At 35.4% G+C, this 247,397-nt stretch overlaps 8 protein-coding genes across 24 annotated transcripts in view; 4 read left to right on the forward strand and 4 right to left on the reverse strand.

Annotated features, from left to right (window-relative positions):
* Positions 1-7,417, forward strand: part of LOC123531466 (ATP synthase subunit beta, mitochondrial) — an 18,386-nt gene extending 10,969 nt beyond the window's left edge. Inside the window, exons 7-10 of the mRNA XM_045312458.2 lie at positions 1,799-1,921; positions 5,707-5,919; positions 6,567-6,768; positions 7,067-7,417. Of these exons, the coding sequence (XP_045168393.2) occupies positions 1,799-1,921; positions 5,707-5,919; positions 6,567-6,768; positions 7,067-7,167 (639 nt within the window). The 3' untranslated portion in view covers positions 7,168-7,417. The remainder of the gene's footprint in view (positions 1-1,798; positions 1,922-5,706; positions 5,920-6,566; positions 6,769-7,066) is intronic.
* Positions 7,418-15,373: 7,956 nt separating this feature from the next.
* On the reverse strand, positions 15,374-25,595 carry LOC123532208 (plasma kallikrein-like). Its single transcript, XM_045313586.2, has 7 exons — positions 25,538-25,595; positions 24,632-24,688; positions 23,715-23,895; positions 20,127-20,407; positions 19,549-19,688; positions 19,089-19,146; positions 15,374-15,545 (listed from the first exon to the last, which is right to left on the reverse strand). Exons 1-7 carry the CDS (start codon positions 25,557-25,559, stop codon positions 15,421-15,423), a joined length of 864 nt encoding a protein of 287 aa, XP_045169521.2. The 5' UTR covers positions 25,560-25,595; the 3' UTR covers positions 15,374-15,420.
* Positions 25,596-28,297: 2,702 nt separating this feature from the next.
* Positions 28,298-37,874, forward strand: LOC123532629 (deoxyribonuclease-1-like). The gene is made up of 10 exons (XM_045314104.2): positions 28,298-28,420; positions 28,667-28,843; positions 30,337-30,425; positions 32,243-32,326; positions 32,767-32,891; positions 33,299-33,569; positions 33,723-33,819; positions 35,415-35,467; positions 35,725-35,838; positions 37,370-37,874. Exons 2-10 carry the CDS (start codon positions 28,703-28,705, stop codon positions 37,647-37,649), a joined length of 1,254 nt encoding a protein of 417 aa, XP_045170039.2. The 5' UTR covers positions 28,298-28,420; positions 28,667-28,702; the 3' UTR covers positions 37,650-37,874.
* An 8,764-nt stretch (positions 37,875-46,638) lies between these two features.
* Positions 46,639-139,754, forward strand: LOC123531444 (protein cordon-bleu-like). 17 transcript variants are annotated; one of them, XM_053517452.1, is made up of 15 exons: positions 46,639-46,762; positions 46,996-47,089; positions 95,420-95,638; positions 98,803-99,028; positions 114,748-114,970; positions 117,413-117,591; positions 118,857-119,628; positions 121,564-121,650; positions 122,405-122,659; positions 124,420-124,479; positions 126,516-126,647; positions 129,526-129,632; positions 130,831-132,330; positions 133,089-133,102; positions 136,115-139,754. In XM_053517452.1, exons 3-15 carry the CDS (start codon positions 95,427-95,429, stop codon positions 136,167-136,169), a joined length of 3,822 nt encoding a protein of 1,273 aa, XP_053373427.1. In that variant the 5' UTR covers positions 46,639-46,762; positions 46,996-47,089; positions 95,420-95,426; the 3' UTR covers positions 136,170-139,754. The 17 variants fall into 17 exon arrangements, with proteins under 17 accessions (XP_053373427.1, XP_053373424.1, XP_053373423.1 ...); XM_053517449.1 differs by lacking the exons at positions 46,639-46,762; positions 46,996-47,089 and adding an exon at positions 49,030-49,061; XM_053517448.1 differs by lacking the exons at positions 46,639-46,762; positions 46,996-47,089 and adding an exon at positions 53,993-54,640.
* An 8,735-nt stretch (positions 139,755-148,489) lies between these two features.
* Positions 148,490-154,676, reverse strand: LOC123530990 (uncharacterized). The gene is made up of 5 exons (XM_045311764.2): positions 154,359-154,676; positions 152,854-152,972; positions 151,062-151,233; positions 149,026-150,599; positions 148,490-148,616 (listed from the first exon to the last, which is right to left on the reverse strand). Exons 1-5 carry the CDS (start codon positions 154,674-154,676, stop codon positions 148,490-148,492), a joined length of 2,310 nt encoding a protein of 769 aa, XP_045167699.2.
* Positions 154,677-159,159: 4,483 nt separating this feature from the next.
* LOC123530991 (uncharacterized) lies at positions 159,160-173,999 on the reverse strand. Its single transcript, XM_053517460.1, has 5 exons — positions 173,855-173,999; positions 166,824-167,014; positions 163,916-164,061; positions 161,177-162,342; positions 159,160-160,028 (listed from the first exon to the last, which is right to left on the reverse strand). The coding sequence occupies exons 1-5, from the start codon at positions 173,942-173,944 to the stop codon at positions 160,017-160,019; spliced, it is 1,605 nt and encodes a 534-aa protein (XP_053373435.1). The 5' UTR covers positions 173,945-173,999; the 3' UTR covers positions 159,160-160,016.
* A 2,856-nt stretch (positions 174,000-176,855) lies between these two features.
* Positions 176,856-192,795, forward strand: LOC123531400 (secernin-3-like). The gene is made up of 5 exons (XM_045312318.2): positions 176,856-177,015; positions 177,494-177,681; positions 183,540-183,736; positions 184,756-184,968; positions 191,466-192,795. Exons 1-5 carry the CDS (start codon positions 176,857-176,859, stop codon positions 191,978-191,980), a joined length of 1,272 nt encoding a protein of 423 aa, XP_045168253.2. The 5' UTR covers position 176,856; the 3' UTR covers positions 191,981-192,795.
* A 5,316-nt stretch (positions 192,796-198,111) lies between these two features.
* Positions 198,112-246,257, reverse strand: LOC123532800 (kinesin-like protein KIF28P). Its single transcript, XM_053517461.1, has 24 exons — positions 245,917-246,257; positions 240,935-241,128; positions 234,350-234,565; positions 233,139-233,256; positions 232,360-232,471; positions 231,566-231,673; positions 230,962-231,095; positions 230,622-230,692; positions 230,152-230,212; positions 229,510-229,671; positions 224,729-224,844; positions 223,477-223,591; positions 221,668-221,731; positions 219,666-219,797; positions 219,151-219,314; positions 218,765-218,779; positions 211,248-211,396; positions 209,768-209,908; positions 208,866-209,087; positions 207,580-207,648; positions 202,707-202,913; positions 201,826-201,975; positions 201,463-201,519; positions 198,112-200,958 (listed from the first exon to the last, which is right to left on the reverse strand). Exons 1-24 carry the CDS (start codon positions 245,963-245,965, stop codon positions 200,839-200,841), a joined length of 2,946 nt encoding a protein of 981 aa, XP_053373436.1. The 5' UTR covers positions 245,966-246,257; the 3' UTR covers positions 198,112-200,838.
* Positions 246,258-247,397: the final 1,140 nt, after the last annotated feature.

The following is a 247,397-nucleotide window of genomic DNA, read 5'->3' on the forward strand; positions in this document are numbered from 1 at the left end:
CAGTAGGTCAAATAAAAAAACCTTGTGACCTCTCTAGAGGCCATTCTTTTCATGGGATCTGTATGAAAGTTGGTCTGAATGTTCATCTTGATGATATCTAGGTCAAGTTTGAAACTGGGTCAACTGCGGTCAAAAACTAGGTCAGTAGGTCTAAAATTATTAAAATCTTTTGACCTCTCTAGAGGCCATATTTTTCAATGGATCTTCATGAAAATTGATCTGAATGTTCACCTTGATGATATCTAGGTCATTTTCGAAACTGGGTCATGTGCGGTCAAAAACTAGGCCAGTAGGTATAAAGATAGAAAAAAACATTGTGACCTCTCTAGAGGCCATGTTTTTCATGAGATCTTCATGAAAATAGTGAGAATGTTCACCTTGATGATATCTAGATAAAGGTCAAAACAGGGTCACGTACCTTCGAAAACTAGGTCAATAGGTCAAATAATAGAAAAACCTTGTGACCTCTCTAGAGACCATATTTTTCAATGGATCTTCATGAAAATTGGTCAGAATTTTTATCTTGATAATATCTAGGTCAAGTTCAAAACTGGGTCACATGAGCTGAAAAACTAGGTCACTCTGTCAAATAATAGAAAAAACGACGTCATACTCAAAACTGGGTCATGTGGGAAGAGGTGAGCGATTCAGGACCATCATGGTCCTCTTGTTGTGTTTTGACTTTGAGTGCATTAGCAATGGAAGCTTGATTTATTTTTGCTGATATGGAATTAACCTAGCTTTTTTTAATTGTATTCATATTCAGATTAGGCTTTTCTTGGTTAAGGCAATCTTTGCAAGGGTGAAAAAAAACTTTAATTTGCAGTTTAATCACATTAGATTCACAAGGATAAGAAATTAGGTTTACATTGATAAGTATATTTAGTTCCATTTTAAACATGCATGCTGTGGAAGAAATGACTTCTCCCTAAAATATTAACATAGCTTAAGCCCTGAGTAAACAATGTAAAACAATTAAGTATTGTCTTAAAATTACATGATACATAGGCTTTGAAGGAGTGCGGTGCTAGTAATCAGACTCGGGTCTACAGGGTATTAAAATATCAAAGATTTTGCTATGTACTTCAATGCTGAATCCTAAGAAATGTAATGTTTTTTTATTACCATAGCCAGTGCAAGGACATTCAAAAGGTCTGGCCAATTATTTTTGTTTAATATATTGATAATCTTAAATTTTTAAGTTCATATGGAGATAATAAGCTCTGTTTCTGACTGGTGTCAGGCTATCTGTTGTTTTTATTGTTATTAAAAAGGTGATATTACTAGTAATATTAGTATTCATACTATGTGAAAACTACCACCCTTGCAGATATGTTACAATCAAGTTAGCGTTCTACAGAGAAGTGTTAGTACCCAGAAGGTGTATAAACCAGAGGGTTAAAAAGAAAATGCAGGTGTTGTACAACTAGCATACAAAAAAAAAAAAAAAAAAAAAAATCCCTACCTACCTACTCACACTAAAAATTCTGGGTCGCGTTACTGCAAACAAACAATTTTTTAAGGATGGCCTTATGATATTTTTTTTGTGTATAAAGTTTCTGCCCAAAACAGTTGAACAAAATTGCGAGTAAAGTTGCTATTTTGCTAGTTCAAATTTTTTGTACTTACAAAAATGTGTGATTGCAAAAAACAGTTAAATTCTAACCCTGAGTTTTGACTACACTGGCAAGCCATTCGAGAAGTTTGTATTGTTAACGTAACAAGTGCACCAACTTCCTTGTCTGTTTTGCATTTTACTAAATTTCTATGCAAGTTTAATAGTAATTTTGCTCTTCAGGTATCTGCTTTGTTGGGACGTATCCCATCAGCTGTAGGTTACCAACCAACACTAGCCACTGACATGGGTACTATGCAGGAAAGAATTACCACAACAAAGAAAGGTTCCATTACATCAGTACAGGTAACTAATATGTTTTTCAGTTTTTTCTGTTAAAAATTCTGCTGTAAGACCTGATTGTCTGATTGATGATGCCAGGTACACGGTGTCTGAGATAGCGTCTTTTCTTGGCATGTCGACTTAATAAACAACATTAAACCTACAGCACACATATATGACCCAATTTAGGTCATTCTCTCAACAAACCTTGTGGCAAGACCTATATATAGATGACCTTGTAGTGTTTTTAGCTCCACTATTCGGAGAATAGGGGTGTTATTTTTCTCGCCCCGGCGTCTGCGCGAGTTTTCTTGGTTAAAGTTTTTCGGCAACCTTCATTTTTCTTTGTTACTATTGCTTATATCTTACTGTAACTTCACATTAACATTGTTCGCATGCAAACAAAGTATGTGCAGGGGCTAGGCCCATTATACCCAAGGTCAAGGTCACCAAGGTGTTATACTTTGTTAATTTTTAAGGTTAAAGTTTTTCGGCAACCTTTGTTTTTCTCTCGTATCTTTGTTACTATTGCTTATATCTTACTGTAACTTCACATAAACATTGTCCAGCATACAAACAAAGTATGTGCAGGGGCTGGGCCCATTATACCAAAGGTCAAGGTCACCAAGTTGTTATACTTGGAATTATTTTCATGTTAAATTTTTTCGAAAGCTTCGTTTACAGACATATCTTTGGTACTTTAAAAGATAATGACTTGAAATTAAAATTATTTCTTTATAATCATCATCTGCATGTGTGGTTACAATCCCCATAACTCTAATTGTATTTTTGACAGAATTGTGTCCCTTTCATACTTAAATTTTTTTTGCAATCTTCGCTTTCTGGATGTAACTTTAGTACAATATAAGATAATGACTTGAAACTTAAAATGTATCTTTATCATCATCATCTGCTATAATAATAAATGAAAAAAAAAATAAATAAATAGAAATATAATTTGAGTTTAGCAAAGTCTTTATACTTTATGTGCATGTAGTTTCTTGGACTGTTTTTTTCTGATATAATTTAATTCCATCAAAATAAAGAATGTCAGTACCCCTTCCATAATTGACCTTTAACCCCTCTGAGTAGTAGGGTCTTGTTATATCTTGGTATATCTTCCTTTTAAGGTAGAGGTCTCTTATTGAGACGTAAATTCATTTTACTGTCAAATTGCCGAACAGTGGAGCGCGCTGTCTTACGGACAGCTCTTTGTAAGACAGCTCTTGTTTTCCAGGCCTTTTCAGCATGGCACAGCCCTATGCCCCTTTTCTTGCACGCCACGGTGCCTTCGTCATCAAGTGCCGCATGCGCCACGTGCCCTTTATATTGCAGACGACGGTACTTTTGCATACTCGTATATTAGGTCCTAAATTTAATTAAAGAGATATAAAAATAGATCTATTGTGTGTACCTTAGGCTGTTAAATTCATTTCTTGTACAGATATATCATTCAGTCACAACCATTTATACAGTACAGTAGATCTGGACAATTTTGAAATTGTTAGTAGATCTGTTTTGCTTTTTGCATTTTGGTTTTTAGTAAACATTATTCAAATGTATCAAACAAATGTAATGACAGAATCCAGTTAAGAATAGTTGTTATGCCACGCTTCAAAGAAGGAGGGGAATATTGTTTTGCTGATGTCGGTCGGTCCGTTAACGTTAACTCAAGAACGCTTGGGCCTAGGATCATGGAAGTTGATAGGGAGGTTGGTCATGACCAGCAGATGACCCCTATTGATTCTGAGATCTGTAGGTCAAGGTCACAGTGACCCGAAACAGTTAAACAGTTTCCGAATGATAACTTGAGAACACTTGGGCCTAGGATCACGAAACTGAAGTTGATCATGACCAGCAGATGACCCCTATTGATTTTGAAATCAGTAGGTCAAAGGTCAAGGTCACACTGACCCAGAACAGTAGAACTTTTTTTTGCCAAATAACTAGAGAATACTTTGGTGTAAGATCACATTTGATACGGAGGTCACTTATGACTGGTAAATGACCCATAATTATGCCCCCCCTTCAAAGGAGGGGTATATTGTTTTGCAGATGTCTGTGGGTATGTAGACCAATTGGTTTCTGGATGATAACTCGAGAACGCTTGAGCCTAGGATCATGAAAGTTGATAGGGAGGTTGGTCATGACCAGCAGATGACCCCTATTGATTTTGAGGTGAGTCGGTCAGTGGTCAAGGTCACAGTGACCTGGAACAGTTAAACGGTTTCCGGATGAGAACTCAAGAAAGCTTGGGCCTAGGATCATGGAAGTTGATAAGGAGGTTGATCATGACCAGCAGATGACCCCCATTGACTTTGAGGTCAGTAGGTCAAAGGTCAAGGTCACAGCGACCCGGAACAGTTAAACGATTTCCGGATGATAACTAAAGAATGCTAGGGAATAGGATCATGAAAGTTGATAGGGAGGTTGTTCATGACCAGCAGATGACCCCAATTGATTTTGAGATCAGTAGGTCAAAGTGAGCCGGAACAGTTAAACCGTTTCCGGACAATAACTTAAGAACGCTTGGGCTTGGGATCAAGAAACTTAATAGGGAGGTTGATCATGACCAGCAGATGACCCCTATTGATTTTGAGGTCAGTAGGTTAAAGGTCAAGGTCACATTGACCCAGAATAGTAGAACTTTTGTGTACAGTACCCAAATAATTTCTGTTCCTTGTGCAATTACTGAATGCATCAAGGGGGGCATTTTCTACGAGCTCTTGTTTAATAGAAATTTTCGATCTGATTTTTGTTCTGCTCCATATGTCACCTTTATGCTCATATGACCTTCGTTTTCAAACTTAAGTTGAAACCTTAATGAACAACATATTTGGTCATACACCTGGGGGCATGATTTTGCATTTTGAAAATGCAGCTCCTTGTTTTTCAGACAGGGAACTTGGTCCCTTTCAGGGGCCATTAGAGCTAGAAATAGAAAAAACCTTTAAACAACTTTTAATGCACCGCTTGATAAATCTCCATTGAACTGTATGTAGAATCATTGTAAGTTCCTTGCTAAATTTTTTTAGATTAGGGCACTTGACAAGTTTTATGTTTTTCATGGTTCGCACAGGTCTTGAAAAGTACTTGAATTTGAAACTGCCAAAAACTCCTTGAAAAGTACTTGAATTTTGAAGAAAAAAACGAGTAAATTTTGATAAATTGTCCTTGAATTGATGTTCTGCGAATAGAAAATCAGAAAAAATAATGGGTCAGACCAAAATATCGAAAAAAAGATGAACAAATGACAGACCTATCTTCGACAGGGCTTACCGACAAGTAAATGATAGTACGGTACGGTATCGGGACGGGTTTTAGTACTCTAAACGCAATTATCACAGTGTGAAATTTTGTCGGTGCTGAATTGAGGGTCATTTCCGGGTTATTGTTGCGGTGTTTATTTTGTAGAAAATCTACAGAATTCGTCACGAGTAAAAGAAATAAATCCAACAAATGCGATTTTGTAGTCCTTGAAAATGGGGAAAACATCCTTGAAAAGTACTTGAATTTTATTTTGAAAGTTCTGTATGAACCATGTTTTTGTATGCTTAACACAGAAACTTCCATCCATGATTCAGTGTGTCATGTGTTTAGTCAAGGTCTGATGAGGGACTTCAGGCCACTATGGCACTCCTTGTGTTGTATAATGTCTTGGCAGATCTGCTTGAAAAAATTTCTGCATTTTTTGCCCTGTATGCATATATTGAGTTTAAGGTTTGCAAGGCATGTAATGAGGTTTCTCATACTCTTGTTATCTAAACTTGTACAGTGTATGGAAAAATAATCAGTATATTATCTTTCAGGCGATCTATGTACCAGCTGATGATTTGACTGATCCTGCCCCAGCTACAACATTCGCTCACTTGGACGCCACAACTGTATTGTCTCGTGGTGTTGCTGAATTGGGTTTCTACCCTGCTGTAGATCCCCTTGACTCCACCTCTCGTATCTTGGACAGAAATGTTGTTGGAGAAGAGCATTACGGCGTAGCTCGTGACGTTCAGAAAGTTTTACAGGTAATTCAAAACATTGGTATTCTTGTAGTAAAAACATATTGTCTATTTTTCCAAGAAGTGCATTGGATTATGGAGCTGAAAGAGTAAAAGACCTTGAATACTCGACTATGGGGGAGATGTTAAGTGGGGGCGGGGTTGTTCTCTTTGAACAGCTCTGTTTGTTTTTTGGCATCAGAAAGCTAGGGGTTTTTTTACATGGTTATTCGCCAAATTGGAGGGCAGTGTCACGGCGGTCAAAGTCAGGTCACTCTTGCTAAGGCTAGATCTTAAATCTTTCAGCTCAATATTTCCATTTAGGATGAAGAGAATCAAATGATATAGATAAATAGCTGATAAATGAGACAAAGATTGGGATTGCCATCAGGGTCATAATGTTTGCTAAAATAACATATTTAAGATCTAACTTCATTTCTTTAAAAATGATTTGCGTTTTGAAAAACGTGGTAAATGTGGAATTCCGGTGTTTCTGTGACATAAGTTGTTCATTTTGGTACAAACTGTTTAGTTCATTAGCTCCATGTTAAAAGCTGGTATAGTGATACTTACATTATCAGTATTTCAGTTCTTTTTAAACATTATATTATATATTGCAATGCTATTATTACATAACATTTTGAAAAAATATTATCTTCTTTTATGGATTTCAGGACTACAAGTCACTTCAGGATATCATTGCTATCCTAGGTATGGATGAATTGTCTGAAGAAGATAAATTGACTGTGGCCCGAGCCCGTAAGATGCAGAGATTCCTCTCCCAGCCCTTCCAGGTGGCTGAGGTCTTCACAGGTTCAGAAGGCAAATATGTACCACTCAAAGAAACAATCATAGGGTTCCAAAAAATCTTAGCGGGTAAGAAATTTTAAAGAAATCTGTTGTTTTAACGTTTGAAATACTTGGAATGATTTAAGGCAAGCCTAAGTTTTAAAAAGTCTGCTTTCTTCGGCTATAAAATAGAAAATGAAAATAAAAGATCTGCTTTTAGGTACTAAAAATGTTTCAACAAAAGAAGTATATACCTGATCTTGACCAATCATTCTCTTCATACCTATTTGCAATATTTCCATTCGCAAAACTTCTTTGGCTGTTTATATACTAAATTCTAACACTCAGTTGAATGAGTTCTAACAGGATATTTTCATTGTTTTAGGTGAACTGGATCATATCCCAGAAGTAGCATTCTACATGGTAGGAAATATTGAAGAAGTTTTACAGAAGGAGAGGCTGGCCGATGAGAAAAAGTGGTCTTAGACCATTTATATGACATATGTGCTATTACTTTAACTAATTTGGGTTTAAAACTTGTGTTGATGAAAGATAAATTATTGAAAGTGATATTTAAACTCACAGGAGTTGTTTTGTATAATTAGTTCTAGCCACAAAGCATGGATATAGCAGGAACCGGACACCGAGAAAATACTGACAACTATGAACAACAATATTAGTGTAGTGTGCATGATTATCTTGTGCTGGTGGTGATGAATTAAAAAATAAAAACTGATCTGTGGTTTATTGTTCTTGATACAGCAGTTGTGTGTACAGATTTGAAGCACTATATGAATTATGTCTTCCCCTATATTGGTTTTTCCCTGTCTGTCCATCCGTCACACTTCATTTCCGATCAATAACTGAAGAACCATTTGACCTAGAACCTTCAATTTTAATAGGGTGGCAGGGCTTATGGAGTAGACGACTTCAGTTGTGTTTGGGGTCACTCCAAAGGCCAAGGTCACAGAGGCCTGAACATGGAAAACCATTTCAGATTGATTACTCCACTTCATTCAAAATGTTGAAACTTCATAGGATGATTGATCATGCAGAGTAGATGTCCCCTATTGATTTTAGGGTCACTGTTAAAGGTCAAGGTCACAGGGGCCTGAACATGAAAAATGATTTCTGATCAATAACTTCAGAAACACTTCACCCAGAAAGTTTAAACTTCATAGGATGATTGAACATGCAGAGTAGATGGATTTTAGGGTAGCTATTAAAGGTCAAGGTCACAGGGGCCTGCACATGAAAAACAGTTTCCAGACAGTTACTTGAGAACCACTTGACCCAGAATGTTGAAACTTCATAGAATGATTGGACATGAAGAGTAGACGACCCCTATTGATTTTTGGGATCTCTGTTAGAGGTCAAGGTCACAGTGGACAGGCCTGGAAATACATTTCCTGTCAGTAACTTGAGAAACACTTGACCAAGAATGTTGAAACTTCATAGAATGAATGGACATGCAGAGTAGGTGACCCTTACTGATTTTGGCATCTGTCTTAAAGGTCGTGGTCAGTGGACAGAACATGGAAATCCATTTCCTGTCAGTTGAGAACAACCTGACCCAGAATGTTGAAACTTCATATGATGATTAGACATGCAGAGTAGATGACCTGTACTGATTTTTGGGTCACTATTGAAGGTCAAGGTGACGGCAGACAGAACATGGAAATCCATTCCTGGTCAATAACTCGAGAGCCATTTGACCTAGAACCTTCAAACTTCATAGGTTGATAGGACTACAAATTAGATTATTATGTTACACCTCCAGTGTCCATCCATCCAATAGCAATTTTGTGTCCACTCTAACCCCTTGAAGGAGTTCGAAGAAATTTGACACAAAGTTCACCACATCGAGACATGTAGAGCGCAGGTTTAGAAGGGCTTGCTTCAAGGTCAAGGTCACACTTGGTGGGGGGGGGAGGTTAAAGGTCATACAAGTTTGTTTCGTGTCCGTTCTTGAACTGCTTGAGGGATTTCAAAGAAACTTGTCACGAATGTCCACCACATTGAGACGATGTGCAGAGCGTATGTTACAGATGGCTTGTTTCAAGGTCAAGGTCATAATTTTTATGACTGTTTCCTGTGTATATTGCTCTGCATTGTGGTGTTCTTGTTTTTATTTGGCAGATCTTTTTGTTCACTTACAATAAAAAAAAAAATTGAATTACTTCCCTTTTATGTTGCTATAGATAGATTTTAGCTCACCTTAGTCAAAGGTTCATGGTGAGCTTTTGTGACTGGTCAATGTGCGTTGCGTTTCGTCAACATTTTCTTGAAAACCAGTGGGCAGAATTACACCAAACTTCACAGGAATGATCTTGAGTGGCCCCCTTTCAGAATTGTTTCAAGAATTTAATTCTATGCAGAACTCTGGTTGCAATGGCAGCCGAAAGGCAAACTTTAAAAATCTTCTTGTCCGAAACCGCAAGGTGTAGAACATTGATATTTGGCTTGTAACATCATCTAATGGTCCTCTATGAAGTTAGTTTTAAAATTATGCCCCTGGGGTGAAAAGAGGCCCCACCCCAGGAGTCCCAAGTTTTACATGGACGTACAGGAAAAATCTTTAAAAAGCTTCTTGTCTAAACCACAAGACCTAGGTCTTTGATATTTGGTATTTAGCATTACCTAGTGGTCCTCTACCAAAATTGTTCAAAGTATTACCCTGGGGTGAAAAGAAGCCCTGCCATGGGGGGTTTCAAGTTTTACATAGACTTAAATAGGATAAAAATATTAAATATCTTATCTTGCCTGAAGCTGCAAGGCATAGGCTTTTGATATTTGGTATGTTGCCTTGCCTAGTGTTCCTTTGCCAAAATTCTTTCAAATTGTGCCCCTGGGGTGAAGAGGTCCTGCCCTAGGGTGCCCAAGTTTATATATCTTCTTGTCTGAAAGTTCAAGGCCTAGGCCTTTGATATTTGGTATGTAGCATTGCCTAGTGGATCTCTAATATGATTGTTCAAATTATGCCGCTATGTTGAAAAGAGGCCCCACCCTGAGGGTCACTTGATATATGAGTTATATAGGAATAAATACTTCAAAAATTATCAGATCATATTTCCTAGACTGTTTAATTATAATAACCTGATGACCCAAGTGTTTAGGGGTCACCTTACTGTGACCTTGACCTACTGACCTTCTTTTGTGATCGCACTTCGTCCGGCGTCAGTTGTCCGTCCTTAAATTTTTACTTTAAATGACATCTCCTCATAAACCGCTACGCCTATTCCATCCAAACTTCACAGGATGTTCCTTGGGTGAAGCTCAACAAAAATTATTCAAAGAATTGAATTCCATGCAGAACTCTGGTTGCCATGGCAACCTAAAATCTCAAAAACCAGAAGCCCTAGAGCTTAGATATTTGGTGTGAAGCATTGCCTAGTGGACCTCTACCAAGTTTGTTCAAATTATTATCCCACCCGAGGGGTCATATGATTTTACATAGGAAAATCTTTAAAAAATCTTCTTCTCAAAAACCAGAAGCCCTAGAGCTTAGATATTTGACATGTAGCATTGCCTAGTGGACCTCTACTAAAGTTGCTCAAATCATGACCCCGGGGCCAAAATTGACTTGAATTCACTTGATTTTACATAGATTTCTATAGGAAAATCTTCAAAAAAAATTAAAAAATAAACCAGAAGGCTTAGATATTTGACATGTAGCATTGCCTAGTGGGCCTCTACAAAATTTGTTCAAATCATGACCCCCGGGGTTAAAATTGACCCCACCTCAGGGGTCACTTGATTTTACAAAGGAAAATCTTCAACAAATTTCAAAAAATAAACCAGAAGGCCTAGAGCTTAGATATTTAACAAGTAGCATTGCCTAGTTCACCTCTACAAAAAAATTTCATATCATGACCCCGCCTCAGGGGTCACTTGATTTTACATAGGAAAATCTTCAAAAAAAAATCTAAAAATAAACCAGAATGCCTAGATCTTAGATATTTGACATGTAGCATTGCCTAGAAGACTTCTACAAAATTTGTTCAAATCATGATCCCCTGGGTCAAATTGACCCCGCCCCATGGGGTTACTTGATTGTACATAGAAAAATCTTCAAAATTTTATAAATAAACCAGAAGGCCTAGAGCTTAGATATTTGACATGTAGCATTGCCTAGTGGACCTCTACAAAATTTGTTCAAATCTTGACCTCCCCCCCCCCCCCCCCCAGGATCAAATTGACCCAGCCCCAGGAGTTACTTGATTGTACATAGGGAAATCTTCATAAATTTGCTAAAAATAAACCAGAAGGCCTGTATCTTAGATATTTGATATGTAACATTGCCAAGTAGACTTCTACAAACTTTGTTCAAATCATGACCCCCGGGGTAAAATTGACCCCGCCCCAGCGGTAACTTAATTGTACATCGGAAAATCTTCAAAAAAAATCTAAAAATAAACCAGAAGGCCTAGAGCTTAGATATTTGACGTGTAGCATTGCCTAGAGGACCTCTACAAAATTTGTTCAAATCATGACCCCCGGCGTCAGATTGGCCCCGCCCCAGGGGTTACTTGATTGTACATAGGAAAATCTTCAAAAAAATGTCTAGAAATAAACTAGAAGGCCTAGAGCTTAGATATTTGGTGTGTAGCATTGCCTAGTGTATCTCTATTAAGTTTGTTCAAATCATGACCCCGGGGTCAAGCTTAAATGCAAATCTTCATAGCAACCATTTAACCAGGTGAGTGATATAGGGCCATCATGGCCCTTTTGTTTAGATCACCTGAGCAATTCTCGGGTGAGTTATTGTGATCACTCAATGTCCGGCATCCATCATCTGTCAACATTCAGCTTGTGTATGCGATAGAGGCTGTATTTTTCAACTGATCTTCATGAAATTTTGTCAGAATAATTGCCTTGATGAAATCTAGGCTAAGTTCGAAAATGGGTCCTCTGGTGTAAAAATCTAGGTCAAATCAAAGAAAACCCCTGTGTATGCGATAGAGGCTGTATTTTTCAATTGATCTTCATGAAGTTTGGTCAGAATGATTACATTGATAAAGTCTAAGCCAAGTACGAAAATGGGTCATCTGGGGTCAAAAAGTAGGTCACTAGGTCAAATCAAAGAAAAACCTTGCATATGCGATAGAGGCTGTATTTTTCAACTGATCTTCATGAAATTCCGTTAGAATGATTGCCTTGATGATGTCTAGGCCAGATTTGAAAATGGGTTATCTGGGGTCAAATAAAAGAAAAACCTTGTGTATGCAAACGTGGCTGCATTTTACACCGGATCTTCATGAAATTTGATCAGAATGTTTGTCTGGATGAAATCTAGGTCGAGTTTGAATCTGGGCCATCTAGGGTTAAAATATTAGGTCACCTGGTCAAATTAAAGAAAAACCTTGTGTACGCAATAGGGGCTGCATTTTACACTGGCATGTACATAAAATTTCATCTTAATGATTGCCTTGATGAAATCTAGGCCAAGTTAGAATATGGGTCATATTGTTTCAGTCTTTAAGGCTTCAACAGTCAAGTTCTTTAAAATTTGCTCCCATCCTCTTGCTGATTTTTTGGTCACTCAATCAAAGGTCATAGTCACAGGGGGCTGAACTTGGAAAACCATTTCTGATCAATAACTTGAGAACCACTTGACCCAGAATGTTGAAACTTCATAGATTGATTAAACATGTAGAGTAGATGACCCCTAAATCACTTGATCAAGTCAAGGTCACCGGGACCAGAACATGGAAAACGGTTTCCGATCAATAACTTGAGAACTTTTTGACCCAGGACCTTCAAACTTCATAGGATGACAGGACTACAAGAGAATATGATCCTTATCGTTTTTAGGGTCACTTGAGCTAAGGTCAAGGTCACAGGGGCATGAACATAGAAAACTCTTTCCAGTCAATAACTTGAGAATCACTTGACCTAGAATGTTGAAACTTAATAGGATGATTGGACATGCGGAGTAGATGACGCCTACTGAATTTGGGGTCACTAGATCAAAGGTCAAGGACCTGAACATGGAAAACCCAGAATGTTGAAACATAGTAGGATAATTGGACATGCCAAGTAGATGATCCCTATTGCAGCCAGCCATTAGTGTCTCTTTGACTTTTGCTCCTGTCCCCTATTGACTTCAAACATTTTATCCGAAACTACTGGGCAGAATTGCACCAAACTTGTTATTTCTGCAGTAACATAACTGAAATATTGTTGAAAAACGCAGTTAAAGGCAAATCAGACTAGGTCTGTAGAGTTCTGACATAGACCTCTCTTGATGGTCTATGCGCTGCAAAAGAAAAACAGAAGAAAACTTTCAAATAACTTCATTTCATGAACGGCTTGATAGATCTAAATCAAACTTTGTATGTAACATCCTTGGATGGACCTTCCTTTTATATTTTAAGATGTTTTTTACTGCACATTATGTAGTTCTGCACATTCAGAATCGATTTTTTTCTACAATGTAGAATTTGATTAAACTCTTGACTTTTCAAAACTTAAGAATATACTTAAAAAATTCAGCAAATAAAAAAGATAGGGTATTGTGGTCGATTTATTGCTAGACTGATTTTGACCTCACGAGATTTATCATAATGGGAGTCTATGGGAAAATCATAATGTAGATTTTATTGAAACTTCTCACAGTTATAAATAAACATGATATGGCCTATAATGTGGTGAAATAAAATGTATAGGTCCATCGTGGACCATGTGCTTACTTTTGAGATTTTTGACCATGATTAAAGTGAACCGCACATTTCACGCTAATTTTAAGATAAATTGAATTATTTAATGTGTCGGATGTTTTAATACCATATTTTAACTAGAAAGATAGTAATAGTGCCGTTGTAATATATTTACTCACAAGTTGCTATTAATTCATAAAATGAAACTTGTTTTTGATAATCAAAGCACTCCAAATCTGATAAGGCAGTTGAGGTCTTGGTGCATAGTACCATTCAAATGAATAGACAGTTGTGGGAGACATGCGCTTTTCTCTTAATGCATTTGATTCAAACTTTAAATAGTTGTTCAATATCATCACTTACATCATGTTACACAAGGGCCATAACTATCACACCAATATTTCATGAATTATCCCCCTTTTTACTTAGAATTTCAGGCTAAAGTTTTGATGCACTTTCATTCCATCTCGGTTATTACTAAATGTCTTTGATTTAAATTTAAAATACGACACAAGGTTCATAATTCTGGCACCGATTTTTATACCCCCTTTCGAAGAAGGAGGGCTATATTCTTTGCAGATTTCGGTCGGTATGTATTAAGACCAATCCATTTCCGGATGATAACTCAAGAAGCATGGGCCCAGGATCATGAAAGATGATAAAAAGATTGTTCATAACCTGCAGCTGACCCCTATTGATTTGAGATTAGTAGGTCAAAGGTCAAGGTCACAGTGACCCAGAACAGTTAAACGGTTTCCGGATGATAACTCAAGAATGCTTGGGCCTAGGATCATGGAAGTTATTAGGGAGGTTGATCATGACCAGCAGATGACCCCTTTTGATTTTGAGATCAGTAAATCAAAGGTCAAAGTCACAGTGTCACGGAACAGTTGAACGCTTTGCGGATGATAATCATAACACAAGAATGATTAAGCCTAGGATCATGAAAATCGACAGGAAGGTTGGTCATGACCAGCGGATGCCCCTATTGTTTTAAGGTCAGTAGATCAAAGGTCAATGTCACAGTGACCCTGAACAGTTAAACGATTTCTGAATGATAACTCAAGAATCCTTGGACCTAAAATCATGAAAATTGATAGGGAGGTTGGTCATGAACAGCAGATGACCTCTATTGATTTTAAGCTCAGTAGATCAAAGGTCAAGGTCACAATGACCCTGTTTCTGAATGATAACTCAAGAACCCTTGGGCCTAGGATCATGAAACTTGATATGGATGTTGGTCATGACCAGCAGATGACTCCTATTAAGTTGGAGTTCAGTAGGTCAAAGGTCAATGTCACAGTGACCCGGAACAGTTAAACGGTTTCCGGACGAAAACTTGAGAACGCTTGGGCCTAGGATAACGAAACTTGATAGGGAGGTTGATCATGATCAGCAGATGACCCCTATTGATGTTGAGGTCAAAGGTCAAGGTCACAATGACCCAGAACAGTTAAACGGTTTCCGGATGATAACTCAAGAACGCTTGGACCTAGGATCATGAAACTTAAAAGGGAGATTGTTCATAACCAGCAGATGACATCTGTTTATTTTACGGTGTATGTCAAAGGTCAAGGTCCCATTTACCCAGAACAGTAGATCTTTTGTATACAGTAACCAAATAAGTTCTGTTCCTTGTGCAATTACTGAGATGGTTATTCCCGACTATGCTTGATGGCCACCAGAGACCAGAATGGAACTCTTAATCCAAATACTAAGTCTGTAGGAAAGACTGTGCTCAAATTTGTTCAATGGGGTTTATTTGACTGCACTTACAGCTAAAGATAGAAAAAAAAAACACTTGAACAACTTCATTGTAGGGACTAACAAGGACACTACAAATAGCCAAAATTTAATGACATATGACATCATCTGAAAAAAGTTTTTTGTGTGCATCTAAGTTTAATATTTGCATGTACCACAGTCTCGCATTTGAGTTAGAGGAGTAGTGTTGGTAAGTTAAATAACAACAGCGTACCTTTCATGGATGTTAGGTCAAACGTTTTACACTGACTTAAGCAAAGAAACCGTAATAATACAATTATATTTTATTGAAATATTTTGCACTCATGTAAATACATTAGTATTCATACGGGTAACCGGCTGAGGCCATGCTGGTCTTGATCCAATTGGTATATTTGGACACGTCCTCGAAAATCCCGGGCTCGTCAGCAACCGTGCAGTCACCACCAGAAGATGCTATACCTACAAACAAGAACAGTGTATATTTCTGATAGCAGATCCATGTTTTAAGTCGGTCTGAGTTTTAAGAAAAACGTAGAACTTGTTTAGTTTAATTTTGTGAGAGTAGTGAAACCTTTTAAAGTGTCTTGGACAGTCCATGTCAATTTTACATTTTAATGCCAGTCACAGAATCACAAAAGTTAGCGTACTAGTGTATCATATATCATACTTTTATTCGCTAACACCTCCAAGGTTTGTATTTATTATTTGTCGGCATATTTAGAAAGTAAATTAAACTGGTCTCTTTAATCTATAAACAGATAAAATAAAATAGATTTTATAATGGTTTTTATGACTACAAAAAGCTAGGACCCATCTTCAAAAGTTTGATCAAAGCTTAAGCTATGGGGTGACCCCTTGTGCATTTTATATGAGGGAAGAATAACACAAAATGTTGACATCTTTCTTCAAATCAATTTTATGCCTATATATGTGCAGTGTCCAGGGCTAAATTCCCTTAATCTTCTTGTAATAATTACATATGTGCAGCGACCAGGGCTATATTCCATTGACTTTATTTGCAATGAATGTAGCGGGACTGGTGCTATATTGCCTTACCCTTATTGCCATGTATCTGCAGTGATTCGACTTAAGGCCCTTAAGAAATGAATATTGTACGAATTGAAATACAGTAAAACTTTGGGTATAGGGGCTTACCACATTCTGTAATTTTTGTTCAATAACTGATGACGGACCATATATTTTATTCTCTTTAGTGACCTAGATCTATATCCTTATACATTCTGTTATCAGTTTTGTTTTCTCTGTTCAGAGATTTTCAAGGCCTTTCCAGAAATGTGTAGTTTTATATATTTAAATATGCAAAACTTGAAAGCTTTCATTAGATCAACACAAATTTTGTCAGACTTTACTGTCATAGGGCCGATACATCGTACCTGGTGGTATAAATGCTTAAAATATCACTGGTTTCTTTCAATATTTTCTTTAAATTCTAAATTATAAACTCCATTAAGATACAGTAGAACCTTTAACTTCAATATTTTTCCATACTGACGTTCAAAAAATTTCATATCGGGTGTGTCGTCGCGTTTAGAAATTCTTTAACGAAGATATTTTCAGTTTTACTCGAGCTAAATAGCAAATTTATATTATTTATATTATTTATATTATAACTATATTTAAGTGTAATCATGTGAAGATCTATGTAATAAAAAAATTTATTAGATTTTGCATCGAAATATATGCACTTTCTTCCGCGGGGTAATATTGCGCTCCTATAGTCGTGCAATATTTCCGCTGCAGAAGTCGTGCATATTTCACTATACAAATGTAATAACTTATAAATATCGAATGCCTAACCTTACTGTTGTTCCCTTACATAATAAATGTATAAACGCCCATATAGGCCTAGTCGTTCCTTAAATAGATCTAATACATGCACGACCACAGGCATTCGTTCCTTAACATATGCACGACCAGACAGTCGTTATCTAATGTATGCACGGCATACAGTCATTCCCTAACATATGCACGACCATGTAGTATGAACGATCGTACAATCGTTCCATAACATGCACGATTACATAGTTGATACCTAGTGTATGCACGGCTATGCAATCGTTCCCTTATGTATGTACGGGTCCCTAATTTATGTGCGAGCTCACAGCCGTTCCCTAAATATATGCACGTTCTCTAAATATATCATCTTTACGCATTTCTCCTAACAGTCTTTCCAGGCAATCACAGATGACAAGTATTGCTATAGCTAAATGAAACAAGAGCCATGTTAGACATGGCCAATCCCCCCGCCGGGCATATTATAATTGAAGGCTAAAGTTCCTGGCAAGTTAGTGTCTGAAAGTATTAATTTTAGAGAAAGCTTTGAAGAACCGTTTAGTTGATGTCCACATCAGGGGTTTTAAAGATGTGGAAGAAAGAATAAGTCAGTGGTGAGGTGGTTACTGCTAAATTTTATTAATTTTCATGAACAGTTTTTCTATATGGCTACTGTAAAAAGAAGGAATGGAAAGCTAACAGGGAACAAGAGTGCCAGAATGTCACAATATATGCCCGTCACTGCAAATTTCTTTACTCTAGCAGCTGTAATTTTAATTTTGTGGTTGTTTAGTAATCATTGTAAGTCTTTTGTTTTTCTAAGTCCACAAAAAAAACTCCTTACCAGGTAGAGATATCTTAAAATACACCTAAAATTGGAAAGTAACATCCATGTTGTACCACAGGAAAGTGGTCTTGTTTTTTCCCTCTGGTCAATTATAAAAATGTTACAATATAAGTTATTTATAGTAACAACTAAGGGAAGTAAATCTTTAAAAAAAAAAATTGTAAGTCCACACAGAAATCTTTACCAGGTAGAGATTGGTCAAAATACACCTCAAAATTGGATGTAGCATGCATGTTGTACTACAGAAAAGTGGTCTTGATTTTTCCCTACGACTAGTAATGAAAAAGTTACAATAAAAGCTATTTAAAGTAACAACAAAAGGGAGTAATTCTAAAGAAGGGAACTGCGCATGACACTTCGTCTCATGATGGTGTATAATTGTGCCAAGTTACATCAAAATCCCTCCATGCATGAAGAAGAAATGCTTCGGACAATGTCATTCTTGTATCTGACCTTTGGCCTCTAAGTGTGACCTTGACCTTAGACCTAGGGACCTGGATCTTATGCATGACACTCTGTCTCGTGGTGGTGAACATTTGTGCCAAGTTATATCAAAATCTATCCATGCATGAAGAAGAAATGCTCCGGACAAGGTTTTCATTCTTGTATCCTTTGACCTCTAAGTGTGACCTTGACCTTAGACCTAGGGACCTGGTCCTTATGCATGACACTCCACCTCGTGATGGTGAACATTTGTGCCAAGATATATCAAAATCCCTCCATGCATGAAAAAGATATGCTCCGGACAAATTTTTTAAGAAAATATGATAAAGGGGAATAACTCAAAAAATAGGCAAGGTAGAGTTATTGTTCTTGCACTTCCTCCCAATGTGTTCTATCAGTGTATGAAGTTTGAAGAAAATCCCTCCAGTACTTTTGGAGTTATGCTCCGGACAAATTCTTTTAAGAAAATAAGATAAAGGGGAATAACTCAAAAAATAGTCAAGGTAGAGTTATTGTTCTTGCACACTGCACTTCCTCCCAATGTGTTCTATCAGTGTATGAAGTTTGAAGAAAATCCCTCCAGAAGTTTTTGAGTTATGCTCCGGACAATTTTTTTAAGAAAATATGATAAAGGGGAATAACTCAAAAAATAGGCAAGGTAGAGTTATTGTTCTTGCACACTGCACTTCCTCCCAATGTGTTCTATCAGTGTATGAAGTTTGAAGAAAATCCCTCCAATACTTTTGGAGTTATGCTCCGGACAAAGATCGTTGCGAACGGACGGACGGACGCACGCACGCACGCACGGACGGAGAGCATTTCTAATATCCCCTTCGCCTTTGGCGGAGGGATAAATAATCACGACTCGTTCCAAATATGGTGACTTGTATGACTAGTATTAAAGTCTAACGCCATACCTTGAGCATACCAGGCACCTGATGCATCTTTACACATCAGAGGGCTGCCAATGTCATCCTGAAAAAAACAATTTCTATTTGAAACAAATATTCAGTGTACTTTTAACTCCTTTGATTATGCAGCATTTGCACACGGGCAATTTAACCCACGTGACCGTAATCCACGTGGCCTTGAATCTAAAAATAAAACAAGTGTTAACCACGCTGTCAATATTACATTTAGTTCATTCAAAACCACATTATTTATGCCATTTAAATTTATTTAAAATAGACAAAATGAAAAACCGGTACGTTAATGAAATAAAAAAAAATAACGACTTAATCAGTTACAAAATTGCACCTGACAGTCACTTTCTTGTGCCCCGATTTTTACTTGTTATTGTAACGTAGAACAAATCGAATGTAAAGAGCCACTATCATGTCTATATAAAAGCAAGTACACAATGTATGTATGACTTACACCGCAAAAGTCTTTTCCGCCGTTTTCATACCCTGCACACAGTTCTGTACCTGGCAAATAATCTTGCCAATGTCCTTGGCAGGTGGCGTCTGACATAATTGGCAAACCTACTTGTTTCAGTACCTCATCGTTAGCGTTACCTAAACAAAATAGAAAATATCTGTATGTTTCAGTGGTTTAGGAGCTAGGCGTCTAGTTCCTCATCCTTTTGTCGTGTGTTCGAATCCCAACTGATCTTGATCCATGACATATCGTTCTAAGGCGACTACTCTATTGCAATCCGGTAAGCAACTTACGGCTGTTTATAATTCTAAGAATATTCTCTACATTTAACGTAAAACAAAATAAAATTATGTAAATTAAGTTGAGGTCCTCCAAGCTGGCAAATACATTATCAATTTTATGATCCAAGGTTTAATAAACTTATTGTAACAAACGAATTACCTTGTTCAAAACTTTCGTGCCGGTTAACATTTACAAATGAGTTTTTCTTCTCTTCTCTGTTTCTGAGCTCTTTAGATGGCATCGTTTACCAGTTAAAAACGTTTCTATACTTTTTATCAATTTAATTAACGAACCTGTGTCTCCCCATCCGGCCAGATAGCACATCTGTCCCACCTTATAGGTGTGACCTGGATTTGGCAGGCATATTGGTTGTGTGTGGTCATTATAAACTATCTCCTCATTGGTGTAAATAAGAGCAAGATCATTCTCTAGGGTATTGACATCAAAATTCTCGTGCACTGTGACAGATTTTATAGTATAATTCCTCTCATGTGGTCCGGCTGTGTTGATGTTATGAGCTCCAAAATACATGGTCCACTGGGCTGTGTTTACGTCAGCAAGATGGTAGTTGTCGCTGTAATTCAATTTTAGAATGCAAATGTCTGTAAATTCCAGTTTGGTTGTCGTAAAACAGTGAATCAAAAACTTACGAAAATGTTTTGTTAGTCTCTTGATTTTTGTGAGGCAGTGTAACATACTGTCGCTGGCCGAGCGTGCAGAGTGGGTGGAAAAGGTGGAAAAGGTGTTTAGTTTTTTCCCCAAAAAGCAGATAAAATTTTTCTACAACTTTTTGTCATTAGAAATCAACCATTCTTATTCAGTAATAAACTGATCTAAACATTGTGTGTAAATTTTAGGACTGGAGACAAATACATGTGTATATATTGTCTGACTGTCCACAGCTGGCCAGTCCCACAAATCGCAACGTGCGGGCAGTCCTTTCGAGCAATTTTTGTCAAGAATTGACTTTCATCAAGCAGTATACTGTAAAACGTTTGAGCATTTTGTCAGAATAATGCTTTCGTAAGATAGCATATTGTATACATCTGAAGCAATTTTCGTCAGACATTAATGAAACATTCTTAGAATTAGAACTAAATAAACTTTTTATGCTTTCATCTATGTGAAACTCGCCTTATATGTGAACCAGCATTGTGTGTGAGACTGGTACATATTGAACGTAAAAGTGTCGTTTTGTTGGAAACTGGTATAATGCGTATTGAACTTGCATAGACTGCGAAACTTGTTTCGTGTGAGGAATTGACATTGTGTAGGGAGCTTGCATGGTGACGTTTGTCTTTCATACCAAGAAAAAAAGTAAACAAGACAAGACAAGCAAAGAACTTAGGGTAAAATGGGGTAACTGGGACAATGGGGAAACTGGGACACTTGACACTTTTCAGTAAATTGGGGTAAATATTGGTTACGTTCCCTAAATAAGATCATATGTTGAAAAAGAACATTCAGTGTTAAAGCCTATTATGACAAAACTTTTCTGCCGATGGATTGGAAAATATTTTAAGAATCGATTTTCTTAGACATATGTTGAGAGTATTACTAATTAAATAAAAAAAAGAAAACATAAAATTACACGCTGTAAATAATTATGCCTATTTTTCAGATGGTGCATTAAAATATTCTCGTTATGTTCCTGTCTAGTGAAACGCACAGTAGAAATAGTCGTCTGACTTTCTAGATATATTTGCTTACATGTGGTCGGTACATCAATAAGATCTTAAAGATATTTAATTTCGGTACCGTAACGGCTTGATCATAAATGTGACGTCAATTTTGACGCAAGAAGCTGGTTCTTGTATACATGTAATATCGCATTTAACTTGTTTGAAATATTGAAGCGTATTATGTACCATTGCAAATCAAGGACATGGCATTATTTTTTTTTTAAATTCTATAAAAAAAAGTATAATAATTTTATTTTATTGACTTTCATTTTGAATAATAAAGTGGCAGTCATGAACCGTTGCGTTGACGTCAGACAACGACGTTATAAAACAGGTGCTTGTTTGTGAAATATGGCATGTCCAAAATATTTATATTGGTATGTATTGATACCTTCAGTTATGGGAAGAGTTGCAAAACTGTAGGTATCACATTACTGTTTCATACAATGAGATTTGTTTTTGAGAAATTACAACATACTTTATTTTTGAACGTTCCTTTTCAAAAGTGTCCCACTTACCCCAATGTATTGGGGCAAGTGGGACACTGTCATTAAGAACAAAGTGCTCCATGATTTTATTTTTGAACAAACTGGATGCTGGAAGAAAAAGGGGATATGCTCCAATGGACAGTATATAAATTGTTGTACATAACTGGACATAACCACTATAAATCGTCAACTTTTAATCTTTTTCCACAAATGAAATGAAAATAGGAAAGAAAGTCTAGTAATGACGAAACTCTGATATTTTGTAAGTATACCACTAGTTCACAGGCGTGGTCATAATATAACATTAGCTTAACTCTGGTGCAACTACTGAATTTTCTACCCGATACCAAGTTTACATGATCTAAGTCACTGTTTAGTCACATAAGCTTATTTAAAGGGAGGTCGTTCCGTGAACCCCTCCCACTCAACCGCGTAAAATCTGGTGAGTTTAGAATTTTTAATAGTCTAATAGGCTAATACTGATATTTCTTTCATGTTTAAAGAAACTGTCGGCAAATCTTATATTAATAAGTAGTATTTATACTAGGTGAAGCGCAGGAACCAACTGACGGTCAAGCCAACATAGTAGTTCTTTTAGTTAATTACTCCTTTAAAAGATGACGTTGTGTCAAATATTCAGGCTAAAGCAAACACCAAACACATTTTGGGTACAGCTGCCAATAGTTTCCGAGAGCGTATGCCCATGTGTCCCTCTAGATCTCCTTAACTCTACCTTCATTCCCCTCACATTTCATCCCCTCCTCTCCGAGTCTTCCCGTATGCAAAAAGCTAGTTAATGTCCTTATTTCTTTGTGAAAAAAGGCACACATTTTAATTGTCCCGTTATCATTTGATAAAATCTATGTTTTAAGACTGTTTAAAACTTTTGATCAGTTTCAAGTGTAAAAATCACATATATAAGTACATAATGGATTATGTCAAGTTTATGTTTAATTCATACATAGTTATTTACACTTATAACATTTTTTTATTTTAAACGATTTATATAATAAGCATATATTGAAACAAATAATGACATAATTTAGGCAAAAATTGGACATACTGATTTCTTTATGCATCCTTGTTTTACAAAAAAGTCATAAATTGTAATTAATACTGAGCTATATTTTCAGTTTAGAATTCTTTTTTGAACTGTAGACATGAATGGTTTCATTTGTCATAAATGCGACTGTAATATACATAAATTCTAATAAAACTAAAATGTCCCAAGTTACCCCAACTGGGTGGGGTAACTTGGGACACTTGACCAATGTTTAATTAATTTATAGTTAATCACAGGTTATCAGGTATTTGTAAAAGTTTATATTCGTCATATATTATATAGGTTGCGCATACTGAAATATCAATAAATCAAATTTATATTTTGTCTTTCTAAAATATTACTCAACAGTGTTTCTTTAAGTGTCCCAGTTACCCCATTTTACCCTATATAGGTTTAAAAAAAACTCCTAAGATGAGTCTCACCATGAGAAAACCAACATAGTGCGATTGCGACCAGTCCGCGCAGTCTGGTCAGGAGCTATGCTGTTCGCTAACGGTTTCTCCAATTGCAATAGGCTTTGAAAGCGAACAGTATGGATCCTGACCAGGCTGCGCGGATGCGCAGGCTGGTCTGGATCCATGCTGATGGCAAACGCACTATGTTGGTTTTCTCATGGTGAGGCTCATAAATTATATTGTTTCAGCGTACCCTTCAAAGTGCTGGGCTGACGTTAGTAAGGTATGTTTGCCGAGAATAAAGGCGCTTCCGGAGATGAATCCGAGGTCATCTACCAACATTACCATCCAGGGCCAGGAACCAGCTATAGCATCTTTACCCCCGGTAATTCTGCTGGTGATAGGGTTAACAATAGGCACACCACACGGAGTATCTGATTATGAAAAATACAAGCATTCACCATCGGTTGGCTTTTTAAAGCTAGTTATTGTAACTTACTACAAGTGTACGCACTCATGAAATAAGTTTTCACAAAATTTTCATCAAAAAAGTCCTAAGTCAAACTTATGATTTTGTTTTCATGCAGGTGGAAGCTTTGAAGTTACTTAACTTCCGTAATAACATCAGTAAAATCAACTTACGTCTCTAAAGTCGTATTTTTCCTCGTACTCGCCTCTTGCTCCATAGCGTACGTGTTTACATTTTTTGCACGTAAAAGTTCGTTGCTTATAAAAAAGAAGTGAAGGCACCGCAAGTTTCGTACCAACAATATAGGATTGATTACACCGTGAATACAGAATCCCTTACTGATTATGGGGAAACGAAACCAAGGGAAAAATATTTTCCAAACATACTAAACATCTAATTAAAATATATATAGAAAATACTTTAATCTTTTAATGTTTGCGTAGATAAAAGCGTGAATGTATATATTATACGTTGCAAATATAAAATAACTATTTCAAACTGCGTTTAACTCTCAATGAATATAAAAGATCATTTTGCATATTTACAAATGCATATTTATGGGGCAGCGGCAATACATGTACATTAAGCGAAATATCATTTTATGAGCCGTATTTTCAACGCTTCGAGATACCGCTTTTTTTTCAAATGTGTATTATCAAATGATAACGTAACACAAAATGTCATGCAATTTTCATACTTACTCTGCCCTAGGGCGATGCCTACAAAGCCAGCCAATACAACAAAGGTATACATCGTGTCTGTGAAATATAATAAGACTTCATCATTACATATGGTCGGCGGGATGTGTAACTCTATATATACTTCGTATAGTCGAGCTAAGAAGATGATGCGTTCGAGAAATATACAGATATTTCAGTGTTTGCAAAGGGCTCGTTGGATTTATGATGCCCCAACCTTCTCTAGTCTTCGGAATTTTCAAAAGATCATTATAACGTGTACAATGATTTTATCAAATCAATGGTCTGTTTAAACAAGAAATATCTTTAAAAAAGATGGTCGGCGTGATGTTACTGAAGCACAAGTTATATATGGGCAGAAACCTGTATTTATTTTAAATCTTTTGGCAATGTTGAAAGGGGCCTCTGTAACGTTTTGTATAAATGACGATAATAGTTCTGAAGAAGACTGTGTTTTTCAAAATATCTGTTGGATCTAAAATTTGTGGCATGTTACCATGTCTACAAAAATAAATGCTATCTCGGACTTCGTTTGCGCTTCTACACCCTTGGTTCGAACCACATTTATCTCTTGCTGTCAAACTAATTCTTTCATACGAAAACTTCATACAGCGGTTTTAGAAAAGTCGGTTGTTTATCGAAGTACTTGGATCTGACAGGAATAATGTGTGGAGAGATTCTTTAACATTTACTCACTAAAATCTGAAGTGCCACGATATGACCTAAACTTTGTTAGTATGATCAAAAATAACAAACACCTCAAAAATAAGAGTGGTGGATTCCCAACAATGGATACGTTTTATTCCTAAACAAACACCTATCAAAATCTTTAACCAACGTAAAATCTGGAACTAGTACACAAATTTAATTCATGTGAGATATCGAATACCTCAAAAAAGTCAGCCCTACCTGAAGAAATCCTGGACACCATCTGATCAATCCGTGACGTGGCTTCCTTAAAGATAAGTTCTGAGGCCCGTACAAGGTGGTGCATTTATTACTGCCTATCTCTACAAGTCGGTATTACGACAGAATTGTGTTTAAAACAACGGCAAAGACCGAAGTCATCGAATCCCATGGAGATTTTACCTTGCTTTCCTTGCGAGCAACTGCAAATATGAAAGTTGTTTCCTTTTTTGCGAAACTGCTCGATGGTACATGTCATCCAGTATGTGTTCTTCGTATATCTTTCAGTCTCATTTATGTTGAACTTTATGATAAAACAAAACCGGACAGCTGAATATATCTTTTACAGAAGGCTAAATAATAGGCAAGCTTCAGCTAAGATTGCATGACGTGTAAATGATTAAACAGATGAGATATCGTGTTGCTGTATAGAATTACTTTTTAAAAGTCCGTAAAAGATCGTGCGGAAAAGCACAACGCGAAAAGACGTTCCGTAAAAACTTCGACATAGAACCCACACTAAAAGAACCACGAGCCATAAATGAAAGACATATTTATTGGTTTTGTTTGTTGTTTTTTTCAACCCGTGTGGTTTGGTATGTACGAACGAGTATACTGAAATTATATAACGACACTCTTATGATCTCGTTGCCAACATAATAACTTAAGAAGGCCGAGTCAATTACAAACGTGCAATAACTTCATCGCGTAATGCCCACGTCACCAGTTTGTTTGGGTAGAAATACTAACGTACAGAAGTAGGACTGACGTTCCCTTGCGGCGGGAACTGACGTATACGTGCGGCGGGAACTAGCGTACACGTGCGGGGAGTCTATTAACGGCGCCATGCTTCTTGTTTTTTAATTATATAATAGTCTTCGTCAAAGTATCAGTTCACCATGTGTATTTAAGCGTTCCAATTTTCTAAATGTTTTAAATCGTTGGTTGAGAGTATCTTACCAGCCACCACACATCACATAGCAAGAAGTAGGTACAAGTGTGGTCATATAGAACTCGCTGTAAAAAGTCCTGCCATGGTCTCAAATTGATAGCCTTGGATGTTCTTATCTTACAAAGTCATCAATGTCTTTCAAGTTTCTTCACTCCTTGTCCTACTGAACTCACGTAATAATCGGTTCATATAAGATATAGTTTAGTGTGACCTGTAATAGATCCAAGACATCTCACATTAGCCCGAGACTGCAAGCCAAAGCCCTGTGCGACGATCTCGGATCTACCACGGGGTTCTTGTGAAAATTACATGTCTGTTGACAATTTTATCATATGATTGCTTTTATAAGATATACATCAAATGCATGTCAATAAAATAATCTCAAATTCCTGGGGAAAAAATAAGTTCAACTAAATCCTCACATGTTACTGTTTTGCAAAACGTACATAATCAAAACCCATAGTCATTGTGTTAAAAATAACCAATAAACATACGTCCACTATATGCCCATCTGTTTATACTGTTTCATATTCTTGTTTTAAAAAACTATTTCAAAGAAGTTTTTCAAAATTATTCCCTATATCCGGTACATATCTATCTTTAAAAATATATGAAACAAAAATTTATTAACAAAATCTACATTTTACATGACATTTTTTTTTATAAATTTTAAGAGTTTATTAAGATTTGATCTATTTTTAACTGCATTATGATGGCATTTTCCCATTTTTTTTAAGTGCATGGCCCTTAATAATGAATTAATGTAGACCAGAAGATATTTGTTTATGAAATAATAAGTGACTTGCATAACGGGGAAAAATAACGTGATAATAAGGTCTCAACAAAATAAAGCTGTTATCAATTATGCCGCTCATATTTTTCAGAAACACACACACAAAAAGTTTTCTTTGCGTGCGCTCGCATGGCCAAAACGTGTTGGTGTGCTAATTTCTACGGAGGTTACAGTGTTAGGTCAACTGAAAATTACGAGTGAAACTTTGGGATTTTTAAAATAATCGGCAAAAAAGTCCAGCTTTTTAAACAGAGGCAGTGCTGATTTAGGGACGACACCAAATGAAACGTTCGGCACAAGCTCCTTTACGACAAAATACAGTCACTGAAACCAAGCGCATGTGATGAGGCTTTGGTACAGAATCCAGGAACACTGGTTAGTGTTACATAACTGAAATAATGTTGAAAAACGACGTTAAAAGCAGGTCGTCTTCTGACTGATTTATTCCTTCTAATTTTCAACTCCCTGCTTTAAATGCGTGTTAATCTCCATTTCAGACATTAGCTGTGCTTTGTTTAAAAAAAGACTTTATCCTTGAATAGTGCAAAATTAGAAAATTGCAGGATTTTACAGCTATTTTTTTTCAATTCTTCAAATATTCAAGTCACGTACCTGTCATCATTATGGTTTACGGTTATGCATTGTTGCATATTATATATTTTATGATAACATTTTCAGTCATTTTCTTACATTATCTGAGTATACATGTACTATATTATTACAGATTTTTCACTTGTAAAATATATTCCTTCGCACTTCGCTTGCTCCCGTCTTTTTTTTAAACATACATTGTATTTAAATTTATTTGTCGCACAACTTCTCATTAAAAAAATCCAATGAACAGCTTTCAATTTGGTTTGGCCTAAGTAATATGTCGCTGATTTATCTACACGCTCTGTAATTTTCAAGTTTCGTCTTCAGATGTTGTATACTGAAATGCGAATCTGAATGTTCAATGTCTCTTTGCGCCACACTACACACGCACCCGCGTGGATCAAAGCTAAGGTAATGTTTTATGTTAATGAATTCTGCCGGGAGTAATTTTGACCCGCGTAACCTTTGTATAATCGATTACGAATAGATAAACACTTTTAAAGTTATATATAAAAGTTACATTAAATATTTTTGGATGGTGTAGCGAGTACGTATATATATACATGAACTTAGATATATTTGCTCATCATTAAAGTATTTCAGTCATCTTTTATGTAAGAAATGTACATACATTGTAACTATAAAATTTTCTAACATAAATTTCAACAGGTTATTTGTGTGTAATGACTTTAATAATGTTAATACAGTACTTAAGTGAAATGTACGTTATATTAAATTTTGTTTTCTTTGAAACTTTTTAAAATTCTCTTTATTTCTTATTACTAATTTTCAGACTTGAATTTACTGAGTACACGTGCAAAATATTACGATGTTGCTATTACAACTTCTTGCCTTGCTGTTGGTGTCTGACACGGTGTCCGCCAGAAATTTGCGTGTTGGTGCATTCAATATTCAAGTATTCGGAGTTAAAAAAGCGAAAAACACCGAGGTCATGGATATTTTGATAAAGGTAGGAATTTTTAACATATTTTTCTGTCTATACATTCTCTTACAGACTCCATTGATCTGATTTTTAGAGAAAGAAGTAAATTTATCATATTTTTTCTCCATTCTTCATCAAACGCTGTCAACTTAAAAACAATTTAAAAGTTTAAACTTCATTTGGTTTGTTTGTCCCTAGGCCCTGCCTCTTCAGTATATATACATATATGGTCGGTTAAAGGTTTTTAGGCGGGAGGTTAGCTAACAAATATCACGAACCTTAAAATGATAATAAATTATAGGCATGCAATTAAAGGTATTAGCTATAACGAGTAATACTTTTCCAGAATTCTAACAAATTTACATTATGATAACTGATATTTGACTTTTCTGTCATGTTACAACTTTTCGCTTGTTTTCATAAATGCTGAACGATTAGTTATGCTTTTTCGAGACCATTAAATTCAATGAATCAAGTATTGCACATGCGGGCTGCTTGCGTTCCGGTATAGTTACAGTCAATATACATACAAATATGTACATAACGTAAGGTTTACTCAAATAATTTATCATGCCATTACTGTAACAACTGCCTGATAAAGCCTGCCTGAGTCTGGAAAAAAGCAGCCGACCTGAGAACACTTCTGTGATAAAGTACAAGGACATCAGATTGTAACAACCCCGCCTACTTAATTGCCGGATGTACGAATATCGGTTACCGTAAATATATAATAATAATATAAAGTGTTTGTTTATTATAGTGTCACCCCTACTGAAAGGGCAGGCCAGTTTGGTTTTTGAGACACCTACATACTTTGAACAGCATTACTTCCCGATTATTCCTTTTTGAAAAGCTGCAAAAATATACTAATTTACAAACTAGAAATGACAACAAAAACAAAAGAGTTTTGTTATGGTGCCCTGTCGGAAAAGAGTATTTAATGTTTGTTTGATATTTAACCATTTTACGGTAAAAACAAATTCACAATTACGGACCATCTCTTGCGCAATAATGTAAACTTAAAAAATATGAATAATACGTGCAGTAATTATGAGGTTTATAAACAGATATAAATAGATATAAAACACATATAAATCAAACAACATTTATTTAGTACTATACCGAAAAACTTTTATTTGTATTCGTGTAACCACTCAACAGATTTTTACTTTTTCAGTTTGGAGTGCGATGTTATTTCTACTAAATCAACACATACGCGAATGAACTTCGGTCGTATTTTTCTGCATATGAATTGAACAAACCATGCTGCGTCTCCTTGTCACATGATGCTGACACAATAAAATTCAAAGTAGAGTACACCACCATCGTCACTCTTCTTTTGCAACTTCTGTTCTATTTTACTAAATTTAGTGTTGAGCAAAATTTGATTTTAAACTAGGTTTATTTGAAAAATAAATGCATGCGCATTTTTCAACATTTAGTTTTTTTAACAATTAAAGCCGAAGGGGAAAAATCTGCGTCGATTAAATGCCATTATACTGTTGAATTGTCTTTTCCAGATTATACGAAGATACGACCTACTCCTAATACAAGAGATACGAGATTCCACCAATACGGCCATACACTATCTGCTAGGTCGAGTGAATCGGTATGCGGGTAATTCATTTTTGTTTAATTTGAAGGGGATCTCTCAAGATTTCAAAACAGTTACTAATAGTTTCAGACAGAGCTTTCAGAAGCATCAACATAAAAGGATTGAAAACGGAAAGCGTAGCTGTTAAATATACAGTTAGGTCATATTAGTTTTGCGTCAAGCAGGAAACAAAAGAGTTGAGGAAAAAAATCCTTACCTACTGGAAGCTTTTACACCAATGAAAAAAATACCCGAGCTTTTGCAATATCTTTGAAACATTTAAGTACTTATTACATACTTAAAATATTAGTTGCGCTGTGGATATTTCGTCTTTTCTATTCTATTATTCTCTTACTGTAGTATTCGTCCAAAGAAAATTGTAGTATTATGTAGGATATGTATGTCAACATAATTATATAGTGGCCGCTGTCTCTGAAAGTGGTTCATAGAGTGTTTACAACTTTGAATTGCTTATTTGTGAATCTGTTTACCATGGCATGCACCTTTTGAAGTTCCAAGATGTCAGTCTGGTATGTAAATGTATCAGTGAGGACAGTGTGTCATGGTCGCCTTCTCCTGGGATAGGTTTGTATTTGAGTACCAACGACGGGTGGCTGGTGAAGAAATTACTATTGAGATACTGATCCCCTGCTCCAGAGTTCGCACTGCTGGTGTTCTTGTCGCAGCCTGCTATGTTCATACACCAGCACATGTTTATGTTCGTTTGATGTTGTATTTGATGGTCTGTAAAAGAGAAAAGAAATAGTATGATGGATTTCATTGTGCTGAACGAAGAGGAGTTCCAGCTCCTTGCTTGTTTGGATAGGTCGTTCAAAGCTGCAGTAAGGGCATCCCAAGAGAAATCGACATTTTATATACTTCATCCCGGTATTCTTCTGATGAAAAATATGGTCATTCAACCGTGTTTCTGCATCAAGGATGATATCTGAATCTCTTCATGTGTTTGATGTTTGATGTTTTCGAAAAATGATAGGTATTTCATATAGTACACTGTGTGAATTTCTCGAGAAGTCGCTGGAGTTTGCTAGAGGATGATGTAACGGCGGGACAAAAATTGTGTGCGGTTCGGTCTGTTACAAACGTTGCATGTTTGCTGTTTGTTGGGAGGTTGTAATCTGTTGTTGAAATAGCCATGCAAGATATATTGCACCACATGACGGTTATCGCATGCTAACTCCCTCTGATCAAGCTCATATACAAGCTCATATATGTTTAATTCATTCTGATTTTAAGATAACAATTTTATGTCCTGAAACGAGACATAGAAGCAGCAAAAAGGAATAAATCAGGAAGGTTGTATTTAATGAATAGTAACTTTGTTAACATCTTTTATATAGTTCTTTATGAGAATATAAGTATTTAAATATCTGATATTCTGAAAAAAAAATGTCAAAATGTCGTAAAAAAATGGTAAACTTAATACGAAGTTAAGAACAACTGTATTTAGCGTGATCAGCCTGTAGCCATATACAGCTAAATAGCAAAATTAGTACATGTGAACTTGCGGAGCTTTACGGAAAAGTTGATATTTATGTCCAGTTTTTTCTAAACCCGACCTAAAATGTGTCATCATTGGCGTTTTGAGCGTTTTCAAAAATGTTTTTTCTCAAACCTACCAGCCTGAAGACGCTAAACATAGATCTAATTAGGGTTGGCCTTATATCTAGGGATATCATATTTACATTTCAATGTATGATCTTTAACACTGCTTCATTTCAAATGAGGAATGCATTTGACAAAATATGTAAACGGAGTTGGCTCTTTTTGCAATACAAAATGCAATACATTTTTTCAATTGTTGAATCTTCCAGGGGGCAGACGGAGCCATTCGAAATGGTTCTCAGTGAACGTCTTGGTCGTTCGAACAGCAAGGAGCAGTATGCATACTTCTACAGGTATGTTTCAGTAAATAGCAAGCAGCAGAAAGCAGTGATCTAAAAATGAAACCGAAAAAAATTGTATAAAAATATTTAAAAAATTGAGAGTGTTTGAAACATGAAATAGAATAGGGTTGGTGAAACCCCATTTTTTCAATCAACCATAACTATCACCGGCTTAAAATTGAGGGGAAAGATATATAAGAAGAAACCGAGCAAAACGACTGTCTTTAAAAACGTCTTGCTCGTGCTTCTGTTTTATACAATATAGGGTGCGTAAAATATGTCCACGTGACCAATCACGCTGAATGATAAAGCGGTTGTTCTCTTCCCCAGCCAGATATAAATGGACTCATTCTTGCAGGTACCACGTTATCTTTTGAATTAAATAATCCTATTATTTTGGTTCCTTTGTACATTTATTAGACATTACACGTATAAACCGGTATGATTTTCAGACCAGCCGCTGGTCTGCAGGTGCAGCACAGTTATACGTATCACGACACCAAAGAACATGGGGGCACGACTGTGGATTTATTTGAAAGACAACCATATATAGTATCGTTTTCATCAAGTGGAACAGGTACGTGTATGGTGTCTTAACTATAGCATGTGTGCTAGTATTATATCTATTATTGATTTGTTTTCACCTTCTGTGTATATTCGTCCTCAGATTGAACGCAAGTGCCTACAATTTTGAATTAAACACTATTGCAGTTTGTTTTTATGTATGAGACTTAATCTTATGTACTTCTGGAATAGTTGTAACAGAATTATTCGTCTTCCGTTGTAGCAATTATTGCGCTCAGGCATTCTTAGAAGATATTACGAAGCGATACGTGGTTTAATGTAGTTCTTATTTGCCTATCAGGACGTTTTATCCAGTTGGAAGATTAATCCATATTAATGCCTAATTAAATCAGTACATGTACAATCAAAGTGTCCATTCTGCATACGCCAGACCAATGTTATGTATTTGAATATTTACAGAACTTGTTTCATTCCGTTTGATTGGCATACATGTTGATCCTGACAAGGCTGTGGAAGAAATAAATTATCTAGACAAGTTTGTCGTCAGTGATGTACAGAACAGACCGGGACCACGTGAACTGATGATACTAGGTGATCTAAATGCTGACTGTAACTATGTGTCTAAAAGGAAATGGAAAAAAATACCTATGAAAAAAGATCCGCGTTTCAACTGGCTTATAGGAGACGAAATCGATACAACAGTAAAGGGATCCCATTGTGCTTATGACAGGTAATTTTAAGTTTTCATGTTTTATCACTGCCATTCACTTTTAATATAACTTTGCATGATTTTCTTCTCTCATTTTTGTCATGATCCAATAAAATCCAGGGTCTTCCTTCTTGCTCGTTGCTAAAATGTGATTTGTATTTTGCTTTCGTGCAGGTTTATTATTACTGGTCCTGGATGGCAGGGCGGAATAGTTCCAGACAGTGCGAAAGTGTACAGATTTGATCAAGATCTGAATATCGACAATAAACTGGTAAACAAGTTTTTCACGACTTTTAAACACGGCCGTCAATCGCCCTTGTTTGTCATATCGTTCGCTTACCATTCCTTGTTTTTTCCTAAACATGGCCTCAATTTTTGGAAATCTTCAAAGCAAAGTTAACAATAATATGTAAAAAAACCCTGTTATCATTTAACTGAAGACTACTCAGATGAAAAATATCACATGAAGCATGAAAATCTTAGTTTAATGGTTTCCTGGAGAAAGGAAAAACCGACTACTCTAAAAAATCGTTTCAAGGGATCCCTCCGAGACAAATGAATTCTTCTTGAAAGCAAAATAAGTTTTGTACCGGAGAGCTCGCTTTAAGTGAAACCGGAAGATAAACCCGTTTCTTGTGTGTGTTTTTTTCTCACAAAATGTCAAAAATGCATCTACCTGTTGTAATGTGAGAAATATTTGTGTAACTCAAATCAAGATTTTCACACTAATATGACATTTTTTGTATGACATTTGTTTTATAAAAGCAATCTTTCGCAATTTCTGAAAGTTTGGTACCATTTTCATATGTAAATCCTAAGCTTGAATAACAGAAAGAACGGGACTTTTCAGAGTACTACAACCACTACATAGCTGGTTGTGGATAATTATCATCAGATTTATGACTAGTATATAGTTCAACCATTTACCTCCGAATTGAACAGTGACCGATGTGTTGATTTAGCAGAACCATGTTAAATTTATTAAAACATTCGTTGTCAAGTCTAGGTCACGTAGAATATTTCATAGGCAAATAACCATTTTTTTCATGTTTAAATAGATTAAATTATGGTTCTGCTTTATATTATTTCCATTATTATATATCTTTTATGTGAAAAGAAAGCGTATGTATGACACCAACGAAAATCAAGGTCATGCTCAAGCAATGTCTTTTCAAACGGATTCTTTATAAGGAAGTGGGATTGCAAGCTTTTCCCAAATCCCCTTAAACAAAACAGCTTCCTTGTTTCAACAGAATTACCCTTGTTTTGTGACAAATAATAATAAGTTCGTACCCTTTGTTTCACCCTAGAAATGACATTGTATCTGTCAATGGTTTTAAACTGATAAATAATTGCTGTTATTTCTATATTGTAATGAGTACTAATGACTATTTTCACTATTCAAGTATAACTATGATGGGTACAGAATGGGCTTACGATAGTAGAAAACCATTTTTAAATGTTGGATTTGTTTTTGACTGTTTCAGAAAATGAAATGCCAACCTGTACTCGTCATTTTTTCCAGTCAATTTTTAGTACTGACAAGGTGAAGGCGGAATGCTTTAAGGAGTAAATTATTCTGGCCGCCTAATAGTGTAAAACCGTTCTGGTATATAATCATTTCTTTTTAATATGATAGCATCCTTTCTCGTCAAGCAAGCAAAACCACTTTCGAGGAGATCTTAACACGTCAACATCTACTTTATTACCACGACTTGGCTCACTTCTGGACACTGTTACACTGTCTACCGTTGACATATTTTACGTTCTGAAGATGACGACCTATATCGATTTGCCATTATATATATAATATACTTCTAAGTTAATATAAGACACTTACTGTATTTCATGATTTATGTATTTCAGGCAGCGAAAGTCAGCGATCACTATCCTATAGAATTTTTGCTATCAGAAAAGCAGTATGTATTTTTTCTCATCGGGTTATATAAATATTACAGCAAAACAAAGGACAGAACTGCTGAAGCACAGGTCTGCTCCTAAAACAACAGTGTACATGTAAGTCTCCCAAATTGTTTGATATGGGGATTTTACTAACTGTATATACCACATTATTGTACTCTTGCTGTTTTTAAATTTATCTTTCGGCTAGCTTCGGAACAGTCCACAAGAGTACGCTTTGCAGCATAGACCATTTGTCTTACTTTTATCGTTTTAGGTATATCATAATTTCCATATCAAACCGTGTGTATATCAAGTTGCTCGGAGACTACAAAGCAAAGGGAAGCCTGCCTGTGAATGAATTGTATGATCTTGGAGTCGGAAACAAAAAGTAAGTTGTTTTTTGCTTTAGAGTCAAAACAAATCTATAGGTGAACCTCTTTGAATCTTATAACGTAATCAGGTATAATATATGTTTCGGAGTTGGTGGGGGGGGGGGGGGGGTAACGTACGTCGCACTGACACAAATTACAGCGACTTAATTGAATGAAAGCTGTAAAAGAATCCTTTGGAAACATAGAATGCAACCAAGAATAATAATAGCAGACTCCGTTTGAGTCTGTTCACGATGGAATGTGCAACACCTCTGACGCCCCCTTAGCACCGGCTTATGCGGAACTCTATTAAGGACCAGAAAAAATAACAACACCAAGTATGGGGAGACTTTTTACAGCCACCACACGAAATAAGCAACACCAATAACGTCTTTAAAGAGGAAATATGCCCATTTTTCAAGTAAAAATCCAGCTGAAATAGTGTGTAAAAAGGTTGGAGAGAATTATAGCTCTTAACCCAATATATCAAACTCTTCCTGTTACCAGTACGAAATAATAACTTTCCAAATATGACTTTTTTTATTTTGACTGGGGCAATCTTTTTTAAGAAAAGTCAAACTGCATGCTGGAGTTGCTTCCCTTCAACTATACTGTGTAGAAGATTTTGAATAATGTATTACTATTTCTTGGCCAATGTATATTTTAAAACATTTAAATAATGAAATTGAATTAAGATACGGAAATAACTCAAATATCTTACATTCTCTATCTGTCTTGATGTTAATTATTAACTTGTATATGTTTACCATGATTTATCGTGATTGCTTAGCATACATGTCTGTAATGAATGAATAATACAGTTCATGTATCAATAACATTTCTTTCTTTTCGAAAAAGAAGTTTAACTTTACATCGAAATTCATTCGTTTAAAACATTCGTTCCGATTTGTTTGGTTTTAATAGTGAATTTAGTGATTTTTTGGGGATTTTATTACATTTTTTACCTCCCATGAACACACTTAATCTTTAATTATCTAGCTTGGCTAAGTTCTATTCTTCAAAGGATGTCCTTTGCTTTATCAACAATCACAACAGTATTATTTATGTGCAGTTTGGTGCCTATATGAAATTTACCCAAAATAGGAGTCAGTGTTATCATATACATGTATATGGATCATGTGGTCGAGGTATCCTAAATTTCCTAAGGTTTCGCGTAAGACGGTGCTTAGGTTCACGTTCAAACCGAGTCTGTTATTAATTTTCTTTGTTGCATAGAACGCTTCCAAATGTTCAGAGATTTTAAATACAATTATTTTTATTTACATTAATTTAACATTAAACCTATCAGTGCAGCAGCGAATGTGTCAAGTTACTATCATTCCATGTCATTGTTATACTCGTAGTATGTAGCATGTCTTTTTAAAGGACGTTTTACAGATTGCGTTTTGTGACTGTTTCATACTTATATTTGAAAGTGTCTGATATGTATTATATCTTTTGTTATGTATCTATTTGTTGTAACTACATGCACGTGTCACTATGATAAAATACTTCCTTCCTTACTTACACAGGATGTTTGTATTACAGCGTCCACGTGATATCGGTGTATGACAAGCATCAAAAACTGGTTGGAGAATTAAAGAAGGAAACTGACGGTGAGAAGAAACTATCAGAGGAATTATTCAAATTGATTACAGCAGACGATAGCAACTTGAAAATGTACATTGAACCACTCAAGAAAAGATATGCCGATAAACAAAGAAGTAAAGTGGTTATAGCACTGCCCGCAACTCACAAACAAGAAGCTACTATAATTTGGAATATTTTGCAGATTGTCGTTTGTAAATATTTCAAGTGCGAACAGTAGCAATCTAAAACCGTAACAGATAAGGATGTGAAATGGTTTTGGCACAAGACTATTGTAACTGCCACTTTAACATATATAATTTAGAACAGTGCTGCGCCGATACCAAAATAATGCTGTTGTTATTAAAGACGTGCCATTCCAGATCAATAGCGCAGTCGATGGCTACTTGCTATGACTGCAATTGTAGCGGTAACCACATTTTGAAATTACACATTGCATCTACCTTTTCCTTCTTCTTTTTTTATTTATAAAATATATCAATCTTTTAACTATTTTAAAATATTAGGAAATAGAATGAATACAACATTAAGCAGATAAGAATGTTAACGGTATTTATAAACACAAAACAGCTACTTCTAATATGCATGAGGTTTACAGAGACAACAGTTAGCTATACAACATTACAAAGGGTCTCAGTTTTAGTTTGTTTGACTGAAAAGATTCTTCTCTAGACAAACATGCTCTGACTTTTCCGTTGTTTTGTATTTAACACTGGCAATGGTCTTCATGATTATGTTTATGAAGGGCATCTAAAAAAAGGCACTGGCGTCCGCTACAACCCTTAGAAGTCTGTCAGTTTCGTACAAAATAAAGAACTATTTAGTGTACTTGTTGTATGAACTTTAAGAGTTGAAAATTCCCATTATTGCAAAGATTTCTATTAACTCTGATAATAAAAAGCAGATCTATCAGGAAGAAGATTTGGTATTTATGTGCAACCATTTGCTAAAGTTTCTTTAATCCTACGGACAGAAATTCTTTTGCTTGCCCCGCTGAATTGAAGAACATGAGAAACGAATACGTATCGATCCCGTGTATTTGAAAGGTCCGACATAAAAGTCTAGTAACCACTGGGTAATCTCTAACCTGCACTGCTTCCAAATTTATGCAGCACAGTTTTGTTTGAAACTTTATGACACATTATGATAATAATGACATGCTTAGCCAGTACCAGCATGGCTTTCAAGCTAAACATAGCTGTGACACTCGACTTATCAACTTCACACAAGAGGTCTTTGACAACAGTGATAGTGGTAAACAGTGTTATGAACTTTAGTAAGGCATTTGACAATGTTGATCACAATAAGCTAGAACAAAAACTTGAATAGCTGGGAGTCCACCCTATGGCATCCTGGTGTCATTCCTTAAAAACGCATTCAACGAGCTGCATTTCAAATAGACTATCTGTCCGATGTGGGGATCACATGGAATTCAACCCTGGCAAGTGCGAAGTGTTACGAATAACTAAGAAAAATTACTCATATATTTCCCCTAGATCTAAGATGGCACTGAATTAAAAAAACAACGATGCCGCTAGATACCTTGGGTGACAATCTCTAAAGATCTGAACTGGTCAGCCATTATCAACAATATAACATCCAAAGCAAATAACTCTCTCCGTTTCATCAGGAGAAAAAGAAAATTAAAACAAAAGCGTGTCACACTTATGTCCGTCCCAAATTTAAGAATATTGTCTAACTGTTTTGCACCCATGGCAAAAGACCTTAACTGGCAAAACTGAAACGATTAATAGAGCAGCAGCACGTTATATCTGTAGGACTACAATGGCAGTGTTACCCACCTGATAAATACCCTTAACTGGCAAACTCTAGAACAACACCGACACCAAACCTCTCTGATTGTATTTTACAAAGGCAAATATAACGAAATCCGTGTAGATCACCATCACTTCACCCCTACCAGGAACCTAAAGGTAAAGTTTCTTGTTTAACGTGGGTAGTCGACGAAAATCCCTACCTGGAATGGATGGAACAACTTATTCCCAACCGAGCCCATGGCTGGCGTGATATTTATCTTTCCAGCATCCAGTCTAGGCCGATACTGCTAGAAACAGTACAAATTTAAGTAAATCACCCAGCGGGATATCACCCAGTTCGCTTTTCCCCAAAAATTGCTTAAAAATGGAGTAAATTCCGATTTTTCTTTCATAAATAACTATTGTTTTGGCAAAATGCATGAAATTATGTGAAATTTAATCATTACTGAAGAAGGTAAAGAAGAAATTAAGACACTTTAAACATGTAGGTACGCTGTCCTATTCTGTCGTGGGAGCACCAGCCGGGAACACGAGGGCACGACTAATTAGGGCGCCAACATGACAGGGGAAAAACTAGTGCATTTTTTATCCCCCGACGAAGTCGGAGGGATATAGTTTTGGTGTTGTCCGTCCGTCCGGAGGCATATCTAGGAAATGGTTGGGAATTTAAATAAAACTTCATATACATGTTCACCACTATGAGGTTATGCGGCCCGTAAAGTTTCAGTCAGATTGTCCAAGTAACACCAGAGTTATGGCCCTTAGAAGTTTTTAGTGTTAACTATATAGCGTACTATAAATATGGCAATTTCTGCTTCATAACTTGTGACATATTTGACCTGGAACTATTAAACTTAAACTGAATTTAGATCACCATAATGTGGTTGTACACACACAATTTTGTCCGGATTTCTTTAGTGACTTCAGAGTTATTGCCCGTTAATTGTTTCAAAATCCACATATTTGTACATAACAAACTTACCATTTGGTAGAATTTCATTAAACTTCTATCATTCTTTTCCATGAACACTTATTATAAACATGTGAAGTTGTGTACCCACACCTGGTTACCCCCTCGCCGTGGTCACACCGCCCCCCCCCCCCCCCCCACCCCCACCCCAATTTTTTTTCTTTCCTTATTTTAGATTTTTTTAAACCTTCCATGAATATTTATCAACATGCAAAGTTGTATCTTTCCCCCACCTCGCTCCTCCACCCAGTCATGCCCACCACCCTGATCATGCACCCCCCCTCCCAACATTTTTTTTTTCATTTTTAATTTTCCATCAATATTTATAATAAACATGTGAAGTTTTTGTACCCTCACCCGTTCAAACCCCACCCCCAACCCTCCATTCCTTTTTTTAAAAAAATATTCAAACCTTCAACATGTGAAGTTGTAACCGCACCCACCCCGCCGCCAGCCATGTTCAAGATATCTTAATTGATTGTGCTCTCTTAAGGACATCTGTTATGTTAAGTTCAAATGTACATGTTAAACAGCAACACTTGGTGCCAAACTACTCGAAGACAATATTTCGTTCTACTTACACTCCAAGCTCACATTTCAAATAACTCCATTTAATTCTAAAAGCTAAGCTTATTACAGTAAACATATTCCATTCAAAATAATTTCTTTAGTCAGGATCACCGTAACATACATTTATTATGTACACTTTTAACAGTCGTTTTCTTTTAAATTGACTAATGAAATTATTTGCTTATAATTATATATATATATATATATCTTTATTTCCTCCAAATTGAAGAGCACAGTTACTGCTTGTTACACTTTTGTCGTGTCCTTGTGTTGTCGTGTCCTTGTGCTCTTGTGCTGTCGTGTCCTTGTGCTGTCGTGTCCTTGTGCTCTTGTGTTGTCGTGTCCTTGTGCTCTTGTGCTGTCGTGTCCTTGTGCTGTCGTGTCCTTGTGCTCTTGTGTTGTCGTGTCCTTGTGCTCTTATGCTGTCGTGTCCTTGTGCTGTCGTGTCCTCATGTGATCTTGTTGTCGTTCAGGCGGGGGCGTCAACACGACAGCACGATGTAGCAGACACGATAGTTTTGGCCTATAATTTTAAGTTAAATGTCATATGACGAGTAAGATTAGTGAAAAAGAAATTTGAATTGCCTCCCTTGCACCGCCAAAATTGAAAATGAAGATAATGACCGTGTTAATAAGTAGATAGAACTTTGTATGATAATTTCCTAGCCCAAAAAGAACACAATAAATAAAAATTATCACTCGTAATAATAGGCTCATTTATAGTAAGACTCCTCGAGTGGACTGTTATGGTGAGGATAGTGCAAGTTACATCTTCGATTGCAGACCCGGGTTTGCTATTGCCGATCACGCAACTGTAGGAGACACTACTTATATATCAGTAGTCCAAACATGAGACGTAAGTATTAGTTTTAGGGCATTTTGGTGGACTTTTATGGAAGGTAACTAGAGCTACGGATGTTGACGTTATATTGTTGTTGTGGTGATGGTGGTGTATAATTTCGTATAGACACAAGTATATGTCATGTGGCTAACCACCAGCTTTTGATAAAAGACAAATACCAGTTGCTCCTCCAAGAATTATTTCACAACGGACAGGCACATGGGTAGAACCATCAACTGTCTGTATGTCAGACTGATGTCCTTCTCACATGAAGATATTTTATACCATAAACGAGGCTTCTAACCTACAGATGTGAGGCAGTCAACGAATATAACCTACCGGCCACGGAGACCACTTATATATCTTTATTTATTGTCTAAAGTCCCCTTACGGGTACTATCACATTAAAACATTGCTACTAGTATTCAACGGCCAGAAGGGGGCAGTACTCTTGTGTCTAAAGATTTCTGAAAAAGTATTTGAATTATACGTTAAATTTGTAATTTTATTTCTTCTAATGCTCTTGGTGTAACAGTGTCCGGTCCTGAGCCGTGCCTGGTTCAAAATTTGACCGTAACTTCTGTGCACACCCTACTGACACTGACTGTTACTCTTAAACATTTTTGGAAAATTTATTAAAACTTGCTGTTTCAGGGTTCAGAGATTTCTACGTCATGTACGTATTTAGGTTTCTGGAAATAAAAAGACAAGACTGAGAAAGAGTTAGATGAGACACAGGTGCACAGTCTGAAATTGTTTATTTAAAACGATTGACCTGAATGTTTGTATTTAATGTAATGTTAGAATATCTTGAACATTTGATGAGACTATACAACATTTGTTGTGCTTAAGTTTCTTGATCGTCTGGATCTTTAATACCTAAAATGAATTTAACATACTGAGTTGTGATAAACTACTCTGATTTTCATGTTGATGAGTTTTTTATGTTTAAAAGTGCTATTCTTGTTTGGTAATTTTCATTGTTTTAAGCTCAACGTATATTATATACAATTTTTTTTCGGACGCTGTGTGACTTGGATAATCCATGGCACCGAAATATTGTTTTAATGCAAGACTAACGATATAGCTGCAGAATATAGTAATAATACATAACGTTACCATGTCCTCTCACCACACTTCAGTTCACGAAGGATGTTTTTGTGAAAAATTAAATGCTTCAGTGTATCTTAAACAATGTTAAAGCTCTAAGTTCTCTCCAGCCATGCAGAACAGCATCCACGGGTGTCATGTTGACGTTTTTGGGGTGACAAGCATATTTTCCGGTCAAATACCACAGGCACAAGTACCGGACCTGAAATCGAGGTGATATTATGTAGGGCAGTTGAACCTGCCTGTGTGGTCACCTCTATTAAGCAACCACCTGCCTTAATAAGCAGCCAGTCATTTTACTTCCCAAACTGACTTTCTGTTCTAATTTCAACCTCTCTTAAGCAGTCACCTGCCTTTAGCAGCCAGATTATGCTGCTCCCTTGGCTGGCTGCTAAACACAGGTTTGACTGCACCTGTTTACCACAGGTGAAAGTAACGTACCTAAGTTACAGTACGGTTCTATGATCCATATACGTTTATATATATTACAATAATTATGTTTTCTGAAAAAGAAATGACATAAAGTCAGTTTTTTTCCACCTGTGTCCCAAAATACTCCAAAAATGAAAAATAATGATATCAAATTTCAATCTTGTTGTTGTTTTTTTTAATTTCTTTTTTGTAAATTTCAAAATTAATGTCATTTTCACAGTAGTTTGTGACATTTTTTTCAAAAAAACATGAACAATATTTCTAAAAAGACTCTTGAAATGACCAAATCTATATTAATTTATTTTTTTGTACAGCAAATCAGACACCTGTACTTCTCAGGAACGGTTGAGCCATGTTTACCCGTATTGTCTTTGAATAGGTCGGACCAGTTATGTCCCCTTAATGAAAAGCCGCCATTTGCATTCATGCCATGCCTTCGGGGCGCATGCACTTTTTAACTTTCAGTGCTGATATTACGTTGAAAACGGTAACACTAAAAGAAAATGTCAGAACTTCTTTTAAATATCTGTTTGATTCACAGACCGTCTTCTAAATTTAAGTGCCGAATTCACATGGGAAAGCAACTGACCTGTTGCACGTGCAAGTTGTTCGCGATTTTTTTTACGTCGAAGATTTTTTTTTCAGTGCTGAATAACGGTATCATCAATTAGTATTAAGGTTCATGTAAAGTCTTTTGAAACAACCACTCTGGTGAATTTTTGTTTTAGTTTTTTTACGCCACATAGGCCTTGGTCTATCATAAAGAATACACCAAACTGTTCATAACAAGTAGAAGAAACTTTCAAGTCTTCAAGACCAGTTATTCCATTTTGAACAACACATTTTGTCTTATATCACATGTGCTTTGACTGTTCATGCTCTATTTTGTAGAAGATATCAAGCTTCTTTTTCAAAAGTATTTATTGTGTGTCTTAACACATTTGTCCAGGTACTCCGGGAGTTGAAAGTGTTACAAACCATGTACATTTCAGAAAAATGCAGAAATTGCAAAATGAAAGTGAAAGTAGAGCTGTCAAGTTGACAAAAAACTGCAGTATTTTAACAAATATAAAAGTAAACTATTTTTCATTTCCCGGAGTACCTAGGTAAGTATGTAAGATAGTCACATCAAAAACAAACTTAGAGAAAAAATATGTTTGAAAAAGAAGTTTGATATTAAGTACAAAATAGAATGTGGACAGCTGAAGTACATGTTTTGTAAGACAAAATACATATTACCAAACAAGGTGACTTCTATAGAAAGTATTTTCTACTTCTTCTGAACAACTCCATATATGTGTGTTGTTATGAATATTATGACTCTGTCCGGTATAATTTCCAAAATGAAAATTTACCTAAGGGGTGGTCTCAAACGCTTTACATGAACCTTAAAATGGTATTTTAAAGGTAGACTATTTTTCTAAAATGAGATTAAATGTGTAGGGGCAAGCACAGGTAGATCTACCCTGCTGATGGACATACTCTAGGAAAGTGGTATATTTACAGATTATCTATATTTTTCAGTCAGCAAATTTACAGATCAAGTGTATGAAAACTGCTAAAAGTATATTAAGACTGAAAATTGCAGCTTGAAATTAATTGATTTGCTTTTGGTATATATAAATATAGGTCAGTTGTAACTTTCAGTCGTTTCTGTTGACATATTTCTGAAAATGCCAAAAAATGGCTGAAACACAAAAATGACCTTGATTTATGTATACTGTACATAAACCAGTTAATTTTAAGCTGCGGTTTTGAGAATTAATGTAATGTCGTCAGTTTTCATACACACAAACTGTAAATTTATAGATTGAAAAATCTGTTGATTTATAGATAGTCTGTAATTATACCGCTTTCCTAGACCTGTTAGTTGTACGTGAGTCACGATATTGTGGTAATTTTTGCACAGGTCAGTATTTCTCCTCCACGTACAACATGGGAATGACCTTTTCTATGGTGAACCTTCCTCGACAATTTTATGCGGGGATTTTTAAATCGCATTATAAGAATAAAAAAACAAAAATAATGAAATTTTAAGATGCCTGGAAAGAAGCCAAATGAAAGATAGTGTTAACACTTCATTAACATGTTTAACTGTTGTGTTTAAACCATCATAAAATTATTCAGTTTTATTTTGTTTTACAATTTCATCGTTTAAGTATATTGCCTGGTCATGTTTTTACCTAAATCTATTTTCACCAGAGAAAAGGTCTTTACTGGTTTTGATGTAAGGAGAGGGATTCTGCCCTATCAAGAAAATATCTCGGAATCACTTCTGACATCAAATTATTTGGACTGTATAACTATCAGCAGCCACCCATTTTTATAAACAGGAAAGATGTTCTTTTTATGCCAAATAAGAAAATATATAGTTTAGTGTAAAAAGATTACCTAACATTTTTGATGATCCAGAAAATACAAAAAAATACTCTTTAAGAAAGTGCTATTTCTATTTTTAGTGAAATTCTGACCCTATATGTATTCTAAGCAAATACAGACTCAGAAAGCTCAAAAAAGTGTTCTGTATCTTGGTCAGTTATGTATACACAAATTTGAGATGTACCTGTCAGTTTTCAAAGATGTCTGTTTCAATGATCAACAATGTCTGGTGTCGTAAAGAATTGGTCAGAAACTTTTGAAAAAAAAATACAGTATGAATATTTTAAGATAGTTTTGACAGTTAATAGATCATAAGTATTTAAACAGTGACTGTAATTTGTACTTGTGAGTGTACAAAGACAATCTAGTGTTTTTTCAACAAAGATCATCATTAAAGGGAGGTAATAACACAATTCATCATGTCAAATTTTATCACAGGAGGTTGAAATTTTATCATAACCACTTTTGGGATAACTATAAAAATCCCTTACCCCTATAAACCCACTGTATTTTTCATTGATAGAAAACTTGTGGTCTTCAATTTTTGGAGATGCAGTGTCCTCATAATTGTGCAGTACATTCCACAAGTTTTGATTGCATGAGCGTTACTGAAGGATTCAGAAACAAAATGATCAATGTTAGTTAAATTAATTTTTGGATTTATATGAAAATCAATGTTCTTTTCTGCCAAATCACTGGGAGGATGCAACTACGTACTAACTGTGTGAAGAGAAGAAATTACCTCCCTTATGTGAATGAGTCATAATGGAGGGAGGGGAAGTGGAATCAACACAGATAGTTCACAATACTAAAAATATTAGTACTGGCATTTCTGTCAAGAAGTCATGAAAAAGTCTGGTTTGTGTCAAAATGTAGATGATTTTGATCAAGCTTTATAACTAGAGTTATTTAAGTTCAACACTTATACAGTTATAAGTTTTAAGACCCTGTTTTAAAGAGAAAATAATACTACAGAAAATTAGTGATCCCACTCCACTTATAACACAGTATCTTTAGGAATCCATTATCAAAGTGTAGAAAGTAATTTAAAAACTTGAGTATTTGCTTTATCCTTGTGAAAAATTGTCATTTTATTGCAAATTTTAGTGCATTTTCAGAGCCTTAGGTGAAACTGTTACAAAAGGGTCAAGTGAAGTAATTGAAGGCTTTGATTGATCAGTGAGAAGGCGGGTATTCAACCCGGACTGTCAACTATATTACAGATAACCTGACCTACAAACCTCACCCTTGGGGTATGTGTTATTTTAACTTTGATCTTCATTGATATTGTGGTGGCTTTCAAACCATCTGATAAATGTCTTACATAGTAAATACAATGGTCATTTTATGGAAAATTTAGATGAATGATAACCTATAATATTCAAATTGCAAACAATATGATGTGTCAGCAATTCTGTTTTTGTTCATTTATATTCTAATTTGTGAAATAATGTAGAAAATGAGTTTTGATAAAATTCTTTTGAAGGATGTATAGTGTTGATAGGGTCAGTGTTTGATAGTGCTGGAGTATTTCGGATCTTTGTGTAAACCAAGTAACCACAGAGGAAATTTAATAAAAGGTTTGTGTCAAACTTCATTCTATTTGTGCTAGATATCAAAAACTTTTTAGCATTCTATAAGGAAAATATAAAAAGTAATTTTTACGTATTTGTAGGTGCCGGATTCAAACCAGTAAATGTGTGAGCATTACCTTCAGAAATAATGGGCTGAAATGGCCAGGTAGTAGCTGGATATATTCAGAAATACAATGTAATACATTTCTCCCCTTTAATCTTCATTTTTAATACTTTTGACCTGTCTGTGTATGTGCAACTCCTGATTTCTGTGACTCCAAAGTAACTTGGGATAATCTTAATGAAAAAATAGTGCACACACCTGATGTGGGATTTGAACCACTGGGCACAACAAAAGCTAAAAGGCTAGTTGCTAAATTACTAACTGAAGATGTATTGAAGTTCAAATGTTTCAGAGCAAATGCAGTAGTAAGAGACCCAACTACAATACCAGGGGTCACAATATTCATCCCCACACACTTCTTCAGTGTTTTTGATATTTTTATACCAGAGGGTCTTGAAACCTTGCTTACAAAAGAAGCAGAGGAAGCTTCTTGCATTGAAGCATCATATATAGCTTGTACAGCTGTCCAAACGTTGGTTTGGTAGAGGTGCCTGTATATACAAGACTGTGTACTTTTGACTGGCAGGTGAGCAAATGTGATTGTACTATGTCTGTCATTGGACAGGTGTCTTGTGTTTTCAATAATTCAACTGTTAACACTCTTAGAGATCACAATTTTTGCTTATTCTCAATGGAACTCTGCAAATGAATTTGCCAAATTTTAAATAAAATCACGGGCAGTTTTGAATCTTCGTCATACAGGATAAAAAACATGGTCACTAAGCTAAATTTATAGAAGAGCCTTGTAAACTCTGAACGACACTTTTTATACCTGATCTGCATGAACATTGTCCGAAAATTTATTTATTTTTATGTAAAGCAAGGTCAAGGTTTCAACTGGGTCATCTGGGGCCAAGAACTAGGTCTGAAGGTACAATCATTGAAAGAAAATCTAAGTCTGAATTGGGTTATTTGTGCCAAATTGAGTCTGGAGGTCAAATCTTGGGGAAAAATTTACTATCAAGAGTTCACATTTTAAAGCTGGTCTACATAAAAAATAAGACTGGTTGTCCTTTGGAAATAACTTGGCACCTTTTATGCATGATATGTTTAAACTTAGTTGCAGATTAATCAATTACCGCACCTAAATAGCTTGGCACCTTTTATACATGGTATATTTAAACTTAGTTACCAATATGCAAATTAATCAATTACCGCACCTAAACAGTCATGCGGGTGAGGCGTATGTTCTGCATTTTGAATTGATAGAAAACATTTTGTCGGAAATCATTAGTCCTCTACCTCTAATTTATGTGGAGAAGTTAGCAGTTACTTGTGGAAAACAGGTTAGTAATGGTTCCATGCATAAAGAATCCAGGGACACTGCTCAGGTTAGCTCAGATACAGTTGAAATATGGTGCTAAACCCAATACATATTTATGTACTTTTTCTTTGTAAGATCTTGAGTAAGTGTTCCCTAGACGTTAAATATGCTTACCGGTAATACAGCTCAATTTAGCAATCATTTGCTAATCAATTATATAAATTAATTGATACCGACCTATACAATAAAATAATTTCCTTTAGTATGGCTCCACCTGTCCCTGTGATGTCAATGTTCTTACATAGTTTGGTGACTAATTAATTGCCAGTTGTCTCCGGTCTGTATTACTATATGTTATCACTGTTGGTGTGACCTTACTGGCAAATAGATTATCAAACAAGAGGGAAAGTGTCACTGAAAGTAAATAGGCAAGATAATCATGCCTGTATAAGGCTGTATAAGGCATGAAGTTATGTAAAGTTGAACCAAATGTATTTCCTTGTAATCATTTGGGTAGATAAAACTTGAAACAGTTTTTCCTTAAAGTCAGTTATTTATTGTGAAACAGAAAAAATGGGAGTAAAATTAAGGTAAGAATTTATGTTTTGGATTGATAGAACTTTGTCCCTGTCTGAAAACCAGGGACAATATCAAGTGTGGAATTTAATGTCTGCTATAAAATATTCTTAAGAAAATGTGACTAAAAGGTGAAAATTGGAGAATCCTATCAAAGTTTGAGGAAGAAGGAATATTTCTATGTGATTTGTTAAGTTGAGCCCCGCAGTAGAAAATAGGAGTTGCTTACGCTTCTTTAAGAATTTTTGAGATCTCAGGCATTTTTAGCTCGACTATACGAAGTATAAGGAGAGCTATCCTACTCGACCTGGCGTCGGCGTCTTTCCGCGTCCCCACCTTGGTTAAAGTTTTTTTACACTTTCTCTTTTTTCAACTTATCTCTGTAATTACTTGACGGATTTCATTCAAACTTGAAATAGTTATTCCTCATCATCACCCACATCATCTGACATAAGGGCCATAACTCTGGCACCAATATTTCATGATTTATCTCCCCTTTTCACTTAGTTTTTAAGGTTAAAGTTTTGATGCACTTTCACTCTATCTCTGTCATTACTGAATGGATTTGATTCAAACTTAAAATACTTGTTTAACATCATCACCCACATCATATGACACAAGATGCATAACTCTGGCACAATTTTTTTATGAATTATTCCCCCTTTTTACTTAGAATTTCAGGTTAAAGGTTTGATGCACTTTCACTCTATCTCAGTTATTACTGAATGGATTTGATTCAAACTTAAAATCGTTGTTCAACATCATCACCCATGCCATATAACACAAGGTGCATAACTCTGGCACCAATTTTTCATGAATTATGTCCCCTTTTACTTAGAATTAAAAGTTAATTTTTCATAAATTATTCCCCATTTTTACTTAGAATTTCAGGTTAAAGTTTTGATGCACTTTCACTCTATCACTGTTATTACTGAATGGATTTGATTCAAACTTAAAATAGTTGTTCAACATCATCACCCACACCATTTGGCACAAGGTGCATAACTCTGGCACCAATTTTTCATGAATTATTCCCCCTTTTTACTAAGAATTTCTGGTTAAAGTTTTGATGCACTTTCACTTTATCTCTGTTATTACTGAATGGATTTGATTCAAACTTAAAATTGTTGTTCAACATCATCACCCACACCATTTAACACAAGGTGCATAACTCTGGCACCAATTTTTCATGAATTATGCCCCCTTTTACTTAGAATTAAAAGTTAATTTTGATGCATTTTCACTATATCTCAGTTATTATGAAATGCATTTGATTCAAACTTGAAGTAGTTGTTCCACATCATCACCCACATCGTACGATACAAGATGCATAACTCTTGCACCAATATTTAATTAATTATGCCCCCTTTTTGCTTAGGCTGTACTTGATACACTTTATCTGTACTTCTCTTATTACTTAATATTTTTGACACAGACTCAGGCTATTGTGCAATATCTTCACCCACCATTGGAGTTAATAAACACTCCAGTGACAGCTCCAGTTTCCTCAGATGTGCCCAGTTTCACTATCCAGCATCAAAATAGTTGAGCACGCTGTCTCCTGTGACAGCTCTTGTATTATAAGACAAAGGTGAAAAAGCTCAAGAATTTATATCCAAGAGTTCTTGCAGTTTCTGATATTTTACAGCTTCATAGTTCCAAATGTTTTAAGTAAATCTAGCTCAGATAAGTTCTTGTTAGTGTCTTGTCAGATTAATAGTACATTTTGTACTGTGAAGTTACTTAATTTCATGGGTACCAAATTTCGTGGTTTCATCCAAAAATGCAGTTTCATTGGGGCTTATATTTGTGGTTTTTAATTTTTAAGGAAAAAACAGGAATTTTATGTGTACATAGGGATTTAGTTTCATGGAATGGCCCAACCTAGAAATCCATGAATTTTAGACACCTACAGTATCTTATTGTCTTGGATAGTAAGTAAATGTGTGATTATTCGCCAGTTTTTTTCTTGTTAAATTTTACCTTTTGGGGTTTGGGAAGGATGATAGTTTTTATTATGAAAATTAACGAGTGCTGAAAGATTGCTTCTCTGATATATTTTGTGTTCTCAGACCAGCTTATTACATTTGATCATACTTTTATATCTCCTTAAAAAAAAGACATTTTCGATATTTATAAACAGTTTATTGAGAAAGGAGGAAAATACTTGGCACTGTCTGGTGTTGACAGGGTATTTATCAAAGGATCTGAAGTGAGAAGGGAAAAAAACTCAAAAACCATTAAGATTTTATCAATTAGATGAAAAAAGTGTATGTCAGGTCTGGAGTTTAGCTTGATAAATTGTGTCCTAAGAATAAGCTGTATGGAATGGTTTTAATGTCTGTTTGGTTTTTTAGAGTGGGTTTTCGAGAAGGTTTAATGTCAGATTTCTTAAATGTCATTTAAAGATTTTTATCTTGGCTGGGGAAGAAAATGTGACTTGCAATATAAAGAATTTGCTGAAAGCTGAATTATAGATGTACTATATCATAATATATTCTGTCTGAGTCGGCCGTTAATGTATGATTAATAAGATATTGATGTCTGTTTGATCTTTTTATGGTAAGTAAATGATATATTTCTTATCACAAAAGTCATCGAAAGTCGCCAGAATAGTGCACAACAGTAATTATTGTTGTCTTGAACTGTCTCGTTTCTGTTTTCTTTATAGACAAAGATTTTGATGATCATATCTTGTTATCACACTTAAAAGGCAGAGGGTAATAGTTCTTTCCATCCCATGTCCGCGCCTGTAGTTAGTGGTTCTTCTTCTGTTGGAACTAAGTGGTTTTAAAAGTATCTCTCTGCTATAGGCAAACGGACTCCCTCCTTGCATCATGTTTCTGTCTGTATCAATAACTTTAAAAACTATATATATTTTTCAAGTGATTTTGTTGAATGTTCATACAAAGATAAAGAATATATTGAGATGAAGTGCAAAGTAACTTTTGATTACTTTAAAAAAAAATCCTTTTATTAAGTTTACTTGTCCTGGGCATAACACTGAAAGTGCTTAAACTCTGTACAAAGATAAGAGGGCATAAAGTTGAAGTGCAGTAGATCTACTCTACCTTACTTTTGTAGCTTACCTGAAACTTTCATCTGAAGGAGAAGTTCAGGATAAGCTGTTATTGAAAGGCGGATGGTCCTGTATCAGTAATCTGTTGTCCAGCATCCACAAGTTCTCTAAAACATCTTCTCTGATTGTCACTGAAATTGTTGTCAGATACCTGCTTTCGCAGTCAATAATATTTTGTGATTCTGTTTCTATTTCTGGGTACTTCTGTACCAGGGATTTCTTCAGCATCTGCCTTTAAGTTTGCTTGTTTCTTGTTTTGTGATGATAGTTAACACCATTGAAACACAAGTTAATTTGTTTTCAGTATTGTAATAATATGAAGGGGAAAAAAACTTAATTCACAGTAAGACCTTTTCAGATTGATTAAAAAGTAAAATGTTGATGGCCAAAGGTCAAGGGCAACAATGTTGAGCCCCTTATTTGTTGACACACTATCTCAGTGACCCAAACATTTCAGCCGATTTAAAATAAAAGCTCCATACAAGTAAAATATTAGGCACTAACAAAACCCAATGTGATCTCTGACTCCTTAGTGTGACCTTGACCTTTGAGACAAAGACCAGTGTTCTGTGGCTATACGCTGTTTCAATGAGATTATTATTTCTACCAAATAATGAATAGTGCTCAATGCATGTCAAAGTCATGGCCTATACAAGATCTCATATTACCTTCCAAAGATAGGTGCCTGACAAAATGAAAATAAGATTGCTCCATTTACTGTATATGAAAAGATTTGACTTGACCTTGACCTCAAGGTGAGACTGACCTTTGAGATAGGAACCTGGAGTTTGTGCGTAACACTGTTCTGTTGAGGTTAACATTCATGCCAGATATATAAACAAGATTGATCTATATCCAGACAAAATCAACAAACTCGTGCACAAACTGATGCACGTACACCAAAAAGCAATTTTGATTGGTATAAGTTTATGATGTTGTGTTTTAAATTGCTTGACTTTATTAGGGTCACTCAATTAACCCCTGAGATAAATATTTTGGGAAATATTACCTGATATGGGTTGCTTTCATTACAAAAGGGTATAGGTTTTCATCCTGTAAATTGTTATTTGCAAGGTTCGTTGAAGTTTGTAGATTTTATCTCAGTTGAACTTCAAAAGAATAAAGCCTAGTTTACATTTTAGTGATTTTAAATTATTTTGCTCAATACATCATTTGTGATTAACTATGTCTGATAAAAGTTGAAAGATTGCCGTTAATTACGTGAAATATCTTTTTTCCCAAAGAAACTAGCAGTATATCTCTTTTTACAGAAGTAACATTTGAAGCAATATTGAGGTTTTCATGTGTAAATACAAAATATATTGATAAAGGATTGCTGTGCTTGATTGTAGCAGGAATCACATGTTCAGATATTAGTGTATCTTTCATAGGTGACTTAATTATTCACTGGTTTTACTTTTGTAGAAAACAATTCTCTTTATGGACTTGACAATATATTAAAGGAATGTTAATCTTTGTGTAAACATTCTTACTTCTTCTGTGAGAGTGATCATGGACAACTGGGAGTTTATTTAAAGATCAAAAGGGATTAGTTTTATGCAATTGACTTTATTTATTGCCACCTACCTAAAAAGATCATCTATTGCTTTGTTTATTTAGATCTATACATGTGTAATGCCTTATACTATTACTTTCGGTGACAAATATTAACTAAGAAGAGGAGCGGCTTTGAAGAAGACATAGTGACAAGCTAGCGTCAGATTTGCTTGTACTGTTTTTTTCGTAACATTTTGTTTTGGAATGCTTTTGTTTCGAATGAAAGAGTCGGGGTTTTTTCGCGTATGTATTTAGCAACTCCATGTGTCTGTAAATTTCTCTAATTTCTGCAGAGTGAAATGTTGGTCATTGTCAGCACTGATGAAATTGATAACTTACAGGAATATCATTGATTTCTACTGGTTACCGGTATTTTCAGTTGAAAATTGATATTTTATGCACTGGATATAGCATTATTTCAATACTACTAATTTAGCAGTTTTCAAAACGTGAGTGATTGAGAAAATGGTTGATAACGGTGTAAGGAGTGTAAAGGTATGCTGGGATTGATTTGACAAAAAAATACACAGGTACACTAGAGTAATTACAGGAAAATTATAGGGCCGTGCACACTGTCACTGATCAGGGTAGGATTACCATGGTTATACCTTCCATGTTGCTCGAAGCTATATTTAACCGTTACCAGACCTATTGAAATAGTTTTAAACAAGGATGAAAAAGTAAATTACGGACATAGACAGTTTGTTAAACCAGCATTTTTCGGGGTTTAAAATCCATTCATATTGGGAAAGATAATGTCAACAGAGGTGTTTAAAACTTTTGTGTGTTTTGAATGAATGATCTAAGAAAAGAGACAAGATGTAGCTTAGGGTAATAATAGTCACCCGCCGTAAAAATTTGTATTATTTAAATTTTCCTGCTGCCAAGCTGCAGTAGATGTAGGAATTATATATCTTGTCCACAAAACAATAGGAGAAACATGGGAAATAAAAACAGGTAAGTGTTTGTTCATTTGTTATAGAATTATTAATAGATCTAAGAATGTTGTATTTGTACAGATAATCTGTAATGAAGTTATAGATATTCTGTAAAGTCACAGCTTATATTTCTAGTATGGTTAAAGGTCATTTTGAGTTTCAGCCAATTCTGTTGACTTTATTTTGTTTTTTCAGTAAAATCTAAGTCAACAGAAATGTTTGAAACTCACAAATGACCTTATTTATGCATACCTCAAGTAAAACTGCAATTTTGATGCTGACTGTAATTTCAGCAGTTTATCTGAAAATTTAGAGTGAAAATCTTTAACTTTACAGATTATCTATAAAATTACGGAGAATCTGTAGATGTACCACTTTCTAAATAATAATAGACTGAAACAAGTGTTTTTACAATTCACAGTTATATTGTTTTGCATATGCATTATCTTTGGACAAATGTGATATAGTGCCAATGCTAGAAGGAAGGTTGTTGCTCTTGGAAGGTTTATAAAGTATGCCAAAGAACAAATCTTCATAGGCAACACATAAGATGGCAAGCAGTTGAGGTGTCAGCTGCTCAACCGTGACATGTGTTCGAGCCTTATTGGGGTCACAACCACACCTTCATGTGTGACACCAGCACTGGCTAATTTCCTGGAAGCAGATTTGAGAGTGGTTCAAATAAACTTTAAGCTTTCATCGCAACCAGGGCTTCGAAAATTTGCCGGTTTGTCGGTTTTGGACCGATTTTTGACTTTTCAGACCGATTCGTGAAGTGAAAAAACGAAAAAAATCGGTCCCGTAAAAATGGAGAAAAGTATAAATTTCGGTCTGATATCTCAATACACGATCACCTGCCAAGTAGGAAATTGTTGGTCGCACCTTCAGATAATCAATAAACGTGTCAATCGGTCTGATTGTCACTTTGATAATCGGTCCGTAATTAGCGCGTGACGCAATCAGTGCTCGCGCGGCACATCCTTTAATGTTTGCAGACAGCCGACTGTGGTGTATTAAACATTTTTGACTGGTTTCCTAACGTTTCTGACTGGATCCAAATCATTTCGACGGGGATCCACTTCTTTTATTTAGTATCCGACGAATGGTTTATTTCAAAAGGCTATGTTTGATCACGGTAACAAACAAACGGTCGCTGCATTTAATCAAAGAGCTATAATTGTACATTATAGGTCTTTGATTTAATGAGACATCACACGGAAAACCGATAAAAATAATTTTTATAATTACTTGATTTGAAAAAATTACATGATTCATTTGTTGGGGCTCCAGTTGAAACAAATGCAGAAAATCGTCTTTGCAACCCGACTGTACAAAAAAGAAAAAAAAATGGACGGGCAACCACGAATGATAAAGAAAACCGGAGTGGCACTGTTTATTAAATCGGTCTTTTAAAAAACATTTCAAAATGAAATTTTGTTTACATCAGAAGAGAACATATAACTTTATAAAATGTAGTTGCTTATTGAAGTACAACGTAAGTGAAATGAAATATCCGTGGCCAACCCGCATGACGTTTTGGTACTATACATGCGGGAAATTCGATCTCAGCGTTCAAATAACGTACACATTCGGTCCGCGGCAGAGTATTCTTTAAATACTGAAGCTGTTTAGCAGAGAATATGTGTCGTGTAACTCACTTTGACGCATTGTATTTTATAGAATTCCGTCAAAAAATGAAGAAACATCACAAAGTATCTATCGAAGTCACGTGCGTTGGCTTTTAGACTAGTTACCCACACGGTGTCAATGCCTCGTATTATCTCGGAAAAACAACGAAATTTAAACGAAGTAACGATCACACATAACACTGAATAACTGTCTTCATTGTATGGTAACGCGCGGTGACTGGTAACTCAGTTTTAATGCATGACATGCTTATTTCTTTACCCTATCACGTTTTACAAAATATGTAATATTGGGAATGCGGTGGGTGGGGTAGCGCCGATGTCAGGATTTTCGTTTCGGCCCGATTGAGTTATCAAAATTTCCGGAGCCCTGATCACAACTTATATAAAATATACTAGTATACGATGGTAATGGCAGGAAAAAATGAGTCTTTAATAAGTTATTGGAGATGATATTGTGTAAGTATGATATGAAATACAGATAATTTTTAGCTTGCCTATTTTAAACGTGGAGATCGAGCTATTCTAGTTACTCTTGCATCAGTGTCTGCATGAGGTTTCTGGGTAAAGTTTTGATGCTATTTTGCTACATTTCTTAAACTTTGAAAGAGTTGATAATTGTCACAGTACTCCCACATCAATGGCACAAGACCCATAACTCTTACACAAAATATTTCAGGAAGTAAGCCCCACTTCTTTCTTAGAATTTTAGGTTAAGGTTTTGATGCACTTTCACTCCATCTCTGTATTACTAAATGGATTTTGATTCAAAATTAAAGTGTTGTTCAACATCACCAATTACATCATATGAAACAAGGTCCATAACTCTGGCACCATTCTCAAGAATTATACACCCTGAGACAAGAATAAAGTGGAAATTAAAAGATCCTATTTTGTACAGCATATAAAATGCTGCTCTATATGTTATATATGAATACATTGTGATAACATGAGGTGAGAGAGAATATAGCATCCTAGTGTATTCATAATGCAATACAATATGACAACTTTTTAAATATTCTTTGGCAGACATTTTAATTCATCTTACTGATTAGGTTACCAAAAGATGTAGTGTAACTGGTACTGGTAGAGCCATGATATAAATAGTGTCACATTTTAAGAGGAAGGATGTAATACCGTTGAATAGTACACTGCAAAATCATTTAATTTGGCGGGTATGAAACTTTGTGGTTTGCCCAAATAGAATACAAATTCATGGATTTCTTCTGATCAAGATAAAAGACTATCTTGCAAGCTCAGACAGAATTTTCCAGTGCTTTTTCTGGTGCTAGAAAATCTCAGCTTACACCACAGGGTGTAAGATGACTAGCATGCTGCAATTTATGAATGAGTGGGAAAATTCATAGGCTACTATAATCAGTTTGTGCTCGAAAGAAAAACATCTGTTTTTCTTCATTTCTGCATTAATTAAAGAGTACGGCATGCAAGAAAAAGAATCTATCACTAGTTGAAGGTTCGGATAGAAATACCTTGCTTTTGGGTAGCTGTTTTGCAGTAACTTGGCAGAGCCTCGTAATGGCCTAGTTACCCTCGAGCCAGACATTTCCATAGTGAAAGATTCTTATGTGCTTGTTCATTGGGATTTAACTTTGTCGTGGATTGAAGCAACTAGGAAATCCATGAAAATTAGTCTCCTATGAATATTACTTTATTTTCTGTGTTAAGGTTGCGTGCTTCTAGATAAAGATTTTAAACATTTAAAAACAGGTCATAAATCTACATTAAGTTTAAGTTGATGTTTTATGGGTATAATTTTAACCATCTATTTTGCATCAAATTTCTATTGCATGACTAACAATTTAAGAGTGTCATATTCTATATCTTTTACAGATTACCTAAGTGTTTGTTGTACATAGATACCGCCTAGAAATGCACTAAATCACACTTTAATTTTACTTTTTATTTACAATTATTGAATAATTAAAACTAGTATCCCCCCCCCCCACACACACACACACACTCTTTCTCTCTGTCAGTCACACAAAGTTGGATTATGTGATATCTTGGAAAGTTCAATATAATTATTTATTCATGAAACTTTGACCTGAACAGATATATACACATGTTTTTATTTTGTTGCTGCGGCAAGAAATACGACAGTCCAACAAATATGGCAAAAACTGGCAGTGTTATCCTGCTGCAAAATATTTTTGTCTGTATCAAAGTCTGAACTTTATTTCTCAGTTGGTCATTTTTCCCATGATGTGCATTCAAACTTATCTCTTCTTTCAAGTTATGCTGTGAAGGGAGGAAACTCTGTAGATCTATTAAGTTGTGTTGGATTGAGTTATGTTTATTTGGCTTAAGTATAATATATGATCCAGTACTTGACCAGCTTACATAAAACAATCTAAAAATGTATGTACCTCTTTAAATGTTGAAGCTATCTGACAACTATCAACCTTTCTGTCATCATATGCTACCCTTCTGATGATGCCTCTGTCCTCAATTCTGTTTACAAAAACAGGGTTTTTTTTTTGGCTGTTTTTATAGCCGTAATCGGGCTATATTCCCAATGCCAAAAAGTATGTATTTTTCCCAAAATGAATGCAAAAGTTCCCAATCTACATTCTGAAAAAAATGTCATCAAAGTTGCACAAACATTGATCAAATTATGGACAATTTTGTAATGGCAGTATCTTAAAGAGGTTGTACAATGTGAAACAAGTGTATGAGAAAGTACTTAAACACATCCTTACTGTATCCTATGGGACTAAATATTTCCCAATTTGGAACATTTATGGGTCAAAATTCCCAATATTGGGGGTATAGGCTATGTTCCCAAAACAGGAAGAAAAAACCCTGAAAAGCCTATCATCAGCTGTTGCTTTGTTAACAAGTTTGTCATGCAACTGTTGCCTCTCCCATCAGCTGTTACCCTGTTGACAAAACCTCTGTCATCAGCTGTTACCCGGTTGACAAAACCTCTGTCATAAGCTGTTACCCTGTTGACAAAACCTCTGCCATCAGCTGTTACCCTGTTGACAAAACCTCTACCATCAGCTGTTACCCTGTTGACAAAACCTCTGTCATCAGCTGTTACCCTGTTGACAAAACCTCTGTCATCAGCTGTTACCCGGTTGACAAAACCTCTGTCATAAGCTGTTACCCTGTTGACAAAACCTCTGTCATAAGCTGTTACCCTGTTGACAAAACCTCTGTCATCAGCTGTTACCCTGTTGACAAAACCTCTGCCATCAGCTGTTGACAAAACCTCTGCCATCAGCTGTTGTCCTGTTGACAAAACCTCTGCCATCAGCTGTTGCCCTGTTGACAAAACCTCTGCCATCAGCTATTGCCCTGTTGACAGAACCTCTGCCATCAGCTGTTACCCTGTTGACAAAACCTCTGCCATCAGCTGTTGCCCTGTTGACAGAACCTCTGCCATCAGGTGTTACCCTGTCGACAAAACCTCTGCCATCAGCTGTTGCCCTGTTGACAAAACCTCTGCCATCAGCTGTTGCCCTGTTGACAGAACCTCTGCCATCAGCTGTTGCCCTGTTGACAGAACCTCTGCCATCAGCTGTTATCCTGTTGACAGAACCTCTGCCATCAGCTGTTGTCCTGTTGACAAAACCTCTGCCATCAGCTGTTGTCCTGTTGACAAAACCTCTGCCATCAGCTGTTTCCCTGTTGACAAAACCTCTGCCATCAGCTGTTACCCTGTTGACAAAACCTCTGCCATCTGCTGTTACCCTGTTGACAAAACCTCTGCCATCAGCTGTTGCCCTGTTGACAAAACCTCTGCCATCAGCTGTTACCCTGTTGACAAAACCTCTGCCATCAGCTGTTGACAAAACCTCTGCCATCAGCTATTGCCCTGTTGACAGAACCTCTGCCATCAGCTGTTACCCTGTTGACAAAACCTCTGCCATCAGCTGTTGCCCTGTTGACAGAACCTCTGCCATCAGGTGTTACCCTGTCGACAAAACCTCTGCCATCAGCTGTTGCCCTGTTGACAAAACCTCTGCCATCAGCTGTTGCCCTGTTGACAGAACCTCTGCCATCAGCTGTTGCCATGTTGACAGAACCTCTGCCATCAGCTGTTATCCTGTTGACAGAACCTCTGCCATCAGCTGTTGTCCTGTTGACAAAACCTCTGCCATCAGCAGTTGCCCTGTTAACAAACCTCTGCAATCAGCTGTTACCCTATTGACAAGGCCTTTGTCATCAACTATTACCCTGTTTAATATACCTCTGTGGGCAACTGTTGTCCTATCGTCAAAACTGTTACCCTGTTGATAAGGTCTTTGTCAGCAACTTTTGACTGTTAACAAAACCTCTGTTTCCAACTTCTGCCATGTTGACAAAACCTCTGTCATCGACTATTGTCCTATTGACGAAACCTCATCAGCTTTTACCTTCTTGACAATATCTATGTCATCAACTGTAACCCTGTTTACAAAAACCTGTCACTAACTGTTACCCTGTTCACAAGACCTTTGTCATCAACTGTTACCCTTGTTGACTAGACCTTTGTGGGCCACTGTTGCCCTATTGACAAAACCTCAGTCAGCAACTGTTGCCCTGCTGGTGAATTCTAGACTGAAAGGCATAATGTCTGAATTTACTCAGCAATATTTATAGTTTTATATCAAGCATTTGGAATTGACTTGTTAAAAGGAACATTTCTAATGCATATTTACATTAATCACTGTTCATAGTTTGTACTTACAGAAATCACCTGTCCATAGTTTGTACTTACAGAAGTCACCTGTCCATAGTTTGTACTTACAGAAATCACCTGTATTGGCTGTCCATAGTTTGTACTTACAGAAATCAAAGAAATTACCTGTCCATAGTTTGTACTAACAGAAATCACTTGTATTGGCTGTCCATAGTTTATACTATATGACCAGTCTATATTTAACATCTGTTTTTCTGGGCTAAGCCCAAAACTTGGAAAAAAACTGTAAACAGATATTCTATGATAATGTAATAAAACACTTATTGAATGGCTTGCTGGTCAATAGTCAAAACTATCTCCCAGTAAGTGTGCAATATCTTCAGTTTAAGCATTGGTGGGAGCAATGCATGAACATTTACAAGTTCATATAGAAATCTTAAATAGAATGTTATTCATCTCTTTATTGCAATTCAAAGTAGACTTTATCTGTTTTTATCTTTCTTAAATACTACATTTTATGACTGAATGTGATACAAATATAAAAACTTTTTGATATTTGAAACCTACTTTAGGTGTCAACATCTACTTTGATACTGAGGTTTTCATTTAATGAATAAATTAACCTGCAGTTGAAAATTATCTGAAATAATATTATGTAGGCCGTGTAATACGGACGTTTTTGTGTGGTTTGCATTAAAAAATATGTAGTTATTTATAAATTGTATTGGAATATGGAACCTGAAGAAAGGTAGGAGAATTTTCTACCCAATTACTAATTTGTTTATTTTATGGGATTTTTATGTTGTTTATTTACAATGCTTAAATGTAATCCTGGAGGTTTCTTAGTAGTCTAGTGTTTCAGTCAATCATCCATTCGTTCAGTTAATGTTCCAATGTTATCATTAACTAAAACACTGAACAATTAACTATAAAACATTCATGGAGAGGCTGTTAATCTTTCATTGTTTTGGCCAATTTTTCAATGTTACAGTTAATGTTAATCTCTCAGTGTTGTAGTTAATGATCATTCACGGAGATCTGTTAATCTTCCAATGTTGTAGTTAATGATCATTCATGGAGGTCTGTTAATCTTCCAATGTTGTAGTTAATGATCATTCATGGAGGAGGTTTGTTAATCTCTCAGTGTTTTAGTTAATGATCATTCATGGAGATCTGTTTACTTCCATTGTTTTAGTTAATGATCATTCATGGAGGAGGTCTGTTAATCTTCCAATGTTGTAGTTAATGATCATTCATGGAGTTTCAGTGTTGTAGTTAATGATATTATATGGAGTTCCAGTGTTGTAGTTAATGATCATTCATGGAGACCTATTAATCTTCCAATGTTGTAGTTAATAATCATTCATGGAGGAGGTTTGTTAATCTTCCAATGTTGTAGTTAATGGTCATTCATGGAGGAGGTCTGTTAACCTTTTGGTGTTTTAGTTAATGATCATTCATGGATATCTGTTTACTTCCATTGTTTTAGTTAATGATCATTCATGGAGGAGGTCTGTTAATCTTCCAGTGTTGTAGTTATGATCATTCATGGAGGAGGTGTGTTAATATCTCAAGTGTTTTAGTTGATGATCATTCATGGAGATCTGTTTACTTCCATTGTTTTAGTTAATGATCATTCAGGGAGGAGGTCTGTTAATCTTCCAATGTTGTAGTTAATGATCATTCATGGAGTTTCAGTGTTGTAGTTAATGATCATTCATGGAGTTCCAGTGTTATAGTTAATGATCATTCATGGAGATCTATTAATCTTCCAATGTTGTAGTTAATGATCATTCATGGAGGAGGTCTGTTAATCTCTGTGTTTAAGTTAATGATCATTCATGGAGGAGGTCTGTTAATCTTCCAATGTTGTAGTTAATGATCATTCATGGAGGAGGTCTGTTAATCTTCCAGTGTTGTAGTTAATGATCATTCATGGAGATCTATTAATCTTCCAATGTTGTAGTTAATGATCATTCATGGAGGAGGTCTGTTAATGTCTGTGTTTTAGTTAATGATCATTCATGGAGGAGGTCTGTTAATCTCTGAGTTTTAGTTAATGATCATTCATGGAGGAGGTCTGTTAATCTTCCAGTGTTGTAGTTAATGATCATTCATGGAGGTCTGTTAATATTCCAGTGTTAGGCTTAAATTTCCCAGCATTTTAAATAATGTTCCAGTTAATCTTCTAGTGTTTTAGTTAATCTTAACAGCATTTTAGTTAATTTTCCAGTGTTTTAGTCAATGATCATGGAAGTCTGTTAATCTTTCTGTTAATCTTCTAGTGTTTCAGCTAATTTTTTAGTGTTTCAGTTTTACTTTAGTATATCTGGTTAATTATTATGATGAAGTTTCAAACATTTGAGGCTATTACAAGTTATTGCCTGTAGACATTGAGCAGTACATAGATACAGTTTAAGATATAGAAAATTACATTTATTGACAGTTTCTGTAAACTTCAAAAAATTTAAGTTTGAATTACACATAAACAGACCTTGTCTCAGTCGAATGAGTATGTTGAGATCTTGAATGTTTTACTTTAACTTGACAGCTGTGTCCTGGAAAAGTCCTTGAATTTTTAAACTCCATGACTGTTCTACAAATACAGAAAATTTAGTGCCGTCCTTAGTGGAGTTTTGTTTCTTTTGATTTTTAGCTGACTTTTAGCCCGACTATTTAAAGAGGATAGTTAGAGCTATTCTACTCACCCTTGCGTCAGTGTCTATATCGGCATCACACCTTGGTTAAAGTTTTGTATGCAAGTACATAAAGCTATCATATATATCATATATCATATCAAAGCATATAGCTTTGAAAGTAATTTTTATGCCCCCGGTATCTACTGATGCAGGAGGCATATAGTGATTGTCCTGTCCGTTCGTTCCGTTCGTCCGTCTGTTACCGAGGTTAACCAAATGGGACTGTTTCGTCTAGCATCAATACCCCTTACTAGAATGACTTGATACTAATGCAGGTGTAACCTGTGACCATTCCTCATCTTCAGACATCACCTGACCTCAGTTTGACCTTGACCTGGACCTCATTTTGGACTTAGGTTGCTTTATATGGGCCATCTCTTGGTTAACCAAATGGGACCGTTTCGTCTAGCATCAATACCGCTTACAAAAATGAATTGATACTAATACAGATGTAACCTGTGACCATTTCTCATCTTCAAACATCACCTGACCTCAGTTTGACCTTGATCTCGTTTTGGACTTAGGTTGCTTTGTATCGACAAGGATGCCACCCGGGGGCATCAAGCGTTTATTGAACACAGCTCCTTGTTTTCTTTTTCTATTACCATCAGCACTGGGTCAAGTCCCATAACTCTGACAATGTATTTTAGCCAAATTGTCCCCCGTTTGGACTTAGAAAATCCTGGTTATAGTTTTGCATGCAAGTCTAAAACTAATGCAGATACTGGATTGAAAATCAATAGATATTTTAACATTCAGTACGTTTTATGTGAACACCCCTTTGATAAAGAAGTGGTTCTGCCCAAATTAAATGATGGACCAATCTATTTTAGGAATTTAGCAGAGTAAGGGTTAGGGTAATATTCCTGCTTCTGGGTCAACATAGCTGAGCATTGGTTGTCTTATAAACAGCTCTTGTTTATTTCAAACTTAAAATGGATTTAATATTCGCTGTAAATTTATCATTTATTTGTTAAATAAGTCCTTTTTTATATTTATTTTACAAAATACTGATAGCTCATAGTTTCAATGATGACATTGTAAAAGTCTGTTGAGCAGGTGGATGAAGGTAAACCTGTTGTTCAAGCCAGTTTCACTGTCACAAGTAAGATGGTATAAGTATGAAATTTTAGTCAACAGATATTTTAAATTGTCATTTCAAGTTTGTATTAAGTTACTGCTATATTTTCCTTCAATATGAAAGGGCGTCACATGGTCTACAAAATCGCACCATGAAATTAGTCATCATTTTATAGTGATTGCTTAGATAGATTTACTTATATGATCATTTTCACACCTACTTTAAACGGCAAGTTTTACCTGTGTGACCAGTAATTTAGAGAGCAGTCTATCAACTGCAAACTGTTTGATTGATTCCGAGTTCAATTTTAAAGTTGACCAATGACATGACTTCATCTTAAGACCGGACTTGAATCCTTTGTTCAGAGTTTGTTGTCCTTTGTTGCATATATACAGGAAGTAAAATTATCAAATATAAGGTGCACTATTTAAATCAGTGTTGCATATTTGTTTAGTGATAATTACAGTCCTTTAAATGCCTTACCTTTAAAGTTGCACTTCTTGTATCATTTTAAATGATTAGCCTAAGGGGGTTTAAGTGTAAAATGTTCTGATTGTTTTAAATTAAAGGCTGATTGATTAATTGAACGTGAATTAAATACCATTAAAGTTGAAAGATTGCAATTAGCAGAACAGAACATGCTCTGACTTACCACCATTGTGCTAATCATTTTAGTTCTCAGATCCAATTCAAAATTGGTTGTCACAAATAGTTTTTGGTATGGACATCTTGACTACCAGGTAAGAGGTTGCAGGTTCAGTCCATAAGCTCCCGCACCAATGTGGGTTCGAAACTTTGCTTTGGTTATAGAATCCTTCAACTGAGAAATGTTGGCGGTTTTACCCAAATGCCCTATCAGGCCAAGAGGGTTGAGGCCATCTTCCACTGACAAAAGCTGGGAAAGTCACCATATTACCTAAATGAAATTCAGGTGACTCTAAAGGCAGCAAAGAGGGCGCCTCTGTGGCAGAGTGGTTGCTGACTTCAAATCATATACCTGACACTGATGTGGGTTCTGAATCTGGCTTGGAGTGTAGGATGCTTTCATTGGAGGAAGCCATCAGGCTGGATATGGCTGCATGGCTTACAGAAGGAATCTACATATGTGCCTGCCTGTGAGATGGGTGCCTTAGGTCTTCCTCCACCATCAAAAGCTGGAAAGTCTCGGTATGACCTACATTGTACCGATGTGATGTTAAGCCAAATGAATCAAACAAAACAAGCTCAATGAATCAAACATAAAAAAGCTCAATGAATTAAAAAACAGCTCAATGAATCAAACAAAAAAAAAGCTCAATGAATCAAAAAAAAAAAAGCCCAATGAATCAAACAAAAAAAATTAAACCCAACCAAAAATTCCTAAGCTAGCTGAATGTATGACAAAAAGTGTTAGTTATTTGCATTGGTACAACATGGACTGTGCAGAAAGGATAGTCTTGATATAATACCTTTTACTAAAGCATCTTAGTGAAAAAAAATCCTACTGGGAAACTTTATGCAGCTTTATAAAATTGATATACGTGTTACCATGCGTACAGAGCACTAGTAAGGGATTTTAAACCTGTTCAGTAAAACTCTTCTTAATTAAAACTGTATCATCCTCTGATGAAGTGTCAGCTAAGATCTGCAAGGGCAACATTTCCTATGTCCACTTTTCAGTAGGAGACTGATTGTCGTTGAAGGAGCCACAGAAACATGGATCAGGTTCAAGAGTGCTGGACTGAAGCTGAAATACACAGTCAGTTATAAACTAAGTACAAATTTTAAAGAAGAATAAATAAATATGGAATGATTTATATCTGTCTGTTTGGTAATTCATTGCTTGTCTTTAACAATAAAATTGCCCTAAAACAATTTGTTACAACTGACAAAGAGATGGCTTATAAAAACACTTAATGACAAATGTTTCAACAAGATCTTTCACAAGTGATTGACTGTATCTTTGTGGGCATCTGGGGTTGATCAAGTATTTACATGAAGCCTTTTATCATATTGAACAGTATTACATGGCCTTGTGATACATTTGTAACATTTATTAGGCCTCCTGTCCTACATTAAAATAAAAATGTGGAAGTTTCCTGGACAAGTGACCATAAATTAGTTTTTAGCTTGCTGGAGGTTAGCTACTGTGATCACTCACCATATGTCTTTCATCTGCCATATACATTTTCATTAAAGAACATCTCCTGTGAAACCATTTGAAGGAAATTGATGATATTTTGCATAGATGCTTTTTGGAAGGACCTCATCCAAAAGGTGTTCAAATGGTTGCACATAGAGGCCACCAGAGCTAAGTGTAGAAAAGCACGCTGCAAAACCACTAGTGATATTTTGGAATAATTTCACAGAAATAATCTTTGGAAGATCTTCTTCGATGGTCACAGTTTAGATTTAGGATTTCTGTTTTACAGTGAGGTAACAATGGGTGGTTACAGTTCAAGCATGTTCTTTAATCCCCCGCCACAAGTTGTGGTGGGTTATAGGAACGGTCTCCGTCCACCCTTCCGTCCTTCCATCTTCTGTCCTTCTGTAACATTTTGTGTCTGCTCTGTATCTCCTAAACCCCTCGAAGGATTTTCATGAAACTTGGGTCAAATGATCTTCTCATCAAGACAATGTGCAGAACTCATGAGTCAGCCATGTCGGTTCAAGGTCAAGGGTTTGAGCCTTCCATTTCGTGTCCGCTCTGTATCTCCTAAACCTCTTGAAGGATAATCATGAAACATGGGTCAAATGATCACCTCATCAAGACGATTTGCAGAACTCATGAGTCAGCAATGTTGGCTCAAGGTCAAGGTCACAACTCAAGGTCAAAGGTTTTAGCCTACCATTTTGTATCCGCTCTGTATTTCTTAAACCTCTTGAAGGATAATTATGAAACTTGGATTAAATGATCACCTCATCAAGACGATGTGCAGAACTCATGAGTCAGCCATGTCAACTCAAGGTCAAGGTCAAAGGTTTGAGCCTTCCATTTTGTGATTGCTCTGTATCTCCTAAACCCCTTGAAGGATTTTCATCAAACTTAGGTCAAATGATTACCTCATCAAGACAATTTGCAGAACTCATGAGTCAGCCATGTTGGCTCAAGGTCAAGGTCACAATGCTGGGTCAAAGGTTTGAGCCTTCCATTTTGTGTCTGCTCTGTATCTCCTAATCCCCTTGAAGGATTCATATGAAACCTGGGTCAAATGATCACCTATCCAAGACGATGTGCAGAACTCATGAGTCAGCCATGCCGGCTCAAGGTCAAAGGTTTTAGCCTTCCATTTCATGTCTGCTCTATATCTCCTAAACCCCTTGAAGGAATTGTATAAAACTTGGGTCAAATTGTCACCTCATCAAGACGATTTGCAGAATTGATGAGTCAGCCATGTTGGCTCAAGGTCAAGGTCACAACGCTGGGTCAAAGGTTTGAGCCTCCTGTATCTCCTAAACTCCTTGAAGGATTTACATTAAACTTGGGTCAAATGATCACCTCATCAAGAACTCATGAGTCAGCCGTGTCAACTCAAGGTCAAGGTCACAACTCAAGGTCAAAAGTTTGAGCTCTGTATCTCCTAAAACCCTTTTAGGATTTTCATGAAACTTAGGTCAAATGATCACCTCATCTAGACGATGTGCAGAATTCATGAGTCAGCCATGTCAGTTCAAGGTCAAGGTCACAGCTCAAGGTCAAAGGTTTACCCTTTCACTATCCATACCAGTGGCGGGGGATTTAGCCGTCTTTCAGACTGCCTTGTAATTATCAAAGTTACAGGCATTTTCTGTTACAGTCAGCATTTTTGTGCCCCCCATGAGTAGTGTGGGCATATAGATTTGCTCTTGTCTGTGCGTCCATCCGTCCATCCAAAATTCGTGACATGCCTAGCTCTAAAAGTTTTTGATATAAATTAATGAAACCTTGCCTGTGTCTTTATCATATTATGAACTTGTGCAACTCCTATTTTTTTCGTCTGGCTCTGCCCCTTATTTTCAGAGTTATGGCCCCTGAAATAGTCAAAAATGCACATTTTCACCTTGTGACACACCTAGCTCAAAAAGTATTTGATATAGATTCATGAAACCATGCAGGAATCTTAATCATGATATGAACTTGCGCACCTCCTATTTTTCATTTGGGTCCTACCCCTATTTTTAGAGTTATGGCCCCTGAATTAGTTAAAAATGCACATTTTCACCTTGTGATGCGCCTAGCTCAAAAAGTATTTGATATAAATTGATGAAACCTTGCGCAAGTCTTTATCGTGATATGAACTTGCGCACCTCCTATTTTTTGTCTGCCGCGGAGAGGGGCGGACCCCTATTTTCAGAGTTATGGCCCCTGAAATTGTCAAAAATGCACATTTTCACCTTGTGATACGCCTAGCTCAAAAAGTATTTGATATAGATTCATGAAACCATGCATGAATCTTAATCATGATATGAACTTGCGCACCTCCTATTTTTCATTTTGGTCTGTCCCCAATTTTTAGAGTTATGGCCCCTGAAATAGGCAAAAATGCCTATTTTTACCTTGTGACACGCCAAGCTCAAAAATTATTTGATATAGATTCATGAAACCATGCATGAATCTTAATCATGATATGAACTTGCGCACCTCCTATTTTTCATTTGGGTCCGCCCCCTATTTTTAGAGGTATGGCCCCTGAAATAGTCAAAAATGCACATTTTCACCTTGTGACGCGCCTAGCTCAAAAAGTATTTCATATAAATTTATAAAACCTTGCATGAGTCTTTATTATGATATGAACTTGCGCACCTCCTATTTTTTGTCTGCCTCAGCCCCCAATTTTCAGAGTTATGGCCCCTGAATTAGTCAAAAATGCACATTTTCACCTTGTGACACACCTAGCTCAAAAAGTATTTAATATAGATGGTTGAAAACTTGCATGAGTCTTTGTCGTGATATAAACTTGCACACCTCATTTTTTTTTTGGCTGGCTCCACCCCCTATTTTTAAAGTTGTGGCCCCTATAATAGTAAAAAATGCACATTTTCACCTAATTTATTTGATGTAAATTCATGAAACCTTGCTTGAGTCTTTATCATGATGTGACCTTGCACACTTGGCATTCTTCTTGAGAATCTTAGCGCTTATTACAGAGTTATGGCCTTTGAAATAGCCAAAATAGTGGATTTTTTGTTTGTGATGCTCATAGCTCAAAAGTATATGGCCTAGTATAATGAATCCAATGACCGGTCACAATAGCTCACCTTAAGCACTTCGTGCTCTGGTGAGCTATTGTGACCGGTCATTGTCCGGCGTGCGGTGTGCGTCTTGCGTCAACATTTGCCTTGTTTACACTCTAGAAGCCACATTTGTGACCCAATCTTGATGAAACTTGGTCAGAATGTTACCCTCAATAAGATCTTGGACAAGTTCGATATTGGGTCATCTGGGGTCAAAAACTAGGTCACCAGGTCAAATCAAAGGAAAAGCTTGTTAACACTCTAGAGGTCACAATTTTGGCCCAATCTTAATGAAACTTGGTCAGAATGTACCATTGAATAAAATCTTGGACAAGTTCGATATTGGGTCATCTGGGATCAAAAACTAGGTCACCAGGTCAAATCAAAGGAAAAGCTTGTTAACACTCTAGAGGTCACAATTTTGGCCCAATCTTAATGAAACTTGGTCAGAATGTACCCTTGCATAAAATCTTGGACGAGTTCGATATTGGGTCATCTGGGGTCAAAAACAAGGTCACCAGGTCAAATCAAAGGAAAAGCTTGTTAACACTGTAGAGGCCACATTTATGACTGTATCTTCATGAATCTTGGTCAGAATGTTAATCTTGATAGTCTCAAGGTCCAGTTTGAATCTGTGTGATGTAGAGTCAAAAACTAGGTCACCAGGTCAAATCAAAGGAAAAGCTAGTTAACACTGTAAAGGCCACATTTATGACCATATCTTAATGAAACTTGGTCAGAATGTTGATCTTGATGATCTATAGGTCAAGTTTAAATCTGGGTCAGGTGGGGTCAAAAACTAGGTCACTAGGTCAGATCAAAGGAAAAGCTTGTTAACACTCTAGAGGTCACATTTATGACTGTATCTTCATGAAACTTAGTCAGAATGTTAATCTTGATGATCTTGAGGTCAAGTTCGAATCTAGACATATGGCTACAAGATACTGGTCAAGTTCGAACATAGGTTAAATTGGACTTGGTCAATGGCTTGTTTTAACAAAGGAGTTGATACATTAATTTTGTAGTTGAAACTATTCTGCTATCTTGTTGTAGACCTGGTTTATTGTTTTATCAGGGTAGGGAATGTGATTATTTCTAATCTACGTAGTTTAGAATGAGATCACCTCGGCGATATATGACCATTTTGTGTCGATTCGCCGTAAAACCCAACTCATTCACTCACTGTATTTTCTGATGAAGATAAAGTTGTTTTGAATTAATATTAGGATAGAATATTCTCTGATACATGAAACGATATGTAAATCACTTTATTTAATGTCATTACTCAAAATTTTCCGTTCTGTTTATTCATTCATATTGGTGTCATGCATCCTTCAAAAAGTATAAATTTTGACCTAGTTTCATCAAACACCATAGGATGGTTTTTCAGCATGAGAAGTTGTGCACTTGGGTTTTTATTTAGGATTTAGGTGCCCCCACCCACACATCCCAACCACAATTTCTTACTCATTTAGTTTCTTTTATTTCTTATTCATTTATCCTGTGTTTCTTGAAGATGTTTTGTAGTATCCATTATACCCCTCCCAACTTGCATACCCAACCCAAAAATATACAAAAGCTTACTTTGTCTTGCATTTAGATAACATATAAATGGCCATACAGTGAAAGTATGTGGGGGTACCATTGTCCTATGGACACATCTAGTTTCATGAAAAGTTACATAAAAAAGAAATTAATTATCTTGTAATGTTACATGTATGAAGTTGTAAAGTACTGTTTTTGATGGTTGAATTTTCTCCTTTTGCCAAAAAAAAAAATGTGTATTGACTTAGTGAAGATTGGTTATTTTCATATATTTATGCATTTTATAGGTATGATACCTTTGACAAAACTGAAATATCAAGAGACACACCTGATCTTCAAAGGAATATGATATTACTGGGTTTTACAGGTAAATGATGACAATTTAGATTAGTAGTTTATAACCAGGTAAAGTGATGTATGATGTGTGTACAGGAGACATCCCAATTTGTTTATCAGGTATTAAACACTTATAGCCAAAACTCAACACAACATTCATATTAGGAGATAACTCTTGAGGCTGTTCATATTTTGTGTAATTATTCCCCTTTTCTTCACAGAGATGTAGAAAAATGTTTTTAATAAACTTCAAAAAAAGATTATGTAGTCCGTGAACAGACTGTAAAGACTGCTATATTTTAACATTTCTTCCTTAAAAGGGCACCTTCAATCCTCTATATGTAACTTTTTTGGTTGTATTATTTTGGTCAGTAGTATTGAAGTAATCTGTAAGGTATAGATTTTCAATGTAGTACGCTTTGCTACATAATTTACACATTACACAATGTGTTACAGAATGCCATTTCACATTTACACGGAACCGGAATGGAAAACGAACTAGAAAAAGTAATGAATGAATGCATTATGATCATTGGACCATATTTCATTATATATACAGAAATAGACCAAATAGTTAACTGAACCAAACCAGAAACATGCATGAATTGAAATCCTAGTTGGGCTATCAAATTCGGTCGGAAAAGGCAATGTTTTTCTACAGGATTGTCAATTTTTGCTTTGCTAATGAAATAAAATCTAGTCAAAAAATTCTTCATGTGGTATTCTCCAACTTTGTCTCTCTGTTTATCACATGAACCCATTCTATTCTCTGTAGTCGGCTTCGGTGCCTTTGTATTAACATCAAAGCAGTGACATACATTATCACCAGTTTTGAGATCATTTCATATGAGTTTCCTTTTTATTGTCAAGCCCGCTTGCAGATGCAAAGACATAGTTGTCCAAATGGATGTTTGGTGTATGTGCGACTGTGCATCCAGATTTATTTGTCTGGACCATATCTTTTAACATGCATGCTACAATCTTGTTTATATTTGGCATGAATATTAACATCAGTGAGACGGAGTGTCGTGCGCAGACCTCAGGTTTCTATCTCAAGGGTCAAGGTCATAGTTAGGGGTCAAAGGGCAGGCTTGGCATGTTCAGATCTTGTCCGGCCCATAACTTTGACATGCATTGAGGAATCTTGTTTATATTTGGCATGAATGTTAACCTCCTTGAGACGGAGTGTCATGTTCCTATATCAAAGGTTAAGGTCATAGTTGGGGGTCAAAGGTCATGTTAGATCTTGTCTGGCCAATAACTTTGACCTGCATTGAGGAATCTTGTTTATATTTGGCATGAATGTTAAACTCAATGAGATTGAGTGTCTTGTGCAAACCCCAGGTTCCTATCTCAAAGGTCAAGGTCACAGTTAGTGGTCAAAGGGCAGGCTTGACATGTTGCCCGTGGGCATCTATTTATGCTATATTGCCCAAAAATTTGGATCCAAAATTGGCGCATATATGAAAGCCCTAGCTGATTCCGAGGCATCAGTTTGGTTTTGGTTCAAGTTTGTTTTGTTTGTGAAAAACTGGCCTGAACAAATAGCATTTTATTCATTTGAAAAAATTCAATTGAAATTGAAAGGCATTGCTCCTTTGATATATTAAGGTAACCTGTTATTGTTAGGCACTAACAGCCTTCACAGAAACATTAATCTCAACAATTGTTTGTATATCTGCTGCTGCTGTATTAATTTATATGTTCAGGTTTTGCTGTCTGGGCTGTTGCATTGATATACTGAGAATGATATTATATAAATTGATTTTACGTTTGTACATGCAATATAACTATGGAAACGTTTAATGTAGAAAATTGAGTTTATTGTAAAATGCTACAGTGTTAAATGAAAGTAGAAATAAGCTAGTGTTTCTATCAGTTAAGCAGTGTTGTACAGAAGATCTGCTAGGGTAAATAATGTAAGTAAGTGTTTTAAATCGCTTATAATGTAATAGTTATCAATGACTGGCATCAGTCAGTTATGGTCATTTTGGAATCAAAGATGGTCTCTGTGGATTAAGCAGTATTGATCAGTGATGATCAATGTGGATTAAAATATGTTTATCAGTCATGCTGACTGTGCAATAAATAATAATCACTGTGGAATCAGTCACAGTTGCTGTGGATGGAAATGTGTCAATCAATGATGGCCACTGGAATCTGTCGTGGTCACGTTAGAATCAGTTATGGTCACTGTGAAATCTGTGAGGGTCACTGTAGATGGAAAAGTGTCAATCATCGATGGTCACTGCGGAATCGGTCATGGTTACTATGGATGGAAAAATGTCAGTCTGTAATGGTCTCTGCGGAATTAAATCAACAGCAGCCAGCCACTGTCACCAGGAAACAGTCATAGTCACTGTTTATGGAAAAGTGTCAGTCTGCAATGGTCAATGTGGAATGTACAATGTTTGTTACATGGAAATGTTACACTAACGATGGAAAAGTAATGTAAGTAAGTCACTGCAAAGGTCACTGTGGATGGAAATGTATTTAATTGTCATGGTCAATAAGGGTAAAAAATATTGGTTTAAAAATGGCTGCTGTTGGTGTAAAAGTGGTCACTGTGGAATCAGTGATGGTTACTTTAGATGGAAATACGCTTATCTGTGATGGTCAGCATGGATGAAAATATATTGATCAATGGTGGTCACTGTGGATGGAAATGTATTTAATTGTCATGGTCAATAAGGGTAGAAAATATTGGTTTAAAAATGGCTGCTGTTGGTGTAAAAGTGGTCACTGTGGAATCAGTGATGGTTACTTTAGATGGAAATACGCTTATCTGTGATGGTCAGCATGGATGAAAATATATTGATCAATGGTGGTCACTGTGGATGGAAATGTATTTAATTGTCATGGTCAATAAGGGTAGAAAATATTGGTTTAAAAATGGCTGCTGTTGGTGTAAAAGTGGTCACTGTGGAATCAGTGATGGTTACTTTAGATGGAAATACGCTTATCTGTGATGGTCAGCATGGATGAAAATATATTGATCAGTCATGGTGGTCACTGTGGATGGAAATATACTATTTAGTTATAAGTGTATTTATTAGTGATGTTTAGTGGGGATGTTTGAAATATATGCAAGGTATAACACCAGTATGGCAGTTCTTGCAAGAGACAAACCATTGGACATGTTGTGTGCAAGACACAAATCTGACAGACCATTGAACATGTGACCAAGATGTTGTGCTTCCAGATTAAGTTATCAAGAGAAATAATATTTTTTACAATCTTACATTCATAATGAAATTCAGCTGAACAAATAATTGTAAAGGCAGAATTTCAGAAAAGTATAGTACAATAGTTCTCTTATTTGTATTTGTAAAGTATGTTTATCAAATTTATACTTATGCTAAAATAATACTATTTTGAGCAAATGGGATAGGAAAATCAAAGTTCCTGTGAAAATCTAACATGACTATTAAGCAATCAGCAGACACAACTGTATATATCCAGATGTTAAAAGTTTCAAACAAACCCATTACTTGACTAAAATCTGATTAACCACCTTTAAAGTGCCACAAATATTTTTTTTTAAAAATCAGAATTGACAATCATTGCTTGCAGTACAAATATTGAAATTTATGATTTAAGAAACACTTATTCATTGCAATTCAAAACGGCACCAAGGGCGTGTCGTGCACTTACCTCATTTCTTATTGATCATGCTTATTCGAGTGCATAATGCAGGATTTCCAATATTTTTGGTATGTGTTTGTTTTAAATATAGATGTGACAGTTGTATATAGATATCGAAAATGTCTTAAAGTATTTCTACTTTATAAACATGTAATTGCCCTCTGGCCTATACTAGTAAACACACACCTGAAAACTTCTTTAAAGTAAATAATACCTTATATGGATATACCTGCAAATAATCAATGATAAGTGAAGTGTTAAAAGTGTTAAAGATCTAGTGTATTTATTTAACTTCAAATTATTGTTGGATTAGAATTTTAAACATGAATGTAAGCATATTATATATTTTATTTTTATGTAATATTATTTTAAATGAAATTTAACTATTTGTTAGCATGCTATAATGACTGCATTATTGGCATCAAGTTTCATACACAACCTTACATTAGTGAGATAAGATCTACATTTTTCTGTCTGTGTATGAATGTACATTTTTGTGCATGTTTGGGTAGAATAGAAGTTGATATGAACACCCAAATTTGGTGTGAAATCAATCAACAAGGACATTCAAATAAATTATGCCCCCCTTCGAAGAAGGAGGGGTATATTGTTTTGCAGATGTCTGTCAGTCGGTCGGCCGGTCGGTATGTAGACCAATCCATTTCCGGATGATAACTCAAGAATGCTTGGGCCTAGGATCATGTTTGTCTGTACACTTATCTGTTCTGTCAGTCCATCTGTCTGTACATTCATCTGACCTGTCTGTACATTTATCTGTTCTGTCTGTACACATCTGTTCTGTCTGTACATTTATCTGACCTGTCTGTACATTTATCTGTTCTTTGTGTACACTTATCTGTTCTGTCAGTACATTTATCTGTTTTGTCTGTACATCTGTCTATACACTTATCTGTTCTGTCTGTACATTTATCTGTTCTGTCTGTATATCTGTCTGTACATTTATCTGTTCTGTCTGTACACTAATCTGTTCTGTCTGTACATTTATCTGTTCTGTATGTACATCTGTCTGTACATTTATCTGTTCTGTATGTACATCTGTCTGTACATTTATCTGTTCTGTCTGTACATTTATCTGTTCTGTCTGTATATCTGTCTGTACATTTATCTGTTCTGTCTGTACATCTGTCTGTACATTTATCTGTTCTGTCTGTACACTAATCTGTTCTGGCTGTACATTTATCTGTTCTGTATGTACATCTGTCTGTACATTTATCTGTTCTGTCTGTACATTTATCTGTTCTGTCTGTATATCTGTCTGTACATTTATCTGTTCTGTCTGTACACTTATCTGTTCTGTCAGTACATCTGTCTGTACATTTATCTGTTCTGTGTGTACACTTATCTGTTCTGTCTGTACTTTTGTCTGTTCTGTCTGTACTCTTATATGTTCTGTCAGTACATCTGTCTGTACATTTATCTGACCTGTCTGTACATTTGTCTGTTCTGTCAGTACATCTGTCTGTACATTTATCTGACCTGTCTGTACACTTATCTGTTCTGTCAGTACATTTATCTGACCTGTCTGTACATTTATCTGTTCTGTCTGTACACTTACCTGTTCTGTCAGTACATCTGTCTGTACATTTATCTGCCCTCTCTGTACATGTGTCTGTCTTGTCTGTATGTTTCTCAGTTCTGTCTGCACATTTCTCTTTTCTGTCTGTACATTTGTTTAATAGAAATTTTCATCTGTATGATACAGTTGCATTCAAAACCCTAAGTTGATTTATTAATTTGCCTGATTAGCTCAGTAGGATTGCAGTGTCATGAGGTCCATCCCCGAGTGAGGCATTTGTTCTGTTGTAAAGATTGATAAAAGATATGATTTTTCATTTTTTCTCCACCTCTGATTCATGTTAAAAAGTTGGCAATTACTTGCAGAGAACAGGTTAGTACTGGGGCAGAATCCAGGAACACCGGTTAGGTTAACTGCTCGCTGTTACATATTTATAAACTGAAATACTGTTGAAAAACTGCACTAAACCCAAAACAAACAAACAAACAAATTAATTAGTTTATCAGATACATTGAGGCCAATTAACTTCTTTCTGTTGTATATGAATAGTACATGCAAAATGTCCAAAATTCCTTGTTAGCTTCAGTAGGTTACAATAGTTTGTTTGGGAAGCATAGTGAAATGGACTACTGAAAGCAGTTGAAACATAAATTGTGAGAAACCAAAGACAAACAGTTCAGTGAAGATGGCACCAGGAACAGTTGCAATTGTTTCATCTAATGGGCATGTTTTTTCTTTGACAAGTTGGAGCACTGCAATGGTCCAGTGGTGACACCCTGAACAGTTAAACCTGGGGCCGTGAGTTTGATGTCTAGCTCCTTAAGCTATATTAATTTCAAGTTTTTGGATGTGATTTTAAATTAAGAACCTGTGTAAGTACCTGCCTTTCACCTTATATGATACCCAGGCAAAGCTTCTGAAGTTAGAGAATCCTCTTGCACTGTCCTCTACCCGCTTCAAGAGTTGCCGATATGGGCAACCACTGGAGACAATGCACAAATTGACAAGTTGATTTTCTGATAGCGTTTATGGAGGAACAAAAAGCGAGATGTAGTACTTCCTATTGACGGTTTCACACTGATAGTGTTACTTTGTTTTCAAGTGGATTTGTTTAATAGAGGGAAATATTTGTCTAATCTCTACTGAAAACATCACAATGTCCCTAAGTCCTCCACTCATAAACCCTACTTATAAAATAAGATTGATTGTTGTAATACTCTTCATCAAAAAGAAGTAATATTGGTTTATTGACATATTGTTTGATCAAGTGGTCCAAGTTTTTATTGTTTAAAAGGTTAAGTTGTTTCGCTGGCAAAAAAGTGATCGATGCTTAACTTATTGAATTGCCAACAAAAGAAATAGTTTCTGGTGTTTTACATCTAACTGTGTGGCAGCTGATTTTTAATTACTTTTTACACTGTACAAAAAATAATTGTAGGTCATATGAAATGTATTTTATTGGAAACAGATCTTAGAAAAACCTGCAGTAATGCAAAAATGAAGGATTGGATTTGATTCAGTTTATTGATACCTGTGGAATAATTGCAGTGAATGTAGGATAGGAACTATACAGACTTTCCGTGTTTTTATGATTTTTTCTCAAGAGGCAAGGACAAGTTTGTGTAGATGGTTTAGTAAAACGTTCAGGATATAGAAGGGAATTTCTTAAATTGAAAGAACTCAAAGCAGGATAGAAATGACCTTGATGTGCTGTTTTATACAGAAGACTGTTAGGAACTTTATTGGAAGAAAGGGTGGGTGGGCATTGAACTCCTGACATCAGGTTTTATAGTCCAGTGTCTAACTGTTTGGTAACATGCAGACCTAATATAATAGATTATCTAAATTATAGGTAGTTTCAATGAATAAAAATGGGTTTTTAATTATGTCTCCCCCAGGAGACATATCGTTTTTGCCCTGTCCGTCCGTCCTTCCATCCGTCCGTCCGTACGTCACACTTCATTTCCGAGCAATAACTGGAGAACCATTTGACCTAGAACCTTCAAACTTCATAGGGTTGTAGGGCTGCTGGAGTAGACGACCCCTATTGTTTTTGGGGTCACTCCGTCAAAGGTCAAGGTCACAGGGGCCCGAACATTGAAAACCATTTCCGATCAATAACTAGAGAACCACTTGACCCAGAACATTGAAACTTCATAGGATGATTGTACATGCAAAGTAGATGATCCCTATCGATTTTGGGGTCACTCCATTAAAGGTCAAGGTCACAGGGGTCCGAACATTGAAAACCATTTCCGGTAAGTAACTTGAGAACCACTTGACCCAGAATGTTGAAACTTCATAGGATGATTGGTCATGAAGAGTAGATGACCCCTATTGATTTTGGGGTCACTCCGTCAAAGGTCAAGGTCACAGGGGCCTGAACATGGAAAACCATTTTCGATCAATAACTTGAGAACCACTTGACCCAGAATGTTGAAACTTCATAGGATGATTGTACATGCAAAGTAGATGACCCCTATCGATTTTGGGGTCACTCCATTAAAGGTCAAGGTCACAGGGGCCTGAACATTGAAAACCATTTCCAGTCAGTAACTTGAGAACCACTTGACCCAGAATGATGAAACTTCATAGGATGATTGGTCATGCAGAGTAGATGACCCCTAACGATTTTAGGATCACTCTGTTAAAGGTCAAGGCCACAGGGGCCTGAACATGGAAAACCATTTTCAATCAATAACTTGAGAACCTCTCGACCCAGAATGTTGAAACTTCATAGGATGATTGTTCATGCAGAGTAAATGACCCCTATTGTTTTTGGGGTCACTCCATTAAAGGTCAAGGTTACAGGGGCCTGAACATTGATAACCATTTCCGGTCAGTAACTTGAGAACCACTTGACCCAGAATGATGAAACTTCATAGGATGATTGGTCATGCAGAGTAGATGACCCCTATTGATTTTGGGGTCAGTCTATTAAAGGTCAAGGTCACAGTGGCCTGTTCATGTAAAATCATTTTTTGGAAATAACTTGAGAACCACTTGACCTACAATGTTGAAACTTAATAGGATGATTGGACATGCAGAGTAGATGACCCCTATTTATTTTGAGGTCACTTGATCAAAGGTCAAGGTCACAGAAGCCTGAACAGTGACTTGAGAACCACTAGGCCAAGTGTTGAAATTTAGCGGGATGATTGGACATGCCAAGTAGATGATCCCTATTGCAGCCAACCATCAGTGTCTCTTTGAATTTCGCTCCTGACCCCTATTGACTTCTTGCCTATAGGACTTTGCATTGGGGGAGACATGCGCTTTTTTACAAAAGCATTTTCTAGTTTAATTTATTTTTTTTACTACAAAAATGAACAGATATTATATCATTCATTCATTCATTTTATTGGCAAATCGGTAAAATACATTACCTTTGGCCATTTACAAAATTATTTGACAAATATGGCCAAGACAATTAACATAAACGTGAATACAACATAAGTTACAATACATATAAATTCAATTCCTAAGGATAATGTCACAACTAAAAAAAGAAAAATCAATTCAAGAAGCAGTTACATGGTCAAGAGATCAACTGATTGTTGTACAGAAAAGCGATGCCTTAATTAGTAAAGGTCACAGTGAAGGTCACAATTATTACCCTTTCATCTTGACATAGTAATTTGTTTTTCACACCCAAACATCTGCATTGTAAAAGAAAGAAAATAGGACTAAATTAATAAATTGTCATAACATTGGCCAAAGGGCTGTAACTATTGGAATGTTACATGTACTTCATTGCCTGTCTTTAATTAACATGTGTGACATTCCACTATTGTATTGTCATCAGTATTTCTCCTTATTTTCTTGTTTCATCATTTTAACAGGTGATCAATACATTTATTATTTTTGTGGTTTTGCAAAAATGAGAGAGGAACATTTTGGTTAATACAGGAAGAAATGTGTATATTTACAATTACTAATTGTAATTGAACTGAAGTATGTGTAATTGGATCATCCTAAAAGGAAGTGATTAAGGGATTTTTAAACACCTTACTTATGCAGTGTTAAATGGGAGTTGAATATTTCATCGAAAAACATACATGTTAAAAAACATATGGAACTGTTATGATCGAAAGAGAAAAGTTCGCACCCAAAAATTAAGTGAATTTTTTTTTATAAAATAATCTTTAAAAAGAAACTGTGAGACTTCTTTACTCGACAGTATCTTTTTACTGTAATACAGCAAGATTGTAAGACTTTGTGCAAATCGGAGATAGATCTTATTTAAATTCAGCTTTTATGAATATAAAATATTTTAACTTGAATTATAATTGAAAGTTCATGGCCGAGATTTTTGTAGTGATAATGGGCTATTAAAGATATGATATTGGTAGATAGTACATGTTGATTGAACGTGATAGCTTACACTACAATCGGTGTATTTATGCTTTTCAAATATAAATACACCCAAAAATGCCGATTTTATTGTGTTTCTAAGCTCTACAACTTCTTGATCAAAGAGATAATGGATAGAAAATGCGTGATTGTATTTTCTGACAAAAAAACGACAATTTTTACAACAGTGATATTTTATCTTTATTGTGTACACATATAGACAGTTTCGATGCATTTTGGACTTCTAGTTTGTATTTATTGAAAAAGAACGTAACAGGTGTTGAAATTTGTGAAATTTTCTACGAGGATTTTTCAGTGTTTTTACTTGTAACGCTCTGATGCACGATGTTGAAATGGACGAAAAACAGGTGAGTGACATGTGAAGCGTTGTAACTTGTAACGCTGGTGAATTTTTAATTTTAACCTAAACGTATACAACAGTCACCGTTTAATGTCCATGTTTATCATGTTTTTATGACACAAGATTTTACAGGAATTTGTATGAAGAGGTTTTTATGAAGCAATCATTCAAAGGACATTAATTGACTTAGTTGCTTTTTGAAGGGTTTTTTATATGCTCATTCAGTTTGTATGAGAAATTTTCGGACCTCTTCAAACTCTTCAAACTTTCGCAAATTTGTAAATAGCTGGGAGATCATTCAATATGGGTGGAAAAAAGAAAAGGTTGGTAGAAATGTTCAATTTTTTTTTTTCAATTCGATAACCTTAATTTTGTATATGGATGATTAGTAATCATTTTGAATTGAAAAGCTGTTTTAAATAACAGGTGTTGTAGTTTTCAGGTTTTATTCATATTCACTGTAGTGCTAAGGTTGTCTTCTGGAAGGTAGTGTAGGCTTAAATCATTGCAGCTTTACAGAAAATCATTTCAACTTAACTGAAGGTGTTGCTTTTAATGTGACTTTGTCAAATGTTTCTCAGGAATATTTGCAATGAGGTTCCAGGGACCCTTAACATTATCATTTTCTGAGGTTCCTTACGAAAATTTGTGAGTACTCAAGATTATCTATTGTATTTGGGAGGGACAGGGTCTGAGGACCCTTAAGGTCATAATGTTTTCTTAAGGTTGGTGCAAAATTTCTTGCCCATGATATTAAATGATATTACAGTATCTGTTCCGTCTGTTATTCACCAACTACTTTACCTAATTAAGGAGGTAGGTTACCTTGTTACAAGGGTAAATTCAAATTAGTTTAACCGCAGCATTTGTTTGTATTTCGTGTAATATGAAGTTTTACCTGCTACAATCTCAATTTCGTTTGTCTCTGTCCCTTCAAATTCAATTTTTATCCAGGTTTAAAGAACATGACCCTCTAAAGGTATTTCATATTGAAAGAAGAAGGAAAATACGGATATTTAACACTTTTCGGAGTATTATAGTTTCATTGATATCCGTAGAAGTCTGCATAATTGATAATTTTACTAGTATGCACGTTAGCTTTCTAATATAAGCTTTAAATGTATATGTCGCGGGGCTCGTGTTTCCATGGTAACGCATTTTCTCTCATTTTTAAACAACTATGTATAAAAATATGTGTTTTCGACGGCTTAAGTGGCATTCTGTTAATGACCAACATGGAATATTTGGGAAATATTATAAGCAAAATACCAAGCTCTTTACATGGTACCCTATTTTTCTTAAAGTTTACAGTAACCATGGCAACAGAGATGTTAAAATAGCTTATATCTTGCTTTTTGTCGTAATTTCTTATAAAAAATATTGAATAAGATTATCTTTCTAGTTAATGTAGCTTTAAAACATATTATTTCTGTCGTAAGTTATATTTTCTTGTTATTTGCATTGATTCAAACAAATTTCACAGCTTAGAATACATACGGCAGTACCCCTCGTCTGGCATTTTTCATGGAAAAATCGTTCAGCATGCTGCTATTATTCTCATGGATATTGTTGAAATGAAAATAAAAAGCCGAAGCTGTGTTTCTTAAATAGACCAGTGTGTTTCCATGGTAACGCATTTTCTCTCATTTTTAAACAACTATGTATAAAAATATGTGTTTTCGACGGCTTAAGTGGCATTCTGTTAATGACCAACATGGAATATTTGGGAAATATTATAAGCAAAATACCAAGCTCTTTACATGGTACCCTATTTTTCTTAAAGTTTACAGTAACCATGGCAACAGAGATGTTAAAATAGCTTATATCTTGCTTTTTGTCGTAATTTCTTATAAAAAATATTGAATAAGATTATCTTTCTAGTTAATGTAGCTTTAAAACATATTATTTCTGTCGTAAGTTATATTTTGTTGTTATTTGCATTGATTCGAACAAATTTCACAGCTTAGAATACATACGGCAGTACCCCTCGTCTGGCATTTTTCATGGAAAAATCGTTCAGCATGCTGCTATTATTCTCATGGATATTGTTGAAATGAAAATAAAAAGCCGAAGCTGTGTTTCTTAAATAGACCAGTGTCAACGCTTTTGAATTTTACATTTAGATACATAGGTCACGGGCTTCGTTTCCATGGTAACATCAATTAAATTCAAGGAACCACATTTTTCTACTGAAATTTGAACAATTTTAGATCTTAGTTTTAGTATATACGTAACAAATTATCAACGGAACCTGAAAAACAGGTATTACAAATCAAACTGCTAGATTTTTTATTTGAAAAGGCCGTTACAAGTAACCTTTCATCCAAATATATTCCAAATAACATTGGTTACCATTATCCATTTTCTTACAATCCGCATAACGTTTCAATATAACTACATAAAAGAAGCAAAATATTGATGATTATTCAGAGCAAAAGATTCATAACAAATATTTCAGCAAATATTTGTTATTTGAAGATAGTTAAAATAAAGAAAATGCACAGAATTACGTACTTTCAAGATAAAAGCTATTAATTTTGCGCGGTAACTGACACGTAACGTCATGACATCAATGACGTCATTTTAAGGCAACATTGTTTTGAAGCGTTTCTGCGGCAATTGATTCATTATTTATACATTATTAAACCATAAAGTATCAGATCGGAGGCAGGTTCATGATTGGTTTTCAGGAGAATGAATATACAAACACATTTAATTTGTCGTAAACGTCGTCGTAAATCGTCACGTTAGCTTCCGGTTGGACATGCGCACATACAAATATGAAGGTAACCTACCTCCTTAAGTAATTTATTTAATTAACGTAGAAATCTGCACTCCCAGCTGTGAAAGGATTGTATTTAGTTGCCTGTTTGACAAAATGTACAATACAAATTATTTGAGCCACGCCATGAGAAAACCAACACAGTGTGTTTGCGACCAGCATGGATCCAGACCAGCTTGCACATCCGCGCAGTCTGGATCCATACTGTTCGCTAATGGTATCTCTAATTGCAATAGGCTTTGAAAGCGAACAGCATGGATCTTGCCCAGACTGCGCGGATGCGCAGGCTGGTCTGGATCCATGCTGGTCGTAAACGCACTATGTTGGTTTTCTCATTGCGCGGCTCATTTTTACTTTCAGTTGTTGAAGAATTTTCATTATTTCCGCAGTTATATTGGAATAAAAAAAAACTGTTAGGAGAGGACTATAACTTACATACAGAAAATCCCTGCAGAATTTTCTTTTTGCAAGTTAAGATATGTTAAAACTTGTGTTTACAGATTTTCCCAAAGTTATTATCTCTGATGCTTGTGGACTAATTGGTGAAAGCAGAACCAAGACTCCAATTAAATATCTAAAATCTAGTAGTTACTTTTCATTAGATCTTGCTGTATAAGAACTGGACCTATAGTCAGTGAAAAAACTGAACATGGTTAAAGTTCAACAACTGTTGCATAATATTTCAACAAAATAATGCTGCTTTTAATATACATGTTTGTTAAAAAATCTTAGTTCCCAAAGGAGAATATCTAATTTTCACACAATGCCATGGATATGCTATATAAAAGAATAAATTTGGATGCAGCTTTATTTCATTCAGAGTTACTGCCCTTTGCTGTTGTCACCAAACTTCATTTGTTGTGTACTGTTTTTGTTTTCTTTGCTTGTATTAGTCTGGCTACCGACTAGATAATCGTTTTTATTATAGAAAAAAAAAAAAATTCTTTAAAAATTTCTGACTTCATCAGTCTTGGCTCTGATTATCTACCGTCTGTTTTGAGAAGACAAGGGACATAATTATATAAAATTTGAATAGCCTCAGGAGTTATCTCCTTTGAACAAAACATATGGTCTGAACACAGACTATGCTTGTATTTGTGAAACACTGTGTACAGCACATCGTAGATTTGAAATATTTTATTGAAAAAAAAAAAACGCAGCTTCATTTTTGTCAGATTGTTGGATTAACACTTGAAGAAACTAAGAGGCATTGAAAGAAAGCAGTCAAGTATATACATGTAGAACACTGATTCAGTTTTCCTCTATAGATGTCCAGAGTTCAGCTCATGGTCAGTGACTATGTACAATGCGGAGACAAGTAACACAATATTGTCCAGGCTCTCACACCATATGAAATCAGTTTTAAAGTAGTGACACCTTGAAAAGGCACCCTATAGTTATGTATTTATAATTATATCCCATGTTAAACATGCTTGGTAACATTTCAATAATATCAGTGTATGGAAAGAAATTATACTTTGTACACTAGACTGCTGTAAAGGATTTCTTTATTTCCTTAGACATTTGATTGAAATTACAAATGTAGTTTATATGACATTTATTTAGAAAGTTTGTAACTTTTGAGTTCTTTTCCGGGGAATAACCAGTTCTGGTGTCATATGAAGTGTAGCATTGACCACTGGGGTTCGAACCCATCTGAGCAGCCACCGACTGAAAAACTAGAACATTTTTCCAATTTGAAGCTAGAAGTTATTCCACTGACCTTATTGTTTGACCAGTAACAGTTGTTAATGTTTTTGAATGGGAGAAATTGATCAATGATAAAGACATTAAAAGGTTGATGATTGTGATTATTAATTAATAAGCCACCTTTTGTGTAAAAGAAGAAAAATATATCGACAGTTGTCGATAGTTTGGCACAGTGACATCAGATAGGGTATGTTTTTGTCTACAGTTGTCATTGCCCTTCTTGGGTCAGTAGTCAAGGTCACTGATTGTACTCAATCCTAATTTGTTTTAAGGGGATATCATTATTATTATTGTATAACAAAATTTTGGGATAATGCGGTTGTCACAAACTTAAAAATTTAATAGAATTTCCATTCATTTTATCGAAACAAATTTGTTTCCCCTCAAAACAGCAACTTTGACTGAAACCAGGAAAATATTTAAATAATTTCACCTGTTTCTAGTAAATTATATTTCTTTTATCAGCAGTGGTTGAAAAGGCATATTTCAATTAAATTGATACTGATCAGCACTCCATGTGAAATTTTTCTCCTGTCATAAATATACACATTTGAGCAAAAATTTTGAACAAAGCAATCATTTTACTGTTGAATTCAGCTTTTTGTCATAATAATTTATTTCTACCGAATAACCTGTACAAAGAAAATGGGTTTGGTTTGATGGTTTGATTCATTGGAAAAATTGGTCTGTGTGATTAATGATATGGAAAAAATATGTTTCAAAATATGAAGAAAAAATACTAAAATAAGACTGAAGTCTGCCATTATTTGAAAGTAAAAAACAGAAATTGAAGATGATAATGAGAGCAAATCATAAACCATAATTGATGATTGGGACTGACGTTCCTTTGTCTTGTATACATTGTTTTATGTGTTGTTTGATCAGTAACAGTATGTTGGTACATGTCTCTGTGTTAATTAGGGCATAATTAATAGGGAATAGACTATTCTTTGATCAAAAAAAAGATTTGAAGTTGTTAACTTTCTGATGTATTATTGAAGCATTCCATGTGTCATATCCATTTGTCTGTATATTAAATGTATCCAACACACTACCCTTGAGCTCCCACCTTGTTAAGCTTACGCAAAAAAAAAGACTAAGGAGGTGGGATTCAGACCCAAACCTTACAGGTTGAGAGGCCAAAAACCTTAACCCACTAGACATCCAGTCGGCATAAACAGATTAAAAGTCAACATGTCCGTCTAAACTGAAAAAGAAAAATAGAAAAGATCTACAACTGACCTGAATTACATCTGTATAATTTATATGGCCTTGTAATTTGCTTTGTGCTCTTTGGCATGCAAATCAAATGAAATAAAAACAGTGTTTGACTGGTTTGTAACATTTATTTTTAGCTGACCTGATGAATTAATTTACCTTGAGGAGGTTTTCACAATAATTTGCATATTTCTGTGTTTGTAGTGCTATATTTAGCATGTAGGATTACAATGTATTTACCATTGTCCAAAATTTTTATCATTTCATTTTGAATAGGTAAATTGTTCAGGTGATATAACAACTTACTTATCAGATAGCCGTTGATTTTTTGTTTTTATTTCTAGTGTACCTCGTAAGAAAATTCAAAATCGGTATTTTGAGTGGGATGTTTTGATGTATAAATTATCAATTGGATTTTATCGTAGGATTCATACTGTGCCGATGATTAAATAGCTTGACACTCCCTCTGGGATTTTGAATATTTTTGAATATACATGTAAGGTAAGACTTTGATATGTTTACTTACAGACTGATGTGAGACTTTGTTGATAACAACAGTACAAATAGTTCCATGTTGTAGTATGTCAGTGTCAAGAAAATTAATTGAGCACTACTCAAATGTAGAAATTTCTGACAACTCCCTGTACCATTAAAAAATCTTAAAGTGAGGTTTTGTTTCTCTTTTTAAGTCTTCAAAAGTTTTTTAACTGTTAATTAGTGTTTAAAGCTGTGTAAACGTTAGAATATTGATAAAAATATGTAATTTATTACCATATGCGTACGATATGACCTTTTAAGATTTGCACTAGGTCAAAAAGCATATCAACACAAATATCTGTCTTATTGTACAATTTGATAATAATTTTCTGAAATTATGATGGTATAAAAATTACAACTTGTTAAGATTATTTGAAAGGTTCTAAATGTATGTCACAATGTTCGGAGTCATTCAGTTATCATAATTATATAGCATGTAGAGACAATGAAGTAATACGCTAGATAAAATCGGAACAGAATATGACAACGATCAAGTAGACACGAATGTTTATGGGTCTTGGGGAAATCTTGGAATGTTGTAACGTTCGTTGTGGAATATTTTCAGCATTTTACCATTTCAAACTGAAGTGCTGTTCTTTTAAATACAGAGTTTTGAACAAAAGAATGAACAAACAACATTTTGAAAGAAAAACTACATTGGAATTAATTTATATGTTTTTTGTTGACTTGAGTGAAGCCTTTGACAAAAACTAAGGTTTGCATAATGTACTATGATTGACAGTGTGAAATAATTCATTCATGGGAATATGAATGTTGTTGACAATATTTGATCACTTGGAGTTCATAATGTTGTGAGTAAACACATATGCTTAATTTTTTTCTCTATTTAGGCAAGATGTGATCATAATGATACAAAAACCTTTTTTTTTTCTTTTTTTTTTTTTTTTAAATGCTATTTATATATTTTTTTCTTTTTAAGTATTTCATTTGTAAAATTCTTTAAATTTTCCATAATTACTTGTTCATTGTAGTAAACAATAAACATAAGTGTAAACAATGAATATCTGTTGACTGTTGCAAGACAGTGGTTGTAACAATGTAAATTTTTTGTCACAGTATTTGTTACTTAGTTGACAGTAATATGATATACAAGACGGAATACATGAACAATTTTGTAATTTTTCAATTTGAAAAACCTATTCAGTGTTCAGTTTGGAATATTTGTAAACCTGTACTTTTGTCTTTGATATTTCTTTAAATATTTACATTCCTTAAGCATGGATTTAACTAGTTTGTTCAATTGAAACCTAGGGTAGTTGAAACCCATGTTACACACTCCGACTGTGTTTGTTCAGGGTATTTGCTTTAATAAGGTACAACTTTACTGTAAGTAAGACATCGGGTTTTGGAGTAGACTTTGGATAAGGCTGATTTATTTTGCTTAATTGCAAATCTTTTGGTGACTCAGTTGGGCTTGAATCTGAAAACTGACATATAGTTAATGAATGCAGTATTTTTGGTGTTTTTGGGATGGTCATCGGTATGAAATTGTTTGATTCATGATTTCTATTATGCTTCCCCCCCCCCCCCCCCCCCCCCCCCCCCCCTGGATTACTCTTGTAAAAAACCATATCATTCATGACTGTTACCCATCATTCTTAGGCGGTGTAACTGTGTTAAATTTCAAAATATCTTGATTAGTTTTATATCTGTTGTCAAAAAATCTAAAATAAACTGTCAGTTGTAATTTCCAGCCACTTAAATTGCATGGACACCAAAAAGTTTTAAATTTATTTGTTAATGGATTATCATAAAATATTGAGGACATCTTAGGTAGTAGCCTGAAAGCAACATTTTCAGTTAACATTTTTGTAAAATTGTAAAACTGTCATGGAGCGAAAATATATTTTTGGCCATTAATCTTAAAAAGATTATACTCCCACTCCTACCTAGAGACCTTCAGAACGATGGTAAGTTATGTCTGAATCAGCAGGTCCTCTCTTCATTCCCCACCCCCACCAACACAAAAATAGAAAGAACTGTTAAAGATTCGGTGGGATTTACGATAGACTTAGAATATTCTTTATAAGTATGCTGCTTTTGCTTAGAATTTTCATTGACAGTCATTTATAGACCCATAATTAAAACATTTTTGATCCTGCTGACTTAAAACAAAGAAGTACAGTTTAATTTTAAATACAATTGTCGTGATCTTGTCATCACTGCAGTCTGACTGCTGAAACTCATGCTCATTTATTAGCTCCAATAAAATGTCATGTTGGCTAATTATCTCAGTATATCATCAGGAATCAGAGATATGATTGTCCACTTACTAGATTTACACAATAAATGCATTATAATATGGACAGAAAGATGTAAACAGCTAGTGTATACAGGGAGTCTAATCAGTTTTGAAGGGAAATTATTGCATGATCCAAGTAAAAATATTTCTGCAGGAAGCCTGCCACATCTAGGGAACAAGATTGTTAGCCATTAGGTTGTAAGTTCAGTCCCCTAACAAGATACTACTTGATTTAAGGCAGCATCATGATCTGTTTGGTGATCTGGTTGAGGGCATTGTAATCTAACGGTCATCTTTCTCTCACCTCAAGTTAGTTGTTTTTGATGCCCATCAAAATTTTTGGCATTGGGCACTTGAGTTGCTTTTTCCATCCATTTGTCTAACTGTCTTTGCAAACTTGTATCATGCATATCTAAAAAAAAGTATTTTACCTGGAGTTATCGAAGCTCATAGGGTTGTTATTCAGCATGTGAAGTTATGCACCAGGGCCCGTATTCATAAAGCTCCTAAGGAGAAAACTTAGGAAAATCCTTAACTTTGTAAAATTTCCTAAACAACATAGCACAAAAGAAAAGTGTAAACTGTATAAGATATATTGATAATCTTCATAACTATGCCAGACTCTATGAGACAATATTGTTAGACATTCCAAATATCCCGACGATTGTCCACAAAATGCTTTGGAACTTTATCCTTAGTTAGTCCCTTAGGGAAATTTTCCCTTAGGAGCTTTGTGAATACGGGCCCTGGTGTTTTCATTGGCGTTTTACACAGCCAGACCAGAGTTATGGTCCTTGACTTTGTCAAAAATAGGCAACCAGTCAGACAAGAGTGGGGGCACCAGTGTCCTGCCTGACACACTATCATCTAGTTTGAAGAGGGTTAATGAACATTCAGAAACTCAGATTTAGTGACTTTTTGTTTGTAATGGAATTTTGTATTACAGTGTGAAAGCAGCATATGAAATGAGAAGTGAATATGGAGCTAGTAGACTATACATGAGAAGAATTTTTATAGTGTTTTGTTACTAGATTCTGTGAGGGAGACAGTTAAAGTATCATTTGCAAGGATGTGGATAAAAATGTAATTGTTGACATCTGAACATGTCTGCTTGTCAGGATATCTCAATCTGAGCTATATTTATGAGCAAGTGTGCCAGCTGTCATGTTTAATGACACATTAAGTAATACCCCACCTACTAACTACATCTGTAACTGTCTAGTAAAATATACTTTTATAACTATATTTTTGGGCGACTTCTGTTCATGTTTTTCATATTTTTAATGTGCAACCCGGTCTACCATTTTTAGAGCTAGAACTTGGGGGAGCTAGGGAATATTAATTTTGCTCCATTGATTAGCGACTGACCAGTATTCTTGTTTAACAATACATTATGATCATGCTTAACATTAACATTTTTGTTTCATTCATATTTAAGCATTATAATATAAAAAAAAAATATGAGCCTAGTATTTATATTTTATATGTGAGGCATTACCTCATCACAAAACTATTGTAAATGCATAAAGTTAATGATCAACCAGTTGTAATTACTTTGCACTTAGTTAACAAAAAGTAAGGAAATTAAAGAGTTTATTTGCAGATATTGCATGCAAAAAGTAGAGAGTTTTATTTGATTAGAAGTCTTGTTTCCATTACCTGGGGTGTGTGGAGGTCATCCACACATTAACATTTCAAATAAAGTTTATACATTTCATTTCACTTTGGCTGCCTTTATTTGCTGATAGTTTGCAAGTTTTATCTACGTTGAGTTGATTGTTGCCAAGTTGTTCTTGAGGATGTTGGAATGAAGATGATGACTTTATGACCATATAGATAGGAACATGACTGGTAAAGACAAGGCTATCTTCACTGAAAGATTCAGGTGATTCATTGAGTTGAAAGACGGTCAATTGTATTTGACGTGTTGTTGATTTGTTTGAAACTCTGCCGTAATGAAGGTTGAGCACTTGAGTGATGTGAGGTGTTGACTGGAACTTAAGGAAAACAGCTATACAAACACACAAACTTGAATAACAACCAGTTGTAAAAGCATATGTCAGAAGCTGAAACCATTTTATTTTGTAAGTGAACTTTTGCAGACTATCTCTTTTCAATGAGCATGATTATCACAACCGAGTCGACTGCGTGTGTCCAATGCAAGAGGTGGTCACCATGGTCTCTTAACCTGATAGAAGTCAGTAAGGTAGAAGACCTTTGTCTTCAACTTGGGAAATTTGAGGGAAGAAGTTAATACTGGTAACATTGGTGAAGTTTGAATGCTGCTAGAAACCTTAATGTGCCCAACTTAAGGGTTGTTTTTTTTTTACAAAGGGGAACAAACTGTTATGTAGGGATAAAACAACATGGTTTTTGGTCAAAGGGGAATAAAACTCAAAATGTAAAGTCAGTTTTGGGGTAAACAGCAAAAGATATGAAGGACCTTTTCTGTGGAAGGGGATGAGAAAGATGCCTGTAAACAACAGGAGCTATAGAAAAAAAGACCCTCAAACTCATAGCATACTAATGTAATAATATCAAAAATGTTAGTACAGGTGCTTGTAACAAGCAAAATAGATATGGGTGTTTCAAACTGATTCTTCTACATCTAGATACTAAATAATTCATACAGTTTGTCAAATGCAGACCAGGTCAAATAAAGATTCAGACTTATTAATGCTGATAAATTGTAATATTAAAAGTTCTATTTGTTTTACATGGACATAAAATTTTCACATGCGGACATGACCTCGGTATCTGATCTATACAATGTAGGTCAATCTTTTGATTTTGCAGATTAACACAGATTTGTTCAGTTGATATCAAATATTTAAATTGCCTGGTCTCCACTTTAGCATAATGTTTGTACATTTGAAATTAAACTTTAAATTAGATGCAGAAGGTTTAGATGTAGATAAACCTGTTTGCTGGCAAACTTTGGTTACCCATTTGAAATTAAAAAGTTGTCAGCCAACCCAGTTTTTTATTCAGTTACACTAGCTATCAGTCACGAGGTTGGTAGATGAAGCAATTGTTTTCCCCGGATGATTTGAACGATTAGACAGTTTGTTGGAAGTTTTGTCTTTCACCTCTTATTAAGGGGCCTCCATGGCTGAGTGGTTATGGTCGTCGACTTTGAATCAGTTGCCCCTCACTGTTTTGGGTTTGAGCTTCACTCAGAGTGTTGATTTCTTAATATGAGGAAGTCATCCAACTGGCTTATGGAAGGTTGGTGGTTCTACCTAGGTGTCGTCTGTGACGAAATAGTGCACGAGGAACACCTGCAGTCTTCCTCCTCCATCAAAAGATGGAAAGTCACATGTATTCCCTATAATTGTGTCAGTGTGATGTTAAACCCAACAACTTCACTTCTTATTCAGGGGGAGAAGTTAATGAATTTAGGTGAGATGAGAAGAGATCAGTACCAAGAAACACTGTGGTTGGGTAAATTGACTGTCATATTGTTGAGTAACTATGTTAAGCACAAACTAGTCAATCAATCAATCAAATCAATTCGGATTTGGTTTAGCGCCATTTTCCCAGTTATGTAATGGCTGGCAATTAACCTAACCATTGTGTTCCTGGTTTCTGTACCAGTATCAAGTAACTGCCAACTTCTCCACATGAATAAGCAGAGGACAAAATGACTTATGACACAATGTCTTTTATCAAATAATCACAGAGAACAAGAGCCTCGGCAGCAGATTGAACTCACGACCCCAACGTCAGTAGATCTGTGCTTTTCCTATGGAGTGAAGCAAAAGTAACTAAAATTCCTTGTTTTGTTCTTCATCATGTTAAAACATGGATTGAGGCTGGATTTTGTCTTACTTTTAAATAAGAGTGTTATGTTGTAGTTACTGAATATCATTAATGCTTTTGATGGTGTCTGTTCCACTCCCTACTGACTGTTGTATGACAAGCTGACTTTTCAAACTTACTGCTTACAATGGGAGCTGAGTGAAAGAAGCAGAGGTTTAATAGGGTAGAATCAATCAGCTTACATCTATAAAAAGTCAATAAAGAGCCATTTAATCATCTCTAACAATTTTTATTGACAAGAATGTTCTGTGGTTCAGTGTGTATATATGTGTGTATATATATCCGATTCTGTATACTAAGGTAGTAGGGAAGTTCAAGCCAGGTTTTTCTTTGTGGGGTTTTAAGGAATATAAAGGTTAAATTCTTTTGATAACTGGTCAGGTAGGTTGATATATATGTTGATATGATGCAGTCACCTTTTATATGGAAAAAGTTGTTTTTAAGTTAAAGGTTTCTTTTAATGCGTATTATGGGTGTCATACATACAGTGATCAAACTGCCCTTGCATTTGCTAATTGTCTATGTTGTATATATCTCATTTACAACATTTAGATAAAATCATGAATGCAGTGAAACCATGCACATATTTTAAGCATGATGTTGTGTTGCTTGCCAGTCCAGTATGTACCTGTAAGGTCAAGGTCACTGGCAAGGGCACTAACTCTAACCAACTCCACTTAGGGGGCATTCGTAACAAACAAGAGACAAATGAATATATGGCTTTTGATGACATTTGACTTGATCATAAGTTCATCAAGTACAGGATAGGACTGTCCCTTCAGGAGGCATTTGACTCCCCCCACAACTTCCTACCCTGGGAGAACAAATGCTTTCCTTCATCACTTCATGTTGGAGACATTGAGTCGAAATCATTTGTTCTCCACCTATAAATGTCACAATTTCATCTACAGGTATTTCAATTATTTTAATGTTAAAAACCAGTTTTCCTCCCAGTTTGTAATGTTGCTGACTTTTTTTGCTGTGATATATTGGGTTATAAACCGCTGCAGGAAACTTTAAGTTTATCTCTTTTGATAAATGGACAGGTACAAGTAATGTGACAGTTTTATATGAAGTTTTCATACTATGTTATTAATTCTTGTAAAGACCAGATTTTAACATGTTGATTATCTCCCTTTGACCAAATTGTTCATTTTAACTATACTGTTCTGTGCCAGGATCAACTGTAGGTTTCAGTGACTGTTTTATGCAGTGTTGTACTTCTTGCATATTTCAGTAGAATTACTATGCATCGGAAATCTGTAATTATGTTAAGAAATGGTGATACATGTTAGAAAGGTATTAATCACAAAGACTAATGCTTTATTTTCAATTGGAGCTAAAACTTTTTTGAGTGCATTATTATCAAAGATATATAGTGTACAATACTTTGTAACAATACCTTTTTAAAATCTTTTTCAGTAAATCAATGAGTGGCTCATACTCAATGAAAGGCACCGCTCCAGTCGGTGTTGGGGTGAAGAAGGGGTCACTTACAACCAATGGGAATGGCCCGCCACCGTTAAGTTACCCGGCGGACCCGCCCGACGATGAGAACATGAATGAGATTATTGATGAGAATGTAAATCTCACCGTGGTGCTACCCGACGGCTCGCAGAAACAACAAACCATCGAACCTAAGTAAGTATACATAGGGTCTTTTCAGATTTTAAAAGAATTGCCAAACAGTGTATTTAACAAATAATGCTAATATAAATGTTGCACACACTGTGTGAAATCATCACTTTTTATAGTGGATTCATTTTTGTTGATTTCACTATTGAGTCACTGTCCACAAAATTAAATCCTAACAAGATTTTGGATGTTATATTCTTATGCACCATGTGTTGAATACCATGGAGGCATATAATGTTTTAACTGTCTGTCTGTACATCTGTCACACTTTCTAGTTACTCCACTCCTACAGTTCATCCAACTATCCATCCTGTCTACTCCATATCTTTTCAATGCAGAGACTAGAATCAATTGTTAACCTCATCAAAACGATATGTGGAGCACACAACCCAAATCACTTGGTCCAAGGTTAATGTCACACTTGGATGTCAAAGATCAGATAGCTTATATTTGTGTCGACTCCTCATATCCTCTTTTTCCACTAGAAGGATTATCATAAAACTAGCATCAGTTGTTAATCTCATCAAGGTGACATGTAGACTGTGCACAACTCCGGTCACTAAACCCAACATCAAAATCTCACCTGAGGGTTTAAGGTCATGTTCGCAACATTTTACTTTCCCATTACCAAAGTGGTGTCTGGGGGTATTAATTGTCTTTTTTGAGTTATATCCCTCTTGGACATGCCCCAGTCTTAATTTTTTAGATGAAAGGTATTTTACAAACCTGTTACAGTTTTGTGTGCAAGATCATATCTTTGTAACCATTGTATTGGATTGAAACATGTTAGATAACTCTTTGTTATACAAATTATGGCCCTTTCTCAACTTAAAAAAAAACAACAGGTTTATCTATCAAGCTATATATCAATAACAATATATATCTTGGACTGAATTGGAACCAGATGTCCTAATCCAGCTTATATTCATATAAACCAAGTTAAAGAACTCTTGGTTGAAAATGAATCAAGTTCTGATCTCTTATTTGAGTAAGAAAATTTGAATGAAGCTTTGCACACAATTTAATAAGTTGTTATCATTGAAGTAATAGAATTTTGATTTGTTGTAAGTTGTAGTGAATTAACTCAATTACACAAGTCTTTACAAATCATGGCCCATGTTTTACTTGGAAGTTGTCAAATAGTCAAGACAGTGTGCTTTCTTACCGGGTATATACTGTTCTGAATGAAATTTATCTAGTGTCTTACACTGACATACAAATAAAACTGCCTTGTATATATAAAGCCTTTCATTAAAATGTTGATCTACATACTTTATGCATTTCCTTACAATCTGCCTACATACTGTCCTCTTCACCTTTCCACAGAATAAACATTTGAAAAACAGGATTTAAACCATAGTCTGTTTCAGAATTATTTTATGAAAATTAAGCAAAAACTTTGTTACTTTTCATCAAATTCAGGATACGTATCCATTTTTTTGAGTTTTAACCTTTACCTTGCTATATTTCTAAAATGGACTGGCCCATCATTCAATTTGGGCAGTACCACTTGTTTATCAAAGGGGTGTTCACTGAAAATTTACTGACTGAATAGCACAGACATGCAGGCTGATCTTGGTCAAACTACTTTGAAGTAATTTTTAAGTAAAAATATGCTGCACGGTCATGCATATTGAGATGTCCCGGTGTTCATTCCATGAAATTAAATACTCCATGTTATAAGTATATATAAACATGACAGCATAAATTTAGACCTCTTTATTCCCTATTCATGGTTTATGTTTCATTTGTTAAATACAATATTGACAGATAGATTACATTTTCTGAGTCAAGCATATCAACACATTCTATAGTTAAATCTGAATAGAAGTGAAAGATTATCACATACCACACCCTGGTAGAAATACAGGTGTTACTTCACTATGTAACAGTGCATTCCATACATTGTTATACTAGCGGTTATATCCCCATAGTATTAAGTTCTGAGTCCAAATAAAGGCATTAAATCTTTAGCCTGCTAAAGTTATAAAATGGACTGCTCCATCATTCAATTTAGGCAGTGCCATTTATTATTTGAAGGGGTGTTCACTGAAATAGCAAACAGTCACTGCATACCATGATCAGCCTGCACAGATGTACTTGGTCTGCTCTGGTCGCAAAGGCAGAATCACTTGCCGCCAGGGTAAAGGTTAAACCTACATGGTTTATTAGAAATGATATTGAAGGGACTGGACTGAAGTTTCTTACAAACTTTTAAGTATGACGTTTTGTAGTACAGTACAAGACTGATGGGAAGTGTACATTAGACATGAAATTCATATGAAAGTTACCTGTAGTCTACAGAATATCCCTTTGTCAGGAAAAAAGCAAGGGCTACTATGGTCAATAACTATATGACCGTCTCTGGTGGATCTTCTGTCATTAAATATTACAGACTGTGGGTTGTAAAAATTGTCAGGGTCAAAGTTTGTAAGAACTTTATTTATCTGCTATCCTGTACCCTTTCCGGGACTTGTACATTACCAGTTATATTGATCCATTGTTTGCCAAAAAGTGTGATAAAATGTGCAAGTTTTACTGTGCAGTAAAAACACCAGTGCCCAGATACAATTTCATTGTTTATTGTGATTTAATAGAGTCAAGCATTATAAAATTTACTGTTATTTGAAACAGACTATAATTTTACCTGTCAATTTTAGAAGCCATGTGACATGGTATTCAAACATGTTGAAAAACCATAGACTGTAAAAATGTCTACTGTATACAATGTGTAAATTACTTATCAATGGGAGGGGATTTAATGTATTGATATAGGAAAGTGTAGTAAAATGTACAGGCATAAATTACTTTGCAATTATTCTTGTCAGGTTTGATATAGTGTGTTTACACTTTTCAACATAGATTTATTCAAGTTCAAAGGTACATTCAGTGTAAATTTTAATTTGGTGAGTGATATGGAGTAATAATGTTTTCGCGAAAAAAGAAACAGATGTCCGGCAAGCACGGCGAGAAGAACGAGCTGACACTAAATACCGCTGTCACACAAGATCAACCAGATATATCATTTTCACGAAAAGACAATGACCCATCGGGAGAAACAGTTAGATGGCAAGTGGAAGACTTGCGTTCATCTCGCCAGGTAATTTAATATACAAGCTCAGTACCATATTCTAATTTATTCACCTTGTAAATTGGTTTTGCATTTACAGTATACCAATGATGGATCTTCTAATCAACTTATCGGCTTCGAACAAGTTAAATCCGGCAGCTCACTCCCTGGTTGTTCTTACTGGGGACAAGTGGAAACAGATTGATTTTAAGGCCAATAAAACTATTGGTTTGTTAGCAGGCGAAGACAGACAGGTGTCGGTGCAGATAATTAAGAAAAAGGTGGAGGAAAAAGTTCGCCCCAAGTCAACAGCACAGCCATTTGAGGTATAGTAGTGAAAAGATGATACATGGTATATTTTGATAAATTTGGTCACCACCTCTGGCACCAGACCAGAAATAAAGTTCCATTGTACATGTTATACCTCCCCATATATATAGCTTTATTTTAAGAGCTGTTGTATTAATCTAGGTAATTGACAGTATATACATATATCTATGCTGTAAGTTACAAGGTATCAGTGTTTATCTTGGTGAAAGTTCACATATCTACACCCACCAACATTAGTATTTTAACAAGTGATCTGGTCACTGGTCAACCTCTTATTTCAGTTACAAGCAGTCTCCAGTACATGTTCGAACTTGGAATCCTTCTGGTATTGTTATTAGACCCTCTTGTTCATTGGACAGGACAGCCCTCTGATCATGTTACTCTGCAGCTTCTTGTTACTGAACAACAGCCTCGTGTTCCTGGATAATGCTCTATCATTGTGACTTATCAGAATTCTGATACTTCTGTTACTCAGCAGCCTCCTTTTTGCTTAACTGTCCTCTGATATCTTACTCTGCAGCCTCCTATTACCAGGTGACCTCTTGGTTCTTTACTCAGCTGCCTTCAGTTACTAGATAACCCCCTGTTACTGTTACTCAGCAGCATCCCATTACTTACGTTACTCATCAGCCTCTTTTTACTTGGCAACCCCCTGATGTGTTACGCAGCAGCCTCCTGTTACTGGACAACTCTGCAATTGTTACTCAGAAGCCTTTTAATACTATACAACACTCTGTTCTGTTACTCTGCAGCCTCCTTTTGCCAAACAACACTGTAATTGTTACTCAGCAATGTCCTGTTACTCAGCAGCCTGCTGTTACCAGGTGACAATGTTTCTGTTATCAGCCTCTTGCTTCTTGTGCTACTAGGTATTACCTTGTTCCAGTTACCCCGGTGCTTCCTATCACTTGGTAACCTCTCCTCCTTTTACTCAACAGCCTTGTGTTACAGGGTAGGTTTCTGCTGTTGTCACTAAGCATACTCCTGTTTCTTATGTTTTGTAAGACACTGTTTTCCTATTAATCAAAAGCCACCTATTTCTAGACATACTATTACTGGAAAGCCTTCTTTTCCTAATAAACTTCTGCTTGCTATGACTGAGCAGTCTCATGATCATTATTATATTATCATTACATTTATTTAGATGTGATGTTTTTTCTGTACAGCCACATATTTCTTTTACCAGCAGTATGCTGTTTTTGTAACTCATCAGCATACAGCAGCTTATTGTAATTGTCTCCAGCAGTGCATTGTTCTTGTTACTCATCAGCATTTATGTTCTTGTCTCCATCTCCAGCAGTACATTGTTCTTGTCTGAAAGATTACATTGTTCTTGTTAACTCAGCAGCATTATGTTCTTGTCTCCATCTCCAGCATTACATTGTTCTTGTCTGAAACATTACATTGTTCTTGTTACTCATCAGCATTATGTTCTTGTCTCCATCTCCAGCAGTACATTGTTCTTGTCTGAAACATTACATTGTTCTTGTTACTCATCAGCATTATGTTCTTGTCTCCATCTCCAGCAGTACATTGTTCTTGTCTGAAACATTACATTGTTCTTGTTACTCATCAGCATTATGTTCTTGTCTCCATCTCAAGAATTATATTGTTCTTGTCTGAAACATTACATTATTCTTGTTACTCATCAGCATTATGTTCTTGTCTCCATCTCCATCAGTACATTGTTCTTGTCTGAAACATTATATTGTTCTTGTTACTCATCAGCATTATGTTCTTGTCTCCATCTCCAGCATTACATTGTTCTTGTCTGAAACATTACGTTGTTCTTGTTACTCATCAGCATTATGTTCTTGTCTCCATCTCCAGCATTACATTGTTCTTGTCTGAAACATTACATTGTTCTTGTTACTCATCAGCATTATGTTCTTGTCTCCATCTCCAGCATTACATTGTTCTTGTCTGAAACATTACATTGTTCTTGTTACTCATCAGCATTATGTTCTTGTCTCCATCTCAAGAATTATATTGTTCTTGTCTGAAACATTACATTATTCTTGTTACTCATCAGCATTATGTTCTTGTCTCCATCTCCATCAGTACATTGTTCTTGTCTGAAACATTATATTGTTCTTGTTACTCATCAGCATTATGTTCTTGTCTCCATCTCCAGCATTACATTGTTCTTGTCTGAAACATTACATTGTTCTTGTTACTCATCAGCATTATGTTCTTGTCTCCATCTCCAGCATTACATTGTTCTTGTCTGAAACATTACATTGTTCCTGTTACTCATCAGCATTATGTTCTTGTCTCCATCTCCAGAATTACATTGTTCTTGTTACTCATCAGCATTATGTTCTTGTCTCCATCTCCAGCAGTATATTGTTCTTGTCTGAAACATTACATTGTTCTTGTTACTCATCAGCATTATGTTCTTGTCTCCATCTCCAGCATTACATTGTTCTTGTCTGAAACATTACATTGTTCTTGTTACTCATCAGCATTATGTTCTTGTCTACATCTCCAGCATTACATTGTTCTTATCTGAAACATTACATTGTTCTTGTTACTCATCAGCATTATGTTCTTGTCTCCAGCAGCATATAGTTCCTATTATTTCACATTTTCATATTTCTGTTACTCTGTAGCCTATTGTTCCTGTGATATATTGTTACCAGTTGTTTCTGTTATTTAACTGTTTTTTATTCAAACTAGGCATCATGACATTTTTAATCCCTCGCCGTGGCGGAGGGATTATAGGAATGGTCTGCGTCCGTCCTTCCGTACTTCCATACTTCCGTCCGTAACAAATTCGTGACCGGTCCATATCTCCTAAACCCCTTGAAGGATTTTCATGAAACTTGGGTCAAATGATCACCTCATGAAGACGATGTGCAGAACCAATGAGTCAGCCTTGCCGGCTCAAGGTCAAGGTCACAACTCAAGGTCAAAGGTTTGAGCCTGCCATTTTGTGTCCGCTCTATATCTCCTAAACCCCTTGAAGGAATTGTATAAAACTTGGGTCAAATGATCACCTCATCAAGATGATGTGCAGAACCCATGAGTCAGCCATGCCGGCTCAAGGTCAAGGTCAAAACTCAAGGTCAAAGGTTTGAGCCTTCCATTTATTGTCCGCTCTATATCTCTTAAACCCCTTGAAGGAATTTTATAAAACTTGGGTCAAATGATCACCTCATCAAGACGATGTGCAGAACCCATGAGTCAGTCATGCCGGCTCAAGGTCAAGGTCAAAACTTAGGGTCAAAGGTTTGAACCTTCCATTTTGTGTCCGCTCTATATCTCCTAAACCCCTTGAAGGATTTTCATCAAACTTGGGTCAAACGATCACCTCATCAAGGCGATGTGCAGAACTTATGAGTCAGCCATGTCAGCTCAAAGTCAAGGTCACAACTGAAGGTCAAAGGTTTGAGCCTTCCATTTCGTGTCCACTCTATATCTCCTAAACCCCTTGAAGGAATTTTATAAAACCTGGGTCAAATGATTACCTCATCAAGACAATATGCAGAAATTATGAGTCAACCATGCCAGCTCAAGGTCAAGGTCACAACTAAGGGTCGAAGGTTTGAGCCTTCCATTTGGTGTCCACTCTGTATCTCCTTAACCCCTTGAAGGATTTTCATCAAACTTTGGTCAAATGATCACCTCATCAAGAACTCATGAGACAGCCATGTCAACTCAAGGTCAAAGTCACAACTGAAGGTCAAAGGTTTCAGCTCTGTATCTCCTAAACCCCTTGAAGGATTTTCATGAAACTTTGGTCAAATGATCACCTCATCAAGACGTTGTGCAGAATTCATGAGTCAGCCGTGTCAGTTCAAGGTCAAGGTCACAGCTAAAATCAAAGGTTTTACCCTTTCACTATCCATAGCAGTGGCGGGGATTTAGCTGTCTTTCAGACTGCCTTGTTGTTAGTTGGTATAACTGGATACTGCTAACTAGGCATCATACCATTTCTGTTAGTTGGTATAACTGGATACTGTTAACTAGGCATTATACCATTTCTGTTAGTTGGTATAACCGGATACTGTTAACTAGGCATCATACCATTTCTGTTAGTTGGTATAACCGGATACTGTTAACTAGGCATCATACCATTTCTGTTATGTGGCACAACCTGTTACTTTCAACTTGGTATCATACCATTTCCGTTACTAGGCATGACCTGTTACTGTAAACTAGGCATCATACCATTTCCATTATTTGGCATGAACTGTTACTTTAAACTAGGCATCATACCATTTCCATTATTTGGCATGACCTGTTACTTTAAACTAGGCATCATACCATTTCCATTATTTGGCATGACCTGTTACTTTAAACTAGGCATCATACCATTTCCATTATTTGGCATGACCTGTTACTTTAAACTAGGCATCATACCATTTCCATTATTTGGCATGACCTGTATCTTTAAACTAGGCTTCATACCATTTCTGTTATTGCAGGGCATGCCCTGTTTTTGTTTCTTGGCAACATGGTAACTTACTCTTTACCTTTTTCATATTATTTAGAATTATTGTCCAGACATGGCTGACTTTATCAACTTCACAACAGTGTGCAAAATGTATATTTCTGTTATAAAAAAACATGTGAAAGTGTGTTAATTTATTGTTAAAAGGATATGTAAATTAGTATGCAAACACTTAAAAACTTGTTTATAGTTGGCTTAACATGAGCTATATGTTTGTGAAACACAGGAGTATATTGTATTTGATGTATTTTTGTCTAGTAGCTTTATTTGTATATAACTCTTGGTAGATCTTTCTAGAGCATTGTAGTAATCTAAAAGTATAGGTTTATAAAATCCAACGTATAACAACCTGTTTCATAAGAGTAAGAAACTGTTTTATTTGGACCAAGTCTGGTATCTCATGTACCTTCTCGTGTATTTTACTTTCAAATTGATATTCTTGGAGGATTCATTTTCATGGATTTCGCAAAATAGTATCTCAGTGGACAAAAAAACTCCTACCATCTTATTTTTAAAGTTCATGAAATCCATGAATTTACGGCCACATGAAATAGCACCTTTTGGCAAAAAGCAGGAAATGGAACGCTAATGAAATTAAATGCTTTTGCAGTATTAGACTTTCTGAGAACAATGTTGGTGTGCATTGGCATTAACCTTAAGGCTTCATTTTAATTTAGATACCTAAAAATATCTTCATTCTTGCGAAAGCTGACCATATTATTACAATCATTGACCATAAATTGATTTATCTGACCATCTTAGATCCTATCACTGGTGATAGGGGGATAACATCCAGGTATGATGTATGTTGTTGTTACTTGATACCCCGGGGACAATACCTCGGTCATCACCCTGTCATCTTACATCATTCACTTCGGCTTTTTACACTAAAAAATACAAGCTGTCACCATTGTTGGTGTGTATTGTATTACACAAGGTGTTGTTGGATTGTCTCAGTGTGAATTCCTGGAAATTTTTACAACAGTTTCCTCAAGGTTCCATACAGATTCTGGGCGATTTTAACCTTTACAATGAAGGAAATTCAGGTTGGTAATGTAAAATAAATGTTGAATGTTTGGTTAATAGTTATTTCAGTGACATTTATACATTGAAGGTCAGTTGATCAGTGCCTAATAGTGAAATTTGCACAATTGCTTACTTGATTCCTACAAATAAAGTGTGAAATTTCAGTCTTAGAAGAGAGAAAAAACAAGATAACTCTTGTAGTATTTTACTTTCGCATTTCTTACTTCTTGTAGCAGTTGAATGCATTATACATATTCATGTAATGTTTGATTTAAACTTCAATACCTTTTATGAAAGTACATTGAAAAGATAGTTTGCAAACATATCAGTATTAATCATCACTTTTTGGTGAAAGATTTTATTTAATTGCTGAAGTGTAAAACTTCTGTATGTCCTTCATTATTGGTCTGTAGGATAGGTATAATTGAAAAGATATATTTTTACATTCCAATAGTTAAAAAAATAATGAATGAATAAGAAGTGACAGTCCATCTTTTATAGTTTAAACCCAACATACCATTGAAGAGTTTGATTTTGGTTGTAGTAAAATATGTAATTATTATTTACATTTCAAATAATTTTTATGTTTTCACAATAACTCTTATAACAGTCTTCATAGGGTGGGAGTGCATAAATGCAGCATGTGTCGCCTTAGATTTTGCTTAGGTTGGGGCCTGAAAGTAATAGGTATTTATAGGAAGGGAAAGCAAATATACAAAAAACAAAAACAGCATTATGCACTTTCCAAAATTGCTAGGTTATATTCATAGTGGGCCTCTATGGCTAAGTTTCTCATACTCTGTGAGTTAAAATGCTGCTTGGGTCATTATGTGAGGAAGCCTTCCAGCCGGCTTGCCAGAGGTCACTGGTGCAGTTAACCACCATTCAAGCTGGAAAATTGCCATAATTATCAACAAAAATATGTTGGTAATATATGAAACATCTTCACAGAAAATGCAACATTCAAATTCATTTGGGGGTTCATTAAGACATATGTTATACTTTAATCTTGACTTACTGAAACATTAAACTGTCATACACACGTTTAATGGATGTAAAGTTTGTGGTCTACATAGTTTCAAATAGCTATTAAAAAGCATTATCTTACAAACTGTACAAAAGACAAAATATTTGTGTCATCAGTAGATATATTTGTTTAGCAAGGACTAAAGCAATTTTTGCAGGACTTAAACCTCCAATAAAGGTAATTATCACTGCATTATGCTATACTATACCTGGTGTGTTAATTTATTTGACATAGTTTGATTCTGGTATTTTATCTCAGCTAGGTTTTTTATCTTTGTAAGTTTGGTTGTATGTAAAAAAAAAGTTAAAAAGACATTTTTCTGTACTCATTTGACATGCAATGTAAAAGCTTGACTATATAAAGTACAAAATATTATGGAGAGCTATCCTAGCAAACATGTCCACAGCATGTCTTAAGTTTTGATTAGCTCTGTTATTGCTTAATGGAATTTGCTTTAAACTTGAACTAATTGCCACAAATCACCACCCATATCATATGACACAAGGTGACTCTTGCACTAATATATCATGAATTATGCCAACCTTTTTACTTAGAATTTCAGGTTAAAGTTTCGCTGCCCTTTGTTACTACTTCATCAATTATAGTTGTCACATATCATCACAATCATAGTGTTAGAAGGTCCATAACTTTGGCTTAAATATATCATGAATTGCAGATATGTCTCCATTTGACTTTGAACTTCAAATTAGATTTTTCATGCATTTCCACTCTCAAAGCTGTTACTAAATGGATTTAATTCAAACTTAAAATAGTTGTTCCACAGCATTATTTGCATCATATGACACAGTGTGCATTACTCTGGCAGACATTGTCCAAGTGTAAGGTCCTTTTTTTACAGAGAAATTGAGGCACTTGTATGTTATTACTAAATGGGTTTGACTCAAACTGTTGTCCCGTATCATCATCCACATTAGGGGTATTATTATTCACTCCAGTGATAGCTGTAGTTTGCTCAGATATGTCCTATTTTACTATCAAGCATCGGAATAATCAAGTGCACTTTCCCTGAATAGCTCTTGTTACTTAAAAGATACTTGTTTGCGTTTTCTTGAAAACAATTTTTATGAGTAACACATTGGTCTGGTGGCCACACACTTGACTGTCAATCCAGAGGACTGTGGTTCAAATTTCTGTTTGGGCACTGGAAATTTCTGAGATTTTCTCAAGTGTCTTTGGTCTAACTGAAAGCCCAGTAATGGTTCTTCCCAGGAAAGAAGGGTAAGCATGTATCTGTGCTTTTCACTGAACTTGTAAAATAACCAAGGGATCTGTTAACAAAGTGTTAACTCGCATGGATCCCTGGTATCTGAATATGTCTCTCTATCTACACATATAGTTACCCTAACCACTTAACAGTCATTATTGTTAATGAATGTTTTAAAATGAGATAGAAATTGCACACAAAAAAAACACCCATACATTTGCAAGCTGTTTATTTGGAAATGTTCACCTAAATTAAAGTGGTGGTGCACAGTTTTGATGTATTAAAATACTTTGTTAATCACGGATTAAACGGATTAGCATACACTTACATTGCACTTGTTACCAAATACAAATGTACCATAGAATAAGCTGTGATATATTACAAACATCTTAAATATCATAATCTGAAGAAATATCTCTGCCTTTCATTTTAAGGATACTTAAAACCATAAAAGTAAGAAATTTTAGTTTAGTTTGCATGGTTGTAATACATATTTAAGGTTGGATAAAAGTCTTATTTTCTTCAGAAGAATTTGTTCATTTAAAATTATATGGATGATATTAAGTTAATATTTCAACATAGGTAAGTGTAATTTAGTATTTTTGCCAGTCTTGTATCAGTTCTTTACATGGAAAAAGTTTGGTGTCGTACTTTGCATGGGGAATTATCGCCATGTTTGGGTAGGAGTGAACTATCTTTTGAACTTATTTATCATGAAAAGGGTGCCATATAAATTTGATATTCTAAAAACAGAATCTGATGTCTTCAAGAAGTTATAAAAGATTCAAAGGCAAAATAGATATGGTAGGTTTACTTTTAACGTAGGCATGAAAAAATTCTTTTTCCTGTTACGATATAATTCCATTACCCAAAGTTGCTAGTTTGTTTTTTTTGCTGAGAATGAAATCTATGAACACTATTTGTAAGCCGGTCTTCATGATTATATAACTGAAAAACTGGAAAAATTGTATAAAAACTAGCAATACCAGCAAGACCAAAAGTGCCAGGAATGGACTGTGTTATGTGAACATGACAGTAAATCATATGATTTGGATAAAATGGCCAATAATGTAATAAAGACTGGCCAGTTAGAGACTATTTGTAATCTTCTCACCCCATAATTTTGTATTGATAAGTCCTTCGGTTATGGTTTCCAGTGTTTATTTTTCACAGTTTGCTATGAAATTCCTTCTATTTAAATCCCACTTCAGCGTGCTACTAAACGGGGGCTGTTAAAAATGTTCTCAAAAATATGTGTTATAGAAGTACAAAAGGGTAATTTTATGTTTTGATATCAAGTCATTGAGAACTTCCTCATGCTGCTCTTGTAAATATATCTGGAAAGCCATGGAATTACTTTTTAACATCAACATTTTTTTACACAAACACAAAATTTTAAGTTTTATTTATTAATTTTTTTACGATTTAATGTATTTCACATATTAACAATTTTTTTAACATCAGTGATTTAAGGTATGTCAGTTTTACTTTCCTTGAAAAGAATTTTTTTAATTGAAGTCAAGGATGTTCTTTAAAATTTTGACCGGCCCACAAAAGATATAGACAAAATTGCTTACATTCATAGAATATAGATAAAATTGCAATAATTACACTCTGTGATCATTAAAAATACAGATCATTTTCAAATTTATATCTATGAATGAATGGGATTGAAACTTAGTAACTCATGGCCGAGGTCATACCAGTAGTTCTAGTGGTACAAAAATCAGTATGTGGAATATTTTGTCAATTTAAAATTGATCTCAACTCAAAATGGAGTGTTTTAAGGTAATTATTCTTCAATAGTTATGTGAGAATTTTTTTGTTATTTTGGTATTTCAAATAAAAAATATAAGGAAAAGTTTCATACTTTGTATTACTCTAGCTCAGTGTCAGGGAAAAAGGAAGGTTGCTACTACTTCTTTCAGTGGAAGATTATAATGAATTCAGTTACAATTTCCTGCTGTTGAAAACTCTGATTTACTTGGAAATTTTGAGAAATGGTTTATTATGAGGACATTTTTAATGAGATGTAGTTGCAGTGGATTAAGATTTCTTTCTGGTGCAACAATAGCACACTCCCGTGTTCTATAAATAGAACATACTGTAGTTATACCATAATGCAATGTGTGCATTGCGGACATGGGAGCGTTTTCTACATATAACGAATCAACTATCTCAGTACTTCGAAGAGAATTAAAAAAGTAACATGCCACCTGTATAAAATTGTCGCACGTGTTAACAGAATAAATTAAAGAGATGAAAAAATAACTAATTAAAGAAATATATTGGAAATGTAAGGAATATATCAAATATACAGACATATAATTTCAACATGGCGATTCATAATGGGCCGCCTAAGCAAAAAAAAAGAGCACTGTTTAAAAGCATGTTGCATGCACATTACCCCATATTCTGCAATAATACTATTAAAATTTTGCATCAGAAGAACAGTCTACAGTCTTAATAAAAAAATACAATACTTTCTAATGCGACATACCGAAGGGCACTTGTGGTTAAAACTTTTTGATTCATGACGTTTAAAGAATGTATCAGTACAATTAAAATCATAACTACAATAACTACATGTATTTCGTTTTTAAACAACTGATTCACACAACACAAGACACAAACTTGATGATGATCACGGATGTCAGCTGTGGTCAGTGTCCGTCAAACATTTCCTTATTAAAATACATATATGCATGGTTTGGTAGAAAATAATGGGGTTGCATTAGATTAGCAACATGTTTTATTATATAATATCTAAATATTACTACGAAAATAACAATGTGTATGACAGTTTACTTTAAAATATACATGTTGTTCATCATATTTCGAAATTTCAATAAATTTAAATTATGTGATCATAAGATTTCCTTTAACATTCACAAGGGATCTTTTAAATTTATAAACACTTACGGAAGATTTTTTTTTTACAAAAATATACTTTTAATGTATGACGGTAACCAAGAAGAACAACTTTGATTTTTTCAGTTCTGTAAATACATTTTTGTTTTAAATATTAACGCTTTCCATTTGGCATTGATACATTTTTTCTGGAGTTGTTTTATTTTTTTCTAAATATTCTTTTTTAAAACTGAAAGTGTCACAAAATGAACAGAATAACATAATAACATCATCCATTCTTTAACATCGTCCTTTCATACACTGAAGAAAAAGCGGTATGTTATTTCTAACATGGATAGTTTCTCGGCTAGTTTACTGAAATTAAGAGTGGAAAAAATCATTTGTTTGCGATGTGTAGGCTAGAAACCTGATGAAAAATAACGAATAAAATGCAAAATCTACGGTTTACTTATGCTATTGTACAATGAATCACTGATTGTTTGTCCGCAAATTCTGTCCTGTGCTATTTTTAGATAGCAGACCTTATCGGTGACGTCACAGATCCTTACATACGGGAGTGTGCTATTACAGAGTGGATCCTCTCCCTGTTTCAGTATTTCGAAGCTGAATGGTTACAGTTTTTCACCAGAAAGACTAATGTGATAGAAAACATAATTGTTCTGAGACATTTAATTTTGTCCCATGAGAAAATATGTGGTGTGTTTGCCATTATCTTGATCGTCATTTTGATTGGAATTACAAAACAGGTAGAACAATGTTCTGTTACTTCAAATTTAATCAAATTAATTCAATACCGTATTTTGGTGTGTATAGGTCGCGGTAATGTATAGTCCGCATCTAATTTTTGCTCTGGAAATGGTCGGAAAATTTAAGTTGTAACGTATTAGTCGCAGTTAAGTTTCGGATTTTTTCCCCAGCAATATTTAATATTTACCGGCAAAAAAGTTTTGGCGGCGGCCATATTGATGCCGCGGACTGAATTATTATCAGAACCTGATTGGTGGAAATCGGACAGTGTTATTTTCGATCCCAACCGTTTCGTACCAACAGTAGTATCGGTAACAGACTACATCAAAGAAAAGCGGCTTTTTGACACTAATTGGCAGCAGACGGTTTGCGTTTACATTCTGTAATTATGCAAGTTTAAATGTGAATTGTTTGCACAGCAATTATAACACCTTTCCGCGTCATGTAATTAACCGCGTTCTTTTGATTCTGAGATTAACAAAATATCTCTTTTTGGATTTTTTTTTCTTTTATTTAAAAATCAAAAGTAAACAATTATCTTTTAAGTTTTTTAATACACTAAGAATTAGTATAAACAATGTTTGGAATGGATGACGGATCTGTCCGGATTTTATCCAACCCGGAGTACATGTCAATGGCGTCCAGTAAAACGAAAGTAGAAACAAACGTAATTGAAATTGCAAAAACATCTTTGAATTAAAGTAATTCGTAATTTTAATAGTCTGTATGGGTTATTTACGATATATTTTATTGAAAGTAACCGCTATTGGTTGAAAGGCCGCCGATATTGATATTTTTTATCCATTTTATTCGTTCGTAACAGATGCACGTAATTTTGCGAGAGCTACGGTCAGAAAATTGGCCCAAAAAAAACTCTGCTGGCAATGTTCTGTCGTATAGGTCGCAGGAACTTTTTCAGGCAGCAAAATGGGTAGAAAAAGTGCGACCTATACACACCAAAATACGGTATTGGTTATTATACATGGGGAATATCCAGTAATGGTATAGATGTACAAACTGAAAGGCTTTGGTTGTTGTTGTATTTATATAAATAGTTGATTACAACTGTTCGTTGCTCAAGGGATTATGGGTATTTTGTGTTTAATTATTAATTATTATTGGCTTTTATCACTTTCAAACAACAGTAAGTTCATCCTGAACGGCTAAGTAGCTGATGTCATAGTGTTGATGTGCTGATAAACAGTCAGCCAGTAGTTTTGTACAATATTATGATTTATAAAATGGAATAAACAAAAACAGTACATGGAGTTATCAAATGGAGTGGAATATATAATAATATATAATCTGTGAAGTTGATTAATTTGGTGTGTTATTGGCAGCAGTTCTGATTGAATATTGCATTCTTTTAACAATATTGGAGTGTTTAGTGAAAGCTGTAAAGATATGGGAATGGATTTAGGATTGATTTAGTTTTATGTCAGCGTGTTTGGTCAGATATTATATAAAACAATACACATTGTATAACTAAACATTTGCTGTTATCTAAATAATGTTGTATGTCTTTATTTGCCTGGAAGGTAGCTTTCTCTTGATACCTGTTTAAGATAGTTTCTCTTTATCATTGAACAGGGAAGAAATCAATTAAGTGTCAATTTATTGACTAAACTACAACTCCCAAACAGGAGTATTGTAAATATTATCTTGAAATATGTGGTCTTTAATTGGCAGACACAATTGAGGTCAAATCTCAACTTTCCTATGTAGGTGCCTCTTAGAGCATTAATTCATAGATGAGTGGGACACCCAGGTAGAACCTAGAAACTTTTTTCACATGAAAGAATTCTACATCTGAAACGGTTTTGATCCACAGTGTTGTTGCTATTGCTCATGGTTAATTGGTTACAGTAGTGCAAGATATACTTCTGATTATATATTTACTGGTTCGGACATGGCTAGTACATTATTCTGATGGATAACGATGTCTTAAGCCACAGTTGTCTTTTGCTTGCTCCACTCAGGGATCAAACTCGGTACTTTTAAATTGGTGTTCCTGTGCTCTTACCCAATTGATGATTATCTGTCAAGTCTATGATTTGAAATAGCAACATATGTTTTCATTATTTCATAAATATTTGAAGTTCTTTGATAAGTGTAAGGTATACAATCATTTGACAAGATTACAATAATAGATTTATTGATTATGAAATTGTCTCGTTCTGTTGGAACTGTTTCAATTGACGTGTCCGCTCTATTTATGTTATAGCACTTAGAAAATGTGTCACGGATTTTGAAATAATGAATTCTTCACCACACTTTAGTGTAAATATTTAATTACTTCAATTAAGAGAGAAACATGTATTTGAAATTTCTACTTACTTATGGATAAATATTTATAATTCGGTATTGAGATGTGCTACCTTAACATATAATATCGTGAGAGAATATTTTCTCAGCCCTTTGGACAATATTGTTGAATATAATTTAACAACAAGGTGACAAAAATATGTCAAAACAATACTGTCTGTTTAATTCATAACATATAAAAAAAAATTAAAAAACTGAACAATCTGCATTTTGCACCAGTGAAACTGACAAACCAAACAGCTTTTAGTATGAGAGAGTGAAAATAAAAATATAAGAGAATATGTTGAAAATACATGGAAATTATTACTATCTCAGTTATTGGATATATTATCTCGTGATCATAAAAAATGAAATGAAAGTGGACACCAGTTATTGTTATTGTTATCAAATTTAACATCAGAAATTCTTGTGAATAAAACAGCCTTCAAAAAAGATGGATTGTTGTTCGGGTTGGGTAAGCATAAATATCATGTCATATTTTATCCTTCTTTCTTCTTTACGCTCCAAGAAAAAAGTTTTTATTTCATGTCAAGTAAAAAAAAAATGACCCAAGGTTTTCTTTCTTCAACAAGATTTCACATAATTTGTGTGTCTTAAGTTTCGATTCAGATTATACATTGTTTAAATATATTGAACAGGCATGAACAGAAGGTTTTTCTTGTTGACAGAAGTGTTTCATATAATTAGCTCTTAGCATACTAGCGGCAATTTTATCTGCCTTTACAACCAGTGCAGATCAAGATCGGCCTGCACATCCATGCAGTCTATCAATGCAGTCTGAGCATGGTCTGCACTGTTTGCTGTTCAGTCAGTAAATCTTCAGTGAATACCCCTATGAACTATATATGGTAGTGTCCAAATTGAAAGAGTAGTTCATTATTGAAATTCAGCAGGGTAAGAGTTAGACTTCCCATTGAAGATGAATGCCTTGGTCATTCAGTAGACCAATCTCTTGATTGTGTTGTTTGGTCAGTTAATGTTTTTACAAGTCTGAAAAGTCTTTTCACTTTTTCCAGTTCCTGGAGTTTTACCTCAATCTTGCAAATCGTGGTTTCAGTGTCAGGTATCTTCCTACTTGACCACAAGTCTGTCCTTTCCTGGACAGTCTTTTTTATCTTTACTTCTCTATACAGAACATAGAAATAGTTTTGTATATAAATAGGTTTCAAATTGTGACTGACTTTAGGCTTGAATTTAAGAGATATTTTGTTTCCTGCTTGAGTGTGTAGTCAAATACATGTTATTGTTTGCAGATATTTTAAGTGGTTATCCTGCTTTCTGCAATAAAACACTTATAAATCACGCAATCTCTTCCTGTTTGTACAACAATTTGAAGAAAGTACATTTTAATAAAATGTTGACAATTTGCAGCTGATGCAATTGGATGGATGATTCCCCTCAGGCCCTCATCCCTCATCCCCCCACTCCAACCACAAAAGCCCCAATTTATTAAGCTTTTTTTTTTTCAGTTTCCGATTGTGGCCAGAAATCAGTCACAAGTACTTAAAAATAAAATCTGAAGTAAATTTACCAGAAGAAAGTAAAACCCAAGGCCTGTTTTACGAGAATTTGACTATACAGTATAACTTGCTTTAGCAGTCACCTCTATTAAGCAGCCAGTGTCTCATTTCCCAAAACAGTCCTTCAGTCTGTAAATTACCTGCATTAAGCAGCCACCTGTTATAAGCAGTCGCTTTTTCCCACGCCCTTGGCTGGCTGCTTATGACAGGTTTGACTGTACTGTATTTAACAAGATATAATTATGGACCATTTTGCCATTCCCACTGTGCACAGATATGTCTACGGCGTGATATTCTAGTGAGGCAGCACTATAAAGTTCGGCATTGTGCTCACTGCTATAAGAACACACACACACACACACACACACTGTGCACAAGATTGAAACAATCTGACAAGACATTATTTTATTGGGAATATGTCTTTTTGAGAAAACAGCGAGTTTTACTTGTAATAGACTTTTAAAGCTATTTTGTATCATTTTAAACAATTATTTAATCAAAATTTTTCTGAATTTCAGATGACATATCGATTCACAGTCAATCTACCTCATAATCAGAAGAAAGTGTTGAGAATCAGTCCAAAGTTGACCCTCGGAGAAGTACGCCAGCTTATATGTAAAGAGAAGAATTTCGACCCTTCACGCTACGTATTTCTCTTGCCAGGAAACCCAAACAATTCCCTAGAGGACTCTGTCACTGTTGGAGATTTAAAAACTAGCGAAATTAACTTTGTTTCTATTGGTGAGTACTATATGTAAGCAATAACATGACTGAAAATAATGTTTTACTTGAAGTATTAGATATTCAGAGGTACATCAGCACAGTTGACCTTTACTGTGAGAATTTCATTTTACTTTCAGTACTAGATGATTTCTTTCAACAGTTTTTAGCTCGACTATTCGAAGAATAGTCTAGCTATTCTACTCACCCTAGCGTCGGCGTCGGCGTCACACCTTGGTTAAGTTTTTGCATGCAAGTACATACAGCTATCATTTAAAGGCATATAGCTTTGAAACTTATTTATTCTTTTTCTAGGTCAATTACCAACCTCACTGGGTCAAGTTCCATAACTCTAACATGTATTTTGAGCAAATTATGCCCCCTTCTGGACTTAGAAAATTCTGGTTAAAGTTTTACATGCAAGTTACTATCTCCAAAACTAATGTAGATATTGAATTGAAACTTCACATGTGTCTTCGGGGTTATAAAACTAGTTGATAGCACCAAGTCCCATAACTCTGACCTTCATTTTGGCCAAATTATGCCCCCTTTTGTACTTAGAAAATTTTGGTTAAAGTTTTGCGTGCAAGTACATACAGCTATTACTAAAAGGCATATAGATTTGAAACTTATTTTTTCTTTTTCTAGATCAATTACCTACCTCACTGGGTCAAGTCCCATAACTCTGACATGTATTTTGGCCAAATTATGCCCCCTTTTGGACTTAGAAAATTCTGGTTAAAGTTTTGCGTGCAAGTACATACAGCTATTACTAAAAGGCATATTGATTTGAAACTTATTTTTTCTTTTTCTAGATCAATTACCTACCTCACTGGGCCAAGTCCCATAACTCTGACATGTATTTTGAGAAAATTATGCCCCCTTTTGGACTTAGAAAATCCTGGTTAAAGTTTTACATGCAAGTTACTATCTCCAAAACTAATGCAGATATTAAATTGAAACTTCACATGTGTCTTCGGGGTTATAAAACTAGTTGATAGAATCAAGTCCCATAACTCTGACATGTATTTTGGGCAAATTATGCCCCCTTTTGGACTTAGAAAATCCTGGTTAAAGTTTTGCGTGCAAGTACATACAGCTATTACCAAAAGGCATATAGCTTTGAAACTTATTTATTCTTTTTCTAGGTCAGTTACCAACCTCACTGGGTCAAGTTCCATAACTCTTAACATGTATTTTGAGCAAATTATGCCCCCTTTTGGACTTAGAAAATTCTGGTTAAAGTTTTACATGCAAGTTACTATCTCCAAAACTAATGCAGATATGGAATTGAAACTTAACATGTTTCTTCGGGGTTATTAAACTAGTTGATAGCATCAAGTACCATAACTCTGATATGCATTTTGGTCAAATTATGTCCCGTTTCGAACTTAAAACTCTTTTGATATTTAACATTTTGGGTAATAATTTCCTGCTTCTGTGACAATATTTCGAATAGTCGAGCTTGGCTGTCTTACGGACAGCTCTTGTTATTCTATATCATAAATTAGGCATTTTAGGTGTAGTTAAGTGATGTTGTTGACAAAATCAATGTTTCCCATAGGACATTGATTTGCCAAAAGAGAAATAAACATTGATAGACTGGATTTAGAGCCAAATGTAGTGATATTATAGCACATGAAAGTTTTGTCAATGCTGTATTTCAACAGTATATCAGTTATGCAAGGGCAGTCAGTTAACCATACCAGTGTCTTCTCGCAAGTAACTGATAAGGTGTGGTTAAGGTCACTGACTTCAAATCACTTGCCCCTCACCAATTTGGGTTTGAGCCTCACTCGGTACATTGAATTCTTTATGTGAGGAAGCCATCTAGCTGGCTTAGGGAAGGTTGGTGGTTCTACCCAGGTGCCTGCCCATGATTAAATAATGCACGGATGTGCATCTGGGGTCTGCCTCCACTATTAAAGCTGGAACATCCCCATATGACCAATATTGTGTCAATGTGACCTTAAATCCCCCAAAAAACGAACAAAACAAGCAACTGACAACTTTTTCACATGAATTAGAATTGGAGGACGAATGACTTAAGACACGTACACTGTCATTTGTCAAATTGTCACTTTTACTCTACCCTCTGAGCGACCTCTGGAATTATAGTCTAGCTCTACCTACTGAGCAACCTCTGGAATGATAGTCTTTTACTCTACCCTCTGAGCGACCTCTGGAATTATAGTCTAGCTCTACCTACTGAGAAACCTCTGGGATTATAGTATTGTACTCAGTCCATCGAGAGACCTCTTGAATAATAATCTGGTGCTGTACCTACTGAGCAAGAGAAAGACTAAATCCACAACTTAAGCAATGATGCTGTACAACTTCACAGTAAACAAAAAATTAGATTCAGTGATGTAAAATGATCTTTGAAAATTATTCACCTGTATTTTGCTCATAAAAAAAGTATGAATTTAAAGAAATATTATTTAACTTCATAAATTTTTTCAGGTATGATTGAAGCAGCAAGTTCAAGGTCTATGCCGAATCTGGCGTTTGCTGCAGCACGTGCAAATAAAGATGCCAGTGAAACAAGAGATGATTCTCAGTTTATGCCTTCAGCAGGAGAGAAAAAAGCAAAGAGAGGATTTCTTTCCTTCCTTGGAAAGAAAGACAAAAAATTTAAGCCAGTAAGTGTAATGAATTTGTTAGTTCTTTCAAAGGTTTTGTTCAGTAGCAGGCCATGGAAAAATAAATCTAATGATATGATAGGTCTATTATGATTATATATAAGCAACAGATGCAATGTTGTGGTCAATAGGTTGAAATCCTGCACAAGTCACATCTGTTTTAAGGTATTTGTTTGACACCAGTACATGTACTTGTATTTATAAGTTAGAGATGGTACATAAATTCTTCTGAAAGTTCCTTACTTTATTGGTGTCATGCCAGTCATAAATAGTTCAAACTGAATATCAATGATTTATATTCTGCAACATTTGTAAATTTTCAGTCAGGTGTTTTCTCCCAGTTTATAATGACATGGACTTTAATTAAGCTTAGTTACATTAAATACGATTCATGTTACCATTATGACATGCCTTACTGCATATGTCATAAAATCTCTCTTTAAAAATAACAATTATCTGTATGTGTAATTAATCTTCCATTATTCCATTCATTGTTCTTGCATTGATCCATGTCAGTAAAAAGAAGGAGACTATGTACATCTCTTAGTTTGAGTTTGTCTTTGTCCTGGTAATGACATTGCTCTGGTCAATTCTTTCCCATGATCATGCCTTTGTCCTGGCCATGTCTTTGCTCTAGTCATGCCTTTGTTCTGGTCATGCCTTTGTCCTGGTCATGTCTTAATTTGTCCTGGCCATGTCTTTGTCCAGGTCATGCCTTTGTCCTGGTCATCATGTCTTTGCCTCGGTCATGTCTTTGCTCTGATCATCGTGCCTTTGTCCTGGTCATGTCTTTGTCCTGGCCATGTCTTTGTCCAGGTCATGCCTTTGTCCTGGTCATCATGCCTTTGCCTCGGTCATGTCTTTGCTCTGATCATCATGTCTTTGTCCTGGCTATGTCTTTGCCCTGGTCATGCCTATGTCCTGGTCATCATGCCTTTGCCTCGGTCATGTCTTTGCTCTGATCATCATGCCTTTGTCCTGGCTATGTCTTTGCCCTGGTCATGCCTATGTCCTGGTCATCATGCCTTTGCCTCGGTCATGTCTTTGCTCTTATCATCATGCCTTTGTCCTGGTCATGTCTTTTCCCTGGTCATGCCTTTGTCCTGGTCATGTCTTTGCCCTGGTCATGTCTTTGCTCTGATCATCGTGCCTTTGCCTCGGTCATGTCTTTGCTCTGGTTATGCCTTTGTCCCAGTCATACTTTTTGTTTAGTGTTAACAAACAAGCAGTCTGGACAACAATTTCACTGTTTTCTTTCATTTCAGCAACAACAAGATACAGAGATTGAAAGTAGACCGAAGAAGTCTGAAAGCTTTAATGTACGTACAGGGCGAGACTCAGAAAGTGTACAAGCACGTCCAAAGACAATGTATCATGAACAATCGGGAGAACTTGAACATTTTGGAATTAGTAAAACAACTGGAGATTTACACAGATTTTCAGACAAAACAGAGTTTCGTAAAAGTACTGGGTCAACATTAATGGCAGTAAATGAAAATGTAATTCTTTCGACAAAAACTGAGAATGTGCCGCCAGAAACAGCATCCTCTAAACAAAATAAAAGGTTAAGTGGGTCTGGCGCACCTCCAAAAAAGAGTGCCAAAAAACGTGCTGCACCCCCTCCCCCTCAAATGAACAAAACCCAGCCACTAACTGTTCAAGTAGAAATTGATGTGCATTCCAAACTACCAGAAGAAAATAGAATAGAAATACCTGCTGAACGTGTTCATTCAAAGAAAAATCATTCTCGGAATAGCTCCGATTCTAGTGGATATCACGAACTTACAGTTAGCGGAGCAGAATCACCAGATGCTAACAAAACAGATAACTTGCAGACAACACTTGACACAACATCAATCGATAGTGCTGAACATTTTAATGGTGACAGTGGTATACGGGATATGTCGCCTGTAAATCAAAGAAGTACCAGTAAAGTGGTCGGAGATGTTTCTAGAGATTCAAGTGTAGATATAGATAAGCCATTGGCACCGGGTAAAAAGAAAAAGCGTGCACCACTACCTCCACCTGGAATGACAGGTATGTAAGGGAGCCAGCTCTTATGTTGGATTAATTCTGTATTTGCAGTGTTTTAATACCATCAGATAACATTTTTCCATTTATCTTTTTTTGTTTGATTTTATCAGAAATACTCACTCAGAACTTCAGGTTTGGTTTTCTAAATTTGCACTCCGCATTATTTCTTAACATTTTGGATGAAAATAAACCATGTCCCAGAAGTCCACCATTATATTAAACAAATTTAGGCTAATGAAACCCCAGTTTTATGCAGAATAAAAAATAACAGTGCAATTCCAACACATATATTGATACACAATTCAAATTTAGAACTTGAAATTATAGCTTTAAGTTGTTCTTGACATAAAATAGATACAACTACGAAGAAAATGTGTTTCAAATTGATTAGTATCGATTAGTATCTGCACAAAGTTGAATTTCAGTCATCTCCAAGAAAAGTTCTGATTCCCTTGGAATTTGAGATACTGAATTTCAGCTGTATCTACCCATTATAGATAAACTCTGTTTAATAATAGAATATTTGGCTCTATATTTTCAGTATATGATACCATATATCTATAATCATTCATTGACTGCTTTAAAACTCGATTAAAATGAGAAAAAAAAAAAAAAACAGTAATTCTTAATTACATATTTATACACTAGTGTTTTATTTCAAATTCATTAACTGATATTTATATAACTCTTTTGTAACACTAGATTAGAAAGCTTTTATTAACTTTTAGCTGAAGCATCAATTTTTGAAGAATAGCGAGAGCTGTTGTACTCCTCAGGCGTTGATGTCGGCATCATTTCTTGGTTAAAGTTTTGCAAGCAAGGTCATATCTAAGAAACCACTGCATGTAAATTGGATTGCAACGATGCTTCTCAGTAAACAAACTGGATAAAAGAACTTTTGTGAATTATGGCCCTTTCCCGACTTCAAAAGTTTGGTTAAAGTTTCTTAAGCAACTAATTGTCAAGCTTTACCTCATTTACAACTACACATACTGGACTGGAACTTCACTGAATGCATACAGGTTATTAAACTGATTGAAATAACCAAGTTAGATACACTATGTTTGAATGTAAAGTAAAATTATGGCCCTTTAAACTTGGTTAAAGTTTCCTGTGCAACTAACTGTCAGTCTTTGAACAGACAACGCTTCTTACATAACCAAGTTAGGAAACTCTTGATTGAAATGAATTCAAATTTTGGCCTGTATTTTACTTAGAAAGTTTGGTAGAAGTTTTGCATGCAAGTTGATATTATTATCATTATAAAAGTTTAATTGTGAAATAAAACAGTTCAAGTTACGGCTCTTGTTCTGTTCGGAAATTGTCGAGCAGTCGGGCATTATCTTATTTTTCTTCTCAATAATTAGACAGTTATTCGATAGAGCTACAGTTGATTTTATAGGTCTGTCTTAGTTTTTACTAGTTACATGTAAATTTGCTGGAGGTGACTTTCATGTCAAATAATATTGAGAATGCAATATTTCTTGATGATAGAACATAGAAGTTTTCAGATTTTATAAGAGGCCTGAATTAACAGCAGACTTTTTGATAACAAGATATCAAAAACTGAGACGGACTTATTGTTTTGAATCAGTTTTAATAGATATTTTGTATTTTTCGCGCCTCAAGGCATATAGTATAGTTAGTTTATTAGTTTGTCCCCGTGTCCGAAACGCTTCTTGTCACGGCTATAACTCTTCATGATTAAGAATTCAAATGAAACTTCACATAAATGTTACGCATGATCAGGTGTGTCTGGCGCAAAATCTGATCTGTCCATCCAAGGTCAAGGTCATAGGCAAGGTTTCTTAACCCTAAACACACACTAAGGTGCACTACAATTCAGGGGTATCTGTTATATTACTAATGGGATCTCATTGTTTTTTATTTTTGGTGTGAGCTTTTTTCTAGATATTAGATATTTTACTTGGATTTCAGCAGGTTCTGTAGTCACTAGTGAAACTAAAATATCACCGCCCAGTCAAACACAGGAAAGTACTGAAATTCACAGTAAAATGGACAAAGGTATGCACTATTTGGCTTCAATATTTTCATGTCACTTTTTTGCACCAACCTTTTACACTAACATTTTATATTTGTTTTCAACATTATAAAGTCCTTGTAGTACTTTAGAGAACCCAAAATTGAATGTTGTCATGAATATATGTGTTTAAGATTTAATTAGGACAGAAAAAATAAAGTGTTTTTTTTTTCTAGTGTTCAAGAACTTAGTAAATCTTGATTTGTTTAAGAAAAGTTCTCTACATGTCATTCTTAGAGAATTATGAATATTAAATTTTCAGCATTTGTGAAAGAATGTATTTCACAGTCACGATTTTGAAAAACTTTTTTTGCATCTCTAGTAGTCTTAGAATATTTCATATTATTCTTAGAAAAAAATATTTGAAAGATCTTACACATGGTAAAAGTCAAATTATCAAGGCAAGAATATTGCCACAGTCATGATTCTGTTGTATGATATTTCTGCTTGATTGGTTTTGGAGCATAAATATTTCAACATGTCTAATTCTTGTGCAAAAAGTCGTGCTCGCTGTTTTCAGATGTAAAGAAAATGGCATCACTTTCTATAAAATTTTGTCCAATTCTTGTCTAAACATAGAATAAAAGCGCTATGTCTGAAAAAAATATAGATACAAAAGAAACATGAAAAGCAGGAAAACAGTTAATATTTATTTGTAAGATTAATCCATTTAAGAAATTAACTCTTTCAGTTTTCTAAGACAGTTATAGTACTAAACCATAACTGTGTTTGTTACAGCCGATGAATTTGAGGCATTGCAAGCAATGGAAGAGGTTACAATGAAATTCAACATTGAAGACTCTGATGAAGATGATGATCTTCGAATGGTGGAGGACTCGTCGATACACAGCGAGGATATCGACATTGATGTTTCACACAGACAAAGACCCCCGACATTTGTCGCCCCTCCGCCACCCACCGAACCACCTCCTGAGGACTCAGAACCTGTAGACCTTAATATGATGGTGAATCAAGTGGATAAAATTGATATTGGTAAATACGGAGGCTTCGTTTTACTGTTCATGGAGTAAGATGTATTATCTGAAACAAGAAATTCCATGAATATTCTAAGTCATTGTTACACACAGGTTGGCTAGAGCTAGCTTAAATTTGTGGTAGAAAATGCTGATATGGTCTGTGTGTATATCTGTAACATCTTTCTGCTTATTTTAGTGTCTTAGAAACTGAAAATATATCATAGATTTAAATGAATGGCCAGCAGCTTGGGAGTTTTTCTTATAAGAGCCAGTACTGAGCTCAAAGATATTAAACATAAAAGATTAGTTGTAAAGTTCTAGAATCTGATTGGTTGATTTTGAACTTGGCCATTTGAAAGGTTGCATTCTGGTAGAGCTCTCCAAACTCAATTCTTTGACACCAGACCTTGTGTGTCTTGATGGGAAGATGGCCTATACTTCAAATGGGATTCAAACTAGATCAAGCAGGATGGTTGTCATCACAGTTACAGCACCACTCCCTTCATCACTATATCTGCTACAACACTATGCCATTCATTACCATACCTTCTACAGCACTACTCCCATCATGACCATACCTTTTACAGTAATACTTCAATTATGACCATACTTTCTCCAGCAGTACTCTCTCCATTACCATATCTTCTACAGCGCCACTCCTGTTTTGACCATACCTTCTACAGCAATAGTAACTCCATTACAGCACCACTCCTGTTTTGACCATACCTTTTAAAACTCAATTCCCTTTATGATACCACCTACAGCACCACTCCCTCCATCACCATACCTTCTCCAGCATCACCATACCTTCTCTAGCACCACTCCCTCCATCACCATACCTTCTCTAGCACCATTCCCTCCATCACAGTACCTTCTCCAGCACCAATGACACTACCTTCTACAGCACCACTCCCTTCATCACCATACCTTCTCCAGCACCATTCCCTTTATGACCCAACCTTCTCCAGCACCATTCCCTTCATCACCATACCATCTACAGCACCATTCCCTCCATCACAATACCTTCTCTAGCACCACTCCCTCCATCACAATACCTTCTCTAGCACGACTCCCTTCATCACCCTACCTTCTCTAGCACCATTCCCTCCATCACAATACCTTCTCCAGCACCACTCCCTTTATGACACTACCTTCTACAGCACCACTCCCTTCATCACCGTACCTTCTCCAGCACCATTCCCTTTATGACCCTACCTTCTCCAGCACCACTCCCTCCATCACCATACCTTCTCCAGAACCATTCCCTTTATCACCATACCATATACAGCACCTATCCCTTCATTACCCTACCTTCTCCAGCACCATTCCCTTCATCACCATACCATCTACAGCATCATTCCCTTCATTACCATACCATCCACAGCATCATTCCCTTCATTACCATACCATCTACAGCACCTATCCCTTCATTACCCTACCTTCTCCAGCACCATTCCCTTCATCACCATACCATCCACAGCATCATTCCCTTCATTACCATACCTTCTACAGCACCATTCCCTTCATTACCATACCTTCTACAGCACCATTCCCTTCATTACCATACCTTCTACAGCACCATTCCCTTCATTACCATACCTTCTACAGCACCATTCCCTTCATTACCATACCTTCTCCAGGACCATTCCCTTCATTACTTTACCCTCTACAGCACCATTCCCTTCATTACCATATCTTTTACAGCAATACTCCATTTAAAATCTGGTTGGTTAAGGCAAAAATGATGGAAGTATTGATATTTTATTACATTTACAGGTGTTGGTGAAGACACAACAAGTTCTGGACCAGACAGTGCCAACAGTTCCCCTATGTCAAGTATGTTTTTCTCAACCTTGTATTTCTTTAATTGGGATTTGACAAATTTTGTGTATGATATGTTAATCTAGAGAAAAGTAAAGTTAGATTTTTTAACTTGTAAAAGTATTAAAAATATCTAATTCAGTGAGAAGTATTTTCAGAATTTGTTATGAACTTAAATCATGAATACGAAAATTTAATAGCTGATCAAAGATTTTTCACTTGAACCTTACTTAGTATTTGACCCTTCACAGAAATACATTGTTAACCTAGGTCCAGCAGTGCAGCTTCTTGCAGTCTGAACTTTATTTTATAAACCAGTATCTATATATATTATGTATTTTCATACAGCAGATGTTAGATTTGTCTTTCATTTGCTTATATAATTGCATCTTAAATTATAAAAATGGAATTTTTGACTGCATATAACTTTGATATAATTAATTATATATAATTCCAAATAAGATATTTGAACCTAAAAAATGAAATTTACTAACCTGTATTTGACGGAAAGCTTGTATATGCATTTTAACTATTGTGAAACAGAATGAATTTGTGTCACATAATTCTTGCAATTATTTTATCCCCCATTCTTTTGGAGGCTTAATATGTTTTAATGTATTGAAACTTTTAAAAAAATTAAATTGACTGTAAAATGTCGCATTTATGAATTCTGTTTCACAAGAAATGTATTATCTATGTATCAGTGAATGACTTTAACAGCATGCCCAATGTATTATATATCGTATGGTAGAACTGAAACAAACACCATATAAGATGAATGTAAACTGTCCTTACCCACCCAGTTAGCTCACGAGTTAGTGTTGAAGACTAGGGATTGGGAGGTGCTAAGTTTAGTCTTCAAACAAGACAGATGTTCTGTCTGATTATTGACTGTAATGTCTCCACTCATTTATCCTGTACCTAACAGTACCTTTGATTCATGTGGAGAAATTGTCACATGTAAACAACAAGTTAGTTCAGGTGAAGAGTCAAGGAACACTGGTTCCATTGGCTGACTTCTGTTACATATTTGAAATAGTGATTAAAAGCATGCTAAACTAACGGAACTATTTCTGAATAGCATTGTGGAGTATTTTATAAGGCATAGATTTCCCGTCTTTAAACAAAAGCAACAACTTTGAGCTTGTGAGAACTTTATCCTGTCATGTAGTACTGCTTTATGTCTCAGATATTTCTGATCTTGTTTTGGGTATTTAACAGAAAATGTAGGCTTGCTGTGTATCATGTTTGATTACTGATTTGAAACATCTCTTTGGAAAAAGGCTGTTGTATGCTAAACCAAATGACACTCTAATCACATTGTATATAAATACTACAATACCGGTACATATGCTTATAACTATGTCTGCCAACAATTGTGAAGTTCTCAAGGGTAGTAGTTTACTTGTCAATATATTCCCTCCCTGATGAGGAATGATGCATCATTTCAAGAACAAACAATTTTTATCATGAAAAATTACAAACTAGAGTCTCTGAGGTCGCTGACTTCAAATTACATGCCCATAACCATCCATCTGACTTGCAGAAAGTCTGTGGTTCTACCCATGTGCTTGAATGTGACTGATATAATACCTTGAGAGTTTTTATTAAATATTTCCTCAACTGTTTGTCAAAATTATGTAGCAGTCATTCATCAGCCGGTCGGACAGAAAGATGGTTGTATTAATGCCAGTGCTGTAAACTTACTTTGGTACACTTTTGAACCATACAGTATTGTTTTACATTCGGTTAGCTTGAAATTTATAGTTTCTGAAGCATACTTTTTGAATTAATTGGTATCTATAGATTTATTTGATAGTTCCCTTCCTCATACATGAAATTCTTGAAATGATGTGTCTATTTTATTAAGCTTGGATTTGTATCTGATATGCTTAAAACATTACAGGCCCTTGATATCCTTTATACTTTACACCATATACACAAGTGTTGAAAAGGGCATGTGAATGCATGTTTATACCATATTTAGTTTGGATCTGTCTGTAAAATGTTGGTAGTTAGAAATTGGTGAAAATGTTCTAAACTTTTAACAGTTCCGAGACGTGGCAGCAGATCAAGTAATTCCTCGATAAACACCCTCGAGGACTTGAGTCTTGCTTTTGCACAAACTATAGAGGCGGGAGAGGAAGCACTTGGCATTGATTCAGATAATGATAGTGTCCAAGGTATTCCAAATGTACCTGAAGTAGACTGGTTTACAAGCAAGTTGAAAAATGAAAAATTAGTCATTAAAAAATATTAACAAATTTGATAACCAAATGTGTTGAGCCTCATATTTAAGACAAAATTCAAAAGTGCTCAAACAAAAATTATATTCCATTTCATTGAGGGTATAATAAATTTTTAGAAATTATGAATATTTTCTTTCATTCTTTTCATTAATCAACTTGCTGCGAGTGCTTGCTTCTAACAGAGAATCAGTCTATAGTTTTTAGTGGGCCAGTCTGGTCTTCTGTCACCAAATATTTAACAAAACTTCTTGGTTTTCAGCTAGTCTTAGAGTGTGTGACTCACATTTTCACATTATTTTTGTTTTCCTTCCCATATATCTATTGGTTTAGTTCTTTGCTAGGTTTTAGACTCTTTTATTTTATCTTTAAATATATATAACTTACATTTTATCATTCTTGACTTATTAACCATATTTTCATTATATTAGGCTTAAATTGCTAAAAGTAGTTTTTTTCAGACTTCTTCGTTTTAATTGAATCCCGGAACTTTGTGAGGCAAACACTTCTGATAGACGAAAATCTGCATGTCATAAGTCTAGACTATAATAAAATTTAAAATTCTAAGTTATATCATATGACCAAATGAATCATGATCTGTGTTAACAGAATCTGAATAAATTAAGTGTCAAGTATTGCGATATCATGAATGTATATTCATAGTTCAAATATATACTGAGTTTGCTAAATTTCAATTAAATTTAAATGACTTCTGTGAATAGTGGTAAAAAATCATAATACAGTTAGATACAATGTAGAGACAACAGTTTTTAAATGGTTAATTATTTTAAACAGAATAAATACAAGAAAAAGAGTTCATCAGATGAATCTACACTGTTACTTACAACTTGGTTTTTGTTTTCATAAAAATATATTCCTGTATGTCATGATATTTACTGATAATGGCATGCTTTTTAAAATAGCATGGTCTAATTTGAAATATTCCATCAGTTGATCAAGGGTTGAATATATACATTATGCTATTATATAGTTACATGATTAATGTCCAATAACGGTGTAGGATATATCTGTGCAAACACTTCTTTCTCCATTTTATTTGTTACTCTGAAAAAGTTTCTGTAAATAAATTAAAAATTGAGTGTCATTTTGTTACATTTATTTTGTTCATTTTAAACTTGATTTTGACATATTTTTCAAGCTATTTTAAATCATTTACTACTTATTTAAAAGATAAGAACAGGTACAAGGGAGACCAGCGATGGATATGGACAGACAATGTTAATAAGTGACCATTGAATCACTTAAGCTTACTGTCACCTAAACATTGAATTTTGAATTTAATAGTGCTTTGTTTTAACACAAGATTTTAATCTAGAACTGAGGCAAATGTGACACTTTGGCTAAAGACATGGCATTATCAAAAGTTCTTTCATATTTGAGGAAGTTACCGCCAGTAGATCTACTTGCCGTGAGCAAATACGTTTTGTTTACTGGCAGATCAACCCACGGCCATAAATATAGCTTAGATGCTATAGATAATAGGATGTTTTACCCTAAGAAAACAAACTGCTGAATATAATCTCACATGCTGTGTCCTTGTTGTATTTAATTTTTTGTGTATTTAAGGAAACAAAAACTTTAAATAACCTGTTTTAGCTTTGTAGTGTGCAGCTCAATGCACAGAGAGACCCAAGGCCAACTTTGCATGAACATTTGCAATGATGAGCTAAATAGTGTTATAGACACCCCTGTTTGCATAGATCTATGTTGCGGTTTATAACCTTTTTGAGAAGAGCTAGTGGTTAATAGATTCCATTACTTCAGCTAGATAGTCTTTTGACTAGTTTATAGTTTCAGTTTAAAGTTTTTTCTTGCTTTTATACTGTAGTATATTTCAATTGTTATGCTATTTTACTGAAATGAGCCGCACCATGAGAAAACCAACATAGTGCATTTGGGCCCAGCATGGATCCAGACCAGCCTGCACATCCACACAGTCTGGTCAGGATCCATGCTGTTTGCTCTCAAAGCCTATTGCAATTAGAGAAACCATTAGCGAACAGCATGGATCATGACTAGACTGCGCGGATGTGCAGGCTGGTCTGGATCCATGCTGGTCGCAAATGCACTATGTTGGTTTTCTCATGGTGTGGCTCAAATCCATTTATCATGCATGACATATTGTATTTTCTTATGACCTTTAGCATGTTTATTGTGTTTTGTATAAGTTTAAATGACTAGAATATTTTAAATATGTTAATTTATATTTTTACATGAAATGATTTATAGCAGTCTTCTATTTTGTTTTCCATATTAATATCGTTTTAACTGTAAACTCATTTGACACTGCATCAGTTTTTAACAGGACAGTTCATTGAGTAACTTGGTGGTATCAAATCTTGCCTTAGTATGACATGAAATAGCAATTTTCTTTTTCAGATCAACAACTTTTCTTCTGTTAATTAACTGATTAATGTAATAATGTACTAGTGTAGTTTATAGAATAATTCCAGTATCTCCCTATGATATCTGTTACAAAAATGACAGGTAATTTAAACAGCCTGTTATCTCAATGCCAGTGGGAGCAACGATAGTGACTGCTGATACAGAGGGCAATACAGGGAGTGTGTGTTCAAACCCTAGCCAGAATACATCTTAATGCAATAACAAGCTATTTTATTTATTAAGAGTACAAACAGCTTGTTTAACATTTAAGCCTATTTCTTAGTCATATGTTATTACTCTCCGACATGGTTCTTTCACGATATAATAAAAATGAATTTTGATTGCTTGGATTGGGATAAAATGACCTGAAATTTAAGTTCTGAAAGAGTTATCCTTTGGAATATTTCAGAGGAGTTGAAGCGTGCAATGCCAGAGTTTAAGGACAATATATCAAAGCTGACACAAGATGGGGATGAGGAAGGCTCGCCCTCCAGTAGGTCACAGATGTCTGAGCAGGTCAGTACATTAACAGCAATATACTGTTGTTTTTTTTCAGTATTTTAAACTACATTACACAGGTATGGTTTTGAATATAAAGGGGCTAGCTTGCTTCTAAGTGAATATTTTTAAGACAAGGTTGGAAGTTCCAGTTAAATGAAGTGCTTTGGTATTAGTGTTTTTTCCTAAGCACATCCCATTTGTTGAACACTACTTACCCAGAGGTATCTTTAACTTGACATAAGAAATTATTGTTAGTGGCTTCAAGAACTGTCAGATAGAATCAATATAGGTTGAAGTATTTTTAATGTATGTTAATGTACTTCATGTTAGAATCATTGTAGGCATATTTCATGTTATAGTTAATGTCAGCTGATTTTTTTACTGTTAGGATCAATGTAGGCTAATGTATTCAGTGTTAGAATCAATGTAGATTGATGTATTCTATGTAAGAATCAATGTAGATTGATGTATTCTATGTAAGAATCAATGTAGATTAATGTATTCTATGTAAGAATCAGTGTATATTGTTGTATTCTATGTAAGAATCGATGTAGATTGATGTATTCTATGTTAGAATCAATGTAGATTGATGGATATCATTCCAAATATAAAATATCTGTAGCCCTTCGTGTAGGCAGGAGTATTTGGGTTTTTTATTGTTGAAAACTTCCTTAAGCACAAGTATCATTCCATTGTGATTCTACCATACAGACAGGATTGTTATACCATTGTGATGTTTCCCCTTTTTATCCACCTAACCTCTGCTTTAATCTGTATTGCAATCTTCAGTCTTTTTACAATGTTAGTAAAAGTGTGTACCTGTTAGCTCCCAAGTAAATTTTGAAAAACAAAACATACTGTTCTACTGTTTGTTTAGGAGTTGTAAATATTACTGTTGATAAGACTTTTCAAGTTGTCCACTAAACATTAAGCATTATTCCAACAGTTGCAGACCTACATACTAAATCATTTAGCTTTATCATCTGACAGAATATTTATTTGAAATAGTTCTTTAGACTCGAGACATATTAAGTACTATTTAAACATACTATTTCTAGTCTTGGGGGGACAAGGTACACACTCTGCATGTAAAGTTGAGATTTCCCTACATACCAAAATAACTGGAAATAAGAAAATCTGTGGAGTACAAGTCTTCAGAGATGAGACTGTGGCACTATCTAGTATTTGAAAACATCCTTTGCTTTGATTCCAGGCCGAGGATAGTGACCAGTCTTTCATCATACATGAGACCTCCAAAGACGAAAATAAAGATGAAGAAGTAAAGTCGCCTCAGGGTAACCGGGAATCTTCTGAAATAACTTACGACTTCACAATTGATGCTGTACCTTCTGACTTCCAAAATGAAAAAGATGAAGAATCAGACGAAAGTTTCTTCGTTGAGGAAACTATTATTTTACCAGCAGCTCCAGGAATTTTAGATTTTGGCAGTCCTAGAAAAATTCCTGACCTTGAGTCTCCAAAGGAGCATAAAGTGCTTTCACTGCCAACACAAGAAGAGATTCCTGCTGATGAAAGTGTGCCAACAGATTATACTGAGGATGAAGTTGAAACTGCTCCAGTTGTAGAGGAGAAACCTCCAGAAAAAGAAGAATTTGTTCTAACATTTGATGAATTATCAAATGTGGACTTTAGTGCATCTAATCCTAAAGAACAAAGGAAATTAAGGAGAGATTCCAATGAAGTGCCAAGAGTTAATTATAGAATAGAATTTCGTAGTTCTGCTGACTTTGATACTGAAGCTGAGGACTTGATCAAGGCAGTCCCAGCAACTGTTGTCAATGAAGAACCTGTGTTCAATGATGATGGTGAAAATTCAAATTATGACAATGGTGCAAAAACAAAGTGTTCAGAATTGAGTTTCTCACCAGACTATGAAGGCGAAGCTGAACATATGCTGGAAGAAAAATCTATCTCCATGATAAATCTTCCAGCACAACGAACTCCAGTTAAAGATTCAAATAGTGATAATAATGGTGCTCCATCAGAAACATATGCATCTTCCACAAAAATAGTGTTGTCCGCTTCCCAGTCACCATCTTCGCAAGTTAGTGAAACATCGCCTAGAAAGGATGATAGTTTTGACTCCAACAGTCTTATGCAAGCTCAGTATAACCAGTTACAACAGCAGTTTACCATGTGGCAAAATCAGCTTGTTCAGAATCAAAAACTTTTAGCTTCCCAGGGTGCTTCAGACTTTTCGACCAATCAGATGGCAGGAAAGGATGACCCATCCAATTTGCAGCTACAACAGCTGCAGCTACAGATTCAGATGCAGCAGCAAATGATGCTGCAATTGCAACAAAGCATGCAGGCTTTAGCCTTACAAAACACTCTCCAAACTCTCCCACAAACTGTCAATCAACCGCTTGTTGCCACAGGAACATTACAAAGCCAGCAAATTCCTCCTCCCCCACCCAGCACACAAATATTTACAAAAGACAATGAAAAATACAGACCACCTTCCCCGGAAGAGGAGATGCCAAGGGGACATATTAAGGTGCTAAGCCATTCAGAACCTCCTGCAGCCCCAGCTGCCCCTCCTCTCCCCACTGTTGTAACCTCAAAACCAAAGCCTTCTAAAGCAGATGCAAAATATTCCAAACCGAAGCAGAAGAGATTTGAGCGGGAATTAGATCCCAGAGAGCAACTGATGTTAGATATCAGAAATTTTGGCAAAAAGCACTTGCATAAGGTTAGTATTGCATAAACTGTAAATATATATATTTACTGTGCATCATAATTATTGTATTCCTGTGTTTGTTATGCATCTTGTTTGTATTACGTTTTCCAGTTAAAGTTTTAAGGAAGTCCTATCCAGTGCATGGGAAGTCCGTATGATAACATGAATTACTTGTTCACTTCCTGCACAGTGAAATACTGATGGCTTGAGGCCGCAAGGTGATTAGCAAAATGCTCAACATATCTGAGGTTTTGTGCAATTCATATGTAGAAAGTGTAAGGAAGACAGTTGGGGGACCAAATTAATTGCTAAAGAATTGCCACCAATGCTGAAGTGGACAGTGTTTCACTGTGTGTGTGTGGGGGGGGGGGGGCGGATTTTGTCTTTTTTTGTGAAATTTGAAATATATATTTAGATGTTTAATAATTTATATATTGGCAAACTGCAGCAGGTTTGCCTGTTATTCCAAAATAATAACTCAAAACAACAAATAAACCCTATTTTCCGATATATGTTTAAAATGTCCTCAGTAAGTTAACATTGTGGATTTAAAACTAGGTTATATATGACATAAAGTGATTATCAATTTTACTGATTTTTTTCACAAATCACTATGCAAAAAAGATCACAGAATTAGTGATTTATCAACATTAAAGTGAAATAACTTAAAAAATTCTTTAAAAAAGCAGAGGAAAAGAGGTAAGAGTATTAAAAAACAACACCTTAGTTAACAGTTGTGATTATTACATCTTGAATTTCTTTTAACATAGACCAATTATCGCAGGTATTGCTAATGTAATATCACCTATATAGACATTACTCCATCTTCTCCAGTAGTGTAATTTTCCTGAATGAAATATAAACACTTCATCTACCTTATACTTCTGAACCAACTTATTTGTATGATATGTATACTGCATCAAGTTTACCATAAAAGATATGTAAAAGCTAGCACTCGATCATATTTCCATGTAGAAATGTTTATATTGATCTACCATAGTGAGAACTGAGACAAAATTCTGGGTTATTTCTTAAATGACAAGATTAACCAGTTTAATGTTGAAGGGCTAAGGCTCTAATTAACTCTTGGCACTTCACCTGGCGATTTGACACAAGACTATATTGTTTGCCAGATAACAATAAGTACCAGACTCGGAACAACAGCAACTGTCCAAGTTTATGAAACAGAGTTAAGAGACCAGTCTTAAAATGCACATTGCGATTGGTCATTTTCAAGCCTAGTATCAAAACTAACCTCAGTGTTATAAAACGGACTTTGGAGACCAGTGCCATAACTTAGCCTCTGATTGGTTGTCAATAAGCAGAAAAATGAAAATATAACTCATTCTGACACTGGTCTACAGATTCAAGTTTTTTAACCTCGAAACCTGGATGTGTCACAAGTCATTTTCTCTGGCAGCATAAATTCTGTGACAATTTGATTGAAGACATTTACAGACTTCTAAGCATCCAGTTACTTTTTAATATGGAAAAGTTGTGTGTCATTTTCAGTGTATTGGTTTAAGATCTAGTCAGAAAATGAGTAGAAATCCAGTCAGAAAATGAGTAGAAATCCAGTCTATAAATGATGTCACATTGAACCAGTCACTTTAAATGCACGTTGGACATTAACACACACATTTCTTTCCCTTATCTGTCTTACACTACACTGTTAGGTTCCTAAAACACCATACCGTCGGAATAGAGCAAGTTGTTCTGATATAGGTTAAATCATTTGACTGTGGTTCAGCCTGAGAACATCATTTTAGCTAGAGCTAGAAGTCAGAACTGAATTGGCTGCAGTGGTTCATTCAATTGACTTTTACTACTTGCACCCCACCTCTATGAGCTGCTCAGGTTGTCATGTTAGGAAGTCATAAAGGCTTGTTGAAAGGTTTGTGGTTCTACCAATGTGCCTGCAAGTGCTTGAAATAATGTGAGAGACTCCTAGGGATTTTCTCATTTGTTAAAAGCTAGAAGGATGCCATATGACCTGAATTGTCATTGTAACCCAGTAGCTAGTCCATGTATTCTGCATAACGAAGTAAACCTCACTGAAGAGATACATTTTTTTTATGCCCCCACTTTGGGGGGGGGGCATATAGATTTGCTCTTGTCCGTCCGTCCTTCCGTCCGTCCGTCTGTCCGTCCGTCCTTCCGAAAATGTTGTGTCGCGCGTAGCTCTGAAAGTATTTGACGTAGAGTCACAAAACTCTACAGGAATGTTGGTCAGCATGTGTAGTTGTGCACCTGGGGTTTCGCGTCCGGATTCATTCAGTCATGTAGAAGTTATGGCCCCTGACTTTGTAAAAATTGGTCATTTTAATGTTGTGTCGTGCCTAGCTCCAAAAGTATATGACCTAGAGTCACAAAACATTACAGGCATGTTGGTCAGCATGTGTAGTTGTGCACCTGGGTTTCGCGTCCGGATTCATCCAGACCTGTAGGAGTTATGGCCCCTGACTTAGTAAAAAATTGGTTATTTTAATGTTGTGTCGCACATAGCTCCAAAAGTATTTGACCTAGAATCACCAAAGTTTACAGGAATGTTGGTCAGCATGTGTAGTTGTGCACCTGGGGTTTCACGTCCGGATTCATGCAGTCATGTAGAAGTTATGGCCCTGACTTTGTAAAAATTGGTCATTTTAATGTTGTGTCGTGCCTAGCTCCAAAAGTATATGACCTAGAGTCACAAAACTTTACAGGCATGTTGGTCAGCATGTGTAGTTGTGCACCTGGGGTTCGCGTCCGGATTCATCCAGTCATGTAGGAGTTATGGCCCCTGACTTAGTAAAAAATTGGTCATTTTAATGTTGTGTCGCGCATAGCCCCAAAAGTATTTGACCTAGAATCACCAAAGTTTACAGGAATGTTGGTCAGCATGTGTAGTTGTGCACCTGGGGTTTCGCATCCGGATTCATTCAGTATTGTAGGAGTTCTGGCCCCCGACTAATGTCATGTAGTGGGGGCATCTGTGTCCCATGGACACATTTCTAGTTTTAAAATACTAGCTTTTGAAGATATTTCAAACACCATAATTATAAGGTTGCTAGTTACGTTGGACTAGCAAGCTTAGGGTTGGTCCATCAGAAGTTATTATGTCTGACTGTTTGTCTCAATAATGTTCATTTTTGTCGACGACAACACACGTCTTTTAAATTGACCGTTCATTTATTTATGCTACAATTACTTTAAATGAACTCAATTTTGTACTGGAAACAGTGCCATATTACAAAAACAAGTTTAAGAACCAGTTTAGAATGCAACCTTGCCCAAACTGGGCTGAGAAGCTCCTCTCCAAACTCCTAGTTTTATAACTTCACATCCAGAGCAATATGAAAGATAAATGCAACACTTGCATGCCCTCTTTTCATACACATGTCACCAAATGATCCATTTTCACCCTTCTTTAGCATGAGAGTTAATGTAATGTGGTAGATATTTTTATGCTAGTTTAATACTTTATATATTGCATGATTGAAACCAAGCATCATTGTATAGAATTATAGAACATAAAATAAAAAAAGAAAGAATTTATTGCAGAACGTCATAATTTTCATCTACACACACAGAGCAAAAGTAATATATCTACCTGTAGAATTAAGTAAACATTGGGTATTTTGAGTATTTTTATGATGATGTTATTTGTTGGAAATTAATTGCTTGGTATAATTCCATGGTAAGGGTATTGTTATGCTATGAATTTATTGACTTGTAAAAGTTCAAACATTTCTCAGTGCAAAATAATATCTATCTAATGAATGCTAATACTGATCAATGTTTTGTTTGTTTGCAGGTTCCAGTCAAAGCGACCCACTGGCATAAATGATGAGGAACCCATCTTTGTGTGATCAGTTCAACTACCTGTCATGTGATACCATTGTATAATATATATGTCATGTGACCATGCATCTGTCATGTGACTCTACCTGTATGTCATGTGACCATGTATATGTCAAATGTGACTACAGTGTAGTTAACTTTTGTCTGTCATATCACATGATACAATTTTGTGCCAGTTCAAACTTCTGCACACCTGCTGATTAGGTTAGTGATATTTGACCAGTCTGGCGAGTTTACAGAGAAGTGTTTGGTTGTGAATACTGATCACTGTGTTCATTGAGAGAATTCCGAAGTGGAAGGTATGGAAATATGGTCAAGAACACATGCATGTAGAGACAAAGGGTGAAGCGGAGATAACAGCCACTGTTGTCATATCATAGAATCCCCGAAATTGATGTATTCATATCATAGCATTATAAATATATATTATATTATCAGTCATACATTATCTCACCATCATAGAAAATTTTGGACCAGTTAACCTTAAAAATTTCATTCCATTTTTGTATAGTATGTATAAAGAAAGATATGGTATATCTGTTAACATACAGTTTTATATGATTTGCAAAGAGCCTATGTTTTAGATATATCTAACTGTTAGCATGTTAAAAATGCAGTATTCCTGTACCAGAATGGTCATAAATAGATTTTGTACAGAAGTCCCCCAAACACATTTAAAAATAGTTGTAAAATACCCTAGGAAATTTGTTATTGAAAAAAAGCCAAGAACTGATTTGTATCTTGAATCACAGGTGTGGAGATACATTGCCATTTCTTTGTCTCTACCTTGGAATGTCCTAAAAATATTGTTTAATCAAATTTGTCATTCTTCATTAGGCAGATAGTCTTACAGACTTCCATAGATGGCAATCCATGATCTGTAAATATATATAAAGAAATGAATATTTAAGGGACCATAATTCCTTTAATTATTGCCTTCTAACCTCCTTGTTTATAAGATTGTTACAGTTAAGGGGGCATCTGTGTAATGAAGACACATTGTTTAACTTTTGTTAACAAATCTAAATGTGCAATGAATTATGTCAGTTGTTACTAACTTGTTAATACATTTATATTTTCTATACAACTCATCTGTACATAGATAAAAAAAAAATACTATGCATATTTATATATAAAAATAAAGCAAAATTAATCATGAAAAATAATCAAATCAAGAAACTTATATACCCTTGAATGTAAATGTTAATCTGTGTCTCTTTAGTCACATAGTTCTGAATTAAGCCAGTTCCTGTTTTGTTTGGTTCCAGGCTCTGAGGTTAAAAACTTTAGTTTGGAGACCAGTCTTGGAATTTAGCTTTGTCATTGGTTGATTTAAGTCTTGAGCTCAAAATGGACCAATCAGGTGCTCAACTTTTGAGACTGGTCTCAGAACTTGTGTATTTATAAGCTTGAACCCAGTATTTGTAATCTGCTGTTACATAACAATATTTTCAAAAAGACAATTTTAAGTCAGATTATATTTGGAATAAAATAAATATAAGATTTGTTAAAACTTTTATTCCTTTGTAAATTTGAAATGCATGTATATTTTCATTTGGACGATATTTTGGATTTTATTACTAAATTGGAATTATCTGGATTTTTTTGGTATATTATTTGGAATTAACTGGATTAAAAAAGGCAGGAGTAATATTAACAGTCAGTGTTGCTCTGTCATTGATTTACTGTTCAGAGTTATATCAGAGCAGATTAAATGATATATTTATGCATTTTCTTAAAGGTACTCGTTCACAGTTTTGATGAAAAATTAGAAAACTATGTGAATGAGTCTCTTTAAAAGTACTCCTGTTGGAGTAACTAATATTGTTTCTATTTTCAGGAATCAAAAAAATGTGCTTTTAAAGTGAGATTTTATTTTTATTCACTTGTTGTACCCCCACAGAACAAAGTTTGGGCGGGTATATAGGAGTGAGCTTGTTGGTCGGTCGGTGCGTTGGTTTTGCATGGTTTCTGGATGATAACTCAAGAAAGGCTTGACCAATTTAAATAATTTTTGGTACACAGGTGAACCATCAGAAAATACAGGTCAAATTCGAATTTGGGGTCAAAGGTCAAGGTCACAGTAACCCTGAACAGTTAAACGGTTTCCGGATGATAACTTGAGAACGCTTGGGCCTAGGATCATAAATTTTGGTACACAGTGTAACATCATGAAATGCAGGTCAAGTTCGACTTTGAGGTCTGTAGGTCAAAGGTCAAGGTCACAGGGACTCGGAAATGTTAAATAGTTTCCGGATGATAACTTGAGAACGCTTGGGCCTAGGATCATAGATTTTGGTACACAGGTGTAACATGATGAAATGCAGGTCATGTTCGACTTTGAGGTCTGTAGGTCAAAGGTCAAGGTCACAGTGACTCGGAACAGTTTAATGGTTTCCAGATGATAACTTGAGAACGCTTGGGCCTAGGTACACAGGTGTAACATCATGAAATACAGGTCAAGTTCTGCTTTGAGGTCAGTAGGTCAAAGGTCAAGTCACAGTGACTCGGAACAGTTAAACGGTTTCCGGATGATAACTTGAGAATGCTTGGGCCTAGGATCCTAGGATCGAGAACGCTTGGGCCTAGGATCATAAATTTTGGTACACAGTTGTAACATCATGAAATGCAGGTCAAGTTCAACTTTGAGGTCTGTAGGTCAAAGGTCAAGGTCACAGTGACTCGGAACAGTTAAATGGTTTCCGGATGATAACTTGAGAACGCTTGGGCCTAGGATCATAAATTTTGGTACACAGGTGTAACATCATGAAATACAGGTCAAGTTCTACTTTGAGGTCAGTAGGTCAAAGGTCAAGGTCACAGTGACTCGGGAACAGTTGAACGGTTTCCGGATGATAACTTGAGAATGCTTGGGCCTAGGATCATGAAAATTGATAGGGAGGTTGGTTATGACTAGCAGATGACCCCTAATGATTTTGAGGTCAGTAGGTAATAGGTCAAGGTCACAGTGACCCGGGAAAATTTAAACAGTTTTCGGACAATAACTTGAGAATGCTTGGGACTAGGATCAGGAAACTTAATCTGGAGATTGGTCATGTCAAGCAGATGACCCATATTGATTTTGAGTTTCAAAGGTCAAAGGTCATTTAAACCTTTTACTGACAATAACTTGAGAATGCTTTGGCGGAGGATCATGAAACTTCATAGGGAGGTTGATCATGACTAGCAGATGACCTCTATTGATTTTGTGGTCAGTAGGTCAAAGGTCAAGCAAGTTCGGCTTTGACATTGGCTTAGTTCTGTGACAAGGCCATATTGTGGGGGTATAATTCGTCACTCCTGTGACAACTCTAGTTTGGAAATAGAATTGATGAAAATGTATGCAGGCCAGTCTAGACAGTATGCATGATATTACAGTTATCAGATATAAGATTTCAATAAACATCTAGTTATATACTCAAAACTAAACCATATTAGACTGTGTTATGTATTTTTGTATGTCATTTATTATTTTGTAATTGCAAATCTGAATAAAACTGTGATGAGAGGATTAGGTTTGTGAATATGTGTTGGAATGACTAGAAATTCTGACGCAAAAAAAATCTACATATAGTAAATAAAGTCAAACACTGCTATGCTTTAATTGCTTTCTTATAACATGGTTTAGACTAAATGTTTTAACTTGGCGCAAATGGATCGAGCAACTTATTGCATAAAAACATTTAAGTACAGTCTAACTTTGTTCGCTTAAACTAGACAGAATCAACATAATTTGTTTAGTTATCAGTAGTTTGGGCCATCAAACAAAATACATTATACATGGATTTTGCCAGAACCTGACCAGTACGAATTATTAGAGTTTGAGCAAATGAAGTTTGTTTGTATTTAAGGTATTATGCCCCTAATAGTAATATTTAAGAAATGGCATTTGCTTGGTATATTCTTACAGGTGACCATGCTTTACATTGTGTTGCAAATTTTTAAAAACTTTTACTGTGCCGTTTTTTATATATTTTGTATAATTAATGGTATTTTCTCAAGCTCAAGTGGGGACAAATTTCAAAGTGATGGCCTTTATCTAAAACGTTTACAGAGAATTCATTTTACTATTATTTTTTATGAAAGAAACATCAAACTATTGGTAAACATATATAAAACTTACAATAAAAACTGTCAATATCATATTTTTTAGGGTGCCTCAAGTAAACCGGTTGAATGTGACAGAATTCTAACTCCAACATTGAAAAATTAAGGTCGAATGCTGTGGGTCTGTTTTGAATTTTGCTCGCTTCATTCAAAAATAACCTTGGGGCAGAAGTAAAACCTACCTTCATTTCTTCCACAATATGTAATCTAAAGATTGAAGGCAAAATAAAGAACTTTTACCGTATGTAACTCAGTATTTTTAAAGATGTCTAACTCTCCCCCTTCTGTTTCAGAGGTAAATTCACTTTGAACAGCAAGAAATCGCTTATCAAATGATTTTCCCCCATTTTTATGCAATAAATCATTAACAAGTCTTGAAAGAAATGAAAACTTACTAGAAAAAATGGAAAATAAGGAAAAAAAATTTTGGTCCCAATGGGGTTTGAACCTACGCCCCCTGAAAATTGCAGTCAGAGTAGGTTTATGGTAGGAATTGAATACTCTTCAAAAAGAAGGTACTCTATTATGGGCCTAATACCTTAACAGAATCGGGGCAGTCAGTGGTCATAAAGTTCGGCCACTGCCTGCAATCACAGTTGCTTCATGCAGGCAGTTTTATCCAAGACATTTCAGACTTTACAGGGAAATCCTTCACGTCTGTATACATGTACATCACATACAAAATCTTAAATTCTCTAACAAGTTTCTAGAGTCTAACAACCCAGATGATTTTGTTACATTAAAATCACTGTAAAAAAAACGATGGGTTGCAAAACATGAATCCCATGTTAATACATGTATGGAATGTTAAAAATATACAGAAATTAGGCAGTTTTTTAATGATATGCCTGCAATATTTATATGTTTTTCATATTAAACCCATGAACTAATATTTCTGTTTATGTTATCATGTAATAAAGAGATTTATTTACAATAACCTAGTTTGTTGTTAACTAAAAAATTCAGTTCAGTCATTAAAGATGGTTTTTCAGATTTTGGTAAAGTAATGGATTTTTTGCATATAATTATGGGCTATTAGTACTAAATGCATGTAGAACTTTATATGCCCCCACTTTTGGGGGGAGTGGGGGGGGGGGGGGGTGCATTTAGATTTGCCCTTGTCCGTCCTTCCGAGAATGTGTCGCGCCTAGCTCCAAAAGTATTTGATGTAGAGTCACAAAACTTTACAGGAATGTTGGTCAGCATGTGTAGTTGTGCACCTGGGGTTTCGTGTCCGGATTCATTCAGTCATGTATGAGTTACGGGCCCTGATTTTGTAAAAATTTGTCATTTTAGTGTTGTGTCGTGCCTAGCTCCAAAAGTATTTGACCTAGAGTCACAAAACTTTACAGGAATGTTGGTCAACGTGTAGTTGTGCACCTGGGGTTTCGCGTCCGGATTCATTCAGTCGTGTAGGAGTTATGGCCCCTGACTTAGTAAAATATTGGTCATTTTAATGTTGTGTCGCACGTAGCTCCAAAAGTATTTGACCTAGAGTCACCAAAGTTTACAGGAATGTTGGGTCAGCATGTGCACCTGGGGTTTCATGTCCGGATTCATTGAGTCGTGTAGGAGTTTTGGCCCCTGACTTAGTAAAAATTGGTCATTTTAATGTGTCGCACGTAGCTCCAAAAGTATTTGACCTAGAGTCACCAAAGTTTACAGGAATGTTGGTCAGCATGTGCAGTTGTGCACCTGGGGTTTCGCGTCCGGATTCATTCAGTCATGTAGGAGTTATGGCCCCTGACTTAGTTACAAATTGGTAATTTTAATGTTGTGTCACGCGTAGCTCCAAAATTATTTGACCTAGAGTCACCAAAGTTTACAGGAATGTTGGTCAGCATGTGCAGTTGTGCACCTGGGGTTTCATGTCAGGATTCATTCAGTATTGTAGGAGTTATGGCCCCTGACCTAGGAAAAAATTTGTGTCCATTGTCATAAAGTGGGGGCATCTGTGTCCCATTTCTAGTTTTTTTAATTTTCCTATCCTGATTGCCCAGATTTTAACAGAAGTGTAGTTCTAAAAAAAATATTGTAACTGTTGTATTATATTTGTTGAAGATTTACTTTAAAAATGTTAAAATTTACATATCTAGCAAAACTAAATGATAAATGTAAATCATTACCTCCCTTTGCCTAATGAAGACTGGTACTCAGAAAGCTGTTTGGATTTAAAGGAAAGGGATCAGTAATAATACCTCCTAGGAATTTATAATTTATTTACTTTTGATAGATATTAAAAGTTCCTATCTACTATCTATATGAGTCAATGGCTGAAACATGTGGCTTGTTAACTAACAGCTATCCGAGGTTTTTGTTTGGTTTAACGCCGTTTTTCAACAGTATTTCAGTCGTGTAACGGCGGGCAGTTAACCTAACCAGTGTTCTTGGAATCTGCACCAGTACAAACCTGAAATGAAAGTGAGGGACATGCTACAAATAAAACTCACTTGTCCCTCACCTCCAAGGTTAGTCTTGCTCAGACTGTAGGTGACTTGCAGATGACTGGTATGGTTTAAATGAGGGGCTTGCCAATGCCCGAGATAGTGCTCACAGTAGCACTTGGTGGGTCTTCCTCCATCATTAAAAAAGCTGAAAATTCAGAACTACATGTATATACAAAATGAGCAATGTTGGTTTGATTTAAAATCCAGCGAGAACTGAAGACAAAGTTCAATAACAACAGTTTATTTCATAATATGAAACATACGAAGGAATATTTGAAGTAGTAATGTGGTAGGAGGTAAAAGGAAAAATTACTATAATATTCCGTAATATATTGCTAAATTGAAGTATCAATTATTATGTATTCAGTAAAGTTTACTTTAAATAATAATAAAGAGTGCCAAACTATATTGCAAGTCACAGCAAATTACTTTGGACTTCTAAAAGTACTCATAGAGCCAGCCAGACAATATGTCAATTTTCTCAATCTTCTTCTAATTCAGGGTCAGAACTCTGGAGATCCAAACTGGCTGATACTGAAGCTAGACCTATATTTTATAGAAACACAGTTATATGGTATGGATAAGATACTCTTCATAATTTTGATGAATTTAATGACTAAACTGGAGCTACTCAATTTTCGCAGTTTTTAGTAATTCAAGGGCCGTAACAGAAAGACTATCTGGCTGGTTATTAAAATTGGCCTAGATATTATTCTCCTAAACATTCAGACCAAGTTTTTAGGACAATGGATAATCATTTCTGCAGTTAGTAAGTTCATACTGTCAATTTTTAGTAATTCAAGGACAGTAACTTCAAACCTATAGGGATGACTAGACTAGCAATGAACTTTGCCAAGATATCATATCTGACCAAGAGTGATTAACATTGGCTAAAAACTGCTTAAATATGATGCCTATTACCATTACTTCATGGATGCTACAGCAAGTATGCAGTCACATAAAAAGTTGGCTTTCACGGGCATATAACACTATCAAATGTAGTCGGTAAAGTTTTGCTTAATGTTAGTTAAACTAACCATCTCGGTGAAATACTGCTACATAAAAAAATGTGTATTCAGTAGTTCTGCAAAATCTCAAAAACAACTACATGTATAATGTATTCAGTAAGTTCTGCAAAATCTCAAAAACAACTACATGTATAATGTATTCAGTAAGTTCTGCAAAATCTCAAAAACAACTATAATGTATTCAGTCAAGTTCTGCAAAATGGGGAAAAACAACTAAAATGTATTCAGTAAAATTTTGCTATAATACAGTAAAATTACTAATTTAAAACAGTATTCAGTGGAGGTCTGTAAAATGAAAAAACGTGTATTCAAGGAAAGAATGTGAAATGGCTATTTAATCAACACTCGCGGCACTGAACTACTATGGTTGTGCATAGAACAAAACCAAACAATTTAAGGTGCATGTAACACTTTATACAACTTTGTTTTCAATGAAATTTTATTCAGGAAGTATAAAAAAGGTACATTTTTAATGTCTTAAACATATATAACAACAAATCATAGAGCTTATGAGGTCATCACTAAATTGAATAGTATGTCAAACCTATCATCAGTATAGCTAGGGGTGTCGTTATGTATTCAAAATGTGGTTACTGCATTCCCTGCTTCAGACAACCTTTCCATAGAATTTTGAGTTATCTTCCAATTAATTTGAAACCATACAAAAAGGTGAAATAATTGAAACATATCATACATTCAAAATCTGTGAGAAAATTCCCACAGAATCACAAACAAATGGGTTTTTGAGACATTTCATTCTCTGTAATGACTCTTGTAGTCATAAGCTCTATATAATCAGTAAGGCTTTTTATGAAGAGTTTAAAAAAAAACTTTTCCAAAACAAGTTATGTTTATATACTTCCCGAGTATCATGAAAACATAAATAAGCCTTTAAAACTAAAATGAATAAGATATAAAGTGTTATAAAATGTAGTGTTATATGCCACTGTAAGAAAAGTGTGTGACTAGAAAAGTTTCTAATTAAAACATGTGAGAAAGAGTTTGTAATTTAAACACTGAAAACGTGTACTGTGTCAGTAATTTTTCAGCAAAAGGAAATTCAACAAGTGTAAAGCAGTGTTGTCCAACAAGAACTGTGAAGTTAAAACATTGCTTATATAATGTAATCAGATTAACATGACTAGACAACTCATCTTGAATTTATTTTCATAATATGACCTTAATTTAGTTAATACTTGGTAAAAGTATTCAACAGGTTGTAAAATCTTTATAACAGAAACTGTAAACATCTTAAACAAATGAAAGAACTTGATTGTGAAAACAAATATATCAATTTATATAAATCTAAAATGTCACATAGATGCTATATTAGATGCCATTGTTTTTTGTGTTTTCTTTTAAACATCAGACTAATATTTTATGAAATTTTATTATCATTGAATTTCGTTAAAAGTCAATAATATAACTATTATATTTGATTATATTTTGTAAACCACAAAGAAAATATTGACAAGTTGATCTGTTTTTAAAATGAGTATTAAGTCTCTGGTCATCAGATGGCAGGTCTGTCGATGCAGCTTCAGTCAGACTCTTGGGAGGAGCTCAAATTCAGCAGACCCTGTATGGCTTCCCCAACCACTGTGCCATAACTTCCCTGAAATACAGCATTCAAATACTATTCTGTTTTATGTAGAAGTTCTACTGTAACATGTTGGCCAATTCCAATGTTTGCCCCAAAAGCAGGTGTGTTTGTGAATGGTCTCCAAAAATCACTTATTGCAAATAATGTATTTTGAAATCATAAAATCACATTTACACCTTATTCAAGATAAATGTCAGCATGTGGGTGCTGGGAGGAGGGGTTCCCCCCTTATAGATAAAATCTTTCTATTTTAAATCTAAGGCCTTTGACAAACTGCATATCTTAAGAAGATATACTGTTGTGTTTTATTTGTATTTTGATAATTTCATTTCATGCTTTTGGTACGTCTCTTCCTTATAGTGACTAAATCTTTACATTCAAAACAATATAGAATATTCTAAAATTGAACAAGAGCACAGCTGCATGGAGAAATATTACTTCCGAAGAAGATGATTTCAAATAAAACCTGCCAAGACTTTGGGTGGTTGGTCAAGATGTTCTTTAAATTTATGCATAATTTATTTTAGGTCGAGTGCGAGGAAAGTTTTACAACTTATATTAACCACTCTCGACACCTCATTCCTGATGGAATCCATCGCCACGAGGGTATGAGAGAAGAGGCCAGTTTCCCTTTTAATGCTGAACGCCAAGCAAGGGAGCTACTGGTACCATTTTTCACGTCTTTGGCATGACGCAGCCGGGGATCGAACCCACGACCTCCCGCACTCGAAGCGGACACTCTACCACTAGGCTATCGAGGCGTTTAAATACTGAGCGGAAACACTTTTTTGTACTTAAACAGTTACTGTAACTTGAACATTGACCTACTGGACCGAGTTAAACAGTTACTGTAACTTGAACATTGACCTACTGACCTCGGTCAAGATTAATAGGGACCATCCACTGCCATTTTACAGTATGCTTGTGAAATTTGGGGATCATAGATGCAAGTATTCTTAAATTATTTGGCATAAATTGCAAGCAGACAACCTGTGCCATCACATACATTTATCTGACCAATTAGCATGACTATGGCCATGAACTTTGAATAAAAGAAAACAACTCAAAACTAGAAACTGCTTTTGTAAAAAAGCGCATGTCTCCCCCAATGCAAAGTCCTATAGGCAAGAAGTCAATAGGGGTCAGGAGCGAAAGTCAAAGAGACACTGATGGTTGGCTGCAATAGGGATCATCTACTTGGCATGTCCAGTCATCCCGTTAAGTTTCAACACTCTTGGCCTAGTGGTTCTCAAGTCACTGTTCAGGCTCCTATGACCTTGACCTTTGATCAAGTGACCCCAAAATAAATAGGGGTCATCTACTCTGCATGTCCAATCATCCTATTAAGTTTCAACATTCTAGGTCAAGTGGTTCTCAAGTTATTTTCTGGAAATGATTTTACATGACCAGGCCCCTGTGACCTTGACCTTAATAGATTGAACCAAAAATCAATAGGGGTCATCTACTCTGCATGTTCAATCATCCTATGAAGTTTCAACATTCTGGGTCAAGTGCTTCTAAAGTTATTGATCGGAAATGGTTATCAATGTTCAGGCCCCTGTGACCTTGACCTTTAAAGGAATGACCTCAAAAACAAATAGGGGTCATTTACTCTGCAGGAACAATCATCCTATGAAGTTTCAACATTCTGGGTCGAGAGGTTCTCAAGTTATTGATTGGAAACGGTTTTCGATGTTCAGGCCCCTGTGACCTTGACCTTCGACGGAGTGACCCCAAAATCAATAGAGGTCATCTACTGTGCATGACCAATCATCCTATGAAGTTTCAACATTCTGGGTCAAGTCGTTCTCGACTTATTGATCGGAAATGGTTTTCCATGTTCAGGCCCCTGTGACCTTGACCTTTGACGGAGTGACCCCAAAAACAATAGGGGTCGTCTCCTCCATAAGCCCTACCAATCTATGAAGTTTGAAGGTTCTAGGTCAAATGATTCTCCAGTTATTGCTCGGAAATGAAGTGTGACGTACGGACGGACGGACAGGGCAAAAACAATATGTCTCCCCCAGAGGGGAGTGGGGGGGGGGGGGAGACATAATTATGAGGTACCAAATCAATTCTGGTCAATGTGCCTATCAAGTATGAGGATCGTAAAACATTCTAAAGTATTTAATTGTTAGCAGACAGAGGACGACCAGCATCAAGAGAACTTGTCCCTTTGTATATTACACATAATAGTAATTCTTGCAGAGAAATGCATTATTGGGTACAGCAATAAAAATAATGTTACAAAGTTAATGACCTTCATAATTTATTAGAAAATATAGCATACGTTCCTTTGTCACAGTTTGAATGGAAAGTAACTGAAAAACTCTTACCGAATTTCTTGCGCAGGCATAGTCTGTTTCCATCAAGGACCAACTTGTAAGCTCCTGGCTGAAGGGTCCATGCCAGGACGGGGTTTGTACCTGCTAACCTACATTGGTCGAATAGAACTATAAATGTCTGTGTTCTCATTATGATATGAAAGTTTTAACACAATTTTAATTGAATAGTTGATAAAGTGTTGCTTATCTTTTAAGAAATTAATAAACAAACTCCGACGTATCCCGGTCGTAAATTATTAGTAAATTATCCATCATTTACATAACATGTCATAAAAATATTTGTTTGTTTGTTTTGGGTTTAAGGCAGTTTTCAACTGTATTTCAGTTATGTAACTGCGGGCAGTTAACCTAAGCAGTGTTCCTGGATTCTGTACCAGTACAAACCTGTTCTCCGCAAGTAACTGTCAACTTCTTCACATTATTCAGCGGTGGAGGGCGAATGATTTGAGACACAATGTCTTTTATCAAATCGTCAAGAACATACGCCTCGCCCAAGGCTTGAACTCGCGACCCCGCGATCTGTAGATATTGAGCTAAGCGGGCGGGCTCATAAAAATGTTTAATCCAGTATACACAGAGAGACGTGAAATCTACGATCCGATCTCTAAGCTCATTAATTTATTTCAACGAACACAAGGGGAAAACAAGCAAATGCAGAAATTCAGGCAGTAGAATCAAACTAGAGACAGGCAAAACAAACAAACTTAAAGTTGAATAAACTTCTAGCTGTTTTGTTGGTGCCAGTTCTCCATACAATACCTTCCACAAGATATTTTCAGAGAATGTTAAATCAATAGTTTACCAGTAGTATTGCTCCCTGTCCATCGCAACTGGATGACAATAACTGTATGTATCTGGACCAGATACCAACTGAACACTCTGAAGGTAAGGCTGAACATCTGCAGAACATTCTGTTCTTGAACTGCTAAATTAAAACACTTGAAATGTTTCATTCGTTTCTTACATTTAAGTAGTTTACTTTTCTACTATGAATTATTGAGAAACTTAAAAAGCACACTATACTGTTAAACTGTACTTTCAAAACGATACGCAATTTCATAGAATGCAAAAGCAATGACAAGTCCGATGTTCCTATAAACCTTGTTGGGTTTTCCGCGGCCATGCGGACAAGGTCTTAAACATCCGATCGCTTTCCCTTTTGCACTTGGTTCGAATTCCTCCACGATCACATTCTTCCACTTACAGTAACATGAGTGGTACAAACAAGACAACCAACCATACATACCTGTCTCAACAAAGTAAAGAGTTTAATTGTACCTTAACTGTCACAGTTAATTTAGATATAAACAAACATTGAGAAAGTTTAGCCATACCTACAGTCTGTGCTACATTCAACTCCGGTCTCTATCAGTGGATATTCTCCATTTGCGTGGGCTCTTTTGAACCATTCTCTCTCGCATACGCTACAAATGGCATTCTCGATGCAATCTATCCCTTGGTGTTCACCATTCCTTTCAACTGCCAACCTCTTATTCAGCCTTTCAGTTTCTGCACCCAAATTTTTTTCGGTAGTTTCAGTTGTAATTGCTAATTTTGCACCATTCATTGGGACATTATCTCTATCCGCAACTATATCATCTGCTGAATTATTTTGGCTTTCTTCAATTTTTACACTACAAGCGAAGTCTACCGGGGACTCTACATTATTTCCTATATTGTCACAAAGTTTTTGTAAAGATCTGAGACAGTCTAAAGCAGTCCATTCTTCAGCCTTTTCTTTCTTCAGTCCTACATGCCTCATTTGCCGTTCTTTAAGCTTAACACGCAGTTTCCAAACCAATTTGATATCATTTACCATAACTTCAGAATGTGTTTCTTCAAATTTTAGTTTAGGCCGTATAGGTCTGGGTCTGCATACGTCTTTTCCTATCACTTTAGCTTTTCTAAGGGAGTTTGGTACTTTTGTCTGTTGATACATTTCTGTCTTATCTTCTGCCATGGCTTCTGCCTGATTTCCTGTGATGGCTTTTACCTTGGTTTCAGTCATAGTTTTTGCACGATTTCTAGTTACAGTTTCTGCCTTATTTGCTTTTATGACATTTGCATTTTTACCAGTCATGACTTCTGTCTTTTTTACTGTTATAACATCAACTTTAGTATCTGTCATGACTTTAGCCTTGTTTCCTGGTATGATTTCTGCTCCATTTCTTGTAATGTCCTTTTCATTGGTTCTAGACATATTTTCAATCACTGGCAGTTTCTGAACCACATGGTTACTTATATGTTTAGAGTTTGGTAGTTTACAGATGATGTATCCTTGTTTGTTACCTGTCTTTACATCTGTGTATGGTTTGTTTTCATCTTTTGCAAGTATGTAATCTATTTTCTTGTCTATGTTGCGCATGTACTGCTTCTCATATTGTGCATTTGTTTCCTCTTCAAGCTGTATCCCTCCCTGTGTGTAGCGTAAATTATCTCTCAAATGAACCTGTGAAAAGGGAATTCTTTGGTTGGTGTTAGTGTCCATAGCATTGTAACGCGATTTTCCGAATCTAGTATTTGTTAATTCGTCCCGTTTGTATACAGACTGAACTGTAGTTGGCCAATTACTGCTCAATGCTGGTATAACATTTTCATTATTGAAGGAATACAAACTAGTCCCGTCGTTTTCAGTAGAAACTACATCCTGCTTGTCCGTCCAGTTGTTATTTTCATCCATAGTTCGTTCTTTCAGAACACTCTCCACTTCCGGATTACCACACGAGTATTCCGTTGCATCATCATATACTTTTGTGCCAGTTTGCACTGATTCTTCTGTTCCAATACACTTATCTTTCGTTGATTCCTTTTCATTCACAGATTTATTATTATCACCCGGTGTTAACTCTACCATCTTTTCGAGTTTATTCCTGTGTTGTCTACGAGCGTTTGAAAACCATGAAGTTACCTACAGCAAACAAGAAGTATATCTATAATCATTAATTATGGTCACTAAAAATCTGCGAAAAACGTTCGTTATACATTTTGAGAAATACTATATTTCTTAAGTTGTTATATTCTGCAGGTACTTTTTTCATCACAACCTAAACAGTAAAACAGCTAACTGTTCACAAGGCCTGCTTGCAAAACGGTGTACTGCTATGGTCAAGTTCCTGCCAAATTTTCATATGTTCGGGAACTTCCATTTTACTTTGAATAAAAGCCTAAGCTCAATGCAATTCAATCAGTATATCATATTTTACAGTTTTAAACAATAAAATAAAAAAAATATGAAGCAATTACCTTTTTCCCTTTCATTGTTTTCGTGACAGAATAATGTGCTATTAATACACAACTGTTCAAAGTTTAACAAAAGTTGATGTTGATATATTGATTTGTTAAAAAATTGATTAAATACTATAAAACTCACTTTTGCAATGGGAATTCCGGCCCGATTTGCAAGAGCTTGTTTGGCTTTCTTGCAGGGATACGGGTCTGAAGAATGTGTTCTAAACCATTCACGTAGCACGGCAGCTGAACTTTCCAACAGACGTGCGGGTGGTCGGACACCGCCTGGACATATCCCTGGAGGTGGAGGATGTCTGACAAAACAAAAAAGGAAACACTCGTCATGTGATTTACGTGCATAATCTACATATGGCCTCCTATTCACATATCAAGTTTTTGAGTAATTGCAGGACGGACAGACGGAAGGCATTCCTACAGTTCCCTCCAGGGGACTAAAATCTTAAACCAGGAAGCGTTTTTTAACATTCCGACCTATTATGCGTAACTTTCTGAAAGTGTGTCTCAAAACAAGTTAGTGAGCATGCTTACAGACGCCATGTTGTTCTATACTTCTATACCGGCGACTCCATACTTACAGACATAAAGCTATTGCACACTTGTGTACCGGCGACACCATACTTATAGACATAAAGTTATTGCACACCTGTGTACCGGCGACACCATATTTAGACATAAAGCTATTGCACACTTGTGTACCGGCGACACCATACTTAGACATAAAGCTATTGCACACTTGTGTACCTGCGACACCATACTTACAAAGCTATTGCACACTTGTGTACCTGCGACACCATACTTAGACATAAAGCTATTGCACACTCGTGTGCGACGACACCATACTTAGACATAAAGCTATTGCACACTTGTGTACCTGCGACACCATACTTGGACACAAAGCTATTGCACACTTGTATACCTGCGACACCATACTAAGACATAAAGCTATTGCACACTTATGTGCGACGACACCATACTTACAGACATAAAGCTATTGCACACTTGTGTACCGGCGACACCATACTTAGACATAAAGCTATTGCATACTTGTGTGCGACGACACCATGCTTACAGTCATCAAGCTATTGCAGATTTGTCTACCGCCGACACCATGCTTACAGGTACATGTATAAAGCTATTACATACTTGACTGAGACTCGATATCTCGAGAAAGTTACGGCCTATATACGGTCAAACTATTGTATGTGGGAAAAAAATGCTGATGGTCTTTAGTACTTTTACATTTTAGGTCAAACTTTAAACAAGAAAAACTGGTCGAGACTGACCACTAGCCATTATGATAACATGGACAAGAAAGTGACTAGTCCAAATAATAGTTTTGGGACATCGTGATAACTTTTGACTGTCGAAAGGGATGACAACTATAAAACATCAGTCCATAAAATAAATCATCCCGATAAGCTAAATAAGTAAGGCTAGCAAGTGACAGGTTGTTGGCAGTAAACACTTTGTAGAGTATGTTCACTGAAGTTCCGAGCCCATATGCGTTTTAAGACCAGAAAGTTAGACAATTACTATTACTTTTTTGTAAATTGTGTATAAAAATTGCCAACGGAAATTCTAATTTTAGAGGTGTATATGAAATTGAACTTGACGTATCGTCACCAAAAACAAGGGGTCACCTAGTGACGGCCAGTCATCTTACGACCCTTGACGGTTGTATATCCAAGCATTCTCTCGTCACTGACCAAAAACTGTTCTGTCCAGAGATTATTAAGAGATTGAACTTAAACCTTGTACCTCACAAAAAGACAGGATCAGCCATAGGTCTAATAATTTCAGTTAATGAATGTAAACAGTTCTAAGCCTAAACGTTTGAAATTCTGCTTTAGTGTATGATCGAAAAACAAATGATGGACATGACCAAAGCATTCAGTGATATGGACGTAACCTACCTCTGTCTTATCCTGTACTTGTGTACAGAGTTCAATTTGCCATGTGTCGACCAATATTGTTGATAGTGAGCCTCGTCCCATAGTTGTAGAAAGATCGGATTGTACGTGTTCCCCATATTCTGTAACAACATGAAACAGAAATTATTAGGCTATTTTCCTTGATATTTCTTCGTCCCCTCCCTAAAACTACAATCTGCAGCTGTCTATTTTGACTGCTCATGTTCTTTTAACAACTCGAAATTCCTTCGAACTACTTGTTTTTTCTGTATATCAGTCAGAAATCAGCTATTCTTTTCGAAACATTCAGCTCTTAACAGAAATTCATTTGCTTTTTCTCCGAATGGCATTTTTACATATGCACTGATTTAGGGTGTACAGGTTAGCCGTGGACATTTTTTCCATTATTAGTTTAAAATCCACATCTAAAGAAACTTCCCGAGATTTTTTTTACTATAAATTAGAATAATAATGTATTATCATTTCAAAAACATGTAGCTTTTTAAATTTCCATCAAATACTTTTAATTCACTGATGTTTTTTTTTTTACATACGCACTGATTTGTCAGTAAAGGATAGCATGATTTGCATCGACTTTTATTTGATGACATATGAAAAAAAAACACAATAAGCAAACATTTAAAATGTATGTCAGAATGTCTGTCTGCATGTCAGTAAAAATGATATGATTTTTTTTACAATAATTCAAGTCTAAATATAAAATTTATCAACCTATCTTCTATACCCTAAAATCCGCTTTACCCTAAGCACTGTAAAACATGGAAAAATACTCGAAATTAAATTTTATTTTCAAGTTCAAATATTGTGTACAGATTTTGAATATTACAGTCCGCAAACAGTATTTTTCCAGCAATGAATAATGTTGAATAAAAATTCGACGAAATATCTACTTAAAAGTCAAGAAAAAGTATTAATTTGCGAGTACCAGTATAATAAATCAGATTTTTTTCCAGCAATAAAAATATCTGAATAAACTTTGGACAGATGTATTAATTTTGCTAAAAAAGTCCAGGAAAAAAGTTTGAATTTACAAGTCTCATAAACATTAGGAAATATATTCTAGACGGACATGAAAATGTTCTTTTTTTTATTCAAAATTGTAAACATGTGTACGAGTAAAATGGCGTTATTAAAATTATGATTTTTTAAAAAAATGCATAAAATCTAGTCTAAATAATGAAACCTCGGGTAGACCGATTTTACATTTTGATATTTCACGTTGTCTACCTAGAGGGGAGGGGGATATCGACCAGTCAAAAATAAATATAACGATATTCAACTCTTAGAGTACAATTATTTGGACTACATAAAATCTAGATATAATTAAATGCAAACGTGGCAATACCGCATTTTGTTCGGATTTTGTAGGCAAATGTTATTTACCAAATAAACTGTACTTATTTTTTTGTAAACTTGACAGAAATTAGTACCGGTTACGTGTACATTTTTATCTATCTATTAACTGAATTCACTGAAATAGAAATTACCTGAAGAATATGAAATATTTCTTCATAGTGCTGAAGATGCATTTTGTATTTCAAATACATTGTCAAGAAAGTCTCATCTTCCATCAACAAGCGAAAAGTTTCTCCATTGTTTGTAATCAGTTGAAGCATGTGGCCAAAATCTTCGAATTTTTCCTCCTTTATTAATGTTTCTGCGCATTCTGCAATCATTTGAACACTGTATTCATTTTCAGCATAATAGATCTCACCGTTTTGATTATCGCTAGCATGTATAATTATTTCGTTTTCAAACGCTAATTCCTCAGTTGAGTGCAACACATTTCCAGGTTCGTTATTCATTTTTCCCTCGACAATTCAGTTTTTTTTAATGTACCAATTTACATGAAATATACTCAGAAAGTTATTTTTATTTTTTATCCAATAGGCGGTGCTAATTGTGTCTGTATCCAATGATAAGAGAAAATAAAAATAGACAGGTATAAAGACATGGGTTCTAAAATAAAAGGGGAAGTGAGTGAAGCTCTGTCAATAATTTGAAACACGTAAAACGCACATTTATTCAATGTAAACGAGACGAAGATATTAATGTTGGCCGAACTTGATATGTATCAAGTTTAAAATGATATAACCATGTTAATTAAAAAATCTATTTCAATTGTAGACACGTATCGGTAAATGGACAAACATTGTTTACGAGAAATTACTACCATAATGTTCCTTTAATCAGAAGGTGAAGGCGTGGTCCTGAATTCTTCCGGTAATCGCAGCAACTGTGTGTCAGTGCGTACACGAAAAGAGCTAGACATTCAAATAATAAACATGTCAAGAAATAAAACAACAGCGTCTGAGGAAATCTGATCCCAACATTTTACGTATTGTTAGCAGGAGGTGTTAAATAAATAGCTTTAATAGGCGCGATGTAAAAATGCATATTCATCGTAGAATTGCACACATCAATATGAAAAATTTAATTTCCTGTCATATCAAAACCTGCGTTTGGTCACAAATTTCACTAGAAATGTGCTAAATTTGACTGTTGTTTAATATATGACAAATGAGATGGTCTGACCCCTTCGTCTGTATTATCATAGCAGTCGAATCTGAGACTGTAAAGGTATATCCATAGCAAATTCTCCTTCCATTTTTAAAATTAAATTCTACTATTCATATTGTACAGCTCAAACGGTGGTAATAGAAACGTTTCTTTTTGTTTTTCTTTTCTTTTTAAATTTTCATAGTTTTGAATTTATCATAAAGTAAGTCTCGGGCTTTTTTGATCAGCAAATTTGGCTGTAATTGTTAAACTTGCAGGATATCCTATTCAACTTTGGTGTACTTCTGCGGCAGAAAGTCCACCTTACGCTTTTAATAAAATATATGCGAGCAAGCCTAAATATATACGTACATGTATACATTTTATACGCACACGCGTAAATATACAAGTTGACGTACATTTGTTAAAATAAATGTGAACGTATATATTTTCCGGTGCACCGTTCTTAATTTATGGGTGGATGCGTATATGCAGGTGCACGCAATTATATTCGTTAACGCATAATGTTTTAACCTTTATACGTACACGCATAAATTTGTATGTACCGATTTCACACTGGCCATAGCTTTCGCAGAAGCGGTGGTGCCAACGCCGCGGCGGTGGAGGATTCGTCGCAGAAGCGGTGGATAAATATGGCCGGCTGACTACTTTACGATAAGTTTTCTAATGACTTTTCCCATACTTTTTCATGTTTGAATGAAAACATCCAGCGAGTCAGGAGCACACATGTGTACTCTTCCAGCCACAAACACTTGTTCGGTGCAGTTCTTTGTCATTAATGTAAACACTTCTGTACAGTTTGACGAGGGACTGTCGTTTTTGTAGAATTTCCATCAAAATGGTTATACTGTACAAAGCGACCCCTGAGCACGTTTTCATCAAACCGTAAGTATGACAAGTGTGAAGCAAAAAGTATTTCTAAGTAATCGGTGAATTTTCATTGCAGGCATATAAAACAATCGACCAAAAACAATTCCAACGCAGTATGCGGTGGGTACAGTTGCAATGCATTGCTGCTTTCACAGGATTTCAGTTTCAAGAAAAAAGTTAAGAAAAGAAAAGAAAGGTATATTGCAGAAGTAGAGATAAATCGGCCTACTTCTAAAAAGTTTTAACTCCTGTAACGCAGCTGCTCAATGGCATTTTGTTATGTATACTACGTATTAGTAATTGTATGGTACGTTAGTTTAACGTTAGTTAAATTGGTATGTTAGATGATGCAAAAGTCGCATGTGGTCAGCATTTAATCAAACAATCGATATTGTCAGTTGATATTTTGTATATATTTAGGGAAAATGAAGTTAAAGAAATCTTCCATGCATTCATATAAACAATCATAATTGAAGTGTATTTGATACGAAGGAACATGGTGTTATTTTTTCGCATTAGATTTAGTAACATGATCATGGTTCAAAACATTAAGCTTACTTTTCGTGTATGTATTCAACAGAACGGAAGTGCAAATCAATAGCATGTCTAATAGCTGTCTAATGTCAAGGTGATTTCATGGACCTACCCCAATCAAAAAGTTAAAAGTCCATAACGAATATTAAAGAAACAAGATACACCGAAATGCGTTGCAGCCGTACCCAACACACACTGCTTGGGAATCATTTTTGGTCAATTATCTTATATGCCTGCAATTACTAAAAAAGATCGTGTTTTTGCTCGACAGTGTCGTACTTACGATTTGATGAAAACGTGCTCAGGGGTCGTATTGTACAAGAGTTTACCATTTGTGATGAAAATTCTACAAAACGACAATCCCTCGTCAAACTGTACAGAAGGGTTTACATTAATGACAAAAAATTGCACTGAACAAGTGTTTGTGGCTGGAAGAGTACACATGTGGGCTCCTGTCTCGCTGGTTGTTTACATTCAAACGTGAAAAAAGTATGGGCAAACTCATTAGAAAACTTACCGTAATGTAGTCAGCCGGCCATATTTATCCACCGCTTCTGCGTCGAATCCTCCACCGCCACGGCGTTGGAACCACCGCTTCTGCGAAAGCTATGGCCAGTGTGTGATATACTCTGTCACGTATAAAATTTATAAGTGCACGTAAATATTTATGTGTGAATGCATACTGTTATGCTTGTGTGACATGCAAAGAAGATAGTTTAGCTGATTGTGACAGTATAAGCAAAATTATGTTGGGGGAGGAACAACTCCAAGATCATAAACCTCGCAATGTATGGATATCGGGGATCATTTAGCATTTTGTATATAGAACATTTGTTTTAGCTCACCTGTCTTGTAGTGGAAAAATGATGAGCTTTTGTGATCGCCCTTCTTCCGTCCGTCCGTCATCCGTCCACAATTTCTTGTGAGCACGACAGAGACCACAATTTTCAATCTTATACACAACTTGTATTGGCATAATATCTTGGTTCGTTTCGAAAGCTGGCCAGATCCCATCATTGGTTCCAAAGTTATGGTCCCTTCAAGGGCTAAAATTTGCTCAATTATTTTGACTTGTGAACATGATAGAGACCACATTTTGCAATCAACTTGCAATCAACTTGAATCAAACTTGGACACAATATAATCAAACTTATGCATAATATCTCGGTTCCTTTTGAATAGTGGCCAGATCCCACCATGGGTTTCAGAGGTATGGCCCCTTTTAGGGCCAAAATTCGCCACTTTGGCTCTTTCAGCCATATATAGACTTCACTTATGGTTTGATTTGATACAAACTTGCAAAATATCTTTAACAACAATAGATCTTGGATTTCATGATGAATCCGTCAGATCCAATCATAGGTTCCGAAGTTACGGCCCCTGAAGAGCCATATTTTGTTAACTTTTACCTTGTGAACACTATAGAAGTGACACTTTACCCTGAAGAGCCAAATTTTGTTAACTTTTACCTTGTGAACACTATAGAAGTGACACTTTACATTCGATTTAAACCACACTTATACATAACTTAAGTCTCAATAAGATCTTGATTCCTTTCGAAAACTGGCTAGATTCCATCATGATTTCTAGAATGAAATTTTCTATTTTGACCGTTTCAGCCATATAGACGTTTTATTTACGCTTTGATTTGAAACAAACTTGCACATAATGTTTACCTTGATGATCTCTAGGTCAAGTTCGAAACTAGGTCATGTGGGGTCATAAACTAGGTCACCAGGTCAAATCATAGGAAAAGCTTGTCGATCTTCATGAAATTTGGTCAGAATATTAATTTATAAAACTTACATTTCTAATTATTTTGGCAAAATATGTACATATCATTGCAAATCTTTGACAACTTTAATTCAGTAGTGGTTATTATCATATGATTCCATAGACAAAATATGTTTATTTAATTTATACTTACACTAAAATAACATATCTTGTTTGGGCAACCAAGATAGGAATATCAAAATTAAAAATATTTCCAGTAAAAATCTGAGATGCAGAACATAAATAAGTGTAAATGATCTGCGAGTTAAGTTTTTTACAAATTAATTAGTTAACCAAAATCTGAAAAGCCACCTTTAATACATATGAAAGGCAAGTGTGTTCTAGTGTGTTAACCATAAAACTGTGGACAGACAGGAAATACTATCAGCCTAAACTAATTGAAGACTGTGATATCTAGCAAACATAAATTTATTTTCTTACATTTCATGAAGACCAAGAAATGAGGTCTTCCCTGTCTTTACAATAAATGGTGAATGGAAGAAGGGTTCATGATCACTTAAGTTAACCACTGATCACTTTGTGCTCACATGAGCCAACAAAATAAGAAGGAAAAGCATTATTTCATATATTTATTGCATAGAATACAGCAAATAACTGTTATAATCTGTTATACTACAGGCTGAGAGGAGGGCAGTTTAAGCCAAGGTCTTTTCTGAGCCTACTATACTGTATTTTCACAACTTTATCTGCTAATTTAAACACAACTTTACTTGCTAATTTAAAATATTAAGTGACTTTTTCAGTATCAGTCTAAAGTTTGTGAGAAAAGAAACAGCAGTAGAATAGATACCTTACACTGTAAAAACTGAACTTAAGGTGGTGCAATATGCTTTATGAAATTGTATTCTCTAAAAGCTTAATATAAAATTTCATGAAGCATTATACATCACCTTAACTTGGCCAAGCATTTCTCCGGCTATTGATCTGAAGCCGTTTTTAGAGTAAAAGTCACTGTGATATTAACCTTTGACCCCAAAAACAATCGAGATTATCTAAAGCATTGAGGCAACCCTCCTATGAAATTTGAAAACTGTACACAAAAGCATTCCATATTTACTGATTGAAAACCAAATTGTTGCCGATGGCCTGAGTGACTGACAAGAGCAAACACTACATCACCTCTTCCTTGAAGGGAATGTAAATAAACATTTAGATAGTTAACATCTTGGTCTGGGCTACTTAAACGTCATTATCAATTCATATTTGTAATAATAAAAAAGTACATAAATATTTTCTTCAAATCACACATAATTTAATTATTACTGTCGTGGAAACACAACAAAACAATCTCATTTTGTCTTCATAAATTAAACATCTATGTCCTCTTTCAGTCTTCTCATAATAACATCAACTTGAGATGTCATTTTTGTTGCAAAATGTGTGTAATTGTATATGCAGTTCGGGTCTAGTTGAATTTCCTCCAGGTCTCAATCCTTTACCTGAAATATAAACAAAAAAATTCTGAATGTAAACTTTGTGGCTAGATTTATAATATGTAAAATTTTTCTTTTGAATTTCTTGAGATGTTATTGGGAAAACTGTAACTTGTACATATTACAGAAGAAAAATTATGGAAAACTTCTAGGATGAAATACACCAATCTTCCTTTGCACTCTAGAGGTATTTTTAGATACAATTCAATATATACTAGAAACTAGTAAATATATACAATTCTAATATGACCAGGCAATGCTTAAATCATCACAATGATATTATGCTGACGTCAAGTCAATGTGATATTTAGTGCCATGTATGCACTGAGAAATAGTGCTTTCAAATTTGATCAAATATTATACTTAAAAACATGTTTAAAACAAAATGTCAATTAGCAAAACTGTCTTAATTAATTAACACACACACTTAGTTGGTTATTTGCTGTGCAGAATAATTCAACATCATTTGCTCTTTAACTGAACTATTCCGCAAGACCTATTACCATTTCCAGTCTAGGCATGTATAAACAAAGGAGCATGTCAGATGACCTACCATTTGGCACCATACATGCGCAAAGAAACAGTTCTATCATATTCGATACAAATTTTACAATAAAAGACATATTAGTCTTGATAGAATTGAAATGATTTATAGCAAAACCATGTTTGAACACTATTTATACACTCAGGCAGTTAGAAGTTGTACAAAATAATTTCACTCGGTGCTACCTCCTCGTGAAATTGTTACATTCAATGTATAACCGCCCATTGTGTATAAATAGTGTTTAAAACACAGTTTTGCTACAAATTATTTCAGTCGTTCAGATACGCATTATTATATCACTCGGGCTGCGCCCTCGTGATATAATTCCTTCGCATCTGAACTCCAAACAATAATTTATTCAGCGACAAATCACTAAATAAGCCTGCTCAGTAGATTTTTTTTTTCTCAAATTCAAATAACATTTATAAACAGCTACTGAATGAAGTGAATATTTGTCCCAGAAACTTTCTACCAATAGTCAACAAATACACTCTACATATTTTCTAGACATATATAGTGCTTTCTGTTATACCTGACCTAGTGCTTTAGTTTTTTCACCTGGACCTTCTCAGATTGGGCACATTTGGTTTTCAACTATTTGAAATATTACCTTTGTCAATTTTTTTCTTATTTCCAGCATGCTGTCTATCACAGATTTCTCCTTTGGGTCAAGACTTTCATTTGATGTACTGGGACCTAAATCTGCTGGCCCTTGAGCTTTACCAAGCTTGAAGGCATTTTTCCGAATTTCTCTGTTCAATTCATCTGTTTTACTGGCTTCTTTGCCAGTTTTGATTTTGTCTGTTACTCTTTCCAATTTATTCTTAATTTGAGCTTGCCTTGGTATAAACTTTGGCACTGTTCCTTTCTTACTAAAATCTTTAATCACAACACTTCTATTTTTTAAGTTCTCTTCAACTTTTTCTTGCATTGATTTTTTACTCAGGTCCTCTCTCAATTCTTCCTGTTTATCTATTTCATTCAAAGTATTTTCATAACCTTTAGAATCTTTTATCTTTGTATCATCCTCATTTTCAGTAAGCCTATCAGTTCTTGCATCAAAATTGGCAGGAAATGTGGCTTGAGCAGACGGCACTTTTGCACCACTATATTTTTGTACCTTTATGAAACTACAGTCTGAGGATCTCATTTGTTTAGGAGGAGGAGGCAAAATTAACTGTTCCTCATTTTCTTGTGTCAAATTATGAGTATTTTTGACATTTTCATTAACTGTCAATGGAACTACTGTCAATGGAACTTCATCCAGATTTGGCCTTTTCAGTCTATTTTCAATTTTTACTAGAGAACTTTTACCATAGTTTTGCAAACTGCGAGCCTGTTGGACAACTTGCTCACCATAACTTAATGAAGTCCCAGGATGGTGAGCTTTTTTACCATATTGTTCAATACTGACATTTGAACTTCCACTGTTATTTTGTGCAGTCTGGGCACTGTAACTATTTACGTTTTGTTGAGATGCCACTGACTGTCCTCCATAAAAAGTATTACTATTAACAGTGTTATATTGCAGCTGTACACCATACTGTTGTATATCTGGATGAGTGGATGTCTGCCTCAGCACTTGTTCACTGGAAGGTGTATCAGTTGTAATGTAAGTACTGTTACTCTGACTGGTTTCCTCTGTCCTGTTGCTGTAGCTACTTTCTATTGATGCTGTATGGTGCTGACTGCTTCCTATGTCAAACTCTTCCTCTGTATTACTATTACTGCTCTGAGACACTTGTGACAAACTGTTAGCATATGTACCATCTGTCTCTGAAGAATAAAAAGAAAGCTAAATTTAAACAAGAGGACCATGATGGCCCTAGATTGCTAACATGAATTACACAGCTTGCTTGAGCAGTTTTGTTGAGAGTCGCGCAAGGAAAATATCTACGGAATTATTTTTAAATACGGCCAGTATTTTCTGGCAAGAAGATTTTAAAAGTTTCTACTAAATAATTATTATTGAGAGGGGTCAGGGGACAGGATGGCAAGGAAGGCTATAATGTGGGAGAGACCTTATTATGATCTTTGTGGTATTAAGGTCAGCAGCATTTTTAAGGTTTCCAATATAGCCCAATATAGGGAAAACTAGCCCCACCCCTAAGCAGTCATGTTCAATAGGACCTGAATGAATTTAATACAGGGTCATGCAACGAACATTGCTGTGAAAATATTTTGAAATCAAGCCAGCAGTTTCACACAAGAAGATTTAGAAAAACTAGCCGTGCTCCCTGACAACCAAGTTTTTTAATGAAATAGAATGATTTGAAGGTACTTAGTAGAGGGTCAACCAATGATCATTACAGTGAAGTTATTTTAAAATTCACCTCGCAATTTTAGAGCAGAAGATTTTTAATGTTTGCCATATAGCCATATTGGGAAAACTACCCTCACCCAATAGCAAACATGTCTTTTTTAAACAAAAAAGAATTATTTGAAGAAATTCAGTGCAGGGTACATTGCTGTAAATCATTTTGAAATCAAGCCAGCAATTTCAGGCCACAAGATTTTCAAAGATTTCTATATAGCCAAATAGTGAAATTTGGCCCTGTACCCTGGTGGCCATTTTTTTTAACGCGAGACAAAATTATTTGGGGGAATTTAGAAGAAGGTCACCAAAGAACATTTCTGTGAAATTATTTCAAAATTGGGCCATTGATTTATGAGAAGACAACTTTTTTTCCTTTTGGCTGCCATTGGTAACCAGAATTCAGCATGGGTGAGCTAGATTTGAAGAAATCTGCAAGAGGACTGCCCAAGGAACATTCCTGTGAAGTTAGAAGCATAGTAATTTAGGAGATGTTCTTTAAAGAAATTGTGGATGACAGATAAATGACATACGGACACCAAACAATTCTTAATGCTCACTATGAGCTAATAAAAGTACATCTGGAAGTCCATATGCTTGATTTCATGTCACTTTAACCTTTAGCTGTATTCCCATATTACAGCAATAGAATTTTTTCCCTGAAGATTGGACAGTATTTTTTGTGTTTTAATAACATTTAATTTTGTCCCAAAAATGTAGCTGGTCAAATACTTGGAAGATAAATTTCATGTGTGATTATTTTTTGTAGACTAGTGTATAGTATTGCAATTTATATCTGTAAAATTTAATGAAAACAGGAAGATACAGTGGTGCATGTGTACAGCAACAGATTCCTGACTGATGTCACAGGTTTAAATCCTTCCACTGGTTAAACTTCAATGCAGTATTCAAATGTCTACCTTTAGCTATAGTAATAGTTGAAAGTGTAGTTAGCATCAACAAAGTTTCAAGAATTAATTTTGAATATATAATTCTACAGCCAACTACATAAGAAAAGTTATCCATGACTCTTACTATATTGTCTAGATTTCGCTTCAACTACTCGTCTTCTCTCACGCAATTTTTCTCGTGTTTCTTGTACTGTTTCAAACTCAGGTGCATAACAAACATGTAGAACACCACCATAAAATGACCAATCATCTAGCTTACGTTTAGCAAACCTGAAAGTACGTCACAAAAACTTTTATACAAGTGCTAAAAATTATAAACAACAAATGGGTAATGAATGTCCTGTATCGTACACCTTACACAGAACTTACCCAAGATGACCCAGTATAAAACTTGACCTAGATTTCATTAAAGACAGAATGACTTCCTAAAAGGAAAAACTCTACACCCTAAGTAAAGTTTCGAACCCACAGCTAGAACTTAACCACTCAACATTGAGGCCCCTCAAACACAACATGAAATACTTTCAAGTCTATACATAGCTTTGAGAAACAAGAGGGCCATGATGGCCCTATCTATCGCTCACCAGCACTGATCTGGCCTACTGACCTAGTTTTTGACCCCACAAGACCAAGAGTTGAACTTGACCTAAAGATCATCAAGACAAACATTCTGACTAAATTTCATAAAGATTTGGTTACAACTGTGGCCTCTAGTGTTCACAAGCTTTTCCTTTGATTTGACCGGTGACCTAGTTTTTGACCCCACAAGACCCAGATTCGAACTTGACTTATAGATTATCAAAACAAACATTCTGACTAATTCTCATGAGTTTCAAACTTAAATTGTGGTCTCTAGAGTGTTGAAAAGATTTTCCTTTGATCTGGCCTAGTGACCTAGTTTTTGACCCCACATGACCCAGATTCAAAGCTGACCTAGAAATGATTAAGACAAACATTCTGACCCAGTTTCATAAAGATTGAGTCGCAAATGTGGCCTCTAAAGTGTTCACAAGCTTTTCCTTTGATTTGACCAGGTGACCTTTTTTTTGACCCCACATGACCCAGATTCAAACTTGACCTAGAAATCATCAAGCCAAACTTTCTGACTAAGTTTCATAAATATTGGGTCACAACCGTGGCCTCTAGAGTGTTCACAAGCTTTTCCTTTGATCTGACCAGGTGACCTAGTTTTTTATCCAACATGACCAATTTCGAACTTGACCTAGAGATCAAGAAAAACATTCCGACCAAGTTTCATAAAGATCCGGTCACAAATGTGGTCTCTAGAGTGTTCACAAGCTATTCCTTTGATCTGATTTACTGACCTAGTTTTTGACCCCACATGACCCAGTTTCAAACCTGACCTAGAGATCATCAAGACTAACATTCTGACCAAGTTTCATAAAGATAAGGTCACAAATGTGGTCTCTAGAGTGTTCACAAGTTTTTCCTTTGATCTGACCTACTGACCTAGTTTTTGATCCCACATGACCCAATTTCAAACTTGACCTAGAGATCATCAAGACTAACATTCTGACCATGTTTCATAAACATTGGGTCAAAAATGTGGTCTCTAGAATGTTCACAAGCTTTTCCTTTGATCTGGCCTAGTGACCTTGTTTTTGATCCCACATGACCCAGATTCAAACTTGACATAAAGATCATCAAGAGTAACATTCTGACCAAGTTTCATTAAGATTGTGTCAAAAATGTGGTCTCTAGAGAGTTCACAAGCTTTTCCTTTGATCTGACCTACTGACCTAGTTTTTGATCCCACATGACCCTATTTCGAACTTGACCTAGAGATCATCAAGACTAACATTCTGACCAAGTTTCATGAAGATTGGGTCAAAAATGTGGTCTCTAGAGTGTTCACAAGCTTTTCCTTTGATCTGACCTACTGACGTAGCTTTTGACCCCACATGACCCAGTTTCAAACCTGACCTAGAGATCATCAAGACTAACATTCTGACCAAGTTTCATAAAGATAAGGTCACAAATGTGGTCTCTAGAGTGTTCACAAGCTTTTCCTTTGATCTGACCTACTGACCTAGTTTTTGACCCACATGACCCAATTTCAAACTTGACCTAGAGATCATCAAGACTAACATTCTGACCATGTTTCATAAACATTGGGTCAAAAATGTGGTCTCTAGAATGTTCACAAGCTTTTCCTTTGATCTGGCCTAGTGACCTTGTTTTTGATCCCACATGACCCAGTTTCAAACTTGACATAAAGATCATCAAGAGTAACATTCTGACCAAGTTTCATAAAGATTGGGTCAAAAATGTGGTCTCTAGAGTGTTCACAAGCTTTTCCTTTGATCTGACCTACTGACCTAGTTTTTGATCCCACATGACCCTATTTCGAACTTGACCTAGAGATCATCAAGACTATCATTCTGACCAAGTTTCATGAAGATTGGGTCAAAAATGTGGTCTCTAGAGTGTTCACAAGCTTTTCCTTTGATCTGACCTAATGACCTAGCTTTTGACCCCACATGACCCAGTTCCTAACTTGACCTAGAGATCATCCAGACTAACATTCTGACCTAGTTTCATAAAGATCGGGTCACAAATGTGGCCTCTAGAGTGTTCACAAGGCAAATGTTGACGGACGACAGACGCAGACGGACGTTGGACAATGACCGGTCACAATAGCTCACCTTGAGCTCTGGTGAGCTAAAAATGTAAAATCTTGTGATAATTCTATCTTACATGTACATCAGACAAGGCCATTTATATATTTTTACAAGAAATCTGATTTGTACTTCATTAATTTTATAAGTTCCTGTTCAGAATTATTTATATTGTAGTCAGTATATCAAAAATTCAAAATACAAGTTATATTCCAGTCAACCACTAGAATGAAATAAAGGTTGTCTCTTCAGTGTTTCCAGAGTGAATAAGGAATTGGCTGATTAACCTACAGGTCACACCTTCTTACTCTCATTGATGCTCTTTATAAATAAACAGATTAAAGAATGGTGAAACAATCCTTAGTCTTATAAAAATATAATTGCTATAAAAACCTTGCTGACTGTATTCTCTTGTATTTGATAAGATAAACCTCAGTAAACTGTTCACTAGGATAGTCGTCAAGTATTCTATGTTCCTCTACATCACCAACTGTCTCAAACAGTTTCACAAGCTCATTTGTAGCTCCTACAGCTGATACACCTTGAATCAGTAAATATTTTGACTCTTGATGAACTGTGTACACCTATAAAAGAAACAAGAACAAATTCTCAAGAGTCAATAAAACTCACCTATTACAATGTTGATGTGTTTTTTCTTTGGTTAACGTTTTTTAATTTATAAAAAAAACTAAATGTGTGTCCATAGGGCACAGGTGCCCCCCACTCCTGTCACTGTACCTGGTTTTAGAACTCAAGGTTAGGCCTTTTTATGCGTATTTTGACTAAGTCAAGGACCGTAACTCTGGTCTGACTGTATGAGATCCAAATTAAAATGCCTGGTGCACTGCTTCCCGTGCTGAAAAACAATCATGTGAGGTTTGATGACTTGGGGGTCAAATAATTTTTGAAAATTGGGATGGATGGACGGACGGACGTTCCTACATACGGGTATTTATGTGGCTACTCTTTTGTTCTCTCTATTTTACCTTTAGGCATGTAAAAGAAAAATAGCCATGAATGAATCACATCAAAGAAAAAGTACAGTTACCTATTGTTCCTACAGCCATCTAAGTATGCAAATGTAAGCTCGGACGTCCGGACGGACGTTTCTATATATGGGTATTTATGTGGCTACTCTTTTGTTCTCTCTATTGTTCTTTTAGCCATGTAAAAGAAAATAAGCCACATAAAAGCTTAAGGAATGAATAGCATCAAAGAAACAAGAGGACCATGATGGTCCTGAATCGCTCACCTCTTCCCACATGATCCAGTTTTGAGTATGACGTCGTTTTTTCTATTATTTGACATAGTGACCTAGTTTTTGAGCTCATGAGACCCAGTTTTGTTCTTGACCTAGATATTATCAAGATAAAAATTCTGACCAATTTTCATGAAGATCCATTGAAAAATATGGTCTCTAGAGAGGTCACAAGGTTTTTCTATTATTTGACCTATTGACCTAGTTTTTTAAGGCATGTGACCCAGTTTCAAACTTGACCTAGATATCATCAAGGTGAACATTCTGACCAATTTTCATGAAGATCCATACAAGGGTATGGCCTCTAGAGAGGTCACAAGGTTTTTCTATTTCAAGACCTACTGACCTAGTTTTTGATCGCAGTTGACCCAGTTTCAAACTTGACCTAGATATCATCAAGATAAACATTCAGACCAACTTTCATACAGATCCCATGAAAAATATGGCCTCTAGAGAGGTCACAACGTTTTTTCATTATTTGACCTAGTGACCTAATTTTTGATGGCACGTGACCCACTTTCGAACTTGACCTAGATATCATCAAGATGAACATTCTGACCAATTTTTATGGAGATCCATTCACAAGTATGGCCTCTAGAGAGGTCACAAGGTTTTTCTATTTTTAGACCTACTGACCTAGTTTTTGACCGCACATGACCCTGTTTCGAACATTAACTAGATATCATCAAGATGAACATTCAGACCAACTTTCATGAAGATCCATTGAAAAATATGGCCTTTAGAGAGGTCACAAGGTTTTTCTATTATTTGACCTACTGACCTAGTTTTTGATGGCACGTGACCCACTTTCGAACTTAACCTAGATATCATCAAGATGAACATTCAGACCAACTTTCATACAGATCCCATGGAAAATATGGCCTCTAGAGAGGTCACAAGGTTTTTCTATTATTTGACCTACTGACCTAGTTTTTGAAGGCACGTGACCCACTTTCGAACTTGACTTAGATATCATCAAGGTGAACATTCTGACCAATTTTCATGAAGATTTCTTGAAATATATGGCCTCTAGAGAGGTCACAACGTTTTTCTATTTTTAGACCTACTGACCTAGTTTTTGACCGCAAGTGACCCATTTTCGATCTTGACCTAGATATCATCAAGAAGAACATTCAGACCAACTTTCATACAGATCCCATGAAAAATATGGCCTTTAGAGAGGTCACAAGGCTTTTCTATTATTTGAACTACTGACCTAGTTTTTGACCGCACGTGACCCAGTTTCGAACTTGACCTAAATATCATCAAGGTGAACGTTCTGACCAATTTTCATGAAGATCTTGTGAAATATATGGCCTCTAGAAAGGTCACAAAGTTTTTCTATTTTTAGACCTACTGACCTAGTTTTTGACCGCACATGACCCAGTTTCGAACTTGACCTAGATATCATCAAGGTGAACATTCTGACCAATTTTCATGAAAATCTTGTGAAATATATGGCCTCTAGAGAGGTCACAAGGTTTTTCTATTTTTAGACCTCCTGACCTAGTTTTTCAAGGCACATGACCCAGTTTCGAACTTGATCTAGATATCATCAAGGTGAACGTTCTGACCAATTTTCATGAAGATTTTGTGAAATATATGGCCTCTAGAGAGGTCACAAGGTTTTTCTATTTTTAGACCTACTGACCTAGTTTTTGACCGCACGTGACCCAGTTTCGAACCTGACCTAGATATCATCAAGGTGAACATTCTGACCAATTTTCATGAAGATCCATTGAAAATTATGGTCTCTAGAGAGAATTTACCAAGATGAACATTCTGACCCATATCATAAACATCCCATGAAAAATGTGACCTCTAGAGATGTCACAAGGAAAAGTTTACGGACGCACGGACACACGCACGGACGACGGACACCACGCGATCACAAAAGCTCACCTTGTCACTTTGTGACAGGTGAGCTAAAAATCATAAAAGCTAACGAAATCAATGGCATCTAAGAACAAGAGGACCATGATGGTCCTGAATCGCTCACCTCTTCCCACATGATCCAGTTTTGAGTATGACATCGTTTTTTCTATTATTTGACATAGTGACCTAGTTTTTGAGCTCATGTGACCCAGTTTTGAACTTGACCTAGATATTATCAAGATAAAAATTCTGACTAATTTTCATGAAGATTCATTGAAAAATATGGTCTCTAGAGAGGTCACAAGGTTTTTCTATTATTTGACCTATTGACCTATTTTTTTAAGGCACGTGACCCAGTTTCAAACTGGTTTCAGTTTTCAAGGTGAACATTCTGACCAATTTTCATGAAGATCCATTCAAGGGTATGGCCTCTAGAGAGGTCACAAGGTTTTTCTATTTCAAGACCTACTGACCTAGTTTTTGATCGCAGTTGACCCAGTTTCAAATCTGACCTAGATATCATCAAGATGAACATTCAGACCAACTTTCATACAGATCCCATGAAAAATATGGCCCCTAGAGAGGTCACAACGTTTTTTCATTATTTGACCTACTGACCTACTTTTTGATGGCACGTGACCCACTTTCGAACTTGACTTAGATATCATCAAGGTGAACATTCTGACCAATTTTTATGGAGATCCATTCATAAGTATGGCCTCTAGAGAGGTCACAAGGTTTTTCTATTTTTAGACCTACTGACCTAGTTTTTGACCACACATGACCCTGTTTTGAATTTGACCTAGATATCATCAAGATGAACATTCAGACAAACTTTCATGAAGATCCATTGAAAAATATGGCCTTTAGAGAGGTCACAAGGTTTTTCTATTATTTGACCTACTGACCTAGTTTTTGACAGCACGTGACCCACTTTCAAACTTGACCTAGATATCATCAAGATGAACATTCAGACCAACTTTCATACAGATCCAATGAAAAATATGGCCTTTAGAGAGGTCACAAGGTTTTTCTATTATTTGACCTACTGACCTAGTTTTTGATGGCACGTGACCCACTTTCAAACTTGACTTAGATATCATCAAGGTGAACATTCTGACAAATTTTCATGAAGATTTATGAAATATATGGCCTCTATGAGAGGTCACAAGGTTTTTCTATTTTTAGACCTACTGACCTAGTTTTTGATCGCACGTGACCCAGTTTCGAACTTGACCTAGATATCATCAAGACGAACATTCAGACCAACTTTCACACAGATCCCATGAAAAATATGGCCTTTAGAGAGGTCACAAGGTTTTTCTATTATTTGACCTACTGACCTAGTTTTTGAAGGCGCGTGACACAGTTTCGAACCTGACCTAGATATCACCAAGGTGAACGTTCTGACCAATTTTCATGAAGATCTTGTGAAATATATGGCCTCTAGAAAGGTCACAAGGTTTTTCTATTTTTAGACCTACTGACCTAGTTTTTGATGGCACGTGACCCAGTTTCGAACTTGACCTAGATATCATCAAGATGAACATTCAGACCAACTTTCATACAGATCCAATGAAAAATATGGCCTTAAGAGAGGTCACAAGGTTTTTCTATTATTTGACCTACTGACCTAGTTTTTGATGGCACGTGACCCAGTTTCGAACTTGACCTAGATATCATCAAGGTGAACGTTCTGACCAATTTTCATGAAGATCTTGTGAAATATATGGCCTCTAGAGAGGTCACAAGGTTTTTTCTATTTTTAGACCTACTGACCTAGTTTTTGACCGCACGTGACCCAGTTTCGAACTTGACCTAGATATCATCAAGATGAACATTCTGACCAATTTTCATGAAGATCCATTGAAAATTATGGCCTCTAGAGAGGTCACAAGGTTTTTCTATTTTTAGACCTACTGACCTAGTTTTTGATGGCACGTGACCCAGTTTCGAACTTGACCTAGATATCATCAAGGTGAACATTCTGACCAACTTTCATAAAGATCCCATGAAAAATGTGACCTCTAGAGTGGTCACAAGCAAAAGTTTACGGACGCACGGACGGACGGACGACGGACACCGCGCGATCACAAAAGCTCACCTTGTCACTTTGTGACAGGTGAGCTAAAAAGTACAGCTACCTAGTAACCTATTGTTCCTATCGCCACCGGCCACCTAAGTATGCAAATGTACATGTAAGCACAGACAGATCGACAGACAAGGGCACAATGTCATCAATTTGCATAAAGTTTTGCTTTCATCATCTAATTCTTTTAACATAATATGATATAGGCCTGATATAATTCTTTCATGATTTTCAGTATTTATAATATATTGATCACTCTGATACTAAAAGCTGCATATACCAAAATAAAATGTCACATTTATATATCTTTCAAAGACTGACCAGAAAATCCACTGCCCTAGCCCCTGAAGCCACTGTAGTGTATAGATACTTACTGTGCCTTTATGTCATGGCCTTTTGATACAATATATGATATCTGTAAAAAAGAGTCTGTTATACTACAGTGTATGTTAGTCAAAATAATTCGACGTTTAGATTGTTTTATATTTGTGACGGGGCAATCTAAACGCCAAATCTTTGAAGGTCCAAAATAATGGAGGATAAATCACAGTATACGCAGTCCTGTAAAGTTATTGGTTTTATCGCTTGCGCATATTGATGTGAAGACACGGTAAACGTTAATAGTGTACAGCACATACAAAGGTTTAAATCATCAGAAAATTCGTAACTTTGGATATTTAAATTATTTGATAGTTTTTACATAAATCAATGAGGAATTGAATCCCCTTTCGATACACGTAAGTTTTATTTGAATTTATGGCTAATTCATGACATTATAGGCATTTAAACCTTCATATTTTGAGAATATTACCGGAATTTGACCTATGACCTTGACCCCTAGCCAACCGGGTTCAAACCTGACGTGGCCTCTTTTCTCTAGGTATTGACTTGTCCTTTGCAACAAGGTATCATTTATTAAAATCGGACATCAGGTTATGTAGATATGGCTTCTCAGACAAGGACCACCCCTCTATTTAATATATGTACTTTGTATGCATATTTTTACGAAAACTGAAACATTTTGAGACGGTCCTTCAACGAAACCGTCGGCGGTAAAATTATACAAGTTACATATCCGTTTAGACAATGTTTGAATTTAATTTATAAAAGTTATTTCATTAAAATATCTTGTGTTTGGAACATTCTACAATTATTTGAAGTTAATGAAAAACACGGACATTTTCCGTACAGAAAAACAGCTTTTATCTTTAATTACGTACAGACGGACGAACAGATGTAGTCTTTTTTGTCACAAACATTCAGAATTTGTCATTTTCTATCAAAACAAGTTTTTATTTGCAGTTATTTACCCAAAATAAATATTTTATAAGCACTTTTTCCTTATGTTACTGCTAATATTTTAAGCCAAAAATAACAAAGTTCCGCAAATATTCACGACGGCGTGCCCATCGGGGAAGAACATTGTTTTTAATATTCGATTAGGCAATACTACTTATTAAAAGAAATTTTACTTTGATACCTTACTTTTAACACTTTTAATACTAAAATGAAATTGATGAATTTTTCGAAAAAATGCGACCAAGATTAGCCGGTATTTATTCAAGTGAACACCAGTCGAAGAACGACAATGCCATACGACATTATGAAAATGTTGCTTCGTATTGTCGTGTATCATTTGAAATTGTCGCGCGTTGTCCCTCACCCAAACCCGCGACACGCGACATACGGTATGATATGGAAAAAGTCGCTTCACGTTGTTGAGCGTCATCTGAGATTATCGCATGTCGTTTGATAATGTCGCCGTCGCGTTTGCAGGGTCGAAACACGACAACGCGAAGTGACATTACGAAGTGACATAGCGACAATGCGATACGACGCTCGACAACGCAAAGTGACATCGCGATATATCGTGCTTTTGAAAGGCGACATTTCAAAGTGGATATCGCGACATTGTCCTTTGGGATTTTCACCGTCGTTTGCGATTGTCGGGTGTCACTTCGTAATGTCGCTATGTCACTTCGCGTTGTCGTGTGTCGACCCCACAAACGCGACGGCGACATTATAAATGGCCCCAACAGGATTCCGTAGTTTGACTGTCATCATCCGACTACATTGACATACGTATCTCGCATTTTATGACAATAGTCAAAATTTATTACTAGATCTACCCGAAATTATTTCTTATCCAGAATTTATTCAGGTGGTACACATCTAAGAATTTCAATTATTACAGCTTGTCACCTTTACAGCTGTTGGTTTTCTGCCATCTCTGTAAGGTGCCCTTGTTGAGCAGACCTCTTGACGAATGTGATGCTTTGGTTTGCTCATCATGCACGATTTAATTCAGTCCGCAACTTTCAAAACAAGGGCGCAGCCATCTTGGATTTAACTACTTTCACAAATAAAATTTCTTATGCCCTGCACCGTACCTACTTTCATTTGGGCAAAAACTGCGCAGGTTAGATTCTCAGTAAGTGATCATAAAGCTGGTATATTTTATTGTTATACTGTAGAATGTTGTTTATAATTCTTAGATAAGTATTTTCCATATTTTGCACTTTTGGATGTGTGCTGACAATTCTGCTTTAACATGCAACATTAGCATAATGTATGCACAGAAACTCATATATTCTGTTTTTCTACTTGACATTTGTAATAAATGACTCATGCATGCCCATGTCATGAAATAACAGGATGCTTTATTGTTTGGGAATAGGCTCTGCATACTGTGGAAGGTTCTACATGTTGTGAACACTACCTGTGATATTTTGTGATTTACTATGACATATATTCATGAATAAATCTTATCTTAATGGCTTGTTGCAAAACTGCTGTGTTGAAATATTGGTTGTGAAAGTCTGTCAAACCAACCATTCTCGAATGTCTATACTGGTTGGGAATCATTTTCCGGACAGGACTAGTTTCCGGACACATGTAATGTCTGCTTTATTTCGTTGTTATTCATGTAATTGTTTCATCTAGATCATTTAGATGTTTGTTCTTCATGTCTGTACAGCAAACCACTATTTTATAAGGCTGTATAATGCTTTTTTTTTTATGATAAATCACCTGCGTTCACAAAACAACTTTTTGTCTTAATGGGGCATGAAGATAGCATTGTGCATGCGCAGTAGTTCACACATGCCGAGGTATCAAGTGGGGAAGAAATAATCAAACTACATAATGATTGTCTGCTGATAACATGTTCTACTTTTAATTTAACGCTAAAAGTTACGTAAGATGCAGGGCTGTCGATTTTTGCACTAATTTTATTCTATATCTATTGGAATTGTCAAGAATTCGTATAAGACGAAAATCAAGTTTTTTTATAGTCAGCCTTGGTTTGCTTTCGTAGCTGCTATTGAAAGTCGAGTTACGTTTCGTGCGCAATTTTGAAGAGATGAATGATGAAGAAATGTGTAGAAGTAGTTTAATTATTTAATTTGATATCAAATTAACAACAAAACACTGTCAAAATATTTGTCTGGAAACTGGTTTACCTGACGGGAAAAATAACTCATTTTAGTGACCCCATTTGAGGCCCCATGGAACCCATATTTTTTACGTCACAACGTGATGCTGATTACAACATCGGATGTGGAAGGAGCTGAAGTTTGTGCAGTGTGAGCTTTATTTATGTCAAATATTTTATTACGGAATAATGGAGCTGAAATATGAAAATGTGTCCGGAAAATGGTTCCCAACCAGTACATTTTTCTGTATTAAAATAGATTATTGATGTGTATTTAATCAATTTTTGTCTTAAAGCTAGTAATTCAAGTCTCCTGCACATTCAGTTGTTCTTAATAGATTTGAATTCATTGGATCATGCACAGCAATTATACTGGGATTTTTTTGTTACAAAATACTCATCGGCCACTTCATTTATGGACTTTGCTGAGTACTTGTTTTGTACCATTGCTAAGTTTCAGGACCAGTTCAGGGTTAGAATTTAACAATTTTTTTCAATTTCAATTTGGGAGTACAAAAAATGTTAACTCTCAATTTATCAACTTTAGTCGCAATTTTGTTCAACCGTTTTAGGCAGAAACAAGACTGTCCTCCCAGTAAGTGTGATAATATCGTGCATACACATACCGGTAGTTACCGTGTTGCATAATCAAAATCTGCAAACTATCCACACACTGTGACGCTGGTGCGAAAACATCATCAGTCGGTGCGTACTGTGTGAAACATCATTATTAAATTTTTTATTTACAGCAGATCAAAACTGACAGTTAAAGAAATTAAAACTGTCGTAATTTCTTCTTGAGATTTTGCACTTGCAAAATTTTGCGAGCTTGGGCAAAAGTCACTCGCATTTTGAGAGTATGCGAGCTTAAATTCGAACCCTGCAGTTATATTATATTTATACTTCTTTGGCAATAATTAAATGGTAAAGGTGCTTACTCGATGTCACATGTCTCAGGAGGAGCTTGGGCATGCGTAGTTCTGGCTACCATAACTTAACTGGACTATTTTTATATTCTGGCACGATTTCTGGTTTGGTTTCAGTATGGGGTTCGTTTCATCTCAGAGATCCAAAACAGCATAGAACATCCCTGAAGCTGAATTGTTTTAGCTAGGTTGTGCATAAGGGGTGTTTCACCAATTTTGTAGATAATTTTAGGGACGTCTGGCACGAGCTGGGTTTCAAACATAATATCAGCCAGTTACACGTAAAACAGTATTCCAAATAATAGTGGAGCTCAGAAACAGTCCAGTGTATGATCAGTTGATATGATTGGATATCTTAGTTGTTTTTAATATGCAAGTTTAGCCCCACTTTACCACCAAGCTTTAGCTCCAAGTAAGAATCCTGCATGTTTTAGTCCTGATACTATATGGATTTATGGATACTATAGTTTTTACAGTAGTTATATACTACAGACATTCTGTAAAAGGCACATCTGACACTTTCAGGACATTTGTATGTTTAAGCTTTTGTGTTTACTCTATAACTTCCGAACCCAGATTTCGATAGAGATTTTGGTAGAATGTTCCACTTTGATCAAGCTGATGTGCAGAACCCATGTTCTAGTTGCGTTGACAAAAGGCCAAGCATACAACTTAAAGTCAAATACTGTATTTAAATTGTGCATTTGCAGTCCAGGGTTTTCATGAAACTTTGATTGAATATTTCAAAGATGTTTCAGTTCATTGTGTAATTGACGATGATTTGCATGATTTTTTAAAACTAAGACAAGTTGCTATAACTGAAGTATATTCCTGTTGTTTTAAGAATGGCAGAGCCAAAGTCATGTGACACATTCGTAGCTCTTCCACCGGCTACTGGAAATAGTTGTGTGGTTTTTGGGAAAAATTCGGATCGACCAGGAAATGAAGTACAAGAGGTGATATACAGACCTTCTGCCAAGTACGATGCTGGAACAAAGCTTCAGGTATAGTGTCTTCCTAAAATATTCAGGTAAACTTATCATTACATCAGTCCTACACAGTTTCTTGTGTTTTTATGTAGGGGATGAAATATCATTGTCATTTTAAGAAAAAATCATGTTGTTACCTATGAAATACCTTTTTAGGTGTGTTAAAAATCTAAAATAAAAATACAAAAAGGGTTTGGTATAAAACATGTTGGCAACTAGTTGGAAATGAACATGCAATGACTCGTTGGACAGTTTGGTATTCTTAAGACATAAATATACCGCAGCTCACACATTGCCATCCGTAAAAACTTGAGAATGTCAAAATTGCATATAGAAAATACATAATTTGCTAATTAGGCATCTACTATCTTAAGTGCTAGAAATTTATACCTTCTCAGAAAGGGAGGTAATTTCTCTTTCTTAGTATTTAAAATTAATATCTGCAAAAAAATTAAGGGATTTTGCTCTATGGATGTTATGTATGGTATTCCAGTGTACATATATTGAAGTAGACCAAGCTGCCAGTACCTATGCAGTGGTGCTGAGTAAGCCAGCATGGATGTGGGGTGCAGAGATGGGGGCAAATGAAAAAGGTGTGTGTATCGGCAATGAAGCTGTTTGGACAAAAATAAACAGTGAAGATGACCTGGTTGAAAGGTTACTGGGTATGGATTTGTTACGGTATGTAATGACTTAAATTTTAGTAGTATATACACATTTTTGCATAGTATTTTTGTTTGTCTGCTAAATGTTATTTGACCTTTGAACAAGTAAATTTTGAAAATTATTAGGATGATTGGACATGCAGAGTAGATGACCCCTACTGATTTTGACCCAAGGTCACAGGGGCCTGAACATAGAAAACTGTTTCCAGTCCATAACTGGAGAACCGCTAGGCCCCAAATGTTGGAACTTAGTGGGATGATTGGACATGCCAAGTAGATGATCCCTGTTGCAGCCAACCATCAGTGTCTCTTTGACTTTCGCTCTTGTCCCCTATTGACTTCTTGCCTATGCGACTATGCATTGGGGGAGACATGCACTTTTCTACAAAAGCATCTTCTAGTTATTTCAAATCTTATTAGCATTATAATATTTGTTTATGATTCCAGGAACTTACATTTCAGTATTTTTACGGTGCACTTATGTCCTCTTAACAAAGTTCTAACTTCTTCATAAGTTCTTTAATGCTTAGCCCCACATTTTGGGGGGAAAAAAATCACCAAATCATAGAAAGGATTGTTTTACATGAAAATTAAACAGCATATAAAACATGTATATTACTCTACAAAACAATTGTCAATCTTCTGATATATGCTTTGAATTTTGGGAATTGGAAAATGACTGCATCAAGGGGCCACACATTTGGTCAGTTCAACGCCTTTGAAACTCACCATTTTGAAAGAAGTGTTATATATCTTTGTTTAAATGCATTTGCAATGATGTCCCTGTGCTGAAATTTCACATAGCAAGGTGGACTGTAGTTTACAGCATTTTTAGCTCACCTGAGCACAAAGTGCTCAAGGTGAGCTTTTGTGATCGCCCTGTGTCCGTCGTCCGTCAGTCAGTCGACCGTCCGTCCGTCGTCATCATCAACAATTTGACTGTTAACACTCTAGAGGTCACAATTTTGGCCCAATCTTAATGAAACTTGGTCAGAATGTTACCCTTAATAAAATCTTGGACAAGTTCGATATTGGGTCATCTGGGGTCAAAAACTAGGTCACCAGGTCAAATCAAAGGAAAAGCTTGTTAACACTCTAGAGGTCACAATTTTGGCCCAATCTTCATGAAACTTGGTCAGAATGTTACCCTCAATAAAATCTTGGACGAGTTTGATATTGGGTCATCCGGGGTCAAAAACTAGGTCACCAGGTCAGATCAAAGGAAAAGCTTGTTAACACTCTAGAGGTCATAATTTTGGCCCTATCCTAATGAAACTTAGTCAGAATGTTACCCTCAATAAAATCTTGGACAAGTTTGATATTGGGTTATCTGGGGTCAAGAACTAGGTCACCAGGTCAGATCAAAGGAAAAGCTTGTTAACACTGTAGAGGTCACATTTATGACTGTATCTTCATGAAATTTGGTCAGAATGTTAATCTTGATGTTCTCAAGGTCCAGTTTGAATCTTGGTCATGTAGGGTTAAAAACTAGGTCACCAGGTCAAATCAAAGAAAAAGCTAGTTAACACTCTTGAGGCCACATTTATGACCGTATCTTAATAAAACTTGGTCAGAATGTTAATCTTGGTGATATATAGGTCAAGTTCAAATCTGGGTCGGATGGGGTCAAAAACTAGGTCACTAGGTCAAATCAAAGGAAAAGCTTGTTAACACTCTAGAGGCCACATTTATGACTTTATCTTCATGAAACTTAGTCAGAATGTTAATCTTGATGATCTTTAGGACAAGTTCGAATCTGGGTCTTATGGGGTCAAAAACTAGGTCACCTGGTCAAATCAAAGGAAAAGCTTGTTAACACTCTAGGGGTCCCAATTTTGGCCCAGTGTTAATGAAACTTGGTCAGAATGTTACCTTAAATAAAATCTTGGACGAGTTCGATATTGGGTCATCTGGGGTCAAAAACTAGGTCACCAGGGCCCGGTTGTTCGAAACTTTTATCGGCTGTTAAACTAACCTCCGGTTAAATTTTGATTCAAAATACTAGACTTGGTGGGATACACTAGTATGATGTTTTGATTTTATTGTAAAGATTTTCCAGTGTTCAAAATTCTTACCTCATACATTTGTTTTTTCAAAGTCTTCAGAAATGCCGAAAAATAACCCTAAAAGTTAATCAACCGTTAGCTTAATCGCCTGTTAAAGTTTCGAACAACTTGGCCCAGGTCAAATCAAAGGAAAAGCTTGTTAACACTGTAGAGGCCACATTTATGACTGTATGCTCATGAAACTTGGTCAGAATGTTAATCTTGATGATCTCAAGGTCCAGTTTGAATCTAGGTCATGTAGGATCAAAAACTAGGTCACCAGGTCAAATCAAAGAAAAAGCTAGTTAACACTCTAGAGGCCACATTACCTTAATGAAATTTGGTCAGAATGTTAGTCTTGGTGATTCCTAAGTCAGGTAAGCCATATAGGGCCTTCATGGCCCTCTTGTTTTTATTTTTATTGCTTTATGAATGGCATTCATTTGTAAAGGGGGACACCTTTTATACACCCATTTTGAAAATGAACATGCAATGACTCGTAGGCTGTTGGGTGGATGGGCGGGCGGGTGGCATCCACAGACTTTGTCCGGAGCATATCTTCTTCATGCATGGGAGATTTTGATGAAACATGGCACAATTGTTCACCATCATAAGACGGAGTGTCATGCGCAAGAACCAGGTCTCTAGGTCTAAGGTCAAGGTCACACTTAGAGGTCAAAGGTCAAATTCATGATTTTGTCCGGAGCATATCTTTTTCATGCATGGAGGGATTTTGATGTAACTTGGCACAATTGTTCACCATCATGAGACGGAGTGTCGTGTGCAAGAACCAGTTCCCTAGGTCTAAGGTCAAGGTCACACTTAGAGGTCAAAGGATGCAAGAATGAAAACATTCGGAGCATTTCTTCTTCATGCATGGAGGGATTTTGATTTAACTTGGCACAAATGTTTACCACTACGAAACAGAGTTTCATGCGCAAGAACCAGGTCCCCAGGTCTAAGGTCAAAGTCACACTTGGAGGTCAAAGATCATATTAAAGAATGACATTGTCCGAAGTATATCTTCTTCATGCATGGAGGGATTTTGATGTAACTTGGCACAATTGTTCACCATCATGAGACAGATTGTCCTGCGCAAGAACCAGGTCCCTAGGTCTAAGTCAAGGTCACACTTAGAGGCCAAAGGTCAGATACAAGGGATTCTGATGTAACTTAGCACAATTTTACACCATCATGAGACATTGTTGTTACTATAAATAGCTTATATTGTAACTTTTTCATTGCTAGTCGTAGGGAAAAATCGAGACCACTTTTCTGCAGTACAACATGCATGTTACATCCAAGTTTGAGGTGTATTTTGACCTATCTCTACCTGGTTAGGATTTTTATGTGGACTTAGAATTTTTTTTTTAGATTAACTTCCCTAAAAGTTGTTACTATAAATAACTTATATTGTAACTTTATTATAATTGATCGTAGGGAAAAACCAAGACCACTTTTCTGTGGTACAACATAGATGTTACTTTCAAATTTTAGGTGTATTTTAAGGTATCTCTATTCTGGTAAGGAGTTTTTTTTGTGGACTTACAAAAACAAAAGAATTACAATAATTACTAAACAACCACAAAATTAAAATTCCATAGTAGTGTAAAGAAATTTGCTGTGACGGGCGAATATTGTGACATTCTGGCACTCTTGTTTGAGTGAGAGTATTTTAAGTATATTGCCATAGTTGACAGTAGTTGGTAAATATGTTGTTCATTATGTCTCCCCCCCCCCCCCCCCCTCCCCGCTCTGGGTGAGACATATTGTTATTGCCGTGTCCGTCCGTACGTCACACTTCATTTCCGATCAATAACTGGAGAACCATTTGATCTAGAACCTTCAAACTTCATAGGGTTGTAGGGCTACGGGAGTAGACGACCCCTATTGTTTTTGGGGTCACTCCGTCAAAGGTCAAGGTCACAGGGGCCTGAACATTGAAAACAATTTCCGATCAATTACTAGAGAACCACTTGACCCAGAATGTTGAAACTTCATAGGATGATCTGTCATGTAGAGTAGATGACCCCTATTGTAGAGATTTACCCTAAGCCTTCTTTACGCAAGGGAAACAATCTAATTATATGGTGAAATTGTTTAGTGAACACCGTTTCTTAATCCTAATCCTGTCTGTGCTATATCAGTGCAAAGGAAAAGTAACCTATCTCTGATAAATGCCATGTATGATTACACAGTTATGCATCTAACAGTCTTGAAATTAATTTCTTCGATTTTCTCATATTTCTAGATATTTTTCCCATACTTTGACGCATATGTATGGGTAGTTGAGATTGTTCTCTTTCCAGCAGTAGTCTTTTCAACATATTTCACCTTGTGAAATTCTGTGGGTTTTGACTTTTTAAAAAAATCGTCTGTTTGTTGACAAATTTCACCACAATTCCCCAGGGCAATCAGTTATTTGATCTTTACATAGTTTTGTATTCAGGTTGCTAATTCATGTGGCAAGTATGCACGCTTTTTTCATGATTAGAGGTAAAAAGTGGGTAGTTTGTATGAGGTACTAGGTCAATTGTCACCTAAGCCTATCATAAAGTCTTTGCGGAGTTGTCTCCATTTTTTCCAAATATTTCATCCGGGATCATTTTTTTCAGCTCAAATAACTCTTTTTCAGGAAATGATATTTTAATAATTTTTTCAGTCCTCGTATTCAGATGCAGTTAACTTCACATACATATAATATGGATAGCTCCTACTTGAAGTTTGTATTTTCAGTTACAATGCCTACCTATTGTTTTTGAGGTCACTCCATCAAAGGTCAAGGTCCCAGGGGCCTGAACATTGAAAACCATTTCCGATTAATAACTTGAGTACCACTTGACCAAGAATGTTGAAACTTCATAGGATGATTGGTCATGCAGAGTATATGACCCCTATTGATTTTGGGGTCAGTCTGTTAAAGGTCAAGGTCACAGGGGCCTGAACATTGAAAACCATTTCCGGTCAGTAACTTGAGAACCACTTGACCCAGAATGTTGAAACTTAATAGGATGATTGGTCATGCAGAGTAGATGACCCCTATCGATTTTGGGGTTACTCTGTTAAAGGTCAAGGTCACAGGGGCCTGAACATTGAAAACCGTTTCCGATCAATAACTTGAGAACCTCTCGACCCAGAATGTTGAAACTTAATAGGATGATTGTTCATGCAGAGTAAATGGCCCCAATTGTTTTTGGAGTCACTCCGTTAAAGGTCAAGGTCACAGGAGCCTGAACATGGAAAACAATTTCCGATCAATAACTTGAGAACCACTTGACCCAGAATGTTGAAACTTCATAGGATGATTGAACATGCAGAGTAGATGACCCCTATTGATTTTTGGGTCAGTCTATTAAAGGTCAAGGTCACAGGGGCCTGGTCATGTAAAATAATTTCTGGAAAATAACTTGAGTACTGCTTGACATAGAATGTTGAAACTTAATAAGATAATTGGACATGCAGAGTAGACGACCCCTATTTATTTTTGGGTCACTTGATCAAAGGTCAAGGTCACAGGAGCCTGAACAGTGACTTGAGAACCACTAGGCCAAGAGTGTTGAAACTTAGCGGGATGACTGGACATGCCAAGTAGATGATCCCTGTTGCAGCCAACCATCATTGTCTCTTTGACTTTCGCTCCTGACCTCTATTGACTTCTTGCCTATAGGACTTTGCATTGGGGGAGACATGCGCTTTTTTACAAAAGCAATTTCTAGTTTATCAAATATTTTTTTCTGTGTTTTGATGATAAACTCCTAAACCTTAAAGTTCTTCAAAAATCTTTAATGTATCAAATTGGATGCATTTGGACATGTTTTGTATATTTCAGATTAGGTTTAGAAAGGGGAGGTAATGCTCGTGAAAGTGTTGATGTGATTACCTCCCATCTAGAGAAGTATGGCCAGGGTGGAGGATGTATTGAAGGTGGAGACTGGTCGTACCACAACAGTTTTATCATAGCAGACGGCAGTGAGGCATGGGTCCTGGAAACAGCTTGCCAATTCTGGGTCGCTGAAAAAATTACAGGTTTGTGAAATATTCATCAGTATAATTTTTGATATTATTATTATGTCAAGCTGACCTCTATATCTATCTATCTTTCAAGTTTTGGTACTGTCATACCACTTTCAATTATTATGGAAAGTTAAAAGTGGTAAAACAACCTTTACTGACCTAATAGTTTAGTTCTGACACAGCCTGCTTGTCAAAGTAGTCATGTTGGTAATGTGATTAAGTAGACCAATGCGGAGCACTGTAATGAGAAAAAAGGAGGATTTTGAGTAACCTGTGAAAACATGAACCTGGCAAAGATAATGACCTTGTCTTAAGGAGGATAAACCTAACATAATCCTGGAGATAAGTTTTTTCACTGCTGAATTATTGTAAATCTTTAAAATGTATAATAAGCCTGGCATCTTTTCTGCAGTGTTCAACGGTAATCTAACCTAACTTGATTGCATTTTAGAAAAAGTGGAGTAGTCATTTCTTATCTGTGGTTTTACATGGCACTGCAACATCTCAGTGATATTTATGTTTTTTAGTGCATTGAGTACTAGGTGGTAAATTAACCTGTGTTTATAACAAAAATTACATTGCTATAGTTGCAAAATGGAATTGATGGTATGTTGTCCAGATAGAATTACATGTAAATGGGAAATGAAGAAAAGAACCAATGTTTTATGCCACTCATAGTTCATAGATTTTTTATTGTATTTCAAGAAGTATGTCAAAACAAATTTGATAATGCCTCTTTTTTTTTTGGGTAAAAGAAAAGTACATTACATAACATGCTTTAAAACATGTTCAAATTTAATACATACTGTCAAGGGCAGTTTGTGTTGCATGTGAAAAGAATTAAAAAGGCCAAATTTTTAAACAGCAAGCTAAGATGAACGGTATAGCCTTAATGCCAATATGGAGTCTGAAGAATCAGAACAATGCTAAGACAGAAAAGACAGTAAAAGGGCAGATATATCTTTTTTGCAATGAATATCGTATTCAACATGCATTAAATACATTAGATTTACAAAGTTTGTATTTTGCAGAGGGAGTTAGAAATATTTCCAATCAGCTGACAATAACCACAAAATTTGACCTTTCATCTCCAAACTTGGTAGAGAAAGCAACAGAGGCAGGTCTATACAAAGAGTCAGATGGACCATTCAACTTTGCAAGAGTTTTTGATGAGTCTTCACTTGCGTCGAAGAGCTCCAGATACTGTAATGGAACAAAATTGTTGAAGCAGTTCTCGAGTAATGGTGAGTAAAGCACTTTTGTTACCCTTAGATAGTTGTTGTAGAACAGAATTGTTGAAGCAGTACTCAAGTAATAGTGAGTAAAGCACTTTTGTTACACTTAGATAGTTGTTGTGGAACAGAATTGTTGAAGCAGTACTCAAATAATAGTGAGTAAAGCACTTTTGTTACCCTTAGATAGTTGTTGTAGAACAGAATTGTTGAAGCATACCCTTAGATAGTTGTTGTAGAACAGAATTGTTGAAGCAGTACTCAAGTAATGGTGAGTAAAGCACTTTTGTTACCCTTAGATAGTTGTTGTGGAACAGAATTGTTGAAGCAGTACTCCAGTAATGGTGAGTAAAGCACTTTTGTTACCCTTAGATAGTTGTTGTGGAAGAGAATTGTTGAAGCAGTACTCAAGTAACGGTGAGTAAAGCACTTTTGCTACCCTTTGATAGTCGTTGTGGAACAGAATTGTTGAAGCAGTACTCAAGTAATAGTGAGGAAAGCACTTTGCTACCCTTTGATAGTTGTTGTGGAACAGAATTGTTGAAGCAGTACTCAAGTAATAGTGAGGAAAGCACTTTTGTTACCCTTAGATAGTTGTTGTGGAACAGAATTGTTGAAGCAGTACTCAAGTAATAGTGAGGAAAGCACTTTTGCTACCCTTAGATAGTTGTTGTGGAACAGAATTGTTGAAGCAGTACTCAAGTAATAGTGAGGAAAGCACTTTTGCTACCCTTAGATAGTTGTTGTGGAACAGAATTGTTGAAGCAGTACTCAAGTAATGGTGAGTACAGCACTTTTGTTACCCTTAGATAGTTGTTGTGGAACAGAATTGTTGAAGCAGTACTCAAGTAATAGTGAGGAAAGCACTTTTGTTACCCTTTGATAGTTATTGTAGAACAGAATTGTTGAAGCAGTTCTCGAGTAATGGTGAGTAAAGCACTTTTGTTACCCTTAGATAGTTGTTGTGGAACAGAATTGTTGAAGCAGTACTCGAGTAATAGTGAGGAAAGCACTTTTGTTACCCTTAGATAGTTGCTGTGGAACAGAATTGTTGAAGCAGGACTCGAGTAATAGTGAGGAAAGCACTTTTGCTACCCTTAGATAGTTGCTGTGGAACAGAATTGTTGAAGCAGGACTCGAGTAATAGTGAGGAAAGCACTTTTGTTACCCTTAGATAGTTGTTGTGGAACAGAATTGTTGAAGCAGTACTCGAGTAATAGTGAGTAAAGCACTTTTGTTACCCTTAGATAATTGTTGTGGAACAGAATTGTTGAAGCAGTACTCGAGTAATGGTGAGGAAAGCACTTTTGTTACCCATTGATAGTTGTTGTAGAACAGAATTGTTGAAGCAGTTCTCGAGTAATGGTGAGGAAAGCACTTTTGTTACCCTTAGATAGTTGTTGTGGAACAGAATTGTTGAAGCAGTACTCGAGTAATAGTGAGGAAAGCACTTTTGTTACCCTTTGATAGTTGTTGTGGAACAGAATTGTTGAAGCAGTACTCGAGTAATGGTGAGGAAAGCACTTTTGTTACCCTTTGATAGTTGTTGTGGAACAGAATTGTTGAAGCAGTTCTCAAGTTATAGTGAGGAAAGCACTTTTGTTACCCTTAGATACTTGTTGTAGAACAGAATTGTTGAAGCAGTATTCAAGTAATGGTGAGGAAAGCACTTTTGCTACCCTTAGATAGTTGTTGTAGAACAGAATTGTTGAAGCAGTACTCAAGTAATGGTGAGGAAAGCACTTTTGCTACCCTTAGATAGTTGTTGTAGAACAGAATTGTTGAAGCAGTACTCAAGTAATGGTGAGGAAAGCACTTTTGCTACCCTTAGATAGTTGTTGTAGAAAAGAATTGTTGAAGCAGAACTCAAGTAATGGTGAGTAAAGCACTTTTGCTACCCTTAGATAGTTGTTGTAGAACAGAATTGTTGAAGCAGTACTCAAGGTATGGTGAGTAAAGCACTTTTGTTACCCTTAGATAGTTGTTGTGGAACAGAATTGTTGAAGCAGTACTCAAGTAATGGTGAGTAAAGCACTTTTGCTACCCTTAGATAGTTGTTGTGGAACAGAATTGTTGAAGCAGTACTCAAGTAATGGTGAGTAAAGCACTTTTGCTACCCTTAGATAGTTGTTGTGGAACAGAATTGTTGAAGCAGTACTCAAGTAATGGTGAGTAAAGCACTTTTGCTACCCTGAGATAGTTGTTGTGGAACAGAATTGTTGAAGCAGTACTCGAGTAATAGTGAGTAAAGCACTTTTGCTACCCTTTGATAGTTGTTGTGGAACAGAATTGTTGAAGCAGTACTCGAGTAATAGTGAGGAAAGCACTTTTGCTACCCATAGATAGTTGTTGTGGAACAGAATTGTTGAAGCAGTACTCAAGTAATAGTGAGGAAAGCACTTTTGCTACCCTTAGATAGTTGCTGTGGAACAGAATTGTTGAAGCAGTACTCAAGTAATGGTGAGTAAAGCACTTTTGTTACCCTTTGATAGTTGCTGGGGAACAGAATTGTTGAAGCAGTACTCAAGTAATAGTGAGGAAAGCACTTTTGTTACCCTTTGATAGTTGTTGTGGAACAGAATTGTTGAAGCAGTACTCAAGTAATAGTGAGGAAAGCACTTTTGTTACCCTTAGATAGTTGTTGTGGAACAGAATTGTTGAAGCAGTACTCCAGTAATAGTGAGGAAAGCACTTTTGTTACCCTTAGATAATTGTTGTGGAACAGAATTGTTGAAGCAGATCTCGAGTAATGGTGAGGAAAGCACTTTTGTTACCCTTAGATAGTTGTTGTGGAACAGAATTGTTGAAGCAGTACTCAAGTAATAGGGAGGAAAGCACTTTTGTTACCCTTTGATAGTTGTTGTGGAACAGAATTGTTGAAGCAGTACTCGAGTAATAGTGAGGGAAGCACTATTGTTACCCTTAGATAGTTGTTGTAGAACAGAATTGTTGAAGCAGTTCTCGAGTAATGGTGAGGAAAGCACTATTGTTACCCTTTGATAGTTGTTGTGGAACAGAATTGTTGAAGCAGTACTCAAGTTATAGTGAGGAAAGCACTTTTGTTACCCTTAGATAGTTGTTGTAGAACAGAATTGTTGAAGCAGTACTCAAGTAATGGTGAGGAAAGCACTTTTGTTACCCTTAGATAGTTGTTGTAGAACAGAATTGTTGAAGCAGTACTCAAGTAATGGTGAGGAAAGCATTTTTGTTACCCTTAGATAGTTGTTGTAGAACAGAATTGTTGAAGCAGTACTCAAGTAATGGTGAGGAAAGCACTTTTGTTACCCTTAGATAGTTGTTGTAGAACAGAATTGTTGAAGCAGTACTCAAGTAATGGTGAGTAAAGCACTTTTGCTACCCTTAGATAGTTGTTGTAGAACAGAATTGTTGAAGCAGTACTCAAGATATAGTGAGGAAAGCACTTTTGCTACCCTTAGATAGTTGTTGTGGAACAGAATTGTTAATGCAGTACTCAAGTAATAGTGAGGAAAGCACTTTTGCTACCCATAGATAGTTGTTGTGGAACAGAATTGTTGAAGCAGTACTCAAGTAATAGTGAGGAAAGCACTTTTGCTACCCTTAGATAGTTGCTGTAGAACAGAATTGTTGAAGCAGTACTCAAGTAATAGTGAGGAAAGCACTTTTGTTACCCTTAGATAGTTGTTGTGGAACAGAATTGTTGAAGCAGTACTCAAGTAATGGTGAGTAAAGCACTTTTGTTACCCTTTGATAGTTGTTGTAGAACAGGATTGTTGAAGCAGTACTCAAGTAATGGTGAGTAAAGCACTTTTGTTACCCTTAGATAGTTGTTGTGGAACAGAATTGTTGAAGCAGTACTCAAGTAATGGTGAGTAAAGCACTTTTGTTACCCTTAGATAGTTGTTGTGGAACAGAATTGTTGAAGCAGTACTCAAGTAATAGTGAGGAAAGCACTTTGGTTACCCTTAGATAGTTGTTGTGGAACAGAATTGTTGAAGCAGTACTCAAGTAATAGTGAGGAAAGCACTTTTGCTACCCTTAGATAGTTGTTGTGGAACAGAATTGTTGAAGCAGTACTCAAGTAATAGTGAGGAAAGCACTTTTGCTACCCTTAGATAGTTGTTGTGGAACAGAATTGTTGAAGCAGTACTCAAGTAATGGTTTGTAAAGCACTTTTGCTACCCTTAGATAGTTGTTGTAGAACAGAATTGTTGAAGCAGTACTCAAGTAATGGTGAGTAAAGCACTTTTGTTACCCTTAGATAGTTGTTGTAGAACAGAATTGTTGAAGCAGTACTCAAGTAATGGTGAGTAAAGCACTTTTGCTACCCTTAGATAGTTGTTGTAGAACAGAATTGTTGAAGCAGTACTCAAGTAATGGTGAGTAAAGCACTTTTGCTACCCTTAGTTGTTGTGGAACAGAATTGTTGAAGCAGTACTCAAGTAATAGTGAGGAAAGCTTTTTTGCTACCCTTTGATAGTTGTTGTAGAACAGAATTGTTGAAGCAGTACTCAAGTAATAGTGAGGAAAGCACTTTTGCTACCCATAGATAGTTGTTGTGGAACAGAATTGTTAATGCAGTACTCAAGTAATAGTGAGGAAAGCACTTTTGCTACCCATAGATAGTTGTTGTGGAACAGAATTGTTGAAGCAGTACTCAAGTAATAGTGAGGAAAGCACTTTTGCTACCCTTAGATAGTTGCTGTAGAACAGAATTGTTGAAGCAGTACTCGAGTAATAGTGAGGAAAGCACTTTTGTTACCCTTAGATAGTTGTTGTGGAACAGAATTGTTGAAGCAGTACTCAAGTAATGGTGAGTAAAGCACTTTTGTTACCCTTTGATAGTTGTTGTAGAACAGGATTGTTGAAGCAGTACTCAAGTAATGGTGAGTAAAGCACTTTTGTTACCCTTAGATAGTTGTTGTGGAACAGAATTGTTGAAGCAGTACTCAAGTAATAGTGAGGAAAGCACTTTGGTTACCCTTAGATAGTTGTTGTGGAACAGAATTGTTGAAGCAGTACTCAAGTAATAGTGAGGAAAGCACTTTTGCTACCCTTTGATAGTTGTTGTAGAACAGAATTGTTGAAGCAATACTCAAGTAATGGTGGGTAAAGCACTTTTGTTACCCTTAGATAGTTGTTTTGGAACAGAATTGTTGAAGCAGTACTCAAGTAATAGTGAGGAAAGCACTTTTGCTACCCTTAGATAGTTGTTGTGGAACAGAATTGTTGAAGCAGTACTCAAGTAATAGTGAGGAAAGCACTTTTGCTACCCTTAGATAGTTGTTGTGGAACAGAATTGTTGAAGCAGTACTCAAGTAATGGTGAGTAAAGCACTTTTGTTACCCTTAGATAGTTGTGGAACAGAATTGTTGAAGCAGTACTCAAGTAATAGTGAGGAAAGCACTTTTGTTACCCTTTGATAGTTGTTGTGGAACAGAATTGTTGAAGCAGTTCTCGGGTAATGGTGAGGAAAGCACTTTTGTTACCCTTAGATAGTTGTGGAACAGAATTGTTGAAGCAGTACTCAAGTAATAGTGAGGAAAGCACTTTTGTTACCCTTTGATAGTTGTTGTGGAACAGAATTGTTGAAGCAGTTCTCGGGTAATGGTGAGGAAAGCACTTTTGTTACCCTTAGATAATTGTTGTGGAGCAGAATTGTTGAAGCAGTTCTTGAGTAATAGTGAGGAAAGCACTTTTGTTACCCTTTGATAGTTGTTGTGGAACAGAATTGTTGAAGCAGTACTCAAGTAATGGTGAGTAAATCACTTTTGCTACCCTTAGATAGTTGTTGTAGAACAGAATTGTTGAAGCAGTACTCAAGTAATGGTGAGTAAAGCACTTTTGTTACCCTTAGATAGTTGTTGTCGAACAGAATTGTTGAATCAGTACTCAAGTAATAGTGAGTAAAGCACTTTTGTTACCCTTAGATAGTTGTTGTGGAACAGAATTGTTGAAGCAGTACTCAAGTAATGGTGAGTAAAGCACTTTTGTTACCCTTAGATAGTTGTTGTAGAACAGAATTGTTGAAGCAGTACTCAAGTAATGGTGAGTAAAGCACTTTTGCTACCCTTAGATAGTTGTTGTGGAACAGAATTGTTGAAGCAGTACTCGAGTAATGGTGAGTAAAGCACGCACTTTTGTTACCCTTAGATAGTTGTTGTGGAACAGAATTGTTGAAGCAGTTTTCGAGTAATAGTGAGTAAAGCACTTTCGTTACCCTTAGATAGTTGTTGTAGAACAGAATTTTTGAAGCAGTACTCAAGTAACGGTGAGTAAAGCACTTTTGTTACCCTTAGATAGTTGTTGTAGAACAGAATTGTTGAAGCAGTACTCAAGTAATGGGGAGTAAAGCACTTTTTCATTACCTTTAGATTGTTTTTTTGGAGCAAAATTGTTGAAGTAGAACTCAAGTTATGATAAGTAAAGTACTTGAAGTGAATCATCATCAAAAATAGAATAATGCAGTAAAAGATAATGAAAATATTGGAAAAAAGGTTTTATAATGTGTTGTCTTTCTCTGTTACTAGGAACTTTTGGTGTAGCAGACATGATGAAGATTTTGAGGGATGATGACAGTGGTATCAACATGGGAAGTGGTACCTGTGGCAGTCAGGTGTCCTTGTTGCCTAGCAACGCATCTGCAGCAGCTATTTCACCATGCTGTCATTGGTTTACTGCCACACCTAGTCCAGATGTTAGCCTCTTCAAACCATTTATTTTCGGTCCTAGTTCTGGTGTCGGCAGCTTAACCATTTCTCCGGATTATGGTCTAAAAGATCCACGAGTGGTAAAACCAAGATTCCAGTCCAAGGTGGAAAGACGACATGAACTGTTTAAAGGTCATGAGAAACTACAGTCCCTGTTAGTTCAAGATGAGGCTAAAGCAAATAAAATTATTCAGAATTTAAAAGAATTAGAGTCCAATTGTATTGGTGATATTGAAGAAATATTGAAGAATTTTGATGAATCTAGTTTTGCTAAAGTCTCTAACTTGTTTGAGCATATGTGTAACATAGAACTGAATTTTTATAAGGAAGCTTAATAAACGGTAATTAAAAGTTACCTTAAAAGAAACTAGGAAACAAAGTAGATTATTTATCAAATAATATTACAACTCGTGTTGCTTACATTCATGCTGTTTAACAAAAAATCACTCTACTTATAGGTCATTATTCTTTAGAAAGTCTGTCTCACCTTATTTTGGACCCATGATAATTTTTTAGTTATGTATGTGAAAAGATTGTAGCCAGAATCAAACTTCAGCTAATGACATTTTGCAGTTTTATTTAGAAAAATCATTTTCCCAGGTATTTTTGATGGCCTAAATCCACACAAGTTAGAAACTTCTGAATATTTATGACTGCAAGTTAAATGAATGTAAAAGTATGGAAAACAGGCATTAGAAAATGAGATAAGCTGCTTACAGGTAAATAGACATTTATTTTGCCATATTTATGTTACTTAGTTTGTTGTTTGTACAGGAATCTGTACCATATTGTAAAAAAACCATTTAATATTATATTATTACATATTTATTTTCATATGCCATTTTGAAAAAATGGGACATATTTTTGGTTGGATATCTGTCTGTTAGTAAGGAGTATGTATAATAACACATCTTCATTTAATACATACAGTGTAACAACATCAATACATACAGTGTAAGAACAACATCAATTGATGTGTATTTACAGCAGATAGAAACTGAAACTGAAGAAGTGAAGAATCTGCTCCCAATTATTTTTCAGTTTTTGTGCTTGCAAAATTTTGCAAGTGTATGGAAGACTACTTGCAGTTTTCATTTCCACTGGCATTTTGTATGTCCTAGGAGACCCCTGTTGTTCAAGGGCTATTACTCTATGAGACCCCTGTTGTTCAAGGGCTATTACTCTATGATTAACTCCTTGGGGCCGAAATGCGACTAAAGGCGCTATATTTTCTACCCCCGTAGCGTCGATATCCGACTATACGTGCGTTATCAGGACTCCTCAGGACGGCGATTGACGAGTATAGTCGCGGCACAGAGATCATGCTGGTTACGGCACATACTTGCTAATTTTTGATAATCCTGATAAAATCAAAATTATTTTGCATACCGGCTATTATTTCTTAGATGTTACAATTATTAATTATGCTAATAATTAGTTTCCTTGTTAAAATAAATGTTTGTAAATATGCGGTAAAGGAAATAAAAAAAGACGTTCATACTGTATTTCACAAGATAAAAATAATGTCGACTGCCAGAGATTTTTCTTACATTGAAGAAAATATTCATTATTATGCTGATTTTGACGTATCAGTTCCGTCGGATGATGATTCCGACGATGAAATTTCATTATCAGAGAAATGAATGGTCGGAAAAAACGTTAAGTTTTAGAAAGCTGAAATATTCGTACACTTACATCGCATAAAATTCAAATGGCTAAAAATAACACAGCAAAACATGTTTCATACATAAAAATGAGTGTAAATAAACGCTTTTTGTAAATTTAATAATTCTTCAAAGATGGGTGCAAATATTACAACTTAACTGTCTCAGTGCGTGTCACACAACGTTTGTGTACATGTTTAGAAATTAATTTACATCAAAATAAACCATCGATATTCACTCAAAAACAGGTGTTAATTTTGAGTAATGCTGATGTAAATACTCTGTGTTAATAATGTATTTCTATTTACTGGAATTTAATGTGTTTACATGTGACAAAAAGTAATAAAATCTGAAATGTTCAAATATTTATTAAACGCAATAGGTGTGTAAAAAATGGTGAATGTTTTGAAGTGAAATTATTAATCTATTTGGATATAAGTTACGGAAGAAAGTGGATATATATAAATATTTGTTCAAACTTGGAAGATTTTATAAGTATAGTTTGATTTACACCCATGTTAATAATATTTCAATGCATGATTTCAATTGACTGCATGCAAGTGTGATTATGATAAGATCAGATAATGTTCTTCGACGTCAGGTGGTAATTCTTATCTCGCCGCAGCAGGTATATTATGATATCGGCCTCAGGGAGTTAATTTCTGGTAATTATTTTGTTTCTGGTCTCTTAAGTCAGAAAGTATAATAGCTGAAGCTTTAAACAGGCATATTCTGCCCCATGTAGAGGAGCTCTTAGTAGAATGTCAGACTTTGATAGTTTTCAGTATTGATTTTAATCTTTGTACAAGATGTGTGACATCATTTGTGATATTGTTTTAATGTGTGTCATCCATTTACAAGGTAAAAAGTAATGAATGTTAATCTGTTTAGTTTTAATCAGGCTGAAGAACAAAATGTGTGTAAATGAGTAATTAAAAGATAATTACTTATACATTGAGAAAAATGTCTGTGTTCTTCTGCAGTGTAATACGGAACTCTTACAGTTGCACAATATCATTGTTGCAAGAATTATGCTTAGAACATATAATTATGCCCCTTTTGAAGAAAATATTATGAAATAGTATAAAAAAATTGTTGTAAAATAATGTCATAAAATAATAGTACCACTTGATCATTTGCTTACACTACTTTTGTGTTATTAGGTCAGTAATTAGGGTCACAGCATGATTAAGACTAGAAATTGCACGCAGTTTCATGTATTTGGTGCATATAGTGTTTTACACACATCTCTTGTCTCTGTGTTCGTATACTTAAAATTTGTATTCAGTTTGATATACAAATGTTTTAAAGTACTTTGTTCTAGGTAATCAAACATTTTTGACATACAAAATCAACTGTGGATTTCAGAAATATTTGATACTAATTTTTACAAATTGTTATTTCTCAATGTCAGAGTGAGTACTTTTTTTTTTATATAAAACTCTGTAAATGAAGAGTCTGGAATTTTTCACACCACCTGTAAAGAAGGAGCATTAAAACAGGCTTGTAAGAACTGTGATCTAGCATCTTTTTTTTTTATATGATTATCCAGTAAACATGACTTCCACTCTTGAATACCAGTATCTTAGTGGATTTACTTTTAAAAATCTTTCTGTATTTTTATCATGATTGTTTGTAAACTGTCTGAAATAGGTCTGTATCATTTTGTCATCTTAATTGTTTTGAAATTATCAACAGAATAAGAGTACCATTATCTGTGATTTCTTTAAAAGTTCAACCCTCCGGATGTCTTTTTGTGTCTCTCAAAATTAAGTACAACAACATGTATAAAGCACTTCATTTTTCACAGAATGCAAATAAAAAGTAATAACAAGGTGAATCTGTCAGTTCTAGACAGTAGTTCTTCATAATACCCCACTTTTTTAGTCTTTACTGTCATCTATGTTAGTAATGAAGTAAATATTTTATGTAAAATAGAAAGACTTGAGGATAACTAAATCATACTCATGAAAATTGAACTAAATATGACTGATTGAGCACACATTTATGTTCTGACATTTCGATATTGTGACACAGGTCTGGAGACATGACCCTATGATATTTAAAGGTATAAATGCGCAATATAACAAATTTTTGTTGTACTGAATTGCTATAGTAATCAGTGTAATGTTGTTTTAATAAAACAAAAACATTATTTCTAGTCTTTTTGCTTACATTACTAGACATAACTTACCTGGTATGGCGCAAAATGATAAATTGACATTTAGTCAAAGTTCCATGTTAAAACAGAAATTTGCAAGGATTTTTCATCTTTGAATCAATGAAGCTCTGACAATTGACTGGGTCATTTGTGACCCATCAAGGGGTTGAGGCAGGTAGGGAACATACATTTGAGGTTTGAGATGTGCCCTTGCATTTAGCAGCATTTTAAAAAGTGGGTGATATGTGACCTTTAAAGTGGATAGAAGTAGGATGTTAACTTGGCAGTTAGCAGCCAGGCATCAACAGTTTAGCATATATGAGGGTTGATCCAGAAGTAATGTAATGTGTAAGTGCATAGAAAACAATAAAAATTTCTACCTAGGTACCTTGATCTGGTTGCAGTTGTTAGCTCACCTGAGCAATGCTCGGGCGAGTTATTGTGATCGCTTATTGTCCAGCGTCTGTCTGTCGTCTGTCAACATTTAGCTTGTGTATGCAATAGAGGCTGTATTTTTCAATTGATCTTCATGAAATTTAGTCAGAATGATTGCATTGATAAAATCTAGGTCAAGTTCGAATATGGGTCATCTTGGGTCAAAAACTAGGTCACTAGGTCAAATCAAAGAAAAACCTTGTGTATGAGATAGAGGCTGTAGTATTCAATTGATCTTCATCAAATTTGGTCAGAATGATTGCCTTGATGAAATCTAGGTCACTTATGAATATGGGTCATCTGGGGTCAAAAACTAGGTCACTGGGTCATATCAAAGAAAATACTTGTTTAAACTCAAGAGACCACATTTTTGGTCCAATCCTAATGAAAATTGGCCAGAATATTTGTTTCCATGAAATCACTAGGTCAAACATGTTTACACTGTTATGGTGCGTTTCTCAGGTGAGCGACCTAGGGCCATCTTGGCACTCTTGTTTCTGAAAGTATATTTACAATCGCCCTATTCTTTCCCATTTAAAATTGACGTGATTCCTGTATTTGCCAATCCTATCTGTCATTCATTTCGCATGAACTCCATAAAACATTATTTAATTAAATTTTATTAAATAAAAACTCTATTTTTAACTTACTGAAATATTAACATGTAAAAAAAGCATGGTAACAGTAATAACTGCCCGTCTCTGGAGTTAACTGACATTGAAATTTCTTATTTTTATCACATCACTAAACTATAACAAGCCTCACCTAGCACTACATAGCAAACTTTTATCCTGCAAGGATGCCAGTACAGTTTTCACAGTTGTCTGCTGGAAGATGTAACTTCCTATTGTTATAATTTCATATGATAAGGCATAAAAAAAAAATTCTTTGTTTCCGGTAACATGCCAAAAAAAATTAGGGTAGGTAGGTCGGAAAAAATTTTTTGGGGGGAATTTTTTTTTATTAGGAGACTTCTCGGAAATTATTTTTGTGTCAAAAAATGAATACAAACAAGGGGGTTATGCCTTTAGAGCATCAGTAAGTTGATTTCTAACATCACTGACCATGTTTAAAGCATAAAAAGTGCAGTTATGCAAATTTTTGTCAAAAAGTTGAAAAAATTATTCTCCAAGGCCATAAAAACATTTAGGGTCGGGCCAAAAATTTAGGGTAGGTTGGGATACCGGAAACAAAGAATTCTTTTTTTACGCCTTAGGTACATTATTTTGATGTTGGTGATTGTCTGTTATTTCCTGTTTATTGAAGAAACACTATTTTTGTTTGTGGCATAATGTTGTCAGTTGTAAACTTGAGGTAGGAAGGGAATCTATACATGAAAGGTTTCAGAGGTGATGAAGTAAGCAGCCAGACAGAGGCATCTGAAGTAGGCTAGATGCACAGTCAAAGTCTGAAGTATTCCACAGGCGTAAAATTGCATTGGTTTTATTACAGTCATTTATTTTAATACTACTTAATCCAACACAAAGTTAAACTTGCAAATCCATGTGTCATATTTGCAAGTGATAATCACAGTTGGATATTTTGTAAATGTTTATCAACTTGGCAGCAATGCTCTTCATAAAATGGATTTTCAATGGTTTTGGTAGATCTGTTGTGCCTCTCTAAATGTAGATACATACAGTATTGGAGATTGGAGGTGAAGGGCAACAAACTGACATGTATGGTACAAGCTCAATTCAATGAGGAAATCTGATACCTAACACAACTATTGCTACATACTGCCTGCACCAAGTACATTGAATATTGTGGGTTCCAATTCTCAGTTTTAGGAATTCTTATACTAAGACATTGTAAAGTGCTTTGTATTTCACCTGACTGCTTAAATGCTGCAATAATATTTCAGTCTCAGTTTTATTTTTCCATGAGAAAAAACTTTCCTGGTCAGCAACAAGGTAACTGTATGAACTGTTCCAGCAACAAGATAGCTATATGAACCATCTAAAGAACAAGATATCTGTATGAACTATCCCCAGCAACAAGACAGCTATGTGTTTATGGACTATTTCAGCAACAAGTTAGCTATATGATCCATCCAAACAACAAGATAGAACTGTTCCAACAGAAAGATAGTTAAATGAACTACTCCAATCATGACCCACTGAAATAACACTGATGAAAAGATAGGACAAGCTTTAAGGATATTAATGCAGTTACTTATAATGCTAAACAATAAATGACAACACTGTTCAACTTAACAACATCTTTTTATTAACATACAATTATCATAGAAATAGTACAAAAGTAAAGAAAAGTATGAATACTAATATAGCATATCAATATATAGGACGGAATGTAATGCTTTATAAAATGTAAACTACCTTTTTCTGAAAAATAATCTAAAATCTGTTATAAGAACTCTGAACATTGGAGTCTATGCTAAAATACAGGATGAAAAAATTCATATTTCCCCAATTAATAAATCTTTGTAAAATAAAATCTTTTAACTCCACTTTTTGAGCTATTAATAACATAAACCTAACTACTACTGATCCGATACATTTCACAAATATAACAAACAATCCATGTTCTGGAGTTTCTGATTACTAAATCGTTTTTTGTAAATTTAATATTTATAAACTGTAAGAAGGAAAAGTGAAACACGCGACCAAACATTGAATGTAAATAACTGTAGTTCTATCTAATTTAACTAATTTGGGCTAGATCAGGCATTCATCAGGGATACATAAAAATACCCCTAAAATTTATTCCTGAGGAGAATTTAGTCACATGACATGCAGTTTTTAAAATAGACGTACATTCTAAAAATATGTTAAATGAAATCTTTTGGTGTTCAGTAAAGAAGAGAACATAAATCAAAAAAACCCTTTCCCTGAAAATAAACACACAACACACATAATATTGTATAACAAGTGCAATGAATAATGATTATTTATTAAAAACTTTCATTTATATGCAAAAAAACTGAAATAAGTTTGACTTCATATGATTAAATCAATTAAATGGCTGGATTTAAGAGGAAAATACATTATTTCCTTTAAATAAAAAAGTTTTTCACAAAATCTGTAACCTGGTGTTTTACTCTTAATTGAGTAATATATTTACATCTGTGATATAATTCTATCTTAATAAAGTTGATTCAGTAATTATGTATGGCATATAGATCTACATTATTCATGATCAGCTAAAGTTTTCCTAAGTTTTAGTTTGACATTATGCTGAGCAAATGTTAAAAAACAACAAAGTACAAACATGACAGAAATAAACACTACAAAAGACAATGCACTATTTTCTCGACAAAAATAGTTCTATCACAGATCTCTTCAACAACACTGTCCATGAATACAACCTTTGTTGTACTGTTATTGTATATTTTTTCAAAAATGTAAAGAATGATACAAGACAACTGGACGGAATGTACAAACAAAAGACACGACATAACAAAGTCATGACAGGGTGTGTGAAACAAAGACCAGCTTTGTGAAACTCAGTCTGACATAAACGAAATTCATAGTGACATACACATATCGGATATACATTAAGTGTATATAAATCAAATAAGACGGTAATTCTCTTAAGACTAACTTAACAATTATTCTTGATGGTACATTTCTTCAATCTCGTGCTGTTTCAGTCCTGGCCAATTAAATACAGTAACAATTTCAGCACATTATTTCAAAATATTTTCATGCAGATATATTTTGAAACCTGATACTGATATAAAAATTTAATAAGGCTGCAAATGTTATGCTGTTACAGAAAAGATGCTGACGAAACAAACAAAAATAGAGTTAAAATTCAATACAGAAATTAATGTCAAACCACAACACAAACACTGTAGGTTAATTTCTGCACAGCAGTAAGTTATATACTTTCACAAAAGCTTGGCAAGTACTGTGTTTCAAGGTGTATTTGTACATTTGAAACGCAATACATACTATTCTAGATAATATCACAGTAAGAAAAAACAACATTTTCTAATACAATCGCTTCATAACAAGTGTAACTTTGTCACTGTAGATAACTGCAGGAGGTGGCAGGACACCAGAATGGTATTCCAAGGCTTTGGTTTGAATCCCATTTTTGCTATGTATTTATCTATCTCTTAGACACGGAAAAGATACAGACTTAGTCTCTGTTTTCAAATTAAGTTACAGAACAAACAATTTCACAGAACTAGCTTCTATTAATATGAGTTGAAGCGTTTGATTGTCATTATTGAGTCATACAACACCTGATGTCACAAACAGAAAATATATGGTAATATATCAAACATGTTCAAAAACCAGATTTATGAAAAATTTAATCAGGTAAACATTTTATTGTGATATCTTAAATATTAAAAACTAATTTTATATGATATAAACTAATGTACTTAGAATACCATTTCTTCTAAATTCATGTTATAAAAAAAAATACATAAAAAAAAAAAAAAACCCTTACAATTGATATGAAACTACTCTGAAAATCTACTAATTTTCATGATCTAGCATAACGGTATACTCTAATGTTACTGGCTAGTAAGAGTATTTAAATATTGCTTCCGATTTTCTGGCAAAACAATCCCAAATCTTCAAGTTATTTAATTAGAACCTACAACTTTGCTTTTCCTCTAGGAATGTATTCCCCTAATTAATCAGAGCTTTAACTGTCCGCAAAGTAAGAATATAGTACTTACCGCTCAGTATATTAAGCAAGATAAATGTACTTCACCACATCTCTCTTCACTTTCAAGTAAAAAATAGTTTTCCAACATTTAGTAAGTTCAGCATAATGAATTTCAAAATTTTCAAATGTATAGAGGTCTGAGCACAACAGACGTCCATGCATTCCCTCAGTACTTTTTTTATTTTAACACACAAACTGTTGAGATGATATGTATAAAGTTCATAATTGTTGTCTACTGTATGGTGTAGACTTATATTGTTTACTGTACAGTGTAGACTTTTTTTGCCTACTGTATGGTACAGGCCTTTGAGCCCTCAGCCTGACCACCAGATTGACCAGCAGCCTGTGTCTGTACTGGACGTCCTTGTGGTATACGTCCTGCTAGAAGTGCTTCTACATCCTCCATCTGTTAAACAGAAAAAGTATAATGTGTAATTTTTTCTTTTTATCGAAGTTTTTTTGAAAACTGTCTCTGATATTGCTGCTTTTGTCTTTGACATCTTGTCATGTTATTTCATTTGCCAAGAAAGCTATATTCACTATGAATTGTATTTTTTAGTATGAAGTTGTCAGTAAAGGTTATTTGGCAACTTTCCAGCTTCAACAGTTGACCGAAAACACTTTGGTAGAACCACTGAAATTTGGTAAGCCAGCTGGATGGAGCTGAATTAAAGCATGGCAACATAATTCCACAAAGATACAGAACCGCCTCTCTTGAGTGACTTAAATTTGTGTATAATGGTACAGATTGTTGACTAAGAAATTAATTTAAAGAAAACACTTGCCATTCTAGAGAAGTGTGCAATAACCAGACAAGTCTATAGCAGAGATTATACTCCATTTTAACGTTGACCAATATCAAGGATTCTGAAACTGGCTTTTAGAATGGAAAACTAATGTAACAACCTACCCTCATTGCATCATGTCCCTGAGCCTTCCTCTTCTTCAAATAATCATTGATACTGTTCTGTAAGACAAAACATGAAACAGTGCTGTTAATTTTACAATAACACAGTTGTTTCATGTAAAAAATTCGACAGATCATTTCAACATACATGCAGCCATTATGTCAGCTATATACTTGAAGTAGATTAACAATAGGAAGATAATGATTCTCCTTTCATGACATAAACTCTCCTATCTCCTAATTATATACATGCAAGTTTAGAAAAAATTGTAAATATTATCAAATTAAATATATTGAAATAATTCGTTAAAATTATTAAGTGAAATAGTATTTTCAATATAAAAAAGAAATACGCAGTAACAGTACCAGTTTTTTCTCAGATTCAGCAGCCTGTTTCTTATAGATGTTGGCCTCCTCTTTCGCCTTGTTGTCAGCAATTGGTGGGAGAGGTGCTCCAATGTTGCCATTGGTTACACCCTCTTTCTTACCTCCCTTTTCCTTACTCTTCGGTGCCAACTGAAATTAAAGCATTTTTCACTTTTATCTCTTTTTATTTCATATTAAGTTGTCTTCTTTTTTATTCAAATAAACTGGTTTTAACTTATTAATAAGTCTTTTTCTTTTCCTTTTGTGCTGAATCAACAGTTAAGATCAATGACATGTGTCTGCTCTCCAGCATTTGGCGGAATAGTTGCTATTATCGCATACTCCAGGGTTATAAAAGTGAATTTGAAGACCACTTTGATAAAACAAGCATGCCATTGGTCAATTCCAAATAAAGTTCAGAAATCAGCCAATCAAATATTTGAGTTCCATGACTTGTCTCCAAGCACAGACTGTAAACAGAACCTTTGGCATTTTTCAGAAAAATAAATTTGAACTTGATGATAAACTCCCAGTCTCTGAAGCAGGTTCAAATCAATTATGTTAAGGTAGATGAATAAATTCAAAGGGAAAAGTACAAAGGACTGCAATACATAGAACATACTACTACTGCCCTGAGCCACAGTGCAGGAAGTACCATATAAATGGTACCCTATGAATAACAGCATAGGCTACTTTGTGAAGTACATGTATAATTGTTAAAACATTTTCCATTAACAGTCAGACTTATCTGTTTCTATGAATCAACAGTATGAAACAATAAATAGGTTAGATTGAGCGTGTAATTTTGTAGTCAGTAATTTTGACATGTAAAACTAGTTACAATAATTATCTGCAAAAAAAAAAAAATCAGTTTATCATACTATAGTCTTTTCTTTGCCTCCTTTGGCCTTCTGTCGACCCCATACTTCAATGTAGAGAGATTCATTATTCAGGTAGTCAATGAACTGTTCCGTCGCTGACTTTAGGGTAATTTTGTTCTCGTGATGAAAGTCTGGGTTGATAGTCCCACCAACCTCTTGGGTTTGAGTATAATCCTTGTCTAGGTAGAACTTGTAGCGACAGAAACTCTGAAAATATTCAAATAAATTTTACAGCTATCATAAACAAGTAATCAAAAGTCTTTTCATGTTTTTAATTATTTGCAAAAAATACCCACCCCCCAAACAAACAACAACACAACGACACAAAAAACAAGGAGCTGCATTTTCAAAACACAAAATCATGCCCAAAGGCGTTGCCTTTTAAGGTTTTAAGTTTAAATTGAAGATAATATGAAGGTCAAGGTCATCACTATATAGGTCAGTTTGTAGGTCTTGCCACAAGGTTTGTTGAGTGCGAGTATGACCTAAATCGTGTCATTAATGTGGGCTGTAGGACCATAAAATGTTTTTTTTAAGGTTTTAAGTTTGAAGGTGAAGGTCATGTGAAGTTCAAGGTCATTTATATATAGGTCAGTTTGTAGATCTTGCCAAAAAGATTGTTGAGTGTGAGTAAATTATTTGTAAACAAGAGCCATGTTAGACATGGCCAATCCCCCCGCCGGGCATATTATAACTGAAGGCTAAAGTTCCTGGCAAGTTAGTGTCTGAAAGTATTAATTTTGGGGAAAGCTTTGAAGAACCATTTAGTTGTGGTCCGCATCAGGGGTTTTAAAGATGTGGAAGAAAGAATAAGTCGGTGGTGAGGTGGTTTACTGCTAAATTTTATTAATTTTCATGAACAGTATAGCTATGATGTTTTTCTATATGGCTACTGTAAAAAGAAGGAATGGAAAGCTAACAGGGAACACGAGTACCAGAATGTCACAATATATGCCCGTCACAGCAAATTTCTTTACTCTTGCAGCTGTATTTGCAAATGGAATTTTAATTTTGTGGTTGTTTAGTAATCATTGTAAGTCTTTTGTTTTTCTAAGTCCACAAAAAACTCCTTACCAGGTAGAGATATCTTAAAATACATGTAAAATTGGAAAGTAACATCCATGTTGTACCACAGAAAAGTAGTCTTGTTTTTTCCCTATGGTCAATTATAAAAATGTTACAATATAAGTTATTTATAGTAACAACTAAGGGAAGTTAATCTTAAAAAAAAAAAAAAAAAAAAAAAAAAAAAAAAAAAAATTGCAAGTCCACAAAAGAATCTTTACCAGGTAGAGATTGGTCAAAATACACCTCAAAATTGGATGTAGCATGCATGTTTTACTACAGAAAAGTGGTCTCGATTTTTCCCTACGACTAGTAATGAAAAAGTTACAATAAAAGCTATTTAAAGTAACAACAAAGGGAGGTAATTCTAAAGAAGTGAACTGCGCATGACACTTCGTCTCATGATGGTGTATAATTGTGCCAAGTTACATCAAAATCCCTCCATGCATGAAGAAGAAATGCTTCGGACAATGTCATTCTTGTATCTGACCTTTGGCCTCTAAGTGTGACCTTGACCTTAGACCTAGGGACCTGGATCATGCGCATGACATTCTGTCTTGTGGTGGTGAACATTTGTGCCAAGTTATATCAAAAAAATCCCTCTATGCATGAAGAAGAAATGCTCCGGACAATTTTTTTAAGAAAATATGATAAAGGGGAATAACTCAAAAAATAGGCAAGGCAGAGTTATTGTTCTTGCACACTGCACTTCCTCCCAATGTGTTCTATCAGTGTATGACGTTTGAAGAAAATCCCTCCAGTACTTTTGGAGTTATGCTCCGGACAAAATTTTTTAAGAAAATAAGATAAAGGGGAATAACTCAAAAAATAGGCAAGGTAGAGTTATTGTTCTTGCACACTGCACTTCCTCCCAATGTGTTCTATCAGTGTATGAAGTTTGAAGAAAATCCCTCCAGTACTTTTGGAGTTATGCTCCGGACAAAGATCGTTGCGGACGCACGCACGCACGCACGCACGGAGAGCATTTCTAATATCCCCTTCGCCTTTGGCGGGGGGATAAAAAAAGAGACTGGGTATTGGTAACTATACAACAGATTTGTAGTATTTCATGATTTTCATTCCTCAATTCAGTAGTCAACATTCAGAGGGTTTTTAGCTCACCTGAGCACGAAGTGCTCAAAGGTGAGCTTTAGTGATCACCCTGTGTCCGGCGTCCGTCGTCGTCCGTCGTCCGTCCGTCCGTCCGTCGTCAACAATTTGACTGTTAACACTCTAGAGGTCACATTTTTGACCCAATCTTAATGAAACTTGGTCAGAATGTTACCCTCAATAAAATCTTGGACGAGTTCGATATTGGGTCATCTGGGGTCAAAAACTAGGTCATCAGGTCAAATCAAAGGAAAAGCTTGTTAACACTCTAGAGGTCACATTTTTGGCCCAATCTTAATGAAACTTGGTCAGAATGTTACCCTCAATAAAATCTTGGACGAGTTCGATATTATGTCATCTGGGGTCAAAAACTAGGTCATCAGGTCAAATCAAAGGAAAAGCTTGTTAACACTCTAGAGGTCACAATTTTGGCCCAATCTTAATGAAACTTGGTCAGGATGTTACCCTCAATAAAATCTTGGACGAGTTCGATATTGGGTCATCTGGGGTCAAAAACTAGGTCACCAGGTCAAATCAAAGAAAAAGCTTGTTAACACTCTAGAGGTCACATTTTTGGCCCAATCTTAATGAAACTTGGTCAGAATGTTACCCTTAATAAAATCTTGGACGAGTTCGATATTTGGTTATCTGGGATCATAAACTAGGTCACCAGGTCAAATCAAAGGAAAAGCTTGTTAACACTGTTGAAGCCGCATTTATGACTGTATCTTCATGAAACTTGGTCAGATTGTTAATATTGATGATCTTAAGGTCCAGTTTGAATCTGGGTCATGTAGCATAAAAAACTAGGTCACCAAGCCAAATCAAATGAAAAGCTAGTTTACACTAGAGGCCACATTTATGACCATACCTTAATGAAACTTGGTCAAATCTTGATGATCTATAGCTCAAGTTCAAATCTGGGTTAGGTGGGGTCAAAAACTAGGTCACTAGGTCATATCAAAGGAAAAGCTTGTTAACACTCTAGAGGCCACATTTATGACTATATCTTCATGAAACTTAGTCAGAATATTAAACTTGATGATCTTTAGGGCAATTTTGAATCTGGGTCATGTCGGGTCAAAAACTAGGTCACCGGGTCAAATCAAAGGAAAAGCTAATTAACACTGTAGAGGCCACGTTTATGACCATATCTTAATGAAACTTGGTCAGAATGTTAATCTTGATAATCTTTAGGTCAAGTTTAAATCTGGGTCAGATGGAGTCAAAAACTAGGTCACTAGGTCATATCAAAGGAAAAGCTTGTTAACACTCTAGAGGCCACATTTTTGACTATATCTTCATGAAACTTAGTCAGAATGTTAAACTTGATGGTCTTTAGGTCAAGTTCGAATCTGGGTCATGTCGGGTCAAAAACTAGGTCACGGGGGTCAAATAAAAGGAATAGTTAGTTAACACTTTAGAGGCCACATTTATGACCATATCTTAATGAAACTTGGTCAGAATGTTAATCTTGATGATCTATAGGTCAAGTTTAAATCTGGGTCAGGTGTGTTAAAAAACTAGGTCACTAGGTCAAATCAAAGGAAAAGCTTGTTAAGACTCTAGAGGCCAGATTTATGACTGTATCTTCATGAAACTTAATCAGAATGTTAATCTTGATGATCTTTAGGTCAAGTTCGAATCTGGGTCATGTGGGGGCAAAAACTAGGTCACCGGGTCAAATCAAAGGAAAAGCTAGTTAACACTTTAGAGGCTACATTTATGACCATATCTTAATGAAACTTGGTCAGAATGTTGATCTTGATGATCTTTAGGTCAATAGGTCAGGTGAGCGATACAGGGCCTTCATGGCCCTCTTGTTTTTCAGTGAGGAGGAGTTGGAGAAGGGGGCAGTAATGTGGATTTTTGCACTCCTCAAATCGTCTCTTCACCACCTACTTATATTTCAAGTTTAAAATAAAAACCTTGAACAGTTTTAAAGTCCTGCTCAGGACACAAAATACAATGGACAGATTTGAAATTTGAACTCAGTTGGTGGTCTGGACCTTTGACCAATCAAGTTCCTGCACTCTGTACTTTGTTTCATCACCACCTACCTATATGTCAAGTCTGATGTCAATATACTAAATGGTTTTTAAGTTAAGCTCTAGACACATAATATGGACTGATTTGACCTTGCTGTGACCTTGACCTTTGACCTACAGACTTGATTCATGTGCACTGGTTCATAAACTCTGGACATCAACTCACTCACTGCCATCAAGTTTAAAGTCAATATCTTGAATGGTTATTGACAAGCAGACAGACAGACAGACACATGCAGCAAAACAGTTTTTCCAAAATCGATGTTTAAAAATTACTGAAGTATATCAAAAGTCATACACCTGGTGTAATCAGTCACAGAAGTAACAAAATGATTCACAATTTACATAGAAAAGTATTAATAAAACAATCAATTGTAATCTAGAAAATTCAAAAACATGTATATGATTATGTATTGTTAAAATGACCAACACTAGCTGGTTAAATTTTGGTGTTTAACTTTATGTCAAACTATGTATACACCTCTGAACCTACTGGGGGTTTGAGGATTCAGTTAGGGCAACATTCCAATCTACAACTAGAATTATGTCTGACATACATCTGACAGTTTTTTATTACACTATTACAATTTTATTTTACAAATTTGTAGTGTTTATAACTGGGGTGAACTAAGTCCAAACAAAACTATTACCTTGTCAATGTTTGATGGTAGACCTCTTGCAGATTTAACCAGTATCTTGCAGTAAACAGGTTTCCCTTTCTAAAAATAGAACATGACATTAAGACAGCATAAATAAGCATAATTAAAACTGCATAAAGTAGCTATTTAGAACAGCATAAATTAGTATATTTAAAATTCAGCATACTGAGAACCAGTTAATAACAAGACAGTTTTAACATTGTAGAGAAGTGCATAGGTAACACAATAAAAAGCAAAACAATGTTTTCTTAAGAAAAGTTTGTGGGGTAAAAGCAAACTAGAGCTATCACTAAAGGTGATGGATGTACCCCCCGCATGCACTGACACAGTACATTGCAATTTGACGCACACAAGATTGCATAATTATGTGGACTGTATGTATATAGACTGTATGTATACAGTATAGTAACAAAAAACAAAGTCCCATAACTATGCAGAATATTTATCTAAAAGAATGTAACATGCACCATGCACAACTAGGGTTGGTACTGATCACTTGTGTGAAGTTTCATTAAATTGTGTGTAAGGGTTTGGTAGATTAGGCACGCACAAGATTGCATATGCAGACTGTATGTACATAGTATGTTAACAAGAAACAAAGTCCCATAACTCTGCAATTTTTGTCGCTGAAAGAACCTAACATGCCCCATGCACAACTACTGTTGTTACTGATCACTTGTGTGAAGTTTCATTAAATTGTGTCAAGGGGATGAGCAGAGATGGTGCGCACAAGATTGTGTCTATGTATATAGTATAGTAACAAAAAAACAAAGTCCCGTAACTCTGCAAATTTTTTTTCTGAAAGAACCTAACATGCCCCATGCACAACTACTGTTGTTACTGATCACTTGTGTGAAGTTTCATTAAATTGTGTCAAGGGGATGAGGAGAGATGGTGCGCACAAGATTGTGTCTATGTATATAGTATAGTAACAAAATAACAAAGTCCCATAACTCTGCAAATTTTTTTTCTAAAAGAACCTAACAGGCCCCATGCACAACTACTGTTGGTACTGATCACTTGTGTGAAGTTTCATTAAATTCTGTCAAGGGGATAAGGAGAGATGGTGCACACAAGATTGCGTCTACGGACAGACGGCAAGACGGACAGACAGACAGACAGACAACCTGAAACCAGTATACCCCCCTTACAACTTTGTTGTCGGGGGGTACAATTAAAATGATGAAACTGCTGAGCACAATTTATTATAAATGATTACCGGGAAGAATAGGATAATAGAAGGGGCCATAACTATTCTATAAATGTTCATATTTTACCAGTTCTTTTGGGTCCTCTACAAAGTCATCCTCAGGTACAGGTGTGAAATCTTTGGTACATGGTACAACAGCGACCTCTAGATGACCTTGATCATTACCCTTGTAGTCTGAGATGACAAGGTTCTCCTCCAGGTCAATGTTGTATGCCATAGACTGTAACAACACATGAGTGGTACCAATCAACTTCTCACAATCTGCTGGTTCCCAGAATGGATCCCTGTCCTAAATTCAGATAAAAAAATTTTATTAGAATTACCAGAAGTTGCCTTTTTGGATGACATTTAAAAGGTGTATTAGCTAATTAAGTATAACATAGATTTCCTAATGTTCACCATGGTTTCAGTTTTGTCTATATTTGTGAACAGGGTGATATGCGAAATCATCTTGCGAATATGAAGGTGCAATGTTTCTAAAAGCATAACTAACTGAATTTTTAACAAAGAGAGCATTTTCTTATCAAACTGTGAAATAAAAAAAACAAAGCCAGATATGTCACTGATATTCACAACTAGGCTTCTTATATCAATAACATTTCATTGAAATCTTGAAATCCAGCTAGTGGTTGTTGAGAACAAGTGGGGACAATGTAAATGCAGACAGACAGAAAGACAAGACTCACAGATGGTGTTGTCTCCAACGAAATAGGGAGACATGACTAGTACCAAGGTTCTCATTAAAATACAATAATCAAGCAGGTATCAGAACCTAAATTTCAGTTGCTCTTATGAAAACAAGTATTCAGGCTGTCTAGATTTTCTAGGAATTTACAAACAAAAGCTTAAAAAATTTCTCACTTCAGATTCTGAAGTCCCTTACTACAGACTTTCTTAATTCAAAGAGGAAAATTTTTGCTTGATGCTCAAAATGTTCTTTCAACCAGAAGGGTACACACTGTTACAAACCTGAGGAACATCCCATTCAGAATCACCCTCCACATAGTTCTGATACATTTCCTGCATGATGAACTTTCTGTTGATAAATTTGTTCCTGTCCCACAGCCAGTCATTACCACTGCCATCAAGGGCCAACATCTTCACCATAACCTGGTTAAAACAACAAGTAATTTAATGATGAACAAGAGTGCAAGAATGTCACAATATACGCCCGTCGCAGCAAATTAGCAAATAGCACCTGTATTTGCAAATGGAATCTTAATTTTGTGATTGTTTAGTAATTATTGTAATTCTTTTGTTTTTCTAAGTCCACAAAAAATCTCCTTACCAAGTAGAGATACCTTAAAATACACCTAAAATTTGAAAGTAACATCTATGTTGTACCACAGAAAAGTGGTCTTGGTTTTTTCCTACGGTCAATTATAAAAAAGTTACAATATAGGTTATTTATAGTAAAAACTAAGGGAAGTTAAAAAAAAAAAATCCAAAAAAAAGTTTGTAAGTCCACACAAAATTCCTTACCCGGTAGAGATAGGTCAAAATACACCTCAACATTGTATGTAATATGCATGTTGTACTACAGAAAAGTGGTCTTGATTTTTCCCTACCACTAGTAATGAAAAAGTTGCAATATAAGCTATTTATAGTAACAACAAAGGGAAGTAATTCTAAAAAAAGGGACCTGTGCATGTAACTCCATCTCATGATGGTGTACAATTGTGCCAGGTAACATCAAAATCCCTCAATGCATGAAGAAGATAAGGTTCAGACAAAGTTTTCGTTCTTGTATACTTTGACCTCCATGTGTGACCTTGACCTTAGATCTAGGGACCTGGTTCTTGTGCATGACACTCCGTCTCATGATGGTAAACAAATGTGCCAAGTTTCATCAAAATCCCTTCATGCATAAAGAAGAAATGCTTCGGACACAGTGTGACCTTGACCTTAGACCTACGGACCTGGCTCTTGCGCATGACACTCCTTCTCATGGTGGTGAACTATTGTGCCAAGTTAAATCAAAATCCCTCCATGCATGAAGAAGATAAGCTCTGGACAAAGTCATTCTTGAATTTGACCTTTAACCTCTGTGACCTTGACCTTAGACACTCCGTCTCATGATGGTGAACAATTGTGCCGAGTTTCAACAATATCCCTCTATGCATTTAGAAGATATGCTCTGGACAAAGTCTGTGGACGCCGCCCACCTGCCCGTCAGGGGCGTTCCCATAATACGTCCCGTTTTTTAAAAAGGGCATATAAAAATTTAACCAATTTTAACAGAAACATGCAGTAAAACAAAGAAAAAGATGGTCTGAAATAGCAAAATTTAATGATGGTTGCATAAAAAAGTTTTATTACTGAAATCAAGAACATAAACAAATAATGAAAAAGCTGCAACCGATCAAGTACAACCAAAGACTACCATAGTCCCAATGTTCCTACAATGAGGATTTATGTTTCCTGGTAATATTATTAGTAATTTTTGTACCTCTGTTTTGCCCTCTTTCTGTCCCCTGGCCTGTGGGGATACAAGTGTTATTTCAAACTTGACCCCCTTCTTAAGTTCTTCTGCCATCGCAGTTGCTTCAGCCACCATTGGCAACATCTGAATCAAATCCTCTTGTAGCAGAAGGTCATCTGTAAAGTTTTCATCATATGGTGTTATTTATTACTATTACATTTAACTTAGAGTAACACAGACATTCAATATTTGCAATATGCTTTTCTAGTATGTATCACATGAAAATTTGATTCCACAAACTATGTTGTTAAACATCACTTTTTCAAGGTTGACATTTATTGGTAGATTTAACTTACTTTATTTTAAACATTTATAAAATCAAATTGATTAACTAGAGGGATTTTATATATCTAAAAATAACCTAGCTTAAATCATAGACAAAACTGAAACAAGTTTATTTTTAAAAATGTATTATCATTTAGAGGAACTATAATTTTGTTTTGCTTGGCACTGTATTCCCCTAGTTCCTCTGTAGTTGCCTGGAAACTGTAGCTCCAACATGGCAGCAATGACTACCAAAGCAAGGCATGATGGGAAAAATCACAAAGGGAAATAACTCTACAAGCTCTTCAACATAACTCCACGTGTCAAGCACTTACCACAATACCACTAGCAACTAACTGACTATACACATATATCACTTTTTCATGATTTCACTTCCGTTTTATACCTATATGCCCTATGATAATAAGTCTGCTAAAAGGTAAAACACTGTATCATTCCTGCCTATAACAAGAGCTGTCCGTAAGACAGCCAAGCTCGACTATTCGAAATATTGTCCCAGAAGCAGGAAAATATTACCCAAAAAGGTTAAATATCAAAAGAGTTTTAAGTTCAAAAGGGGAAATAATTTGACCAAAATGCATACCAGTTATGGGACTTGCTGCTATCAACTAGTTTTATAACCCTGAAGGCACATGTGAAGTTTCAATTCAATATCTGCATTAGTTTTGGAGATAGAAACTTGCATGTAAAACTTTAACCAGAATTTTCAAAGTCCAAAAGGGGGCATAATTTGCCCAAAATACATGCCAGAGTTATGGGACTTGACCCAGTGAGGTTGGTAATTGATCTAGAAAAAGGAAAAACAAGAGGACCATGATGGTCCTGAATCGCTCACCTCTTCCCACATGACCCAGTTTTGAGTATGACGTCGTTTTTTCTATTATTTGACATAGTGACCTAGTTTTTGAGCTCATGTGACCCAGTTTTGAACTTGACCTAGATATTATCAAAATAAAAATTCTGACCAATTTTCATGAAGATCCATTGAAAAATATGGTCTCTAGAGAGGTCACAAGGTTTTTCTATTATTTGACCTATTGACCTAATTTTCGAAGGTACGTGACCCTCTTTTGAACTTTATCTAGATATCATCAAGGTGAACATTCTCACTAATTTTCATGAAGATCTCATGAAAAATATGGCCTCTAGAGAGGTCACAAGGTTTTTCTATTTTTATACCTACTGGCCTAGTTTTTGACCGCACGTGACCCAGTTTCGAAACTGACCTAGATATCATCGAGGTGAACATTCAGATCAATTTTCATGAAGAGCCATTGAAAAATATGGCCTCTAGAGAGGTCAAAAGATTTTAATAATTTTAGACCTACTGACCTAGTTTTTGACTGCAGTTGACCCAGTTTCAAATTTAACCTAGATATCATCAAGATGAACATTCAGACCAACTTTCATACAGATCCCATGAAAAGTATGGCCTCTAGAGAGGTCACAAGGTTTTTTTATTATTTGACCTACTGACCTAGTTTTTGAAGGCACATGACCCAGTTCCAAACTTGACCTAGATATCACCAAGGTTAACATTCTGACCAATTTTTATGGAGATCCATTCAAAAGTATGACCTCTAGAGAGGTCACAAGGTTTTTCAATTTTTAGACCTACTGACCTAGTTTTTGACCGCACATGACCCTGTTTCGAACTTGACCTAGATATCATCAAGATGAACATTCAGACCAATTTTCATACAGATCCCATGAAAAATATGGTCTTTAGAGAGGTCACAAGGTTTTTCTATTATTTGACCTACTGACCTAGTTTTTGAAGGCACGTGACCCACTTTTGAACTTGACCTAGATATCTTCAAGATGAACATTCAGACCAACTTTCATACAGATCCCATGAAAAATATGGCCTCTAGAGAGGTCACAAGGTTTTTCTATTATTTGACCTACTGACCTAGTTTTTGTAGGCACGTGACCCACTTTCGAACCTGACCTAGATATCATCAAGATGAACATTCTGACCAATTTTCATGAAGATCTCATGAAATATATGGCCTCTAGTGATGTCACAGGGTTTTTCTATTTTTAGACCTACTGACCTAGTTTTTGAGGGCACGTGACCCAGTTTCGAACCTGACCTAGATATCATCAAGATGAACATTCAGACCAACTTTCATACAGATCCCATGAAAAATATGGCCTTTAGAGAGGTCACAAGGTTTTTCTATTATTTGACCTACTGACCTAGTTTTTGACAACACGTGACCCAGTTTCGAACTTGACCTTGATATCATCAAGGTGAACGTTCTGACCAATTTTCATGAAGATCTTGTGAAATATATGGCCTCTAGAGAGGTCACAAGGTTTTTCTATTTTTAGACCTACTGACCTAGTTTTTGAGGGCAAGTGACCCAGTTTCAAACTTGACCTAGATATCATCAAGGTGAACAATCTGACCAATTTTCATGAAGATCTTGTGAAATATATGGCCTCTAGAGAGGTCACAAGGTTTTTCTATTTTTAGACCTACTGACCTAGTTTTTGATGGCACGTGACCCAGTTTCGAACTTGACCTAGATATCATCAAGGTGAACATTCTGACCAATTTTCATGAAGATCTTGTGAAATATATGGCCTCTAGAGAGGTCACAAGGTTTTTCTATTTTTAGACCTACTGACCTAGTTTTTGAAGGCACGTGACCCAGTTTCGAACTTGACCTAGATATCATCAAGGTGAACATTCTGACCAACTTTCATAAAGATCCCATGAAAAATGTGACCTCTAGAGTGGTCACAAGCAAAAGTTTACGGACGGACGGACGGACGCACGGACGGACGCACGGACGGACGGACGACGGACGACGGACACCGCGCGATCACAAAAGCTCACCTTGTCACTTTGTGACAGGTGAGCTAATAAGTTTCAAATCTATATGCCTTTTAGTAATAGCTGTATGAACTTGCACGCGAAACTTTAACCAGAATTTGCTAAGTCCAAAAGGGGACATAATTTGGCCAAAATGAAGGTCAGAGTTATGGGACTTGCTGCTATCAACTAGTTTTATAACCCCGAAGACACATGTGAAGTTTCAAATCAATATCTGCATTAGTTTTGGAGATAGAAACTTGCATGTAAAACTTTAACCAAAATTTTCTAAGTCTAAAAGGGGGCATAATTTGCTCAAAAAACATGTCAGAGTTATGGGACTTGACCCAGTGAGGTTGGTAATTGATCTAGAAAAAGAAAAAATAAGTTTCAAATACATATGCCTTTTAGAAATAGCTGTATGTACTTGCACGCAAAACTTTAACCAGAATTTTCTAAGTCCAAAAGGGGGCATAATTTGGCCAAAATGAAGGTCAGAGTTATAGGACTTGCTGCTATCAACTAGATTTATAAACCCCGAAGACACATGGAAGTTTCAAATCAATATCTGCATTAGTTTTAGAGATAGTAACTTGCATGTAGAACTTTAACCAAAATTTTCTAAGTCTAAAAGGGGGCATAATTTGCTCAAAATACATGTCAGAGTTATGGGTCTTGACCCAGTGAGGTTGATAATTGATCTAGAAAAAGAAAAAATAAGTTTCAAATCTATATGCCTTTTAGAAATAGCTGTATGTACTTGCACGCAAAACTTTAACCAGAATTTTCTAAGTCCAAAAGGGGGCATAATTTGGCCAAAATGAAAGTCAGAGTTATGGGACTTGCTGCTATCAACTAGTTTTATAATGCCGAAGACACATGTGAAGTTTCAAATCAATATCAGCATTAGTTTTGGAGATAGTAACTTGCATGTAAAACTTTAACCAAAATTTTCAAAGTCCAAAAGGGGGCATAATTTGCTCAAAATACATGTCAGAGTTATGGGACTTGACCCAGAGAGGTTGGTAATTGACCTAGAAAAAGAAAAAATAAGTTTCAAAGCTATATGCCTTTAATTGATGGCTGTATGTACTTGCATGCAAAAACTTAACCAAGGTGTGACGCCGACGCCGACGCCAACGCCAGGGTGAGTAGAATAGCTAGACTATTCTTCGAATAGTCGAGCTAAAAAAACTAAGTATCAGATGCTTTGATATATAGATAAACTATAGTTTTGTATGCAAATGATGACTTGTTGTCTCAGAAATATTGGCAAAACACAAGAAATGTCACTAGTTAGTGATATATACCCCTGAAACAGAGTGACATTCCCAGCCATTGAGGGTTAGGGTCCTTGCCTGTGACTATAGTGGTATAGACCTGAGTATTATGCTTGACACACTTTATTCTATTCTAATACAAAAGATTTGTGTAAAGTTTCATTGGAATTCCATGATTCAATTAAAAAGTAGTGACTGTACATCAATGTTTCAGACTGACAAACTAATTAACTAGCTAATGGACAGTGTATATACCATTCCCTCCCCTGACAGTCATATTAAAGTATTTCCCCTTTAAGGAACCCATTTTCTACTGTCTCCAAGCAAAATGGTGAAGGGGAGATCATGCAAATAAACAAAATTTACCAAAAATCCATGCATAAAACTATACCAATTTAACTGATGGCAATCAAAATCAATATTCTCAATTCAGAAATTAATAACTTTGGTTATATATTAATAATATTTAAGAAATAAATATATTTTTGTGTGTCTTGAAAATCCATGAATCATGATAGCGACTCTTGAATGATTTGCAAGACATCCCAATGTGGTTTATACCAGTACACAAGCACATGAAATAGTATTCAATCCTTGTATTTACATTTCTACTGAAGCTTGATACAAAAGTAAGTAGTTTGCTCTCTACGAGGATCAGAAAATCAAAATAAATGTCAAGAAATCAATCTTTTCAACATCTTAATAATAGAACAGCCAATTTAAAGACCTACCACATACAATTATAACTCACTTTCCTACAAAAATACAGTCCCTGGTTTTTAGTTATGATATTATTATCATATAGCTGTGTAAATTCAATTTTGATCTTTATAGTCAGGAGATTAGTTTTAGCTTTGATTTAATTTTCTTTTTAAATTTTGGTGTTCAATTTCTTGAACAACATGTATTTTTTTGTGAATTACATTGGATTGTGTGTGCAATCCAATGGAAAGGGCCATCCTTGATATTATTACATAAATGTTGTTTAAAATATACAAAAATAAATGCTTTTTCTTTCCATACAAAATATATAGTGAATGTGAATATAAGGGTTTGGATATGTATAAAATAAAATAATCATATAAAATCAACAATAACTTATAATATATTAAACAGAAACACTGTTATAATTTTATTATGACCAAATTTCACACATATTACATTTTTTTTCAGTAAAAATGCTAAGAATAAACTAAGATTTCAAAAATCATTAAAGCAGTTAGTAATTATTCTAAATTAGTAGCAATTTAGTAACAAAGTATGCAAGCCATCTCAGTAATGGCAGCATTCACTGACAAATTGTGAAATATAAACTCAGCTCTTCATAAGTGAAAGCAGCAACGTGGCTAAACAGGTGATAGGACAAACAATTTTGAATGTAGTATTCTTCAAATAAAATAGTAGTTATTTCATATTATGTCAAACCTCGTTCACTCAAACTTGGAAAATTCGGACACCGCCCTATGCTCAAACTCATGGTCAGGTCCCGACAAATTCCCTGTATACTGTAAGTTGTTCGGTGGCTCAATCTGCTGACAACTTGAAAAAATTTTGCCAGTTGCCTCAAATTTAAGTGAACGAAGTTTGACTGTATGTAGTTTTTATATGTATCTATGTGAAATGTCAAAGTTGTGAGCACTTCAGTCTCGGCTGATATCAACTACGTACATGCTGATCAATTACTAGCAAACACATAAAGGCTTGGAGGAACTACTGCAGGCCTGGCATTTTGAACACAGCCGTACCCCTACCCCATTGCAATCCCATTAAGATACATGTATTTTATTTCCTCTGTTTTTCGCATAAGCATAATTATTCAACAGAAGATCTATTACATTAATGTTCATAATTATTCAGTTAACTTCACACTAGTGTATCTAGATTCTGCACAAGTTCTGACGAGTTTCAATACGTAACTGACAACTTCTTCGTATAGAATTAGACAGCTGATAAATGACTACAGATATTTTGTCAAATACATCTGACATTGAGATGAAATTCATAACTCTAAATCTATAGTCTGGTACTCCACCTACATGAGCTAACTAAAATTGATAGCCCAGTGGTCTAGCGGTAACACACTTAACTGTCAATCCAGAGGTCCAAGGTTAAAATCCCATTCCAGGCAATGGAAATATCTCAAATGTTCTTGAGTGTCTCCCACCTAAGTCTGAGGCTAGTACTGGTTCTTCACAGGAGAGACAGTTTTGTGTGTACCTGTGATATATGCCGAGCATGTTAAAGAACCAGCCTGTCTATCCTCAAAGGGCTAGGCTAAGTTAGCTAGGCAGGCCTGTATTTCAAGATTTCTCTCTGTTTGTTCTGGAGGCGTTCTCTCACTATATTCTTTTCATTGGACTGCTATATATCAGTACTGGTAGAAATTAATACGGTGCCCCGAATGGCTGCCTTTGTATGTAAAGCATCTTTGAATGTGTTTATCATAAAAAGGTTCTACATAAATCGGATATAATATATGCAAGCCCTTGGCGAGGACAGAGAAAAATCAAGTGTTTCTCTATCTATGACCTTCTATTGCCTAAAATTATTTTGTCAATGCTTTAATTATGTTCAATGAAAAAATCAACTTCTTCAATATGTTCAATTAAACAAACATTTCAAAGATAAGAAAACTTTATGACTTTAACTATACAGTCTGACTCCGTAAGTTTAAACACAACATGACCAAAAGTTAAAGTACCCTGTAGCTGGAGGTTCAACTGTAGATGCAGGAAAAGGGGCCTTGGTGGCTTGATGGTTAAAAAATACATAGCATTCTTAGAGGGTGGACAGACAGACGGACAGTTTGACAAAGTACTTGCTACAGGGCATGTGCCTATGAACGTGCCTTACAAAGTTTTATGCAACGTGAAGATAATTATATACATTATTACATATATATATTTTCTATTAGGATTATTTCCAACTTCCTGTAAGGGGATACATATATATGACTTGAACCCCAAGGAACAAACTCTGACCGTATTGACAAATGAAGAAACATATACATATGGTGAAATGTTAAGCATCCGATTTAACACATGCAAACTTTCAATAAGAACAAACAAAACATAAGCAACTGAAGCACAACTTACTAATATCTTTCTCTCCTATGAAAAAATTAATACAGACTTTGCAAGATTTGACAATAACACACTAACAGAAATGCAAAAATATCCATCTTACTTCATACCATGTATTTATAATTTCACCTTTTTATTTAATTTTTACTCTAAAAAAAGTAAAGAGGGTTTCAATTCTATTTTCATACAAATAATGAATATGGTAAAAGCTATATAACTGATCATCAATTTAATGTACTATTACCCATTTGATTTTGCAAAGTGATTTCTTTATTCAAGGGTGGTTTATAAGTTTTCATTTTGTTGCCTGCTGTTGACAAACACAGTGGTTATCTGTAGACAAGTTTCTTGGCATTTGTGTTCTGGCATATTTATTTGTGATAATCATCGTACTGTACCTTTTGATGTTCCAGCCCCAGCCGTCATCAATCCGGATTGTTTGGCAATTTCCTCCTGAGCGGTGTCAAATGTGGGGGTATCTACCTTCTCCCCAGCATTCACCTTCTTTGCATAATCTTGAGGATGGTGGAAGACATACAAGTGATTAGGTCCAAATGACACTCTGAAAAAACATTTTACAATGATTGTAAATGATCTTATGCTTTTGTCTTATTATAAAGTATACCAAAAATGTAATGTTTTGTTTCAGTTTTTTCAAAACCATATGGAGTGCCATACACTATTTGCAACATGTGACTTTTGTATCCTTATTTTGTTCTTATAAAAGCATGGCTATTTAACGGCAGTTTCCTTTGCTTCAAACTTCATTTGGATTGGGTGTAAATTCCTTTAATGTGAAGAAACCATCCAGCTGGCCAGTTGTGCAAGGTATTAGTCCATGACTGAAACAACGTGTATTTCTGCATCAATGCTCTGGCCCCATTATTAAAACTGAACAAAACAACATTATTACCTGTCATTATGACTGAGTTTGGTTTCCTTGTTAATCTTCGTGCCATTGACCATGATCTCCTTGGCTGCAGGGTTTGGTTTGATAGAAACACTGCCACTGCTGTTGATAACTTCTGCATGTTCCTTTGCAATGCTGCAATATATACATAAATAGTTTACTAAAATACATTCTAATATGTGCTAAAGACAACCTGTAAACAGAAACCATCTATAAACAGTAGCTATATGCAAACAGCAACTACCTGTAAACAGAAGTCAACTGTTAACACAGAACACCTGCAAACAACAACCAACTGTAGACACAGAACATCTGTAAACAGAAACTACCTGTACACACAGAACAGCTGAAAACAAAAACCACCTGTTAACACAGAACATCTGTAAACAGAAATCACCTGTTGATACAGAACATCTGTAAACAAACCACCTGTTAACACAGAACGTCTGTAAACAGAAACCACATGTTAACACAGAACTCCTGTAAACAGAAACCACCTGTTAACACAGAACATCTGTAAACAGAAACCAACTGTTAACACAGAACATCTGTAAACAGAAATCACCTGTTAACACAGAACATCTGTAAACAGAAACCAACTGTTAACACAGAACTCCTGTAAACAGAAACCACCAGCTAACACAGAACACCTGTAAACAGAAACCACCAGCTAACACAGAGCACCTGTAAACAGAAAACATCACTTAACACAGAGCACCTGTAAACAAAATACCAGCTAACACAGAGCACCTGTAAACAGAAACCACCAGCTAACACAGAGCACCTGTAAACAGAAAACATCACTTAACACAGAGCACCTATAAACAAAATACCAGCTAACACAGAGCACCTGTAAACAGAAACCACCAGCTAACACAGAGCACCTGTAAACAGAAACCACCAGCTAACACAGAGCACCTGTAAACAGAAACCATCAGCTAACACAGAGCACCTGTAAACAGAAACCACCAGCTAACACAGACCACCTGTAAACAGAAACCACCAGCTAACACAGAGCACCTGTAAACAGAAACCACCAGCTAACACAGAGCACCTGTAAACAGAAACCACCAGCTAACACAGAACACCTGTAAACAGAAACCACCAGTTAACACAGAGCACCTGTAAACAGAAATCATCAGCTAACACAGACCACCTGTAAACAGAAACCACCAGCTAACACAGACCACCTGTAAACAGAAATCACCAGCTAACACAGACCACCTGTAAACAAAAATCACCAGCTAACACAGACCATCTGTAAACAGAAATCACCAGCTAACACAGACCATCTGTAATCAGAAATCACCAGCTAACACAGACCATCTGTAAACAGAAACCAAAAGCTAATAAAGACCACAATCATGTAAACAAAAATTACAAGCTAACATAGACCACATGTTAACAGAAACCACAAGCTAACACAGAAACCAAAAGCTAACACAGACCACATGTAAACAAAACCACAAGCTAACACAGACCACATGTAAACAGCAACAACCTGTAAACACAGAACACCTGTAAACAGAAACCACCTGACTGTAACTATCACAAGTTTCATTTCTGGTTTAAACATCTGGAATTTAATCTGTGAATAAAGACAACTTTAAGTTCTCTCAAGTGTGTTTTGTATACAAGTTTGACTGTACATTCACTTCTGAAGCATTAAGCATCATAATGGTCTGGTGATTTTTTTACTGTAATGTCAACATTTAGTTGCATGGAAGAGCATTTGTGCCAGGTCTATTTTATTTAGTAACTCAAAATTTCAAGATATGCATGTCGAAATTTAAGTTACGAAATAATTAGTTATTAACCTAAATTTCAACTTAGTGAATCAAATTTTTGATTTATGTATTCCAAGTTCTGACATCCAAATTTCGAATTACGTAATTCCAAATTTCAAATTATTTTGGTCAAAATTTCAGGTTACTATAATGGCTTCTGAAAGTGATAGCACATTACAACCATACCATATTATACAGGTATATACCTAAAGACTTACCTAAGACCATTGAGCATAATTTCTGGTGGTGGTGATGCAGTTTTGTTGCCTAATCTGTTTTTACCTGAAGTTAGATATCAACATAAATTCAGTAAATCTTTAGAGTAGCTAGAGAAATATCTTCCATTTTGAGTGTCATATATATAATACAGTGTTATATATCGTATAACTATTTATACAGTAAAGGACCTGGATTAGAGAAGTAAACAATCATGCCATTAAGTGCTGGATATAGTTAGCAGGTTTACAGATGTTGACAAGCATGCCATTAAGGGCTGGATATAGTTAGCAGGTTTACAGATGTGGACAAGCATGCCATTAAGGGCTGGATATAGTTAGCAGGTTTACAGATGTGGACAAGCATGCCTGGTTTAGGGAGAATAACAATCATGTCATTGACCTTTAGCCTGCTGGCGGCAAGTGATTCTGCCTTTGTGACCCCTTGGAATGATAAATGGTATTGTCCAAATTGAATGATAGACCAGTCCATTTTAGAAATTTAGCAGGATAAAGGTTAAGGGCTGGATATAGTCACCTGGCTTAGGGAGGTTAACAATCATGTCATTAAGGGCTAGATTTAGTTACCTGGTTTAGGGAGGTAAACAATGCCATTATGGGCTGGTTATAGTTACCTGGTTTAGGGAGGTGAACAATCATGCCATTAAGGGCTTGATATGGTTACCTGGTTTAAGAAGGTGAACAATCATGCCGTAAAAGGCTAGATATGGTTATCAGTTTAAAGAAGGGAACAAATGTGCCATTAAGGGCTTTAGTTACCTGGTTAAGGGAGGTTAACAATCAGGCCAGTCAGGGCTGGATTTAGTTACCTGGTTAAGGGAGGTTAACAATCATGCCATTAAGGGCTGGACATAGTTACCTGGATTAGGAAGGTACAAAATCATGCAAGTAAGGGCTGAATTCAGTTAACTGGTTTAGGGAGGTGAACAATCATACAAGGACTGGATTTAGTTACCTGATTTAGGGAGGTTAACAATCATGCCATTAATGGCTGGATATGGTTACCTGGTTTATGAACGTGAACAATCATGCCAGTCAGGGCTGGATTTAGTTACCTGGTTAAGGGAGGCTCACAATCATGCCATTAAGAACTGGACATAGTTACCTGGTTTAGGAAGGTACAAAATCATGCAAGTAAGGGCTGAATTTAGTTACCTGGTTTAGGGAGGTAAACAATCATGCGAGTTTGGGCTGGATTTAGTTACCTGCTTTAGGGAGGTAAACAATCATGCAAGTAAGGGCTGAATTTAGTTACCTGGTTTAGAGTGGTGAGCAATCATGCTAGAAAGGGCTGAATATGGTTACCTGGTTCAGGGAGGTGAACAGTCATGCAAGTCAGGGCTGGATTTAGTCACCTGGTTAAGAGAAGTGAACAATCATGCCATTAAGGGCTGGACTTAGTTACCTGATTTTGGGAGGTAAACAAACATGTCATAAACAGCTGGATATGGTTACCTAGTTTAGGGAGGTGAACAATCATGCAAGTCGGGGCTGGATTTAATTACCTGGTTTAGGGAAGTGAACAATCATGCCATTAAGGGCTGGATTTAGTTACCTGGTTTAGAGAGGTAAACAATCATGCGAGTTTGGGCTGGATTTAGTTACCTGCTTTAGGGAAGAGAACAATCATGCCATTAAGGGCTGGATTTAGTTACCTGGTTTAGGGAGGTAAACAATTGTACCATTAAGGGCTGGATATAGTTACCTGGTTAAGGAAAAGGAACAATCATGTCTGTAAAGGCTGGATATAGTTACTTGGTTAAGGGAGGTGAACAATCATGATATAGTTACCTGGTTTAGCAAAGTGAACAATCATGCCAGTAAGGGCTGGATCCTCATTCAGGTTCCAGAAATGAGGTATCACTTTCTTGTCCCCTTCCTCTTTTTGATGCATCTGAACTGTTCCCTGCAGTAGTTTCAAGTCTATATAAATGTTTAGGAAATACTTTCCTCAGTTTTTGTTTGAGATCATCAAATCTTGTTTTAACCTCTCTTTAAATATTTTGTTTTCTAAGAAGCTCAGCAATTCTTGCATACCAGACGGGGATTTCCGGTATCTTTATCGGTGCTGGAAAAATCCATCTTACACCCCCGGGTGTAAGATGACTCTCGTGCTGTAAATGACGTATTACGAACTACATATATGTAGAAGATTTATGTAGTAATATATATTTTATTTAAAAAACGGAATAAAAATTCAATACCTTGACAGTTCCTATTGGTTCCTGATAGTATATTTCTCGATTCAAATCACGTTATTTTATCAAAAATTCATAACGTTACGCTGCAACTGATAAAACAAAACTGGAACTAAACATTGTTATTTATTTTGAAACGTCGTGACGTCTTTCCTGTTTACGGACGTTGGTTTCCCGCGCTTTGTTTAAATACACTGCCATATGAAATAGTTCTAAAAAGACAGTCGTTCGATTGATTTTATTTTTATTATTATTGCTTGAAATCGGTATGCAAGAAAAAGATTCTGTCACTGGTTATAGGTGCAGATGGAAATATCCGGCTCTCGGGTAACTGTTTAGGCGGTAACTCGGCAAGGAGCCTCGTTACCGCCTAAACAGTTACCCTCAAGGCCGGATATTCCCATCTGCACCTACAACCAGTGAAAGAATCTTATAATCTCACTCATGTAAAACTGTCTTACCTAAAAAAAAAATACTGTGAAATCATTAATATTCGTGGGGGACTAATTTTCGTGGATTTCGTGGTTGAGTCAATCCACAAAATTTAATCCCAATGAACAAGTAAAATTCCCATTCATTTTATGTTCAAAAGTTGAAATCCACAAATTCATATCCCCACGAAATTGCCGTTTTGGTCCAAACCATGAAATTCCATGCCCACGAAATTAAATGATTTCACAGTATCTATTTTCTAAAAAAATCTTTTTGATTTGGTATATGTAAATAGTCCAATTTATATTTTACCGAGTCCATCACAGCTTAAACAAAGAAAATACGGGCTTTTAAATTATACAGTAATTATTTAAACTGTTTTGAGTTGACAATCAAGCTAAACACATATTTACCGTCCCAGACTGTGAAGCTTCTGCCATTCTCTGCTCATACGATTTTGTGAGATTTTCAAGCTCCTCCTCTTTCTTGCGTAACTCCTCCTCCATCTGTCTCTTCATCTCCTCCACCTCTACAAAAGACACCAAACAAAAAATTTAACTTTTCTTTTTTACCTGACTAACATTCTGCAGAATAGGAAAGGAGTCAAACATTGTGTTTTCTAATTTAACTGTTGATGACAGCTGTTGATCTTGGGTCCAAGGTAATGAAACTGAGTTTTTGAGACCAGTGTCCTAAAACTTCAGCTTCTCATTGGTTGTTACACAGCACAATGTTGGAACTGACCAATGGCAAGCTTGCATTTTGAGACTGGTTTCTATCTCAGTTTTATGACCTTGGGTCTTTGACCAGCATTCTATTATAAAAGATGATTTATAGAAAGCACTCACATATTGTGTGCACTACATATTTGAAAATCAAAAAGACATAATAATAAATCCTTCAGACAAACTGATAGTTTTACTTATTATACTGAAGTGTTTTTAAGAAATGTGACTTTATCTAAAAGATAGTAAAACATTTCTATAAACAAAACTTGATTCAAAGTTTTCTGAATTGCTAATATCTAAAGACCTACCATATCCAGAACACTGAAAATACTGTTGCCATAGCAACTCAGTACTTTCATCATCTATCTTCAAAACCATATTAAGCCACAATAACTAACTCTTTCAGTAATGCACAGTAGTCTATTAATGCATTATTCTCCAGAATTATAAAAAATCAGTTAAAATCTTTCATAGAATGAAAACAAAGCTGTATTGTTAATGCACACTAACACTAACTTAATTGTTAAAACAGATTCTGAAGAAAATATGACAACAGATTTTATTCCATTGTAACTATCAAAGAACTAAATTGATATTAGTTGGTACTTAAAGCATGAAACCATTAACTCCTGAAACAGTGTCTCATTTTCAGCACAAAATGTTTTGCACACAAAAATCACTATAAAACAGTGTATTCATTTTGTAACAGTGTTTACTACTACCACAAACAAACATAAATATATTTCGTGATTTCATATAGTGCAAATTTTATGATTTTGTTTTATCTTAATGTGACTTTTGCAGCAATATAATTATAATTTTATGATACACATACAATTGAAATTTAATTCTCTATGGACATATTGGAATAAAATTGACCCAAGTTTTATTGCCGACGTACTATGACCAACATTTTATAGCATGCTGAGCTTTACAATTGTACTGCAACACTAAAAATCTGAGTTAAGGTTCTTGACCTACTTAAGTCTACATATGTTGATAAACTAGGGTTTAAAATTTCAAATCTATAGCTTACACAGTAAACTGTTTTCAAAAAAAGTGGACAGAAACAAAAACCTTAACCAAAATAGAGCACACCTATGATCAAGTTACTACAATAGCCTTTCAATTTTTTGAAACAAGAGCTGTTGAAGGACAGCAATGCTTGACCATTCAAAAGTCTTGTCACTAATAAAAGTTAAAATAACAAAAACATGGACATAAACAAGTACAAAAAGGTCAACAATTCTGAGTCATAGAATTTTCCTCTCTTATGATGCTAAATGAAACAACATATTAAAACAAAGTAAATTGCTCAGTTGAAAAAGGTGGAATAATTTTGTGAAAATGCAAAACAAGTCTAGAGTAATGGAACAAATACAATGCATGTCAGATTAATCCATTTCATCTAGTAGTTACTGTGATACCAGCTTACATATGAGAACTTATCGTAAAGTTGCCAAGTCAAAAAAGGAGGCATAACTGTGTAAAATAGCAAAAGCAGAGTTACTGAACCTACTGTGAACAAATGTGTAAAGTTTCAATACATTTTCCACAAGTGGTTACTGAGTTACTTGCTTACATAATAAAAACTTAAAACATCAGGAAGCTGACTGAAAGAGCAATAGCTGTACCTATTCTTCAAATATTCAAGGTAAAGATTATACAAGCTGAAAATGAATATGCATTTTTCACTGGCACACAGACAGGTAATGTAGACATATGTATAACTTTCTGTTATGTTCAATCAGCTGAGCTGTGTAGTAGAGCATGTATAAAATAAGGGCAAGTGTCTGACTATTGAAATTATTAATGTCAATTCTTATCAGTCATAATTACATATTCATATCAGTATAATATACTAAGTAGATGAGGATGACTTCAACCAAAATAGAAAGAAAACAGGAATAGTGACAACCATAGACTTCAAATTCAATGCTGATGAAACCAATTTTAATGTGGGGCCACTTGTTACCAAACAATAAACTCTGTCATGTTATAGAAACCTTTGAGGTTTCAATGAAATTTGAATGAAATAGCATAGACTAAACACCTAAATGTGTAGCTGAAATATGAAAACTTGAACTTCTCAAAGATAAGTGACTTTCCTATGTTAATGGAAAATGTCCAAGAAGTTTTTGCAGTTTTTTTTCATGGCTACTTATTCTGTCTATAAAGTATATTAATACAGAATAATTGAAAAGTAAGCTACAACTGATCTGAGCAAAAAGAATTTGGAAATATTTCCTCAGAGCTATATCTATAAAAATCTGAACTAGTGATACAGCTGGACACTGAAATATACAAAGGCAGAACCTTTATAGGGGTTCTTAGAAGTATTTTAGAAAAAGAATCCCATCTTGAACAATTTCACAGAAAAATGCTAAGAATTGTGCCTAATTGCAGCTATGCCACTGTCTATACAAGTGTACATCAATTCTGAATACTAGTCCAGAGAAAGGCAGTGTTTACTATAGTCAGATATTACTATAACAGAGAAAATGATAATTTCAAATGAAACAAAATGTTCTTCCAGTTATTTAAAAAAAAATAAAGTTTGGGTTTTAATGTTTATGAAATAAAATATCCTAAACAGCGATTTTATTGCAGAATAAAATCATTGTTTTGGATTTCAGCTATGCAGGAATTTTACTGCATCATTACGAAACACTTTCAGACATATTTTTTTTTAAAGGAAAACAAACTGATTTGTATTAGAATGCAAGATAAAAATATTCTGCAAGGTCAAGTTTTTCCAATACGTTATGTAGTAAATTTGATAGCCCTTGCTTTTCAACTGGTCTATTTCCCTGTTACAGATAATGATCAGAATAGTACGATATAGATTGTATACATGTAATATCTTATTCTTTAACTTATTTTTCAGTCATTGAAAAATCATCCAAGTAAACTCTCCACTGACTAGTCTAGGTGTTAAAAAAAATCTTTTTTTCCCCCAAAGAGTAAATTTTTCTGTATTTGTAAAGGGTATCAGTATGATTTTATAGCATCTGTGGAGACAAAATTTATATTCTGAAATTAGACAACACATTTAAACCCCAAATCTGAAATTCAAACCCATAAACATTTATGTGTAATGAGTCATGACAATTTTTATCCAGATGCTTTTTACTATGTTCATAAAGATTTCCAGCAAGTATTGAGAAATCATTTAATTTCATGGGAATAAAATTTCATGGTTTCAGCAAACATGACCAATTTTTGGGGACATGAATTCCTCAATTTCAAATTTTAAAGACAAAATAAATGGAAAATTTGCTTATTTGTTTGGATTTATTTTCATAGATTATAGCAACTATGAAATCAATGAAAATTAGCCCCCACCCCAAAAAAGTTATTTCACAGCATATGAAGTTAAAATCCAAACCTTTGTAATGTGTTGCTATATTTCTCCCAAGCATAAAAAGAGTAAGTTATCACATGTATATAAATAGATAATATAAATACTCTTTGCTGCAACGTACCATGATCTATAAGTATAGAAATGTCGGATTGTTGTTGTTATCATTCACAATTACTAAACATGATAAAGAACACAAAAGCAGCAATGCACGTCAAACAAAACCATTAGCAATTCTAAACAAGCTACAGCAAAATGATGCTACAGCAAAAGGCTGCTGTCTTCAGCAACAATGGTTCAAGTATCCAGACTTGCTTGAGCAACTCGTAGTCCCCAGCTATTTTCCTTACATTGCTTGAAACCCGAGATAACTACAGCATTTGGCTCTTCCCCTTGCAACCATTAGCAAGCAGTACTTTACTGTAAAAGCTTTCTACTCAATTAAATCCTGTATGAACTTTATATATCAGATTTATTGTGCATGCATTTTACTAAATGATAATTTTTTAAACTAAACAAAATTATAATTATGTAAGAAGATATCAAATTAATCTACATACAAAAAATAAGATATAAACTAGAGCTGCTTTTAAGAAAAGTGCATGTCTCCCGCAACTGCCTAATCATCTGAATAGTAGTATATGAGTCAACCATACACCAAGACCTCAACAGCCTTATCAGACTTTGAGTGCTTTGATTATCAAAAACAAGTTTTAAGAGCCATAATTCCGAAGTGCCTGGGCTGATTTGGCTAGTTATCGAACTTGACCGAGGACTTATTGGCATACATATTTTGTTCAAGTTTGGTGAAGATTAGATGAGAAATGTTCGACCTAGGGTGCGGACAAGCTTTGTGACAGACACACACACACACACACACACACACACACATGAGTAAATCAATATGTCTCCCACACCACTGCGTGGTGGGAGACATAATGGAAAAGAATATTACATTTTAAAATGTGTAAAAACAAACGGAAAATTTGCTAGCAAATAATCCTTTTTATACAGCATTCTAATATGGTATTCATATCACAGTGTGCATGAAGCAAAGTGTTTGCGTGATATGCTATTTCACCATTAAGGAGAATACCGTACGTACCGTCTGATGATCCTCCACTGCCGCCAGCAGGGGCCATTACCACTCCTCCTGACTTTAACATTTCCATGAGTTTAGCGTTCTCTTCTCTCAATTCACGGATTAGCTTGTCTGTTGGACTCTCGTTGATAGTGGCAGTTGTTTTGATGGCCTTTGCTCTGTCAGCTGTTAACAGTTTATAATAACAATCATTATATAGATTTTATTTTTTCAAATTGCCTTCATTTTATGATAAAAAGCAGTATTCACATTGCTAATAATTTCCTCTGTAAAGCTGGACTGGTTAGAGTACTAGCTTAACAATTACAAATTCAGTTGCTGTGCACATGAACGAAAGTAAAAATAAAACCACTATGATTTACATCCAATCTACAGTACCTTTTCAATTACTTTACATCACATTTTTGCAGTGAAATTTTATAGAATTATACATTTCTGAGAAGATAAAAGTCTTCAATAACTGAAATTGCAATTAGTTCACACAGTAAAATATTTGTGATGTTGGGGTTTTTTTGTGACAAACAGGGCAATTTGTATAAATTACATCAACTTTATACACTTTCACAAATATGGACAGTCAGCGAATATAGCAAAAATAAATCCTTTCCAAGAATTTCTAATTACACAGCAATAAAAGTAACATACCAAATCTGAGTGTTGACAGTGTTTCCTCATAGTTTATATCAGCAGGACTTAGGGCAGCAATCTAAAAACACGAACGTATCTTGTAATTATCTAATTTATATTTATAAAATAAACACTGATTTAGTCTCAATGTACAAATGCATCTTGTCATCTTTGTTACTAGTTTCCATTTTCTTCTGTACCTCTTATTAACAGAAACAAAAACAAAAAACACACAGAAATATGGAGTTTTCATCCCAAAAATCACTGAAAGTCCAATTATAGTAAACACAGAGAAACATCCCTAAATTTAACATAGATGGCTCAAGCATTCCAGCTCATCTGAAAAATGCAAAAGTGGTTCCTGGCTGTATTCCTTGTATTTTCTGTTTGGTTAAGCTGAAACTCTAGGCAATATTTTGCTCATCCCATTGAGACCTGAAGCTATTGGTGTTCTATTGAAGTTTAAGATAAATAGGTTACACCCTTACCATAATTGTTTTGCTGTTGCCACCAAGAGCATTCTGTAACAGTCTTGTCAATGTAGAGTCTCTGTATGGAACTGTAACAAGACAACAGTATATTTTCATTTATGCTCATTTCCGTAAAAATAAAATAGATATTTGTTCTGTCTCTCTATTGTTGAACCATCTGTGTGGCGTGTCTCTATAATTAAATGTCTATGTTGCTTTTATTTTTTACAAACAGCTTTTAGTATCAATGCAAACAGACTAGTTTTTCAATATCTTTTCACAACATAACATAGGGAACCAAAGTTGAACTCGGAAATTTTCTTTATAACATATGTTTATAGTTATTCTAAAACTTTACCGACAACTTTCTTTTTTCCCATAGACTGATCAGCAAGTGCCTTGATGACATTTCCCAGGGAACTGAGAGACTGATTGATAGCTGATCCTTCCTTTAATCTGTCTCCTGTAGCTCCTGTAGAGTCAGCTCTCTCACTGAAAGTTGGTTCATTTTTCAAATGGTAATTATATTAAATTCTCAGGAACAAAATATCAAAGAATTGTATACACGCATAAGTTGTCTCTCCTTTCAATGAAATTTGGGACTATTCAAAAAATCTGATAGAAAAATTCACTTAGAAGTAATCAAATGAGTTAGATCTATCACATTAAATGTAATGCTAGAAAACCTTTTTGGCAATATAACAGATGACTTGACAAATTAGACATATAAAAGGGAGGTAATAAGAATAAACCACTTCAATAGTAATGGGCAAATATTCCAATAAAATCCTCAAATATGAATCACTACAAAAGAGAAGAGACAGTCAATACATTACTTAATATACTTTTGACCCAATTTACATAACTCATTCTAATACAAGTACTTTGCAGGGCATTCATAGAATAGTTTTTTCAATAGACGTATCTTTGACAGATTAATATCAAGGGGACAAGGTACATACCTGCCAGCAAGATCTACAAGGTTGACTGTAGATGTTCTGGTCATACTTTGTCCTGTCTCATTTGGCTGTTTCTGTGTGAATGTAATTGCTACAATGGTGTGTGCACGACTGAAATACACAAATAAGAAATATATTCATATTGTATTAATAATTTTTTTTGTTATGAATAACTTGCCTCAAGAACACATGTATGACAATGCATATTGTGATAATGTTTTGTCTTGTTAGTTTTGGGTTTACCACTATTTTTCAACAGTATTTCTGTTATGTAACAGCTTGCTGCTGACCTAGCAGGTTTTCCTGGATTCTGTACCAGTATTAACATGTTCTCTGCAAGTAATTGCCAACTTCTCCACAGGAATCAGTGCTGGAGGGCAAATTATTTAAGACACAAGTCTACTCCTTATTTCAGTTGTAGGCACTGACATAGTAAATGCCTCCAGTTCAGTATAACATATAGCAGGAAAGTTTGTTTGTTTGTTTGGGGTTAATCAGTAGCATCTTTTTTCCAACAGTATTTCAGTTATGTAATAATGGGCAGTTAACCTCACCTGTGTTCCTGGATTCTGTACCAGTACTAAGCTGTTCTCCACAAGTAACTGCCAACTTCTCCTCCAAATGAATCAAAGGTGAAGGATGAATGATTTCAGACACAATGTCATTTATCAAATTGTCATGGAAAACATATGCCTCTGCCAGGAATCAAACTCTAGACCCAAAATCCATAGATCTGCCCTCTCCCTATTGAGCTAAGCGAGCTGGAAAAGTGCAACTTATTCACAAGTTATACTGACCTACTAGTAGCATTCATGTTGGTGGCTGCCACAGTTCTATTTCTGGTTCCATCATTGATCTTCCCGTCAATTTCCTTGTAACTGTTTACCCCACATGCTGTCAAGTTCTCAACTATAAATAACAAAAGAATGGACATTTCCACATAAAAACATTTAAATGTACAAAAGAACCCATCTATTCCAATAAGAGGAAGTTTTCTTTTGGAGAGTTAATTTTTACATAATCTGATGGATTATGTCAAGGCAATAGCAGATTCATAATTTCTTTGGATACATTGATTTTCTGGTTATATACTTATTTAGGACAACAAAAGTGAAAACTCTATTTAAAAGGTAAAATGAATTTTATTCATTCTTTTAAAATTTGAAACATTGAAGTACTTATTAACTTATTTAGAAAAAGAGTTTACTGTATTTTTACCCTTGGTGTATTAAATATATTATAATTATCTATACACTTGCAAGTCTACCATTCAACCTTCTGAACCAATATCTATGTCACATAAACTCATTACTTTAAGCAATCTTATAAAATTTAACAAAACATTCTAAAACTTCAGAAGTAATTTTCATTCTTTCTTTTTTGTTAGTTTGACTTTGACCTTTGACATACTACATGTAACCACAAAATGTTATTTTTCTACAGTCCACTAATAATTATCCTAGTCACAAACACTCTTGTTTACCTCATTAGGAAGGACAATATTTTATATCTAATGTTACAGTAGTGAATTGCTGATAGTCCAAAGTATATGACAAGAGAAACTCAATATCTATACCATAAAATCCTTTTGATGGATGCTGCCTGACTTTAAGACCACCTTTCACTGTCATTGTCTTTGCATTGAGCAAGTCACGTACTTGTTCATTGTAGATCTCCAACATACTCAGTGATACCTGCAAAATAATGCAATAACAACTTTAACTGACCAATCAATACCTTCAACTGTGCTTTCCGTAACAGTGTACATTTCTGCTTACAACACTGGTTTCACAATCAAGAACATTTACATTATATTATACAGTGTCCGACAAATCAATCGCCCGGAGCCCGCGGGCTACCAGAAATTTTCGTCGGGCTACCAAAAAAATACTGGCGGAAGCCCGCCGGGCAACCATAAATTTGAAGCATCAGTAGCCCGGTAATTGTATAATTTACAAAACTCCCCAACAAAATCATCAACATCTGGTCGTTTACTCGGTTGTAGCTTGCAATAAACAACTTTCCATGTGTACTGATTAACGGGTCGTAAACCGTCCTATTAGTTTAACCCCGCCCATTTATCCATAATTTCAACGGTGGCTGCAGAAGCAGTCTCCGCCTACGATTATCAAATATGCAAACTATCGTGGACTGGTCTCCGCTCGACTAATCAAAGTCGACCGATTATAATAATTATAATAATAATAATAATAATAAAGACTTTATTTAAAGAGGCAACACAGTCAGGTAACCCGATCTTCCCTGTGAGCCTCATCATATATACAATATTTACAACAGTGTAGACTTTCAAATTAACATAGTAATAAAATACATAATTATAGTCATGACAAAAAGTTATATAATGCAATAAATAATTTGAAATATATGCACACAGGCACTCACACATTTATATCTACACTGAGCAAATTGTAGGTCTGTAGTGAGTAAGCACTGGTCGGATGGCTGGAAGGAGTGAAGCCCAGCTCTGTGCAAGCACTCATTTCAAGGTAAGGAGCCTAACATGTGTAAGCATTAATTTTGTCAAAAGGCCGAGAGCCCAGCAATTCTAAGTACTTGTCACAAGGCAGACAGCACAGAACTTTGTATACACTTGTCACAAGGCCAGGATTCAGGCACTGAGTGAAATTTATACATAAGTCATAACTTTTTCTTCAGTTCACACTAGCAGTAACATCGTTATAATATATCTATAGGGTAAAAGTACGAATGTCCTCTGACTGCATAGATCTATAAATATTGGGTAAAAATATAAGGAGATTCACATACCTGATAATCTTCATCTTTCCCTGCAGTTTTTCTTTTCTCCTCAATGCCTTTAAATATCTCATCACAGAAGATCGGGACAATACCCTTGTTGGCCCCATAACCGACCATAGAATAAGACTTTCCTGAGCCTGTCTGACCATAGGCAAACAAGGAACAATTGTACCCCTTCCACGCATTATCAAGCACACCACGACCAAGGTCATCGAATACCCTTTGCTGAAAAAGAGAAGAATGAGACTTACAGTAAGGAAAAGGCAAATCTGCTGAAAAGTACTGGTACAAGGGTGGTGTTTGAAAAAAAAAGCAGGGTGCCATACCCTTCTAGTATGGATTTAATTTTTCCAAAGAAATCATTGGTTTTACAGAAAATGTTAGTTGAAAACACTTAAAAGTTTTTTCAATTATTTATAGACTGGATGTGGTTTCATACTTGTCACAGTTCATGTACAGAAAATGTTAGTTAATGTTGTTCTTATACAAATTATTCATAGAAAGCTTGTTATTTCATTCTTGTTTGGGTATATGTTAAAACAAGAGCACCGCCTTGCGGGTGCTGACGCTCATCTGATTTTTTTTGTGTAATAGAAATATTGTCCTACCCATGATTTTCTAAGTCTAAAAAGGGCCATCATTCTTGCAAAAAGCAGGATAGAGTTATGTTTCTTGATGTACAGTGTCCACTTCTGATGGTGAAAAACTGTTGCAAGTTTTAAAGCAATAGCTTTGATAGTTTATGAGAAAAGTTGACTTAAACATAATACTCAACCAAGAAAATGATTTTCTAAGTCCAAAAGGGGCAATAATTATTGCAAAAAGCAGGATGGAGTTATGTTGCTTGCTGTACAGGGTCTGCTTATGATGGTGAACAAGTGTTGCAAGTTTCAAAGCAATAGCTTTGATAGTTTAAGAGAAAAAGTTGACCTAAACATAAAACTTAACCAAGAAATCTGATATTTTCTAAGTCCAAAAGGGCCATAAATCTTGCAAAAAGCAGGACAGAGTTATGTTTCTTGCTATACAGGGTCAACTTATGATGGTGAACAAGTGTTGCAAGTTTTAAAGCAATAGCTTTGATAGTTTAGGATAAAAGCTGACCTAAACATAAAACTTAACCAAGAAAACTGATTTTCTAAGTCCAAAAGGGGCAATAAATCTTGCAAAAAGCAAGATGGAGTTATGTTTCTTGATGTACAGGGTCTGCTTATGATGGTGAACAAGTATTCCAAGTTTCAAAGCAATAGCTTTGATACTTTAGGAGAAAAGTTGACCTAAACATAAAACTTAACCAAGAAATCTGATATTTTCTAAGTACAAAAGGGGCCATAAATCTTGCAAAAAGCAAGATGGAGTTATGTTTCTTGCTATACAGGGTCAGCTTATGATGGTGAACAAGTATTCCAAGTTTCAAAGCAATAGCTTTGATAGTTTAGGAGAAAAGCTGACCTAAACATAAAACTTAACCAGGCAACGCCGACGCAGACGCCGACGCCGACGCCGACAACCGCTCAAGTGATGACAATAACTCATCATTTTTTTTCAAAAAATCAGATGAGCTAAAAATGAGAGTTAAAACTGTTTTTTTGTTTTTTTAATTATTTATAGAGAGGATAAGATTTCATTCTTCAATGTCCAGGTTAGTTAAAGTTTTGTTTTTTAATTGTTTAAATAGAGAAGTTGTAATTTTATACGTGTCCAAGTACATGTACTGAAAATGTCACTTAAAGTTTTTCTTTTTCAACTGTTTTATTTCATACTTGTCCAGGTACATGTACATATATGTACATACATGTACAGCAAATGTTAGTTTAAGTTGTGTTTTTTAATTGTTTATTGAGAGGTAGTGATTTCGTACTTGTCCAGAGACATGCTGGATTTACCTCTGTATTTCAACAAGTGTCTGAGGTGTCACAACACTCATATAATATAGCTACACATGTTTTATTGTACTTGTAATCATATATTTACATGCTTCAAAAGTGTTACATAAAGTAAACATCTCGATTAAATTAATACGTAATTAGCAGACATTTATTACCATATACAAAAATTTAATATATAGACAAAGAATGGAGAAATTTTCTAATCACCTTTTAAAAACAAGAGCTGTCCATAAGACAGCGCGCTCAACTTTTCTCAGTGCTTGACTCTGAATTAGAGCTTTGCCATTGAAAAAAAAATCCAAGTAAAAAAAGGGACATAACTCTGTCAAAATTCAAACAGAGTTATGGGAATTGTGTCTCCTGGTGTAGACTTTGATAGTAAATAACTATTTTGAGTTTCAAGTCAAAAGCTTTAATAGTAACAGAGATATTTGACTTTATCAAAAATTTTAACAAAAAATTCTAAGTTAAAAAGTGGCATAATTCTGTCAAAATTCAAATCAGAGTTATGGGGATTGTTTCTCCTGGGGTAGACTTTGATGGTAAATAAGTATTTTAAGTTTCAAGTCAATAGCTTTGATAGTAACAGAGATATTTGACTTTATCAAAAAATTTAACCAAAAATTCTAGGTTAAAAAGGGGCATAATTCTGTCAAAATTGAAACAGGTTATGGGGATTGTTTCTCCTGGTGTAGACTTTGATAGTAAATAACTATTTTAAGTTTCAAGTCAATAGCTTTGATAGTAACAGAGATATTTGACTTTATCAAAAACTTTAACCAACGGTGACGCTGACGCCGACGCCGGGCGAGTACAATAGCTCTACTTTTTCTTCGAAAAGTCGAGCTAAAAAGATACTTTAACAAAGCATGCTTGTTTTTGAAAGAGCACAGGAGGTGAAGGCCCTGGGTCTGATTTGTGGCACCCATTTAGATTATGATGCATCTTTCGGCAAGGCACTTTACCCATAGTTGTCTTACTTGCAAATTGGTACCTGGTGAGGAAACTGCTTGGGATAAGGTATAATTGGTTTTAAAAGGACTAACCCACACATTTTAGGCAAAAAAATAATTTCCCTAAAAGTCCATAAAAAGTGAGTATTCTGACAGTGACTAGTGGTACAAACTTATTGACATTGGAAGATATTCTTATAAATAACCAAAAATATTATGCAGAAGGCAGTAAACTGTTGCAACGCTTTTGAAATAATGCTGAAAATTTACATTCTTCTTGCAATTTTACCAATTTCTCTTATTTTCACCCACTTTATCATTTTTCAGTGTCATACCAAACTTGGTGGAAATGAACATGTTGAAAAAGTTCACCAAAACTGTGGTTGAGTAGCTTTAAAGTGAAGTAGCATCACTCAAATTTTAGCTCTACAAAGCTGATGATCACAGTTTCACAAATAAAATTTACTTTTAAATTACTTTTCTAGTCCTTTACTTTTCATACTTTCAATTTTTGTGGCAGTTTTCTGTTACCCATTGTCCTTAACAAAGTGTTTTACATATTGAATTCTGTTAGAGGATTAAAACTAATTATATTTTTTGTTTCGTTAGGCACATCATTTGTGTACAAAGAAAATTCTGAGATTGACAGAGGTAATTTTTCTTCTTTGAACTGACAGTAGCAGAAGTATTAATAATCAAGTAAAAGACAGTCACTGAAATATGATAAGGTATCTTTTCTCATACAGGTAAATCTATTGTTTATAATATAAACTTTGAAATTCATAATTTCAACATTTAGAACCATTTAAAAACTCAAATATAGAGACATACAAAACATGAAAAGATAAGCATGTAGTAAGTTAACATGCTTACATTTTTATCATGCATCTTGTGATACATGCAAATTTAAATACTTCATTCTTTTTTTATCTTGTACCTGTTATATACAAAAGTATATGCAAATTTAAATAATTCATTCTCTGATCTAGTAAATGGAATGTAATGGACACCTACATGCTAATTTTTATTAGTGTTTACATATAGATAACCCTATATAAAATTAAGCTGGATAAATCTTCAATTTCCATATTTAGATATAAATCTAGTATTCAAACATGACCTGTTCAAAGGCTGGAAGGACAAAGGGAATAATACCTAAAGTCTTGTGGAACTGAATTTTATTGTTAAAGTAAATAGACAGTAGGTTTTGTAGTAGGTAATTTTATAAGTTATATATATCAAACACAAAAGATTTCTAAATGACATTTCAGCATTAAAGCTAGAATTTACAACTAAAGTGTTGCAGCAACATATAGCTGCTTGAATATATATTTGTAAATTCTCTTTGAAATTTGTGATATATAAGAAGATGTGATATTAAGTTTTGTTCTTTAACGGGTTTAGAATCACACCAGCCTAACTGAGGTCATACAGCAACATTTCCACTTCTAATGATGGAGGAAGAACCCATTAATTCAGGCATGGGCAAATACCCCGAGTAGAACCTCCAATTTTCCATAAGCCAGCTGGATGGCTTCCACAAATGTGCCATGAGAAAATCAACATAGTGGGTTTGCGACCAGCATGGATCCAGACCAGACTGCGCGGTCAGGATCCATGCTGTTCACTAACGTTTTCTCTGATTGCAGTAGGCTTTAAAAGTGAACAGCATGGATCCTGACCAGACTGCGCAGCTGGTCGCAAACCCACTATGTTGGTTTTCTCATGGCACGGCTCAAATAATTTTTTTCACCCTTTAATAGCCGTATCAGTAAGGGGTAAATGATTCGAAGTCAGCGACCTTAACCACTTGGCCACAGAGGTCACCAAAATGGCAAAATATATTTAGTGTTAAAGCGTTTTGGGCTTAATTTAATGAAAAAAGAACAGATTATTTAAGTTTTATGTTTAGAAAGAAAAAACAAAGTCATGAAGAATATAAAATACTAGTATCTTTCACATTTCCTTTTAAGAAAGCACAGTTTTTGGAAATGTGCAAGAACATAATAATAACCTTTTAGGTACATTAAAAGACTGGGACTACTGGAACAGGCCTGGTAAGTAACTGGCCCTCAGATCATACAACAACAAAAAAAGAGAAGAATTTGAAACTTATAATATAGTTACTGACTGATTACATGTATATATGTTATGGAAACACTTGAGAATTACATTTGTAGTCATTTTTACTAATTTTTCCATTCAAAATTGAAAAGCATTTGTAACGGGGTACCAGAAGTAAACTGCCTTAATTATAAGGCTTGTTAAGTACAAATTCCTCTGTGGTGTAATGGTCAGGAAGGTTGGAAAAATTTCATGAGGTGGCCAAGGTTCGATTCCGGACTCAGACACACATTATGTTCTAATGTCCATAATATAGCCAAACTTCAGTTTTAAAGAAAGATCATTTTAGCCAAATTCTCTACCCTCACAACACACAAGGTTTAACAGGAGGAATAAAGCAATCCTCAATGGGTAAAAGATTAATAAACCTCGATTTATAAATTCGAAAGAATATAATGACGTAATCTGTAATAACAAAATTGTTCAAATTATCTTATTACCTAAGTGAAATAACAGTTTACAATATCTGTGAAATAACAGTCTTTCTATAAGTCTTAACAGGTTACCGGTATTGTCTAATTACTGATTTTTAGATTGGTAGTATTTTTGAAACTTATTAGGACCAAGAAAACTGAAAATTTATAAAGTCATTAGTTCAAACATGAGTAGTCATGAAATATGACTTTGATTTTCAGTACAAGGACAATGTACACAATGTACACACTGTCTGCAAGACAAAATATCAACCAAACGTAATTAAAATATAAAATTCTGTTGAGGTCAAGAATTTTTTCATCAAAGGTTGTTTGTTCCTTCAAACTGACACTGATATTTTCTCTGGCAAAAACAAATATCAGCCAGTGATAAAAGGTATTGTAAGAGATAAGAGGTAATGTAGGAAATAATTTGAAGCCAGGACTTCATGCAGATAAGATTTCTTAAATAAGACATTAGCAATTAACAGGTTAACATGCATATACTTTTATTAATATTATCTTGGAAAAGGCTTTCTAGTTCTTTTCCTCAAAGAAGACAGTTGCTAAAAATAGAGATACTATGTACTTTTGTGTAATCTAAAGAATATGAAACCAGATTACTTCCTGAAAATGTAAAATCTGATAATTAAACTAAGATAGAATATATGTACCACTTTTTCTAAAAAGCGACCTATGAGTTGCAATGAAACAATAGCTCTTAATACGTTTTGTATGAAAATTGGCATTATTACAAATGAAACAATGACCATTACTGATCATGTGACCTCCATTCAACCAAACTTATACACCTGAATAATTCCATTTTAAAGACAAAACCTTTATTTATTGAAGGTATTTCCTTCTTCAAAGGCTTATAATAGAAATTTTCTTATTTCAAAGCAGGTCAGAGCAAATGGTGGTTCAATATAATATATATTTTATACTGCCCATATATCCTTTTATCAGGTTCTTAAATTTTTGATATCAGCCAAACTAAAAAGGCAACTATCACATCTAACAACTCACAGGTTCTTTATGAATAGTTTTTAAATCAAATCATATTCTGTAGTCCTTTTTATAGCAGTATAATGTCAATGCTGAATCATATTTTAGCAAGCTGTGGGGATTTTCTAACATGTCAATAATTATGTGTTCTGTAAAGTATTACAACCAATGACTCTTGCTATAGATCAAATAAAAAATGTTACCTACCTGATCTGCATATTTTGATCCAGAAGCTTCTAGGTAACCATCAGATCGCTCGTTGTATTCATTATGTGACCAGTAGGAATGATCAAAGGCAAATCTCTTCGGCTCACTTGATAAATCCTCTGGGTTCTTAATTTCTGTTGAGTTGCCATTCATAGCAATAATGAGTGTGGCATTTCGTGCAGTCTCACGTGAATTGTGGAGTATGGTTAAGGGAAAAAGAATATGTCATATTATAACATATGTAACATTTGTGTTTCAGTAAAGGAGGTCATTTTTTATATATCGAGGGCTGAACAGAAAGCTGTTGTAACTCCCTCTGTTAAACTCTTGATATACCATCTTTTGCATGGTTAAAGTAATAATATTTTCTATTAATGGAATCTGTAATGCTGTATACCTACCATCAGTCAACAGTTAGTCAATCAAATGGTGTGTATGTGTTGACCAAATTTAATATGAGTAAAATTTCATACAAAAAGCATCCAGCAGCTGCACAGCATCTTGTTAATTCTTGGTAATAGAACCCTGCTAACAGGGACTCCTTTAAAATGGTCACATTCGAGGCAAGGATCAATACAGCAGTCTCCTGGTACACAGTTTTATAAAAATAAAAAATAACAAGAGCTGTCACTAATGGTGACAAATGCCCTTGCAGCGCTTAGACCTTTGACCTGGTGACCTTGACCTTTGACCTGGTGACCCCAAAGTCAATAGGGGTCGTGTACTCGATAAGTACTATAAGCATGTGAAATTTGAAGGTCCTGGGTGCAGTGGTTTGCGAGTAAAGTCCCTTCATGCACAAAGTTAACATTGGCCCCTGTGACCTTGACCTTTGACATGGTGATCCCAAAGTTAGTAGGGGTCGTGTACTCAATAAGTACTATTAGCATGTGAAGTTTGAAAGTCCTGGGTGAAGTGGTTTGCGAGTAAAGTGCCTTCATGCAAAAAGTTAACGTTGGCCCCTGTGACCTTGACCTTTGACCCCAAAGTCAATAGGGGTCGTGTACTCAATGAGTACTATCAGCACGTGAAGTTTGAAGGTCCTGGGTGCAGTGGTTCGCAAGTAAAGTGGCTTCATGCAAAAAGCTAGCGTTGGCCCCTGTGACCTTGACCTTTGACCTGGTGACCCCAAAGTCAGTAGGGGTCGTGTACTCAATAAGAACTTTCAGCATGTGAAGTTTGAAAGTCCTGGGTGCAGTGGTTCGCAAGTAAAGTGCCTTCATGCAAAAGTTAACATTGTGACTAACGAGCTGACAGTTGAAAACTAATATGCCTCCCTTCGGGTGCATAAAAACAGCTTGTAACAATATGCCCAAGAGATGCCATTAATATATAAAACCAAACCAGACTTACTCAAAAGAACCATTTTTTCATAACTCAGACATTCAAACTGTACCTGAAGATATACTAGACCCAGTATTTGAAAATATGAACAACTAGTATATATAGCTTATGTAAACATAATATGAACAAGTGTTATTCTGACAGACTGTGTATCAACATTACTATGCGTTAGGTGCACACTTTTGTATAGTTAAACACAGCATAAATGGGTACTTCCATTAAACTAGATGCCCACAGGCAACATGTCAAGCCCACCAACTGTCAAAAGGACTAGGAGTTGCACATTACACCCTGTCTCATTGAGGCAAACGTTTTTGCCAAATAAAAAATGATTGCAAAAAGTTACAATATAAGTTATTTATAGTAACAACAAAGGGAAGTATATCTTTAAAAAAGTCCACACAAAAATCCTTATCAGCAGAGATAGGTCAAAATACACCTCAAAATTGGATGTAACATGCATATTGTACTACAGAAAAGTGGTCTTGATTTTTCCCTACGACCAGTAATAAAAAAGTTAAAATCTAAGCTATTTATAGTAACAACAAAGGGAAGTAATTCTAGGTTCTTGCGCATGACACTCCGTCTCATGATGGTGAACAATTGTGCCAAGTTATATCAAAATCCCTCCATGCATGAAAAAGAAATGCTCCGGACAAAGTCATTCTTGTATCTGACCTTTGACCTCTAAGTGTGACCTTGACCTTAGAGCTAGAGTCCTGGTTCTTGCGCATGACACTCCATCACATGGTTGTGAACATTTGTGCCAAGTTACATTAAAATCCCTCCATGCATGAAGAAGAAATGCTCCGGACAAAGTCATTATTGAATTTAACCTTTGACCTCCAAGTGTGACCTTGACCTTTGAGACAGGAACCTGCGGTTTGCGCACGACACTCTGTCTCACTGAGGTTAACATTCATGTCAAATATAAACGAGATTTCTCCATGCATGTCAAAGTTATGGTCCGGACAAACAAATCCGGACGAACGGACGCACGCACGCACGCACTGATGCACATACACCGAACAACCATTTGGACAACTATGTCTTTGCTTCCGCAAGTGGGCTTGACAAAAACTGGAAGTTTTTTTAAACAAACAACTATTATTGTATGACATTTTATTATGAATGTATTAAATTGCAAATACAAAATTGAGTTAAATACATTTGATAAGGTTTCTTTTACATCTGAAATAAATATATTAGTAACAGGTGGACATTGGATATCTTTAATGAAGAAGTGAAATTGGTGAACTTGAAGAATTAATTGTATAAGTGCATGTAAAGATGACATACAGATTTATATGTACCAAAAATATTAATAACAGTATTTCAGTAAAACAAGGGGAAAGTGAAATTATAGTGTACTTTGATATTAACTGTTCATACAATGCCCTGATCAGGGTAACATACCCCAAACAAGGCTATACAGACACCCTAATTCAGGTCAGGTACTTTGCTCCATTACGCTTTAGGCTATTATACATGGCTGCTGTGCAAATACTATACTGCTGACACGGCAGCCATGTCTCTACTTTGTTATTCACATGGCAGCAGTGTCCCTTAGAAACTATTCGCATGGCAGCAATTGTAAAGGACCACTGGATAGACCTATGGAAATGATTTTTCTGCTGAAAGTACAGATTTCGCAATTTATTTTAAGAAAATTTTTCATTCATTGATGTATTTTAAGGCCTGGGATTTTGAAGAAAGTATCATATATATATATATATATCCCTCCTGCACAATATATGATTTGAGATGCACTTTTTATTTATTTATTTTATTTATTCAATTATCTATTTTTATTATCACCATATCTATTACTTATTTGCACTGCAGAACTATTTTCCAGGATTTGTATAAAAATACATATTTACGTAATATACACTTTATTCAAAGTACATGACTTTCATAAAATTAATTTACACAAGCTAATTTCCGAGCACCATCCGATTCAATTGAATTAATCCTGACTATACCTTTTGATTGTGTGAAAGAAAAAATTATATTTAAATTAATTTAGTGGACACAACAAGTTAAACAACAATAAAAAGATTCTAAACAACCAATCAACAATTTATCTAAAAATAGAAAGCGAAATTTGTTCTTTTCTGCCATTCTCCTTATATAACCAATGGTTCTCGAGTACAATTTAAGGTATGGCGATAAGGAACAATTGACTAAGAAAACTGTGTCCCTAAGAAATTATTCGCACGCCTGCTGTGTCCCTAAGAAATTATTCGCACGGTAGTCGAACTAATCTGACGCATACATTTTGTTTTATATTGTGACAGTCAAACTGTAAATGGTGGCTGCAAATGTCAGAAATTAAAAAGCACTCGGCGACAGTAAGCTTGTCTAATTCGCATGGCTGCAGTGCAAATAGTCACTTCCTACCCTTTAACCTTTAGCCTGCTGGTGGCAATTAGTGACTCTATCTTTGCGACCAGTGCAGACCATGCAGGCTTATCATGGTCTGAACTGTTCGCTATTCGGTCAATAAAATTTCAGTGAACACCCCTTTGAATAATAGAGTCAGTGTACCCGGTTTCGCACTGTACGCGGTTTCGCACACCCAGCAAATTCATGTGCTTTGTGAGAATAAAGCAGAAAATTCAACAATTCTTTGTTATTATTTCACAAAATTGAGTTATTCCCTACATAAATTGACACAAGGGGTTCATCCCCGCTTGAGCCTCGTTCTGGTAGGTGCAGACGAAAACAATAACATTACTAATGGAGGCCAGTAGGTTAGCTGAAAAATATTAAATTTTATGAAAATAATGACTAAGCAAACAACAACAAGGTGTAAAATAAATTGAAAAATCACTTTTCCTTCATACATGTAGGTATTTACCTATTACTTTACCGAAATGAAAAATATTTCAACAGATATTGAAGTTCTCCCAACCTGCAAAATGACTTCAACTTGATTGTTTGCTTTACGTTTTTATTAAAACAGAGAACTTAATCGAATGACAAGACTTGTTGGCGTCTTTTGTGATTTAGCAGCTTCTATTGTTTATTTTTGTTTCATGTATTCAGCTGTTTTAGCCTTTTCTGCTTTAAGCAGTAAAAACAGGGTTTGGTCCCTATATTTCACTTTCATAACTGCTTTTTAATTTCACTTTCAGATGTTTTATTGGAAAATACATGTTTAAATTGAATAGAATAAATACTTAAAAAGTTAATTGAAATTTTTCTTTTGGGTAAATGCATTACTATCACTGAATTCTATAAATAGCATGGTGTGCGAAACCGGGTACACTTAAATGCAAAAACTGGTCAAAATATGTTATCCGAATCAAGTTCACCTAGAGGTATGACGTCATTGAAGTGGGAAAGGAAAGTAAGTGTGTTTTAAACCAAAATAAGTGTATTTATTAAAGCATGTAGAGGTAAATTCAAATTTAATCATTTTTGACTAAATAGGAAAGTATTCTTAGGAAATGTGTGCGAAACCGGGTACACTGACTCTAAATGGTATTGGAGCACCTTGAACTAATTAAGATAAAGCGTCCCAGTTAAAATACTGACCAGGATTTTTTCTAAAGACAAATACAATAACATCATGTTATCCATCATAGGCTTATATTTTGCATGCAATCAAACTAAACTTTTTAAAAAGGATATGAATGGTCGCACTCGCACTGCAACTTTCACGTTCTCAGCTGCCGCCATCTCAATTTATTCCCAAAGTATCGGTTTTGCAGAAGAAAAATACAATACCAGTATCCAAAAATAAATGCTCGTCTAAATAAAGTTAATCAAAATCTAAATCCCATAACATGCAATGAATAATTTACTGCAGTGTTCCAATATTGTGCATCGAAACTATTTGACAGTTGCGAAATCAGAATATCGGCCGATCAGGTGCTCCAAAATCGTCACTTCCGTAAACAAACAAAGTATTTATAGCAACGGGAAAGTCGAATAAATAATTTAGGTTTAAATAAAGGAACCTTAAATAAAAGCTAAGAGTATTTTTGGTATAAATAGTTTTTCAGTAACAAGCAATCTAATTTATTGTCAAAAAATAAAGAAATCAATGTAATTTGAAATTTCTATGAAATACGAATATTTTTACTAGCTCTCTGTAATTGGCAATGGCTAATGAATTCCCGAAACAGAAAGGCAGAAAGGCACAGACAATCCATCCATCCACAGGCAATCTTGTGTACCATGGTTCCCCGGTTCGTCTCGGGTACCATGTCGAACATCTGATGAATGAGAATGCAGGAATTGTAATACAGAAAAAAGACAAAAATATATTTCTGGATGCATAACAGCACATACATGGAAATCAGTTCGGATTAATGGATAGTACCATAAAAGACTTCTTTTTTTGCATATGTACAGTATGTTAAAATTAAATAAAAAGGTCTTATGAGCTTATATTGTATTGTTGTAACATCTTGCCAACTTTAAATAAAGCTTAATTTACACCAAATGGAAGACAATTAAAACAAGAGCTGTCACAGGAGACAGCGTGCTCGTTTATTTCGATGCTGGATGGTGAAACACTGGGCACATAATTATGAGAAAGCTGGAGCTGTCACTTGAGTGTTTAATTACTCAAATCTGGATGAAGATATTGGACAATGGCTTTTGTCTGTGTCAAATATATTTAGTAATAACAGAGATAGAGAAGTGTATCAAAACATTAGATAAGTATAAAAGAGACATAATTAATGAAAAATTTCTGCAAAAGTAATGCACCAATCATGTGGCTAATAATGTGGAACAACTATTTGAAGATTGAATAAGATAATGTGGAAGAACGTTTTTAACCCTTACCTTGCTAAGTTCCTATAATGAACTTGTCCATCTCCCAGTTTGGACTTTAAGTTATAGCTGTTAGTACTTGCACGCAAAACTTTAACCAGGATTTTCTAAGTCCAAAGGGGGCATAATTTGGCTAAAATGCAGGTCAGAGTTATGGGACTTGATGCTATCAACTAGTTTTATAACCCCGAAGACACATGTTAAGTTTCAATTCAATATCTGCATTAGTTTTGGAGATAGTAACTTGCATGTAAAACTTTAACCAGGATTTTCTAAGTCCAAAAGGGGGCATAATTTGCCCAAAATACATGTCAGAGTTATGGGACTT

This window comes from Mercenaria mercenaria, chromosome 11, assembly GCF_021730395.1.
Source record: "Mercenaria mercenaria strain notata chromosome 11, MADL_Memer_1, whole genome shotgun sequence".
Taxonomy (NCBI): Eukaryota; Metazoa; Mollusca; class Bivalvia; order Venerida; family Veneridae; genus Mercenaria; species Mercenaria mercenaria.

Bases quoted from the DNA above. Each gene is read 5' to 3' on its own strand.
- LOC123531400 (XM_045312318.2), top strand. From the start codon at position 176,857: ATGGCAGAGCCAAAGTCATGTGACACATTCGTAGCTCTTCCACCGGCT. The intron at 177,016-177,493 runs GTATAGTGTCTT...ATGGTATTCCAG, and splicing joins ATGCTGGAACAAAGCTTCAG to TGTACATATATTGAAGTAGA. The intron at 177,682-183,539 runs GTATGTAATGAC...TGTATATTTCAG, and splicing joins CTGGGTATGGATTTGTTACG to ATTAGGTTTAGAAAGGGGAG.
- LOC123532800 (XM_053517461.1), bottom strand. From the start codon at position 245,965: ATGGCGGCAGCTGAGAACGTGAAAGTTGCAGTGCGAGTGCGACCATTC. The intron at 231,096-231,565 runs GTATGTACCTTG...ACCAACTTTCAG, and splicing joins CTTGTAGATCTTGCTGGCAG to TGAGAGAGCTGACTCTACAG. The intron at 202,914-207,579 runs GTAATAGTTTTG...GAATATTTTCAG, and splicing joins TACCATCAAACATTGACAAG to AGTTTCTGTCGCTACAAGTT.
- LOC123530990 (XM_045311764.2), bottom strand. From the start codon at position 154,676: ATGAATAACGAACCTGGAAATGTGTTGCACTCAACTGAGGAATTAGCG. The intron at 151,234-152,853 runs GTAGGTTACGTC...TTGTTTTGTCAG, and splicing joins AAGTACAGGATAAGACAGAG to ACATCCTCCACCTCCAGGGA. The intron at 150,600-151,061 runs GTGAGTTTTATA...TGTTTGCTGTAG, and splicing joins CCGGAATTCCCATTGCAAAA to GTAACTTCATGGTTTTCAAA.
- LOC123532208 (XM_045313586.2), bottom strand. From the start codon at position 25,559: ATGGTGTCCAGGATTTCTTCAG. The intron at 24,689-25,537 runs GTAGGGCTGACT...TATATTTCACAG, and splicing joins GGTGTCCAGGATTTCTTCAG to ACACGATGTATACCTTTGTT. The intron at 15,546-19,088 runs GTATGGCGTTAG...TCTTGTTTGTAG, and splicing joins AGGTGCCTGGTATGCTCAAG to GTATAGCATCTTCTGGTGGT.
- LOC123531444 (XM_053517443.1), top strand. From the start codon at position 88,684: ATGTTGTTGACAATATTTGATCACTTGGAGTTCATAATGTT. The intron at 99,029-114,747 runs GTATAGTAGTGA...TCTGAATTTCAG, and splicing joins CAACAGCACAGCCATTTGAG to ATGACATATCGATTCACAGT. The intron at 121,651-122,404 runs GTATGCACTATT...TGTTTGTTACAG, and splicing joins TCACAGTAAAATGGACAAAG to CCGATGAATTTGAGGCATTG.
- LOC123530991 (XM_053517460.1), bottom strand. From the start codon at position 173,944: ATGATGAGCAAACCAAAGCATCACATTCGTCAAGAGGTCTGCTCAACA. The intron at 167,015-173,854 runs GTGACAAGCTGT...TTTCTTTTATAG, and splicing joins GAAAACCAACAGCTGTAAAG to GTGTACACAGTTCATCAAGA. The intron at 162,343-163,915 runs GTAAGAGTCATG...TTTATTCTTCAG, and splicing joins AGCGAAATCTAGACAATATA to AGACAGATGGTACATATGCT.
- LOC123532629 (XM_045314104.2), top strand. From the start codon at position 28,703: ATGTTGCTATTACAACTTCTTGCCTTGCTGTTGGTGTCTGACACGGTG. The intron at 33,570-33,722 runs GTAATTTTAAGT...GCTTTCGTGCAG, and splicing joins TCCCATTGTGCTTATGACAG to GTTTATTATTACTGGTCCTG. The intron at 35,839-37,369 runs GTAAGTTGTTTT...TTTGTATTACAG, and splicing joins CTTGGAGTCGGAAACAAAAA to CGTCCACGTGATATCGGTGT.